At 41.8% G+C, this 288,358-nt stretch overlaps 3 protein-coding genes across 13 annotated transcripts; 2 read left to right on the top strand and 1 right to left on the bottom strand.

The window, feature by feature from the left end:
* Positions 1-60,329: 60,329 nt before the first annotated feature.
* Positions 60,330-226,970, top strand: DOCK10 (dedicator of cytokinesis 10). 11 transcript variants are annotated; one of them, XM_049802821.1, is made up of 57 exons: positions 60,330-60,452; positions 121,953-122,072; positions 129,799-129,888; positions 139,185-139,267; positions 144,278-144,350; positions 144,671-144,805; positions 145,088-145,222; positions 150,556-150,739; positions 152,382-152,467; positions 154,626-154,709; positions 155,822-155,977; positions 157,513-157,734; positions 158,475-158,597; positions 159,215-159,297; positions 166,451-166,573; positions 167,842-167,921; positions 171,354-171,541; positions 172,177-172,242; positions 173,079-173,171; positions 175,064-175,187; positions 175,340-175,461; positions 176,150-176,236; positions 176,806-176,898; positions 178,955-179,073; positions 181,958-182,027; positions 185,318-185,431; positions 186,697-186,768; positions 187,407-187,553; positions 189,472-189,555; positions 192,327-192,423; positions 193,732-193,776; positions 194,278-194,453; positions 194,586-194,702; positions 195,732-195,843; positions 196,564-196,685; positions 196,771-196,885; positions 197,051-197,117; positions 197,876-197,923; positions 198,592-198,693; positions 200,925-201,049; positions 201,731-201,843; positions 202,579-202,716; positions 204,314-204,496; positions 205,072-205,182; positions 206,596-206,811; positions 207,526-207,583; positions 207,911-208,009; positions 209,756-209,862; positions 210,349-210,471; positions 211,446-211,559; positions 217,571-217,717; positions 218,233-218,443; positions 220,742-220,932; positions 221,610-221,710; positions 222,486-222,624; positions 224,542-224,617; positions 226,233-226,970. In XM_049802821.1, the coding sequence occupies exons 1-57, from the start codon at positions 60,330-60,332 to the stop codon at positions 226,298-226,300; spliced, it is 6,600 nt and encodes a 2,199-aa protein (XP_049658778.1). In that variant the 3' UTR covers positions 226,301-226,970. The 11 variants fall into 11 exon arrangements, with proteins under 11 accessions (XP_049658778.1, XP_049658781.1, XP_049658777.1 ...); XM_049802820.1 differs by lacking the exon at positions 60,330-60,452 and adding an exon at positions 88,862-89,105 and having other exon boundaries at positions 196,591-196,685; XM_049802818.1 differs by lacking the exon at positions 60,330-60,452 and adding an exon at positions 88,862-89,105 and having other exon boundaries at positions 196,579-196,685.
* Positions 226,971-240,886: 13,916 nt separating this feature from the next.
* Positions 240,887-246,837, top strand: CCDC195 (coiled-coil domain containing 195). The gene is made up of 3 exons (XM_049802839.1): positions 240,887-241,182; positions 242,497-242,758; positions 246,295-246,837. Exons 1-3 carry the CDS (start codon positions 240,918-240,920, stop codon positions 246,425-246,427), a joined length of 660 nt encoding a protein of 219 aa, XP_049658796.1. The 5' UTR covers positions 240,887-240,917; the 3' UTR covers positions 246,428-246,837.
* A 1,040-nt stretch (positions 246,838-247,877) lies between these two features.
* Positions 247,878-282,731, bottom strand: LOC126039398 (guanylate cyclase soluble subunit beta-2-like). Its single transcript, XM_049802483.1, has 21 exons — positions 282,584-282,731; positions 279,359-279,411; positions 278,688-278,767; positions 276,255-276,318; positions 270,745-271,185; positions 270,551-270,658; positions 269,325-269,398; positions 268,386-268,480; positions 268,039-268,199; positions 267,542-267,641; positions 266,160-266,380; positions 265,967-266,072; positions 264,206-264,309; positions 262,447-262,663; positions 257,881-258,201; positions 256,921-257,069; positions 254,560-254,706; positions 254,124-254,278; positions 252,437-252,651; positions 252,226-252,348; positions 247,878-251,453 (listed from the first exon to the last, which is right to left on the bottom strand). Exons 1-21 carry the CDS (start codon positions 282,729-282,731, stop codon positions 251,302-251,304), a joined length of 3,234 nt encoding a protein of 1,077 aa, XP_049658440.1. The 3' UTR covers positions 247,878-251,301.
* Between the last annotated feature and the right edge of the window lie 5,627 nt (positions 282,732-288,358).

The following is a 288,358-nucleotide window of genomic DNA, read 5'->3' as shown; positions in this document are numbered from 1 at the left end:
AGTTGAAATAACATTTGTTTTGCCTTTGTCGATTTTTTTTTTAACAACCCAATGCAGACTGCCTAAATGTTGCACTTAATTTATTTTTCTGCTTGAATGACGAATGCCAATTTGTCTTGAGGCAACAATTTCACTGTACTATCAGCTAGTATTCCTCTCTCAGCAACAAATGCAGAATATTTTTGAAAGAAAATATGCAATAGCATTAAGAAAAATTACCACTCTTACAAGAAAAGTTTTAGAATAAAACTTAAAAGTGTCAAAAATGCTATAATAGCTTCTATATCTATTTGAAAAAATGATCAAACCTTACATTTTATAAATGAGGGGGTTTTTTAGATTATGTTCTTTGAGAATAGAGAGTGCATCCTCTAGCATTGTTCTCAGTCTTCAATACTAAAGCAAAACAAATTAATACTTGATACGTATACCCTGCAATGATTTCTGTGCAGTCATGCTCATTCTAGTTCAATTCAGTGGGGTTAGGTACCAGTGGCACTAAAGATCTGATTCCAGGAGGGGTTCAGGCAGTAAGCTGTGCTGAGGAGGGTTGAATGTAATCCTTCTCTTCTGCCCTTTGTAGACCTGTGTGTTGTACCCAGGATACCAGATTATCTCCTGTGCCCTATCTGAATCGCATATTGCTGTGGCTGTGTTGCTGTTGGTAAAGAAGCTAACTACTACTTGCATGTCTACACCCCCTGCAGTCATCCTGCTTAACAGCACCATAGACATGGGTTAGCCTTGTTTGTTAGAGTCTAATGAACTTCTGTGTAGTTCAGCAAGTGCAAGAAAAAAGTGTCATTGTGAATGGATGTCAGCTATGAATTGCCAAACAAAATCCGCATCTAGTCTGATTGCCTCTGTCTGTGCAAGGAATCCAAATGCTGTGTGGTTATGAAGACTGTACTGCATGGTCTATGGACAGGGCTAGAGCAGAGCAGCTTCAGCTACCCCTCCTGAGCCCCACTGCTTTCAGGTACTGCTGGACTGTAAAAGGAGATGTTCATAATTTGCATCAGGATCCCCATAAATCAAGGTCTAAGTTACCCATGCCTGGTCCAATACTAACCATTGCAGAGCTGCTAGACTTTTGTTCCACTTCATCAATGCCCTTAATAAGAAGGTTAGGCTGTGTTGTTTCATTTTTTTTCTTTGCTGCCTGTAAAGCTGCCCAACTGATAGTCTTAGAGAATTAAATCCTCTTTTCAATCACAAAGCAGATAACTGCATGTGAAATGGCAGTGCAGGTCTCAGTCTCGACCTGCAAAGAGATGAAGGAATACCAAAGACTGTAATGTTTTCACTTCATGCTTACTCAGACAAGACTGCCATCCAAGATACTAAGTGCATCTGGCAATGATATTACAGGCAATCTGCCCTCCCTGAGGTAGGCTGGAATTTCTGCATGTATTTTTGCAGCTGACAGAACATCTCTGGGATATTCCGAAAGTTTTAAATTTGCATTTGGTTTTGATTTGAAACAAAAAGCTTTTTTTTTTCCCTATGGAAAAAATAAGACTATTCCCTTCACAAAAATATTATTTTGGAGCTATGAAATACTATGGTTTTTTAATAATTTAAAATGTATCTCTATAAGGTTGAATGCTTCAAATTAATAATGTTAGAATATGAAGTAGTAGAACTTTCAACAAAACTGTATTTTCTGAGGAGGAAAATAAAAGCACTTCTTTTGGTTTGTGGGGGTTTTTTAGCAACACTGTTTACTAGAAAACACTTCAGCAGTTAGTGGTGTTCAGCAGGATCTGTGTTTTGATGCTGAGTAGAGAGGGAAGTCGGGACTGATCTTAAAGCAGCAACTATTCCTGGCTATTGCTGATCTGAGGTAGATTCAAACTGACAAAATAAAGATGAAATGCCGTGGGCTGTCAGATTGCCTGGTATTGTCCGCTGAATGACAGGCTGGGTAAGGGAGTACCAGTTTTCCTTGCGATTCCTAGTCACTCCTGTTCCAATGCTCTGCTCCATCCTGGTTCCTCTAACTTAGGAAGAAGCTGATTTCCTTTGATGATTTAAAACAGATTCTGTACTGACTGGTTTAAACCAACTATCAACACAGTATGCCCAGTATTTTCTTATATTGTATACGGCCTTATGGTTTGTATTTTTTAATAAACTCAAACGTTTCCTGCAGATTCAATGCTCCATTTTCACAGAGCTTGTTGCCACAGAACCTCTTCTTCCAGGCAACTTTCATATGCTGTAATCAGGTAGAAAAATTGACTCTCTCTGTGGTTGCAACAAGGGCCAGCAATGGAACATCAAATATAATTGATAATCTTATTTAAACAAAACCAGATCTCCCAGCAAAGGACTTTGTCTATAGTAGAGGTATTTGTACCAGTCTAGATACAAGTATTATGGTATAAAACAGTCCTGAAGACAGTTCATTTATTTTATTCCTAAATACTTACAGTCATTTGAAAGCTTTTTCCTTGCTGTCAGTTGATCTTGCCACTTAGCCTATTTCAGGAGTGCTCAAGACAGCTTTTTCCCAGATCAGCTTTGACAGCATGTCCAAGCAATTTTTTAAAGTAACAATAAAATGAATAACATGGGGTTTGGTCATTCTTTCAGGCTCAGCTCTCTCTGCATCTCCTTTCTAATCACATCAAAAGGCCTTCTAGGTGTCTTGCTTTATAATATTGCAAATAGTAAGCTTCAGCTTCAAGAAGTGAGTAGGAACCTCACACAAGGGATGTGCATTTGGTAGAGCTGACTGACTGCAGTGCACAGTGAATCGTGAACAAAGCCGCTAGGTCACATTATTTGTTTCCTTCAAGTATTCAGCTCTACCCTGATTCTTGTGGAAGTGCTCAGAAATCCCTTACAATTCATAAGCAGGAAAGCCATCATCTTGCTTCTTTTTCCTTGCTTTCTTTCCATCTTTGACCTTACTACACAGTTGGCTTGCTCCTTTTCTTAGTAAAAATGGCTACAGGATCTGACCTCAAATTCCCAGGATTCTGTGTTTGTCAGCAGGGAGCTACTATCGATATAAGAGGTGGAAACCTGTGTTTCCCCATCAGTTTGCTTCAAGCTCACTAGTAAGGCTCCATTGCTACAAGGACCAGTCTTTTTGTCACATGTTTGTACACTGGGTAACAGTGAGGTCCCCATCAAGGGCTGGAGCTCTTAGATATTATTGTAACAGAAATAATGTGAGAAATAATAGCTGTGCTGTCAGGGCACCAAGTAGGAGCTCAGCAGGGAGTCTTTCCTCAGCCCAGGTCCCTTTTTAAAGGTGCAGGTAAGCTAGCTGTGCAAATTAGCTTGTCCATCTTCTGGTAGAGAGGGAACAAAATGGATTTATCTAGGTTTTGCCTGCTGGTGTTAATCACTGTGCAATGGGACATTTCCTGTGACCTCCACAAAACACTGAGTAAAGCTGCTATGTGTGTAGTACAGCTGCATTTGGAAGCGAATTCAGAATAAAGTTATGGTGCAAGGGCTTTACAAATCTGTCATGATGTCAAGAATGTTGCTGTATTAAGAATGCCTTCCTAGGTGAATTATTTGTTAACTTAAAGGGGGGGGAAAGGGATACTGCACATTTGAGAAAAAAGCATGAAAAAAATATTCTGTTGAAAGACTAATATGCCAGCAGTGGCCTCGGTTTAAAGGTAGGGTAAACAGATCCTGCAAACCTCATAGATGCCTTCAGATTTTCTGTCCTGGCAGAAAGAAGGGTGCTTGAAGAGCACAGACTTCTCACATAAGTGGTCTACTATTGCCTACTTCCTTGCTCAGTAGATAGCTAGAAGGTTGCCTTTTCATGTCTTTACATGCTTATTTATATGGTGAAAGATCTTAAAGTGTTGAGATTTCCACGTACAAAGAGAAAAACAAAACAAAATCTTTCTGCACTGGAGTAAAACTTACCAGTTTCCTGGAAACAAAAGTTCTCATCTAAGGGGAGTAGAATAGAAGTGTATAAAAACAGTTGACCAGCTTCCCTTTGCAATTCGAGCTTTGGCTGTTTGCCTGCTGGGCTAATAAGAAGCTCAAGAGTTCAAAAGATTTTGATGAGACTGATTCAGCCACAGTTTCTAAGGTCCTGGCACTTCTCACCCCCTGAGAAGCTGAACTGGCAAGAAATTGAGGTTTGAAGAGTCAACAAAATTGACTCTGCTCCTCAAAACTTTTCTGTTTTGACAAACCTTCTTTTTCAAAGGAATGTTCTGTCAGAAAATTCATAAGTATGCTTTGGGGAAGGGGAGGAGGGAGAAGAGGTTTACTTTTTTCCTTCTGCCTTCAAAAGCAACAGGCCAGAAAGATGTTATTGTGTGAGCAGGGACTGAGTCATGGGGAATCGGATTAAGAAAATTATTCAAAAAGGGAGCCGTGAAGGTTGTCAGTGTGCTGTACTCTTCAGATGTGATTTGTGTGTTACATGTTGGCTGCTTATTTCTGGGTTAGGATGGAAGGCTCTCTGAAGTAGAGGCTTCTTTCTGCCTGTGAACATCCAGCCCCTAGTACAAAAGAGCCTCATGCCGACAGGAGGCTCCGGGCAGGCTCTGCTGCAGCGCACAGTACTGTCGGCCCGGCTTTGCCAGTGCCCAGCTGAAGCACCACCAAAAGCCTGGAGGAGACTGCCCAGTTCATCGTCCTAGTGGAAGTAGGTTTAGGCTGCAAACTCTACCAATTTACAATCCTGGTAGTGGTCATAGCTTTATGTGCAAAATGCAAATTTGTGCGTTGCATTTGGGGCTAAGGATTTTTAAAAACTTTTTAATTACATGGAAACAGTTTTCTTTAATGAATTGACTGATTAAGAGGCCCAGTGATTTAATAGTTACAAGTATAACCGATACTATGTAATGCACGGGGGTCTAAATTCAGCAAGTTACTGTTACTGTTGACAAGTTGATACAAACAGAAGGGACCTGTGACCATCATCTGGTCCAACTCCTGGACCAGAGCAGGCCAGTTCCACCCAAGTGAAAAAGAACCAGTAATTTCTTGAGTCAACTTTCTAAATAAGGTACATATTCATAATTTTCAACTCATGGTGAGGCTCAAATTGAATGTGAAATTTTACCAAACTTTCATTTATGTCCATAGAGTGAACATCTGCAATGTGTACATTTAATTTTCTATAATATTAACCACAGAATATATACACTTACAAATACCAAATTATCAATGAAATTGAAGCCAGCAAGAAACAGGGTGATGCTCAGGAAAATACTGCCACTACCAAATACTGACTTGAAGGAAGTGTTTTGTGATACATCACAAATGCTCTGTCTCTTGCATGATTTTGCAAATCTCAGAGTTTGCTTTCTTTTTTACTTTAGCTTAAATTTTCAGGACCTTCAGGTTATTGGAGCTGCACTGTAACAAAGTAGATTACAAACTACGCACAGAATTAAACTTAGTCTGCAAAAGCATATGGTTAATATGGGGTTCAGGCACAGTGGGTGTGAAAGAGAAGTGAATTTCAGCCAGCATGTGTTTATCAAGCATTTTCATTGCCAGCTATTTGAAATTCATTTTTTTGCTGTTTGGAAATGTTAACATTGTAATTCTTACATCTTTCCAGACACAAAGAGCAAACAGATACTTTCTATGTGAATTAGGTTTATTTGATTAAGAGAACAACAAACCAAACAAAAAAAGTCCCCTTGAAAGAATGTCCTGGTGTGGTTTTCTTCTGATAGTCTGCACTGCGGTTTGCTCCACAAAGATTGTATACAAATGGGAAGGTCCAGTGCACAGGAAAATGAGTTTTCCCACTGTCATGGCTGCCTGGCCCATGGGGCCCTGAAGGCCAGCAGGCAAAACGCAGAGTGGGTGAATGTCAGTGGCAGTTTTCCCACTAGTTCAGAGGATTAAGCCCAGGATGTGCTGCCTGTGGTCTGTCCGCCATGTGGAAATTTGTAACGGACAGCCCCAAGAGGGGATTAGCAGGCAGGGAGAGCCGCAGAGGGTGCCGCAGCAGTGGCACAGGGGGAGTGACGTGGCTGATCGGAAGGACTTGTAACTCCAGCTGTGCTTGGGGAGCGGCAGAGCCAAGGGAGCGCTCTGAGAGGGTGCAGGGCCTCGCCTCGTGCTGAGCACGGTCAGGCGGTGCCGGGGAGGCATGTGTCTCACACGGGGCAGCTGTATGCTTCTCGGGGAAGACAAAAAGTGGGTTTTGTAGCATGTTGGCCTTAAAACACAGACCCAGGTTTCTTTTACAATAAAAATAGCTTTTAGTATTCTCTTCACACCTCATTTTTAAGATTACTTGCTGCAAAAAAAAAAAAATAGAAGTGCAGTGTAGCAGCAGTGGAGTTCTGCATATTTGCATAACAAAACATTGTTAGTTTTCATATTTCAACTGGAAAAACGTGATCCATCTAATTTCCCATATCACACATCAAATTCCTACTTTATTTTTCTAAAAATTGTTTATATTGAAGCTTTTGCTCTAAAGAACATCATATAATGGTAATCATTATGCATAGGGCTTTGTTCTTTGTTTTTAAATCAGAGTTCCTTAAACTTGAAAATGCAGCCACTAGGGGGGCTTTGTTTCTTGAAGATGAGTGATGTGATGCGTTTTCCAGCACGGGCAGTATTTTCTGGGATATGGGTCAAACCAAAGGTGGAGCTGAGTCCAACGGGAGAGGACAGCAGTGGGTGTTGCGATGGGGGGAGTGGGTGGAGGGGCGGGAGCTGCCGTTGCCATGGGGACGGGAGCCCCTCGCAGGGCACTCGGGGCGGAAAACAAGTCACTCTTCTGATTGGGAAGGCAGATTTGAAGGAGGCGCTCCTCAGACTGAGCCAGCGACACTGGTATCATACATCTCTGTCTGAAAAATTAAGATCCACTTACCTTCTTTTCCAATAAAAAAGATGAAATTGTTCAGTGTCTGGTCAGCAATTTAGCCAAAAGCAGAATGCAAAGTGAACAGAAGTGTCTGACCTCAGTGTGTCCTTTAGTGGGAGTTGGAATATTCCTCCTTCCGTTTATCAAATTTCCATTCACTTACACAGGAGGGTTTTTTTTAAAAAAAAAAAAAAAAAAAAAAAAAAACCAAACAAACGCAACAAACAACACACAACAAAAACAAAACCAACAACAAAGAAAACCTGACTCAAAATAGAAATGACACTGAAAGCAAAGAGGTCTATGGAAGAAGCTCACTGACTTATGTCTGTTTGGATTTATTTTTAGATCTGTAAGGTATTTCTTGTCTTTCTGCCTTGTGTCATTGTCAGCAAACCTCCATGAGATGCCCCAGCTCTAGTTCCTGTTAGGTATTAGCATTGAGATAGGAGCATTAGGAAGAATTTGGGTTGTGATGCTGTGTCGTGCGATGCTGTCATTTGCAAAGTCTGAGCGAGTCAGAGATCTTGCAAATACATCTCCTATTAGTCTTAAAGTTTGTGCTAGGCAGATTAAGGCTAATACTTGTGCAATGAGAAAACTAAATCTCCAAGACCACACATCCAGCTTCTGAGGTGTCTGCAGGTTCTTATTATGTCTTAGCTTATTATGTCAATTCCAAGTTGACACCTGGAGTGTGCCCCCAGAATTGCCTTTGCACTAGACAGCACTATGTTGTTTATTGCATATGTGTTCTATATTTATAGACATTTCCTAAGGTGGATTAGTAGTTACCATGAGCAGATAGAAAAATATGGTAACCTCTCAGTTCTGACAAATACATGCCATGGGCTGACAGCATCTGCAACTTCTGTACTATGGTGATAGGCTCTTTAGAAATCCAGAGAGAAAGAGCGAGATCAAAGAGCATGCTTTGACTTAGCTCTAGTTCAAAAACCAAAATGGCACAACAAGCCTGCATCCTACAGTGGCAAAGTCTGTGATCCGATTATTAGCCTGCACTCAACAAATACATACCCTGAGAAACAAACCAAAGTCATGTTGTAGGCATAGGGAAGATGGAAGGCAGAACCTCTTCCTCATGCTAGCAGAAGTGTGGGACATTGCCAGCATGCATGCAGGATGTCTCGAGTTTAACAAATTGGTTTGAGTACCAAGGGCTTCACCAGGTCTGCGCTGAAGTAGTAAGAAAGCTGGAGAGGATCCTGGAGGTGATAAAGTTCTACTCCCAGTCATTGCAGACTCCAGTGACTGCTTTCTAGGAACTCAGCAAGCTCTTAACGCTGGGGAGTTTGGGTCTGTTGTGCCTATAGGGAGGCTGTTCCTCATAGAATGTCATTCCTCTAGTTAAAAACCTTCTGTTGACATCCATTTTTCAGTTTATTCAGGGAAAGCTCACACTGCTTTATTCTTGTGCCAGCATCTTCTATTTTCACACACAGAGATCTTTCCCCTTCCTGGCATTTATCCCTGTGATGTATTTATAGGCACTAATGGGCTTCTATCCATTCTCAGCTTTCATTTGTTAGCAGAAGCAAGTCAAGCTTCACCAGTCCCCTTCATGTGAGCAAAATTATAGACAGTATTGTAGTCAAAACTGTTCAGCGTTGTGTATTCTTCTCCAAGGCATTACCTGCATGCTTTTAACAAAGTAAATGATGATGTCTCTTTGTTTTCAGATGTGTCACTGTGGCAGCTTGTTGTCATCTTACATTCAGACTGTATGCCCATATTCTTCTCAGTCACTTCTACCCTGATGAGGTCCTATATTATTAGGCCATTATGACCTGATGTTTTATGATACTGAATTTCAGTCTGTTGCTATTACTGTAATTCTTTCTGTCTAACCTTCCAATCTTCTTCTGTTGCTGATACAGCCTAAATTTGTGTCACTGGCAAATTTCATTAGTATGCTTTTTGTGGTAAGGTCACTGAAAATATTAAATAAAATATCAGCGTAGCTCATTGTCATATCCTATTTATCCATTTCCCTTGCTTTCCTACAATTATTTTTTCAGCTCTTACCTTCTTCTAATGAAGAAGCTAATGAACTCCCATGTGGTGCTCTACTGAACTCCAGATAGTCTAGATCTTTCTTTGAGTTAGAAAATCAGTTATCTCATCAAAGAAACCTAGATGAAGTCAAACTAATCTCATATGGCCTGTCATTTCTTGTCCAATCCACTCAGAATTTGGGGCTGGAAATAACTCCATTCAGCCCATTTCATTTTCTCAATGCAATATGTTCATTTGAGTTTTATTTCCATACAACTGGTCATTTCTATACCCTAGTTCCTTAGACAATCTGCTTTGACTCCTATATTCTTTTCCATTTGGGGCATACTCTATTTTCTTTTCTTTCTATACTGTGTGATATGTGTTTTTTGAATTAGCTAAATACCAAACTCTTCCAGTAGCAAATAATGTGATATAGTTGACACACTGATTTATATAGTCCAGGATGATGCCTCTTCCTAGTCCTCATGGTGAGTGGTTGTGGATAATAGCTAGGGCAGTACAAACTCTATGTCCCAGCCATATGTGAGCAGAAGATTATGACAACGGGTCACTACAAAAGCGGTTGTGCACCGTCAAAGAGTACAGAGTTTTTAATTTTCAGATGAAGATCAGAGTCAAAGGTTCAGCCACAGTCAAATAGCCTATTAGAGGGGTGAAGACAAGATATGCCATTTGCTGTGATTTATGCCACACAAGATGGCAGGCAGGGTAGCATCCATCTCTCCCCCTTCAGCCTTGCTAGCCATGATCCTTTTACCTAGGCTTTGGGTCCATAGTAAGAGGCTCCAGTTGCCACACTCCTCAGCATAAACAGTGGATAGTCTCCGTGGACAGTCAGAGCAAGATTTGGAAGAAGAATAAAACAAGAAAAAAAGTCTGGAATCTATTCCTCTTTCCCCTCAAAAAATAACAGTTGACCTAATGACCTAATAAAAAAAAAGGGGGAAGGGGGGGGGGGGGGGGGATTATGGAAATAGCTGTAAATTTATCTGCTAACAGTGAGACTTTAGGAAGTTACAAAGGACCCAGGCATTCAGTGTATTAAACTTAATAAATTGGTGGGTGCCTGCTCCCTTTTGAAAGTGTCTGTGAGAAGCGATGAACATTGTCTCTAGTAGACCTGACCGATGAGCTCTGGAATGAGCCCTCAGTACAGCAGAGAATACCCAGTCTTGGAGTGCCTGTGCAGTTTGGTTGTTTGCTATGCCTTCCACAATCATTCTTGAATGTGCCAACAGCTTTTTTGAGTCCATTTTCCTAACCTTTAATTTTTACTTTTTTAGAAGGAAGAAAGAGGGAAGGCACTCAGCGCTGCAGTTGTGATGTGCCTCGAGACCCTCAGTAAAAAGCAGGGGGAAATTAAAAGAAAGGGATTGACATGGACTACATCACAGCCTTCAATTCATCATCAGCAACCAGGATCAATTCATCGCCAGCAACCAGGTGCGTGGCAAACAGGGCGGGCAAACAGCACGTGGCGTGTCAGAAAGGGCGTGGCGCAGCAGTTCGCGCAGGCAGGGAGTGCAGGCAGGGAGTGCAGGCAGGGAGTGCAGGCAGGGCGCAGCCCCCCCTTTTCCCAGCTCAAGAAGGCTACTCAAGCGGTGGGCATCGGCCCAGAGGAAGACCCAGGTATGGTTGCCACTTGGGGGAAAGCCATTGCTAGGAAAAATGTGGTGACGCAGAGCTCCCATGTAAACATGCGGCTGTCCATGTCTCTGGCTGCAGGGAGTGCCTGAGTCTATCACAAATGATGGAGGGCAGCAGGGACACCTCTTGTGTGAGGTGTGACCATGTGAATGACCTGCTCAGCCTGGTGGTAGAGCTGAAGGAGGAGGTGGAAAGGTTGAGGAGTATCAGGGAGTGTGAGAGGGAGATAGATTGGTGGGCCCACACCCTACCATCCCTGAGGCAGAGGCAGAAGATGGAGGTGCCACAAGAAGCGGAGGTTCCCCTACCCTCTTACCACCAGGCAGGAGGGGACCTAAGAGATGGAGGGGAATGGATAGAGGTCCCTGCTCGGGGAGGCAGGTGAATCCCTTCCTGGTCTCCCTCACCTTCCCAGTTTCCCTTACGCAACAGGTATGGGGCTCTGGTCAATGAGGACCAGGTCAATGAAGATCAGGTTGTAGATGAAGCCCTATCTAGGGAGGTGCCTAGGCTCAGTCAGGCAGCCCCACGCATTCTCACATCCTCTGAAAAAAAAGAAAAAGGAAGGTAATTGTTGTAGGCGACTCCCTTCTGAGGGGGACAGAGGGCCCAATATGCAGACCTGACCCATCCCACAGGGAAGTCTGCTGCCTCCCTGGGGCCCGGGTAAAAGACATTACCAGGGAACTCCCCAGTCTGGTTCGGACCTCCAATTATTACCCATTGCTGGTTGTGCAGGTTGGCAGTGATGAGATTGCAGAGAGAAATCCAAAGGCAATCAAAAGAGACTTCAGGGCACTGGGGCAATTAGTGGAAGGATCGGGAGCACGGGTAGTGTTTTCCTCAATCCCTTCAGTGGCAGGGAAATATACTGAAAGGAACAGGAAAACACACCTGGTTAATACATGGCTCAGAGGCTGGTGCCATTGATGGAATTTGGGGGGTTTTGATCATGGGGAGATTTACACGGCACCAGGCTTGCTAGCGACAGATGGTGTCCAGCTATCTCAAAGGGAGAAAAGGTTCCTCGCTCGTGAGATGGCGGGGCTCATAGAGAGGGCTTTAAACTAGGTTTGAAGGGGGTAAGGGATAAACCTAGGTGCACCAGAGATGAGCCTGGGGGTGGCATGCCAATGTTAGGGGTGGATTTGATAGGCCAGCTCAAATGCACACAGCATGGGCAATAAACAGGAGGAGCTGGAAGCCATCGTGCAGCAGGATAGATATGACTTAGTCACCATCACGGAAACATGGTGGGACGACTCCCATGACTGGAGTGCTGCAATGGATGGCTATAAGCTCTTCAGAAGGGATAGGCAAGGTAGAAGAGGTGGTGGGGCGGCTCTCTATGTTAGGGAATGTTTTGACTGTACAGAGCTACACGATTCTGATGACAAGGTGGAGTGCTTATGGGTGAGGATGAGAGGGAAAGCCAATAAGGCAGATATTGTGCTGGGAGTCTGTTATAGACCACCCGACCAGGTTGAAGAGACAGATGAATCGTTCTACAAGCAGCTTTTAGTAGTCTCAGAATCATGTGCCCTTGTTATCGTGGGGGACTTCAACTTTCAGACGTCTGCTGGAAATACAACACAGCAGTGAGTAAACTATCTAGGAGGTTCCTGGAGTGTGTGGAAGATAACTTCCTGACACAGCTGGTGGGTGAGCCAACCAGGGGAGGAGCCTTGCTAGATCTATTGTGTACAAACAGGGAAGGACTGGTGGGAGGTGTGATGGTCGGAGGCTGTCTTGGGTTTAGTGACCGTGAAATGATAGAATTCTCAATTCTGGGTGAGGCAAGGAAGGTGGTCAGCAAAACCACCACTATCGACTTCTGGAGGGCAAACTCTGGCCTCTTCAAGGCACTCGTTGAGAGAGTCCTTTGGGAGATGGTCCTGAAGGGCAAAGGGGTCCAGGAGGGATGGACATTCTTTAGAAGGAAATCTTAATGGCTCAGGACCAGGCTATTCCCATGTGCTGCAAGTCGAACCTCTGAGGAAAACGACCGGCCTGGCTAAATGGGGAGCGAAAAAAAGGAGAGTTTATCATCTCTGGAAGAAAGGGCGGGCAACTTGGGAGGAGTACAGGGATCTTATTAGATCATACATAGAGAAAATTAGAAAGGCAAAAGCTCAGCTAGAACTAAATCTGGCCACTATTGTAAGGGACAACAAAAAATGTTTTTACAAATATGTTAACAGTAAAAAGAATCCCAAGGAGAATATCCTTTAATGGATACAGAAGGGAATGTAGCTACCAGAGATGAGGAAAAGGCTGAGGTACTTAATGCCTTCTTTGCCTCAGTCTTTAATAGTGAGACCAGTTATCCTCAGGGTACTCTGCCCCCTGAGCTGGAAGGTGAGGATGAAGAGCAGAATATACCCCCCTTAATCCAGGAGGAAATAGTTAGTGACCTACTACACCATCTGGACGCTCACAAATCTATGGGACTCGATGGGATCCATCCAAGAGTACTGAGGGAGCTGGCAGAGGTCCTTGCCAAGCCCCTCTCTATCATCTATCAGTGACCCTGGTCAACAGGGGAGGTCCCAGAGGGCTGGAGGCTTGCCATTGTGATGCCCATTTACAAGAAGGGTCAGAGTAAGGATCTGGGGAACTACATGCCAGTCAGCCTGACCTTGGTACTGGGGAAGATTATGGAACAGTTTGTCTTGAAAGAACTCACGTGGCAAGTCCAGGACAACCAGGGGATCAGGCCCAGTCAGCATGGGTTTATGAAAGACAGGTCCTGCTTGACCAACCTAATCTCCTTCTATGACCAGGTGACCTGCCTAGTGGATGAGGGAAAGGCTGTGGATGTTGTCTGCCTGGACTTCAGCAAGGCCTTTCACTCTGTCTCTCATGGCATACTTCTTGAGAAGCTGGTGTCCCATGGCTTGGACAAGTGTACTCTTTGCTGGGTAAAAAAACTGGCTGGATGGACGAGCCCAGAGGGTTGTGGTGAATGGGGTTAAATCCAGTTGGCGGCGGGTCACAAGTGGTGTTTCCCAGGGCTTGGTGTTGGGCCCTGTTCTGTTTAATATCTTTATCAATGATTTGGGTGAGGGGATTGAGTGCACCCTCAGCAAGTTTGCAGACGACACCAAGTTGGGAGGCAGGCTCGATCTGCTCGAGGGTAGGGACGCCCTACAAAGAGATCTGGACAGGCTGGATCCTGCACTTGGGTCACAGCAACCCCACGCAGCGCTACAGGCTTGGGGAAGAGTGGCTGGAAAGCTGCCTGGCAGAGAAAGACCTGGGCATACTGGTTGACAGCCAGCTGAATATGAGCCAGCAGTGTGCCCAGGTGGCCAAGAAAGCCAACGGCATCCTGGCCTGTATCAGAAATAGTGTGGACAGCAGGAACAGGGAAGTGATCATCCCCCTGTACTCGGCACTGGTGAGGCCGCACCTCAAGTACTGCGTTCAGTTTTGGGCCCCTCACTACAGGAAAGACATGGAGGTGCTGGAGCGTGTCCAGAGAAGGACAACAAAGCTGGTGAGGGGCCTGGAGCACAAGTCTTGTGAGGAGCAGCTGAGGGAGCTGGGGCTGTTTAGTCTGGAGAAGAGGAGGCTGAGGGGAGACCTTATCGCTCTCTACAACTACCTGAAGGGGGTTGTAGTGAGGTGGGTGCTGGTGTCTTCTGTCAGGTGGCTGGAGATAGGACGAGAGGAAATGGCCTCAAGTTGCGGCAAGGGAGATTTAGGTTAGATATCAGGACAAATTTCTTTGCTGAAGCGGTTGTCGGGCATTGGAACAGGCTGCCCAGGGAAGTGGTTGAGTCACCATCCCTGGAGGTATTTGAAAAGTGTGTAGACAAGGCACTTCAGGACATGGTTTAGTGGGCATGGTTGATGGTTGGACTCAATGATCTTGAAGGTCTTTTCCAACCTAAATGATTCTACGATTCTATGATCGTGTCCACAGCAAGTTTTACAGCATTGCTAAAGTAAGGAAAGACTTCAGTGAGTCCCTTGCAAAGAGAAATTTGTACAGAATAACTTTATCACTAATGATTTTGGAGAAGTCTGTTTCACCTGGAATGAATTTGACCAAATAACTTTGAACCTCTAAAAGATTAAATGCAAATTTCTATCTATTAGATCTTATCTAAAATGTTTATTATAGACTGTCTTTGATACATTACTACTGGCTCAAAAAAGAATAATCCAATAGTTGTTACAGAACAACGATTTATATTCTTACCTTGAGAGCCATCACAGTTTTGGTTTAAGATTCCTGTTTTCATGGATTTATCATTTGGCTGTAAAATGTTCCACACTGAAGCTTGACATAAGGACTCAGCCTAGCATTTATGCAATCAATTAGTCTGCTTGTTGGGGTTTTTTTGTATCTCAGAACTGCCATATAATAAAAAAAACCCACCAAAGCCTGTTTTAAGGAAGGGGGGTTTTGTCCCTAATTTGAGTCAATACCACTGTGTATTTAAAATGTCAGATGCATTTTCATTACTAACAGGTTTACTGCATGGTGTATTATTATATTTTCAGGATTTATTACATGCATTTCTATGACAAAGCATGGGACTAAAATATTCTGGCCCACTTCAGTGTGATGTTAAGTTAACTTTTCTTGGGTTTTGTGATGAAAAGTTATTGTGGTGCTGACAGTCATGGGAAGATGATTCTAGCTGCTCAAGGCTCTTCAGATGGCAGGGACATCAAGGACGCTTGCACACTAACTTCATAGCTTTAACACTGTGGCTGGAATCAGGGTTTGTATTGCTAGCCTCACATTTCTTTAGATATTTGCAGCCACAAGCCAGTGTCAGCCACTCAGTGTAGCCACTGCACTGCTGAGAAGTGGCTTAAAACCTGTTAGTGTGCAAAAGCAGATTAAAATTGATCTTCATTTACCTTTTTTCTTCATTCTTTCCATCTTCTCCAGGTTCTACTTCCTGCTTTGTAACAGGAAGAGAAGGTTGGAAACAATATCTGGAGTGCAGAAAATCATTTGCAGATTCAAAGCACTGGATCATAGGCTTGTAAGTTTAAAAACAACAACACCCACCCCCACCCCACCCCCCAAACCTTATTCCTGATGAAATAATTCTTTCTTAGCACATGCTTTAAGCATAGTATCAACAATGTATGCTTGTCATGGAATGCCACAGTCAGGACTCCCAGCTCGGGGACTGGCAGGATCTGCCGCAACAGTGCATGCACAGGCTCTTGTGGCATATGTGATGAGCAGCACTTGAGCTGCTTACAAACAGAACACAGCACAGAGACAGCAGGCTGTCTCCTTTTTCTTGTCCTTGGATTACTGCAGTATTAGAGCAAAGGAGATGTTGTTTTTGTCTATACCTGTAGAGATAATTACAAATCTAAATTATATATGTTAATGCTTCACATATTTAAGTAGTAGTTTATGAATATGGATTAGCCCAGCCAGTGAATATTAACAATGACAAATATCTTGTGTTCTTCAGCATTGTTTATCAACAGGTATTCCAAAATTCATTGTGGTTTTAACCTTATGATTTATACAAACTCTGCGATATGCACAGAAGTCACTCTCTAACAAATTGCAGGCAAAACAAAGCAGCAAATTATGTATAGCTATTAATGTATTCAAGCATAGTAACAAGGTCATCTGAAAGCAATAGACTTTAGGGAGAAGAGTTGCCCACATTAGCATTCAGCATCTCTGGACTACCCTCTTTTTGTAGCAAGTTAACAGTAATAATAACACTGTGAGATTTTAATGGCTACAAACAGTCCAACAATGTTCGTTTCCAACTCCATTGAAGCATTGCTTTCCAACTGCAGTAACATGGGAAACAGCATCCTGGGCCTGTATCAGAAATAGTGTGGCCAGCAGGAACAGGGCAGTAATCGTCCCCCTGTACTCGGCACTGGTGAGGCCGCACCTCAAGGACTGTGTTCAGTTTTGGGCCCCTCACTACAGGAAAGACATGGAGGTGCTGGAGCGTGTCCAGAGAAGGACAACAAAGCTGGTGAGGGGCCTGGAGCACCAGTCTTGTGAGGAGCAGCTGAGGGAGCTGGGGCTGTTTAGTCTGGAGAAGAGGAGGCTGAGGGGAGACCTTATCGCTCTCTACAACTACCTGAAGGGCAGTTGTAGTGAGGTGGGTGCTGGTGTCTTCTGTCAGATGGCTGGAGATAGGACGAGAGGAAATGGCCTCAAGTTGCGGCAAGGGAGATTTAGGTTAGATATCAGGACAAATTTCTTTGCTGAAGCGGTTGTCGGGCATTGGAACAGGCTGCCCAGGGAAGTGGTTGAGTCACCATCCCTGGAGGTATTCAAAAAGCGTGTAGACAGGGTACTCCAGAACATGGTTTAGTGGGCATGGTTGATGGTTGGACTCAATGGTCTTGAAGGTCTTTTCCAACCTAAATGATTCTATGATTCTGTGGTACTCAGGTCTGAACTTGGCCTTGCCACTGTGCCAGATTTTGATCAGCTTAGTATGACTGGTGGTCTTTTGAGGGCATGCCCTCTCTGCTGACCTGCATGACCAAATTCAACCTACTCAATGCAATCGATCTGCAAGAGGTGTGCAACAGAGCATAGTGCATACCTCTGAAAAGAGATTCACCCATTGCTTTACCAGTATAACTTTCACTTGTGCTTTTCTTAGAGGCCTGCCACTCAATTACAGACCCACTTCTCTTATAAGTTCTGACAAGATCACAGCTGGAGATAGTATGGCTGCAGGCATTATGCATTTTTATGCACTGAATACTGTTTCAGGATGAGAGAGAGTGATTACAAATTTTGACATATTGAGGAGAAAATGAGGAAGTCACATGGATGGCAATTTAAAAATACAAAATAATAACAAATAATAATAGCAGTAAGTGTAAAATATTTTTTGGCTACCAACACTTTGAGCCTTCAAAACTGTTTTATTAAATATAGTAATTGTGCTTCTGTAAGAAGTGTCACAATTACTCTGCATTTTTGCCAAGCTTCTTGATCTGAGAACTATCAAAAGTGTCTTCTCAGATTGATTCATACATTCCAGGAACAGGAGATATGTAAAGGAGATAGACTGTGTTTGTTCTAATAATGATGAACTCCATCCTTAATATTTTTCATTAATATCTCTCAAATACAAATGCATGCTTAAATGGAAATAAAGGGTATGTCAGGATAAACAGACAAGTAAAGAGGTATAAAGCACAACAGCAACAGAACAGTTAAATGGAGCTAAAGAATGCATTACATTGTTCCAGGGTCATGGTTGATTTGTATGGTTATCAGGTTGGCTAAGAGAGACCATGCTGACGGTGCTCATGTTGATCTCAGAAACAGAAGGAAACATGGGGCAAGTACACATAAAGGGGCTGGATACAAGTCAAGGTTGGGTTTGTGTATCATTCATCATATTTGCATAGACCTAATAAGCCATTCCAAGACATTTTGGACGAAACTAAATAAATCCATTTGGCCCTGGACTACATAGACATACTAGGTCTGGTCTCAGGACTTAGCTCTGGATTTTCTAAAGTACATTCTATTTCTTTAGTGTAGGCATGCCTTAAAATGATTTCTTGGCTAGTTCTTCCATCAGCTGTGAGCAGCAAGGGGTTGGGGGGACAGAGTCTTAGCCATGTTGTGTCACATGGAGCATGTAGTGGTTACTGTAGTATTATATGAAACATGGAAGTTTGGGAGGGTAAGGCTTACAACTAGGGAAGACAAAGTAGGTAATTTTCCTTTGCATTCAGAAGAAAAAAAAATTCTTAAGGCATGTTGATATTTTAAGATGGGAAGTGTGGTTACTGCACATTAAGTATAATGTAATCTGTAGAGTTGGGACTAGGAGACTCTATAAAGTGGTATATTACAAGTTTCTGTGTAAGAGCAAATGAGGTCATAAATTAGAGGCAACTGGCAGAATTCATCTAATTAGAATTTATGATGATATAGTAGATGCTTTGTGCTACTAAGAGGCATCAAACTACCTTGTGTTAAATACAGACTGTATTTAATTGCGGTCCAGGATTTTGACTCAGTAGTTTCTCCTTGATGCAGGGTTACAAGTCTGTGCTGTTACAGATTTCTCTGTATTCCTGTAACTTCAGCTGATGTTGTTCTTTTATTATCTCATGTTCTGCTCAGTATGTTGATGGCTTAGTAATGCCATCACAGGGAAAGGTGGGCTTGCAAGCATTTGCTCTCCAGTTCTGAGCAGACCCTGTGATAAGAACAGACAGACAGTCCATGCTTCTGTTTCTGGTAAATGTTTGTGTGGAGCTGCATAAAGGGGGAGATTCATTTCCTAAGAGATATTCAAAGCCTCTTGCTTTGAATTCAAAGCCTCTCCATTTCTTGTTGAAATACTGAAGGTGAAACACATTCCTCCAGAGCAATGCTTTTCCTACTAGATAGGAAACGGAGGTTTGTGCCAAATTCTGAATGTTTCTGAATGCCTGGGTACTCCTGCCTCAGTCTGTTCCCTGGTGCCAGGTCCGTGACTCAGTGCTGTTCTGAGCAATTCTTGCTCATTTTTTACATTCCTTCTATTCAGGTCATTTTTGTTTGGGCTTCTTGGTTTTACAGGGAGATGCAGCCTTCTTTTCTGCACTGTGGGGATTGTTGACCAGTATGCAAGAAATGGACCTAGTGATTTTTTTCAGAAGTCTTTTTAATGTTGTCACTACTGCCTCTACTTCATTGTTGCTCTGAGGAGGACATAAAGAACCAGTGATGAAAACCTAAGTACTGGAAAAACACTTGGAATGCTATAGAGGAAAATCAAGGCCTTTTACCTGACATGAGAAATGTAGAAACTGTCTTCCAATTATGGACTTTAGAGACCTGATGATAATTTTCTAAGTAGAGCCAAGTCAATATATCTGGAAAAGTAATCAGCTACAATAGTGTACGTGTCCTTTCCAGAAAAACAGATGTATGCTAGCTGCAGCCAAGGACTGTAAGGTACCTTTGTGGAAAATAATTTTCTAAAGGCTTGGTTTTTTTCTTCCTTGTTACATCTCTGTAGCTCTCTGTTGAAATTCTAGATAGAGCATTTGCTCTTGCAAGTGATTTTTCCTTGTGTGTGTCCAAAGGCAAAAGAAAATTCTGTCATTGGTAGTTGAAATATTTGAATTATAAGTGGAAGGTTACTTGTAACCTATGACTCAGTAGTAATGCCACTAGGATTTTGTGCTCTGTATCTTGAGTAAAAGCCAAGTCAAATAATCACTGGCATGTTTGCAGGTCCAGGTCATTGCTAGTGCTTCTTCTTTCACTTGAGTTTGCTCCTGATCCATTTGTGTGAGCTATATTGGTATGAATGCTGACTGGTCTTGTGTGAGAACGGTTCCTGTACAGGCAGAACACACATCCACTACCAGTCCCCCAGTTGGTTAGTAACTGAATTGAGTCAGAACTGGCAGAAACACCAGCTTTCATTTAATTTTGTCAGATTTTGTTGAGTCTCCTTCAGATCCATTTTTAAAAGTGTCTTTAATGATTTCAATAATTGAGCCAACCTTGGTAAGAGAATTTCCCTCAGACTAACCGCCCTGTGAATGAATCTTGGAATTTTTAGTAGGGCAAGTGTTTTATCTGAGACTGCTCTCATTAGCATAAACAAAGTATTGTCTGTCTATCAAAGGTCACAAAAAACCTCAGACTCTACAGGCTGAAGCCTTAGACTATTTCTGAAATCTTTCCAGTGTCAAGCTTACTGGATTTGTGCACCGAACTGGTAAAGGCACAAATTTTGATCCAGATGTCACGATGTTTCAGATCTGCCTCTTATCCAGCAAGGTTGGAGCCTAAGCAGAGGAAATTCAGGATTCTCTTCAAAAGCCCATTGTAGTATTTTGGAAACTATACTGGGTGGAAGTTGACTGAATCAGTTCCTTCTAAATTACTGAAGAAGAGATAATGGATTTTTCAATTATTTTAAATACTAATTATGTTTTAATCTTTGGAAGGAAAGACCTTATTTTACCATTGCTGATTGTCGTGGTTTAACCCCAGCCAGCAACTAAGCACCACGCAGCTGCTCACTCACTCCCCCCCATCCAGTGGGATGGGGGAGAAAATCGGGAAAAAGAAGTAAAACTCATGGGTTGAGATAAGAACGGTTTAATAGAACAGAAAAGAAGAAACTAATAATGATAACACTAATAAAATGACAACAGTAGTAATAAAAGGATTGGAATGTACAAATTATGCATAGTGCAATTGCTCACCACCCACCTACCGACACCCAGTTAGCCCCCAGGCGGCGATTCCCCGCCCCCACTTCACAGTTCTTATACTAGATGGGACGTCCCATGGTATGGAATACACCGTTGGCCAGTTTGGGTCAGGTGCCCTGGCTGTGTCCCCTCACAACTTCTTGTGCCCCTCCAGCTTTCTCGCTGGCTGGGCATTAGAAGCTGAAAAATCCTTGACTATAGTCTAAACACTACTGAGCAACAACTGAAAACATCAGTGTTATCAACACTCTTCTCATACTGAACTCAAAACGTAGCACTGTACCAGCTACTAGGAAGACAATTAACTCTATCCCAGCTGAAACCAGGACACTGATATACACTGGTACCTGAAGAGAAGGGGAAAGGTAAAGAAAAGGAAAATTGAGATACAAGTAAGTTGGTGTCTGATGAGATAAAAACCTATCATAAATCTCAAAACTTACATGGTATTTATCTTATCTCAGTCGAAGTTCTTTTTCATGATTATATTAAAGAATTTAGTATCATCGTTACTGTCTTCCTAGAAACGAAGCACTGCAGTCTTGCTTTGGAGGTGAAAGCTAATTCTCCTGCAGTCAGTGAACATAAAGAAACGGAAATCGTGAAATGTGGTTTTCAAGTGAACTGGATGCTTTCCAGGTTTCTTTAACACAGCTGAAGTGAAGACTGTGTAGGACACCACTGGGTCTCTCGACAAGAGAATTCTAATGGAGCCTGAGATTGTGAGCTTTCTGTTCAGGCAGAACAGAGCAACTTTTCAAAGGTTGTCAAGGATGAAACTTAATTGGGTGCTGCAAGTGACCAGGAAATAATCATTCAAACAGCTTGACATGTAACTCCTAGAAATATAAAGGCATTAAAGGTCAGATGTCATGCGTATAATCATAGAGCACTGAGAAAACTTGTATGAAGTCTAGACCAAGAAGAAAATCTGGATATTGTATCGTAACATTTTCTGCCTATATGGTCTAGAGATCTGGGATGTGAATGACACTGCAGTAAGAGCCAGAAAAGTGAAACCAAAAACCTCAAATCCCCAAGTGTCACAAGACAACCAAAGACCACGCTGGACATATGAAAACCAATAAGAACCTACTATGAGTTTTCAGAAAGCTAGCATTTACACCAGTGGCAGTCAGTATCAGGTAAACAAGCAAATACCATTGGTACTGCAAGAGGATTTGACGTACACAAATATAGAACTCCGCCTCAATTCTTGCAGAAGCAGACAAGGTTTATCTCTTGTCATTATAAACATGTGCAAGATTTTCTTACAAAGAAAAAAGAACTGAATGAAAAAGGCAAAAATACAGACCAATTTCCCAACATCGAATGGAATTTTCTCATCTGTAAAAAATGCAACCACCAAATTCCTTTTCCTCACTTACTGCTCCAGCTGGTTTCCTCCCACACGTCATCAAATCCTTTTATAAATTTCATTAGCCCAGCGTCTCCTTCTTTAGTAATGTCAGACTCCTGTGCTAAATAAATACAAATTAATATTAATACATTCTTCTTTTGTTTGACTCTTTTAACTTAGAGCTACAGCAGATGCAAATTTTGTTCACTGTGCTTGTATTCCACTGGAAGGCAAAGGACAACAGTTTTTTTCATAGACTTTAATAACAGTAATTTAGAAACACAGATTAGGTAAGGTAGGTTTCTTGGTGTACATGTGGAACAGCTCTATGTCTGCAAACAGAAGATGATCCTAAACAAAAACTCTTTCCAAAATATGTACAAAATTGTGATTATTTTATACACGAGAAGTTAAACCTGCAAGGAATCCTGTTAATAGATAATTGACTGGATGGCATCCTAGTTCTTTCCCCATAGAGAAAATGAAAAGAAAATCCTTAGATAAAGCTATGTAATGCTATCCCTTAAAGGCTTTCTTTTGTCATAGCAATATGCAAAATATTTCAATGCATCACAGACGTAATTTTGCCTTAGTTAAGGTAGAAAAAAAAATCATCAAACAAGAGTCAATCACTCCCAGCAAGAAAAGCATTTTACTCTCTTATTTTCCATACATTTGGATTTTGTATTATGCAGTAATTTTTTATTCAATTTATTTACATACAAAAGGACCTCCTTGTTCGTCTGTGTAGCATTTTTGGTATCATATGGTTTCAAATATGAAGACAGCTTATATTACTTGTCCTTTTGTAACAACAGAAGTGAATAAAATTGCTGTGCTCTGAGATACTATTTTATCCAGCCTTCCCAGTGGATCTAAAGACCCTGAGTTAGTAGGTTAGTAGGTAACTTAAAGTGCTGGGGAGAAGTAAAGGACACAGGAGAAAGGAGCATGTTGTAACTCAGTCACGAGAACAGGATTTGTTAACCTTTGTGGTTCATTCTTTTTCATATTTTGATCAAAGGAGGAAAACATTGCTGGACTGAAATGCACTCCACTTCTCCCCACAGCCCTATCCTAGAAGACTTGCTTGTGTGTTTCACTTCCATCTAGTTTGTGCCATGCCAGTTTGGAGTCCTCTGCTTCTGCCCTGTCCTTTTCACTTCTGCTAGAGAAATCTTCTTTTCTGTCTAGCATAACTAGATATTTCATTCCCATGCTTCAAGCCTAATATGGCTGTTTGCAGTCTGATTTATTCTTAAAGTACCAATTCATTCTTTATTGCTTGTCCACCCCAAAGTAATGTATCTGTAGAAAATCAACTTGATGGTGGGAAAGTTCTGCCCGCAGATGTAGAAAGCTTAGAAAGCTTACGTTAGGATCAGTTCTCAATTATTAACAACAATGTAAATTTGAAAAGGTTATACTGAAGATTTTTCAATTTAGGGTGGTTTTAAGTATCAGGTGGCATTTGTCATAAATTTATGCCACATCACAATTTCGCTTTGGTTAGGCTTAAATTAATTAGGCACAGCATTAAGCTGTAGATACACATTAACTTAGTAAACAGCTCCAGCATTTCAAGATACTGTTTCTTCTTATGTAGTGCTGAGCATTCAGACCACAGCTCTACCAGCAGATCAGAACATGTGAGCACTTACTAATCCACTTCATCATGAAGTGCAGAGGCTTAGCTCAGGATCTGCACAAATGTACTACAGGGTTTTCTTTTGTCTTACATTACATATTTACTGAAGTTAGAACTGAATGACAATTTATTCTGTCTTCACTAAGAATAGGAAGATAGCTGAAAGAAGAATTTGATTCAGTTCTTTTATTTGCTCCTGAATCCATCCTGAAGTTCACACTACTGGCTCAAAATAAGAGCTTTTTTAAAAAAAAAAACAAACAACAAAGCACTTTTGTGGGCTCCACTGAGTGCATATTGAGTGTCATATTTTGCAGGTTTGAGATCAGTCTTGTTCAGGAAAGCTGTATTATTTTACACTATTAAATGATTTGGAAAACATCCTGCCAATACAGTATGTAGCAAGAAGATCATTCAGTTTTCCTGATTAAAAACATTTGCAGATGTCATTTGAAACTTGTATACAAAAGCCATTTCTGTTGTTACCATTTCTGTAGTTGGCATTTTCCTTCCCTTCTCCATAGATGTGCATGTTCGCAGAAAGCTGAAGATCTACAACCAGACCATGTTCTCCCAATTGGGCTGGAGTCAGAGCAGAAACCTTGCTTCAGGTCAGCACCCTGTTGTGGTGTGCTAGGGTCGGATCAGCAGCCTGGGGGGCATCTGATGGTGCCCTAGCCAGCTCAGTTACCCTTGGTCCTGGACCCGAATTGCTGAGGTTGTTGCTGCCAAATCTCTCCTGCCTGGCTCTGTCGCCAGGTGGAGCATGCGGGTGCACTCACGTGATGGCTGTGACCACTAGCTTTTAGATGTCATGTCCTGTAACATGTGGTGAAGTCAGAGCTGATTTCAAGAATATCTTTGTGTAAATTATATTAGCAGACCATCTGCTATAGCTGCTTCACCAAGGAAACCACAATCAAACAAGCTATAAATATTTTTCTTTTAAAAGATGAAAATAATTCTTTCCACCACATAAGAAACTGGTACAATTCTTCATCCTTTCTAACAATACACATTAGCAATGGAATCACAGTGAAAATGAGGAACTAGGCCTTACTACAGTACATGCTTTATTAAAAAAACTTCCCTTGAATCCAGGATACAGCAAACTGCACTCAAATATATAAGCCCTTCCTCTCCATTTAGAGGAAGGTAGGCCTAGCCTTAGATATGGACCATATATAAATTTTATTTTGCATTGATTTATGATAACTAATGATTCCAGCACAATCTCTCTCATATTCTTCAGTGCCTTTTGTTTCTGCCTGCTCATTTGAAAGTGGCAAGTTCCACCATGAGAGGGTTAACAAAGGTATATCACTGTGTTCCAGGAATGGATGAACTTTTCTCTCGCATCATTTAAGATACAGTAAATCATTCATTTTACTCAGAGAATTGATACTTGTTTCCTTTAGGTTTGGTTAAAGACCCAGATACAGGCAAATTTTAAGAACCCTAATGTAAATACTCATTATGAATCTTGGTTATTCACATATCAGGGTCTTGTCAGAGTTTGATTTGCAGCAGACAGGAATCCTGGTGTTAGAATTCTCCTTCTAAAGATTTGAGAATGCTCAAGGCTTCTCCAGCACACCTAACTTCTGGAAGCGTACAGCACTTTTAAACCCATGAGTTGAAAATTAGCAACAGTAGATCTTAGTGAGATATATAAATTACTGATACTGGGAGCTTTCCACCTGTTCAAAGTATCTGAGTGTTCAAATACGGAATGAACAATCAACTTAGTCACCAGTTTTTGAAAACTGAGGTTGTGCTGTACATAATTTGTTGTAATATTGTTTTTTAATGCTTTGTACTGTTATTCCTAGTGGGTTTTAATTATACTGTCAGATTTAAAAAAATAAAATAAAATCAGCTTAGCATAAAGTAGTCATCTTTCTTCCTGAAGTATGTCTGAGTGGACTGCTGTGCTGCATTTTAACTCTGAATATGTTAAAAAGGGAAGAAAGCACTGAGTAGACACATTTCATTAAATGTCCAATTATATTCATAGCTGGAGCTGTAGTGATTTCTCCCTGACCTTTAATAGAGAAGTTGCTCTCCCAATAATTATAATTGCTTGTTAAACTAACCTAATAGTGCAGTACTATCCTATAAAGAGCTATTTAAACTTGAGATTCAGGTAGCTTTTTCTAATTCTAGGCACCTCCTTTGTTAAGGCTAATTGAATTATAGAGGTTATTCCACTGTTCTCTAAGAGGAAGCATTCTTTACCATTCAGACACAATCTTGCTAAACAGTAATGCAGCAATGTCTCTACTCGAACTGCTGTTTTACTGATTTGTAACAAATGCCACTAAATCTCAGGGCTAAAATCATGTGATAAATAACAGAAAACCCTTAAAATATGAGGCTTAGAATTGTTTAGGAATACTCCCTATTCTCTCTGTGAAAGTTTTTCAGACTATACTAAGTCATCCAGTTGCCTGAATGTGGAATACCCCATCTTCAGTGGGAGTGGGTTCAGATCATAAGGAAAAAGGAAGCAGTTCAATCACAAGATTGCTACAATGGATAAAAAAAGAGAGGAAAACGTAATGCCAGGGAGGAATGCAAACTAAGATTAAGCTTTGAAATTGGAGAACCAAGTTTAATTAAACAACAGTAAAGAAGGCAGTGCAGAGCTGACTTAGGAGTCATGAGCTTTCAGTTTGATGATTAAACTGGGGAAAAAAATATAGATTAAATTTTAAAAACAAAACCAAAACAAAAACACCTGAACTTTCAGTTGAATTAATTTGTTTTGGAAAGCTTTTATTTTGGTTTTATGTATCAAGTTGTTTCCTTTTGAAATAAAAGCTCTCCCCATTTTATTTCCTAAATGTTCTTAGTCCTTCCTCCCCCCATTTTTTTCAAAACAGCTCAACAAATTCAAATTTCCAGTCACTTTAGCTGACCTGAATCTGTATCTTTCAGCAAATTCATCATTTTCTTAAAGAACTTCCTCAACTCAGAATGCAAGATGAAGCACTGATTCTCTTGTTATACTGAATGAAAACCTACAGCCATACTTGTACTGAACTGATAGTTAAGAGTAAGTTCAAAAAGGACTGGTTCAAAAAAGACTAAGAGGCTGTGCTGAGTTAAATGAGGGGTAAACTTGGATAAGCTATTCAACAGTTCAAAGTTATTTACCTGGAAAGCTCTACAAAGCCCTTGCTTCTGTGTGTGACTACCTTGCATACCTGTAAAAAAAATAAGGGGAAAACAGAAGTAGGTTTGGAAGCTGGTGTTCCCACATGGAGCGGTGAAATGAGCATCCTGTTTGAGGGAGGATGTGGTTTGCAGGTGGCAAAGAGGAACTGGAGATCTGCCAGTATGAATACCACTATGGTATTCAAGTTACCTCCTCAACCTCCCAGCCAACTCGAAGTAACACATGCTGCATGCTAATAAACATCATATGGCTTTTCAGTCTGTGGTGGGAAGGGCCAAAGCTGCAATTTCTCAGATCGATAAAGTACTGCTCTGGTATCAGAAAGATGATTCAATTAACAAGATTTGTTGTAAGAGCAGAGTATGAACAAAGGAAAAGATTTCAGAATTGCATCAATGTCAGAAGTTAAAGTTTAGGTGGGATGTGGGGGGAAGTGGCTGATAAGTTTTTGTCAAGAGGAGATTCAGGCTAATGGAAAGCTCAAGGAGGATCCTGGAATGTCTAGATACACCTTCTGCAGTGTCTTTGGACAGCTGGCAACAGCCTAGTAGTGAAATGCAGGAAAAAGTTAAAATATCTTGTCAGTAAGACACTACATGAAGGTTTCTTGGTTGGTGTTATGTCATTTCTTATTTTGATACACAGCAGCCACCAGGTCACATGAAATTCCTAAAATAAGGTAATAAATCATGTAATTTTACTGTGCTATCATATCTGTCAGCTTCACTTGATGATGTCAGTAGGGGAGCCATAGAAGGAGATGCATGCCTGGAGGGATTTGGTTCTGTTTGTCAATAAGTATTTTCCTTTTCTGGATTTTAACGGTCTGATTAGAATGTGTTGTCTAGCATAAATATTAGCTCAATACTTGGAAAGGTCTTAAATGTTTGCCAGGAGTGTTAACAGTGGGACCCAGTTACAGTAGAAAAGGTACAAAACAAGCATTCAAGATGTAGTCATCACAAGTCTTCATTACCAATCTCTCTAATGATCAGGTTTTTTAGCATCCGTAACTGCAATTGCATATAATCCAGGTCAATCAGGCAATGTATAGGAAATTAAAGTAGAATCTCATTGTTGGAGAGAATATGTCAATGTGGATTGTAAATGACAGGTACAAAAAACAAGGTAACAGTAGAAATATATCAGTCCTTCTGCAGGACTTCATCTGATAGCTAGAAAGGAAACCCTGGGGGCTGGATTCTTAGGCAGCCTAAATTGAATTGTTGTGGTGGGTTGACCCTGGCTGGAGGCCAGGTGCCCACCAAAGCCGCTCTATCACTCCCCCCTCCCCCCCTCAGCTGGACAGGGGAGAGAAAATATAACAAAGGGCTTGTGGGTCGAGAAAAGGACAGGAGAGATCACTCACCAATTACCATCATGGGCAAACGAGACTCAACCTGGGGAAAATTAACTCAATTTATTACCAATCAACCAGAGTAAGTTAATGAGAAATAAAAACAAATCTCAAAACACCTTCTCTCCACCCCTCCCTTCTTTCTGGGCACGGCTTCACTCCTGGATTCTCTACCTACCGCCCCCAGCAACGCAGGGGGTCAGGGAATGGGGTTTATTGTCAGTTCATCACACTCTATCTCTGCTGCTTCATCCTCCTCAGGGGCAGGACTCATCACACTCTTCCCCTGCTCCAGCGTGGGGTCCCTCCCACGGGACACAGTCCTCCACGAACTTCTCCAATGTGGGTCCTTCCCACGGGCTGCAGTTCTTCACGAACTGCTCCAGCATGGGTCCTTTCCACGGTGTGCAGTCCTTCAGGAGCACACTGCTCCAGCGTGGGTCCCCCACGGGGTCACAAGTCCTGCCAGAAAACCTGCTCCAGCATGGGCTCCTCTCTCCACAGATCGGCAAGTCCTGCCAGGATCCTGCTCCAGCGTGGGCTTCCCATGGGGTCACAGTCTCCTTTGGGCATCCCCCTGCTCTGGCGTGGGGTCCTCCCCGGTCTGCAGGTGGAGATCTGCTCCACCATGGACCTCCCTGGGCTGCAGGGGGACAGCCTGCCTCACCATGGTCTTCCCCACGGGCTGCAGGGGAATCTCTGCTCCGGCGCCTGGAGCATCTCCTCCCCCTCCTTCTGCACTGACCTTGGTGTCTGCAGGGTTGTTTCTCTTACATGTTTTCGCTCCTCTCTCCAGCTGCAGTTTCTGTGTGTGCCCTGCAACTTTTTTCCCTTCTTAAATCTGTTATCCTAGAGGCACTACCACTATCGCTGATTGGCTCGGCCTTGGCTGGCGGCAGGTCCATCTTAGAGCCGGCTGGTGTTGGCTCCATGGGACACAGGGGAAGCTTCCAGCAGCTTCTCACAGAAGCCACCCCTGTAATCCCCCTGCTACCAAAACCTTGCCACACAAACCCAATGCAATTGCCTAGACTAGCGTGAACAGAAGGGTTTTACACCAGCTGAGATCTTGTCCCGCAAGTTTGAAATTTCACATTTAATTTTATAGTATGTCAGAAAGTCTTAATTCTTTTTTTCTGAAAGAAAGTTCTACTGGTTATATCTGCAGAAAATTAAGCTTGTCTGAGGTCATCAGCTGCTTTTACTACTTTTTAAAAAGGAAAGAGCTTATAGTTGACTGTATCTTTAGAGGTACACATTTAGTATGCAGTGTGGTTATCTAGCATCCAGCTGTGGTCTGCAGCTGTGGAAATAATTGTGGAAAACTTTAGCAGAATTCAGGAAAAAGTAACATGTAAGTTATGTAAGGAAGAACACTCAAAATTCAGGCAAGTAGGACAGGAGAGGGTAATAGAAATTATGGGGTGATGTGGTCATAAAGCAAGCTATGCCCAATACACAGTCAGATCATGGCTGCATCAGTCCAGATTTGAGTATCTTTGGGCAAGTTGCTCAGGAATTACCCACTATATGTAGTTGAATGAAACATACTTTCTTTCATCTAATAGCAATTCTTGTACCAAACTTTCTAGGCCTTTGTCCTCAATAATTATCCTGGAGGAAGGCAATTGTATAGAAGCTAAAGCTTTATACTGTTGCAGTTTGGAAGGGTTTAGTATTAAAATCTTACAAACCTTACTTTCCACAGACTGTCCTAATGGCAGTAAAAGAAATCTAGGAGCCGATGCAGAATCAGACTGTTGCAGCACACATGCCTTATGTTTTTCTAGTAACTTTAATACACTGAGTCATGTCAGTCCAGGTAGAAAACTCAGCTTTCTGAAATAAGCCTATTTAGGTCAATGTGTCAAAGAAATTAAATTATTTTACTTTGACATTATTTTTGGTGAAAATCTGTTAACAGTGAAAAAACTTCAAGTTGTTGGAATTGAGTAGTGTGTTTATTTGAGTTTGAGGTTCTACTGTCATGGAAATTTTTTGTTTATTTAAAAACCAAAAATATGAACACTGAAAACTATTTTAATTCCACTGTTTTGTTGAGGATATAAACACAGCTGTATGGAAATTCAATGTGGTGGTTCCCACAGCAACTGTAGTTCTACCATAGAACATGCAACAATATGCTTATATTTTCTTCTAAAACTGAAAATCTACCATTGTCTGTAAAAATTCTGAGCTATTTCACATGCATAAGGAGAGTTACATATTCTTGAAGGAACAGCAGTATTGAATTTTGAGCTTCAATAGTCTTTCATTTCTCATCTATAATTTTCCATTAAGATAGGGTTTTGTACCACTATTTCTATAGAACATGACAACAATTCCTTTTACAGGCACTTATTTTTGTAATATTTCAAATGTGAAGATCAAAGTGATTAATGGATTCCATTTCATTGCAGAAGTACTAAAGTGAATGCCTCCTTAGATGACTTCTGTAATCAGGTTTAATTAAAACAATTTTTTGTACTTCACAAAATGAGATTCAGATATTTATTTGAATGTAAGTATAGTCATTTAATTAAATCATTAGCAATCACAGAGATGACATTATTTGTTCAAGCTCACTTAGCATGTATTTTAGCTTGAGGCAAAGCCATGGGCTAAATTCAAGACAGGGACCTAATTTTTTTCCATTGCAGTAGCATAAAATCTTGTGAATGTAGCGTATTATTATTGTAGTCTGAGTTTTAGCAAACTCTAGCAAATTTTACCCAAGACTGGAATCCAATGTGCTGGGCCTAAGAGCTGCCCGGAAGAGAGAGCTCCTGACAGGTGCAGTTTGTAGTTTAAGTAGACAATACAAATAAAGAATCTGAAGGAGAACAGGCAGATGCTGCTCCCAGACCTGCTGCTGGTCAGAGCATATCTTCAGATGAACAGGTATGATGCAGTAGCCACTGTACCCTCTATCAATTCCACAGCAGTTGTGAACCCGCCCTCTTAATTATAAATTAACAGCTTTATAGCCATTCATTGTTTCTCTGCCTATATTTTGTCTGAATCAAAGGTTTGTCATTACCACAAGTGTGAAAAGCTTGAGTAAGCATCTGTTAGTGTAAATTTGTTGCTTTGTCATCTGCCTTTTATTCTGTGTCCGTATGCCACTGAAATATTCACCTGATTCTACTGACATTTCCCTTGCTGTTTTTGGTGCAATGGGACGTAAAAATTTGGAGGTGAATTGGATGTAAGTAGTACTTCTAATGAAGAGTAGAAACCTTATTTCCATTTGATGAGCATGAGAGAAAAGGAGAGAAAAATCTCATAGTGAGAGACACTCAAGAGATACAGCTTAACAAAATTGTCTCCAGCAGGGCTTTCCAGGACTGTTATTGTACCAGGAGTGTTGCCTCGTGGTGTCTCAGTGCAGAGCCTCAACCCCAGCAAGGCCATGTTTTTGTGCTGTGCAGTCAAAACCTACACCTTTAAAACTGAACCAAACAAATGGTTATTAGGCTATAGAAGAGTTCCAAGAAGATACACAATTTTTGTATTGCCACAGTCCAACCCAAATTAGTGTTACAAAATGTGCTGTCTTTGAGGTGGGTAGGCAGGCAAAGACATTTGAGAGACAGGAACGGGAGCCTGAAGCCAAATTGCAAAGTATTAGTGTGCTAGTGTGGGAATGGTAATGAGAGGGTTCTCCTAAAAGCTGGAGGGACCCACAGGGAGAAGTGGGATACTTGGCTGTGGAGGTCTTGGGCATGAGTGCAATATGCTGGCAGTTTATTCCAGTTCTCTCATTTGCAATTTATGAATAGATGAAAAGAGCAACTAAAACCAAAATAAAAGTGCAATTGCCTTTTTCAGTCTTCATTAGCATTCTCCTCTTGAACAGATGGGGCTTCACTGGATATTCTTATTTTAAGTTTTGTTCTGTTCTGGGCAATATTATGTTATTTTAATTATTTAATAGACTTAAATTTATAGGCAGAGTATCTGAATTGTCTTGAACAAAAAGCTTAGACCTAGGAGAAAAAACATCTTTTTCATGTCAACTTAAAATTCACCCCAAATTTTCCTTGTTTCTGATTTTTCTTATCATTCTGAAACCAAGGCCACATTTAGAAAAATATTCACTGTGGTTTATAGACCACAACTGCTCTGATACCATCACCCCTGTTAAGTTTCGTTACCAGTTTAAAATTCAGCTCGTGTTTTCTAAAGTGATTGCTGAAGTTTACAGACATAGAATGTGTCTGCAAAATCTCCACCAGTGTTACTGTCTTCAGGTACATGTGCTGCTACTTTTTGTTTTGCTGTTTGATTGATCTGTAGGCAGGAGGAAGACTCAAGGATTGAAATAGATCAGTAGTAAATTTTAACTCCCCCCCCCCCCCCCCCCCCCCCCCCCCCCCGTTTTTTCTTTGGTCTGATTGCAGTTATTTGCATTCACATTGCATGATGTCACTGGGTGAAAAGTTGTTTGTGTTGTCATAACAGGTGTAGCTTTTAAATAAATACTTATTCTCAAAAACACAGAAAAATTCTGGAAAACCAAAACTATATTTGTCAGATTTGGCAAATATTTTCATTAAGAAAAGGAAGTGAGAATTCTAAAATGTTAGACAATGTTTCATTCTGGAGCTGACAAAACATTTGATTTTAACATTTGAGATGTCACTTGAATGTGTGATTTAAGTAATATCAGTAGGTTAACAAGGCTCTAAATTTATAAGGAAAATATCTAATTTTGAGTCAGATTAACCTTTTTAACTGTCTTCCTTTTATCAAGAGCATCTAAAATGTTTAACATTGAATCAGATTTCTTTCAGAGTTTATTTTCCTTTCAGTGGTCTTTTTTTTTCCTTTCAGCTATCAAACCAAAAAATCATTCTCTCTCAGAGAGCATGTACATGTGATAACCATAGACTCTTTGCTGTTGGGAAGACAGAGTGAGAAAGAGTCAGAAAGAAAAATACATTTTCCTTCCTCATTTTTCTTGTTACAATTTGACCTTTGTGCTTGCTGCAGCCCCATTTTGTGGAGGAAATGTTCATCATCATGAGATCTGTTCTGTCAGTTACACCAACCATTGTCTTTCTTCAAAAAATCCTGACAAGCATCCATAATTCAAACTACATGATAAAAAGAAAACAAACTAGAGAGGTTTACAAAGATACTTGACCGAAGCTTGCCAAAGTAAATTAAGATGGAGTGCAAAAGGCAGGATTTGCAACAAAGTGATCATTAGTCACTGTTTTACTAATAGGCATTTTCTGGAAAACAGGAATCTTAGAATTTGGTTAGTTTCTAGAGGGGGAAGAGTAGAAAGGTAGCTTGGAAAAATTTAAAATTAATTCTGTCTTGGGGCAAGTGGTTAGAAGGCAGGTAGCAGTTTCTTCAGACAGCACAGTCACTGATACGTGAAAATGCGTCCAGTGTAGATCTTGGTGTGCTCAGCAAACTACTCTTTCTATTGCTGACGCCATTTTCTGATTTTAATTATACAGACTAGTTTTCTTGCTGTAATTGAGCAAGAACCTTCAAAGAGACGAGAAATGTGTAAAGAATGTGTAAAGAAATCCTAGAAGTTAAAATATTTCAGACCTTGCTGGTTTCTGTGTGTCTTAGTCAAGGAGTGCAGGCAAAGCTGCCTCCTCCTAGGAACCTGGCTGTTGGAGGGTGAAAGGTAAGAGAGGAGAGCAGGCTCCTGAGATGCTGCTGGTACCTGGCTGGAGGAGGAGTCTGGAGAAACCAGTTTGTGTTCAGGCAGTTGGCAGCTGGGCTGCCCATAGGCAGAGGGACAGGCAGGACAGGCTCCATCTCAGCTCTTTCTCTAACTGAATACCTTTCATTATTTTGTTTTAATTCTTTCCCATCTAACTTGATGTACCATTAAGTTGGCTGTTTCTCTCATCTCCCTCTCTTCTTTTCATTCCTTCTGCCGCTTCTGAGTTAACTTTCCTCTGGTCTTCCTTCAGCATCCTTTCCCCATATGACTCATTTTGTTGTCTTACATTGTCGTTCACCTTTTTGAAACTAACCCAGCATAATCCCTTGCTCCACTGCTCTCACAGGTAAAGTATTTGCTTTTTAAAAAAATTTATGAGAATGGGAAAGGGAGAGAAGGTGAATAACCAGACAAAAATAGAGGACAACATCAAACAGGTAGTTAAAAACGAAAGTTGGAAAGTAGCAGGCAGATATTTAATTAAGTCAGGAAAAGACTTGGCTGAAAGGAAATACATGACCTTGCCAGTGTTCACTAAAAACGAGCCCAAGAACAGATACATGGAGCCAAACCAAAGTTCCACTTAGCCCAGGCTGCAGCTCAGGAGCTTCCTGAGACAAAAGCATTTCTGTATCTTTAGTTAACCCTCAGTGGATTTTTCTGCTCTGAACTTGTCCTGTCTCTCTTTAGATACACACAGGTATTTCGCATCCATAGCATCCATTGCCTTTTGAACCAAATCAGGATCCTAATGCTTCCCTCTTGCTCTTCTTCCCTGCTCTGCTCTTGATCTTTGCACTGTTTAAGGGCCTCTTTCCCAGCCAGTTGAGAGCATGCAGCTCTTGCCAACTTCAATGGGAATTTGAGGAGCAGTCAGAAAGCTCAGCAATTCAAAAGAAATTCTAATGAAAGAATAACCTGAGAAGTTAATAATTTCCTCTCTGCCATTGTGCACAGTGCTAGGATACTTCCAAAAAACTGAAAAAAAGCTGTCTTTCAAAAGCTTTTTGTAAAAAATCTTTGGAAAAACTCATATTGTCTCTCTGCAATGACTGAAATGAGAAGTGTTGCAGGTACTTGACATGGGGGCTGCCTCTGGATGATGGTAATTTTTAACTCAGTGTAATCTGAATAGTGTCAACAAACTATCAGAAGAGGTTACCATAAACAAAACAAACATAAGTTCCTTCAGCATCGTAGTCTGGAGGCCTTAGGGCTCAACACACACTTCTTTATGCAGACTATTGCAAGGATAAAAAAGTGAAGCTAAGATTAACCCACTGGGCATAGAATGTCTTGTATAGGGTAATCCCACCTCTACCCTCTCACAACTGCATTTTTGACGACCAAATTAGGTAAGAACTGTTTCACCTAGGAGCACTTATAAAGATGCTGCCAATTAGGGGAACCTATGATCCTAACATGTAGTTGGAGTTGGTTTACTTCCAAGAGAGTTCTGAAGTTGTAATTTGGCTGCTGATTCTCCTATCTTCTTTATTCTGTCCTACTTCAATTTTTACGATTAGCACTCTGGGTTGCAGGACCAGCACCTGTGATAAGAATAGTGCAAACTGCTCTCTAAATGAGAAAGTAATGCTTGTGGATGTGATGCATTTCACTGCTGTGTTTTTCAGTGGTTTTTTCCTTTCCCACTTTGCTCCTGCAAGTTTCTTATTTTGAAATCCCTTTCCTTGTCAGTCAACCTGTCCACACGTATCCCTATAGCTCACAGTATAACAGCGCTTTAACTTACCTCCCTACTGTTTTGAACAAGGTATTGAAATGGAGTTACACCGAGAGTGAATTTGGCCCAATACGTTTAAAGTGCGATGTATATTTTATCAATTATTTGAGCAAGATTTTTATGCCAGGTTCCAGTGTATACCTAATATGTGTCTAACTATGAGAACAAGATCTGGGGCTTTCAGCTGCCACATGTCTAATTTTCTAGACTTAAAACTGTGGATTGCAGATGCTGCCTTATCTGGAACCTACAACAATCAATAAGAGCAAATATGACACCTTCTCTCTTACACAGTATCAAAATGTTTAGTAATTTTCCTGCTGTTTCTGGAGAAACACATTTCTCCATAAAACTGTTTTTTTGATGGAGGTTTTTTACTAAGTATAGAACAGCATCTGACCTGTTAATTGTTAATGTATTTTTTATTTTGCATCTCTTTGAAGGTAATCATTGCAGCGGCGACCTCATTGGGAGAAACTTTGTACCAGTACATGGGTAAAAGCTACCTATGCCTGAAAGATTGTAGCATCTTCTTTTGGTTTGTTTTGCTTAGAGGCATTTGTGATTTATTTCAGTGTTCTGCAGTCCAAAGAGTGTAATGTAATATTTAAATCCTTGTTCTGCTTCTCTTCAAGCTTGGTTTAAAGTATGTATTTGTATGGAGGCCTTAGGCTCACAAGTGGAAAAAAGCCAATGGGGAATCCAAGATATCCTTTGTCCATCCAAGGACTGGTCTGTGGGATCTTTGAACTGTCTGGTTCTTGAGGGAGAACACCTTACCCCAGGGGAGCTCAGCACACAGTGGTTTAGATCACACTGATCCTGCATGGGGCAGGGAGGGATTCCGTGCCAGACAAAGGAGCATGTGTCAATCTTTTTGAACCTGAAGATAGGCTGCTACAGTGCGTTCTAGTTCAGTGTTCTGTGATTGCACACAAAGGTGGATATAGATGCAGGGAGAGAAGCTTAACTCATTGCCAAAATTCTTCTTCTTTCTGTATACGGAAAGCAATTCCGCTCACAGAGCATGTAGGCAAAGGGAGGAGAGCCCTAAGGTCAGCTGAGGAAACTTGAACTCCAGCTGTAGTAGCTTGCCCAATATGTAAGGCAAAGCATTTCTGTGTCCCAGGCTGTACTTTCCCAGTTTTGAAAGTAACTACAGTGATATTAATGTGCACTGTAAAGCACTTGGCAACACTTCAACGGTAGGCATCCTAAGCTAGGTGTTGCTATTACTGGAAGCAAGCTGCCAGGGTAAATAGAGTGAACTGCTATCACTCCAAATGATTACTGGAGCTAAGAGTAAAATGTGATTCACTGGTTTTTACTCCCTTTTTTCCATCTGGCATTTTAATGGCAAAGTGTCTGGTTTACATTTCTGGAGCCACCTTTCTGACCTGCACTGTTCTCTATCCAACTCTCCTGTTTCATTTCCCAGTCTGCCAGCATGCAGGCTTTCTTCTTGAGCTACAGCTGTGTGTCTCTCCTGAGAGGCGTGTAGCCAGCGTAGGTCCCCAAACTTTAGCGGCCATCTTCTTTGAAGTTTAATTTAGTTACTAAACATCAATGAGCTCAAGTTTCTCAAGGGTCTGTGTGGGTACCAAGGAGTCTTTGAAAAATTACCATTGCCTCTATTGGCCACAAATGTGTTCTCAGTATGAAGCTATGTGAGAGTTGTTTTAATTCTGGATGGAAGGTCTTTTCTGCTGGAAATCTGATATTGGCTGCCAACAAATAAGACAGAAATTAGGAATTCCCAGACTGTTCCTACCATCTTACAAATCTGGCCTCTTCAGCTATATTCTTGGCATTCTTCCTTACCGTAAAAAGTGTGTGAACATCTTGTCATACTCACTAAACCAGGACTTGGAGAAACATGCTGGAATATTCATCAAGGGAAACCATGTAACTTGAAAATATGTACATCTTGAATAAATCATTTATTTTTGAAAGAGATGGAATAAAGCTCTCTTTCATCTCTTGTAGTAATTTTATGAAGATTGTTATTTTTTGCCCTTCAAAATGAAAGGGACTGGGTTTTTTAGCTTTACATTGTATTAAATTTACCCTGTAGATTGGGGACAATTTTATTCTTACTTTGAAATGTGGTGTAGGGAACATTCACAATGAAATCATGTTAATAAGTATAGCTTTATTAAAGATCTATATAAAATAAAAGGGAGGCTAGCTGATCCTTCTCTGTCTACTTTAAATCCAGAAAAATAACACAGATACTGCTATGGTAACCAGAACTGAGTACTCTACCAAGACTAAGTTTATACTGCTCCTCTTTTTTGTGGCTGTTGAAATTCAAAAATGTAACGATTTCAGATAAGGGCCTTGCAGCCAGGCTAAGCCTTTGGTTTAAAAAAAAAAAAAAAAAAAAAAAGTCATAATTTTGTGTGGGAGTGTAACTGGCTCCTTTAACATGTTTTATTGAAAAGAGTTTTCCTGCTTTGGTTTTCCTGTTCACGACTCTCTTTCTTTGGAGCCCTCTTTGGCTCAGTGAATATTTAATTATCTACCCGAAATGAAACAGTTCCAGCAGGAAAGACAGGCTCTATAAAGTCTGCTGTTAATATTATAGTTTCCTTTTACAAAAATATATTTAACTTATAATTCAGGTATCAAAAAGTGCTTGACCATGACTCACGAGGTCTGCTATTTATCTCTCAAATGACTGTTACCCATTTTCTGTCTCCTGCTAGCTTTTACCAACTAAAATCCTTTTGCAGAGGAAAGTAGTTTTTTCTCCTGTTTCTATATGGAAATGGACCATTTAATGTGCCTTTGAACTTAATCACATTATGCTGTGAAGTGTCATGTCACAGATACAAGTAAGAGCCTCTACATGGTATGGGAAACTGTGTGAATTCACATTCAGGACACTGACCCAAACAGAAAGGGATCTGAACCTTCCTTTCTCATGTTCCTCTCTACCAGGCTCTTATTTAAGGGGCAAATTCTAGTTTTGGAGTGCTTGCATTTTCCAGAGGAAAAAAGTTCCAACAGAAACAGAAATTCCATATTAGTTCTCTAAGCAGTTAGCGTAGAAGGCCTAATAAAAGTATTTTCTAGGTTTAAAAGACAGTGGTTAGATATTTCCCTCAAGGTGTATTTGCTTGTTAGGTTACCTACGTGGGCGGAAGCTTTTCCTTACTGGTGCTTTCCGGTCAACCACTGATCCAAGCCTCTTTAGACACGAGTATTCACCTTTTTTGCTATAGAAGCTGATTAAACTTCCAAAGACGTATGTTATCTTTTGGATTCTACATTTTCTATGCTGTCCAGATTCTTTTCCAACTCTTGTTATACACAATCGGAATAACTCTAAGTGGAGGACAGTAATACAACCTAAATGTAGCTGCCTTATTTAAGGGGTTTGCTCCTCATGTTCCTCATGTTGCCTCAGCATTTGATAGGCCCAGAGTGTCTTGGTAGGCTCCTGGCCAGCATTGTCCTCTGCAAAATGCATTACTAACTAGCAAACAGAAGTGTATTAACGTAAGACTCCTAACTTCTTCTCCTAACTCAAGAATCCAACTTGAACAACTGAGGTTAGTCTGTGTAAATATCCCGCAATTATGGCCCTCCTGTTGCTCCACCAGACAGTCCATGTTGAGCCCCAGAAGGTACAGGAAGAAAATGCACCAGCCCCCTGACCATTTTGGTGGCCTTCCACAGAACTTGCTTCATTTCATCAGTGTATTTAATTTGCTGTGATGGCACCCTAAAACAGCCCGCCAGCTGCAGATAACAAGTCTAGCTAACTGTGGTATGTCTACCCTGCATGCTCAATATAAATGTGCCCTAATATTGTCATAGTCATTAGTAACAGATGTCTGTATCTGGCAGCTGCTCCCTCAGGTGGTTGGAAGAAGGGCAGCCATCAGCTCTGCATTCATTCCTTTAGTGTGCTCTGGTCCCATGCTCTGTCAGGAATAGGCAATATTAGTAGTGGACAGGTATAAATCACCTGCTCCTTAGAGGAGCTTGTGTCTTTCTGTGTTTGTCTTGCTTTCAGGCAGGTGTCAGTGCTCTAACACTGCTGTGTGAACTCTTGAATAGCATGGTGCACAACTGCTCTGGAAACCTATTTATTGGGATAGGGGATGTGCCAAGGTTCCTATAAAATGGTGTTGGTGAGAGGCTCCACATTTTGATAGTAGAGAAGCACTAACTCTTGACCTTTTCACTTGTGACTGGAATTTCTTCTGCCCACTGGCTTTATTGCTAGTGCAGCAGCACAGAAATGGTGACTTTAGAAGAGGATATGATGCAGGCAGAGAAGAAATTGTGAAAAGGAAGATGCTGTTATCAGTACCAGCATGGTTATTCTTACTTTTTTAGGTAGCCTGCTGGTTGGCTTAAACTAGAAAGACCAGTAAAACATTTATCAGCTGAAATTTCTTTGTATGGAGAAGTATCTGCCTTTGACCAGTTGCACAGGATCATTTCTTGCAATAGCATTGCTTTCAGTTTTCAAGAAATCTGTGCTGCCTGTTGAAGCATGTTACTTTGGAAAGGGAGTTACTCGATACCTTTAGAGGAAGAAGGGTAAAATTCTCCTTGGTACTGAGTATTCCTGTTGTGGAATACGAATGAAGGTTTACAGCTGGTCATTCAGTAAAGCTTGTTAGAGTGAGCTTCATTAGCTCTTTTGTATGATTCTGCTAAAGGCTAAGCAGTATTCTTTATGTCTTTGTTACTTTTTGCTCATGCTTGTATGCAATCTAAATATAGGAACCTATAGAGATGCAATTGGTTACAGAAGACACAGCTGTGGAGTTGTTATTTACAATCAAATTAGAGAAAAAGAACAATTGACGGGAACAGAGACCCCACTAATAACTGCTGGGAGCTTTGATTGAAATACTGTTTTTTCTTGGATCCAAATGTATCATCAAGAGAGAAACAATTCTGTATGGTGGCTTTATTATTGGAGTACTAGATTATATTGTTTTTTCATTGCCAAAATTTACTTTTTGTCTATGTTGTTAACTGTTTTATACAACTACTGTCTCATACTAATATATTGCTTTTATTTTTCCTATTTTCTTTCTCTCATAAATTGCTGAATTCCACTGTAGGAGAAAAGAATCCGAACACAGCATCCCCCTTCCTTAATCAAGACTAAACTGCAGAGTGGTACCACAGAAATGAAAGGAAACATCACTTTCCCAAATCAGTGATGTCATTCCATCACGTCACTGTCTGGCAAAGAGGCTCAGAGACTAACACCAGCATCCTAAGAACAAACAAGCTCTGGGTGTATGGTTGTTTTAAACCCTCCTTCTTATTGTGCAAGTCTGTTCAGCAAAATTCTCCCAGATACCTCTATATCACCATATTGACTTCAGGCCCATTTTGTCACAACAGTATCCTGTGGTGTTCTTGTCCTTTAACACCCTCATTTCAGGTTGTATTTAACACTCTGCTGCAACCTACTGATACTCTGAGGAACTACATATTAGGCAGTCCATACTAAGCTTCTTCCCTCCTCGGCCCCACCCAAGCATATGGTTTAAAATAATTTAAACACTCCATTTTCAGCACTTGTGGCATCATTGTTTGGAGGGGAATGCTCTTCTATTTTGGCATTTCTATATTTGAAAGTTTCCTATAATGCAAACTTAAAATGAGTTACAGGTTCTGAAAATGGCTGTCAAGTTTGCTGAGCACAGCAGGATGAACAGATTGTAAAGTCACCAACATGATGAATTGTTTCCTTCACTGTTACATTCTTTTCAGAGCTTCAGTAAGTTGTCTGCATTTATGCAGAATGATTAATAAAATCATCTTTGATAACAGTTAGTAAGCACTCACTGTTCAGGAGCAACTTGCTCTATTAAGCTACTGAGAATGATAATATGCATAGAAGGTTTGGGGGTTTTTTTACAGTTTTTCTCTAATAAGTTGCTTTAATACCAAGGTGCTGGGATTTTCACTTGTTCTAGCATGGCAATTGCTATGTGCCCCTGTTAGCAGTTTGTCTTCAAAAAGCTGTGCGAAGATAAACTGGCAAAGGCACATAGCTGCTAAGACTTGTTAATTTTCGTAGAAATGGGGAACCTAATGCTGAGCTGCCCTGAGAGACAAGACGATAACTATTATAGCTGTACAGCTGAATGATGGGTGCTTAAGAATATCACTGGTAAATCTTAGGATAAGACTGACAAGCAGGACGTCTAGCAAAGATCTACCACAGACACCTGTACAAAAATGATAGGTAAATGGGGAAATATCCAAATTCAACTTTCTAAACTATACTATAAGTGCTGATAGGTCCAAGTGATGATGGGAGCTTGAGTGTATAATTATAAGGAAAATGTGTAGAAGGATGACTAAGTGGAAAGGGGAACTATGGAATTGGCACTTCGGATCTACGCCCCCAGGTAGTTGTACTTTATGGTGTGCTTTTGAATGACTAAACCAGCAGTCCTGTGCACCTTTCTTTACATACTGTCTGCGCATGGCACCTGGCTGGAGTCCATCCCTGAATCAAGGCCCTCCCTAGTAGGGGGAGAAGCAGCTGATGAGAGGGCAGACTCTGGACAGGTTGTTAATTGGTCATGGGCTGTGGGTTATGGCCACACTTGGAAAGTCCTTGGGACCACACTCACACAGCCCTGTGGGAGAGGCAGGGCCTGGCAGAAGTAGTGACTCATGGCCAGTGTTTCTGCAAGTCTCATTAGATGTCAGTCTGCAAGTCACCAAGTTGGTCTTTATCCTTATTGCTAGTGGAGGGTAATCCCACGTTCCCAGGATCAGCCTAGAACAACAGTTGCTGTTCAAAATGAGACCAGTGTTAGCCAAAGAGGAGGCTCCCAGAAGCTGTCCTAAGGTACTTAGGGATTTTTAGTATTTAAAACAGTTCCCAAATGACAGATTAAGAAATTGATTCCAGAGAGTGCCATGCTTTCTAGTTCAGTGTGCTTGAGCAGGAGCTGAGGAAAAAAGCTAGCATAAAAAACCTGGAAAGGTAAGTGTTGCTCTCACATTGGCGCTCTGAGTTCACCAGCCTACTGAGCCACCTCCAAGTTCAAGCCTCAGACCTCAAGAGGGAGCTCATAGGTACCCTACTGGCTTATTATGTTCTTTACATTTGAATTAAAAAAATTTCCTCATTTTAGGGGCACACAGATCACTAATATGAACTGTAGGTCTTTGGCTCGTATCTAATTTTTACATGTTAAATCCACCACAGTGCTATTAAGTAATGCCTGCCTCTGTGTGAAGACCTTTGGAATAGCAGAGCCATATGTGGAACTGATTTATGTTCCTCCATATTCAGCATTAGTCAGAGAATGAGAACATGCTTTGTATTTCTTAGACATCAGAAAAGAAACAAGAAAGAAGCATTTTGAGTTTTAGCCTGAAAGGAGAATTCAGCAGTCTGGCTCCACTCTAGAGAGGTGGCAGGCACTTCCCCTCACTGATCCTTACCTGCATTAGTTTTCCCTGGTCGTTGGGTTCATCAGAGGTTAGGGTGTTCAGCATTTCATACAGGCCCAACTCACCATCTCAAGACCTAGTGCTCATACCCTGTGACTTACCAGTCACCTCACACCAGTCAAACCTCACTGCCAGTCTAGCAGTGATTTCCCAGTGAGAGGCCTATGTGATAGGTTTACTATTAATTGGTGTTTGGCTCAGCCCACACACTGATCCCACTCAAGATATATCATATAACCTTATTTCTTTCCTGAAGATTGCCTTCAAGTAACTGAAGTCAGCAGCCTGTACACATCTGAGAAGTTGTATTAAGAAGTTGCTTGTCTAGCATTGTGTTAAATGTGGAAAGTGGTAAGTTGCAAGGTAACATAAAAAGGAAGTGCTTCATGGACCATGAGCTCCAAGGGGAGACCACATGTGGCTGTAGTTGCAGAATCGCTGTGGGTCTGGAAGGCAGCCAAGGGGTGGCAGGACATGCTTGAAATGTCCTGGTCTTCTCCCAGTATTTCCATGCCCTGCCACCTGCTTCTGTATTTGAGCCTGAGATGTTCTCTGTTAGTTTTGGTACCAATAACGAAAACAGAGTAAACCAGTTATTTCCCTATTAGGTCCTCAACGTGTCTCTTCTGCACAGAATGGTCTAGAAGATGAAAAGCTCCTGAAGGGGAATGACCTGGGAGCAGAAGTTCATTAGGCTGTGGATAGCCTGGGTAAGGACAGCTAGGAGACAGAGGTGTGAAATATTGTATTAGTTCTGGGGAGTGGGAACCTCTCCATGATATTCTCGAAAGGGAAAATGATGCTTGTATTTAACACTGGCAGTGGAAGATGGATTAGTTGAATACTTGGAGGAAATTGTGTGAGGAGATGAGTTAAGAGCTATTAATCAACAAGGACTGCTAAATTGAAACAAATGCAATCCAATATACTTCAGACTGTCCTGGGCACCAGAACACTTATACAGATTGGGATCACAAGAAAATAATTTATGCTGGAGAAGTTTCAACCCAGGAGGAAATTATAAGCATATGTTTTGGGGCAGCTGTAACCTAGAGCATTGTGGAATATGATTCTTACTAATTAATATTGCAAAAGGAAGGACACCAGCATCTGCAGTGCTACCTTTAGTATATTAGCAAATTACTCTTAGTAATAGGAGTACTCCTAGATAACAGAGGACTTTGAGCCTGATGCTGGCAAATTAATTATTGGATCAGAGAGAGTGTCCTGCTGATTAGACAAAATGGCTGGATAGAAATAGGATAGACAATGTATTATACAAACAGAAAATATATAAGAAGAATGTAAAACATATGGAAAGCATTTTTATGACTGTGGATGGGGGAAATCGCTGGATCAAACTTGTGGAATCTGAAGTAAGAAATGTGCTCGCTGAAGCATGGAAGTTTTGAAGCTAAGGAGAGACCTTAAAATTCATGTATTATGCCCTTCTTCTTTTCTTCCTTTCTTCACTTCCTTATAAAATAACTGTTTTTATGGGAACTCACAGGTCACAACCAGGCACCGAGTAGTGCCAGCCTACAGTTGCAGCAGTCCTGAGTGTCACCGCCTTCCTACTTCTGAAGGCGATAGGACTTCTCTTTCCCCCACTGTGGCAGCCCTGCACCCAGCCCAGCTTTCCTAACCAATTTGATCTGCATATTTTGCTAGCAAAATTATATATTACTTTGACTTCTACTGAAAAGCTGAGAGAGGGATAGAATCTAAGTTTGGAAATAGGTAGAAATTAAAGTCTGTGTACCACTATACAAAAATAATTGAGATCTCTGTGGAAATACAGAAAGAGGACACACACACAAAAAAAGTGTGTGTGTATCCTTGTATTTTGGCATTCTGCAAGAATGCTGACGTATTCTATGTCAAGTAATACAGCTATGTTTTTAACTGGATTTTTGATCTGGTCCAAAGTCATTCACTAGAATTTGCAATAAAAATCCGTGCCAAGGCTGGAACCCCAAACCAAATTTCCTGCCTTCAAGTCTTTCCTTCATACCTGAAAGTACTGTACTCTGATATTGACCATTTGGGAAGTAATTTCCCACTTATTTTTTCATATAAACCCATGTTAAGAGGAGATGCCCTACTGAAGAACAAGATGCATTTGTTTTTCACCATGTTAATGTCAGTTTCTGACTTAAATACTGATGTCTCTGTTGCATGTGTGTGCATGTGGCATTTGTGTTTATGTGTATGTTGCTTCAGAACTTTAGAGATAGTTTGAAAACATCAGATGAAAAGCTGAGAAGGCAATTAGTTGTATACATAGGGTGGACAGCCAGTTTAAATACTCTAATAAGCAATATGGAGGGTTAAATATAGACTAATAGTCAATTATAATTGTAAGTAAGCAAAGACTGGGAGGAAGTGGGGTACCATGACTAATATGTGGTATCTAGTATGAAACTAGACATGAAACATGTCACGTTCTCACCAGCAAGATGATATCTAATGGCTAATTTACAGAATGTTACACTGAGTTTAATGCGAAATAAAGAATCGCAGAATGTTCCAAATTCTAACCAGTCTGACTTTTTCCCACTGATATTAAATCAAAGTGATGTAAAATTTTAAAGTGTACGACATTTCTATCTGAAAAGTTTTCACCGGGAAGAACTCTTAAACTTTTATTTAGTTCCAGCATATTATATATTACTTTACTCTCCAATGTTTGTGTTGCCTGCAGGACAACTCTTGAATGTGAGTGGGAAGAGGGTATATTTTTTAGGCTCTGACTTAAAATCCTCGATCCTCCAAAACTCATGTACAGGAATAGCTAAATGTTACAGTACTGGAACATACTAGCTAAATGTTATAGTACTGTAACACATGTATAAACACTGATCTCTACCATGCCTCTACAAATTGAATGTAGTTCTCTGGCAGGGTAACTGTGCAGGTGTATAAATCATGTGGTGGAAAATCTTTGGGAAACAGATCACATTATCTTGGTGGTGCTGTTCAGGATCTCCCCCCTGCATTTAAGCATGCAAGAGTTCTGTATTTGATATCTTTCCATCATAATTCTGAATTTTCCAGTGTTAATAGAAGTTGGCTTACTCCAGGCCTTTTGTTGTCCTATTGCCCCCATCTCTCAACAGAACTCTATTTTTTTATTACAGAAATCCTCAACCAGGATATTAAATCCCACTGTTTGTCAGACACAGAAATATACTGTCTCTAGGTACCTGAACTCCTGTTAAATTGAAACATTGTTATGATCAATGCTTTAGCTCTTGTGTAGCTGGTCTGTACTAGACTTCTTCCAGCCCTTGCGTGCTGTTCCTACCCTTGGGCAAATACAGGGCTAGCTACAAACTGTCTGGAAAAAAAGAGCATGCAGTGGTCTCAATAGGAGACACGCTCAATTTTCATTGTAAAACAGATAGACTCTGACCTTAAGAAGAACATAACAAACTTGTATTGTTTGTTCCTTGATGCTATTCCTTAAAAGAGTTCTACAGGAATTGTTTCGTCTTTTGCTTCGTCTCCTTCATTAGCTACTTTGGATAGGTACATCACTGATTAGATGTTTCTGCCCATTTTGCTACCTTGAACCTGTGCCTAACTCTTCCCCCCTCCCAGGCCTCTGCTTCCACTCTGAACCTTTACCCTGAATTGTGTTGGGAAGGGTATGGATCTGACTGGCTTTTATTGTTACTTGAAATTCCTCACCCTGTTTCAAAATGCTTATTTATTGAACTGTCTACCAAAAGCTGCTGTGTGCTCCCACCAAATGAGACAAAGAAGGCACAGTATAAAAATCTCACTGACTGACTATGGGATTTAACACCATTTAAAGTTGAAGTACCTGGGTGCTACTTCCCTACAAAATTAAAATGCAGAAAACTTTAACTCTGCTAGTCTCCTGCTGCTGTCTAAACTTATACCAGTGCCCTAAGACATCACATTTTGGCTTCTTGAGATGCCTGAGACTACCTCATTCTAGGCAGTATTAAGTACGAGTGCATAAAAGTAATTCTTAAACTCTTTTAGGATTCACAGTCTGCATCCTTCTGACTTATTCACCTGCAGAGCAGAGTCTGATACTTTCCAAGTCTGCCTGACAGATTGGGGCAGGGTTGTGGAAAACATCCTCGACAGTGAAAGGAAATTGCATGCATACCTTCCCCAGCAGCTTGGTGGTTAGGGCACTCATCTGAAACGCTGGAATTCTCAGATCAGCTTACTGTTTAGGTGAGTTCATTTGAATCCCTTTCTCCCAGGATAATCTCTGTCTATGGGGTTGAGGTACACAGCCTACAGACTGGAGTGGCTGCAGCATACCATGATAGCGCAGCCAGTCTGTGGCACCCTTCCACTTTTCCTGAGGATTCTTCAGTCCCTTATTACTATGTGACTGTGTGTCTGTCACTTAAAGTAGGGGGGTTCTGGAGCTGCACTTGGGCACAGGCAGTAAGGCTGCTCACAGGACATGGGAAAGGCGGGGGCGTATGACCTCCAGTCTCTCTATTTCACTCTTGCAGTAGAAAGCTGGAATACTATTGCCTTTTTGGTGTGTGCAGCAATCAAATAAGGATTGAGACAGAGAGGGTGTGAAAAACTAGAGGTACTGACAATTACCCAGAGGAGGAGAGGCATATAAATCTGTGGGGTTTTTTGCATCTTGTTTCTTCTCTGTGCACTGTGTAGCCCAGATTGCCTAAAGAATAGATTTGTCAAAACATTTGCATTCAGACAGTGAAATTTTCTTCTTTGACAGACCAGCTGGCCTTCCAGAGTAGGGTTGTGCTATATCTGATATGAGTCACACTTATAATATATTCCCACATGACATTCTCATAAACAGACTAAGGCAGCATGGTCTAGATGAAATCATCATTAGCTGCATATGCAACTGGTCGAAAATTGTCCAAAGGTTAGGTATCAACTGGTTTGCTAAAACAGGAGGAAATTTCCAGAGAGAGCTGTCCTCAGCCTAACTGTAATTAATATTTTCACTAGTGACATAAGATTATCTGTTAACATTTTTAGGTGATGCTGTGCAGGGAAGGGTTGCAAGGCTTTGATGCAGAAGATAACAGTACTCAGAAATTTAAGAAGTGGTCTGAAATTCACCACTTGACATTCAGTCTAGGTCCAAAGCATTGCATGTGGGAGAAATCAGATGCACAAATATGAAATGAGAGAGTAAATAGCCAAGCAGCAGAAAGATGCAGGAGTGTCTGGCACCTAGACAGGAATGCCAAGATGGTGATATTACTGTAAAGGCAGATCTCTTAGTGATGAGAAAAACTAGAGAGTTTAGTCCAGGAAGAAGGCAGAGGGCATGTGCAGGGAAGGGACATAATACTAAGCCTTGGAGATGTCCTTGACTCTGCCTCTGAAAAGGAAGGTAAACTGGATCAACTCTTATGGCCCTTATAACCATACATGTCTTTTCTACATAAAGACCTCCTTACCTAACCTGAGGAAAAAAGAGACAATGTAAAATGGAATCAATAATGACAAGTTAATTGGGTTTTTAGTATTAATGGATTATTAATATTCCTTCTGGTTTCATCATCTAATTGTAACTTAGCACTATAGGTGGGAAACCATTTACAGGGGCAGAGCTCATCTCCCACCTGCAACTAATCAGCCGGCAAAAACTCAAGTGTTGCCACCCCAAGCGAAATCTGGGCCAGCATAGGGCTTTAAAGAAGGACTTTTCAGTGTGAGCCTACAGAGAAGGGAGAGACTGGCAATATCCATGCTTTTGTTTATGGCATGTGTTATGCCTGATTTGCATGCATCATTCCACTTCTATGTAAGTGTAACGTGATGAGAAATTGGGCCTAAAATTTTAAGCTGTTGGGGTCCACGTAAAAACAACATTGAAGTACACAATCAGGGACTCCTTGCATGTTAAACTGGGAATTCAGAAAACTATAATTATTAATATGCCATTAGTGATAAATAATTACATTCTTGTCATAAAAGTAATCCTGATGTTAGCCCCTGATGGTTTTGCTATTATCTCTCAAAGGAGCTATTAAGTGTTACAGATCTGTGTCATGTTATGGCTCAGTAAGAAGAAAATGTCTTCTTTCAAAGAAAAGTTGAAGAAATTGCCTTAAGGAAGACCAAGCAGCTCAGAAAACAGACCAGCAATCTAATAGCAATGGGCGCAGAGGCACAGCCAAAGCCACCTGGGCAGCTTACCATGTAGGCAGATGCTGATGCTAGAGACTTTTTTTTAGAGTTTGATATCTGGCTACTCAGCCTACTGATCTAGGAGAAATACCTACACAGTATATGCCTGTGTGCATGTGCAGTATCAAATCCCAGGTAGTACACTAATGCAGCCTGTAATAGTTGTGTTTTCTGATATTTTTAGTGCTCTTTAAGTGTTACATGTTTAAAATTGCATCTTTTTCAGCTTTCTGAATGTAGTCATCTTTTCAGAACAACGGTTTATGAAAATGGCACCTTCTCAGCATCTAGGTCTGCTTTCTACACTTCTGTGAACTCCACCTGCTGTTTACAGTGCCAAAGCTTTTTCAGTTTCCTTGTCCCATCAGCTCTCCAGATGTGGGTAGGAAGGAAGAATCTCATTTCTATTCCCTTGTCTCTGATCCACCCATGAGTCATTCCCAGTTGATTGTTGCCTTATAAACTGCTGAGAGGCAGTGGGGCTTTAGTGGAACCTCACTTCGACCTGGATGCTATAGTAATTTGACCTGCTGGGAATATGTCACAACTGATAATAAATGTTGCAGCAAGTAAATGTAAAAAAACAGGTGGCTTATTATCACAGGTGCAAAAGCTGGACCAAAAACATTCTACGTGCCTGTTTTCACTCTAGGAGGTAAGAGTGAAGGCCATCTTTTAAACTTACTTTGTTTTCTGCACTTGAGGAAATAAAGGACTGACTTTATGTTCCACTGCACAGATGGTAAAGTAAAAGGCAGCATATAGATAAGAGGTGGTAATTATTGTAAAAATTGTCTCTTAAATGATATGACTGCATCTTTCCCCCCTGCCCCATTAATTTAAAGTCTTTGGAATTTGAATGAGAATACATGTGTGCATTTCAGAAAAGAGTTTGTCCCTCATGTTAAAAATGTACTTCAGTGGTAAGTAAGTTGGAATCTTTTTGCTTATGCAGGGGAGAATGCCAAAGCACAGTGAAATTAGTGGATTTAGTCCCATTAACTTTAATGAGATTTGGTCATGTGATGTATCGTACCATCGACGAAAATGAAGAATCTGATAACAGCTTCAGAGTAGAGTTGCAAGACAGTGTTTTAACACTCTTCTCTAGTTACATTAAGTATATATATATATATATATAGTTACCCTAAGCAGGGTGCTTCTTATTCCACCTTGTGAGTGTTTTTATGTATGAGTACAGAAAAAGGAGAGAGATGTTGGCACCTGCCATTGTTACAGTCAGTGGGATGGAATTATTTTATGTTGACTGATGTTGGCAAAAGTTCATGTTTAGATTTTCACGCTATCATGCCCACCTGCGCTTTCATTTTATAGCAAGTCATTTCCTAATATTATTAGTATTTTTGTATTCTGTTACTGTATTAGTACTTCTGTTTATAGATATTTTCATAAACCCCCAAAGATTCAAGAAATCCATCAGAAAGAAGACATTTGATTCTCCAGTGTGTAATATGCTCACACTGCCTGCTGCTTTCACTTACATCATAGGAGTTACAATCTGAGCTTGACCTCAAATTGACCCCGTTGCTGGATAGGTGAAGAGGATTTTTGCATAAAATACAATCGTTCATTTTAATTTACAATGTATCTAAAATTAAAAGTAAGCCTTTGCCATTCTAGTGCTGCTGTTTGTAAATTGCAAGTGATTGCTCAAAGACATACAAACTTTAGCTATTTATATGATGCAAGCAAACCAGACACAGAGGCAGCTTCTAAACTCACAGAAATTAGATCAAACTCCAGATTTTCACTTACATAAATCAGTTATATCAGCTGCTAGGCAAAGAGTTTATACTTCACTGAGGACCTTTTCCCGTCTTTCTCCTGCCAATGCATCCTTGAAAGTTGTTGAGGTTTTTGGTTTTTTTTTTTACCTGCTTGTGACTGGATATGAGGGAGACAGGGAAGATAATTTGATTATTTCTCTTTTTACTCCACAAGTAAGGGAAGAACAAAGCAGCAACCTTTGGCAATATAAATGTCCAGAAAGTAAATTTCAGAATGACTGTTTACATTTTTTTTCTGACACAAGTTTATGGTATAGCACTTTGTTCAATTCGTCTGACTCAGAAGTGGGGGTGGGCCCAAGAGTCTTCTAGCTTTGAAAATGCAGGTCTCTGGATGTTTTACAGAGTACCAGATTATATCAATTTGCTCTTCAAAACTATTCTAAGTGTTTTCCACAAATAAGTCATTTCTGGCAGTGATGGTTTTGGAATGTCCAGATGAGATTCCAGAGAGGCTGTGGGATGCAGCTTAAATCTTTCTGCATTTTGGTGGCAAAGTAAGTGGGGAGACTAGGTGTCACAGACAGTGTCTGTGCATGTAGCGAAACCAAAAGTGATTTCAAACACTGTGTGTGAGAGGCAGGAGGAGAAATAGGGAACAAAACTTACCCCCAAACCACGTGATGTGGCCATGTTTCCACTTCGAGGTGCAGGCTTTAAGAGCCAGCGTGTGTGTGTTTGTGGTAGGGACTAGGCTGTGCACTGAAGGCAGAGATGCCTGCTGTGGCACAGCCCGATGGTCAGGAGGGCTTGGGCTGGTGCAGTGGGTCCTAGTCACTTTTCTAGCATGGCGGTAGAATAGCAGTCTCAGAGGGAGCAGAGGAAAGGCCTCTGCTTTTCCTGTGACATATGAGGACAATTCCTCCACCTGCACAGGCAGAATTTTCCAATGGGAGGCAGGGGGAAGAAGGCAAAGATAAGGGGAGAGACCACTCACTGCAGTTCCTGGCTGTAATTCGGGATGCACAAGCTGGTGGAATGCATTCCCTCTTCAACCTCCTCCACAAGTGGAGTGCTCTAACTGCAAACTCCAGCAGGCAGATTTGCATCTGCTCCTCCATTTTTTTCCTCAAATGGAGCAAAAAAGCAAAAAAAAATTCTTTCCTCCCCAAAAGAAGGTACTGAGTCGTGTCCCATGGATTATCCTTTTCACTCATGTTCTGCCATGCAGCATTTGCAGCCTCCAGGGTAGCCATTTCCCACTGCTGCTCCTGGCCCTAGCAGCAGTACATTGCTATAGGCATCTTTTTACACCCCAACCAACCACCACATAAAGTGGGCAATGGTAGGCTCAGGCTTTACTTCCTACTGCTTTGAACTGGACCTGTACTCTATTGAAAACTGCTTCCACCTTTTAAAAAATGACTGAACTGTATACTGGCCTTTCTGCCTTACTTACATTGTCAGGTTCATTCTTTTTGGTTATTGTCTCCCTTTTCAAAGGAGTTGACTGCATTTGTGTATATGCAGTGCCCAAGAGGTTTGGCAGAGGTAAAGAGAGGTTGTCTGGTTTTGCTGTTTATTTTTATACCATAGACCTTATAGGCTATGTGCGCTGCATTTTCATGAAGGAAGAGAGATATGTGCAATATCTGCTTGTAGAAAGGAAAATATGGCAAAGCATCCAGCTCTCACCCAGGAGGATTACCCATTCAGTTATGGTTGTATTCAGCACTCAGCCCAGTTAATTTCCATTGGGAATTTGTACCTGTGAGGTAACAGGCTAAACACATTTTAAAATAAAATCTAGAGGTCATGAGACCCATCCTTCTAATCATTTCAGGCAGTAGAAAAATCAACCAGACTATATGTTTAGAAAAGTAAAAGAAGTCTCCTGGAATGCAATCCTCAATGCCAAGTACACTTTGTATGGAGTACCATGGAAAAACAGCATTTAAAAATGGAAAGGTCAGGATCTTGACCTGGTTGACTTCCACAAATGGTAAGATATGCATACTGTGGAAGAAGAATATGTGCCATGGAGGTACGGGACATAAAAGTGAGAATTAGTAGCATGAAGACAATTGATTTTGCCTTTAGTATCGTCTGAAAGTGCAGTGAAAAATGAGCAGGTGGAGCTCTTACTAGAAGTTTCAGGGTGCTCTGAATATTCCTAAATGAAGACTGTGATCACATGGAATTACCTTAAGCTTCTGTTATTTTATATTTAACTTTTCTGCCTGTTTTTCAAACTAGAGAGATAGCTATAATGATGCACACTTGTTAAGAGCTCTGTGGAACAGGCAGAATTTCTAGGTAAAGCCTGCTTGACCTATAGTTTGTGTGATTATATGCAATTTCACTGATGCAAAATATGACATAGCTGTGTGCTTGTCATAACAACTGACTTCAGTCTATTTACAAGTGGCTTGATGTCACAGTTAAATCATGAACAAAATTGTATCAGTCATACCAAATGGAGTTTCTCAGCAATGTATATTTAATTGTAATTGATAATGGAGAAGTATTTTGAAATTGAGAACACATCAGTCACCCAGTGATTAAGATAAACTTGAAATTGACTTGACATGATTTTCCTTGCCACTTCCATGTTAGAATTTTACAAGAATTTCTAAAATGGACCTAGTGACATGGCAGAGATAGGACATGAAGAATGAATCTTAGAAGGGCTGTGCTGCTTAGTGCTGCCATGCCTGAGAATTCGTAACAGCTTTGCAGAGTGAAACGCATAAAGACTAAACTTGTTATTTTCTGCATACTTAAGAAAGGCACTCTGTCTTTAAAGATGCCTGTAGTGCTGTGGGTGCCAGAGCACTTACAGGATAAAACAAGTGTCTTCTGAATCACTGAGTAATGCTTCTGCTACATAAAGGTACATAAATACGTGTGTGAATCTTCTCCAAAGACGCTAATAAAACTGTTGCAAATTCAAGGGTTTTCTTTTGCACAGCTGAAGGGGAAAGCACTTTTTTTTAATGTTCTAGCTAGGTATTTATAATGCTGTTCTTAATGTAGTGTCTGAATATCTCATAAACAATATTGACCTTGCACTTGTACCATATTGAAGGGGAAAGTATTGAAACCTTTTTACTGGGGAGAATGATTAATGGGAATTATACAGCTGGCCAGAAAATGGAATACAGTATTTAGACGGAAATTTTTAGTGAAACTCCAGATCTGAATGAGATTGATAAACAATTTAGAACTATTAACATTAAATTAGTATTAATTTCTTTTGTTCTTAAAAATATTTACTTACAGCCATATTTATCCTTGTTACTCGTTTGGACCTTGTGTACTAAACATTCAAATATCTTTAAACTACATCCATGGTGAGATAGCAAAGTGCTATTTTTCCCATCTTTCAGAGGAAAGTCAAACAGTAAGATAAATTCTGCAGAACAGGAATCAACCCAGGTGTCCAGACTATTGCCTTAAACATTAGGTAGTGCCCCCTTTACATTTAACATTATACAAGTTTAAGACCATGCAAACACTGCTGCATAAAAACTGTCAGTAAGTATTAAATCTCCAGTAGATGCAGGTCTAGCATTATAGCTTCTGTAGGGGGACATTGGAGGCCACACATCTGAATGTGACCTCTGTCATTAAATAACTGCAAGGCAACCTTGCGTTTTACATCTCTTACACCAAGTTTGAATAAAAATAATTTTCCCTTAATTTTTTTGCTTTCCTTGTTTGTGTCCTGTAGTAATAAGTTTTATCTTTTAAAATAGCAGTTCCACCTGTTCCATAAGGCACTTGTAGATAGTCTTAGGTCACTTGTCATGTTGCATCTGTAGCTTCAAGTAGCAGGTGACTTCGCTTGCCATGTTATTGCAAGAATATATGATCCTCAATGGAATAATTGCTTTTCTTTCCCAGGGAGATGCCTGCTCTTGATCCAATGTAAGGAGAAGGATTTTTCTCCTGACTTCAATGCACAATTTATGCCTCATTCTATTCACAAGGCAAAGCCAACTTACCCAAAAGCAAGTGGTTTGAATGAATAAATATTTATTGTAGTATAAAATTTGAGGGGGGAGGGGGGAAGAGTATATCTCTGGAGTTCAAAAGTATGGATGGGGTCAGATCCACATGACATACTCATTTTTTCTGGCCACTTATCTGGTTGCATGCCCTGGTCAGAGATACCATTAAATAGGTATACGTCTTTGTTCTCATTGAAATTGTGTACTTGAATACTATGATGTCCTTTCAATATAGCAGATTTTTTTTCTCCAGTGTTTTTTTAATTCTCAACTTCTTATATTTAACACTCTAAAAGTACAAGAATTTTGACCCAGCAATGTAACTAAATAGGAGGTCAGATCTGGTATTCTGTAATTAACGAAAAATATTCTGACCTCAATGAGCCTGTAAAACAAGTACAAAGCCTATCTTCTACAAGCCGTGTGATTTCTAGAAATAAATCTTTATAAAAAGGGTAGATGTTTGCCTGGTGTTTGAGGTTTACAATTAGTTAGTTACTTGATCCTGATTCATTAGAGACATACATATGTTAATTGATTAATATTAATAGTTCCACTCAGATCAGTCAGTTGTAGCTCTTCACTGAACAGCCTACATCCTTACAAATCTAGCAGACATAGTTAAATTTGTTTAGAAACCATGCATAGAGTAGACCATAGGAGGAATCTTGAAAAATTTAGAGCCACCCTGTGACCCTCTTACCTGCCTTGCTAAAATAGCCCTACTGATGCCAATGATGCTTCTACCCAAGCAGCTACACCCTGCTTGGTCCTGTAGAGAAAGGCTAGCTGAAGGGCTGGAGACTTATTTCTCTTAATATCCTGTAAGCTAAAAGCCTGTTTCTACAGAGTATAACCTTTGCAGTAAAGTGGACCTATAAATGTAGATATCAGAGGCATTTGCAAGAGCATGACTGTTGTAGTTTTTTGAGTGTTGAAGGAGGTATTTTGTGTTTGCATGTTTTCATTTCCTTCTATTATTATTTTGTGTTGTGACATGATTGGGTCTGCATTAAAACTTCAAATACAGGTATCACCTTGAATTTGGTAAGTTCACCCACTGTCAAATGAAAATGCCAAAGGAAGTCACATCTTGGAGAAGTAACCCAGACACAGTGCAAATAGCAGCTACAGAGAGAGAAAGCACTCCTCAGTCCTGTGAGGGTGTGTTCTGCCTTGGTAGACTGAACTGTGTTCAACAGCAATCATAATTGTCTGTAAAGGGCAGGTTGTATGCTCTGTTCTGCAGGTAGCGGAATCATTAAAGATTGTGCAATGCTGTCATTTGTAATAAATCAGATGGAATGGGAACTAGTTGGGAAGTGAATGGTGACGTCTTACAAGTTTCTGAATTACTGGACCAATTTAAAAGGCACTTGCATTTAAAATCATATTAAAAGAATTAACTTTCTTGTGCTGTCGATAGTGACGGAGATTGCTAAATTCCATGTTTTGCAAATGGCTGCACCAGCAGTTAGTGCCACCTTAAAATTGTACTAGAAGCTATGAAGGGCCACATGGACAGGAGAATTCATTTCATTGCACACAGGAAGAAATTCAAAGCCCAAGAGAAAATGAAGCTACATTATACAGTATGTTTACCTTTTTTTTCAGTTCAGATAATAGAAAAACTGCAGCAGTTACTTTCACTTTGCAGTTAGTGTGTGCTGATAATGATACAGAACTAAGGTTGTGAACAATGACAGAAGAGGCAGGGGGCTGGAGGAAGGTGTTATGTCAATGAAAAAAAAAAAAATTGTACTGAGATTTATGTGCATCAGCTTAAGAGATATAAGAAAACCAACGACTTTTTCACTTGTCAAATTAGTGACCATTTCAGGGACAAAGAAAACAGGTAAAATATTGAAACACTCACACTCCTGAGTAACCTTTTGGCATGATCTGAAATCCCCAGATAATGAAGCTAGATCTCTGCATTAGAAAACTCAGACAATATACTGGATAAGCTTGCAAGCACAGGTATATAAAATGACAGATTCCTGTAATCTGCTTCAAAAGCCAGTACTAGAAGTGTCAGGTTACCAAACCTGTTAAAGAAGCAAACCTAACCTGAATTTTGCTGTATCTTTTGGTTTGCTATATGCTTGTGGGAAATGACTGCTGGAGGAGGCGATTCTTTGTTGCATTTGTAAGAAAGTGGAACTATTGTCTATTTAAGCTAACACACAGCTGTGAATGAAAATAGTTTTCATGCTCTTGCTAAAAAAAGACAAAACTCATATGGTCTTGCTACCTAACGCAACTGCAAATTGAAGATTTTGCTTCTGATTAGCAGTGGTATCAAAACAATACTGCTCCAAATATTCCTGAACCTTGAGAAAAAGTGTTCCAGATCCAAAGCTGGTTTTAAGTTGGAAACCCGGTCCAAACACTTACTGCCAGCCATTATAAACAGTGCTAAAATTGCTCTTCATCAGAGATGCTACAATCATCCAACTCTTAGTGTCAGTCTTAAGTATTTGTAGGAATAGACTTCAAACTCATGTTTTAAGAATGACTTGTTTCTGTAACTCCAGATCTCCAGCCTAAGACTTACTGAATCTCCAAAGCTACAACTCTGCTGTTACTGCTGTTTTACTAATTACATGTTTATCAAGCCAACGGTTTTTTAAGGGTGGAGAATTAACAGCATATACCATTTATACTTTTTTTTTTGTTAGCAGTCATGCTAGAACTACACTATAGGATACTCAAAACCAAATGGAAAAACTCTTACAAAATACAGTGGCCCTGTGTAACAACTGACTGAAATCTGAAAATTAAAAAACTTCTGAAATACAGGGGAAACCTGAGACAAACCAAAATAATTAATTTTGCATAATAATTATTTGGTGAACAACCATATGCATGTAAAATCCTGGACACTTGTGCTTTGCAGTATGCATGACTATTTCAGAGGCAGCAGACTCGACTCCTCTTTGACAAAGCTCCTTGCCCAGACTGTCGCTGAATGTTTACTTAAGAGGATGATGATTAAAAATGTGTTATATTTAATCCAGCTGCCTTTTTTTTGCTCATTATTTCAGTATTTGTGGATACTTCTTGCTTTCCTGCAGGCTTGAAAATGTTTGTGGTGCAGAAACAGCTGGCTCTTTTATTTCTTGATGTCTACTAACAGATTTAAGCAGCCAACTGCTCACTGACAAATATCTGCATATTCGCTCAACCTCCAGCTTGCGTATGTATAGCTGTGATGAGAGAAGTAATGTGGAACACAGGCTGTTATTGCCTGACCACAGAGCTGACCACATCTGAGCAGGAGCAACAGTACTGTGCCCAAAGCCAGGGATGGCTGCAGGTTCCTGACCTGGATTATGGTGATTATTTTCTTAAAATCATTTTCCAGAATGTACATGCACATACTGAATGGAAGAAACCGTTAATTTTCATAATTCTCTCTCACAGATGCAGTGTGTGTTTTCTTTGCTGTCTGCAGCAAATTGCAGTCAGATTTATCATAAATTACATCGCTGTGTGAGACAGAATGCTTCCGTAGAGTCACTGAGGCCACTTACTCTTCTTTTTTTCCGCAACACGAGGCTGCAGTTTCCTATAACGAGCCTTATCTGAATTGTTTGCGAAGTGAATGAAGTCTCCTTTTTCCATTTCTCAGTGGCTTTTTGTGTCAAATTTCTCAAGGGCAAGAGAACTTTTCAATCCAGTAGTACTTCCTTACTGAGCTTTAGCTTCAAACAAGTGTCATCTCCAAGATATTGCAAGATGACACCTGTTGAAGGGTAGAAATACTCGGACTAGCATCTTTAATTGTTTTAAACCAGTTCTGCGGCACTTAACATACTATAGATAATTCACTTTACTGGGCAATGTTTCCCTTGCAGAGGAATACTTCAACTTTGGGCTGTGATGTCCTGTTATCATTGCTGCCTTTGGTATCTTTCATAAGTTTGCAGGAGAGAACTGGGAGCTACGCAGGGGCTGCAGTGAGTTCGTAGCACACTGGTACCGTGGTGAGGCTTCCAGTGCGCTGCTCAAAACAGACACGTGCTCCTCGGTGATGATGTACGCCAGGTGTTCTTGCAACATTGAATTCCCTAATGCAACAGTCTAACTAAATGTTAACTGACTCCGCTGGGTTTTGTGCCTCCGGGCCTTTGCAGCTTCAAGCCTTGCCCTCCCGCTTGGGCAGCATCATTGCCTCGTCAGGGATGACAACTGAAGTTCCTCGGGTTTTATTTCAGTTTTGTCTTACAGGGTTTGCTATGCGCTCAAACGTGCGGTCACTCATGGTCGCCTCCTTTCCCACACCCACCAGTGTAACCGAATTATGAAAATTCTGCATCCGAGAGGAGAATAGAAGTATTCTTGTGCGAAAAAAATCAGACGGGGCTCTCGCAGCAATCCTGTATTCTCCACGTTACAGCTTGTTGTTAAGGCATAAAGCCGCATTCCTCCTAACAGAAGACATGATAATTCTGCTGCGGGGGGAGGGCTGTGACTTGCGTGAACTCTGTGGGCTTAAATGGCTAAACTTAATTGTGTATCGGCGGAGTTTTCCACGGTGGAGAGGCAGGGATGCCGCGCCAACTGGCAGAAGGCCGGGAACGCATCCAGCCTCGCTCGGTGCAGGGACCACGGCAGCCCTTGCTGCTTGGCAAAGGCTTCCCGCCAGCTCTGAGGACGGTGGGGCTGACCTGAGCGTTGATTTCTCACGAAACCTGGCGGCCAGGCTTCGGGTTCGTCCGCCGCGCCGGCGGTCCCACCCTGGCGAGCGGTTAACACCGAGAGTAGCTCTTTCTCTCTCGAACCCGACCCCGCGGCCTTGCTGGCAGAGCATCCTGCGGTGACCACACGCACGCGAAGAGGGGTGTCCGCGCCGGCCCGCTCCGGCCCGGCCCGCTCCGGCCCGGCCGGCCCCCGCCCCCCGGCTCCCCAGCCCCCGCCGGGGGCCCCCATCGCCCCCTCGGCGCGCAGCCGCCTCGGAGCCGCCGGGGCGGGAGCGGGGCCGTCCCCGCGGCGCCGTCCCGGGGCCGGCGCTCGGCCGCGGCGCACATGGCCAGCGAAGGCGGCGGGGGCGCGACGCTGCCCCGGGGAGAGGCTGCGAACTTGCCGGCGGCGGGCGGCCCCCGCCCCGCACACCCCCCCCGCGCGGGGGGAGCGGGAGGGAAACCCCCAGTTCCGCTTCCTGACGGCGCCTCGGCCCGGGCGGGGAGCGGCGGCCGGAGCGCGGGGCTGCCGGCGCCCATGGCCGGCGAGCGGACGCGGCGCTTCACGCGGAGCCTGCTGCGGCCGGGGCAGGCGGCGGAGCTGCGGCACAGCGCGGCGACGGCCGCCGCCGCCGCCGCCGGCGGGCGGCTCCAGCAGCGGGTGAGTGCGGCGGGGCGGCGCCGAGCGGAGCGACCGGGGCGGCCGCGGCGGGCGGCGGGCAGCGGCCCAGGTGCGAAGCGCGCCCGGGAGCCGCGGAGGGGCGCGGCGGGCAGCCCCGGCGGGCAGCGGCGAGGAGGGCGCCGCGCCGGGACCCCGGCCGGCACGTCCCCGCCGGGGCCGCCGCGCCTCGCCCTCGCGGTGCCGCCGACGGCTGCTGGCGGGGCCCTCGCTCTGCTCGGGAGGGAGCTGCTGCCTTCCTCGCCAGAGCTTCGCCGGCTCTCTTAGCTTTCGAGCCAGCCTTGCGCGGGCAGGTGAAGCGAAACGCGGGGAGCCCGCTCGCGGCGCCAGAAGCAGCAGCTGCGGGCCGAGGGAGCGGAGCCGAGCGGAGCCGAGCCGAGCGGAGCGCGCCGGCTCTCCCGGCCGCTGTCGGTCACGTGGGGCTCAGGCACTTCACAGCCCGTGAGCTGCGTGTAACCGCCAGCGCGGAGGTGCCCGCGCGCTCTCGGTGATTTCCACTGGAAACCCCGCGGAAGGGGGCCTGGAGCGCCGCGGACACACGGACCCCGGTCTTCCTCGTGGCGCCGGCTGCTGACACGCGTTGCGTGAGGCTTCCATCCCCGTGGGTCCCCATCGGTGGGATAGCGCAAAACGGCGGCGAACTGTTCACCGCCGTGCGACTTCGACAGTATTTTCTCTTCCCGTTCCGTGGTTGTAAATAGGATCTTGGCGGACAGGCACAGACAGCAGATTGTTAGGGTTCTCAGAGAAACGCCCGCTAGCCTTTTTGAATCCCTCGCCATATACGAGTCATTTATTAGCCATTTTTATATTAAGATCCCATTGGAATTAAAGCTATGTGTTATGGGAGATAAATGACTCCTGCTTAGGCGATTGAGCGTATCATTTCTGCGAATCGTGTACTTCAGATAAATATTTTCCTTTTCCAGCTTTTCAGGCAACACAGTTCATGAAATAGACTAAGAAGCTGAAAGAGGGAAAGTTGCAAGTGAAACGTCGACACTCGCCAAAGTTTACACCAGTGCCTAAATGCAATGCACTCTCTCTCTGCGTCAAACGGGAAATAATTCTGCAACTATGTCCCCATAAACTTAGTGGGCTGTTTCCATCTTCTGAGGGGCCTTGCCCACTAGAAATGGAGAGCAGTGCTGAAACGGCTGCTCTGCTTGGGGGCAGCAGCCAGTTCATGCCTCCTAGCTATCTGTACATCAAATGTGAGTTGTTTTCTTTACCTCACTAGATTTGCAGTGCTCTTGCAGTCAGCTTTGAAGGCCTTCATAAAGCATTTCCAAGCTTCTGACATGTGAAAGCTTGGCGGAAACTTACTTGTCTCTCCTGACTTCCCACAAAGGTTGCACGTGCTATCAGCCCTTGTCAAATGCTGAAGTGTCTCTACAACTGTACGGCTGGCAGATTTGCATGGTCCTGCCCTCTGGGCACATAGGGATCAGAATTTGGCCCGTTGTCAAACAGGATGCACTATGCTGATGAAGTCTTGGTGGAAACGTTCTAGGAACCATCACGGTTGGTTTGGGCTCTGCCCAAACACCGTCCTGAGTAGTTGTCCCCTAAGAGGGTGTATAAAGTCTGTATACCAGCTGAACTATTGTATTGTCTAATTGCATCTTAAAGTATTATAAATTAAGTCCTATTAGAAGTATATTTTACTCTGTTCTGCCTCTGATGCAAGAATGCAAAAAAAAAAAAACCCAGAGAATGAGATTACTGAAGCAAATCTGAGTTTGATGGTCTGGTTCCCTTGAGGAGAGGGCTTTTTAAGGTGTTGATAACAAATCTTGCACTGCTAAGTTAAGAATGTAATTTTAGTTACTGCTTATGCATTTGAGTTATATTTTATTCAATCTGTCTTTAAAACGTCAAGACCCCAGTTGTGGGACAGTAAAAATCATCTGCCACTTCTGTGAGTCTGACTTCCTGTTGACTGATGAAACATACTGGTGCTGGATTTCATCAGGGCTTTTGATTCAATATCTGAAGCAAATGCCGTCAGATCTGCAAAGATGGTCTTTTAAAGATACTGAAGTTAAAATTCAAAGATGCCAGGCCAAATTCTGGTTTCAGTTATACTGCTCAGTGGGAGCACTTAGGGACTTCCAGATGTTACGTTTTATTCACCAGCAGGCACAATGGTTCTGAAGTCTGGGTTGCTTGCTGTGTTGAATATGTATGGCTCTGGGAAACTTAATGAAGTTACCATCTTTTTACCATACTTTTTTGAGTTGCCAGTAATGTTGCCTGTGAAAGGCAAATTTTTGTACAATACCTTATGCTGAGGACTCATGCTGGGGTACAAAACTGTTAACTTCAGGGTTAAATCTTTTCTAGCTACATCAACTAAGAAGGAGCAGAACTAACCATTGTATCTTGGCTAACAGGCAGAAGATCCCTCGGCAGCCAGAACTGGGGTTGCTGGTTGTCCATAGCCAGGTTTCGGGCTGCCACGTGGAGCTGGGATGTTCTGTGCTGGGCAGCGATCGTTGCCTCTGGACCCATAATGCAGAGTGCCAGGGCCCGCAGGTCTGTTGAGGTCTGTTTTCCAGGGAAGCTCTTCTGGCCTGTGTGCCTTGCACACGGGGGACACTGGCGCTGCACAGCCGTTGCAGTAAGCTGTTGTGTTGCCATTGTAGAAAAGTCCCACAGGACCTGGAATTTCTGGCTGAACTTCTACTGACTTTTTTGTACCAGAATTGAATATTCTTGCAGAAGAGAAAAATCTGGTGTATTCAGTGAGGTGCATTGGTTCTCATCCCATCTTGCTCTGGATGTATCAGCACCTTATATTCCAGTTATACTAAATCTGACTGGTGTCCTGGAAGTTGGCACAGCTGCTGTCCAGAGTCTGCAAAGTCTACAAAGTAGAGAAATTGTAAAGGTGTAAAGTGTAAAGAATTAAGCCTTCTGGTACCGCTTTTGTGTACGTCCTGTACTGAATTGGCAGCTGGGCCTCTGTCAGCAGGATTTGTAACACCACCTGCAGCAGGGGTCGTTTGTGTCTTAGCAATTTGGTAAGAGCCTAGGGATCAAGTGCCTATTTGACATTAACTGTCTTAGAGAAAAGTGGAGTGTTGTGTCTTTTAGCTCTTCACTGCCATCAAATATGTTGCTTTTTCTTCTGTGTACTTTACCTTTCCTTTTGCTTATATTTATTCATTTAATACAGGAAAAACAGTTGCTAGTATTCAGCACAAAAATCTGTTTGTAGAAATAGAAAAGTGCCAGTGTAATCAGGGGAAAAGGGATGGCAGAAGTGAGGATGTTTATCATTTGGTGGTGTATTGTATAAGAGAGGAACTTCTGTAGTACCCTGAAAGATAGAAAGTGGAAATGGAGGTTGAGGGTGGAATATATGTGTATATCTTGTTGGTGGGGCATAGTAGCTGCAGTGTTTTGGCACAAGTAACAGAGTCTACATTAAATACCCAACTCTTCAGCAGTTGGAGGCAGTGGTACTATCAGGTGTTAATCATGTGTGGCAGTACTTCAGGTTGTTTTCATAAGTGCCTAGTTAAGCTTTCATGTAGAAAAGGCAGTTCACCAATTTAGTCAGTGAAATAGATTGGCATCATTTAGGAGGTGAATAATTTATTGTATTTTGAAACTTTGTTGTGAAATTCTTTGTCTCCTCTAATAGAAGAGGCTTGTCTTAAAGTTGCTTTATGAACACTTGCTGCCACTGCCCAGGAAAGCTGAATAGCTGCGTGCAAGAAAGGGAGATTAGTATGTCTGTTGCTTCATTTGTGTCTGTGGCTGCAGCAATATTTTACTGGAAGTTTTTAAAATAAGGATGGGCTAGTCAGTCAGTGCTCCTAGAAATCAGCTTGCTAGCTGCTCAGCTATTATTAAACTTCATGTTATGCTATTATTTCCAGATCTCAATTAATTTGGCTAAGTACTGCTGGCTGCAGTACTCATCCTTTACATAAAGTATTGTGACACTGTTTTTATAAAAGAGCTGTGGGGGGTCTTGCTCCTCATCTCTCTTCCATGCTTAAGTTAATAGCAGTCTGGAATTGGGCTGTTGCTTCACGTGTCTTTTCTTGGCAGAGGTTTCTTTCCATCACACTGCAGCCAAGCACAGAGAGTTGTGGTGTCCAATGACCTCGTACTGGCTGTCTCTCTCGAGTGGAAGGCTGGATTACATGGCTTTCTCTTCCCCACAAAATGGGTTTCTCTCTTTGTTATTTTACCTGGGGCCACTGTAACTCCTCCCTGAAAGAACAGATACCGTTTGTTTCCAATAGTATTTTATGTGGTATGTTCTTTACAAATAATGAAGTCTCTATTTGTATTGTAGTTGTATATTTCTCATTTTGGGTAGGTAAAGAACTGTTGGTGAGGGGGGTTGTGATTCCAGTGGCATGTTGTAGTCTCTGAAGAAGACTAATGTATATTGTTTACAGCCTCAGAGAGCACCCACTGTCTTGGTATCCTGGATAGTAATAACAGAGCTTTGACTGCACTTATGCTGTAGGATCATGTTGTATGGCCTTTTCTTGTTACGTGGCCATGCTTGACTTGGACTTCCATGTTGAGAATCAGGCCAATGAATGAAATGACACTGAAAACTTCATCTGTTGAGAAGGTACAGTGTTAACTGAGCTATTCCAAACACAGAAACTGGGCTGTGAAAGGCTCCTTTCTTCTGGGGATATTCTGATGTCTACTGTTTTTCCAGGGTGAACCAAAGTAAGGCATTTGTACAGACAGTGAATATACCATGGTGCTGTATAAAAAATAGACTCTGTGTGGTTGTACATATGAGTACATGCAGTCTTCACAGGACAGCTACTGGATTTTTGTCTATTTCCCTGCAGACTTCTTAATGTGTTGGTTCTGTCTTATTTTTGTGTTTTCTTTGGTTAAGGCCAAGGTGACAGCCTGGCAAAGTAATCTTAAAAGCACGTGCATAGAGTGAAGGCCTCATCCCATTTTGGTGGTTGAGGAGAGAGGGAGTTAATTCATGGCACGGGCATAAGGGAATGTTATCTGCAGCCTAGAGGTGGTGGTTCTGCTTTTGTGAGCCTTTGCATTTGAGATAATATGGTTTGCTCAGGGCAGACAACTTATCAAGCGTATTTAGGACGTTAGCAACTTCCTGTGAATACAGTGCAATATTGAAGTACTAAACAGGTGTTTTTGTTTGTATTTTACCTGTGAACCTTGTTCACAAATCTGTATTCCAAAATTTATCTTTAATTAATATCCTGTGGAATATCCCTTACCTGTTCAAAGACCAGGCCCACATTATTTGCAAGTAATCTCCTTTCTCAGTAATTTTCTTGTTTAGAAGTGTCTGATGAGAAATTTTGTAGCTGTTCTTCAGTTGAGGTATCCCAAGGACACTTGCAGTGGTGTGGCCCTGACAAGGGTCTGATCGTTTTCAGCTGGCTGCTGGAGCCCAGATGTAAGGGCAAACCAAGCAAAGGGCACAGGCAAGAATGCACTGCTTGCACATTCTCCAGCTGCTAGGCTCCCTCCTCTGCAGGCGGACAAAAGGGCCAAAGTCTTCTCCTGAGCAATTCTAGGAACTTCATCTGAGACTGGCACTGGGGTTTAAATTGATGCAGAAATGAGGAAAAAGAGATAAGGGAAGAGAGCCTCAGAGAGGGTGGAGACAGAGAAGTGAAGAAAATGGTTTAGAAAGAAGTTAAAAGCCTTGGAGAAAATGGGGGGAAAGAGAAAAGACTTTGTGGGGAAAGAGAAGCTGAAGAAGACGATGAAACGAAGGAAGGAAATGAAGAGAGATGCAAGAAAGGTTCGTCAGGTTGGTGAATAACTCGTGCAAATAAGCCCTTAATATGCAACCGCAGGCAGTAATTTAGTAGGTAAGGAGACCTAGGCACTTGGATTTAAATGCAGTTTTTACTGTTGTCTTAATCTGTCACTTGACTTAACGCTTTGTTTTAAATTCATGGGAAATGAGTCAGCTTGAGTAACTCAAAATGCTCTCAGTTTATAGAAGCTGCATTAACTTTTTTTCCCTTGCTTACAAGGTTAAATAAGGGGTCTGGGGAGGGAGAGAGTGAACAGCAGTAGAAAAGAGAAGGAGAATCTGGAAAATTAAGCCTTGTGTTGGCTTTGGAGGAGGACGGTTGCACAGAGAGAAGGTTTAATATTGTTGTGGTTTATAACAGGCAGTTCTGCAGTGTGTATGTCACTTCCAGAAGTCAAAACATGTTTAACTTTTCTAGCACAAGGTCAAAAGTCTATAAAATAGTGACACGGTTGTGGTTATTACAGAAACAACAAAAACTTTCCTGCAGTGTGTGTAATGTTTCCAGTTTAGGATTGCCTGCCTTTCACAGAACTTAGCAATAGTTTTCTGAAGCTAGATTATATCTGCTGTCTGTTTTATACCAACTGTGTATTCTTATACTAGCAAATGCCAACTTCATCCCTGGTTTTGGTGATACGAAAAACAAAATACCAGGAGGTAACTGCCCAAGATCGTGCAATAAATCTATAGTAAGGGCCTTAGAATGATTGTCTTCGAGTTCATCCCCATCATGGGCTGTCCTGCCTCATATGGCTGAATAATTTGCCTGGCTGTGAAGAATGGTTCATAGTCTGCACCACTACGCTCATTGCTGACATGGGAAATTTTTTCCCTCTCCTGTAAAATGTAAGAAAGCCAGGAGCTATCTGCCCTTTGTGTGCTTGCTTAGTGTAAATGACTTCTGCTCATGTTGTCCCTTTCTAGGCAGAACGCAAACACGCTTCAAATAGCAGTGTAATAAGAGGGCACCAAGCTGCCTTAGTGCTAGATGGTAATGTGTGTCAGGGAAGCCTTCCAGAGCCGTTCTTTTACAGGAGAAACTCGGGAGGCTTTTTTTCTTTCATTTCCCACCCCTTCCCTTTCCTTTGTTTTTTAGATTGGGCTCACAATGTAGTAGTCTATTATTTTTTCCCCTTTATGTCAGTGGTACATAATTACAACCTAAATATATTGCTTAAATATATTTTTAGTAGATTACTTGTCATCTCTGGTACCCTCCCCCCCCCCCCCCCCCCCCCCCGTGATAGACACGGGCAAGAGGTTGATGTTGCTTTTTTGTTCTTAAATTTTACACAATGCTTTACAAATACACGGAGAGAGTTTCATTGGAGCACTGGCAATGATGCTGCCCAGCCTCTCCTCCCCAACTTGTACTCCAGGAGTTAACATCCAGCCTTTTTGCTTGGGTACTGTAAGGCTACTTTTCAGCTGGAACCCAAATACTACGTGTTTTGGAACACAATGTAATGTTTTGAGATGACCTAACTTAGATGTGCTTTAAGGTTGTATGAAAATAACCTGGATACATTTGTGACATGTGGGTTCATACTGCACAGACAGCAGTGTGAACAGTAGCTACTGTCATTAGGATCCCAGGCAAATACAGGGAAATGGAGATGGATGCTTTCCTCCAATAGGAGTCTTCTGCTGCCTCTGTGAAACAAGGCTTCATCTCTGCAGACTCAAAACAAAAAAAAAAACAAAACCCAAAACAAGAAAAGCTCAAAAAATTGAAAAAGTACACTGTATTACACTTTAAATTACTAATTCATTCATTACTAATTAACAATTGGCTTACTACTAGATTTTTTCTTTCCAGTATTGCTTTTGTTTTGTGCAGTTGGTATTATATGCATTGTACAGAAATTGAGTAAGCTGTCAACATTGTGATGATTTTCTTAATGCTGAGTGTAGACCTCCACTTCTGACTTCATGTTGTGTGGAGAAAGTACAAGGCAATTCTATCACTGAGTCTGAAATGGGCTTTTCAGCTTTGAGAGTAATGTTGGCTGACTTAAAGCAAACATGATTCTAGGTTATTTTGACATGTTGACCTAAATTAAATGATGTAGATATAATGAAATTTAATGAATGCAATGGAGTTGGATACGATGGCGGGGGGGAAAGCTTCCTTTTTTAAGTGTTACTATTTATCAACAAGATTACTACAGGAATGTTCTCTCTGAAACTGGAATGACTAGATATGTTTAGCATAGCAAAAAGGAAAAAAATCTTTATTATCTTTGGTTTTGGTTAACCATAGTGGATTTTAATTTTTAAACTGTCATCATTTAAATGCATTGTTTGCCCATGTATGTTTTCTGCTACATGTACCTGCTTTTGCAACTGTGAGAAGGCTGATGTATTTCAGCTGATTTTGAGGAGTGTACTTCTAATTTATAGGCAAGAATGAAATTCTGGACTGTCAAGTGTCTCCTAACACATGCCTCTGCTTTTCCTAGGACTAAGTTAAAGGCTTGCCATGTGGGAAGCACAATGGCTCTGCAGAGATAAGACCTAGAAACACCTTTTATCCAAAAGGTGTCTGGAACACTTTAACTATGGGTTAAATGTGTTTGTATTTTGATACAAGTTCCTCAGTGAACTTTGTTCTAGATCAGGTCTTTTCCTTGTTTTGAGGGGAGAGGTTGGCATGGTTTGAAGAAAATACACCTCTGAAGTGTGAGAAGTTTTTCCTGTGATTTGAGTTTTTGGCAGGCTCTGGGACAGTTTTGAGGGTTTTGTAAACCTTACTGGATTTCAAATCTTGTCCTTCCCACTGAAATTCCTCTGACTTCCAGAAAATTATTCATTAGAATTCAAGCTAGAGTTTTGTATTTTGCATGAGTTAGAAGAATTCTTTAAGAGCTGCAGATGGTTACCAGCAGGTTTTTTGTGACAACTTTACCAATTTCTATGTATTTCTTCTTGTCTTTCTCTCTCCTGGTCCATTTTCTATATTTGCTCTGTGATTAGAATTAATGCGATATAGGACCAGTACAAAGCTTAGCACTTGAAAACTCTGAAGTACAGCCTAGTTGTGATTAACACGGGCCACTGTCCCTGTGTGCCTGTGATGCTGGGCACAAGCCCTGCTTTTCTCTCACCTCCCTGTTTCTTGACCTGGTCACCCTCCCTCCTGCCCAATAGCTGTTACCCTGCTGTTCCCTTTCCTCCTCAGACCCTCTCTCTGTTCTTTTTTTATGTCTAGTTTATGTTGAATTTTTAGACAGATCCTCTTCACTGTGTAGATGGTTTGAAACTCCCAAAAAATAGTTTTGTGTCTCTATTTTAAATGCAACCTCCTTTACTTCCTCTCAGCTTTGATGCAGGCATGATGCATGTCTGTTGCTGGGGCATTAAAATTAGTGTCCATGGGGGATACTGGACTTATTTATCATTGGCATCTATGGTAGCATCGTTTGGTGTTAAATGTGTTTGTAAAGTGTTTATACTGCTTTGATACTTTTGCAAGTACTTGCCAGGGAGTGGGGTGGGGAAGAAATTTGGGACCTTCTACTCCCTCGTGGAGTGTCTGAGGATGAGCAAATGTCTTTATCCTGACCCTTGGAGGTTCCTGACTCCTCACTGTAGGTGTGCTTGGTGCTGCTGCAGCTGGGAGGTGGGAGAAATGAGCACATTGGGGTGCTCTGGTTTGCAGATGATGTGTCCCCTAAGGTGCATGACAGAACGGGTATTCTGGGAGAAGGGACATGAGGAGAGGCAGAGTGAGGACTGCTGTGGTATCTTCTGGCCTCAGTGGCATGTCACAGAGCCTCAGTAGCTTTTAACCCTGAAACTACTTTTTCCAGCCCTGCCTTCTGCTGTGAGACACTTGTTGCTGGTTCCTCCTTATCCTCTCTCCACCCCCTGCCTTCTTGCCCTTTTAGCCCTGTGAAAGCTCTGGCAGCCCTGGCAGAGAGTCCAAGCCAAAAAGTCAGCAGAACAGAGAAAGGAAAGGCTGCTTATGTCTAGATGTTACATAAAATATATGTGCAGTTTGAGGGAGGGCAGGAGGCCAGTCCTCCAAATCCCCTTTCTCTCCCCTTTGGAAGCAAATACAGCACTCCTTTCCATGCTATGAGTAGGCACAGGAGAAAGTATTCAGAGCTTGACTCTTTCAGAGTGAAAGTGATGGCCTGAAGTCAGCCTGGGGACTGTTGGTTGGACTGTGCTGGGTTAGATAATAAATCATCTTTGGAGTCCATCCCGTGAAAGAGCTTTCTCTATTACTGTGCAAGTACCATGGCACATGCCAGGGTTGATGCCTTTTGTTACGAATGCCTCTGTTGCATTTCACAGGCCATAAATTAACTTGTATTTGTAGCAATATCAGTCTCTCTTTGAAGATGTACATACTTTTTCCTGGCTTTTTTTTTTTTTCTTTTTTTGTTAGTTAGAAGAGCCTCAAAAGTGGTCTCGAGTCATCTTGAGTCTCAAAAGTGGTTCAGGGGCCAAGACTTGGCTATCCTTGGGATGGAGCCATTTCATGGCTTTAAACTTTTAAGCTATGCTGAACAAAATACAGGAAAGTGCATGGTACAGAACAACTGTGCATTGACAGGGAGAGACCTTGGGAAAACAAGTCCTGGGTCACACCTCTGATTCTGCATGCAGAGAGAAAGGGAGTGATGAGTAAGTATTAAAACCAGTAATGAGCAGACTTTGATATTTATTCCAGAATATCATGTGGTCCGTATCTTTTGTATTCACATATTTGCAAAGCATACTAAAATATGTGCTGAGCTATCATGTCTCCATTGTCAGTATATAGGCACACTTTTTTTCCTTCCATTCATGTGTCACAGGTGGACTTCCAGCAGCGGATAAAGAGCAATTACAGGGACAATGCAGAAGTGAAATATCATACACAGCTCTCATCTGAAAGCAAGTTACTAAAAAGCATCTGCCTGTTCCAAAGATCACATCTCACTTTAAGCATCAGTTGCCCTTTACATGAGTAACAGTTGTTTTTCTCTTTGAGCTGTGTGATTGTATGGTGCTTCTGTTCTGCTGACACTATTTCATTAAACAGCTAAAATTGCAAACACTTGTGGAAACTAAGTAATAGAACATTAAGTAGAATTGAATGGTACTGGTCTCTTCAGTGCTGCATGAATTAATTCTCATAACTTCTCCAGAATCAATGAGAACTGTTTTAGAGGTTAGTTAGGAGAATTTACCAAATGGAAATTCAGGAGATACATGAGCAGAAATTAAGTTTATCCTCTTTCCTGGTCAAATAATAACCTGTGGTTTCACAGCAACATTAAGAAATCCCTAATATACACAAAGAAAGTCGCAGTCTATGTAGATAATAACTTTTCTTCGGGTGTCTTTCAGAAACCTCCTGCTCTTTCTTTTTATATTTCGAACACATACCCAAGCATTCACAGGTTTTGTAAACTTTGGAAAAGAATTGGAGCTCATGAAACACAGCAAATCAAAGTGGTTTAAGTCTGCTCGTTCTGGAAATGGAGGAAGATGTGATCGTTTTTTATGTAGGAATGATAGCTCCAGCTTGCTGTGGATGTTGGCAATAAAACACTTTTTGCCTTCTATGTAACCTTTCTCCAGAAAGGGTAAGGATAACTGTTTTCAGACTGGTTTCAGGTGGAAATTACAAGTTACTTGTGTTGTAATAAGCAGGATGAGCAGTAGTACAGCAGGACACAATAACTGATGTGTGTTAGTATGAGGTTTATCTCCTTTTTTTTCTTTTCAAAGTTGTTCTTGGAATGAGAACCATTCAAATTGACTAGGCATGGCCTGCATGTTGCGCTTAAACATTATCTTACTCTCCTTTCTTTGTTCTCATATCTACCCACTCCCTGCTTTGCTACCCTTGCCCCTTCCAGTTCTCAGTCCTTGTTGCTCTTTGTGTCTTTCTCCCACTTGTCTCTGAGCTTCCATTAATGCCTTTCTGTATGCAGGGAACAGTATGTCAGTTATCTGTCAGGTATCCTATCTTTGCTTGCCATCCACACCATCTTAAACCCCACTTTTTCCAGGAATTCTCCTTGCCAGTTCTTCAAACTGATAATATCTCTGCTCCTTTTCTTCACTGAACAGCTATCCTGTGTTGTTCTGTCTAGCCACGCTTCTCACCCCCATACTGTCAATGTGAAGTGTTTGGGTTTGGTAATATGCCTCTCTCCTAGCTTTAGTGTAAAGTTTTATGTTAATCAAATGGTTTTATATAGATAATAGCTATTTGAATGACTGTTCAGTAGATAAAATATAATTCAAATAATAGGTAGTGACTCTTGAAAGTACCTCTCTGCTGTGTCTCTTTCCTGAAAGAATTTCTGTATCAGTGGTTCCCTGTTCAGTATGGTGTGGAAGAGAATGCAATGTCTTGATATGTGAGTGCATCAATAGATGTATACATATTTTTAAATAGACTTAAGTAAATAGGTAGCTGCGAGGGTTAACATCTGTTTCCTTGGAATAATGTGGCATGCATGGTTTTGGGGGTTTTGAGCAGAGATTCTTGGCATTTAAATGCTATGCTGATGGGTACTGAGATGTGCTAGAATGAGCTATAAGGACTGCTATACTTAATCTTTGTGCCCCGACACTTCGGGTTTTCTGTTTCCTATCACTATTTCCCAGTGTGTTTTTCAGAAGAGCCCAGCTCCTAATCCTAAAGGATCTGGTAGGGATTCAGCTTTGAAAATGTGAGTTTCTTTATTTTGGGGAAGTGTTTGTGTGATAACGATGGGAGTCAGCAAATGACTTCTACTTGGAGCTTGAAAAGCTGAGGTATAAAACCTGTATGCTGAAGGGTTGCTGCTTAACGTGGCGGCTCACCCACAGCTCCAACCGATGTAACTGGATCTAACGTTGCCCCAACAGCACCTCTTGAATCCATTTTGCATAGTTTGCATTGCGTCTGGTAAGCCTCGTTTGTGTTACTGGTATGAAGGTGAAGCTGGATGTGCTTTAAGAGTGGTGATAAAAGCAAGATCGCTGTCAAGGAACAGCAGCAAAGTAGACCTTGCCATTTTGCCCTGAAAAAACAGCTTCAGTTTTACAAAAGGACACGCATTAACTGACTGTTGACAGTTAAAAGGATGAAACTTTAAAAAACAAGAAGTCCTTGTATGTGTGGTTATTAATAGTTTAAAATACAAGAATTACAGGAATTAAAACTAGAGAAATGAAAAGAAATCTGAATCTTCCCTCTCACGTGTTTCCTTCCTCCTTTTTTTTTCCCTCTTCTCTCTCCCCCTTCTCCCTCTCTCTTTATTTTCTTGGAGGCTTGAATCAGTGGAACTAGATATATTTTCTTGTAATGCTACAGAACTTGGGTGGGTAATATTAAACGGGAATATTTAGGGACAAGAAGATCATCTTTTTCCTTGCCTTTAGATTGTGGCTGTTAAGAGTGAGCCTTCGGATCACTAATGTCTGGAGCTGCCTGGAAATCTGCCTATTTGTGTTTCTTTTGCTGTACTTTGAGGGGGCGTGAGAGGGGGTCTGTGTATTCTCTTTTGGAGTGTGTACTTTTTCTTTTTTTTTTAAGTCCAGTTAAATACTGTATTTTAACAATTTCATGTACTGACACAACTGTGCCTCAAGGGGAACAACATCGAGATGGGTGCCTTGGGTACTAAAAGCCTAGCACATTGGCACACCATTCTCCTCTAATTCTTGCTTATGAAGGTTTTTTCTGTTCTTGAAGAAAAATACATGGAAGTAAAAGGTAGCTTATGATTTCATTCAGTTAACTGCTGTTAATGTATATAGGGTACAATGGCAGAATGACAATGGTCTGATTCTTTTTGCCCGTGTCAGAGCTCCAGGCGTTCCCCATAACCAGTATGCCAAACAGGTCCTGCTATCATTAGCTAACAAGGACAATTATAAAATATTTTTCTCTGTCTTAAGGGTACAAAAAAAAATGAAAATTGAACCATGACTAAGGAATAATACTTTCTTGTTGCTATTATCATGGGCTCAGGAGATTTTCTAGTTTTTTCATGTCTGTCTGTAAGATAACAGTAGTAAAAACTAGCAAAGTGCAAGTGCTAACAGTATTACTGTTTTTAGACAGTTTGGCAGGAAACACTATTTCCTGTTCTGTTGACTTTCTCATAAGTGTTAACCCATCTGGGGCTTCAACATCTCTTGCTACAGTGGGATAGACAATGTCAATAACAGGCAAATTTAAATATCTTTGTCACTTTAAATAGATTGAGCAGATTCTGGTTAAAAATACAGAATTCCCTATTAATTTTTTTGAATGCAGCATAATGTCTTCAGATTTCTATCTGCATAGTCGAGTTGTGAAGTGGGATTAAATTTACCTTTAAAGCATGGGCTCATACTGGTGTAGTTTGCTCCTCTGGATCAGGTTAGAGTTTCCAGAAGTCGTGTGTCATAGGCTGATGCTGGGTTCCTCAGCACTCCTAAGTCAAATAATAATTGTAGTGCCATTTGATGATGTGCTTCCCAGATCACCAGATAAATCTACATCTGGAGTAGGATGATGAATCCATCTTCTCCATTACTTACCTGAGATGAATTGTACCCCTTGTCTCTTGAAACCCCAAGTAAGTGCTATCCACAGTCTGAGGGTAGCAGCAATACCAAGATAGAGGTGAACCTTCCTTAACCTTTCACCATGCCTGTTTGTCTTGGCTGACAGTTGTGTGAACACTGGTTCAGCAGGATGTCTCTACTTAGGGTAGTACCTCCTACCAGGGTGCAGCAGGCTTTTAGGGCTGGCATTCAAGCTTGTGGTTTTTTCAAATCAGATGCTGATACATGAGATTTGAAAGCCAGAGGTGCTGCTTCAGAGCGGTGAGACCTGCTGATAAGCTTGTGCTGGGTGGAGGACACATTCTTTAGGTGTCTCCCTTGAAATGCCGTGGCTTCCATTTCCCCCTGCTTATGTATGCCACCAACAATCTGCCTCCACGCTCCCCTAAGTAAATTACCAACCTGATCTTTTGTGAAGACTAGTCATGTTGAATTTAGCATTACTACATCAAGAGTAAGACTCTGATACTGAGAGTGAGTAATTGTAACCAAGTTCGCCCTTATGCCTGACAGCGTGTGTTTAGTTGCGTGTATATGCCCTTATTTAGATGTAACTGTTCCTAATTTGTTCAGCTGCTTGACAGAAGCATAAATGACAGTAAGGTGAGAGCTCTTCTGTTGGCTGTGACTCTGTGCTACCATGAAATCATCGTATCATTACATATGAAGTGATACATGATTGTTAACTTCTGACTTTAATCTAATTAGAGCACTAATTATATGTTGGAGTAAATTTCAGAAGTGAACAGTTGCTATCTCTATCTTAATTTCTATCAAAATTTTAAAAGAAAGCTGAGAATATTTTTCCTTGGTGTGAAAAAGGGGTATGTTTAAAGGGAATCTATATATATCATCATGTATTCACTTGGATATCACATGCTCTAATGAAAGCTTTGGCAGTATAGACAACCAGAGTGTTTACTTCTTTTGAAAAAAACAACAATAAAAGAATCTGTAGGGTTAAAGTTCCAGTGTGTAGTTTGTAACATTTTAATTATTTACATAGGCATTTGCACTTTTTCAGCTGAAGTTACTTAAGAACATAAGTCTGTAGAATGCCTAGCTGCCAGCAGAAGAACAAGGGGGTGGTCCAGAAAGGTCAGTCATCTATTTAAAAATCTAATTGCATGTTCAGCACAATTAGAGAACTGATTGCTTCCCTGAAATAAATCAATACATTTGTAAGCGTAAATAATTACAATTTCTTGAAAAGCACTATCTGGCGACTTTGTTCTTTATTTCCTACAGAGGTTGAGAAGTCCTGGAAGACTAAATAGAGGAGAGGTCAATGTTTGGGTACTACCTAAAATTACTAGGCTCCCTTAGGAAGTTCATTTGAGAGGTGTCATAATAAAATAGAGAATGACATAACTTCTGTTATATACTAGATTATTTTTTTTTCAGTACTGCTCTGAAATGGTTCTAGAACAGGATTTTTTTATAAATATCAGTTAATAAAAAAAAGTCAACAGCAGATACAATTAAGACTTCAGTAGTAAAAACAGATGACTTGCAACCAGACATTTCAGTCAGTGAGGATGAAAACTCTTCGCACATATGTGTATTTAGCTCATAGTTTCTACTCATATTTTAATCTCCTGTGGAGTTCAGTATTAATCTTTCAAAACACACATGTTACTAATCAAAATATTATTATTCTAAAGATTTTTGCCTGAAATACCAACCTGAAGACATATGTTTTTGGAGACTGTGTTACAGCTTAACAAATACAGACCAAGCAACTTATAGTTGGGCTGGTTTTGCTAATTTTGTATTTAGTTGAAAAAAGAGCCTTGTGGACGTGAATGTTAATTGATACCAGCAACACAGGTTCATTGGTTTGGGGGTTTGTATGATTTTATTCTCTTCTGGAGTTCAAGTAAAAGAAAGGGAGTGAAACCCTGACAAGAGACATGAAATGAAAAACACATGTTACCCAGAAAAGCTGTCCAGGGGACAGAACACCACAATGTCACTCATTAAATGCTAAAATAGCTGTTACTCAGTTTGATATAGTGAGCACTATGCTCACAGCACTGAGTGCTGTGAAAAAAAGCAAAGCGAGATCACTTCTAAAAAGTACAGGATGCTTTTTGTTGTTGTTGTTTTGTTTTGCCTTTTGGGGTGCTTTTTCCTTTCCTTGGTGATAAGGGCAAAACTGTGGTTTTCAGGCTCTTCCTTAGGTGGGGCATGAGAGGTAGCAGAGGAGCTGTATATGAGTTGCTCCAGGTATATTCTTTCTGAAAGGGCTACGACATCCCATGAGGACTGTTGGTCTGAGGGACCTTGTGGTTTTTGTGTGCCGTTATATGGGTGGTCTCACCATTCCATTGTGCAGCTTGGATTTTCTGGCTAGTGTAAAAGGAGGGGGAATATGAGCCTCCCCGAGATCTGCTAAGAAAGGAAAGGTTTGGGGGCTAATCAACCCCCCATTGTAATCAAGAGGATAACTTCTATTGTATGATAGTAGCTGGCACTACAGACCCACAGATCCCATTTCTGTGAAGTGACTTGTCTTGTGGAGGCTTATGCCAGTAGGATTCTGTGTAGGTAGATTTCTGTGTAGAAATTCATGATATGCCCTGTGTGCTTTAGCCTCAGAAATGTCATGGTTAGGACATACATGACATGATCAAACAGGGGAAAGGCTGCTTGGTTTGCTCCCCCTGGACCTATCAGGTTTGGGGAGGAGGGGAGCAATATTTTAAAAAAAAACCAACACAAAAAACCCAAAACCAACAACCAAACAAAACCCCCAAGACCTTTCCTTAAATATTTATAGCCTGAAAAACTTTCAGAGTCCTGATTCTTAGCTTCTTTATTTTGGGAAAAACTGCCATGGGATTCTTGGCACTGATAAGAAAAAAGGGATCTGGAGCTGCATCATTATACTGCCAGTGGAAGTAAGCCATATTCTTCTTGTGGGATTTTTCCTGTCAGATAAAAGGATACATCTGCAGCTTCTCTGTTTGGGGAGTAGGGTGATGGGACATTAGCACCTGAGACAACACAGTTTTTGCTGGCCACTGTATGTACAAATTTTACTTTGCATTTCCTTTCTTACTTTATCCAAGTTTTGTGCTTCATTTTCCATTTTGCAGCTGTAGAAGCTTATGCTCGGAAATGGAATAAGATTGTTCCTTTTGGTTCCTTGCTCCTGGCTGAACTCTTTGCGTATTGAGCCTGCCTCAGAGTCAAATTGCCTTGAAATAATAAGCAGGGATTATACAGCTGACTTAGATTTGAAAGAAGCCTGATTGGGAGCCTCTTTTCCTTGTTTCTATGTTAGGTTAGAAACAGAACCTTCTGCAAAGTGAAATTGTATGGCCTAAATGGCCAGTTTATAGCCTCTTGTTCTTGTCTTTGTGTTAGCCTTTGGCTTAAGTAGCTCTTCCGCTTCCGCTTCGATTGTGTTTAGGGCTCTCCCAGGCAGGGCACAAATTCATGCTCTGGTTTGCTAGGCTGAATAAGCAGTGTTCTTACACAGTCGTAGAATAACTTAGTTTGGAAGGAACTTCTGGAGGTTGTCAAGTCCAGCTCCCTGCTCAAATAAGTCCAACTAAATAAGGTTGCTCAGGCCCTTGTCCGGTCATGTTGAGAGTCTCCAAGGATGGAGATGTCACAGTCTCTGTGGTGCCCTGTTCCAGTGCTGGACCACCCATCATGGTGAAAAACTTACTTTATCGTATTTAACTGGAATTTCCCTTGTCTCAAGTTCTGTTCGTTGTGTCTCATCCCCTGCCGGTGTATCTCTAAGTCTGTCTTCTCTATACCCTACTGCTAGGTAGGATATAGACCAGCAAGATTTTCCCTCAGCCTTCATTGCTTAAGGGTGGAGAAACATATTTTTCTCAGCATTTCCTCATAACTTGTGTCCTCCAGCCTCAGTCTATCTTGGTGACCTTGCACAGGACTCAATCCAATGTGTCAGTAGACTTGTACTGGGTATCTGAGAACCAGACACATCAACTGAGATACTCTCTTCCAACTTATTCCATGGTCATGTTAGCAGGTCTTTTCTGCAACTGGTTCATTCTTCAAGGTAGCCAGGCCTGTTCATGTATTCTCAGTGATGTCTCACCAGGGTATTCATGTAATGACTCTTAAATATAGTAATGTAAGTACTTCCTTTGCTAGATACCTTGCATTATATCCAGGACTATATTGAACTCTGCTCATGCCAGTGTCATATCAGTAGTTGATGATTATTTTGGCACTAGCCACTGCTTCCAGCTCTTGCCCCTTTATTTTCAGCTGCTGAAGCCTCAGCTTGCAGTAGAAATTCTTATCTTCAAGGCATTTGATGTTTTGAATTAAAAAATTCATTAAATTAACCTGGAATGCTTTAGGCAGCTAAACTCCTGGCTCCCTGGGACAGTCAATAATTCTTGTGAGGGAGTTTGGAAAGGGGTTTCTTGGCTTGAAAATCCAAAAGCCTCCTGTTAATAGCATGTGCAGAGTCAGGTGGGAATTGCTGCTGATCTCTATCACAAGTGTAGTCTGACTTGGAGGAAAAAGGCATTGGATACTACTCTTCTCCTGTCAATCTGGCTTCTAAGAGAGAAAGAAGGGAGAGAGAGGAAGGATACCAAAACTGGGAGGCAGGAGATGAGCTAGTTCAACCTCTTTGGCCTGACTTCATTCGCAGGAAAAAAAAAAAAAGTGTTTTTTTGGGGGGGGTGTTTTGGTGTTTTTTTTTCATTTTTAATGCGGACAAACAAAAAATGTGCTTGGCTCCCAGGTGGTTATTCTAAATGATGACACACTAAAGAATGGGAGATTGTGCTGGAAAGCTGTGACCTAGGTGGAGATGCCATCAAAGTTAACTGCCTCTGCCTAAGACGCAGCGATGTGCTGGGGAAGAAGTTATTGCAATCCCTGGTAGAGACTGAGACTGCAGGTCTGCAGAGCTGGTGAAATTCTCTGTGTGCGGACTTCAGGGTCCCAGAGAAAGAGACAGAGTAGAGCAAAGTCGTCTTCTCTCCATCTTTCTTGTAGCCATTCCTCGACATGTGCCATGCAGGCTGCCACCAAGTGCCACATTCCAGTTCTCTAAATATCTTTACCCTGTATTTGTTCGCAATCAATAGAGTCCTGCTTCTCTAGCTTATCTGGTAAGGCCTGTGTTTGTACCTGTCTTGTGTAAGCAGTTAGGGTTTGTGCATGAAGCCTGACCCATTCATTTAGTATCTGATTCCGCTCTTTCTTGATGGTAAACAGTTAATGTTTTTCTTTGTTAAAAAATATGAGAAACATTAAAAGAAAGAATTAATTTGTCTCATTTAAACACCTACCTCAAATTTGAAGGCATAAGCATATTTTCTATATTCAAGTGAGTTGTTTGAAAAGTAAAGGAGCGTACAAGTAGTTAGGAGCAGGCGAAGAGATACCTTCCCTTGCAAGCTTTCTTTTGAGCTGAAAAGGAGATACCGTCTTTTCGAAGAATTAGAGGCTGAAAGTGTTCTGGCTATGGAGCAGTTCTATTTTTTTCTTACCTGTTCTTAGCTGGGTTGTAAGTAGAAAAGTGTCATTGGCTTGGAATAAGAAATGCATTTTCTAACAAGATATCGTCCTAAAATTCTGCTTTACTCCAGATTTGGGGGGTGTCTTTTTGAAAGTAACTCTATAGTCTCTCTGTGTTTGCTCTTGCTTTTGTATTTCTAGCCTGTTTTTGAACAGAAATAGTAATTTTGGATATTGGCAAGCTGTGGCTGTTACAGAAATAGAGACTAGGTTGCACATCCTGAAGACGAGATGTCAGCAATACAGGTTTTTATGATTCTTGTCCAGATTTTGTTGATGCCAGTGAGAGTTTTTGAAGTGTTTTGATAGGCTTTTGATCACATTTTAAAGGAGGAGGGGTAGTTCATTAAACCACTGTGCTTTTCAACTCATATTCAGGCCATTCAACATAGAGAACATTGCAGTACAAATGGCACCTCATCCAAACCCACATGTTATTCTTGAAACCTCATTAGTGGCCGATGACTTCTGTTGGAGCCATGCAGTGTGCCATTGGGAGAACGGGCTGAGTGATGTTCCTCCCTGGTCTCTGGGGTTGCTTGTTTCTCTTCCCAGTATTTCTGTAAGCGGCAGGGCTGGTGCCAGGGCAGCAAATGGGGAATGCATTTGCTCTTGTGTGGGAACAGTAGCTTTCCATGTAGCTGGGTGTGTTTTGTTCTTGAAAATTGACTTGTGAAACAGCTAGAAAAAAGTCTTTGTAGTTTTTGCACGTCATGGAAATGTTGGACTCTGACAAGGTAACAGACCAGTTGTACTCTGTTACAGCTGTAAGATCTGTCACAAAAAATAACATGCTAGAGTAAAAACAGGCTAGTATGGGGTTTGGGTTTTTTTTTGGTTTCTCTATGCCAGTTTTCTTTTCAGTCTCTGTCCCATTGGGTTAGTGACATGGAAGTCTCTGGGAAGCAGGACCAGTTGCTGATAATGCCATTTGAGGAGTTGTGTGCAAGATGAACGTGGATCTTTCTGAAAGAGGGTAATAATTTGCTACCAATTCTCTTTGGGAACCAATGGCGTAGTGCCTGTTTTTTCTGCTGTGGCTTACTTGTAAAACCTTCTCTTCAAAAGCGTGAGCCCAGCCTTAGTTGTAACTTCGGGTGAAAATTCTTCCCAGGGTTTATCTTAATACATGTTTTTATTTAACGCTGTGCCAGAGAAAGGATGAATTTTGGTAGCTCCAACTAATTCTCCTCCAGTTTTATGGGATAATAAAAGTTCTTTTAAAAAACCAAACAAACATTTGCTTTATAAGTTAAGTAGTTATTTTTCCTGGTATGAAGTTAAGTACTTATTTTTCCTGATACATGTTTAAGGAAATCACAACAATGCTTTTAGCCATTCTTTAGAATATTTAGTGCTAGATCCAGAAGGCACTGGAGTACATTGAAATAAAGAAGGTTTCATCACTGCCTATAGACTACAGTTCTCCCATTTTACTTAATCTAAGACACAAGAATAGTCCTATTGATCTCACAGAGACTGTAATTGTAGAAAACTACCTTTCAAAGTGAGAAATTACTTGAAAATCAGCATGGTGCTTCACCTGAGTTGGAAATAAGAATGTGGCAACTATTTGCGTGCAAGTTATAAATTTATTTCACATTTTGTATAAAGATAATATTCTGAGAAACCCCTATAGGGGTTGAAGCTCCAGAGATGCGGGTTCTAGCCCAACTTCTGTCATTAGCCTGTTGGAAATCCTCACTTCAGTCTTTTTTTGTAATTTTGTTTGTTTCCTTAGTAAACTGCTGTGGGATCTAACAGGGGGAAACCTCTGTATTTTGGCCACATACAGTGTGGTAGTAATTAAGAGTACTCCACACAACTTCTGTATAATACTTTTCATCAGACATCAGCATGACAGAGAAAAGCAATATTGAGAAGAGACAGGCAGCATTAGCACATGCAATCACGGGGAGCCTGTTTCCTTGGTTATCAGACACCCCCCACCCCGTCCATACATGGTGGTTTCTATTTTCAGCAGGTAAAGTCAAGAAACAGCAGAGTTGTAAGAATGCGTTTTGCAGTATGAGCTTCCATGAGCTTGCCGGTTGTCCAGCAGCCCCGTGTCCGCTGTTGCGCAGCCCTTGCTGTGCTCCCTGTCCGGGTCCGTGCCCGCACTGAGCAGCCTGCAGTGCGGGTGGCCCACTGCCCACTAGGTTGCACAAGGGTGCTCTTCGAGGAGACACAAGTTCTCGTAGCCTGCTCCGCATTTCTGTGCCATATGTAGCATTGTGCTGCATGGCCAGCCTTCAGGTGGTCACTTCTTTGGTTCTAAAGGTAAGTCTGTGTGTAACTTGCCATTCAATTTGAATCATGCAATATTTTGAAAGGTTAGATAAACACCAGCCCTAATCCTGCAGCCCTTCCTTTGGGCACTCTACCTAGCTATGGTGGGGAACTGGAGAACACCTGAGCTGTTTTTAAAGGTTTTGGATAGTGCAGGGTTTTTTTGTTTTGTTTTGTTTTTTTAATGCAAAGAGAAGATTTTATAAACACAGTCGTTTAATGTACATTACTTGTCGTAGCCAGTGAGGAGAGACGAGTCTGGTGGTGAGTTTGTCTTTCGTGTACTACTCCCTAGAGGGTGCCATACACTTACTTTCTGCAGTCCTTCTGTTCGCTCTGTAGCCAGGTGACATTGCAAGGGTTGCTGGGAAGGTATCTGCCGAATGTTGCACTAGTGTAATGATTGCTTGCTGCTCTCAGGTACGATGAAGAGAAATGAGGTGGTTGAACGATTTAAGCCCCTTTCATATAGTTATAACCGTATACTACTAATTGGGGAGTTTGCACTGACCCTAACGTAGTATGGTTAAGAGTTGTTTGTGTTGGTCAACGATAGCTTCATAAGAAGGAAACGCAATTTCAAGATGAAAAAGCTGTAGCGTCATTCAGGAGCTGTACTGACCAGTTACTGCAGGAAATGCCTGCTTTCCCCAGCCACTAAGGAACAGCTGGTGGAAACGAAAGAAATACAAAGTCTGTGTACTTCTGACACCTTTGGCAAGGCCTTTGGGCCTGCTCTGCTATTTGAGACCTCAGTGTTTCTGACATTTAACTGTTTTGAAGCAAAGTTTTGAAATACAGTGCATGAATGTTTTTTAAATGACTGCAAGAGGGTATGTTGTGAGTGGAAGGCACAGATGCTACTTATGGCTTTTTGCAACTATGAGTGCATAAGCTTTCTTTGAAATAGGTACGTGATCACCATGTATGTTTTAAAGCTTTTTTTTTTTTTTCTCGAAACATATGATGCCACTGGTTCAGCCTAGCACTGCACAGCCTGTTGTAGGCCACTGGGCTGGATGTGAAAGCTTTGGGACGTGACTTTGTTGAAAGAGATGACAGGACGTCTCTTGAAGATGGATTCTCATAGTCCCCCAGCCCTCCACTAGCAACCTGGCAGTAGACAGAGAACAGGAGGTGGTATTAGAAATGCTGCCTCTGTGGCACTGAGAGATGCCACTATAACGTGGTATCCATCACATTGCTTTAAGAACACAGTCATTAGAAAAAGTGCGCTGAACGATCTAAGTTTATACTGTTCCTCAGGCATAAAATGTGCAAGGAAAGCAGGCACGTTAATGAGGGTTTCTGTCATCAAGCGGACTGCTGTGAAGACTACCTCTTGTAGTACTTCACCCATCTGATCCGGGTCTTGATTTTTGTTCCTTGGAGGCTGGTTAGGATTCCACTGTTTGTTTTGAAGTAGCAGAGCATGAAGAGAGGCTTTCAAACTTGGATACATTCCCCCTGCCCCCCTCCCCTGCTTTCCTCTGCAAATGCCTCCAAGCCTTTATGAAAACAAATACTGGAGACAAGGAGCTTTGATATCTCTGAGGAAAATTCCCTTTGCTAAGAAGATAATGTCTATCAGCCCTTTTTGTTTTGGAAGGGTGATGTGGGTGATAAATTATAAGGTGCTGAGAGATAACACAGTAGCTCATCAAAATGTGAGTGATCCTCATCTGCACCAAGACAGACACTGTAATTTTGTGGTTGTATCTTGCTTGAAATGCTTGCCTGCTACTTCTATAGGCTTAACAGAAATTTTACTATAACTGTGGGTCTATGTGAGGAGCTGTGAGTGACAGCCACTGGCCACGTTACTTATGTGTTGTTGGGAGCTGCTTATCATCTGCACCAGGATGACATATGTGGAAGAGTAACTCATGTAGGATAGCCTTGAAAAACTGAAAGACTTGCTCTAGTCTTCCCAAGAGAACAATTCATGCTTTAAAATGGTGAGGGTTTGCAGGTGGGTCTGACTCCAGACATGCTCAGATGGGCTTAGTCAAGTGCTGTGTAAGTGTACCACTACATCATCTGGACTAGAACCATCCCAAGCTATCTCTGATTGAGCTGTGCGAGGTAAATAGCTCACCTGGCAAATTCTTGTGCTATCTCTGATGAAGGATTTTCAGTGAATGGACATTGTTTTGCCAGTTTATTAACCACTTTGAGTTTAGGTAAATGGTCCTGCAAGTTGGCTTCAGAGTGTCAACAAATTGCTCTCTGTGAGAGTAGCTTTGTATAAACCTGCTTTACACTGGTGAGTACCTTGCTCAGCTGGACACTCGGGCATCCTTTGATAAGTCATAATGGTGGCATGAGCATTATCATCTGTAGCAATGCTGTTCTTGTTATTTGTACTGTTAGGCTGTCTTTAGTTCCTGTTAACGGCTTGGAGCCTTTGTGGGCCAGGCTGAGCAGACTGTTGTAAGCAGTTCCAGGAGCGTTCCTGTTTTTGTGGGTGACTCCTGCAGTCACCTGTCATTGTTGCTTTAGGATGATCACGCTTCTTCTCAGCGCACGTCATGCAAACACATCTTGGAGAGGAGGTCTTGTTTTCTGGAGAATAAAAAACCAAAATGGAACATGCCATCTTGACAGCTGAGCAGGTGTGGGCAAAGGATTCTTCTAACCTGCAGCCATCCTCCTTGCCTGAGGAGAATGCAGCCTCCTCTGGCACTGGAAGGAAGGATCAGTGTTTCCTTTGGAAAGTCATCCTCTCACTAAAGGATCTACTACGAGAGCTGCCTTTCTATCTTCCTGTTTAAAGCCCTCAGCTGAAGACCAGCATACCAATAGGTTATATCCTGTTTATTCAAATGACACAAAGAGAAAGGAAAATTAATGGAATAAAGAAAGCTGTGGGAAGGAAACAAGCTTTTAATGTGGTGTGCTAAAGAGGTATGAAATAGGAGTGTTAGAAAATGTTTGGTAGCATCTTTAGAAAGTCTTGCAGCCTGCAGAAACGGAAGTGCAGGAATATTGTGGAAGAGAAATAACCCAGTGCTTGGAAGATGAGGGGTTTACTCTCTGCTGCAGACCTCCCGCCAGAGACAGTTTACCTCTTCAGGCCCTGACTGCCCATTTGCAGAGCTGGCATCTCTTCTGTGTGGAAGCTGAGGCTGGATGACGGATAGCTGTTAGCTTGAGGATCCAGATGCCTTTGAAGTCTGCTTTCTAATCACGGACTTCATAAGACACGGCAAGCGTGACCCACTTCTGCTCTTGTACAGCTTTGCTGCTGCATAGACCCAGCCCTCAGAGTTGCCAAGGACTGGGTCACTGAGGTAACCTGGGTTAAAACAACCATCTTGCCTCTTCAATTCTTTTTTTCTTTTTTTTTTCATTGGGGTCCCTTTAGTGGTCTGCTTCCCAGCCTGTTCCTGTAAACCATCATGCTGATGTTACTGGCTACTTAGCATAGCTGAAATGAGTGGTGGTTAAGAATGAGTGAGGGTAGGCAGCAGGTGGTTTCCACCGTGGATATTCCTTAGGCCAGCTTTGTTGCCGAAGTCTTCCTAATGGGGAATTAAGGAGTTGCTTGCACAAAGGAGTATTTTGCTTCCCAGGGGATTTCACTGGATTCAGCTTCTGGACTAAAGTGCTAATTAACACAAAATAGCGCTTGATGCTTCACTGTAAGAGTAACTAACTCTGTTGATAGTTGGTGTATAAGCATAATATATGCTGATGATATCCCTACATTTGAAGAACAAAACTGTTGATACTCTGTGTGTCCAGGCATTTTTAATGGGCTGGGAGTTTTCCTTTCCAATGTTAGCTCGTGCTTCTGTGAGATTTCCTTAAAACAGAAGGGGTTTTTTAGCTCTTTAGTGGTTTCTTTTCCCCTGTGCATTAGCTGTTTTTTCAGTTCTTGAATTTTGATCAAGGTCTGGAGGCTACTTTTAGCTGGCTTTGGCTTGTTAGTTTACTTGTTTTCGGACTAAGTGTCATTTTTCTCTCCTAAGAGATGAAATGCCAAGATTATGTCATTCCTACTTGTATCTAATAATAGCTTAATCCACAAATAATTGTATGAAGTCACTTGGGCCACTGGCAGAGAATAGTTTGATGCAAAGACTACTGAAATGAATGGGATTCTTCACTGAGAGTGAAGCAAAGCTTTGGGTCAAGCCCTCGGGTGCTATTCCATGTATGCGTGCACGACAGTGTTGGGCTGTGCTATGGAAACCAAATTTCATAAAAATCCCTGCCAGCTCTCCCAGCTGAACACTGGTGAGCACAAGAAGATGCTCTACAGACAGACAGGATATGTGTCAGCAGCCCCCAAGGTAGCAGAGCAGTTGCTGTAATAGCCAGCACAGACGTTATCCGGGCCCATACTGCTGCTGCTGGAATTAAAAGTAGGAATGTAGGTCTCCCAGCTGCCCAGTGCATCTTTTGTGTGGCCAAGGTGTCAGTCGCAGTTCTGGAGTAGGCAAGGGACCGATGAAAATGTAAACAATAGCAGCAACAGCAGGCAGGATTGCTGATTTGGTGTAGAAATGAGCCAGCTGTGCCACTGTGCTCTTGTAATTGCACTAGAAAAGTCGAACTAATAAGCATGATGTGAGGCCCCCTCTGTAGGGTGTGCCAGTGGATAGGCAGGCACAGCGCGTAAGTGTGTGAAGTCTGCGCCCAGTGAGATCCAAGGGGGAAGAGCCAGGTAGGTGCATTGGCAGAGCTGTGGGTGAGTTTGTGCAGTGCCTGCCAGAGCTGCCAACTAGTTTCTGTATGTACTCTAAGCAGCTTACTCTAAAGAAACAATGGCAATGAGTTTGTTGCTTTTAAAGAACAAACTTGAAGGATTTAGCTTTTCTGGCAAATGCTTTAATTAAAATGATGCTGTCTTTTGCCAGATCACTGAGCAATTAAACCCTAATCAAGCCCAGAAGAAAGCATTTCCACAGAATGTTTTCAGTGCAATTCCTGACTGAGATTTTGAGGAGGAGTGTTATTTCCGAAGATCTCATTAACAGACATTAAAAGGTTGTTTATGCCCCCATGGGAACTGATGACAAAATTTTCATGGCCTTCATTAGAAATCAAAGCCTTTTGATGCGAGGTAAATACGGGTTTGGGTGTACGTATAATAAGGTTAATGTATATTAACTTAAAAGCAGCTTCTCTGGAAACCCTGTTGGAAATCCTTAGTTTTCCTAATGTGTAGAAGAAATCCATTTTCTGTAGGTATTTTTAGTGCTAACTTCCTCTCAAGTGCTATTATCTTACACTCTCTACCATTAATGCTTGCTGTGTTCCCAGGTCAGTCATGCGATTGCTAAGCATCCCTGCCTGCTTTTTGAATGACTTGTCAGGCAGGAGCCAGAAAGGCAAGTTGTTACTGCTGACTGCCAGCAGCTGCTTCTCCCTGCCTGGATCCTGACTGATAAAACCCTAAAATGCTTTCCTCTTACCCTTCTTGGAAGGTCATCGGTGTTTGGTTCAGTGTGAGACCCTGCCAGCGGAGACCCAACACAAGCCTCCTATGTAGATGTAAAAATGTATTACTCTGCAGAAGGCACGCATGTGTGGGAGCACACAACAACTACACTATTGAAAGGCATTTCAGAGCTGCACACTGCTGTTTCTCATTGAGCCATGGCTATTTTAGCATGAGCTGGATGAAGCAGTCCAGATTTCTGCATTTATTTTTTTTACCACTTGTTACATTTACAACTCAAATGAGCTTGCTGTGCTTCAGAAAATTGCAAGAAGTGAAAAGATTACAGCCCAAACCCCTCAGTGAGCTTAAATGTCTCTCTTTTTTTGTGGCAAAACACCCTAAGGCAAAGTATTTTAAAAACAGCAGTGCTGATGATGAGAGCTAATAACTTTCCAGATGTTTGTTATTTTGCTACATATGACTTTTTTAAAAAGGTATTTAAGCTGATCCTGCCAGTTGTTGTGGATGCCTCTGTGTGTGTGTGTGTGTGTGTGTTAATGAACAGCTGGCTCTTTTGAACTAGGAATTTTAATACTTTCAGTTCCATGAAACCGGAATCAGTGGAGGCGGCTGATTGTACAAGAGAGGGAGCGCATTTTCTCATGTGAATTCAGAAGCACAGAAGGAGGGAGAGAGAAAAAAGCATCGTAACATTGCGTGTGTTTCAGTTTCAGTGGATCAAATCTTTCCTCTATCTGCATCCAAGCTATTTGGTTGTGATCAGATGATCAGAGCTCAAGGAAGCGATTGGAGAGCGAGCTGGCTGCAGCTGCACTGTAGGCTGTTTTCAGCGACAAGGAGCCACTGTTTTTCAAACACAGCATAAACATAGAAGTTATTTTGTAGGCTTCAGGATGCAGATATGGGTTGTGCTGCCAGCATTGTTCTGCTCCAAGCCTTTCGTTCTGTGGTACAGAGGAACTGTCCACATATCTGCAGGCGACGACGACGAGAGGAGTTGTCACATGAAATTCTGCCACTGGATAGTGATGATGAAATGAGCAGACCCAGGACTCTCATCATAATGGTATGGTATACTTTAATTGCCAGAGAGAGGCGACAGAATTATTATTACAAATGTTACGTGATTATTTATTTCCTTTATGTATTTGGAGAGAAAGAGCATTGACAGGCTATTTGTCACTGTAGATTAGTTTGCTGGTAGATGTGCTGTCTCTGTTGTCAAACAGAGCTGAAATGTTACTTTATGCGTGAAGCTGAGAGCTACACATAAGCTCTCTGTAAAGTAAATGTTCTGTTATTTAATTGTTGGTAGGTTTTGTTGCTATTTGTGAGATAGGCAGCACTGGAGCCGGTAGTGTGGTTATGTTTTATTTCAGACTTGGAATTCCAAACAGCAGACAGCTTAGGAAACATTTACAGAGTCTGTTCATCATAATAACAAAAACAAACCCAAAAGCCAAACAAAACAAAAAAAATTTACTTTCACCCAGGATGCAGTTGGAATTTATATCAAGTTATATGCAAATAAACTCCCATATATCTTTGCTGCAAACAGTTCGCAGCAGTAAAATGTTTGCTGGATCACCGTTTTCTGGCTTAGTGAGTTGCCTCTGTTCTTTAAGGACGGGAGGCTTGAAAGGCTCTCGGTCTTTGAGAGTCATTTTCTTTCTGAATTAAATTGGATCATTTTTATTTTGTGGTGGGAATATAATAAGCACTATAGGTTTATTAGGAATAAGTGACAGCGTTGTTCCTTATTATAAATCACTGTTTCAGAATGAGGAATACGCTTATTGCTTAGTTACTGTTCTTCCTTGCCAAATACACGTATGGTGAGCATTTCTAGAACCCTGAGTGGTTTGGGGCTGAGGTGGCAATGATTTGGTACTATGTGGCTCTAGCTTGGTAAAAATATTACCAAGACACTGCAAATAGTATTTTTGCCAGTTTGTCATGGCACACGTGTATAATATTTGAGTGGTAGAGATATTTTTTTTTTAATGTAAGGTATGTTATGATGAAGTCCAAAGTGCATCCCCCTGATACCTCTCTGTATCACACAGGGCATTAATTTAGTTATAAGTGGGTGATGGTAACATTAGAGAATTTAATAGCTGTCATGAGTTCTAGCAGTGGTTTTAACAGAGCATTGCTGCCCATAGAGAGGTGTGTAGTGCAGTCATGGCAACTATAGTAGCGAGGACCCAATCCAAGCAGTGCTTTATTTATCAGGTGAGGGTATTATCCAGTGCATGGGGGAGGCTAATGGTCATAAGGAGGAAGGGGATGGATTTCATCATCGCGAAGCTGATGTTTAGACTTCGTTTCCTTTAAAATCCAGTATCTATAAAACAAACTTTTTTTCCACTTAATGGTTAAATAAACAACCTCAACAGTATTTAAACGAATAACTGTCTCCTTCCTGATAGTAATTTCAAGCATAATGAAGTGAGAAGGGTCTGGAAGAAATTGCAGCATGTCCAAGTATGGATCATCTGTGCCACTTGCTTCAGTCCTTGGAAGAAAAGCGTAGTCTTGGGTGTCGTGGCAGCAAACAATGTACCAACCTCCCCAGACAGATGCAGTTATCAGCAGCTTGAGTTGCAGTTCCTTGTGCGGTAAATCCTGGGAGAGTGGGGCTTCAAGAGCTGCAGCAAAGGTCCCCGGGCTCTCAAAGAAGTGAGGCTTTACCACAGTGTGGAGGGAGCTGTGGAAGCTGTCCACTACCCTGCAGGGCTGGGGAATTTCCCAAAGGAGAGGCACACTGGTCAGCGCCAGGTGGTCTGGTACCCTCTGCCGGATGCGGGCTTTCAGAGATCCCCTGCTGGTCTTGAACACATCCGCCCATTGTAGTAACAGGGCTTTATGTTTTCTGCAGTACCAGTTAATGCACTGGTGTTTGTCCTGTCAAAAGGCTGCCCTTCCCTAGGAGATCTGTGGGATCCTTTTCGCCCCTTTGAGAAGGGGAGGATGAGTGGTTCAGCCCCATCATGAGGCTGTTGTGGGTGCAGGCAGGTGCTTCAGAGGAAAGCTGCTGGGCAGGGGATGACTTGGGAAAATGGTCTTTCCTCGCACATCTTTCTTCCTCTTCTGGATGTGTATTACTGTGCATTTTTATTTAGAAGCAGTTAATAATGTAACTATCTAAAAGAATTTGCCATTGAGCTTTACCGTTAGCCTAGTGATGATGTGGAGACCTGGTGAGCTGAGAAGAAAGCGCCGCTTCAGAGCACTTCTGCAGCAGAAATGGATGGTCCTGTTTCCACCAGAATTCACGTGACTTGAAAGAGCAGCATGATAAAGAGGGGCTGGAGGCTGCTGGACCTTCGTAAAACATGTGTTATGGTCCTAACAGATTATGGGTTTTCCCCTTGGTCTGTTGTAGATCATTGAAGTTTATGTCTGGATGATACAGTGGAGACAACAATGTAGACAAGCAAAAGAGTGTTTAGTGTACAATGTCATTATGCACATTGTGCAGATGCCAGGAGCTAAACTGATCCCAAAGAGATTACTGAGGGTTTTTATGCCCGAAGGCAGTGAGTGATTGGGGTGCCCAAAGAAGAGAGGTGAGGAAATCCCAATATGCAGAATATCTGAAATATACTGACATGCCTGGGTGTGATCACCAGAGGCTGTGGGCTCCTGTCGGCTGAAGATCTGGCATTTTATCTTTTCATGCCTTCAGATGAAATGGTTCTCCTCTTTGTAGCTTGTGTGCCACTGGCTATATGCTCCCTACTGAGAGTGTTAGTATTTGGTATTGATTGGGGAGATAAACTATGCTTTCTTTTTGAATGGCTTAAGTCCCCAGGCTCTGCTGCATGTTCTTGCAAGTTTGCTTGATCTGTGTGAAGCAAAAAATAAAATCTCAATGTTGCTTTGGTACAGAAAGCAAACCTGAGGCAGAGAGAACAGCAGTCTACCCTAAAATACTTCCAGTAAGTATACAGTTCTATACACGTGCCCCGTTTTCCTCTGTTAATCCCTGAAGAGGAACATCCTTATACGATACTCTTCTAGGAATTGTGCCCTTGTCAGTGGCGCTCCAAGCAGGAGATGCTGTGGATGCGCTCTATGAGAAAATAAAGGGAGAAGGCCCAAGTACAACCTCCAGCTATTGCTTAATGGCCACCTACTAATCATTGTATGAAAACTTTAGGCATCACAGCAGGTATTTCTAGCATTCTAGTCCTTGCAGAAAGTGAAGATTGATGTCTTTATTCACAGAATTTTTTTTCCTCTTCAGTTTGTTAGTTTAGAAATCAGGTTTTATCTTTGGGCAAGGCAGTTTAATGATCAGTTTTAGATCTTGGCTGGATCCACAGAGCAGGGAGAGATGCCAGAAAGACAAAACTGGAAATTCTTTGTCAATGACTATTGTGTGTCATCTTCTCTTGGACACGCTGCTGGGAGTTGCCAGAGACATGCAAAATAAGTATGCAAACAGCTCTAACTAGATGTACAAGTTGGATCAATGTGTTCAGTGACTCTATTTAATAGACCATCTTGTTGTTTTCTGTACCTTTAACATATGTCTGTAAGAGCTGGTTTTCAAAATAGGTCCATGACATAGTGAGGTTTGAGATACTAAAAAACCTATGTAGAGTGAATGCAAATGACTGTACGTGCTGTTTCTGCAAGAAAAAGGAGAAGAGGAAGATGCCTGAAGGAAGAAAATTTAGTACATGGGATTATGTGGAACTGTTTGGTGCTTGGAGTGGGGGCACTAATGTTTAGGATTATGCTTTGTGTCTGGAACTTGTGACCTGAAAAGAAGTTGAGCTTTATCTAGTAGGTCATTCTTTGTTTTTTTTCATGTGATTTATCATGAACTGTGGCACCTGAGATTTGTGTGGAAGATAAGAGCAAAGCATGATATTTGAGGATAGCATCCTTCTGTCCACACACACACTCCTTGGTAACCAGCTACACAAAAATGTGGTACAATGTTTTGCATTTTGAGTAAAATGACCTGTTAGCTTGAAGACAGCAATAGCAAGGTGACAATATTACTCTCTTTATTCAGTTTTTCATCTCTGAAAAGAGACAGCTTGCAGAGATTTTATCTACTCTTTCCAGTAATAGAAGAAGTAAGAGAACCTCCTCTGCTGCACAGGTGCAGGATGGCAGCTGTGCTCTGGCATACAGGTGGGGCTGGGGTGCTGCCCGAGCTGCTTCTCGGGTCACTTAGTTTGTAAATGGAGTTTTAGTCTTCTAAAAGCTATAGAAAAAATAAAAGCATGGCTTTGAGAATTCTTCATCTAATACTAAAGTTTACCTCCAGAATTGTGTTCCTTAAGTTTTGTTGCACAATCTGTATTAATTTTATGTTTCTAGTTTAAATAATTCAGTGTACTCACTTCCTCCTTTTTTATGCATGTACCTACTGAAAATTTATGCCACGTTTATACTAAGTGCTATCAATAGATGGCAGCTCTAAGAACTTCAAGATCTTTGACTCATGACTTACTGGTTTTGTAGGTGGGAATGTGTCTGCGTGTGCCCAAATGGGGAGGACTTGCAGCAGCTTTTAGAGCTCAGCAGGAGCCTCAGTTCTGGGAAGAGAAGGGTGTTCTCTTTCTCCAACATCTTGGAGGAGGGATTGTCTTTGGAAAGCCAGACTACCCAGGGCTCTAAAGTTCAAAAGAAATATTCAAAATATTCATATCTTTTAGCTCAAGTCAGAAGCTTCAATCTGTAATACATTTTTAAGCAACAATAAACATATGTAGCTTTGTTTGACCTTAATAAACTTCCACTTTGGCACTTGACCTCAGTAGGAACAGAAACAGGCCTATGTTTGAATAAATGAATAACAGCAGAGTGTAAGGAGGAAAAGTAGTAAGTGATGCACAAAACGCTTCTACTTCCGAGCCATTTGTGCAACTGGTTCTGTTACCTTTGTGACTCCTTTCTTGTGCCTAATGCTGAACAGGCCTGCTGGTAACTGCTCAGCACTGTCATCAGCAGAGCAGCGTAGGAGGGACGATGCCCATCTCTTCTTCAGAGCAGTGTTTGTTCTTCTGTGCTGAAAGATGTTTGGTTTGGTTTTGGCTTTTACCAGTTTAAGCAGCAGCTATGGCTCTGGGTATATTTTCTTAAGTGCAGAGGTGAATGAGCCCAAGATGCGGCTCTGTTTCATACTTCAGAGTGTTGCAGTAACATTTGAAGTATGCATGTGGTTGAAAAAGGGGTGGCACGAAACCCAGCCTTTTTTCACTGAACAAATCTTCTCCATTGGACGTTAGTACTCTGAACCACAACATTTTATATTGCTTTCACTTCTTACTAGTGTTGCAGCAACATGTGTGTTATGACAGCACATGGAATGAAATTATTATGAATCTGGTAACCTAGTTCTTATGACCGCTTATGAAGAGTGTGGACTCAAAGTGATGAAAACATCCTCCTATATAAGAGGAATTTTCTATTTACTTTTTTTTCTTTAAAAGAGAAGCAAGCTATTTATTTGTAAGCAGCGCATACCTGAAAGAGTAGGGTATAAGTTAAAGGGACATAGAAAAGTCTCTGTAAGTAGCAGTCCTTGGGAGTGCTTTGGGAAGGCTTTGTGGTTTTATGCATTTGACAAAAATCACAGTTTAAGATGTGTGTTCAAAATGCTTCTTGGGAGAGAAGAAAATTGACCTACAGAAAGGCAAAGTAACTTGATTAAAGCCAAGAAGGCAAAGAGAGAAACAAACAAACAAAAAAAACCAACCCCCCAAAAAACCCACTTCAGGTTTTGGGGGCTTTGGCCATCTGCAGCCACACTGCTCTGCATAATAAGCATATTTATAAACAAATTATGCACACACATGCTTGATTTGTTGCAGGTTTTGTCTGTGATGCTCTGTCTGTAGTTCTGCTTGGCTCTAGCTCTGATGGGCTGTAGCAAATCCTAGCTTTCCATGTTTCCCTTGATTGTTTTGCTCTTTGGACTTTCCTTCATGCCTTTTTTTTTTTTTTTCTTTTTTGTCCAAGTATTCCAATCATACAGAGAAAGGTAGGAGAGTTAAAAAAAAAAAATAAAATCCCAATGATCTGACTGCTCTGGGATTTTGAAATTGGATGAGCTATGGTTGTAGGAACCTTAAGCTATTTATATCGTGTGATACCCTCGCACACCAAATTGGCTATAAGTGCTCATCTTGCATTTATGTTTGTCTGCTTTCCTCTGTTTATCATGATATTAAATACTTGAATAAATTATAAGGAAAAGATAAACTCTGGGTAATAGTGAAGAGATGAACATAGATTTCAATGCCAACTGCTAAGCTATAATATATATATTATATATTATTATCTATTATTAATATCTTTGAAGTTCTGGAAACTTCAAGGAAGTGCTTTGAAATTTATTGCTTATTCAGAAGCACAGAATTTAGTAGAGCTATTTTGTTTCAGGCTGTCAGTAGAGAGTGTAGTGTTGGACAGAAATATGAAACATTTATATATATATGTATGTATGTATTTGTGACCAACAGCCTCTAGGTCTGTTTTCGGAGACATTCTCTGGTTTTTTTATGTGCATCTTGGGCTCCACAAGTAGTTCCAGACTCATAACTCAGTTAAAATAATTTGGTCTTTTGCCTCGCAAAGTGAGGTTTTGGCATGGGATGTGTGACTGCTCCTGGCACTATACTGATCAGGCTGTATGGGTGAGTTAGGCTGGCAGTTAGTTAATAGCTACAGAAATGGACTGTAAGCAGTGATACTCCCTGCTACCGTATCTTGGCTGAGAAGCAGTGTCATCCCGCGCTGCTCAAGCTCCATTACAGGAGCACAACTTCATTAGCAGTATCACTGTCCACGGCTCACAGGAGGTGGGTTGGGGCAGTGCATGCAGTATGTACGAGCCGCGAGGATGCAGAAATCCACCCGTGATGCTTCATGCATGCTCCCAGCACGGCTCAGGTGTTTGCACCGCAATACCAGCGAGTGTGTGCCTGCAGGCATCTGCAGCTGGAGCACCGCCGACCTGCACTGCGCACGGCAGCTGAGACTCTCAGGTTGGGAGAGTGAGCGGCAGTGTGGTGGCAGCAGTGCTCGTTGTCTTCGTGTGTATGCGCTATCCTTGGCCCAGGCTCTGGTGGACTGGTTCTCTTCTGCTGAGTATGGTGAGCTGCAGCTGGTTCAAGAAGCGTACAAAGGAACAGCAAATTAAACTCATGCTTTCAGAAAGTGGTATCAGTGCCAGTCCTCAGTCCTTGCCTCTCACTAGCATTAACTCACCGCTGGCTGCACCACTGAGAGCCAGGCAGGGCTTTATTTTTCATGCTGTTGTAGGTACAGAATCTGCAGAGTAGAGCTGATCTGGATTTAAATGCATATAGCTGAGTCAAGAGTCCATTTCAGTCCTTTGGCTATAAACATGGGGATATCGATTTAGCTTAGAAACAGCCATGCTCTGTAAGAGGTACGCTGAGTGGGGAAGGGAGCCATAAAGAAACCGGGGCCGTCTGAGAACACCAGCCAACCGAAAGTACTGCCAAAGCAAAAGCTTCTGGGAGAGACAAAGCGGGGAGGGAGACCTGTCAAGGCAAAGATAGTGTGTAAGAGAGGAAGAGTTCAGTGATCAGAAAGAGACAATCCAAGTGGAAAATACTGTTTCTTCTCATCTGAAATTAATTAGGCACACTGCTGTTAAACTTTGGTAAGGTTTGATTTTTGAGGGCAAGCCACCACTGCTCTATGTTGACACATCAAGATCCTCTGATACTGCTTTTTCTTGTTCTTCTCAAAAGCCTTCGATTTTTGCTTCACAATGAGTATACTTCTTACCTATGTTAATCCTTCCTCCATTGTCCTTCTTCCACCCCTTCCTTCCCAAAGTGGAAAACCATCTTCTGCTTTGACTTCAGCGTAAATGCAATCCATTCCCCTCCTGGGTGGACTGGAAATCTGAATGGAGTGTGACAAAACTGTTGGTGATATTTCTCACTTCCATGAAGCTTCTTCTTTACAACAGCAATGTTAATATACTTGGTCTAAACCCAGTTTAAATAAATCAGAATTCCAATTCAGCACATTTCAGGCAAAAGCCTTATGTAATTTCATTGCTCGTGAGAGACAAAGAGATATATCTCTGAGCCTTTATCTCCACTCTTCATACTCTTCCATCTATCAGAATCATTTGGTTTTAATGCATGTGGAAAATTTTTATTGCTCCATAGCCTCTCCAGCAACTTCTGGCCAGGAAACTGGGGTAACATGGCACGGTGCAACAGGAGTCATTTCACTTAATAGCAGCTGCTGAACCAGTCCACCATCAGCTGCAGCAAACAGATAAATTGAGGAGTAGATACTGTGAGTACATCTGCAGTGTAAACTGATGTGTGATTACTGTGTGCTGTAAAACCTAGTGCAGCTAGCATTGGTGATCTTACCTTCTTCTGTGCAACACAGGGGGGTTGTCACCTGATTTCTATAAACCCTCAAGAGATTCTGATTTCTAGATTACATTTCCTGAATCATACAAGCTTTTGATGAAAGGCATCACCACTTGATGACTATTAGATGACTACAGCCAATGTGTACGTGAATACAGACTAGTTCCACATGGCAATATCTCCTGTAGCTTAAGAGGAACTAGGCAAACACAGGTGAATGGTTTTGAGGTTACCTTAACCAAAGAAAGGTTAGCAAAAGCAAAACACATTTCTAAGGCTAAGCTGCGTTTCAGCGTATTTGAGCCTGTCAGCTAGTACTAACTGGCAGCTCTGCTTTTGTGAGTGAAACAAGAAATGAATCCTCTGCCAAAGTATTCAAGTAACTGAACTCCTGTTCACTGCAGTACTGTTTCAGGAATACAGAAACAGGCGCAGTGTCTTCAGAGTGTTTGGAGCTAAGGAAGATGGAGGAAGATAGAGTGTCTTGGAAACACATGAACAGTTCCTGGTCTTTTAGCTTTTGAATCTCTTCCTTGAATAATTAAGCCTTCCAGCCTGAGTTAGTGATTGGAGTGAGGAATGCCACAGTGGAGAAAGGATTAGGATCCAGCACCAAAAAGCATGTCACATGAATACTTCAGGATGTTTTGGGTGGTAAGGGTCTGACATCATCTCAGAGTGCTACTCCAAGTCTAGTCCAGCTGAAGCTGGCTCAGATCGTGGACCACGATCTCCCATGCTGAGGTGTGGTAGCTGTACATAGGTGTGTGTCTTTCCAGTCAGAAAGAAACTGATTCCTTCGTTGTTCTGGGGCTCAACTATTTCAGTTCTGCTAGGGCTCTTACTTTAAACTTGGGGAACTCTGTAAATAAATACTTATTATAAAAAATGTACTTTTTTTCATCCTGTTAATTTGGTGCCTCTTCAGAACAAAATGTTACGTTCTGTCTAAACAGAAAGAATTTCTGTGCAATATCTTACTTCTACACTTGCAGTCTGTTAATAGTTATTCCCAATTTGTGGTTAGCTTAAAACATAATAGATTCTGTGTGTGTGGTTTTCAATGAAAAATAGCCATTGTAATGTTTGTCAGACTTCCTTCTGCCTCAGGGATCATTCTGAATACAGTGTATGGAACCAATTGAATTGAACACTTCATGCTTTTGGTGTTTGTTTTTCCTCACTTCTTATCTGTCAACTGCTGTGCTCATTTTCTTTTCATTAGTATTGATACTAATACAGTGGTTAGCTATGAAACTAGGGTGTTGGGAGTTGAACATCACATCTCCAGTAAGTCATAACTTTCTTTAGTGTTTCAGTAAGGGTTTGGTGTTACCTTGATGCTTTCCACAGGTTGTGACTTATGTGCTAAAATTAGCACTTTCAGAGGGTAAGCCTTAACAGTAAAGAGATTAGTTACTGAAATGTAGATTCATGGAACCAGATGCTCCACAGTTCTTTCTTGAGATGTTTCTGCCACTAATAAATAATGTGCAAACATGCATTGCAGCTCTCACTGTAGGAGATCTGATCTTAACGGGCTTACAGAGGAGGACAAGTTCTTGGGAGAAATTGAGCTTGGGATTGGGCCTATTTTTTCTCACTTTTGGATACTTGTGGCTTGAAGGTAAAGAATAAAAATTGTTCACACAGCTGATTTGCACTTCTGTCTTGTCAGTGCCTTAGCTCTTCCCCTGTCTTTAACCCGTTCTCCCATGTGCTTGAGGAGCCTTCTCTCATCTCCCTAGAAAAAGCAACCAGGCACAGAGCATCCAGCTGCCTGTTTGGTCTCTCCACCTGCCAGCTGGCACTTGTGACTGAATTTGCTTATTCAGGCTGTGACTCTGTTTTGGCTTTTGTACTGCTTGAGTTCCTCTGGCTATTGACCACCGTTAGCTCTTTGGTTTTAAGCAAGGGCACAGCCCTTTAGGAGGTGTAGTGATCTAAGCAGATATCTAAAAGCCTGTTTGTTGTCAGGATTATCTGGTTCCTTGGCCCTTACAAGTTGCAGTTGGGTCTCCTTTTAACTGGCCTGTTATGAAAGAAACCAAGTCTCTTGTTGGCTGTCTGCTCCCAGGTGTTAGACATGTGCTCCATAACACATCCTTCAGATGAATGTGAGCAGCATATGCGTGGAAGATACAGGGAAATAATCCTAACCTTGAATCTGATACATCCAGTAGCAATCATTTACTGTTTCTGTGCAGACTTCTAATGAATACATTTTCCAGTATTTAAGATATATCATGTATTTTGTTGTTCGTGATGCCTCTTATTCTTCGTGATGACAATTTGTCCCTTGTAGCACCTGATTATGTTTCTGCTAACAATGTAGCAAAGACATCAGTTGGGGAAGGACGCGCGATTGGAGTGTTTGTGCATCCGTCACCTGCTTTTGTTCAGAAACCCTCCAAACAAGCAGCTCTGACAGATAGCGTGCTCATTCCTCAAACACTTGTATAAATACAAAATATTTTAGCAGAAGTTTTTCCTATAAAAGTGAATCCAAGCCTGGAATTGTACCAATATGTTTTTACCTTACTTCTCAGAATCTAATTGAAACTGTAAATATTGGTTAATATAATTTGAAAATGTTTTCACTATATAAAAAAGCCAGTTCTTGAAGAATGCACTAGAAAGGCCCTGCCCAAATGAAATGTTTGAGAGATGAGTTGACATAAAAGTTTGTACAAGCTCCCACCAAGAAGTTTCTTTACACAGTATTTTTAAGCTGCCAAAAGCTTTTTTGCATACTAAGTGTTTGCCAATTTTCCTTTTTTAAACTAAATCAAAGGCAATTTTAAGTTACGTGAGCCTGCAAAAAGAATCTGAATTGGTAGCTAAACATTGCTTTTTGTAAAATGCATTCAAGAGACAACTGTATTTCTTGGAAATATTTTCACAAAAGGATTTGCTCCTTGAGTCAGACTGTGTCTGCAGTGTTTCAGGGAGAACAAGGAGCTGAGTGAGGAGGAACTGCAGCAAATGCTGCTTTATTTCCCATCCACATCCTTTTCTGGCACTTGTTTATGCTTGGCTGTAGTGTTGTATTTGTAGGAAATCAGAAGTTAACCTCTTAGTTTCTGATTTCCTGACCAATTCTTTTGTATCCAGCTCAAGTGGTGCTTAATAGAAATAAGAGTCAGGATGTTCCAGCTATTTCTAGGGTAAGAGGGAATTTTCTGGACTCTCCAGAATTTCCAAATTAAAAAAACCCAACCAAACAGAATTTCCAAATTAAAAAAAACCCTCTTGGTAGAGAGTCAGGTTGTCAATGGCCAGTTTAGGTTTTGATGATAAGCAAGAGTGAAGGTGCAAGCGCTTGTCTTTATGTTGGATACAACGAGCAAGATGTGGGAGTGGGGAGAAACATGAGGGCAGGAATACTGGCTTACACTCATCTCATTGAAAAAATCATCCAGAGAAGGAAAAGGAAGAGGAATCACTATGACTCAGCTCTCTGCCTTGCAGAAGCTGGGACCTGTAATCTTAGAGCAGTTTTAGTGTGTTAAGAATGACATAGTTTTGGTCCTCCTTTCCAGCTCACTGAGAAATCATAAATAAATTTTGCTTTTTGATCTGTCCTTGGATAGCAGAGTTCCATAGCAGCTTCTTGGGAGGGCTTTAATACCTTGTACAATTCAAAACAGACTTATGGGAACTGAAAAATCAGAGAAGAATGAGGAGGCTCAGGGAAGTTAGTCCATGACTACGTATGTAGATGAAGACTGGACCTGGACTGGCCTGAAAAATAACTATGAGGGGATATGATGGAAGTCATAAAAATCAGGAATGCTCAGAGACATGTAGACTCTGCTTGCAGTTTCTTCTCTCGACAAGAGAAGTTGGGATCATCAAATGAAACTAATGGGGGACAAGGTTGGAAGAAAAAAATTCACTGAATTAATATTAAAACTGGATTTCCTTGCCACAAAATGTGTAGCATCTATAGTGTCTGTGTAGGTTTGAAGAATGACTGGAAAAATTCATCAGAGAAGTCTTTGAGAACTACTAAATATGCAGATGCCATCTCAGGCTGGGAACCTGCATGAGTGGAAATTGGAAGTGTGTTCAGGAGAAATACTATTATATTGACTGTTCCTGAACTTTTACCTAAGCATCTGTAGATTCTCACAGGTGCAAAGTCTAGGTTAAATGAACTTTCATCCTAGCCAGTATGACCATGATTACATAAACTGGTATTTAGTGTGGCATCCAGGTGAACATTCAGTACTTTGGTACTGAAATAGTATTGTACTTGGCATTTTTTTGCCTCTTACACATGCAAGTATGTCAGCTTGATTGACTCTGCTCCCATGAATTATTTTGCATTTGTTGCAGGTTACGGTCCCTGTGCGTGGGCCTGTATTGCAAGTCTGCTGGTGTGCAGTACCTTGTCTGTGCATCAGGAGCCAGAGCAGTCCACTGGATATTCCTTGCTGTGAGGTTGGGATAACTGAAGGAGTAGGACTCGATAGATTATATTATGTTTCATTTTTGCCAAGGCTGGGGTTATATTTAGTTTTAATAACTTTACACAGGCTTTCACAAACTGTAGGGTTTACTCTGGGATCCTAACCACTGCCACTTTTGCTGGAGTTTTTTTACCTTCTTATTTTGGTAATGCTGAAGATTGCACGTTCGTTAAGTCTCAATGAGGATTAGCAGTTTTTAATTAAGAAATTAAAAACAAAGCCTAGAAAGGTGAAACAATTCTCTGGGTGTACAGAAAGTTATGTCAGAGTGAGAAATACCGTATCAGGTGTTGGCACTAGGTATTAGGCTACACCGTTTTGCTTTCTGTGTTCCAAGAGATTAGTAAGAGAAGGGGACTGTGAAAAGGGTGCGAGTTGTCTTTTCCTCTTTTCCATTTACCAAACTTAACTAATGTAAATCTCACTTGCAGGGCTCTTTATTTCACTGCTTTTTGATAAAATAATAAAATAATCTTGCTTATCTGTTTTTGGAATTTGAGTGCTTTTCTCTCTTCCAAAATGCCATTATTTAGCTTTCAATTATAGGATCCAGATGATGAATTATTATATGCAGTTGCTTTCTTAATTGCTTAAGATACCCACAGGCACTAGAAGAGAGTATACAGGAATTTGTAACATTGACTATATGTTACAAGTATGTGATATCAAACACAATAATGGTTGTACAGTCAGCTTGCACACATATGGAGGGGAGTGTATTTTAGTACTTAGAAAAAACAATGAAGCGAATCCCAGGGTATTTTGTATCAATATTATGGCATTGTAGATGTTGACTGTGACCTTGAGTAAATGAGTGAGTTGCCTGATCTCCTTTTGCTTCAGTTATTCCAGCTGGAAAATTGGGTGAAAATGTGCATTCTCTTTATAAATGAGATGTCTGATCTGAGGTTTTCTTGGTAAAGAAAAAGAAGACTCATTTCTGCAACGTAGTGTAGACATGAATAGCAAGTATTAGAATTACAATCAGAAAAGCATGCAGCAGAAGCCAAAATCACAGCAGCATCGACGTATCTGGAGATAGTAAATTTAGATTAATTATTTAATCACCTGTTATGGCCCTTCATCACTGTGTTTTGTTACCAAAGGCTGATTCCAGTCCAGGTAGATGAAAACACAAGGGTAATGTTTGTTTGAAATTTCCCAATGGATCAAACTAAAGAAGAAATTAAACTAATTGTGTGTTTTGCTTTTGTACACATCAGCAGGACAACATTGCTAATAGAAAGTTTATTTTTCCAACCTAATTGCTGGTGTAAGAAGCAGCATTTTGTTTGCTAAAGAGGGTAACTATAGCCCTATTTCTATCCAATCTGGGCAAAAATACCCGGAACACAAGCCCGTGATGGCTGCGCTCAGTTGTGCTATATGTGAGTCTGCAACGCTGCTGTGCAACAGGGACTTTCGCAAAGAGGACCAGCTGGTCACACCATGGCACAGTACCAGTACCCCCTCTCTTCTTGCTCCCCCAGTGGCTGCTGTCTCCAGAGGGCTGATAGGGTAGATGAGGAACGGCTGCAAGCGTGAGATCCATGATACTGGTTTTCTCTAAGTGATACTGTGCGGCCATAGCTGGAGGCCTTTGGGGTGGCATCAACAGGTTCTCCAAGGCCCTTCTCCGTCTAGTGGCAAGGGAATGTATTATATTCGTGCCAGGTGCAGGTGGGTTTCCCGCTTGCAAAGCTGCTGAAATGATGCTGCTCTTGCATCTATGTTCTTGTGGGGTTAGCTGGTAGAAACACTACTGCGGCAAGGTGTGTGCGTGTGGAGCGGTGTTCCCAGGCTGTGGGAGAGGAAGGCACTAACTGCTGCTGGCCCAGCTAAGCCTGCTTCCCAAATGGGAGAACAGCAAGACATTTTTTAGGAGCTATAAAATCAGGAAAGGGGTAGTAAGTGGCTTTTGGAGTGTGGACGTTATCAGCGAACTCCTGTGAGTGCTTACAAGGCCATTTTGAGGTGATGAAATACACGTGCTGTAAGGGCCCTTGAGTGGGGTGTGTGAGATCAGGCTGGGAGCTGCCAAACTGTGCTCCTGTAGGCCTTCTCCTCACCCTCCTCAGGGGAGACTTTCAGCCATGGATGAATCTTACCGGCTCCGGCCATGCACAAAAAGACCGGCCAGTGCAGCCCGTGGAGGGCTTGTTGACACCACCGCTTCAACTAGAGGGTGTGTTTAGCCTCTCAGGCAGGGCAAAGGAATAGGGCAGCCTCTCGCAAATTGGTTCTGCGTGAGTGCACTAATATCTGGGGCGTGAAGTGAAGGTGAAGGCACAGAGGAAGGAATCGCTGAGATGAGCGCAGTGTCAGGATAGGAAGAAAAGAAATGGATTGACATAGGTGGAGTTACTGGCATGGGGGACTGTTGTCTGGAAAGATCTGTTAGCAGAGCTCTGGCAAATACAAGGGGCTTCGTTCCCCTGCCTTGGAGAGCTCACCCTGTGTGTTGATGTCACTTTTACCCTGACGGATTCCCGGCTCTTTGCCTGGTCAGAGCTAGACGTATGGATTTGTAGGCAAAATGCAAACATCAGCTATTCTAATGACTTCATGCAGGGTTTGTCTGCGAATGTTGATGTTTCAGCTTAAGTTGTTAGACCATAAGTGGAGTCACATTTCTCAAAAAAACGGTGTAATTCACTTCCAGTTGATTCAATACCAGAGTGACTTTGTGAAGGGTTGCTTCATGTGTTTGGGTTTTTTATATGTAAAACTAAATTGGTTTACCTTTCTGTTTAAATTGTTTTGGTTTTATATTTTCACCCTCTTTAAAAAAAGCAACCCCCCCAACATTTTCAAAGCACAGACCAATACTGAACATTTAATTTCAAAAGACCATCTCTTATTAATACCCCCCCGCACCTGGCCTGCCAGTCTTTGATGACAAAGGGATTGGGAGGGAGGTAACTAGGGCTTCCTGCATCATCTGGTAGCTGCTCTTCTTTCTAGTCCCAGGGTAGTGATCTGCTTTACCTGTCCAGCATGAAGCTTTTAGGAAGTGCAGTTTTTACATGCACTCACCAACACTACAGAGCATGCACTATTCCTGATGCCTAGAAGACACAGATAAGACAAACGTGGTGTACAGTCGTTGACACCTCAGTTTTAGTCTCACAGTCCCATTAGTAGGTTTTTGGCAATCATACCTGAAAATAAGTGCAGTACGTTGCCACTCACTACAATCAATTTCCTAGCAAGCACTCTGACCACAGAAAGGGTGGCAAATTATATCTAGTACAGCTTGCTTTGTCCTAATGCATAACTGATTTCTTGCAGCATTGCCCTGCCGTGCTGTTTGGGGTGTGACAGACAGCGATGGTGGGCTTGCTGGGGGACTGTAATTGAAGACCAGGTGAGGAATATATGGAAAGCAGCATCAGTATGTATTAGTACAGCTTATCTACTGGCACTGCCTGCATGCTGTGGGATATTAACTCTGTTGAGTGTACCAGTGAGGTCTCCAGATTTTGTGACTTTTGCATCCTACATCCATAATATGGGATAGAGAAGGCTGGAAGGCTGTGAAGTAAGTTTTTTGTGTTTTTTTTTTTTTTTTTTTAAATAGAAATAGTGGGAGAAAAAAAAAAAAAGCCCTTTGACCCTCTGCAGGGTAGCATATTTTTTCTTCTTATCACTGGTACCTGAGCTGATAGCTGCCTGCTGGCCATGTGCTAAAGTCATGGTTGCAAAGTGCAAATTGTTTCTGTTTCTGTTCTAAGGGCTGGGTGTTTGGCATGGCTGTCATCCTTCGGTGTGTTTTTCAACAACTTTATTGCCGTGGTTGTACCAGGAACTCTGACATGCTGGAAATGCCACAAGCCTGTCGAGAGAAGTAGGCAGGTATCTTTATCTGCACTCTGTCAAGGGGTGAAGCATTAAGTTTGTCAGCCAAATTTCTCAGTACAGGTCTACACTGCAGAGACTGCCAGAATGGTAGTGTCACTGTCATCATGGTAGTCTTAGTTTATCAATGAAGCAAGTTTTGTTATGAGAGGCTTGTCTTTAATTTCAGAAAAGGCATAATATACAGTTGATGCAGCTTGTTCCAGCGAAAGGAGTTATCTTACTGATTAATGAAACTATCTTGCTCAAATCTATTAAACAAAATGCCTGAGTCAGGATTAGGCACATAACGACTATGGATGAGCAATTATTTATATATACGTGGGCACAAGTCAAGACGATGTTTTTGACTTGTACTCTGTTTGTACATGTCACCATTGCTCCCAGACAGAAGTCCTGAGCTGAAGGGAAGCATTCATTCCCTGAAACTTGCTATGAATTCAATCTTTGCATGTGATTCCATGCTCGCCCCACCCCCACCCCCTGCCAAATTGGGGGGGGGGGGGGGGGGGGAGATGCCAGTGTGGCTAACTGAAGCTTCATTTCTCAATCCTTCTTAGTGGGAGATGGTAGATTATATTATGTTAGAAGGACTGTATGGGGAATTCAGTATTTGCTACACAGCAACTCAAATATTTAGCCTGTTTTGGAGTGCCTTTTATGGTAGTTGAAGATACAAAAATTCAGTCCATAAAGTGTGTATCTTTGCTGCTAGCAAAGCACTAGTGAAATTCATTTTCCAATGATTGCACGACATACTGTAGCAGTGGATTAGTTTTGTCCAGCAGTACATTTTTACAAATTGCTGTATATCATAGATTCAAACTAAGTCAATGAAGCATGACAGTTAATAGATTTAAGAGGGAAATAAATTAAGTTGGACAGAAGCTCTAGAAGAAATGTAGGAAAAGAGAATAAAAGAAGTTATTAAAGAACTTGTGACCCCTATCGGAAAACTGAATGCTAGTGGCTCTGAATCTAAGGGAATGCATAGCTATTCTTTAACAGGAGTAGAGATATCATATGTTATTATTTTTCCTATCTAGATATTAGCAAATTTCTTCAAAATGCTGGGAACAGATGAAAATCTTCAGCAAAGACAGCAGAGCAGAGGGCAATTAAACCCTGAATTGACTATCTTACATATTTTATCATTTTTTTGAAGTGCTTCAGCATCCTTATTTTGACTACACGAGTCTGATACAGCAGTACACAAACCTAAGCCAAGGCTTGTGGATTTCCTGTGACCAAATACCTCTTTTCTTGGTATAACTCGAGGTATGGATAATACTTCTCACCTTATAAATAATAGTTCTGAATTTAAAAGCAGCGCAGGAGCTTTATTCCTATTAACATAAGCAATTTTATGATCATCTTAAAGTACCTGATATCTTTAATTGAAGAGATAGGGAAGTCTTTGAGGAAAAATTAGGAAATCTTTTACAGTCACACTGATGCTAATGGGGTTTACTTTGTAATTCTGCTACAGGACAAAGCATTATTAGACATTTGACTGGTGATGTTATTCCCCATTACAAGTGTAGAGCAATTTGCATTCAAAACCGATCTAAGAAAGTGGAATCTTTATTTGCAGTTGTTTACTATTCTGTTTAGATCTGTGTAAATGCTGTAGCTTATTTGTTATTTCATCGCTTTTTAATGCCTTGGTGCTGAGAAAATATAGTGCTCAGTGCCTTTAGCATCGAGTCTGAAAAATGGGCTGTCAGAGATACGGAAATAAATGAGGTTTAATAATATCAGGAAAGAAAGTCCTGTGGACAGAAGATACTCAGTAAATTGGATAAGGACCAGCTGCAAACTTGAAACTAAGTTCATCCTTTGGTATTATTTGGGAGTAACACAAGTTCATCAAAGTTTCAGGAAGCGGCGGTGAGCCTGATGTTGGTGGAAAGGATGCCCTGGAATGGCTCCTCAGTGCTGCTGGAGACAGGAAGCTGGGAGAGCGCCTTCCGAGGGAAGGACAGACGGAGCTCCGTTTGTTCTGTGTGACAGTTACAGAAAGGAGCCAATAGGTGAAAGAACCTCTGAGAGGAATTGATACCTGCTTAAAGTTAAGCCAGCAGAGCTGATGGAGCCAGCATTAAATATAACTTCTGGCAAGGACCTCTTGTCTTGGCAGCTGCATTCACTACATTACATGAGAGGGACTTGGGACTCAGTACAGATAGCATGGAGGTTTAAGAGAAAACCAGGGTGATTCCGACTTGGTTAATGTTGCGGTGCTATATTGGTAGCCACTTTAAATGTCTGCATACCTTGGCAAAGGGTTTCTGTTGTCTTTTCTGTTTTCTAGTGCCAGACACAGATGCTTTTCACCGCCAAGTAGGAGTACAGTGAAATCTGTCTTAAGCAGTTGCACAGCAGGCTGGTAACGCTCAGTTTAAAGGAGGTGATCTTCTCAGAGGCAAAGCTAAATGACGAAGATAATGATGAGATGGAGTTTTAATTCATGAAGTTGCACCGTGTTTTAACTGTGGAAGACGAAAGCAAACTAATCAGACCGATGTGTTGTTTTGTAGTGCTCAGGTCAGACATGCTGGGCTCAGGGTGACTGCTCTCCTGGCATGGAAATCCAGCATGTGAAACAATCATGTGGAAATCCTGCAGAGGTTTGTTACTTTGGATCAAATGTTACTAACACTGAAAAATGCGTCAAAGCGTTCATAGAACTCAGAATTATTTGCTGGAAAGAAAAAGAAAAAAAAATGGCACTCAGGCTAAAGTTGCCAATCTCAGAGTACTTAAGTTGTTAAAAAGATGCTTATTGCCCTATTTGCAAAGAATCCATAATGAAAAGGCAGAAAAACTATCAATTTGTCTTAGTTATGCACCCTCATATTAAGTAAAAATAAAAAAACCACTAATGCTTGACACATAAAGGCTATGTGCACAGGGGATTGCAGCTTTGCTGCTGCAGCAGGATGAATCCTTAGCTGGAACAAAGGAGAAAAGGGTCTGTGTGTGCGCGTGCACATGTGTGGGCACTGAGAGGGTTTGTTCCGTTTTAAAAGACCTTTGTGCCCTGCCAGGCTTCAGACAGCTGAGCATTGGGCGAGTCTCCTACCTTAATTAAGAATAGTTTGATTGCCTGTGTCACCGCTCCCGTTGCCTCTGCGGTTCTGAGGCACTGCGTGAGGGGCTCCTAACCTGTCAGGGTGCTGCTGTGATTGCCCCCATGTGGGGCAGGGGAGCTGCTGTGATTGCCCCTGCATGGAGCATCTGGGGAACAGGCTCTGTCTGGCAGCTTTTCTCTCACCTGAGGTGGGAGCTGGGTTGAAGCAAGCAGTAATTTTTCTTAGTTGGCAGGTGACAAGCACTTTTAAAACCAGGTTTTTACAAACCAAAAAATGTATTTTGGATATTAGCATATAAATTTATCTATTTTTTCCTTTTTCTAACTGTCTGCAGATTTAGGAATTTGCAGGGTGCTTTCTCTTACTGATGTTTCACACCACTTTGAAAGGGGAACTGTTACCTCGGTGCAAAAACGGAGATGATTCTGGGCCTTGGCAGTACGAACCTGTTGCTGTGTGCTCTGTGATTGAAGGCTGCTACCAGGGGGCTTGGTAGGAGGTGGTTGTTCTGTGAATGCCTTTTTTTAGCTTGCAGACATACGTGCACATGAAGTAAGAGTGCAGCTGTTTTGGCTTTCAGATTGGGGAGAGCGGTGAGGAAAAAGGATGTAATGGGTTTTGAGACAAAGGTAGATGTTCAGTTGCAAACTTTTTTTTTTTCTACAACTTCCTATTTTCATTTGCATTAGAGGCGGGGGCTGGGTATATCTATGGTTTAATGAGACTCTCTCGCCTTAATAGCAGAATATTATTCACAGGAAGAAATGAGTTACTGCTGGTTTTCTTCTTCTTCTTTCTGTTCAGTTACTGTGGATACAGCATGTAAGTTTTAGACATACTTCCCCCTTGAACAGTATACGCAGCTTCCAGTTGTTATGCTGAAGCTGCTGAAAGGAAGAGGTTAAAGGAGCACATTTTTTAAAGAGAGATCTGTTTGCTGCTTGAATTCCTACGGATACAATGAGCTTTCGCGGGAGATTCAGAAGGGAGCCCAGTGAACTGCGGAGGAAGAGAAGAACCATTAGGCGAGTGAATCAAGGAGAAATTCACAGATTAAGCTGTGTGAGTATGCACCCGTTCTTCCATTTCTTCTATGAAATTGCTAAGAAACTACAGGTGAAACGCTCTTCGGACTACATGTAGGAGAGAGCAGGATTTATTCCTTGGTGTGTACGTGGGACTGACTGAGTCTCGTCGACCTGTATGATGAGGTACTGAACATTGGAGAAAGATTACTGAAGTCTGAGACTGAAGCATGGGTAGTTCAGGAGTTTACAGAACTCAGGTCCATTAGGGAAACTGTTCTATAGCATCACGTTGTCAATCAGACACGTACTGATAGGAGCATTGTGTGATGGTCTCTCTGGCGCCTGGTAACACATGCTTGGTAGTTCCATGAAAATCCATAATGCTGCTTCGGGAGTAGAAAGTTACTCTGTGCTATTTCACATCTCGTCTATGCTATGGGCAATCTGTGCTTCTCAAGGCCAGCAGGAGGAGGAGAAAGCCACTGTCCTCCTGCAGTGCAGGGAGCAAATGGAGAAAGCCTCAGAGCCCTCGTTGGAAAGCTGGAGTGAGGCTCTGCCCTACAAGGTAGACGGCAGCTTTGCCGGTGATGGCTTCTGGCGAGGACTGCGCCTCCCAAACTCTGCTGTGTGACACTGGGCAGCTCACATTAACTGTGTTGTGCCTAAGCTTTCCTGACTGAAATTGAAACTGTGGGCAATTTTGGGTAAAACGCCCAGAGCCTTCTGTTGAGAAGCGTTAGGCAAGTACTGGTTTTCAGTGTATTCTCTTAGCTTGAGAGATTACTTTAGGTGTTAAACATGTAATGGTTTCCCCAGGAAAGACTGGGAGGCAATGAGTCCTTTTCTTCATGGCAAAATGTGTTTGGTTTCCTTCTGTAGTTTTGTATATCCAACTACAAGCTGTGTTTGTGTGTGCATGCTGGAGGCTCTTTCAAGGCTATTCTACATGTCCAGTGTAATAAAGAATCAGTGATAATACACTGAAGATTATTCTCATTAACTTTTTTTAAACAGGCAGGGAAAGAACTTTGCAGTTTTAACACTTGGTCACAGATTGATTAAGATGGTCTGTGGCTCATCTAGGATAGTGTTTTGGGTTTGCTTGTGACTAGCTGCCATTCTGCATAGATATTTTATATGGAAATGGATCTTTTTGACAAGGCTACTTTACAGTGTCGTTCTCGCTGTCCTGAGCTATTGGCACACAGTCAAAGATAGCAAGTTTAAGCTTCCTGATCTTGGGTCCCAAGAATGAATGCTGGTGGTGCTGCCGAGAGCATCTAACCCTGGCAGTTCACAAGACTTTGGTAGGAGGCAGGCCCTGCTGCTTGACTTACCCTCTTAAATCCTGGTTAAGAGGGATTTTTGTCATTATTGTACAAATCCTGACTATATGTGAATAGTGCTCACCAGAAGTGGTTAAAGCCTTACAGGAAAGTATGGCTGGAAATAAAACAAAGCCTAAATAGTAAAAATAAATCAGCAGCCTGCCGGCAGATGAAGAGGAATGTATCTGTTCATTTTTGCCTGTATCCTCAGATAACAGAAGCTGAGAGTCTGTTCAGTTTAGTGGTGCCAAAGAATCTTTACATTGTTGTGATTTCTAAGAGTCATTAAAGTATATCATACCCTGACCTAAAACTTGGAGCACTTGTAACTGTGTGCCTCTTTCCTTTAATTGGGAAGAGGTAACGCACCTTTTTTCATCAGAGCCTTGTGGTTCACACTGCACTTCCCGTGCAGTGGCCACTGCTGTAACGTCAGGTTTGTAACTCGGGTTTTCAGGGGAATCTATCTGCTCTGATTTCTTTTCTTTTCAGACGTAAGATAGACTAAGATGGGGTCACTGTGTCATGTTATTCTGCGAGCATATTTCTCAATAGCTTGTTTAGCCCCTAGGAAATGCAGGCACACTTGGCTTTACTTTTGTGGCTTGTGACCTGTGTCTTTCTACCCAATATTTCATAATTGGAGCATGTTAAATCTTTGGCCTACAGGCACTTTTTGCTATCAACCAGGAGCCAATCTCTCCTTCATGCATCAGTCCTCTGCAACTCCGATGCTGTAGCTTTCATAGTGGTGTTAGCTCCCACTGCAGCTGTAAAGGCTTTTTTATATGGGAACCTTTTTCAAAGAATGCATTTCTTAATAGACTACATTTAGACCTGTATTTTCTGTAGGTGGACTTGTATTATTTGCTGGAAACGTGGGGGTTTTTTTGGTAAGACTAATTATGATCTGATTAGTTTTAATTGATTGTAGTTTGTTGATTGAGCTCAGTGTGGTTGACCAGATTTTGCTCTTGTTTACGTTGTGTGTGTAAATGACTTGATAGCTAGATAATTGATTGAGAAGGTGGTTGACGTCAAGGAAACAATTACAATTTTTAACATCATTGAGAGAGCTGAGTTTATAATGGTCATGTATAGATGCTACTGATTTTTACAGATGAAGCCTCTGTAGAAATACTTACAGTTATTTACTCAGATACGTAGCATGAAAAATATCTCTAAGTCATGAAGAGATAAGTAAACATAGTGTAGGTAGAAATAGGGAGATATTCACTGAGTAAAATGAAACAGAACAGCATATATGAGATTTGCCCTATGGGACAGTGACTTTTTAGTAGGTACTCTCTAGAAGTCAAATGGTACCTTTGAAAAGTTTATTTAGAGCAAATGCAAATGTTTTTGTCAGTTATTTTTGCTTCAGGGGCTTCTGAAGTGGCTGAGCGCCTTTCAAAAAAGCTGTTTGCTCAGTCTGCAGGTCTAGGACTTCATACATCTAAATTTTAGTATCTAAGTGAAAATGGGCAATGTAGTTTGCTTCTGCGCTGTGTTGCAACTTCATCATCAGACTTACAGTAGTGATCAAAGTCTTTAGCATCAGAGCACGATCTAATGAACAGATATTAGAGTTTTTCCTTTGGTCCTGAAAAAAAAGTCTCCTATGTACTCTAAAAACAAAGTCTACTAAAAAGAAACCTTTATTTTCAAAGTAAATAAAAATGTTTTAAAAGACAGTTCTGTGCTGTGCATGTTATTATGTAAAATACACCCCTGTTTTAGCAACAGGTCTGTGCTAGATGAGCCTTGTGGCAGGTGAGCTAGGAACACCTGGCATATCCTTCCTTCTGTCCTTCCCCTGAACCTGTACACTGAGGACTGTGGGTAGATCACTCCATCTCCCTTATTCATCCAGTTTGCACAAGGAAGGGACTGGTTTGGTCTGATCTTGTTGCTATAACCATTTCTATTATTGCTGTATAGATGCTGTAGGTGTCAGAGCGGGGTTTCTGCCTTTGCTATGAAGGTCATCGAAGTGCCGCTTAAGGGCAAAAATTGGGAGTATCTTTTTTTTTTTTAAATGTAGATTTTCCTTAGATTACAATGGCTCTATATATGTGATATTATATATATATGTGTGTGTGTATACAGAGAGTCATGTTTACATAAACATCGTACTGAAAGCTTTAAAAGCTTTGGTCAAATCCACTACATGCAGGTTGCAGGGTGGTTTTGTTAAAGTTCCTGTTTGCGACCATGAATGTGCCATCCCGAGACCGTGCTAGAAAAAGCAAACATGAAGCAAAGAGTGTTTACAGAATAGTTGAACTAGAGTCATTCTAGCATTGCCTTTGTGGTGCCCAGGGCGGGACAATTCACTTCTCCTTCTCTGGGGTGAAGTAATCGCTAATGAGGCAAGTGGCCCAGTGGAGTGCTCCAGTTCTTCGTGAGCAGGTCCTCTCCACTCCCCCACAGCTCCTATCCCTTCTTCCCAATCCTCTTCCAGCACGTCGTACCTGTCTGTTCAGAAGTCTGTATGAAGATGAGTGAATCTGGCTTTTGCTTGCTTTCTTTATGAGTATATTCAGCGTGGTAGCTTTAAAGAAAACCTTTTGTTGCTATAACTGGACTTTTTTTATGGCTAAGGTCAGGTAAGAGGAGTGCAGTGGCTGAGTATTGCCAGGTTAGAGGTCTGTGTAAATTAAACTAAAAAAAAAAAAAAAAAACCCCCAAAAAAAAAACCAAAAAAAAAAAAAACCCAAACAAAACAAAAAAACAAAAAAAAACAAAAAAAAAACCCCAAAAAAACCCAAAAAAACCCTTAAGATACTTTACAAGACTTTCTTGGTTTTCCCCTGAAGTGACCTATGGGTAAATATTTAGTCTAGTCTTCAGAAGTACTCACTATTTAAAAGCTGTCATTTTTGACATTTTGAAAAGCCAATATGTGAAATTTAATTTAAAACCTTAGCAGTTGCTTTAGAGGTATTGTTGTCAGTGGCATGATAATGCTGGTTTTAGTAATTTTCTGATTAAATGACATTTGTTTATCTCCTTCCTAAAAAGGGTTTCCAGCTACTGCATAAACACAGAGGACAAGTAAGTTTTCTTGTTACCTTGAATATTTTGCAGACTATATTGGTAGTTGTATCTAATGTCTAAAATGGCAAGTGCTAGTCATTGAAGATGCACATGAGTACATGCCCATGCATATACCTTTCAGATTTAGAAAGCACCGCAGCGAGGCTACAATGCCAGGTATATAATCAAGGTTGAGAAACAGAATTCAGGAAACGGTTATGACTAAGTCAGGCACAGCATGAAGCATCCCCTCTCTCCCCCCAGCATGGATGCTTTGCTGAACCAATAGTCCTGTGTGGCTTGCACGTTTTAACCATGAGCGAGAGAGTTTTCTGAGGCCTAGTACTTTCAAAATTCGTAACAAAAGCAACGATAAGTTCTAACTTGAGAAGTAAAAGGCAATAGAAAGAGTAGGTCACTCCCAGTTGCCTGAGAACAGGTCTCTGTGGTTTGAGTAGTCTGAACTTTGGTCGCTCATCGGTCGCCTTGCTGGAGACGTTACGTGTCTGTGTGCCACTGAAGTCTCCGATGGCTGCAGCTGGCCCATCAGTTCAAATGAAAATGATCTGAGTTAGCTCATCCAGATGAGAGGTGTTTCCATTTTTCAAATATTTAACACACTGAGTTCTCCTACGGTAATTTTTAAAGCTGGAATATATGCAAGGTAGACCTTTATAGATTTTGATCCACAAAACAATGGTAACTTCCAATGTAAGCAATGAGGATTCGTCCCGTCCCAGCTGTATTCGTCCAGAGAAAGTCTCATTTAGTCAAGCAAATCCCTTATTGGTGTCAGTCAGAATTTTCTTAGAATAAAGAGACTTTAATGAAAGAAAATTACTTTTCACTTTCTTTATTCCCAGCAGGATCTTCTACGGGTTTCCCTGCTTTTTGCACTGTTTAAGCTGATAGGTACAATAGTGTTTTGGAAACTAATTTCTGAATCACTAGGAATTTAGGGGGTTTTAATCCTTTTGTAATTCTTTGCAATTTTCTCTGTACTAGAATCTTGTGGGAACTGGCAATCCCCTTAATGAAATTTATTGGCATGTCGGTTTCACCGCTGACACTGAAGAGTGTATCAGTGGTGCTCTGCAGCCCTGAAGGACTGGCTGGATTCTTTCCAAGTGCAATTCTCCATGATTTACTGAAAGACATGACAAATTAAACGTTTTGGACCTGACAAGTGAATGTGTTTTAGGGTGGGAGGGGGTGTTGCAGAAAATTTTCTTTGTACCCTTAATTTTAATGAATTTGTTGACTGTGGATCACATACTGAGCCAAATATAGTCTTTTTAACATGGCGAGAGAGTTTTTTGATTGAAAATAGATGCATACCAGGCCAAACAATCATAAAAATGCGAGATCTAAAGTAAAAGGAGGGATCATCTGCCTGCTGTTTCTGGCTGTGCTTCCCTGTCCTTTCCTCCCCTCTGCTTGAAATGCAAAATGTATTTTCCTTTAAGAAAATCTGTAACACTATGTGGAGTGTGTTGGGAGCAGAGAGAGGGCGGGCCTGTGGGGTGAGAGCATTTTGAGTTGATGAGACCTGTCACTCCCTGCTCAGCTGCTTGTGGCTGTTGGGGTCACCGTAATCCCCACATGGCTGCCCTGGCTCTGCTCACTGGGTACAAATGCTGCCATGGGACTTGCTGCCAGGAGCGCGCTGCGTCATCTGGCTGCTCACCCATGATCTCAGCTGGGGCGGGGAAAGGTACGCCCAGTGCAGGTACCTTTCCCATGGAAATCACCCCAGGCATCTGCTGTACTGCCTAATGGTGAATAGAGACATAGGTTGGTCCTACAGAAAAGCAAAAGTTTTGGTGACGCCATAAAGAGTGAATGGTTTTCTAGTCTCAGCTTCAGCTCCTTGAATATTCAGGCACCTGTGGCTAGCATGCCTCAGAGCTGCTGGGCAGTCTGTATCGCTAGCACGTCTGAAGACAGGGTTAAATTCAGCCTTTTTGCTATACCTCCTCCAAAAGTCATGGAGTCCTGACTGTTCTTCAGCTTCAGTTTGGACAGGCGTGGCAAAGAAATGTTTAGTTTAAATTGGCCCACCTTGGTGGAATAAAATTAACTACATATATTAACTGTATATAAAAAAAAAAAAAAAAAAAATATAAAGTCATGTATTATGCCAGAGACAGTATTTAACTGGCAAAAGGAAAGGAAGAACAAGAAGTGTGAGAAGCGCTTCACATTGATGTCATCCCAGAAAGTAATTTATCTGCTGTTGTGAGTTTTAGTAGGATTGTGCTTGGTTAATAGTATTATTGAGAAGTCTATAAAAAATGAAGGAAGGTGATGCTGTTATTTCTCAGATGCTGTTATTTCTCTTGTAAGTCTGCCCATTTCAGTATTTCAAATGTATACTAGAATGAATTGTAATTTTAGACAAACCATAGCGTGGATGAAAAATAAAATCAGAGTCCTGCTTGATCATGACCAACTCTGGCCGTCACAATTCTTTTGCCTCTTTTTATGAACATGCAGTGGATCCTCCTGTCATGAAGGTATTTTAGTCCTGGTAACTGAAGTTCATCAGCTTAAATTCTTTCTGTGTATCTGTTTCTTTAATTTTCCTTTTCATGGCATGGGGAAGAGAAGAAATTAATTTTAACATCTCTATTAAATTCAATAAATTTGAGATACTCAGGATTTGGTGTCTGGGAATAAGAAGTCATTGAAGCATTAGAAAATCATAGCATTTGGTCTAGTTTATTTTTAGAATGGGGAAGTGCTTGGGATGACTATCCAGAGACTATTGGTCTCAGTTACATCATTTCCTCCTTTAGTGAGTGTTCACAGAAATATGACTTCAGGAGGATGATATATAAGTCGTTTTATCCTATAATTACAAACAGAAGATGGGTACTAGCATCAATGCACAATGTCTGTGCAGCTGGAGGCAAGCCAGGTACTGTATCTGTTTCTGTAAAATCATTTATGTGGATATTTTTGGTCATTATTACTGGGAAAAATAATGCTTTTGTACCTAGACCAGAAGATGATGGTGATCAAGCCATACGTCACTGGTGGAATCTGGGCTGTTTCACTCTTGTGAAATTAAGTAGTGATCATCCCTCTGTGGTGTTGGCTCCGGTGCTCATTAAAGATCTCTTCACTATTGAAAAAGAGTTTGGAAAAGTTGGCTCAACAACATACAGAAGTATGCTCCACAACACTGTCAGGGTGTGAAGTAAATGGTACTCCTGTGATTGTTGTAGCATGTGAGGAGTCGGAGAGTGCCTTTTTCCTAGATGTATTCACAACCGGTTCAGTACAACTACATGTAATTCATTATTCACTTGAGATAGAGAATATAAAAAGCATTATAAAAATCCAAGCCAGCATAATTCAATCTTGGCACAGATTGCTAGGTTGGTCTGTTTCCAAAAAGAACAGACAAGTTAAATTGAGAAGAGGCAGCACTATGGTTATTAAATTAGCTTTAAATCAGCCCTACGCATTTACAATTCTCTGCCAGTGCTCGCAGGGAGGAATTTGCTAATCCCAACATCGCTGCTTCTCTCTGCCTGTGACAAGAAAACTTGAGCGGTCATTCCATGCCTTCTAGAGATAAACTGCTAACTAAACCACCTGCCACTTCCTCCCACAAATGCAATGCTAAGCATTGCAGTGCTAAGCTTTGCCAAATCCAAAGTACTGGCTCTACAAAGGATGGAGTTGGTGTCCGCATTGCATAGTCTTAAGGTTTGTAAGAACATGCAGAATTGATAGAGAGGCATCGTGTTTATTATACTGTCATGCTTGATGTTGGCAGGGAATGAACGAGATTATCTCTGCAGTAGGTGTATTGATAAGGATGGGCTATTACTTGCATCTCTGATTTACAGGAGTGGGCATAATACAATACTGCATTTTACACAGGATTTTGCTGTAATGCCACAAAAGGAAGAATTGCATTTGTCCTTGCATTAATAGAAAAACATCATCATAAATATTGTAGTGCTTTACTGAGAAGTTTTGCATTAATTTTGATAATGTCACCTCTACTTACATTTAGTTACATTTCAGATGTGTAAACTCCCAGGTAAGACTTCTCTGTTAATATCTGTTAAAATGTTTCCATCAGATCATGTACTTTGCAGCACTGAGAGCAAGAGAATTAGTGCTGTGGGAACAGTGATGTTCATACGCTCATTGTGTTTCTCTGCTTCAGGGTTTTCTAGAGTTGCATTCTTGTCTCACATAAATGACCTTGCAGCTGTCAAGGAGAATTTTTTCCCTGGAGTGTTTCAGACATCTATCGGGAGCGGCTTTTTGAGTGCTGCCAGTTTCTGAAGAGAAAAAAGAGGCCAAAGTGACATAGCTTACCCTGTCTCCACCTGCATCTGAACATCTGTGTAACATTAACTTTGAAGGAGATGTAGCTATGCTCACCCCAACCTCACAGGGATTTCCAGGAGGAAGAAGGAATACCTCTTCATTCTGCCAGCCCCAGCAAGAAGCGTGGTTCCCATTGGCATACAGAACCTGCAAATGCTGCACGTATTTATGGGTTTCCCCCATATTTCAAGAGAAGTCCCAAGATTTGTGGGATTCCCCAGCTCTTTCTTAATCTAGGACATCATTAGGAAGGTGGCTACTTATGTCACTTGCTTACTTTGGGGTTTTTTAAGAGATTTTGAACCCTAACGTTCATGACATTTCCAAGGAGCATCTGACATAGATTAATATTGTGTTGACACACCTCTGGCTTTGAAGAGTGGACATTTATCGTTTCAATGGCATGTCTGACTTATTAAAATTTGAGATTGTTACAAAACCACTAGCCTAACAGTATCTGCTCTAGGAAGGGAGAGTTCTTAGTGTAGTCAATGTCACAGACTTTCTGCAGCAAACATACACAGTTTAGTGAAACCACTACACAGGAAAAATGCCTGCATTAAATACTTGTACCTCGTAAATGTCAGTGAATGTATTTTTTCACTTTTACTTTGAGTTTTCTTGTAAGTGGTTGCTATAAGGTTTCCTACTGAAGGTAACAGTTACATTACTACAAGCTTTGTGCTAAACTTGGACGGAGTAAACTTTGTTCAGACCTAGGCATCGTTCCCAAAATGAGTGGTACAGCAGACATGGTGGTCTCAGTGTGCACTGGTGTTTTCTCTTTGTGTTTTAACTCCTTGAAACTTATGTCTATATAGGAATATTTAAATAGATACAATAGTAGATTCAGTGAAGGAGAGTCTAAAACTCATGGGGAAAGGATACTGCAGTGACTCAACATAACTTGAAAGGAAATGAGAGCAAGCTGTGCATGGTGAGATGGTTGGGTGAGCCCATTACGTTTTTGTGGGGAACTGCTGTCAGCAAACGGCAGACTGAAACCTCGCTAAAGAATACAGCTGTTACTCAACTCAAATGTTTCTTGAGCAGGACTGGATATTAATGTGTCAACTGGTATTAGCCAGGGCCAAGTACTGGCTTGGGACAGGACAAGGTAAACATGGCTAGGTTAATATGAAGTCTCATGTGTCGTAGTAGGGTGCCTTGTCTTAACCTGAACATCATGCACTGTTATACAGTCCTGTTGCAGAAACTAAATTAAACTTTAAAGCTGTTTTTTTTCCCATTTGGGCCTTTTGTGTTTTCAGTGGCCTTCCTCTAGATAAGTTTCTTTTTCCTGTTAAACAATCCCAAGTTTTATTTCTAATTCAATCTCCCCTTCATAACTCTCAGGCAAGACAGACAGCTGTTGTTGTATGTCTCCAGATTCATCTAGGAAGGAATCTAGCCCACTGTCTGTGTGTCAGAATCCTTTTTTTATTTTATTCATACAAACAGATCTTTTAGTGGTTTCCTGGGAGTTGGTAGTCAAAGGTACACCATATTTAGGTGGGTCAACTATTGCTTCTCTTTCCTCCCTCTCATCCCACAGCAACACTCATGAACCACTTTTCTTGGGAAAGAGCTTTCAAAAAAAGTTCTATTTATTACTGTTATGTGTTGATCTTGTCTATCTTTTACAAGTCTTTAATGTCTCAGCATCAGTAGACAGAGCTTGTGGCCTGTGAATGCTAAATACTAATGATTTTTAGAAGTTTATTAACTCTTAAGCTGGCAAATGGGACTAAGAGAGTTAATAGACTGAGAAGACAGTTAATAGACTGAACTGTTGGAGGAACAGCTCCAACTTTTTAAATTGCATCTCCATCCTTGGAGGTTTTCAAGACTCGTATGGGAAGTTCCCAAGCAGCCTGATCCAACTCATCCTCATTTGAGCAGGGGGTTGGAGTAGATGACCTGCAGAGGTCCTGAGTTATTCTGTGATTCTGTCATAAGCTGTTCAGCAATTGAATAACTTTCTAGGAACGTGTGTATCCCAGTGTTTTAATCTATTTTGATGGCTGTATTGCTGATATTTGATTAAACTTTTCATAGCATTTGATACCAAAGGAAGTCTTGAACTTAGGGAAGTTAGAAGGGAAACAGTGTTCATAAGGGCTAGGGAGAAATCTTGAGATGACTGTAATTACTGAAAAAACAGGAACTCTCTAGAACAAAGTCAAAAGAGGGAGACACTTGTATAGTTGGACCGTGACATGTATAATGGACCACATGTGAATGACATTATGTACATAATCAAATATGATGGAGAATCATGAGATTGCCCATTGGAGACATTTGTTTCATGGAGATGTGAAAGCTTTCTTTTCCAATACACTGTGGGTTTGGTTTAGGTGAGAGGGAGGGAAGGAAACTTTATATTAATCTGGATAGCACAGTGCAAGAACAGTGGGTAAAATACAACTTACTTAATGTCCATCATTGCATCAGACTGAAAAACTATTCTGCAGAAAAGTTTCTGCATTTGCTTTCCACTAGTGTCCTTTTTCTCTACTGTCACCTGCTTTTCCATGTCTTCTAGCAGTTCTCTTGCCCTTCCTCATTTACTCTTTCTGATGCTTAAGTCTTTCAATTAAGCAAATGTTGTCACTCTAGTACATGACTCTTTATTTGTTTAATGTATTCTAGCATGTCAGACGGGCTTCTCTTTTTCTATTTTTGGGTTGTATTTCGAGACAATGTGACTTTACTTTTGTTTGGCTGTTCCTATGGTGGTTTCTTACTTTACCACTCTTTCAGGCAATAATAGTACTATTACGATGATACTAATCCCATTTCTGACAAGAGAAACCATGGGTATGGGTGCCAGATAGTTTATTCCAGGAGAATAACCTTGGATTATTACCAAGTAAGACAATGTGGTGACACTCACAAGCTACTAGCAGTTCAACAGGTGGGACTGTGTAAGATAGTGAAGAAACTAGGAGGTTACTTACAGAATAACATATTGGCTCAAAGTCATATCTATGTTCAGTTCAAATTGTGTCCATCTGTCTGTTTGCCTACATGTATTTATGGAGAAAGATTGTTCCTGAGAATGACAGGTAAGTTAATGTAGTGGGTTTGGTCTCTGTAATGAGCTGACAGATGGCTCTTGAGTTATCAGATGGAGAGTGACTGTTACAACTGGCCCAACTTCCTCACTTCCACTGTTCTTGCATGAGCTCAGCTGCAATAAGCTGGGAAGAATGGTGGAGGGTGGAAGAAGTTATACGTTCGTATAAAAAAGGAAAGATGCAGTGGATCTCAGTTTATGAAGGGAGAGGAAGACAAATTTGAGTGTAGAGAGATTACCTGATCTTTTCTTTTTTTCCACAGCAGGAAAAACCCAAACTTTTGGAGCCTTTGGATTATGAAGCTGTTATCACAGAGATTGAAAAAAATATTGGGGATAACCAGTTTAAGGATCTGATCTTATTCCCCGATGATGACTTCTCAGTAAGTACAAGGCAAATATGTGTTATTCTTTCTCTTAGGCTTGTCTGTTCATTTATTTATTTTATCTTCATTGCTAGAGGGAGAGCCAGAAGTTGCCCAAGGGCTTTTTAAGATTTTCTTAATTTATGCATAATGCCTCACTTCCCCCACCAACACCAAATTCATGCTGTTTTTTTCTTTCTCTGACAGTCGTATATGAGTGAATTCACTGTTCAGGATTAGATAAAGCTCGAATCCTGATTGTTCGCAAATATATTTCAGGAGCTCAGACAACATGTTATTCCATAACATATATTCATCTGTTTGCTCAGCGCAGTGCTGGAATCTCTCCCTACTGTTATGATCTAATTTAATCACACTTCTGTAACTTACGGCCAGTCTTTCTGATCCTATTCTGTTCAATGTATTTGGACACTTGAATCAGACAGCCCATGATTCCCAGCCTTCTGCTCAAAGTCAGACTTTTTAGACGGTGGCCGTGACATATTTCCAAACTGAGCAGTTGCTGACATTAGGTTGCATGAGAAAGATAAATCCAAACGGACTTGATTTTTGTTTGGTTTGGGGGTTGTCTTAAACTCTTCTCCAGTGGGGTTTGGGATCTGGCATCCTGAGTCATGGGGGGTGCAGAATCCCCAGTGCTGAGGATACCAGAGCCTGCAGCTGTGGAGATGCCTGACCTCAACCCAGGTTCACCATTGCTTGTCCTGGCAAGCTGCAAAGAAATTGAGAACCTGGAAGTCCAGGGCAGCCCTCACTGCAGCAGTGATGGGGCAGCAGAGGAGGGCAGGGGCTGCGTGCCGGGTGGCTGGGGAGGCGTGCTGCCAGGCAAGTAAGCTGGCAGATTGCCTCCATCGTATAGCAATTTTTTTTTTCAAAATCAACCGTTCTCTGTGAAGGATTTAGATTTTGATGAATAGGCGTTCTCTAATGGAAATACATTTCAATTTGTGACCAATTGTAGCTGCTGTGTGAGGGCCCTTTCCCATCAGCTCATGGCACTGCTACTGTCCTGTGGGACTGGGTTAATCTAATCGACTGCTTTGTTTTACTAAATGGCTCTATTTCCTTGGTGGCATTAACTGAGTTAATGTGCTCAGGGGATTGAGAGAAAGCTAAACAGAATAGATTTCCTCATCATCGTTAATTCCTTTATCCTTTTTGCACATTTGTGAATTTATGAAATTGAAATTTAGCATTATAAAGCTGACTAGACATACTGTGTGCTGTCACAAGGCCCTTGAGCCCCTTGATTTAGAATAACTAAGCTCAAGTCAGTGGAGCAAACCCTCTCAGCGAAAGGAGAATCATATCCTACTGCTCAAGACCTCTGCCTGTCAAACCATATTTTCATATCCTTATTTTCTTTTCATATTGAGCAGTTGCTGCCTGGCTTTTAGTAGCTACTTCTATTTTGTTTTCTCTGTGTTATGCTTTGCAACTATTCTGCATAATCTATTTAAATTTTTAAAAAGAGGAAGAAAAAAGATTCGGACAAATAAGAGAGGTACTTGCATAGTAGGAGTGGCCTGTACTCACAGAAGAGCAGAGGCAGTGGTAGGTAGGGTCCATATCCTTGCAATAAACCTGTCTCTTTTCTTTGTTATCTTCTGTTGAAGTCAGCTGCAGTAACAAGAGCCTATGCCACCAGACAGGACTGCAGAGCTTTCATAGCAGACAGGTTTTCCAGCTGCGGAGTGTCTATTTATAGCCCTGCTCCTTCCTTCTGAAATATCACCTGTGCACAAAAGTCTGGGTCAGCCATTTGAGTAGAAATAGATCCACGTCTGACTGAATTAGAAGGTGCTCAGGGTAGCTCTGAGTGTTATTTAATGTGATAATGCCCCAGGAAATGGTGGACATTACTGTTTAACTCCTAATGATTACAGTTGCTTCAGACTTTGTGGCTCAGTGTTGATGCAGCCCCAGTTTGGACCTGTGTGTTAGCACATCCTATGGACAAAAGTCTCTTCAGAGTGAAACCCCACCGAAAGAATTGACTGAGGGAGTGAGCATAAGAGAAAATTCTACTTTTAATAATGATTTCCCATTTCTGGATGTGTAGTATTCACCACATGCATCAGATATAGGTCAATTATCATCACAGCTGCTATGCTGTCTGGTCTTTTGCTTTGTCTCAGAATTGCTTTCTCTCTTTGCATGCAATTCAGAGAGAATGCATTTATTCTCACAAGACTTTTCTTGGTCATTTCCAACACCTTACAAAAAGTCTGTGGAACAGCAAAGAATTCTTGCTATCAATCTGAACCCGATGGATTTTATTCCTCCATTTCCCTGCGTTTCAACAGAAGAATACAAGATGTATACGTTACAAGGATGCATTCTCTGATTTTAGTCCAGCCAGGGAAAAGATGCTTCACTGTTTTGTAACTGTGCTTAATAATCCTTTAAAAAAAATAAAAAATAAAAAAAAATTGATTCACATCAGTTCCACTTCCTGTTTTCCTAGCAACGCTTTGCTTGCTAACTCTCCTCCTGCCTGCTCAAAGTCCAGTTTCCCTTTGAGAAAAAGCATGTCCACTTAGCTTCGTTTTTCACCTGTTGCTGGATCCTGCGAGCGAATTACCCTTCTGTTGCTGTGCTGTGAAATAATGGCCAGTGGAAAGTTCTGTAGCAGTACTGCAACTGTGTGGAGGAGGGATCTGCAGAGCTTCACAGGAGCTCCCTGTCACATGAGTATGAGCTTGCACTGTACTTCTTGGTGGTAGTAAGTAGGGGTTGATGGGCTTCATGTTGCACTCCTAAAAATGCATGCTTGGTGCTGATGCTGATAGGTTTGCATCCTCGCCGTTGGGTTACCGTGCTGCATTCATCTTCTGTTCCCCAGACCTGGCCACACTCTCCCTTGACAACTGAAACTGCTGCTGTCTGGCATTCCTATTTCTTTTCTCCTACGTGTTTACCAGAAACAAGGCCATGAAAGAAGTGTGACAACTTCCTTCAGATTGGTCTCCCTCTCGCCTTTAACCTTTCACATCTTAGTCTTGCACGGATTTGCTGTCATACATTGGACTTCTGCTCCTAAGCGCCTTTATGTATCCAAGCAAAATGCTTGCTGTATTCTTTCATAAGTATTTTTTCATCCTTTCTTCATGTCTTCATCCTTAGGAAATTCACTGAACCCCCAGCAGTGTCTTTTCAATCTCCCCAGGATCTCAAATCTTGCATAGAATCATTGGTGCCCTTCCTTAGTGGCACATTTAGGACAGGTGTAAGATGGCAAAGCTTACCTATGTAATGTAAAACCTACTGAAGTGCAGTCTGACATGTGCTCCTGGTCCTTCTAGGCTTTTGAAAGCCCATCCAGGTGCCCTCCAAGTATCATAGAGGCCTTAGAAGAGGGCCTGGGTTGTACAGGTTGATATTCTCCACCACTGCAGGTGTGACTGTTTCCAGGCTTCTTTTTTTTTACCTCTGAACAAGGAATAGCCAAAATCTCCCTATTTTTCAGGTTGTGAAACCTCTGCTATCTAGATATTGTGCAGAGACAAAAGTTGTTTGTTTGGATACAGAAGTTCACAACAGAACCAGATGCATCTTTAAGAAGAGAGAGGGCAAGAGTAGGCAATGAGGCTGCCTCTTCATATGAAACAGAGCACGTGTGCCATAGAGGCAGCTCTAAGTGCAGGACTTGGAGCCTCCTTGGAAGTAATCCTGTAAACCTGACTGTTATTTCTAATATCAGAAGAGTTATAGTGGTGAGTTCATGGGTTATTTTCAATACCACATGGCTTATTTTCCACTTTCCCATGTGATGGGCAGTGTCTGCTCATCCTTAGAGGAGCAGAAATTGAGTCCATTATTTTCATGACTAATGGGATATGGGTATCTTTGATGTACAAGTTCACATTGGCTGGGAGGAACAGGAAAGCAAGAGGTATCGAGACTTAGAGGGATGCACTCCAACTGTTTAAACAGAGAGAGTTAATGCAGTCAGCAAAGCCTACTGTGTGGGCAAAGCATAACCTGTCACACTGAATGTGATTTGGTGAGTGATGGGGCAAAAATCTGTCCTTTAAATGTGCTCTGTGCTCACTTCCCTTTCGCTTTGCCCCTGGACGCAGTGAGGTCTGTGCTGGGACAGCAGACAGGAGCCTGTTGGGAGCCCCGTATAGTAACAGCATTTGCATGGTGGTATTTGTACAGCAGTGTTGCATCTTACCCCACTTTTTAATTTGATGGTCTAACTCATTACAGTTTTTGGTAATGTTAAGTAAATCTGTTTACTTGGATGAAAATGGGGCTGAGCAGCTTTTCTTTAAAGAGATTGAATCTATGCATTGACATACACGAACATTTCTGCCTGTGTGTGGTTAGCTCTCTTAGAAGGGCTGCCTTTTCAGGAAGTAAATATAGTAATTTTTGATGCATCCGTCTAAAGATTTAACCACTGGTAACATGCTTTCAGACTAAAAGCTATTAGAATAGATCCAGAGTGAAAATGTTTGAAATGGCTAATGGAGCTTGAACTCCATTTTCAAATACTAAACTCACCGTGTCAGTGGGAAGTAGACACTGTCTGAAAACATTATTCCTAATCAATTGTTGATAAGGAGCAATATTAACTTGTGGCTTTCACTGTAGAAAGTGGATGTAGCAAGAGAGGGTGCTTAATTAAATTGCACCTTATGACTAATTAGACACCTGGGGCCAACAGTTTATGCAAATGAGACAGCCTGGCTGAATGCCAGAAATCATTGTTGGATATAGGATATTTATATAAAATAGATTTTAAAAATAATTCAGAGGAATTATGGAATTAAATGTTTTAGGCTGATACCTGCCTTATTTGATTTTCACAGTTTGCATACACAAATGAGAAGGTAGTTGGCCTCTGATTTGAACAGACAATTGCTATGATTGCCTAAACATTAGAAAATTAGGCTGCATTCAAAGCACATTTATAAATGCTGAATTCTGTAATTAAAATCCTCTATCTTCTTGATGACCCTTTCAGAAGCACTTAGTCTGTTGTTGAAAGTTAGTTGTTTTCTGAAGTAAAAAGGTTTTGGTGAATACATGCTATGCCTGATCAGCCTCTAAGAGCATTTAACTTTGGAAGTAATCAGCTATGAACAGGAAGTGTTTTTGTGGCAAGGCTTTTGCAGCTAAGTGGTTAAACATAACTAATTCTCAGAAGGGAAGTGCTTTGTAGTTTTTAAAACAAGTTTAAATATAACAATACACAAGACTTTCCATGTCCCAATTCTACGTAAATAAACCTGTGATACTCTTTGGCAAAGCCCACAAATGCATCAAGCCCAACGTTACCCGATTTCTCTATTTTGCAGGGCTATGTTTCTTTCTTTCAAGTGCAGACTTTTTGAGAAGGAAAGTGGGGGAGCGTACCACAGGCGAAACAGTGGGCTTGAGTTACATGTCTTGTTCAGCTACAGTATTTTTAACAAGCTGTGTTAAGTGAAGGGAGGCACAATGACCCCGTTAAGGCAAATGTCAGCTGTCTTGGTCAGTGTGTTGATATCAGTTGACAAGAAGCATTGTATTAGGAAAAAAATTTGACTTACTAGATATCTTAACTAAAAACACCACTGGAAACTATCTTCTGTGTAATACATCAGGCAGATAAGTTTTCTTATGGGCAAGCATAAGAGATTGTTTGCCTCTTTGCAGGTTAGTCACCATCCCAACAGGGTCAGTGAGAGGTACAGAGTGCATCATGTGTCTCTTCTCTTGTGGCCTCCCACTCTGCCTTAGTCTGGAAACAGCAGCTGATCTTCAGCAGTGGTGATATCACGGAAGGATGGTGTGCATGCTTTGTGGTCGCTGCTGCTGCTGGCAGCACGGCCCCAGCCATGGGAAGAACTCCATATGATGGACTTCAGGGGCACCTGTTGGTTTTCAGCTATCCTCAGGGATTGTGTCTTCTCAGGACCGCTTAAAAAACAGGACTTAAAATGTCACGTATGTGTGAAGTAAAAGTAATGAAGCATGTTCCAGAGACTATGGGTACTGCTGGGAAGTCCCTAAGCAACCAAAGATTCAGACATCTTCACTATTACTAAATGTGGCCTGAAAATTCATGCTTCTCCATCTGCTGTCTTTTTCACTCATAGGCTAAATGGTTGTGTAAATCACCACTGCACACAGGCTTTGGTTGTACAGCTGGGTAGGGCCCAGGAACCTGCATTTAGGAAACTGCGATTAGTTTGTCAGAACAACGGGGGGGGGGGGGGGGGGGGGGGGGGGAGGGCGGTGTCACTTTGTGGTGTCTACGAGACACCATCGTTATTTGTGGGAGCCAAAGTGTTTTAATCACGTTGTATCCTGAGCTATCCAGATGAAACAGAAAAAGTTTGGGGAATCCCATGACATTTGCATCTGCCTGAGTGACACATGCCTTTCTTTCATAATTACTCATATGGAAAGTGATGGGGGGGATCGGTGTGGTCTGTGTAAGCTTTAAGGAAAAATGCAGTCAATAATATCCAGGCAATTGTCGCGTAGAGTCTGGGTGCTTCAATTTGTAGAGAAAAAACACCACTTTTTAGTCTAAGGCTGGCAACTAGGAGGAGATCCTCCAGCCGCACAGGCTGCTTCACGGTATTAATAAGTAGTGGTTCTTCATACTAAACCAGTCTCGTGCCATAGGCCTTCCTCCAGAAATCAATGTGCCTTTCTGTAATGGAAGAGAAAATGAGCTTGGGAGATCAGATTTGTCTTGGGTTCAGTCCTTTGTTGTCTTGAGTGGTGGAGTTACTCCATTGTAACGGAGAGCATAATCTGATCTGCTGGAGTTTGGTTTTGTTTGTTTTCCCCTCTTATGGCAGAGAAAATGAGTGGGCCAGATCTGTGGATTAATTGCAAATACCCCAAAACATCCTCTCCTGTGACTTTCACAAAGTGGCTGCCTTGCCTGACCTCAGCATGGAGGCCCTGGGTCACACAGAGGAGCACTGCTGGTGGCCCTGGCCTCTCGTTGGCCTGGTGGGAACTAAGGGAAGTTTGGCTCCGTGTGGAGACCTTCTGGAGATCTACTTCTCTGTGTGGTTTCCTGCTGTGGGGCCTGACAAGCTAGCTCAGTCAGGAGCTGCTTTCAAAAAAATGGCTTCATTTGTGCAACGTCTGTTGAGTCTGAAAGGAGGTTGCAGGAAGCGCCAGGAGTCCCATGTCAATCCTGCTCTGCTGTCTGCACCCGCAGATGGAAATGCCCCACTGAGAAGCTGTGGCCTGGTTCCACTTGCTTTCTGACCATCAGGCTGTCTTGTGGCAGTCCTTCTGCAACTGATTGGGAGGACTCTCTGCTCCTCTCTTCTCCTTCCAAAAGAGTCAAAGCTTTTCGTTCTGTTTCCACATTCGTTACTGAAAAGGCAAGAGGGGAAGAAGGGAAGTGGAGGAAGCAAGTAACACTGTTGAATTTAGTCTATATTTCTGGGAGAGGATGTAAGGAAGACTTGATGACTTTTTGTATCAGAAACCTCAGAAACTGAAACAAGTTTGCTTGGAACAACTTTGTTCCCAGAAATCTATTTGAACACTGGTCTTGCTTGTAATTAATGCTTTAGCTAGTAGTATTGAATAGCGTGTGTGGGCAGGAGTTGGGTTGTAGTTGTTGGTATGCATATGTATTGGCTGCATGACAAATTGAAAAATGCAAGCCATAATAATAAGGTTCTTAACCTCTTCATGAGACAAAACTGCTGTTCTGTCACTCTGACTAATTTGCTTTTTTTTTGTTTATTGTCAGACGGACACAATTTCACTGGAAATCAGGACGCTTTATCCTTCTGTACCTGAAGATGCAGAACAGAAAGCAGAAAACTTATTTGTTAGAGAGGTAAATATCTAGTGTGTGTATCCTTTAATTTTAAATAAAACCAAGGGTTTGGGGGAGGCTTGCTATGATTATAATGAACATCTTTTTCTTTTAATATTGTTTAGGTGATTTGAATCAGGTTTCAATTTTGGAGGCTGGAAGGAGGGGGAGGGTTAACGGCATATCTGCAGGTGCCTATTCTGAGATGTTTGTACCTAGAAAAATTGCAAATGCATTGAATCAGCCTCTCATTCTACTGTTTTCCACCTGCATTCCCTGTCACTACTAGTCCACTGATATTGATGTTGGTATTTTTACATGAGTGCTAATCACTGGGGATTTGAATGCTCTTTGCACTCTGAAAATTTTGATATCTTTCCAAAAAAGATAACTATTTGATGCTGGTTTAGACTGCTAGAGTTATTACAAGGCATGTATCTTATTCAGAGGTGTATGTTATAGCTATCTGAGGAGTAGCTGCACTGTGAAGGATGTGTAGGTGTTTATTGTCAGTATTTAGAGTCTGTTCTACCTTCATAGTAGGAAGTTGAGAAAAGTTCTTCTGTGGCAGCTAGAGCCCCACCAGGAGTGATTAATTGCTCTACCTTTAAAAAAAACAACCTATAGTTGTATTGTTTCCATACCTGATCTAAGACTGTAGGAGGAGATTGCTCTTCCTGCTACCTCAGGGGTATTTCAGGTTGTCACTGGTTTTATCACTTTGAAGGACATTGGAGGTGCTGGGTGCACTGTTCAAAGGAATTTACTTTAGATGGCTCCCTGAAACTTCCCCATCTTTGACTAGAGTTGTAAAGTATAGGTCATCATTTACATTAACAAAACAAATTTATGAAACCAAATTTTCAGCCAACATCTATACGGGATTTAATTCCAAGCACTTAAAATTAGCCTGTAATGTGTGTGTTCTCTGCCTCTCTTTTCCCCGATTGGGATTTTTCATACCTGGCTTCCTGGTTTGAATGAGTATAAGCTATTTCATATGCACTATAACTCCAAGATAATTTGTGGAGGAAAAGTCAGTTGCAGACAAACACAGGGATTAGAAAAAAAAAATATCCAAGATCAGGCAGAAATGTAGCTGTCGAATTGTATGCAACGTGACATTTTACAGGCTGGCCCTATTTCTCTGCAGCAGGTCTAGAAAGAGTGATAGCAACTTAGTGCCAGCTCAAACTGCCTGAACTTAGCCATCTTTCTTGTCTGACAGTAGGGTTAAAAGATAACACAGCTTGTGGAATTACCTACTTTCCCAGAGGCCTTGCTGCCCTTTCAGCACTTTAGGGTCTGCTTTTTATTTTAAGGTTCCACAAGTTGCAAGGCCAGCACTGTGCTCATGGCTTTATAGAGAAAGTGGTAGGTCTAAAAATGGAACATAGTACACAGTGTCTGGGAATCATTTCAGCTGAGTACTCCAAGGGGATGCTAATGACAACCTGGTAAAATACATATCGAGCACATCTATTAGCTCTCTCTGCAATACCAGTTAGCCAAGGGGAGGGGGAGAGAGGAGCAAAGCAGTGGAAAAAAACAATACTACAGAACTAAGCCTGTGCATGGAATACTAGCAGGATAAGACCCTCTTAAAATAGTAATGCATATGTTCCACTTTGCCACAAAGCCAAAAGCTATATATAAAATAAATTAAGCTCCAGGAAGAAGATGGTTTCTAGTCCAAAATTAAGTAAAACTGAGCATGGGGTGCTGTAAAGATCTGTGAGTGGAGTCCACTGCAGCAATTGCACAAATCTGTACTGACCCAGCAGCAATCTGTTGTGTTCCAGGCTGGTGTTCAGCACTTCTGGATAGATGTGCAGGAGTGGAGTTTGTGACCTTTATTTCTTTTTTGGAGCTGTGAAAAAGCCAACATTTTACTCAGTGAAGGAAGTATTCTCTTTCTTCAAATATACTATGATATCATGAACAGTGATGGTATACATACTTGACCATCTGTTGGTCAGCTGGACTTGTTACAGCCCAGGATCAAATGTCTTAATTCCCGATTGGACTGTTAGGGAAGCTATAGAAAAGCAATGTACAGCTTCATCTCACTAAAGCCATTTTGGTGTTCCCCATAAGTGGTAATGGCTATCTGACCGTTAGTGTATATTACACTATCTCAGTAGTTTAGCAAGTTGCAACATGAAGACATGGAGCAAGTCAGTTAACTACAAATGAAGGGTCTGCTCTTGAAGATGAAACTAATTTTCTTCATACAGCATAGTGTGAGGACATGGGATTGAAACAATTTCAAGAGCTCAGATCCATGATCTTCTATCTCATCCTTCTGCACATGTGGTGCTGTTCAGATGGCCTTGTCTATAAGGTACTACTAGGTCATGTAAAACAGTTGTCAGAAGTCTGATAAAGCCTTAAAACCCTGTCTGTCTCTTCCTGGGTGTTTGTTTCCTCCTGGTGACCGTAGAAAGGCTTTACTTCCATCTCTAGCTTTTTCATTGCTAGAGCCCTTCAAGGATCAGGTTTTTTTCCCCCAGCCCTTACCAAAACCCATCCATATGACAGCTTGGGGATTTGATCAGATTCCCTTTGCTCAAGTGATCATAAACAGTACTTGCAGGCATGCCAGGATGACTTGATTGCCTGTGCAATATTGGTTTGTGGATGCACAAGAGCTGACAAGCCAGATGAAGAAAGATGAGGCTGATGTTGCTGAGGAAAGCTTTCAGTGTGGATAGCATTTGATGCTGTCCACCTGTAGTGGAAGGTTTGTGCCTCTAGCTGTCTAATTCAGTTCTCTTAATTACTGATTTTAGATTCCTCAGTAACCAAAAACTTTAACTGTTGATGATGTTCAGATGTTATGGTAACTGTTGAGGCAGAAGAGTTTACTTTAAATAAGATGTCTAACCTTCTCCTTTCTGCTGAAACTGTAAAATGAAAATTTAAAAAAATAAAATTAAGGTGACTTGGATAAATAAGTAGTCCTTTGGTAACTAAATATTTTCTGTAGGATGCAAAGAGAATAAATATTCTGCATGTTATGATTGATAAATATCTGAGTGCCTTTATTAATTTATACCTAATTATTAGGTATATTCTAAAGGTTATATGTTGTGAATCAATCATTCCTATACCAGTAGTTGTCTTAGGATATGTTCCTTGTGGATTTTTCCACCTTAACTTTTCATAGGCAGGAGGAGCTTGAGTAACTAAATTAGGTTCTAAGAAAAGAGAACTTCCCAGAAACTTTTAAAGCCAGAATAAAATTGTCTTCAGTGTTTATTTTTTCTAAGTATTCCTGACTTCCTTTAATTCTCTGTGGTACCATGCTGTTTCCTCCCAAATTCTGAATTTTCTCACTCCTCACAGATTCCGCTGCATGTATTTATGCCAGTCAGCATTGCCCTCATGGTCTGTAATTTTGGCAAGTAGAAGCATTCACTCCACAAGAAACAAAATAAAATTCTTCCTTTTAGACAGTGAAAACATTCCTAATATCACCTTTCCCAACTCTGTATTCCTGAGTATGCAGGTCAAATGGCAATCCTTGGGATTTTTCCCACATTTCATTCGGAAATATAAGGGGATAGTGCATTTTGCAATTCAAAGCTATATTTAGTTTGAGGAACTTAAGCTACCTAATTGCAACATATTTAATCCCATGTTGGTTCTCATCAAGTCAGTATTTTTAGAAAGCATGCATGCATGTACACACACATGCATATTATTTGTGTGGGTGTATCTCTATGAATGAAATTTTAGGTATATATGAAAAAATGCAGAAAGTAAATAAATATTAGTGGTCAACTGTCCCTTCTTAAATGAGTTTAAGCCAGATGATCCCTCCAAAAATGAGAGGTGCTACTTGGATATGTTTTTGGGGAGCAGGTTTGCAGCGGCGCTGGCCCCGTGCACGAGTAGCGGCGTGCCGGGAGCTGTGCAGGGGCAGAAGAAGGACGGAGCAGGTTGCTGCAGAAGCTTCCCTAGGTTACGCAGTGTAATTGTGGAAAATAAGCCCAAAGGTGCCTCTGAGAAGCTGTCTCATGCCTCCCTTCTGGGTAGACCACTACCTCCTGACCCATTCTTTTTGCTTCAGGAGTCCAATTTGGCGGCGGTGGCTGCTACAGGGAGGGCTCCTTTGGTGACTCGCTGGGCCTTGGATCAGCTCGCAAGTGCTGTTGCTGGTGGTCTCATCCATATTCTAGCAAAGGTGGTGGAGTTCACGTTAAAATCCTATTGCTACCATCGTTCTGCTGTGCACTTCTTACTGGTCACTGAGGTAGATCGCCTACTATTGTGGAGATGGGCTGATTTGGGGCTTGTTAGTATTATCAAAGGGCCAACTTTCATAGGTTCAAGTCAGGCCTGTCTCCTTCAGAAATCTGCTGGCACTCTTGAGCTGTGGTTGAGCACGCTTGTAGCTTTAAAAGTCATTGTAGAACCAATTGCTTCCTTCAAATCACAGACATCTAGGCAGTTGTCATCTTAGCAACCTGTAGTTATTAATGGCATGTGTGACCTGATTGTGTCATGCATGTGACACCTGGAATCTGCCAGCGCATCGAGTAAGGGAGTCTGAGGTAAACCCAGAACGGGGTATACTAACAGCAATCTGCACATGCAGGGTTGCTTAAACCTGTGTAGTGACTCTACAGTTGATGTCAAATGGTGCTGTTTTAACTTGGGGAAATGACTCTTAAGGATGAGTACAATGAAGAAGCAAGCTTGCTGGGGAGGGCTGTTGAGGCTGAGCTTTCCTGCACCGCAGTGTTGGCTTCTTTTCATTTGTGGGTGTAATTGTAGTCCTCACACTTCATCCTTAGAGCAGTAAGGACCGTGCTGGCTGAAAAGCACCACAGCAAAATGAAATAACAGTGTAAGAACATTGAAATTTCATGTGATGGATGATACAGTTAATTTTGTCTGCTACAGTACAGTATTCATGCGGATGCCTCTTAACTCTCCCGTGTAGATTTTCTAGATGCAGAAGTTGGAGTTGTCACTTGTAGTAAGTTTTTGGAGCCCTCACCATTCATCTGGGGGATTTTTTTATTTGAGATTTTGCAGGTTGTGTCTACAGGATCTGTAAGTAATTATTAAATGTGAGTTTTATTAGTCATAATGTTAAAAGAGCCACAGCCTTCTGTGTAACAACTGAAAGTGGTTATGTGTCCATACAGTTTATTTCTGAGGCTTTTTTATTTACAGCCTAATCTGCACTACTCTTACATATTTCAAAGTCAAATTAAAATGGGAACTCCTGTTGATAAATGTCACAAAGAAAGTTTTATTATCGCTCATCACAGTGTAGATTTCCCCAGCTTCCAAATCTAAGTACTTTAAAGAACTGTAGTGTCAGGACAAGGACATACGTTATTAAAGGACAGTGGGTCTTTTGATAGCACAAGAGGTAAATACTTTTTTAAAATGTTTAATACTTTAAAATAATAATGTGTTTTAACGTTTTGGTTTGTTACACTGCCGTGTCACTGGACTTTACTGTATGTGTGAACTGTGTTACTTTGGAAACAGATTTGAGAGCCCCAAAATGAAGGTCTAGGTTGCTAGCAGCTAGTGGTGATGCTGCTGTGCTTGTCACAGGTGTAAGGGAGCAGGGGTAGGTGATCACACCACCTTCCACCTTCCCAAATCCCCACACACTGCCTTTGGTTGTTGCAGCAGAGGGTCACAGGAGGGAGCAGCGGTTGGGAAGGCTTTATGAGCAGTGCTTTGCATGTCCCTGGTCACAGGGCGGAGCACAGAACCATCTTTGCAGCTTCCCCTTTAGCACTTTTGCCATGTCCAGCTCTGGAAAGTCTTTGCTTTCTGTTTCCAAGGTGTTGCATGGGCTTGCCCTTCTCTGTTCACCTCCTGCTTTCCACCTCAGAAATAGCCGCCCTTCAAGGGTGAGTGAGATGGCAGGATTGCTCTGCATGCAGTTTCTCTGCAAGAAGCCCGGTTGTTCCATGAATTACTTTTATCATATGTGCATCTGTATTTCTGAAGACCACATACCTAGCGCTGTCCTAGAGACAACAGAAGCAGGGGAGTTTTTCAGGGTGTTTGCTTCATTTATGTTTCTTTCACTTCCCATTCTCTTTTTTTTCTCCAAAATGTTCATTTGCATTGCAGGGTAAATCTTTTTTAAGTGCCTATTTCACTGTGGTAGCCATCATACTGTCATCACCAGAACCAGAGCTAAGAAGTTACAGGTGGGAAAAGCTTGCAGGATCATCTGTCTCTCTGAGGAAAAATTAGGCCAGATGGGCAACAAGAAAAAAGAAAATAAATGACCTGAATTTGATAGGGCCCTTGGGAATGGGCTGTGCAGCCTGCCTGGTCAATAGTGCAGTAGGAAAGTTCATGCAAACATGTGCCAACCCTCCCACATCCCAAAGCTTCCATTTCTCCGTCTATATTTTTCCTCCCCCACAGCCCACTTGAGCTCAACACCCCTTGCACTGGTGCCTCCGCTCTTTGCCAGGAGCAGTAGGATCCAGCTCTGGCCTTTTGATGAAATCTCTGCCTCTAGAAAGCTTTTTCTTGCTCTTCAAATCAGGTTTGCAGACAATTTTTCCTCATTGCTAAAATTCAATTTCCAATAATAATAATTTCCAATTAAAAAAAATAAAGTCATTAAAAGTCAGTACAGTTAGTAGAAGTATTTGATTTTTAGTTGGGATACTCTGAAGAGAAAATGCTGTAACTTTTTTTTTCTTTTTTTTTTTTTTTTTTTTTAAAACTAGATCTAGTTTACAATGGATAGCCGCAACAACCTAGTTCAAGAACAGTCTTAGCTGTCACACTGAATTGGCTTGCCTTTTGTGAATTTACTGAATGATACTTGAATGTGCTGCTTGTCCCCTTTGATTTTTATTTTGATTAGCTTTTTCTTGGAGGAGCACAATAAACCTTTACAGTTATAAGCTAAAATACTGTGGCCTGCTCTGTATGTTATTCACAACTGGTTTTTTTGAACACATCAGCCTATAATGTTTTCAATAAAAGCCTGTGTTGAAAATTCTCTGTGGGCTTTAATTGCATTCGTTAAGTAGAATACTTAGTAATATAAGTACCACGGGGGAAAAAGTGGCCTTTTCTCTAGAAGGTTCAGTTGGTTTACGTCTGCCAAGTAGAAAGCAAGTGAAGTATGAATTGGAGAGTCTGTGCTCATCTTCAAAACATTCAATGAATGAGGTTTTCATTGGCTTATGTAGCTCAGAGTATACGTTGCTCTTGTAAGAGTATCCTTATAGCCCAGGTGACTATCAAATACTTTTAACTAAAACTTAGATCGCACAAATACAAGAGTGACCAAGTCATTTTATGAAGATTCATAAAACAGAAAGGTTGGGTTTTGGTTGTGGGGGTTTTTTTCCTCTATTCAAAGGCAAAGTGGCTTTGGACCTGACCCTGCAAGGTACAGAGCTAGTTATAATGCTAGTTATAATAGTATTACGTTCATTCTCAGAGAATATGTGATTATTTTATATTGTCTAATGGTCACACTCTATTCTGCATCCTGGAAGATAATGAAGGTTTATGTCAGACCAGAAAGTTAGATGCTAGGTCCACATGGAATGTGTTTACTGCAGTTTACTGCAGGCTGTCTTTGGTTGTACTGAACTGCTCAGTGCCAGGGTGGGAGGGAACTGCCTATAAATGTGCATCCACTTCCTTGCCCTCTTTTCTATACTCTAAAACAAACAAAGCTGTCACAGAAGACCGTGACCACACCCAAGATTACTTCCAAAATTAATTTGTGGCTACATACTCTGCATGTTTTACACAAGATTTTAAAAGGAGATTTGTTAAGCCAGTGCTGAGTAATTTAGAAAGCACTACCTTTACGTTTTCAGCCAATCTCAGTTTTTGCTTCAGCAGCCTGATGATCTCCTCTCTGTCTCTCTGAGGCAGAGACTGCTGTCCAAGCAATGACTACCATGGGAGCTTCAGAAGAGGCTGGCAGGGAAGAGAGGGAATATTCCTGGTTGGTCGGAGGTGTACTAGCATATCCTGTCCCTTTGTTGCCTTTTCTTCCACTTCCTCTGCGTAGCTTTTGGTATTTAAATATCTTTGATCTGTCCTTTATTCCATTCTCTTTGTCTCCTGGGGTCTCATCCTTCCCATGCCTTTCTGTGAGACTGTCTTTCCTGTTCCCACATCAGATTCCTATCAGTGCTGCTGCTTCTTTCTCTACTGTAGATCTCCACCATTTTCCTTCCTGACATGCCTCCTTTTCCCTATTGTTTTGGGCAGCAGCTTCTACTGTTTGTTAGGTTTTAGGCTTGATCCCACTCTTTATTCCTGTCCAACTTGCATGGGCTGGTGCAAATGTTCAGGTGGAGTGTGGAAAGAAAATAATACAATACAGGGTAAATTCTTCAGCATACTGTACAAGTATTAGTTTGCATTTGTAGCAAGAATCACTGGAAATTCTGACATTGTGTCATTTTTCTTGTTGTGGATGGATACTTTATCGATAACTGTACATATTTCATGCATTTTGTTGCCTTTAAAATCTCATATTATGTTTAATTGCATTGATAAAAGTTCTGCGTTGAGTAAATTGCACAGTTATTCTGGTCTATTTAACACCATTACAAAGCCCTTCAGAGTATAGTCTTTGTTCAGGTCAGGTTCCCTTATTCAAGGGAGATGGATATATTAAGAACAATTGCAAAAGATGAACGCAAAACCAGCAAGAAGTTTTTCAGAAAATAAAAACTACAAGGAGATGATGAGATGACTGAGAAAATTCAGTGCAGAAGGGAAAACGAGACTTTGGTGAGAAATGATAGTCCTATTGATATATTCCTGAATGTTGTTAAGAAGTTAAAGATCGATCTTTAAGGGCAGAACAAGAAGTGGAGGGCTTGTGCTGCAACAAGGGTGAATAAAAGGAGTAGGGCCAATGTATTTACAGTGGAAGGCTTAGGTGATAAAACAGGATGAAAAAAAAAAAATATATATATATATAATTAATGTCCGTGGAGAAAGTCAGGCCTAAACTAGGTAGTGTCTTTTGAGGCAGTAGCGATATAATTTAACCATGCTTCCTACAGAGTAAGTGAGAATCAGTAAAGCATGTTAAATTGCCATCAGCCCCCTTCTCCATTTTGTATGATTCAGTGCATTTGATTTAAAAGGGAAATTGTGCATCAAAATGTGGAAACATATGACTGACTTTCCTTTAAAAACTGTGCACCCAGCTATAAAAGAGAAGAATATGTTCTCTAGCACAAAGGACTCCCTCAGATCTTTCTTAGTTCTCCAGCCTTCTTGAGTCTAAATAGTTGTAGTAATTCTATTGTTGTTCTTTGTGTTTTTCTCTTTAGGCTTGTAAATACTACAGTTCCCAGTGGCACGTTGTGAACTACAAATATGAACAGTATTCAGAAGACTTTCGACACTTACCGCAGTAAGATCTAGCTTAAGTTCTTTTTTTATTCTTTCCTATTAGGTTTGTGTCATTTTGCTGAGCTTTGTCCATATTTGCACTTTCCTTTGTCTTATGTGCTCTGCTTGTTTTACCGTATTTATAGTGCCTTGTATTTTTAAAAAGGGGAAGAAAAGGTCCTTTAGGAAAAGTTCAAGACTCTGCAGAATTCACTAGTATCAACAAACTCTATTAGTGCTGATTCAAATCCTTAGAAGCATATTTGCGTATTCAAAGCACAGTTGACACAGGAAAGCTGGCTTTCTGTTTTCCTTAATAATGCATAAATGTCACTCACCTTTAACTGGGATTAATTCTCCTTTTAGTTGCCCTGTGTAATAGAGGAGTAGGATTTCACTTAGTGCTTTATAGCTGCACCGAACAGGAGAACTGGGTGCAATGTGTGCAGCACGCATTGGTGATACAAGGCTGCAGAAATGTGCAGGTGTCTGGGTAAGTGGGCATCCCTTTTGTGCTTGGAGGCAGTACATTAAAATCAGTGTAAAGATGCTGGGAGGAGAAGGAAAAAGTTCCTTGACTTGAGTGGAAAGAAATTAAGAATTTGGTGCTCATTCTTTCATGTGTGAGTTTCTACCCATACTCCTGTTTCTGTCAGGTTTGTGTCTGTGCCCTGAGGATTGTTTTGGGGAGTAGTTAATGAAATCACTGAATGCCCAAATGAGCTGTGTTTACTGCCTCCTTTCCTGGAATTTGAGACATTAAAATCATGATACTGGATGAAAAAGGTTGTTATGTGCACATAACACAGGAATGAGTGCTCCAGGCTTGGGTTGGATGGAAACTAGTACTACCTAAACATACTGCTGTAGGAATTTGTTGTGGCTTAACCCCAGCTGGCAACTAAGCACCACACAGCTACTCACTCACCTCCCTCACAGTGGGACGGGGGAGAGAATCAGAAGGGTAGAAGTGAGAAAACTCATGGGTTGAGATAAAGATAGTTTAATAGATAAAGCAAAAGCCGCATGCGCTAGCAACACAAACCAAAGAATTCATTCACCACTTCACATCAGCAGGCAAGTGTTCAGCCATCTCCAGGAAAGCAGGGCTCCACCACACGTAACAGTTACTTGGGAAGACAAATTCCATCACTCCGAACGTCCCTCCCTCTCTTCTTCTTCCCCCAGCTTTACATGCTGACCACGACGTCATATGGTCTGGACTATCCCTTTGGTCAGTTGGGTTCAGCTGTCCCAGCTGTGTCCCCTCCTGACTTCTTGTGCACCCCCAGCCTGCTCGCTGGTGGGGTGGGGTGAGGAGCAGAAAAGGCCTCAGCTCTGTGGAGCACTGCTTAGCAGTAACGAAAACACCCGTGTCATCAACACTGTTTTCAGCACAAATCCAAAGCATAGCCCTGTACTAGCTATTATGAAGAAAAGTAACTCTATTCCAGCCAAAACAAGCACAGAATTGATAAACTGATACTTATAGTCCCTCTAGATGCTGTGTTCAGAGGGGTTTGTGATGCAAACCTTCCCTTATATCTGCATTCTTTCTTGTATGTTGGTATTTTTATGAACAGTGAATATGATAGAACAAAGAGCTGTTAAGAGAAGTTTTGTTAATCAGAGATTATAAACATACCTTTTCTTAAGTACCCAGTGTACTGATTGGTTTAGAAAATAAATTTATTTAGTGCTCAAGAAGAATGTTTGCAGCACAGCAGTTTTCAATTTAACCTTAAGCATCTTCACTCTTATGAAATATGCATTTGACAGACGTGGTTGCGTTACTCTGCACAAAAGTACATTTTGGCTGATTACATACATCCTTTTCTGTGAAGGTTATTTTAATATGGTGCTTAATATGATTTGCTTTCATGAGTTCATGCTCCAGGCATGTTATGGTATCTCACATCTTACTTTTTTCCCCCCTTGCACAGAGGATTATAACAAAACGAGATCTTGTTTTGTCTTGTATCAGAACATAGCACTCAGGAATGGTTTGGATGCAGCGCTGGTAGATGTTTCAGAAGCAAAGTTATAGTAGGAGTGTCTGTATTTTTTTTGCTGAAAGTTGCCATGGCTTTTGAGCTTAACATACTTTAAACAGAGCTAGTTTGGAGTCCACCTCATTTCATACCATTTCCAGCCTCTTCAACATCAATGGACCTTGATTTGCACATGCATGTTACAAAGTTCAGGGGTTTAGACTAAATCTCCTCATTAAAAATAAAGTGGGTTGTCATGTCCTTGTTGTAGTATTGTATCTCACTGTTGATAGCTCTGGATGCCAAGTTTCCACAGTTTTTTGTTTCATTTGTGCAAAACTGCTGTCACACTATCAGAAATGTGAACATACCGTTGTATCAATTCCTTTATAGGAAAACATTCTATCAGGGAAGATTGGATGAGTGTTAAGTGTTTAGCTTTGCATCGTGAGAAAGGAACATCATTTACAATACCAGATCTAACTGTGGCTAAAGTACTTCATTCACTGGGAGTGTGCTGAACCTTCCTGTGGGCTTTGCCATTTAGAAACACACAAATTTGGACTCAGCAGACTTCAGCAATGCTGAAGGACTTCGTACTTGTTTCTACATGAGGTCATGCTGTGCTGTTTCACAGAGTCATGCAACATGTCAATAATGGCTGCATGGTGTTGCAGATTTTTATCAGCTATTGAAGTTATTCTTTCTGAATACTGACCCCTTCTGATTGGGAAGCAGCTGCAATGTTATGCTGACCACCTGGGGCAGGCAGTGAGGACTCGACATACTCAGCGTGTCCATGGTGCAATTCCACTGAAGTAGCGCTGTGGCACTGAGGAAGAGCTCAACAACGCGTGCATATGACCAAAATGTTTAGCAATTGCTTTAGTTTTTTCTCTGAGTGTGTTCCTCCTTTGAGGATTTTCTCAGGTCTTTCTGCCCCTTAAATTCCTCTCTGTGAGCTCTCACTACCTCTTTTTATGCCATTTTTTATACTTTATACTGGTGTGTTCTTGCTTCTTGAGCAACTCAAAGGGTGGAGGAAGAACAGTGGTTGTTTAGTGTGTGCTGTGGTGACAGTGTGTCTGGGAACAGAAATAGTCATTAGCAAAGTTTTTGCTGCCACTTGGAGAAAACCTGGAATATCTGGTAGATATTTCAGGTCTGGTCCCTTCGAATTGGGCATCTTCATATGGGTCTGAAGAGGCAGTAGGCGAAGAAAAAGAGGGTATACCAAACAGGATCATGTCCTTGCCATGCTTTATCTGCCTGCCTTAGAATGATGAGGAGCATGCCCAAAAGGATTCCCATCCAAGGAAGGGAAAAACTTCTATGGAGAATGATACAGAGGTCCAAGTGGATGGGTGTTTCATGGGTGGTCAGTGAGATCTGACACATGAAGCAGTAGTGGTCTGTCCTTTCCTCTCTTTTTTATAGCTCTGCTGAGAGGACAGAAGGATTTCCTTCTTTCTAAGAAACTTACCATGTATCCAGGCTTGTGGAAGGGCTGTGGTTTAATGGGACAGGCTCACTCTGACCGTGGAGCACCGAGCAGGGCAGAGATGCTGTATTGTATGGTGAGGGGTCAGCACCCTGTTAATCCAGCAGATTTTTGACTCCTTCCCCTCCCCAGTAGCATCAAGGGCATTAGGATTTGGGTTTTGTTTTGAGGTTTGGTTTTTTCAGTAGCTGACTAACTTGCCCTGTTACTGGTACAGATCCTGAAGCAAATGTGTGCAGTGGTGTCAGCTGTCCATGTGTGACCAGAAAGCATTGGTCAGGCTGCCTGCACATCACCCCAACAGAACTGTGGTGCACTTTTACCTCTGAATAATGAACAACCCAATAGGGTTTTTGTCCAAAAATGTGAAGGCTTGAATGATGTTTTTAGTAAAAGGTGGGATTTGATTTGAGATTTTTGGGTTTGGGTTCTTTTGAGTGGGAGGGAGTGCTTGTGTAAGAATTTTTAACAGCTGCCCTTGGTTGCATTAGATATCAGTGGATTGCAAATATTCCTTTTATTCAAAACATTGATCAGTTGTTTACATTAAGTGAACACCAAACCCGGAACAAACTAAACCAGAATAGAACACTCCTGTGTTCTGTGTGCACTTGGTTCCCCTGCCTCTGCTGAAATGCTGACTTCAGTTGCAGTGGGGTAGTCGTGTCATGAGAACACTGACTTTGAAAAAGGGAAGGTAAAGAGGAGATAGGTATTGCTCATTAATCTTCGAAATCTGTAACTTGTGTATGAATGAATAGAAAATGAAATGGGTCAGTTACCACTTTTTTTTTCTTTTTTTTTTTTTAATTAGTGACCTTTAACATTATTTACTAGTGTGGGCTAAAGTTTGCTAAATTGAGACAGGAAACTAGCTTAGGAGTGTGCGGTTTCTCAACTTCTGTTTGGATTTGCTTCCTTGCACAGTAGAGAGTAGTGTTGCTCTGTTCCCATTCTCTGGCTGGGTAGATGTAAGTTCTGGAAAAGTTGGTCTTCCTGAGAAATGATGGCTTTTAGCATGACAACTTTTGTAGGTTTTCATATGAAAACTGAAAGACATCTGCATATTTTTAAAAATTACTTTAAGGCTGTGCTCATCATATTGAAGAGTAAAAAAAAATATCTTGAAATATTGAAGAAATGTAGAAGCTTTAAGCTGAATGTTCTAATGTTCTGGGTTAGAAAAAGCTATTAAAGCGTTAACTCTCATTCGACAGGCTTAAATGGGATCTCTCTTTGGAAATTGTTTGGGTTTTGTTGCCTGTTGTGGAGGAAGACAAGTGAAGAGAACAAGAAGTGGTTTTTCATCATTTGTATAGAACTGTTGCAACTTCATAGTGTTGAAAAAAAGTATATATGGGGCTTAAGAAAAAAGCTATATTTTGAAACTAGTGATTTTTTTTTAAAGGAGGTAACAGGATCACAGCAATAGGTGTACTGGAGATGCTATGGGGGCTTGAGATGGTTGCCTTCTTGAAATAGCAGATACATGGTTATTTAAAAAAAAACTAAATAAAAGACATTTTTCCTCCCCTACCAGAAATGAATGTAGACCAGAGAAACTGCCATCACATTCCTTTGAAATCGATCATGAAGATGTGGATAAGGATGAAGTATGTATTCTGGTTTTCAGTGTTTTTTTTTGTTCCCCTGGGGAAGAGTTATTTATTGCTTTAATATCAAATAAAGAATGGTAATGGAGGCTTATTATCTCCTATAAAATATTTCATATCTTAAATAACTCTGAAGTTAGTGGAACTTCTTTGTGTCTTATGTCATCATGTGCACAGCAGGCATATTAATAACATCTTATTTTAAAAGGAATGAAAGGATGATTATTTGTTGACAAGCAGATATTCATACATTACAGTTTTCTTTCGTATCAGAATTCAAAAAGCAAGTCCGTGCAGTATTAATCATGTCTTTCATACAGGATACAACATCCCACTCATCTTCAAAAGGTGGTGGTGGTGGTGGAGGAGGAGGATTAGCAGCAGGAGTTTACAAGTCTGGATGGCTTTATAAAGGGAATTTCAACAGCACTGTAAACAATAGCATTACTGTTCGGGTAAGGGGGCAGCATTATTCTTTCTTTATTCCATTTGGATTTATATCACCCACAGAGGCACACTTGTTTGCCATTGTCATTTAGCTGTTTATCTCTCAGGTTTGATTACATTGCTTTAAATGATAGTAAAGTAATATTGCATTTGTCCGCAAAATAGTGCGATTGAAGTGCAGTTAGGAGTTGCCTATTATTTTAATCCCTGTGAATAACGTATCAGTGAAAATAATTTGCAGTACAACAATTGTCATCCTTTTTTTTTTTTTTTTTTGCCCCCCACTTCAGTCATTCAAAAAGCGCTACTTCCAGCTGACACAGTTGTCGGATAACTCATATATTATGAATTTTTATAAAGATGAAAAAATATCAAAGGAGCCAAAGGGATGTATTTTCTTGGATTCTTGTACAGGAGTCATACAGGTAAGTTTCAATTTATTTCATTGTATTGTTTGGGTATCAGATAAATTTAAAAAGGCAAGTAGAAGAACACATATATGTTAATGGAATAGTGGTCTCATTAGCAGTTTCATGAAATGAAAACACCATTAGTTTTGCTCTTTAAATTGGTGCAAGGGCTCAGACTGACAGGTTACAAAAACCATAGTTGAATTATGCAGATCATGCATATGCTCTTTGCCCATGGCACACATGAGAAAAAATATCGTAAAAAGTTTCTTTTCTCTGAAATTATTTTCTTAGCTGCCAGATTTTACCTCATGCTTACTAAGAGCATGCTTGCTTGTTGTGGGTTACAGAGACTTAGGTTACAAAGCATCGTCTATTGGGCAAGTGGTAAATTAATCCTGTATCCCGAGCCTCCTTGAAGATCATCACTTTTGGAGGTGATAGAGAGCCTTAATGGCAGCAGGTGGGACAGAGCCTTACTGTTTATTGTGGCTTGGAAAAATAAATAGCCAGAAATGTCTGACATCACCTTTTATTTTTTGTTCCCCCTAAGACTGAGTTCTTAGCTTTTTCTCCCTCTTGCTCTGCCTCTCCTCTAATTCTATTAATATATTTCTCTTTTTTCTTTTTTCTTTTCTTTTTTTCATTCTAAACAAGATGTTATCTTGAATAATATATTACTATGGTTGATCTGTCACTAAATAAGGAAATTCCTTTTTATTTTTTTCAACTATATGACGAGGTTTAACCCCACCCAGCAACTAAGCACCACACAGCTGTTCACTCACTCCCCCCACCCAGTGGATTTGGGGGGAGAGAACTGGGGGGGGAGGGAGTAATACTTGTGGTTGAGATAAGAACAGTTTAATAGAACAGAAAGGAAGACACTAATAATGATAACTATAATAAAATGACAATAATAATAAAAGCATTGGAATCTACAAAACAAGTGATACACAATGCAATTGCTCACCACCCGCCAACTGATGCCCAGTTAGTTCCTAAGCAGCAATATGCCCCCCCAGGCCAACTCCCCCCAGTTTATATACTGGCCATGGTGTCACATGGTCCCTTTGGCCAGTTTGGGTCAGCTGTCCTGGTTGTGTCCCCTCCCAACTTCTTGCGCCGCTCCAGCCTTCTTGCTGGCTGGGCATGAGAAGCTGAAAAATCCTTGACTTAGTCTAAACATTAAAACATTACTTAGCAACAACTGAAAATATCAGCGTGTTATCAACATTCTTCTCATACTGAATCAAAACATAGCACTATACCAGCTACTAGGAAGACAATTAACTCTGTCCCAGCTGCAACCAGGACACTATAGCTTATTTTTTACTACTTAACTAGTAAAGATTGGTAACAGTGCTAGTGCAGACTGATTTGAGGGTTGCTTGGAAAGAAACCTTTCAGGTAATGCAAGGGAAGACCCCTGATAATCACAAGCTTTTGTTGGTTGGGAAGTCTTCCCTTCACCCCTGAAGAGGCATTTTGGAGCAAGAAAAATAATATGTGAGTAATTTACTCTGGGAACAAATATTTCCAACAGCCCCCTGCAAAACCTCATTCCTGCACCCAGGAAAGTACCCAGCTCTGTAGAAAATGACTGTTTCCCCTGTGTAGTTCAAAAGGGTGTTTCTTTTTTCAAACAGGTATAGGACAGGATGGAGATATATATGTAGAAGGACAATGATATTTGCCTGTGTCAGTCCATTGGCTTGAAAGACCCTAACAGGTAGCTTGGAAGTGTGGCAGAAGCCATAGAGGAGATTCTTCTACAGAAATCCTGTTTAGAAATTACTGCTTGCTCCTGCTTGCTGGCAGTATGTGCTTTCTTTTAAGATGGGTCTCAGCCAGAGCTCTAGTTAAGCCCTGAACGTCCCTGTAGTGTGGTTTTAGGTACAGATTTAATGCTGTCCCAGAGGGTGCCTGTTCTGCTGTGCTGTTTCTGATGATACTCTATGATAGCAGAATGTCTTGACTGCAAGATTTCTGGCCTTTTTGACTAACCTCTGACAAAAAAGCTCAAGAAACCTTTGAAATCCTCCTCCTGAACTTTGACAGCTGCTTTCTAAATCTACAGTGTTCCTGCAAATTGTCCCAAACTGTTTGAACTGTGTGTTCTCCTCTCGCCTACCCCCAGTTTTCGTGATTGTTCTTCAATTGACATTCAGAATAGGATGCACAAATTTATGAGCTGTCTTCACTAGCAAGAAGTGAGAGTCTTACCCAAGGGGGTAATAGGGCAAGTATCATCAGTTATCAAAGTCTGTGATGAACTTAGAATTATAAGGCTGAAAACCAAAACCTAACTTGGACTTGCCATAAGGAAGGAGACCATAGAATGTAGAGAAAGAGTTGGGTAAAACTGAAGATTTAGAGGAAAACTGGGGTGTGAAAGTTCTGATTTAATGAGGTTTAATACCACTATAAATCATTTAACTCTCTGTGAATGACTTTGAGCTCCTGTTTGATAAAGGATGAATATCTAAATTGTAGTAAACATCCTGGAGAAATCATCTCCAGATAAAATACAAAAATACAAAATACTTCCAAAACAATACTGTTATTTTAGAAGAATGACCCTGCAGGTGTTAGACTTAGCCTGATGTTTCATTTATAGCTCATCCATAGTTTCTTTTTGAACCTTGTATTATTTCCTTCTGCAAGAAATTTTAAACTTGAAATTAAGTGTTGAAGATTACAAGTCAGCCTCAGGGTTCACACACCATATGGAAGGACTTAGAGAGAGGCAAACTGAGAAATGGTACGGTTGGTTTTTTTTTTTTCTTTCCTCTTAACTGGTCAGGATGAAAGTAGTTGGCTTTAGATTTGAAACAAAGACTTTGCTGTAGATCTCATCTGCTTGCCAGAAGTCTGAAGTGCAGATGGAAAAGTGGATATGGAAGTTTTCCTGCCCTAATGTTCTTAAGATTCAGCATGTGAGATGTATTGCTCTATTAGATAACGTCTAATAGTGTTACAGTACCTGATTTAAAGATCTTGGCCATGTCTGTAAGGGGAAGTACATAATATAGACAAGAAATGCATTCATTTTAATACTCTCTGTACTTTCTGAAGATAAATTGAAATGTAGTGTTTTTCTTTATAGATTGTGCATAAATTGGTATACGTAATCCATTTATACAAATAATCTATCTTTAAAAGTTTTGAATGTTCCCTACCTAAGATTCTTGGCACAGTTTTGTTCAACTTCTCGCTCTTGGTCAAGCCCTCATGTTATATCAGTAAAAACAGGTTTCAGTGAAATTTTAGTCCTTGTTTTACATTAATTTGAATGTGTGCAGTGATTGGAGGATTAGAGTGATTTCAGGATCAAGAAAAATATTGGGCATCTGAGAACCAATTGCTGCAAAACCCAACCCTATTCTTACCCTATGTTGGGTGAACTAAAATTTATAGTCCTGAAAGAAAATTCACCTCAGTAAAGTACTTGAAAGGAAAACTATTTCCTACCAAGAGAATTTCCAGTAGCAGAACTAAAAAACAACACACACACGTGCACATACACACACACAATCCCAAGTCAGTTTGAAAAGCCAAGATTTGACTGACTCTGTTGACCCGAATAGCTCCAGAAGAAGTTGTTCAGTGATGGCTGATTCCTAGGCGGGGTCATCACTCTGCTGCTGGAATAAAAAAAATGTTCATGGAACTTTATTCTCAGTGTCTTGGGTTCTTGGTCTCATCCTCTGCTAATCAGTATCAGATTTTGTCTCTGTTCTTCTTAAGAATATCACTATCATCTCACCATCTGGCTTAGAAGCTATTCTTAGTAACTTGTTGGTACAGGACTGTACTGAGAAATAGTTATAGTTTGTAGAACTACAGGGTACCATTGTCATGTTATTTGAGACTGTTAATGAAGAAAAATAAAATTGAGTGAAATGACTACTTATGGGGTGGATTAATTGATTTTCATTTGTCAGCATCAGTCCAACGTTAGATGTGTCAACAAAGTGATGGCCATTTTCTGGAATATTGAAAAGGTGGCACTGATGTCTGTAGTCAGTGGTTGTAAAAGTTGGATGAAATAATAGGGGGTAGGACACGTCAGTGTTCTTTCAGATTTAAGCAAGGAGGAGAGACAATCGACGTAACTGCTTCCATAACACTAAGAGATAAAAGCCTCACTAATTTGATAAATTTGAGGAATGAAGCACCTTGTATTAGATCACATCATTTTGTTTCATTTTATTGAGCTATTTCAGTAACTAAGCACCTGTTAATTCTTATAACAAAAATTGATGGATTAACCATCTACTGAAGGTAAAATCGATGATACAGAACGGATCTTAGAACTCAGTCTGTTGCCAGTATACTGGGCATTGGCTCTTATTCTGTACTTGAAAAGGATAGCATTGCGGTGACTGAACAGCACTATACCTCACCTTTCGCCTTCTGCAAAGAATTGTTGTAATCGCCTTAGTCACTTTTAAAATCCTTCTAATAAAAGGGTTGCAGTAGGAAGTACCCATTGTAATCTTTTCACATGGAGGAATTTGTCCTATTGTAATCTTCTGGAGAGATTTACTAGTTAAGTTCCATTCCAAGTTTAGACTCATATCATCCAGAAGCTCTTTCAGAAAAATATAAAAATAAAATTATGTAGACATGTTCTCATCCTAACCGCAATGTTTCTAACTTCATTAGATGCTCAGAAATTGTTACCTTTATGTAGCTTGTTAGCAGCATCTCCAAATACCTCAAAACAGAAGATTTTATAAATTGTTCACAATTACCTTTAGACCTATTCAGGTCTAGTCTCAGCAGCCAGGGATGGAACAGTCTTTGACCACGTGTTGGCTTTGCTTGCTTGCTAGTTTGAATTTGGTGAACTCAGTGCTGTTTCCACTGAGCAAATATTTGTATGACTTAGCACTACTTAATATCTTTTTGAGTGTCTGATGTGCTGGTAAGGTGTAGGAGACTTGGGCTTTAGAGGTATTCCCTCCACGCAACTCATATATACTTATGTAGCAATGCTGTACTTTGCCATTAGAGGTCTTTAATTATTCCACTTGGGAGTTATTCCCTACTGTAGTTTGAAGTGTTGTCGTCCATAGTCTTAGATTTCTATGGCTAAATAGAAGACATATATTTGGCCATAGAAGATCTTAGATGCACAAAGACCCAACAATAAATTCACATAAATTTGCATTAATATAACATTACTTGGATTATTTTTTTTTTTTTAAAGCCACTGAATTTTGCTTGAATGTTATTTTTAAGGAGTGGCCACATAGAAGTCTCATCTCATGGATGCCTTTTTCAGTACCTTTTTATAGTTAGCTCTAGCGTTTATTTTTCTTTTCCTTTTGTTCCAACAGAATAACAGGCTTAGGAAACATGCCTTTGAGTTGAAAATGAATGACCTCACATACTTTGTGCTGGCAGCTGAAAATGAGCAGGATATGGATGATTGGATTTTCACTCTCAACAAAATCCTGCAAATAAATCCAGAGGGAACCATTCAGGAGAGGAAAAGTGCAGATCTCACTGATCTGAAACTTGGTAAGAGTGAATAGTCTCTTCATTGTTTTTTGGTTTTGTTTTTAATCAAATGCAAAAAATTGAACCTTCAAATATCACTGTTGAGTCATTTTAACTGCCTAAGTCTGTAATGGATTCTGCACCTATTGATTTCTAATGAAGCAGCACCAGTCTTTTGGCAATCCTTGAACAATGTCAGCTAACTCCCCACAGATCATTTTCAAAAGGCTATGGGGGAGGTAAAGCTGCTCCCCACAAAGTCAGCAGGAGCAACATGGCTCTGCTTTGCCTATGCAGCTCTTTTTCAAATATAGTCCTCTCTGTCAATGATCTTGCTAGTACTTTGTGGTTTACTGTCTTGGGAGCCTGAAGATTTTAAAGAGTTTTGTTCTTGAAAGAGGTTAGATCAGTTCTTTTTCCAGCATTTTATTTTCTTTAAAAATCTGGAGCTAATAGTTAAAAAAAATCCCAGCTGTGGTATATTGCTCTTTCCCTGGAAGCTTATTGACTTTTCATTTCTTGCTTTTGTGAGTTTGCGTATTAATATGCTTTCACTGTGGAAGAAAGAATTGGATGCTCTGTTATACTGCACTCTTCATGTGGCTGTAACTCATTCCTCCACATAATAAATCCATGTTCAGTTTGGATGAACCCCAGCTGAAATTCTAAGACTGAAAACACTTGAAACCTTAATACAGATTTGAACTGCTTGTGTTCTAAGCTGAATCAAAGCATTGAATACACATGCATCTGAATCTTGGGGAAGTTCAGAGCTAATTGAAGACTTTAGCCTGGTGTTTATAATAAATTCTGATTTTGGAGGGACAGGATACTCTTCATATAGTCAAAGATGTTTTTATAATTTGGAGGCACAAGAGTCTTGCACTTCAGAAACAGAGAAGTACTTTTGAAAATCCCACCCTTAAGGGATATTAATGAAACAGGAAGAAATATGTGCATAAAAGGTCAAAGATGTAACTCTAACAGAAAACAGAAGTCTCTACTGGTAAAAACCTTGATAACAAGCAACAGAAATGTGCTATGGAGTTAACTTGTCAAAAGGCATGATGTTTTCTTGGCAGAAAAGCCCTAAATGGCTGTAATGGCTTGTTTCACATTGTGCTGAATTACCTAGTGAAAGCAGAACAGTCCTGGTGAGCTAAGTAAAGCAAAGGGGTTGCCGTAGTGTGCTGTCCTCTGAATCCATAGATTTGCAGCTCATGGAGTTCAGACTGCATCCCTCCCCTTCCCAAAGAGTGGGTAAGGTCCTGTCTGCCTCACTGAGGACTCACTTTACTGGGAGTCCAAAATCTTTCAGTTGACATAAACCCTCAGTGTTGCCTCAGAAGGGACTGAGAGAGCAAAGGAAGGTGTCTTTGTTGTGGGCATGAATATTTGTCATGGATGAATGTGTCAGACATTTCACTGAGTAGAGTCAGGCCTCTTGTTTGAAAGGTTAAATATAGACTAAGTCACAGTAAGCAGCAGTGGGAGATGAGGTTGAGGAGGACAGAGGTTTACATTGCATCTCTTCCATTTGTTAGCCTGATGATACTAAAGGGAATAAAAAGGTACAGCATGGGGATAGATTTTCTTCTTTTGTAAACCCAATGGTAATAGCAAGTATAATAAAAAGATTTGCATGTTTTTTCTTCTTTTCAAGACCCTGCAGAAGTTTCGATGAATTATGATTGCTCTCAAGAAGAGACTGATTCTTCAGAGAACACCTTGCACCCAGACTTTGCAAAAGTAATGGATGTTATATTTATCTTTACAAGCTTAGTGGACAGTGCTACATAGGTGAAAAATGCCTGCCAGTACATGAACGTTAATGTTGTGAAAGGTTTGAAAATATAGCACAGACTGTTGTGATTGTTAGAGCCATGACAAATGACGGGAAATTTTTCTTTCTGAACAGCTGATGGCTTTGTTTAAATCAGAAAAAGCTCCACTGGATGTAAAGAAATTAGGTGTTCCCTAGGGAGGTTTGATTTAGACTTGCAAAGTCAGTAAGGATCTGGTCCCTGCAGTTATCTGTGAAATATTTACTCTTTTAAACTGCATTTCAGAAGAGTTTGGCCCTTGGAGAGCCAAGATTTCCTGTGTGACTTGCAAGGAAATGAGCTGTGAGCTGCTCATCGCCTTCTGTAACTTCACTGAAAGATGCATGTAGTATCAGGGGAGGCGTTTTGTCCTTTGGATCTCATAAACTGCTTCATGTGAATGACATAATTGTAGATGGTGCTAAGAAGCTTTTTGATGAAAAGCTAGATTGGAAATATTTCACTGCTTTTTCTTAAATGAATGTAAGATCTGTTTTGTAATCTTCTGTCAGTGAGCTACTATAGGTACTGTCTATCTACACAGCCAAATGCTATTTGAGGATGTTACTCCCACAGATTTGAACTGAAAGCTGTATATGCAAATGAGGTTTTACTGGTTTTTTTCTGGTCTAGGTTTTACTGTAAGTTGTATTCATATATATGAAGTGGTCACCTAGAATTTAAAAAAAAACCAACAAACCCAGAATAAAAACAAAACAACCAACCAACCAGATAAAATGTAACTGAGTTTATGTATTAAGGACAACAGTAGTATCTGATCATCTTGTCTGTGGATAGATACTTTCTAATGGTTTAGTTAATGCAGATTTTTCAAAGGTATCTTAAAGATATCTCAAAGACCACTAATGGCCTGCAAGGCTAAAATAGATGGTCTGCAGGTTGTGCGATGCTTCTATTGCCCTTTATATGGCTAATTCCTGTTCCCCCCACCTTGCTCTATAGGCCTGGCTGCAGCAGTGATCTGTGGCCTGTCCCTGTCCCATGGCAGGTAAATGTCCTGACCCCATCTCTACCTAAACCGGTATACGAGGGACACATCAGGACCTGCTTCTGCAAGTCAGCTCGTGGGCCGTGCATATTAGGAAGGGAATATAGAGCTCTTGGTCTTGCTGTGCTGCTTCTGCTTGTTACTTACTGTGTGTCAGCAATGTCATGCTATTGTGAAAAACACAAAACATTGAATGGGACCTGAACAAGAGCATAGCCTGTACCATGTCAGCTAAGATTTGTACTCAGTCTTGGGCAATCAGAAAAGTTGTGGACTCCGTTAATAGTTCAGAGATTGAAAAATAAAAAGAAGTTAGGAAAAACAAAGTGCAAAGAAAGACTGAAGGAAGTGAGCACACTTAGACTGAGAAAAAAGGTTTCGGAGATATCATGAGGGATCTGTAAGGGGAAGGGAATGTGTAGGGCATACTTCACATGTTAGATGAATGGGCTTAAATAGTGGGGAAAAAATTATCAAAGTTAGGCATAAGGATAAACTTTTAAATGGCAGGGTAGGAAAGCACCAAATGGCATCAAGAGGTTCTTGAGTTGGTTTTATCAGAGAGCTTATTATTAACTTACGCATGTGTCCATCAGAAATAAAATGGGTGTGTCTGACCCTGCCTTCTGGCAGAAGGATGGCTTTGGGTGACACACTGCGATCTGTCTGCCTGCCCACTTGTAAGGCTGAGCTGCACTTTCCTGCTCCCCTTTCTGCACTCCCCCTGACACAAGTGGTTTTCTGTGGAACTGTCGGGCTTTTTTTCCTCAACTTGGGAATCCCTAAAGTGATTTCAGTGCAGTGATCCACCATTCTGACATCTTACACAATGGAGTCTTTAGTAACGTACAAGAACTTGAATTACTTAATTGATCTATTTGGTGTTCCTTAGAAGTATATCACGGCCTGAAAATCTTGCTTCACAAGCATATAACCTTCAAAGAGTGTTTGAAGGTGCTTTGCAGAAATGAGAAGTGTAGTTACAAGTGGAACATTGATCATTCATTTAGAAGTCTAACAACTCTATGGATTTCTGTTCTTGTGCAGAAAACTAATTTATTATCTGTCACCACAGTACATTACAGAAACAGAAGAAACAGTGAAAGCCTCTCGAAATACAGAGCGACTAAATCTTTTCTCTTTGGATCCTGATATAGCAGTAAGTGAATTCCCCCCCCCCCCCCCCCCCCCCAAATTCTTAAAAGTTTTAAAATACAGATGGCCTGAGCTAACTGGGTTAGCCAAGCCACCAGAGTGGACTGAAGTTCAGCAAGCAACTCTGGGTATACCTGAGACTTCAACTTTGAAGGGTGAGGGGAGCTATTTCTAGTCCATAGAGATTTCTGTATACACTCTACCCATATCTGATCACAGAATGGTTGAGGATGGAAGTGACCTCTGGAGGTCATCTAGTCCAGTCTAGCTAAGCTTTGAATCATTAAAGCAAACTGAAAATATTACAGGAGCAGAACCTCCTTTTGGATTGGGAATGTTATAAGAACAGTGTTTTTATTGTTATTCATTACACTGAATTTGATTACAAAGAGGTGAATGGATATAAAAAGCAGTGGGAAGGTACAGTTGGAGGTCCAAAAGGCTATCTATGTGAAAAAAAGTTTAGCTGGAAATGTAGGAAGTGAACATTGCTTTTCTTTTTATCTTCAGCTTGCTTATCATTTAGTGTCAGAGTTCATGATTCAAAGAATGTTATTCCTTGCACTGAATGTACATTTGTTGGTAATTTAACTGGAAACTATTTTAGTTAAAAAGAAGACTTAAGTAAAGTTGGTATCAGTATATATATTCAAACTTGAACCTGTTGTCATTCAACTGTTGTGCCATTTTTAATAATATTAAGCAAATTGAAATAGTGGGGTGGTGTATAAGTGAGGGGAAACGTCTGAAATCTAAAATGCGGTGTTATAGTCTGAAAATATGAGGCTGTTTAATCTATATGAGGAAATTAAAAGTTAACGTTTCAGAAGCAGTAAGTAAACAAGAAAAAAAAATCTGTTCTGAAATTTAGGAAACCTAACTTGGATCCCTAATTCTGCCTCTAACATTATATATGTTGTCAAGCTATCTTTTTGCTTTGCTTCCTAATCTATAAATTAGGAATAATAATCATTTACTATGGTAACGCGAAGATATCAGCAGTGCCTTTTTGAGGTTTTCAGGTGCTTCAGTGATTGTCAAGACCTTTAAAAAGCTTACTTAGTTTTTGAATGCTGTGCTTTTCCCATGTATAACAAATCACCCAACTTATTTCAGTCATTGAATCCTCAGAAAAAGGAGTTTCCAGGGGCAAACTTGGTGATCAAGCCATTTGAAGAAAAGCCTGCAAAGAGGATCCTGATAACTTGCAAATCCCTTAGTTTGAATCTCCAGGCCTGTGTTACTGAAAATGAAAATGACCCTTCAACCAATGTAAGCTTTACTTATTTCCCTGTGATTTTTCTCCCCCCCCCCCCCCCCCCTTTTTTTTTTCTGTTTTCTTTTTTTCTTTCAATGCACTTGTTACTTTGGAAGGAGAAGGTAAAAGGAAAGCTGTATCATGCAGGTGTACTGCATTCACTCCTCCTCCTCTGCCCATCCCTTTGGATTGAATAGTGAAACTGATGAATTTTTCAATAAACAGTTGGAAGCTGATTTAGATTGAAGACTTTTAGCTACAGTTCAATGGGGAATTAAAAATGTTAAAATCCTTGAGGTTTCTTAAGAATTGCTATACGAAGAACAAGTTTAAACTGCCAAGACCTATGTAGGGAGGCAACTGAATATCAGTTGCTGGTGAACTGTTTTTTTGTTTTACAGAGAGAGGCCAGGAACCAAGCAGATTAAATTACAGAAGAGAAAGCAGAATAGAAAGGACTGGATGCTTGATCTAGTGGAAAAGCCCAGCTAAAAACAGGACAAAACAGAAAATTTTGCTTATTCTTACTTTAAGAGAAAAGGACAGGGAAAAGCAAGATGTAGCTGTCAGTCCATAGCTTTTAGTTCTCCTCTGAAGCACGAAAGTTTTGAGAAATTAATGTCCTGGCAAGTCAACTTTCATACATTACATATGAGGCATTGATTTTTTATTTTTTTTTCCCTCATTTAAAGATGACCTCTACAGTGAGTGCATATACAGCATGATGTAATCAATACTTTTTTTTGGCAGACTAGAATAACTGTTTAAATGAAGTCATGATAATTGTACCAAGGGCATGCAATAATTCACTACAGAGGCTGAAAAAGCATAGAATATTGTACCTGCCATGCATTGTTCCTTATCTCTGAAGTTTTAAGATTTTAATTTCTAGACAGCTCAAAAGGTGTTGTTCTTATTCTGAGACTGATTTATTTCATCAGAATTACGGAGGCTCTTTGGAGGTTACTTATAGTCCCTGGTACTATGTGATAGAATAAGTGGGTACTGTCAGAGCAGTTTGAATGCTCTTGGTTTCCTAGCAAGATGGAACATGTGTTTCCCACAGAATAATATGCCCACATATTTGAGTTGGTACCAGTAAACATTTTTCATCTACTTATATTTGTCATCTTTGTGCTACATTTCTGATGATCCCTGGAAAGCCCACCCTCACTCCTCTTTCTTTTATAATGACTCTGAATCTACATTTTAAAAATCCTTTAACATGTTTCTCTGGGGCCCTATTCATTTACTCTAATAATTATTTGTGACAAATAGACTTGTTTTTTTATTCTGCGAGTGTCTAAATTAGCTGTCAATTACTGTTCTAGCATGTTGTTAACAAGCAACCTTTAAAAGCCCCTAAATCACATGGTTGGAAACTAACTTTGACAGGGGTGTGTGTAAGGATGTGTTTTTAATGAATCTCATGATTTGTAAATAATACTTGTTTGTTTTCTTTTTTTCTATCTGCAGGAACCTATTAGGAGATAGAGTTTACTCCCTTGCTCTCAATTACCTCTATATTATGTTTCTGGTTTTTCTCCAGGTAGAGCCTTTCTTTGTGAGCGTGGCACTGTATGATGTCAGGGATGGCAGGAAGATCTCTGCTGATTTTCATGTGGATTTGAACCACCCACTTGTTAGACAGATGATTTCAGGTTCCTCGTTTTCATTAGAAAATGGCACTGTTGAAAATACAGATTCAAATGAAATGGAAGAACCACAGGTCAAGGGGTTCCCAGAAGAATGGCTGAAATACCCAAAACAGGTATTCCACATGTGACTTACATGACTTAGTACTCATGTGACTTAGCTCAGTAGTAGTGTTCATTTTCATCAGAGAATTTATGTGTACTACCAGTGGTCCTTGTTTTCAAGAATACTCTTCCTTTTGTGTATCAGTGGTACTTTTATACAAATGCTTGATTTTTTAGCTCCTTGTATAGACTTTAAGACCATTTACAGTCAGAACTTTGAAAGAAGTTAGTGTCTGTTATTTAGAGAAACACCTATGTTTCCTGTGCTCTTTGGGTCATTTGCTGACCTCTCCCAAACCAGCCAAACAAAATTGCAACTTAAAGCAATACCTAGATGCTGCATTAATCTCAAAGTACTTCCACATACTTGCTGTTGCTGTAAGCCTTACCCGAAACCCCATACATTACCTTTTCTTCTCCCTGTCATTCCCCTGAGGTGTGACTAATTTAGGCCACCATTTAAGTGCTGTCCAAGAGGAACAGTTAGGTTAGGTAATGCTAACGTGGTCATACTGCTTCTTGACTTGATTCAGTCTGTTTTGCAAGGTGCTGCGTGTGCACAAGCTTACTTCAGCGCTAGCACAAAGATTTTATTTTCCATCTGGCTGTATTGAATGTGTAGAGATAATAATCCTCAATAATCCTTTCTGAATTTCGTTTATTACTGTTTCCATCAACAGAGAGCACTGGTGGTATTTCACTTCTCCAGTATTGCTATATGCTTTTTAAGTGTTCTGTCTTTTATCCACAGGCTCTTTTCTCCATAAGTAATCCTCATTCTGAGATTGTATTAGTGGCAAAAATAGAAAAGGTGCTTACGGGAAACATTGCCAGCAGTGCTGAACCTTACATTAAGAATCCTGATTCTTTTAAGGTAATGTAACAGGAACATCAGTTCCTTCTTTGTCAACTTCAGCCTATTGGAAGCTGAAGACATTGCAAATTGTGCTCACAAATCTCACCAGTGTGTGGTGGCTGAACAGGGCAAGCTCACAGGAGGCCCGTGCCTAAGAAAGCAAATGTCCAAGCTCCATTGACTGAATGAATAAAGTACCATTTTGTCTGCAACATACAAATCCATTTGTGGTGCATTCCTATGCTGCTTATGTCTAGTAGAGTGAAATTCTCTTTCAGAATCTTCTAGAAATTATGAGTTTGTGTGTTTCATATACGAGCAAAGTTGGGGTAGGCACCTGTTTCTGAGGGCAGACAGTGCATTTGCATTGGGTATATTACAGAAAATTGGAATAACGACTGTAACTAATGCAGTTCTGACTGAAGGGATAGTGAAGAGGTTTAATTCATCAGCACCATCATATTCATCTGTGATGTCTTTGCTGTCTGCCCAGAACCTTCTGTTACGGGCAGTATCAGGCTAAAATATTTTAGGGACACTAGCCTCTTCAGCAGAAGAGTGCTTGGATGTACTCTGCTGCATTTCAGATATTATAATGATATGGATGAAATAATTCATATTTTCTTTTTTTGTAGTGTGCACAGAAAGTGTTAAAATCCAATAAACAGTTCTGCAGCAAGCTGGGGAAATACCGTATGCCATTTGCTTGGTCAGTGAGGTATGGTATTAATTCTTTTTATAATTTTATAAGCATCTTATAGCTTATTCTGCTTTTGGACTTGTATCCTTTTATTCTTTTCCACTTTTTCTGCCTGAAGCTAAGCAAAGCTTTCTGCATGGTCCAGGACCCCAGAAGATCCTGCAGCTTTATTATTTCATTGCCCTATTTTTCACACAGCTGAATGTTAGTTACTTTCTCATTAAATGTTACTGTGGTGGAATCTTTTCTTCAGGTATGTAGTGAAGTTGCCAGGGAGTAGCAAAGGTGGCTGACAGAATATCAGTTTATCATGAGCTCCACCAGTCATTTGGTGCTAAAAATTACCAAAGAAATTTCAAAGTCACAGTTCTCCCAAGAATTTCCTACAAAGATAATTACAGTTTGAAATAGAGTTGAAGTGGCCACCCAAAGTATAGGTGCACAAGTTTGAAGCTCTGTTCTTGTTATGATGCGTGTCAAGTTTTAGGAAAAATCTAACCAAGGATTTGGAAGTTATGGTGCCCTTAAAACAGCTCCCTGGGGGTGATATTCAGGGATTTTGCTTCAGGTACTCTTGCAATTTTAGTGGTTAGTAGGTGACAGAGAGCTGTTATTTTCTTGTTTGATAGGTCAGTTGGGTTTTATTGCAGGTCACTGCAGTGGCAGTAATGGATTTTTGTTCTTCCTGTCTCTCCTCCTGGATAATTTCTTAATGGTCTCACCCTCAAGATTGAGGCACCCCAGTGCCTCTTGATCCCTTTCTACCAAATTAACTCACAAAACCAGATATGGCTTTCTTCTTTTTGTTCTCCCTTCAAGTTCCCATGTAAATCCTTTCTCTGTCCTCTCTGATTTTTCTTTCCCAGTCTTCTGTAATTTCCTCAGCTTACTGCTGCAGTGGGGTGAGAGAGCTCCCTAAGATGCTCCTGTGTGTCCCTGTGACAGCTCTCCTTTCTTTTTGCCATGCATAGAGCAGGGAATATAAAATTCTATATTCCCTATAAAAAGGAAAGCTGTCGATTGCTGAGTGAAAGCATTTCTTCTCCTCTGGGGCTTCTGTTCTGACTGTGGCAGGCCAGGTGGAGAGCTGCCTGAAGCTGTAGGGAGGAAGGAGGAGCGAGTGCTAGGTGAAAAAGTCACATTGTGGCATTGCCCCATAACTGTGAGGGATAGCTGTGTGGCTGTATACTTCTGGTGTGGAGGTACGGAGCACCAGAAGTGCACAGTTTCCCCAGCTGCATGTAGGGGAAAGCTTATGATGTTAGAATATGGTGCTTAGATGGCAAAAGAGAAAATGCACAGTAAGGTACGGCCATTTGAAGAGTTTGTTTATTTTTTATTGACATACATATTTGTCAATATCCAATAGGAACAGAAGTACGTGCGTGTTCAAGAGAAAGGCAGATAATGTGTTCTGATCTGTCATCGCAAGCTCATTAATATTTACTACTTCTGTGTAGCCAAAGGACCATTCATCAAAATTGTATTGATGGGTGTCTCTTGATTGACAGAGCTACTTTTAGCATGTAATGGACCTTACAACAGCAAGAAGAGCAGTCTTGGCATCAGACTGACTTGAGGCTTTTTATTAACTCTGTCCTACCTGCCTGTGGTCTGTGGTGGTACCATTAGCAATATGTCCTGCAACTCAGTTATTGCTGTAGCTATTAAGTAATGCTTAGTCTAAAGTCAAGGATTTTTCAGCTTCTCGTGCCCAGCCAGAGAGAAGACTGGAGGGGCACAAGAAGTTGGCACAGGACACAGGCAGGGCACCTGACCCAAAGTGGCCGACAAGGTATTCCATACCATGGGACGTCCCATCTAGTATAGGACCTGGGTGGAGTGGGGGTGGGGGTATCGCTGCTCAGGGACTAACTGGGCATCGGTTGGCAGGTGGTGAGCAATTGCATTGTGCATCACTTGTATATTCTAATCCTTTTATTATTACTGTTGTCATTTTATTAGTGTTATCATTATCATTATTAGTTTTTCTGTTCTATTAAACTGTTCTTATCTCAACCCACGAGTTTTACTTCTTTTCCTGATTTTCTCCCCCATCCCCCTGGGTCGGGGGGAAGTGAGTGAGTAGCTGTGTGGTGCTTAGTTGCCAACTGGGGTTAAACCATGACACTCTGCCTAAGGGAAGTCTGACAGATATGAATGAAGTTTTACTTCTATCCCTGTAAGGTGGATAGCTTGTCAAGCTAGGGTGCTCTGAGAAAATGGTGCTTTTCTGAAGATTTTCCTCTCTTTTCAGTTCTGTGTTATTTCAGCTATTTTATCATTAAATCACCAGTTGGCAACTCCTTGGTCATCTCAGACATAGTATTATAACCTGGATAAATTTATTTTGTAGTAACAGGCCATATTGATTTGGAGTAACGAATAAAATCTTGATTAGATCAAGCTTGACTAACAAATAGAGCTCCACTAGATTTAAATCTGCATGTGAGTTTTTTAACTTCTATTAACATGGTATATGATAGCAGCAGCTTCCAATCACCACAGACATGTGAGCACAAGCATTTTCTTTAGATGGATTGCTCCACTTTACTACTATTACTCATCTAAGTAGAGCACAGCAGTTGCTGCTGCTGCACCCAACAGTGTTTATTGGGTAAATGAAGAAAGATTTGTCTTTCTGGCATTCCATGCAGAATGGTTAATTGGCACAGGCTGGAATGTGGCAAAGGACATAAGGCAGGACAAGAGCAATAGAGTTCTGTTTGAGAGGAACTTGCTTGTGTGATGCCCAGTGCAGTGGGTATGGGAATACCTGGGAGTCTGAGCCTTCCTCAGACTGTTTCCTTGAGACTTTTTGCCAGTGGAAACCCTTGTCTCTAGTCCCATACTTTTCCATTTTCAGAGATGGCAATGACTTGTTTCACTGGGTATTCTCTCTGAAATTACAGGTACCTTTTTCAATGTGCAGTCCACAGTCATAGAAAACAAGATCGAAAACACCTCCACATCATACTGAATTTTTGCTTTCCCTAGGACAGGATCAAATAATTCCTAAACATGTTTGTCTAGCCAATATTTCTGGCTGTGATTTCCTGAATATAAATGGGAATATATGCACGTGGAATTAGCAAATGCACAGCGAGTTCAACATTTTGCAGACTTACTGTGTGTGCATTACACACAGATGGCCTGCACATGGGCAGGGGACATAGCTGGGGTTTGTGGACATCCTTCAGTTCCAGCAGGCAGTATTTTTGGATGGCATCCTAATTCAGTGCTTCACTGCCCATACCATTAAAAAGCTTCCCTCCTATCTGTCGAAGTAATTGCAGAAAATATACTTGGGTATGTTTATCAGCTCTTAAACTTTTTCGTTATAAAACACATTATGAGATAAGATCGTTTAAAAATCGTGGACCAAATAAACCACTGTATGAACTTGTTGGTATCAGTGATGTTGCACAAGGAATTTATTTAGTTCATTGGGTCAAATTCTGCACTCATTTACAGCTGTTTGTGTATTAACATTACTTGGGACTCTCTTTGGTAAAAGCAAAGTATATTTGGCCCTGTAAAATCTATTTCTATTTTCACAGCTTGAAAATAGAATTTTCCACAGGAGGCTATCACACTACAGGGGAAAAAATGGTTTGGCTATGATAAATAGCAAAACCCTGGGTTTGGAAATGTGTTTTCCAGTTATTTCATTCTGGCGTTAACCACGCTCCTGGTTTTGTATGGAAATTTTCCCCCCTTAAAACAGTTACAGATGGCCACAGTGCGATTTTTACGTGTATGTTCAGCAAGCCAAAATCTTGACGGTTGAATATTGTGCATGTGACTGAAACGCTTAATTAGCTTATGTGGCATCCAGTTTGTTAGCATCATTCAAAAGCATGACTCAGGGTTCCTCCCTCATTTCTTGCTGGCATTGGTGGGATCTGGTGTCTGTATGCTCTCGCAGGTATAATTATGGTATGTGTTAGAATTACAGTGTGTCAAATCCATCTTCAATTCTCATATTCCTGCCAGAACTACCAAAGTTTGCAAATATGTGCCTGAGCTACATATTGTAGATGTGGGGAAACTTCACTCGCAGAGATTAGTTATTACACTCTGCTGTTCCTTCAAACCTTCTCCATCCTTGTAAACTTCACATTTTAGAGCCCAGTATTTGAATCCTTCAACAGCTTGTGTTGCTGGTTCGGTTCTCAGCTGGCATAGGTTAATGTAGCTGAAGGTAGTGAGGCTGCACTGATTTACAGTAGCTGCAGATCTCACACTGTAACTCTAAACCTGAAGGTAAGCAATTTTTCCACAAATCATAAGCCACTACTTACAAAGTAGCTTTTTCAATGTTAACTTATAAACACTGTGTAGGTTTTCTGTGCTTAAAGAATTTTTATGATTGTGGACTATCAGCTAACAATGTCAGAAGACTAGAATCACAGAAACACTTCAAATACTGAGATGATGTTTCAGTTTCTTTAGAGAAATCTGTTGAATTGTTTTTCCCCTAAATTAACACCTTTAGAGTCTCTTCAGGATTTTAGTCCTGTGAAATTTTTCTTATTAAAATCCCCCTGGTAAATAAGTAACTGGCAGTAAGGAATCATTACTATATTTGACAAATACTGGACTCCTGGATTGTGGAAGTGCTTTGTTACGTTTCCTTTTCTATGATGTGACAGCTGTCATTCTCAAATGACTTCAGTACGTTCACTGTGACAAGGAGCACTCTTGCTCCACGTGCACCCAGCAGCCTGAAAGGATCCGGCAAAACACGGGATCGCAGTTACTTAACTGCAGACGTGATACATGTAATGCTTGCTGCTCTGGCAATTCTTCAGCTTTAATGAGCCAGGGGAACGGAGACACCAGTACAGTTTGACCAGCAGAAAGCCATCTAACTTCCCTGAGTGCATAAAACATACCTGTGTTTAAGAACGATTATCTTGTTTTCAATGAACGTCTAAATTGCTCTTGTAGTGGCAAGAGCTTTACATAAACGGAGTATTGTGTGTAAGTTGGAGGGGTAAAAATACTTACCTATCTTGTATTGTGGATACATGGTTTCATGCCTTTAATTTTGTCCCGGATGTATTATTTAGGCTGGGTTATGCTGCTGAACTGCTGAGGAGCAGTCCTAGAGGTAGGGCATATGATACCCAGGGAGCACTGTTGCTGGGGAGGAGTGGTAGTAGGCAGGACTCTGTAGAGCCCTTCTAACTCCAAACCAGAGTGGCCGGAGGGGAGGAGGTGATGATACTGTGTCCCTGAGCCTCCCGGGAGGCAGTGCTCAGTGCTCAGCACCACTGACCTGGAGTGAGCTACTTCCAGCACAGACCTGGTTCTTTTTCCTTTCATACTATGAACATCACCAACCCTGCCTTGGTAGGTGCCCCTACACCCTGCTGTGCTGAGCAGTGGTTTGCTCGGTGGCAGAGCCTGCACTGGAATCAGTTAGTAAGCTCCAACAGAGCCTGGGTTTGCTTAGCATCACGTTGCAGAGCCCAGTGGTACTGCGGAAATCACTCACTGAATGTTTTAGTCCTCTCTGTTAGCCTGGAGAAGGAAGCAGTGCTGAGCCCAAGATATATCATAGTGTCACCAATACTGTAAAAATTATTTTTCTTTCTTTTTTTTTTTCTGACAGCAGTTTAATAGGATTTGTAAAGTAAGCGGTTGCTGCCAGATATTAGGTCTGGTTTCTCCCTAATAACTTAAGATTTTTTTACATGGCACCTTGGTGTGGACCTTATTCCCCCTAACTGCTGGAGGCAAAAATCTGATAGAAGAGAGTTGATTCTCTCAGTTGATTAGGTTAAGGCACGGTGCATTTATATACTTCTGCTTGGGATCCTCTTCCAAAGGTTTACTCCATTATTTTGAGTCTGGCAACAATTTGTGCTGGCATTAATTCTTCTCACTGGCAGTGGAACAGAGAAGTAAATTAAGGAAGCAAGATTGGCCAAATGATTCACAGAACAGCACTTAGTGTCAAGAACATTTTACTTTTGTTAAGCAATGTTTTTGCAAACTACAGCTGAATCCAAGGTTCATTAATTTGGATAGCTGTTACATTATCCAGTCCAGCCAGAGTGTGTGACTCTTGGGGATACAGAGAGGGCACTGGAATGCCTTAATTAAATCCTGCAAGTGTCAATGAGCAGGAATGGAAATACCTGGGAATGTTTTCCTGTGTGCACAACAGCTGATACTTACTGTTCCCAGTTATGGACAAATATCCTTTTTTTCCATTTCATTTAGTACTTTTTAGCTGGTTCACCAAAAATTTAGTCGGTACTCCTCGAACTTGTTTTATGAAGGAAAGCTAAGCCCCAGTGAGTTGGTGGCATGCTCCTGGAGGACACAGAACAGATTTCATGCGTAGATTAATTCAGTCGAGGTCTCTAATGTGGTTCTGTAGAAGCATACATTTATTTACGTGGTGAGATGTAGTGGTTGGGATTTGACATCTTGTTATGATTTCTGTTATTTAAAATTATGATTTTCATTGGATAATAACTTCACGGATGAAACTAACTATTGGTGTAACGAGTTCTTCAAAACGCTTCTTTGAAATAAGGAGTCAGTCTCTTTGTTGAAGTGAGGAGTCATGTCCTTGATGTGTGAGCAAGACAGTAAAATCCCATCAGGCTCAGGGGTAGTGGCTCTCAGCCGGGGACCGCCTCTCTGGGGCTGCCCCAAGAGCTTGCCGAGAAGCTGGAGAAGGCAGTCTTGCAGCCAGGGTGGTGGAGAGGCGGGTGGGAGTGGAGAGCTGGCTCGGGTGAGGTGCTGTACACTTCCAGCTTTCTCAAGTGAGACTTAGCTACAGAAGAGGGGGAAAAAATGGTGGGTGCTGAACCAGATAGTGAGCTGGCCTAGCACGAAACCCCGGCAACTCTGAACTGTGAGCAGTCACGCTGCACCTGAAGTCACGGGGACTGTCTGCATCATGTAAGATTAAACAAGGTCTTAAGTCTTTGAAGGACTGGGACTGTACATGCAAGTAAACTGAAATTGCCTGTGCTCCTGCAAAAGTACAGCTCGGAAAAGCTTTCTTGTGTGAATCTCTACAGGGAGCCCTTGAATTTGTGTAAAAATTCATATCATAACCTTGTTAAAAGATTACATGACAATTTCAAATGTTCAAATATACATATGGGTGAGTGTTTATAAACATGCCATTTTTCTTTCTTTATAGACCAGTGTTTAAAGATAATCAGGGAAATGTTGACAGAGACTCCCGATTCTCACCTTTGTTCAGGCAAGAAAGCAGTAAGATTTCCATGGAAGATTTGATTAAACTCATAGCAGAATACAGAAGGTAAGGAACAGTTTTTAATTTGGTTTGAGAAGGAATAAAAGCTTTATAAAGCTGTGCAGAGTAATTTTCACAGCTTTTTTTTCTTCATTTAACACAGTGTGCTGAAGTGGCCATATTAAATTAGTGGTTTTCACATTAGCCTGTTACCTGCCAAAGAGCACTTTAGGTTGGACTTTCCAGAAAAACTGAAATGTCATTTGGCACATTAATAAATGTTATTAAAACCTAAAGGTAGTGATTCTTTAAATTAGCTTCCATCAGGGGAGACGCAAGTGAAGTAACAAAGAAGAGAATGTTCTCGGGGCGGGGGGGGGGGGGGTAAGAGAGAGAAAAATGACAAAACATTTTTTAATGGTTTCCCCACTCCTTGCTTTTGTTTGTTTGAGTCTCCATGACAAACTAAAGAGTGGACTCTGGAAGGAAGAAACTTCTCCAAATGTTTGACAGTGTGCAAATTAGTGAATAGCTGTTTGGCTGTATAGTCTTCCACACAGGTGTAAATCAGGCTAATCCTAGAGCAGAGTCTTTGTTTATACTGGATAAGTGACGTGAGAATTGAACAATGAATTTCTTCCTGTCCCTTCTACTCTAAATGTGCCTAGAAATTAATTAACCTAATTAACTTCTGTTCCATTTATATCAAATCAGATCATAGAAAGATGGAATGTCAACTACAGGGATTGGATCAGGCCATTAATCTCTTGTGCCATCTTACTGTTGCTGGTCAGGAAACTTTACTGAAATCCTTACTACTCTTATTAGAGTCACCACTGCTGGGTTTGTCTGTCTAAAGCATCTCCTAGATAAAAGGAATTTAGCATCACAGTTTTGGCACTTCTCAAATTGCTTGGGCACGAGGAGTATGTCTTGGTCCCTTTTCAGCATGGCAGTTGCAGAAGCCATGATGCTGTGAACTTCTTTCAACTCAGTGGTCATTGAATTCCTTGTAGAGAACAGAGAACATTGATTGGTTTCTTCCTGTTCTACAAAATATGTTATAATATTGCTTGCAAAGAGAAGGCAGGAATGAGGCCAAGAAAGGAAAAAAAAAAAAAAACCACCACCACCCCAAAACCCAAACGAAAACAAACCATGTTTCTTTCCTGCTGTTGCATTTGATTTAATAGCCAACAGGTGTATGTTAAATGTGTTTAATGTATATTTGTATCTTAAATCAGGGTCTGTTTTTCATTTTAGATTAATTTCTATGATGGGTCTCATCCCCCTTGTTCTAATTTTCTAAAATGTTTTCATTTCTGTCATTGCAGAGCAGAGAAGATTAGCAAAATACAGACTATACCTGGCTGTTTGGAGATTGCAGTTGATTGTGTTCCTTTGGAACATCCAAGTATGATTCCACTTTATAATTAATATTTAAATAGGACATTGACATAGGCTTTCCAGCCATAATTGCTGCCTTGAGACAGTTCTGGTAGAAGTGTCCATTGTTGTATAGAAAAACATATGCAGGGGAGTGTTCTTGATTTGTTTTCATTTAATCACACCATTCTTTGTTTCATCCTGTACCTGGCCAGATACACCCCAGCAATATGGAACACGACATACTGAATCCACATGTGGTGAAAGTCCAAGGACCACTTTTCAGTCTCTGAGGGATTAGGCCAAAGAGCTGAGTGGACTTCTGTAGCTTGAGGTTAATAGCCTTCCACTGTTGATGGGCTGTGATGCTCATATCCTGTGTGAATTAGCATGTGTGGGACATGCAGCATGTTTCAAGAATGCAGACTAGAGGGAGGACTTCATTCAGAGGCCACTTTGGCATTAGCGCAGCAACTGCTAAGATAGATACTTCTAACTGGATCCTTTTATCTCCTTTTAAATTTTCTGTTTCAAGGGCCACATCTCTGTGACTGACTGATTGTTGCAAAAAGCTCAGGACCATTGAATTCCTCTGAAGTCTACCATCAAACATATTTATACCATCTTCATATGATATCAGATAAAAAAATAGTTTCACTAACATTTCAAAAGCAATTTTTATTTTTGAAATTAAAAGAAACTGGTAGCTCGGAGTAGGCAAAATGGTCCAAAGCAGCTTGGGTCTTGTACTGTTACCTGACTCGGTGGGCACTGTGGCCAAGTGAAAGTCTGGCTTTAAAGGGTATGTGCTAGTAAAGTGCCCAGTTCCTGTGGAAAGTCAATGAAAATTCCCTCACACCAAAGAGTAACAGCTTAAACATTTCTTCGGTACAGGGAAAATTTGTCTTACTCTGAGTAAGGCTGTAAAATAATTTAAAAACTATACCAGAAAACTTCCATGCAGTAGGATTTAATAAAATCTCCATGAAACCTCTTCTTGACTTTAGCTAGCTCTGAAGGAAGCCTTGTAATAGCAGTAACCAGTTCTTTTATAACACCTCCTTCCCACCCAAAATAAGTCATGCTAGGCTCGTGCTAAAATCCTTTATTGCCAAGAAAAGCCACTGAAAAGCAAGTTGGCCAAAGAGCTCGTCAAGAATTTGCAGGTAAGATTGTGTCTCTAGGGTCCGACACTACCCTGCCTCACATTAGCATCAATTTGCATTAGACAAAAGAAGTAGATCTGATTTACTACAGCTACCACAAGAGCTGGAGCCAGTGGTGTATCAGGGAATGTTGTCTGACAGTGTTTAACCTGAAACAAAACTTTTGCCTTTTCTGCTGCATGGGGGGAAGCCAAACTTATGTAGCTCTAGCAAAGGGGAAGAGAGAAAAGGCTTCCTGAAGCTCCCACCTATGCTGCGTGGTCCCTGCTTGTCATTTGCACTTGGAAGGTTGGGGCTCTCAAGCTGGCAGTAGGGCAGCGGGTACTGTTGCTGCTACATCCCCTGCCTTCCCCTCCTAAAATACCTGTTAACACCCCAAACTGTGAGGCTCCATTCTTGTGGGGGGCAGCCACGGAGAGTAGCTTGTAGCCAAGAGCTGCGTGGCTAGCAGCAAACTCAGCTGTTGCCTCCATGTGCATGTCTGTGCATTGGAAGCGAGGAACAGAGAGACGAGACCTTCACAACTGGCTGCAGGAGCCTTCATTTTCCAGCTGGCCTCTTTCTGTTATTACTGCCTCTTCTCATGCTCTACAGGCCATCGCTGCTCTCCTATCTGAGCTATTGGTATTTTAAAACTTCATTTACTACTTAGGCCCCTTTCTGTGTTCAGTTCAGCACTATATTTCCCTTTTCTAAAGGCTACTGGAAGTGCAGTGTGTGGAGGGCACAGAAGGACTTCTGCAGAGAGGCCTTAGCACTGCATTCTAATCCTTGGGTTAGTCCCTGGATTTCTCGAATGAAAAACAAGGTTAATGATGTTCAAAGTCAGACACAATCAAAATGCTTATAAATCAAGTTTGAGGGGCAGCTAGCCAAATTATAAGACACAACACATCCTTATATTTTAAGATGGGCTGCCTGAGATCTGCCCAAATAGAAAGCTGCCCATCTTAGCTTTGTAGGCCAAGAGCAACAAGCAGAGTCTCCCAAGTACTGGGAATGTTAGTAGCAGAAAAGCAAACTTCAAAAAGTCTGTATGTGACCCTGAGTATCTTCACTGACCAACAGAGGAATTTGCGTGATCATCTACAGGGGACTTGCTGGCGCTGGGGAGAATAAACCTTCCCAAGGCTTCTCTACAGCAGGTGGTGGTCGCTTCTGGCTGACAAATGCAAGTGCTTTAATTTGGCTGTTCCCTTTTAAAGCTGCTAATTTTGAATGGGAAAGACAAAAGTCTTCATGTATGGATCTTTCCAGCTTAATTCAGGAGCTATGTCTGTTGGCTGGGTGTACAAGTCAATCGGACACATTCGTATTTTGGTGGGCAGCAGGCTGGGAAGAAAGTTTTCAGTGTCTATTTGAAAGAAAACAAAGAGAAACCACCCTGCCATAGCTGCTGTAGAGCCGCTTCTCCCCCACCTGCTTGGGCTGCAGAGGACCTGCACTATCCTGAAACTGGCAATTTCCTCTTGTGCTAGTTTAGAAGAAAGTAAAATTGGGCATAGTGTGTATGAGGGATCACCAGCTGGTTTTGGCTTCCTCACCACAAGTTGGTAGGCTTTTCCCATGGGTTATTCTAGGATTTGAGCAATGAATTTGTAGGCAGGACCTTCAAACTGCTTTTCCCAGAAATAGCTCGGGACACCCCTAAGTTGGTGACCCTTCTCAGCTGCTTTTGTGCAAACAGCCCTTGAGTTCTCCATGCTGAAGTTAAATGTCTCACTGATTTAATGGCACAGGCAGACGGAGTATACTCTCTCTGTTTTTAATCTCTCCCTGTCTGGGTGACAGAGTGCTTATTAGCATCTTCTGTTTCTTGATCTGATTTCAGTTATCCCAATTGCATCATATATTTAATCTAGTTCTGCACTACTTGTTTCTTCATTTCGTTTACAATGTTATTAGATAATAGAAAAACTTAAATGAGATATTGAGCTGTAAAATTAATTAGAAACAGCATCACTTCAGTATATTCTGTTCAAACCGTCCATATAACAATGGTGCTATTATGCCATCAAATGCCATCAAATACTCTATGTGTCAAAAGAGGTTTTCAGTGCTGTACTCTTTAACTCAAGTGAGATAAACCATTTAAGGGTGATATATTGTAATTGCTCTGAGGTAACCTGAATGCAATTTAAGGCAGGATTTGACCTGTTGCATCTCAGCATTATTTATTCCTTGCAAGTTCAGGCAGGATTTTACTTGTTCCATCTCAATATTACTTACTCTTAGTAGTGAGACTGTAAAAATAAACATAATATGTGATGGTTTTCTTTTCTGTTCTTTTGAAGACTGTGTAACTTCATCTTTTATTCCAATCAAGCCATTTAATGACATAAAGGAACATCAGCCTACAGTGGAAGTTGAGGAATTTGTACAGGAATCAACAAAATATTCTCGACCTTACAGAGTATACAAGAACCAAATATACATATATCCAAAACACCTCAAGTATGATAGCCAAAAATACTTCAACAAGGTACAGTACATGACCAATTCAGGCCAACATTGGGTAGTAGTGTACTGCATGAGCTCTCATTGAAATAAAGGAGTACTCATCATAAAGGAGGGGAAACTGGAGATGCAAGTCACTAACTTGGCTTTTGGTCTTTCTCCATTTTTACAATCATAAAACATTGGACCAATTTTAATTAAATGAATCTATGTATTAATTTTAAGTTGCATCAGTGATTCAAAGAGTAATAATGTGGTAATAGCTTTTTCACAATTTTCAGAAGGGCTGTATTTTAATGAAATTATGTGTGCAGATAAAATTAACATGGATAATATTTGTAGTTCTTAAATGAAACTTGAATACTATGTGTGTTTTCGTGGTGATTGAAAATTAATGAAGGACCAGACAAGGTAAGTGCTGGTCACTTTAAAATCTGCTTCTACACAGTCAGTTTGAGGCCTGGATTGCATTTTGCCAGTTCTTGGAAATATTATTTTTAGTGATATCACTGTGACTTAAAGGCATTTTAAATGTTGATACACCATCTGCATGTTTCTCCTAGATTTTGAAAAGAGCTTACTTCAGCCCTTATAGTTTGACTGTGTTTTTATGGGTACTCTATTTTTGATCTAAGTTTTAATACGTTCCTGTCTTTTCAGGCACGGAATATAACAGTGTGCATTGAATTTAAAAGCTCTGATGAAGAAGGAGCGAAGCCATTGAAGGTGAGCCACAACAAGAGTATATTCAGAGAACAATCTTTTTGAGGGCATTACTTATAAAACCCAGGAACCAGGGCTGTGCTAACCTGGAACAATTAAAGAGTGAATGTTGTCATGCATCCTTCGACATTTGCACTGTAGTTCTGTTTGATCCCAGGTGGTCCTAGCGATGCCACCTCACAGTGCCATTTTGCAGTGCTGGCTTTGTGACCGGTGGAGGGGCAAGAAGACCATAATAGAAAACTTAATAATTTTTTACAGTGCAACTTGCTTATTCTAAAATTTACTGGTGACTGTACATTTCTCACTGAGCTCAGGACACTTGATTGAAAAGAGCGAGGCACGAAATTAGAAGAACCTTAGACTTAATTTTGTTATTGACCAAGGGCTATTGCATAGTATTGTTGTACTGTAGTTTCCCCACCAATAAATAAAGTTGCCATCACTCGGTAATCAAGAGCCTCCAGACTGGACTCTGCCAGGGAGGAGATTGTTAGCTGGTGTAGCTTTTATAACGCTGAAAAGTCAGCGAAGGCATTGTATTGCGTATTGAACTGCATGAAAAGTGAAATAGCTTTTGTAAAGCTTTTTGCAGAAAACTCTGAAATTGATTGCTTAGTACAGTGTAGGGTAATTTTCACAGAATCAGTGGACTTTTACTGGAAGTGTGTATAAAAAATTGCAGGTTTGAGCACTTAAAATATTTCTTTTAATATGTGATCAAAGTAATTATCAATCTTCCATGATACTGTTTTCAATGTACATGCATATTAGATATACCAAGACTAGTATAATCAGCAGAATTTCACAATGTAATTAAAGCATGTTACTTTTATCAGTGTATTTATGGGAAGCCAGGCGGACCATTATTTACAACAGCAGCCTACACCGCTGTGCTACATCATTCCCAGAACCCTGATTTCTATGATGAGGTCAGTCTGCTTTTTCTTTCATTAAATGTCTGCCAATCCCACGTTTGCCAATGAGACAGAAAAATATGTGTAAAGAATACTTCTGTTACAATTGCTTGTGTATCTGGATGGGCCTGTGTTACGTAGATTTACATACAGTCTCACATTTTGGGGTTTTTTCCTTAATTCAACTCAGTGAAGCCTTTGTTTTGTAAGATGTTCTGAGTACAGTTAAGATACTGTAGAATTAATTAGGAACAGTCTAGCTCTCCAAAATGCATGTCTGGATTACATTAAGGGTCCAGCTGCATCTCTGAATTTAATGGAAACAGTAAACATTATGATGAAGGGTGGAACCAAATGTCAGAAAAAATCCCTCTCTGAGATACAAGATCTGCATTGGGGCATTTTTGTTGATCCAGTGGTCTGAACAGAATGTACAGTGATGTGCAGTGGCTGCAGCAAGTCATTTAGCTGGTGCCTTTGAGGATGCAGCTATGGAATAGAGTTCATACGTTGGCCTTTGCCAAATGGTAGTTGCACATGCATCTTTACATTTCACCAACACCAAGTATTGATTCCCAGGCGTTTCTCTAGGTGAACTTAATTTCACCCCTTCAGTGACTAGGGTGTTTGATGGCCTGTGAATGTCACATGTCTGTTCTGGATTTTCCACTACTGCTCTATGTGTAGCGATAAGGCTGGCAAATAGCGTTAGTATATAGCCAGCGTTTTCCAAATTGTTGCCTTGATCTTGGAAAAACTTGCTTTTTCAGTTAAAATTTACTTTGATAAAATAGCAGGGTCAAGACCAGCAGATAATGTACAACTAGATGTGAAGTATCAATTTTAAGATTCATGTTTAGGAACTGAGGTGGAACTTAAAGCATTACATCTTCAGAGATCTTGAACCCCCTGCTACTCCTTTGCGAGCAGTGTTTTGGGTTTTAACACATCGGAAAATGTCCTTCGTGTGATGCTAGTGAGCCATCTGGTTTGGGCAGATTACTTTCAACTTGAACAAAGAGCTGAATTCGGATCTTAATAGCTGATTTGGCTGGAAGAGGTATGCACCTGTCCTAAATGTTCCTAGTACAGCAAGTGCAGTCTTTAAAAGAATGTAGTATGTTATCAAGAAAGTTGTCTTAATCTCCATGTTTGAATGCCCAATTCATATCTATGTTTATGGTATTAGATTCTTACCCATAATCTGATTTAACACTGGAAGCATTTATCAACAATTTCTAAACCTTGCCTTAAGCAGAGGATTAGCTTGGATAAACTTTATCATAGCTCAAAAGGGCAAGGTGTCCTTTTTATTAGTGCCTATAGTAGCATGTTTTGATTACTTTGTATTTTTATTCCAATAGGTTTATAATACCTCAAACCCACTCTGTAGGGATTCATGGATGACATGGTATGGGATTTAAGACTGAGCAGAAGTCATAAATAAAAGTTTATTTTCATGTCAGCCATTATTACTTGGTCTTTGCCATGAAATGATGATGAAGCAGCAGCAGAGATGTCATTTTAGTTTTTGGTTTGGTCAACCTGAAAATATGAGAACGGTGATGGCTATTTATGGCTGCTAGAGTGCAGGTGATCACTTGTAAGCAGGGTCCATCACTCTTTAGTTCTGTCCTCTTTCATCTTACGCTCTTTCATCATAAATGCAAATATTCACCCACAAGACAGAGAGGAAAAAAGCTGTTTTAAGTAAAAGTGATGGATGATCATCTTAAACAATTTCCTTGAGAGAGCATCTATTACTCATGCAGACAAACACTACCCAGTAAAGGCAGGCTGTACTTAGGTCTCTGTGTAGAGAGAGATGTCACTCATTTAGACCATCTCTGATGCCTGATTTTAACCGATTTTTAAACTAAAGTGAGGTGTCACATTTTACATTTCAGGTGAAAATTGAACTTCCCACTCAACTCCATAAGAAACACCACATTCTGTTTTCATTTTATCATGTCACCTGTGACATAAATGCAAAAGCTAATGCCAAAAAGAAAGAGGCTCTGGAAACACCAGGTACCTGTAGTAGAATTACTTTCAATTATAAATATAAAATATGTACATTCAAATAAGGATTGAAGAATTTCTGGCTGGATATTACTGTCTTCCTTTTGAACTTGAGAAGCTTGTTTTTCCAAAGAGTCATATCTATTTGTTCTTGTGTGCAGTGGGATACGCATGGCTGCCTTTGTTGAAAGAAGCCCAGTTAGCTTCCCAAGAATACAACGTGCCCGTGGCAAGCAGTCTGCCTCCCAATTACTTGAGCCTTCAAGAACCAACTAGTGGAAAGGTATTAATTCATACTTTCATATTATTCAAATGGCACAGAGCATTTATTCGCAGATGTTTCACATGAGATCAGATTTGCATTTGCACTTACCTGTAAGTGTAAATGATAAATAGGGTATCTGTTTTAGAATATTCATGTGCATATAATTGAGTATATGAAATAATATATGTACCACTGGACTGAGAGTCATATGTTGCCGATTCACAGGTGTATATGGAAAAAGTGTATTTTATAGCTGTGTATTCTACAATATCACACCTAACTTCTCCAAAATGTGAATGAGAGTGATCAAAAATAACTCTTTTCACAAACTCGGGTCATATGACATTCATTCTCCAGCTGATGTGATCCATGATCATGAGTCATTCGCCAGTTTTATGGTGTGATATCACATTTTCCCACTGATGCTGTCCAGTTTGGATTATTTCTGCCTCCTTTTGTTTGTTTTACTGTTGTCATGAGGACAGCGTGGGGCAGTGATCTGGTCCCTTGAATGATAATGTTCATGGACATGCTGAAAAGTGGGTTTGTACCGCAATAATTCTGCGGCTGTGAAAGCACAGTAGCCAGCAGAGTTCATGCACGTGCATATGCAAAGCTATGCAGTGAAAATTTGATGCAGACTTGAATAAGTAGGAAATAAGTGGGAAAATTTTTGTTTTGTTTTGTTTCATTTTTGTTTTAATAGCAGATCGGCTGTGATGTAAAATGGGTAGATAGTGGGAAACCACTTTTCAAAGTCTCTACTTTTGTTGTATCCACAGTAAATACTCAGGTAAGCCAAATTTCCTTTTTGCTCTGTTACTTGCTTACAAACAAAAAGTGTTAAGGAATGTCTGAAAGACATTTTAAAATCCTTTGTTTCTCTAACAAAGGATTTGTTAGAGAAAATTTGTTTCTCTAACATTTAAAGGTTATTTGAATGTAGAAGGGCAAGATGGCAATGATGGAATACACACTTTAAGGAAAAATATAAATTATTTAAGATTATACTAATAGAAAAACTGTGGAATATCAGTTTAAACAGCAAGAAAATACACTATGAGCACTAGGAAGAAAAAAAAATCTGGCCATTGAAATCCCTTAGACTGTGAAGAAAAAATTAATTGCTCACAACACTGAAAAAAGAGTGGTCAAAGCACCTAGAAATAAGTTGTTTATAGCAAGCTGTGCTGGCCAATGGGTTGGGCTCAATAAGTTGATCTGTCTTTCTGTGTCTTATGCCTAAGGTGGTAGGGACCAAGTGTGTGTTTTGGTATCAGAGGTGATTGTTCTAACCCATTTATGGAACTGAATTCTAATCCTTTATATAAAATACGTTAATGTAAACATTTATCATTTTAGGATCTGTACCTGAATAACTTTTTTCATCAGTGCCAAGAAAGGGAAAAGGATCTATCTCAGCCTCCTACCTCAAACTTTATCAATTCTTGTAAGGTAAAGTAACCTGCAGCATGAACTGTGCTATAAAATTATATTAGGGCTTTCTCTCAACTGATCCATCACTGCGTAATTCTAAACATGGCATAGACTTACCAGGAGGCAATGGGTCCATGACTCCAGTTAGACTTACTGGATGTGACAGATGCATTACTGGTCACAGAGCTGTCTCCCATCCCTCCTCATTTAGAGCATGGCTGCATCTGCCCCATCAACTTTGATAATCCAGCCTATGCCAAGCCTCAAATCCTGTAAAGGATGGTGTCACGTTGCTCTAGGAATGTCTGCGAAAAAGAGCTGTAGCCTGTAGAGCTGCAGTATTCCTGCTAGTCCTCTCTTGCCTTAGGTACATTTTATGTTTACCTCCTACTTGGCACCCTGTCCTTTTACTCTAACAACCTGAATGCTATCCAGAGGGCTGTTTAGGGCATTCTGCATGTATAAGTCAAGGGTGCTCATTGCCTGTCAAGTTCTGAAATCAGAAAGAACATACCCTTTCTGCAGATATGAAACTAATAAGCAAGAACTGCATTAAGTGTGACTGTATTCAGTAGAAGTCAAAAGCTGTGACAAAGAGGGAGTATAGCCAGCAAATTAGAAGAGCAGCAGGTAAATGTAGGGCCATGATTCTTAACCTGTTCATGAATGGTGAAATTCAGAGTTCTTGCTTTGCAATCTGCTTACTGAACTTCAACAGGAAGATAAGCAAAAGGACTGAAGGGTAGCTGTGACACTGTTCTACGGTGCTAGCTCTAAAACATCATACATATGACTTTTAATTATTATTTTTCCTTTTAGCAGTCTGTAAAATCTAATAGGTGTTTTGGGGTTTAGATGTTACTGTCATGTAGGTACTCTCCCCCTTTCCTTTGTTGTTAGTGTTTTTCTGTTTGAGTGTACCTTAATCAGATTTTATAAAGCTGCTTGGGAAGAGATGTTTGCTTTAATAAGCAAACAGTAAGTTGCAATAAATCATGCCAGTTCTCTGGGCAAGTCCCTAAAGGTGGATACTACTTCTGTTGATAAATGCAGGTAGACCTGAAAGGGGTTGCTTTGTTTTTAAATACTGTCTTAATTTAAAGAAATGATTAAGGGAGTTCTTCAAAAATCAAAGCATCAGTGTTATTTAGAGGTTATGCCTCTACAGAATGAAGCCCTTAACTATTAATTTTTGGGAAACCATTGAGCATATTGGACAAAGTTTAGGAATCCATAAAAGCTTCACAACTTTATGGACAGTAAGTCAGTTACCTAAACTAGCAGAATTGCACTGTTCTTTATTTGCTGTTGATAGTTTACTTTTTAAAAAGACTTCAGTAATTTTATTAGAAAATAGAAACAATGTTGTATGCGACACAGGATCGACTGTGCAATATAGCCAGGGAATAAGTAATTTTCCCCAGAATATTTTGCTTTTATTTATAAATCACTAACACCTTTGAAGAAATTCTGGAATTATTTGAAAATGACTGAAATAAAAAAACTAGGAGGAATTCAAAGGAGGGGGTTTTTTAATTAAAAGTTCAATATCCTCCTTGATCAGAGAAGGTAATATAATCTCAGTCCAGTCAGGTTAGAGTGTCAATACTACTTTTTACTAATGTGCTTTTAACATAAGTATTTTAGTTACAACAAGTTCAGTTTATCAGCTCTCTGCATAAAAAGAATGAGTTTTCCTAAAAATATTAGGAACTGCATGTCTTGAAAATAGTAATTAAGTTCTTTTATTTCTCTGACATACGTATCCTTAATGAAATATGAAAATTGGTTTTGGTTTCTTTCTCGCTTTCTTCCCTCCTCCCCTGCCTGCTTAAGTCAGAGTAGAGCAAAATATTGGAATTCTGAAATTTAGACAATACCTACAGTTGTGTTGATGGTCATATTTAAAACAAACTCCATGGGCAACCGGTCGTCTACTTATTTGTCCTGTTTTCCTACTGCTATTACATCAGTGGCTGCACTGCATTTTACCTGCCAAAGCAGGAAAGCAAGTAAACAGCTTTCATTGCTCGTGTTGGATTTCACTGCATTTTCTTTCTTACATCCGTTACAGAATTTGCTGAGGATTGAGAAAATCCATGTAATTATGAATTTTCTTCCTGTAGTCCTGAATCAACTCTTCTGGGTTTTGGTGCAAAACAGTGATGATGAAGTTACAACAGCTGTTACCAGGTATCTGAGTATTTTCTGTATGAGGAGAAGAATTCGCTCTAGAGTGCAAATGTTAGTCCAATTATAGCTGCTCTTACAAACGCTGACTATGACATTCAGACTTCAGTGGGTGAGAATGCTTGCTTCCCCCTTAACACTCGGCTCTGCAAAATAATGCATAGAAGAGCATGGTATCACGTGGCTGACGGATACCAAGTAGGAAATCATTGACCATGGTGGATGTGTGTCTGTACCCTGAGGCGATCATAGGTAAAGGTCTCATTCTTAAGGAGCTAAGGGTTTCCTAACAAAGTTGAGTATCAATTTTGCTTTATGTTTGGGTCTGAGTATGTGGAGTTCAGCATAGGAAGAGCTTAGCATCTTGCAACGTCCAATGCAGAGTCAAACAACCAGGTCACGCTGTTCTGGAGCATTTTTTAATTAGAGTGTAACAGCAATAACTGAAGAGCAATGGAAGCATTTCCCAGTGAGCAGGCAAACAGCTGGAATGATTTGCCGAGTCTCTCATCCCTCACATAACGAAATTGTCTTTATTGATGCTGTTAATCAGGGCAGCAGGAAAAAAAAAAAATGCTGGAGAGATTATTATTGGTCTCGGCAGGAGGACAAAAGTTGCATTGCATTTTCTTTTGGCCGTAGCGGTATTTTTGTTGTACTTGCCAGTAGCTAAACATGGGGACTACTGTACAACTAATAGGCGAAAATGACAGCTGTCCTCAGCAGCCCTGTTAGACTAATCTGCTGCCAGTATAATTTCTTTCTTTCCACAGATTGTTCTTCAGAATTAGTTCCTGAAGAAAGATTAATTAGGAAAACTTAAAGGACCAGGGAAGCAGAATTCTTCATCTTAGCATTGGAAAGCTAAAGTTTCAATATCCCTTATCAAAGGATCATGGCACCTTGTAGGGCAAAGTCCAGTTTTACCACAGCTAGGCACTAGGATTAGAAGAGCATTTCCTTGTAAACGTGTGTGATTTCATCACTGCATACTGTTTTCAAAGGGAGAGGGGTTGTTGGACCTTTTTCAGCACCCCTTTATGGCCAACAAATCAATTGATATTGAGGCCAGTTAAGATGAAGAATTGTGTCCCAGGCTAGAATTTCAGTATCAGTTAAATGACTGGAAAGGTAATGCTATATAAGAAGCAGCTGTTTAAAAGATAGTTTTAATGATTAGATGGAAAAATGGAAGGATGTTAATTTTTTCATGCTTCAGATTTGGACTATACAACCACCTGGCCAAAAAAAAAGAAAAGAAGGATTCTCAGTCTTTCTTTGTATGTGTGGTAGCTTTTGTGCTGGTAGAGTTGATGTCAACAGCAATATGCATGTCTGCTGTGTGTGCCATTCATTGATGTGTCCTATATATACACACACATTGTATTTTGTTGTGAATAGCTTGAAGCAGCTTGTGTTAAACATATTAAAAGCAACAACAGAATGAAAGCATAGATTAGCTTATGTGTTGGGGAGAAAACATTATTCCTTTTATACTCTCTCATGGTTTTTTACTTGTCTGGCGGCCCAGTCATGTCATCATTTCTCTGTCTCATCTTTGCCAGAACTCGTTTCAATTTCAAATCAGAATAAAGGCTGAAGGATTGGAATAGACACAACTAATTTTGTCATAGCTTTTGTGCTTTGCTACAAGTTTTACTTCTCCTACTAACTGCAAGAAATGAGATATATGAAAAATACTGACTTAAAAGAATTACAAAGCTGTCGAATCCAATAATAAGAATCGGCAGAAAACACTCAAATCGCCAAGCTAGTCAAAATGACTACTTGTCTGTGGACCACAGTCAGGCATATTAATAATCCATTTTAGTCATACTGTTATTATGCATACCCCTGAATTTGAGATATGGTTCACTAATTTTTGACATTTGAGAATCATGAACTGTTTCCTCCCCATACTTTTAACATAAAAATAAGATCATAAAATTGCAGAGTCTTTTCTAGATTAAGTATTCTGAAAAAGTGAGATCCCAATAATCAGGAGGAAATCTCATGGTTAAGTTGAAAAAGACTTCTTGCTCGGACTTGGTTTTCTGAAACAGGATGATCTCAAAGATGGCCCATGTACAAATTGAAGAGAAAACTTTGCTGAAACACTTGGTCTCAGGTAGTGCCATCTCTGCTGTTAGTAAAAGCCCAGGTTGTGAGAGTGGGTGCTGGCATGACCCGGGCAATTTTCTTCTGTGTCGCTGATCACGAAGCTGATCCGCAGAAGCTCAGAGCATCTATTGCTGCACCAAGTATCCAGCCTCTCTCCGCTGCGGAGTAACGAGAGGGTGCTGTGCTCGGCCTTTTGCTCCTGAGTGCTTCGGCACTCAGGTTCGGCCTGGGTCCGAGGTTATGGGCAAAGAGTGCAGGAGAGGGGCATGCTCGGGCTTGAGCCTAGGCTTGTATTTGTCTTTGATTAACAGTGCCATCATAAGCAAGTGCCATCAGAGCTTTATAGAATTACCAGGATCTGAGAGAACCTGACAAGTAGCACTCCCACAGAAAGATGTTCTTGCTTCTCTGTTTGATTAACATTATCTAATTTTCCTTATTCCTAATCATCTAAGGTCTGTATAAGCTTTAGTTAGTTAATAGTTTTCTTCTGTTGTAATGTTAGTACAGTTATAATCATTAAAGCTGGCCGAATGCATAAATAACAGCACAATCCATGCAAGCAGAGGGCTCAAGGAGTAACTGGTTTTTTTCCCGGTGGGACAGTGTCTGCACATGCTATTCATCATTTGGATCACATCCCATGGACTGTTTTAAATGAGGTTACAATAACAGAACAGTGTGATGTATCAGATAGACTTTCTCTGCCTTATGACACAAACCAGCTCAATTTTTATTTTTTTATTATTTTTTTTTAATCTTGCAGGGTTCTTACTAACATTGTTGCTAAGTGCCATGAAGAACAACTAGACAACTGCATCAATTCTTATGTGACGGTATGATTGCTGTTATACTGTTAACTATTTGACTATTTGAGGGGGGGTGGGGAGGTTGGGTTTTGTGCGATTTTTTCCTGTTTACTCTTAGCTGTACTTGTTTGTAGCTTTCTCTGCATTTGCGTCATAGCTTTCTGCCACTGGTAGGCTGGGTGGCTGGTTAGGAAGCTAACATACTATTTGGAAGAGGCTGAGTCAGTTCTCCTCCTCTGCCACAAGTTTCTTGTGTCACCTTGAACAAATTACGCTGCCTCTCTGTGCTTTAAGGACATCCTGTAGAGCAGGGACACTCCATGGAGTGTCCTTCTCCACCAGACTCAGCTGCATCCTGGCTCGCAACCTTACTCCGCTGAGGAGGACCAAGGGCTGCTCGTGTTTCCTCTGCATGGTGCAGCTTGCTTTCCATAGCACGTCAGGTTGAACAAGCACGGGAGGAGGAAGCTGCAGGGCACTCTTAGAGGGTACTGGGATGTGGGAGGGACAATTCCCCATACTCAGCTGATGACTAGAGCTTACTTATATTTTAGAAGTAAGACCTAGTGCAAATGCACTTCCACTGAGCTTCTAGGAGCATAGGCTTAGCATCAGTCTTTGTGAAATAGTGTTAAACTCAGAATTTCCCACCTTTCAGGGTTTGGGAGGAGAGAAGGGGGAGATAAATACATGCAACATCATGAAGCTTCAGCTAGATAGATACCAGTAGGAGACATTTAATGTAGTTTGTTTGCAGTTTGCAGCATTCCTCTTGACTGTGGTGGGATTTATCACTTCAAAATATGTGGCTGTCTGTATTATACATTTATGGGGTTGCCCTCATTGTAGTTGAAAGGTATCCACAGGTGGTAATTTTTATGGAAGAGGTACTTCTGGGTGCTCTTCATGGCTGCAGGATAGCTGTATGTTTCTTAGAAAGCTGTAGCTTTTTAACTAAGCTGTTGATTATTTTCTTAAGTCATGATTTTACTTTCAAGATCCTGTGTCTTTGCATGTGCTATTGTGCATAAATTCTTTTCTCATCTGTGAAGTTCAGATTCTTGTAACTGTTCCCTGTTTACTAAGGTTTTTTCATCCGTTACTGTTTTGAAGAAGAGGGTATATATAGAATATAGATATGGATATGTTCTGTGTATGGAATTTGATTCCGGGCAAACTGCAGTATTACTTAAAAAGCCAAAGGAGTGGCCTCTTTGAAGATGATCTCCTTATTATCTGTATCAATTGAATATCTATTAAATGAGTATGAATAATGCTATTGGCCAGCAAGTATCTCATCAATAGTATATTTGGGTAACGGCTTTATAAGCTGAGAATTTTATGAACAGCATGTTTTTAAGTAGAAGAATACATTAACTGCTGTTACGGGCATGGGTAGAAAAATTAATAGACGAACCTCATTTAAGGCTGTTACACTGGGGTTTTTTTCCATTCACTTGCCTTTGTTGGTTTTTTTCCTCCCTTTTAATTGTGGGGGAGAGGGCTGAAAAATTTTGTTTGAGTCTTACTAGATGAATCAGTAATGAGTAAGTTGTAATATCTTTGAGTGCTATATTTATTAACTTATTTGTGTATTTCAAATAGCAGCGTAGAGGAGAATTGCAGGTTGTTAGAAGAATTGAAGTAGACATTGCCATCACTTTGTCTCTTGGCCTGCTCTGGTTCAGTGGTGACAGAACTACTGGAGGTCATGAGAGCAATGAGAGATCCCCCACAGTCATGGAAAGAACCTATGAGTGACAAATGTCTGTATGGGCTTCTGGCTTTAATGATATTCTGATTCACTGTGCAACAAGTAGTTTTCATAACATACATTTCATTTGTGGATTGTGACTAATATATGTGACATAAGTTGTGGGGGCGGGGGGGGGCAGGTTATATTAACTTTAGGAATAAAGTGAAAGCAAATACATTCCTGATGAACCCAGAAACCTTAGCATGTTCAAAAAATGGTAGGAGTTAGATTGCTAAATGGGAAAACTATTTTAATTTCAGTGTTGACAACTGTTGCTTGGTATTTCTATGGTATGGATTTACTTTCATACTGCAGGAAAGTATGTGTTTACAGGTGATGCATCTCAGCATTTTAGTCTCAAGTGCTCTGATTTAAGCACAGAGGAATTCTGCTGAGGTCCAGCAGAACTATTCATGCTCCAAAATAAATAAGCTATGTAACATTTAAATGTAGTTAATTAAATGGGTATTAACACCTCTTCTACTCAATAACTTTTCAAAATTGCAATAGACACCTATTGTGGCTAAATATCTTTGAAATAACAGGTGATTATTAGGCCACACCAGAAGTTCATTTAGCCATTTCCAGCAGCAGCCAAAGCCGATAACTGTTAATCTCTCTTGCCCATCTGTAAGGAAATGAATACCTACTTCAGAAATGCTGTTTTGGGAATAAGTAAGTTGAGAATTGTGAGTCACTCAGATGCAATAATAATGCAAAATTACACTGACTTAAATAACTGGACCCAGAATTGTCAAACTGCATAAGGAGAAGCTTATGGCATATTCTCTGGAAACGAGGCTGAATATTAATAAGATATTTTCAAGTAATATTCCTTTCTTTCACCTACCTTGTTGACTTGAAAAGGTGTTTCGTCTCAACTGATGCACTGGCAGAGCTCTTGCTTTAGGGAAGGAGTAATGGATCCCAGTACCAAATTATTAGCTTAAAATGTTGAATAAAACTTACACTAGATTTATGAGTTCTGTGCAACTTGGTGAGAAATTCCTCCCTTGAGGTCTTGATTTCTAAAAGGGGTGTAGTTTTCCCCTTCTGTCAGCTCCAGTGGGTGCTCTACACCTTTCAGGATGAAGAGTTGTTACCAGCTCTGCCTAGCTGTTGCCAGTGGAAGAAAGGAGCAAGTGAAAGGTGGCCCTGACTAGGTGGGTGAAAAACCCTCCATACTTCCTCTGCTTGCTTATTCTTTTTTTCACCTGGTGAAATGGCTTGAAAGGCAGTTTAGAGGTGTCAGGATCCTATGCCTTATTGAAAAAAATAAATTGTAGCACCAATTTTAAGCAGAAATTCCTCTTGGTTCACATTAAGCTGAAATCAACAGGAACTTGTGTTTAAAACTGGGATTTTGTAGGGGAGCAGTGTTGTGCTGTAACTGCTAGGGGAATTAAATTTTATGTGACTGTATTGTTCAGTCAAGATATTTTGGCGGCAAAGATTGTCAGCTGTTAGTGGTGTATAAATAATTTTATCTTCTCCTACTGAGGTTTTTTATATTTGTTTTAATATACATTTTGATAATTTTTATTTTTCCTTTCTCCTTCAGTATGTGTTCCGGACCAAATCATTTGAAGAAAGGACTGTTCATGAGGAGGTGGCCAAGAATATGACTGGTCTTCTGAAGTTAAATGACCAAGTAACCGTGAAACAGGTTTTAAAGGTGAATGATAGCTTGAATTAGCACATTTGTAGTTTTACTACTGTTTTTCTGCCTGAAACTCACTTGTGACATCTCTTTCTCCTATCCTCTTTCCCCATATGAGCTTTGCACAAATCACATCCTGCAGTGATTCAACAGACCAACTTACCAGACTTGCTACAGTTTCTCAGCATAACACATTTCTCAGAATGCCATGGTTTGCATAATAAAATTCCTCCTTTCTTTTACAGCATAGTCTGAGTCAGAAACCTAATTCTTACACAATATGATATGAGCAATTACTTTTAGGATACTTTGTTTTAATTTTTATTTTGGAAGATGCAGGGTGAATATTCATCTGTAAGTAGGACATTCATATCTGATTTCAGCTGCTGCTTTTGATTGACAGTGACCAAAATGAAAATGATTGAGGTTTCCTGAGATTTCTCATATCAAACAAGGTCTAATGATTCATACATGTGCAAGCCCCATCACTGATCCTGTTGGATATGGTATAAGAGCTAGCCAGTGCAGCTCAGGAGTTCCCAGTAGCACAAATACGTTCAACAGTTCAGAGTGAACTTGTTCCAATTTCCTGTGCTGGAATAGCAAAAATAGGCTGAAAAAAGCAGAAAAGCTGGCCTGCAGGAAACCTGAGCCATGCAAAAGTACTTGTGGTTGGCTTTGTTGGCGGGGGGGTGGGGGGGGTGGGGGGGGGGGTGGGGGGGTGGGTGAGTTGCAATTTGTAAGCTTTTTGAGTGTATTTGTTTCACGTATCCCCCGAGATATGTGAGGATACAGATTAATATCTGTATCCTACCTGTTCACTATTACAAATGGTACTTGAGGAACCACCCTGTTTATCCTTTAAACAAGCACCATCTTATTCTGGGCCAAATTACCAAGCTGCTGGAACTAACAAAGCAGTTTATTCTCAGCTTCTGTTCTCTGAGGTTCTCTGCATCCTCCACTTCAGCCAGTTACCTGCAAACAAACAATGAAGGCAGTGCTCAGCAGGAATGGAGGGATTGTAGGAGTGGTGTTTGTGGGCTCCTTATTGCACAGAGCCACAGTGACAGTGTCTGAGATGGCTTCAGGTCTCTTAAGGACATGATCCAGTGTCACTCAAATACATGGCACTTAGGTTCTTTAATTTATTTGTCACACAGAGTTTATCATTGTGCATTACTGAGAAATGCAATCCATCTATAAGGAATGGTAATGCATCGTAAAGTGTTTATCTGATAATCACTTTTCCTAATCTCTTTTTTCCTTCTTTTGCACAGCATTCCTGGTTCTTCTTTGCAGTTATCTTAAAATCAATGGCACAGCACTTGGTTGATACAAACAGAACAAAGGTAAGTATATATACGTGATCTTAATTAAGTAGGCAAGCAGTCTCTTAGGAAAATCTAAAATGCAGAATCCTGAGAAATACACATTCTTGGACTTTTCTTCTTGACTGGTCAAAAAAGAAGTGCTTTTACGCTTTGTAAAATATTGGTTTTATCCACAAAAAACATCATATTACCTGCTAGGCTCAAACCTATTCTTGCTTGTACAGAACTGGTAGGCCAAAAAACCAGTCGTGTCAGCTTTGTAACGCGTGGGTTAGAATGGAATGAGAATTCTCTAATTTCTGCAGGTTACCCAACAAGTGATTATGCCAAACAGCAAATAAACGATCTAGAAACTCTACTTTGCTGTGAGCAAACCTGACATAGCTGGAAATCAGTGTTTTGACCTCTTTTCTGCCTGATTATCAAAGATGCTCTTAGTATACTTGTGCTGAAATCCAAGGATATGATTTCCCACTTTCCTATGGACCAGATTGTTCTTTGGTTTATACTCAGAAGAGATCCATGGAACTCTAGGAATATTTTTCTTCTATGTTGAATGACTTGTGGTTTATAGTTTTTATTCTTGGCCTGAATGTATTTTCAGGTTTAATGTGCAACATTGTACTCCCTCAAATGATGATCTATTCCCTGATTAGGTTTCTCGAACTCAGAGGTTTCCAGAATCATTTCAAACTGAGCTGGATACACTTGTGATGGTCTTAGCAGACCATGTTGTTTGGAAGTACAAAGATGCTCTTGAAGAAACAAGGAATGCGAACTACAGTGCTGCCAAATTTCTTAAGGTGAGATGTTCTGTCATTGTAGCACATGCACTTACTTCCCCATACTTAATGCAAACTTCAGACTATTCTAGTCTAGTCAAAGGGAATAAAAACAATTCTGAGTGAATGATGGCTCAATTTCCAAGTTTAGTGTTGACCTATAGTTCATTTTTCTTTGCCCTTGAGTCTTTGAGAATGCAAAAGCTTTATCTAAGTCTGCTTTAAAGCAGTTCTGATTAATTTATATCTATTCTCTGAAAGAGCCCAAGTTTTCAAAGTTTGCAGATTGCTACATTACATTCAAATGGGTAAAAAGTTTGGTAAGGGATGAAACTGTAGTTAGAGCTGAGCTGGTATTTTTTCTTTAAATACTATAGCTCTGAATGACTGTGGGTGGATTAATATTTCTTAATCACAACCAGAGTGGGTAGCTTTTACAAACCAGCCTAAGCAAATTGCAAGTATTAGGTGAAATAGTTTTTAACTCTGAAATGCCCTTTCATTTACAAAATTTAAGACAATACATGTGTGCTGTGGAAAAGTCACTGAAAGCGGTTGCACTTTATGGTTTTGTCCTAATATTTCTCAATCATTTTTATTTTCCCAGCATTGAATTAGCTGGGAAAATTGCTATTCAATAAGTTGTGTGGCTGGATACTTAGTCTAGATTTAAACTGGACACACACACCCTCCCCCTTTCCATTAATGGAATGATGTACATTAATGATGTACAGAGCATTGTATGTAGTACACACTGAAACCCAGGCTCAAATCTTTAATGACAAATTGAAGCACAGCATTAGGAGAGAGCAGTATTCCAGCAATAAAATGTTCCTGTGAGGTTATAAGGACAACAACCACAAGCTGAAGGTGGATTTTTCTCCTTTCATACATTGGTGAAATAAATGATAAGCCTGCTGTCCACTGTGTTGGCCTCTGTTGCTGATACCATATGGAAGCCCTAGTTGCTGTTGTCATACTGACGTTAAGCTGTATCTATCCATAGTGTTACATCATTTGGAAGATGATGTTGGTTTGAGGCAGGAGCGCAGATGGAAGGGCCTAGTCAGTAGTTGTGTGGTGTTGCACTTGTGGCGGTGTTGCAGATTTGCAGGCTATTTTTGTGTGTTAACTCAGCTAAACTGGGAAGGCAGTAGTGTTGTGTTTTCTGATACAGCATATGGCTGTGTTTTAATTTCTTTTCAAATCTAGTCTGCTGGAAAGAATTACATAGGTTAGAGATGATACGGCTTTCTCCAGGCTGGTATCGCAGCAGCCTTGTTTGAATGCTGTGTCACAAAAGGCTTGGTGCTTTGCTAGTTTTGCAGAGTTCAGGAACGCTAGAGAAAGAGGGAATTCAAGATTGCATTCCCTATTTGGTAGGCTGACTCTGCAAGGAAAAAATGTTAGCAGCAGTAGCACCAAGGCCCTCAAAAACCTTTACAACTTCTGGCTGTTTAGCCCCATCAGTCAGCAAGAGAAGTGTTCTCATTGTAAAGTAATGTAGTGGCATATTTGCTCCCAGAGAGATAATGTAGCTCATAGAGAGTGAGTATTGTGGCTGGATTGATTCCTCAAGAGTCATTGCTCTGTCACTGAAGGAGATATTCAGGTCAGCTCCCATCATGTACCACCTCTAGTCACTGAGTATTGCAGTACATGAATAAGCTTTCTCCTAGTCCACTGTACGCTGTGAGAGTTATTTTAGACTGTAGACACAGTGAAAATGAAAAGTTTGATCAATTTATTATTAATGAAAATAAATTAAGAAATTGAGCCAGATTCATGAATTCCCTGGGTTTCCTTGCCCTGCTGTAAGACTAACTTCACCTGTGCAAATGATTCAAGTTTATAGGTGACGCAAGGCAAACAGGTAAGTGAGGCCATGTACTGCTTTTTTGGCTATAAAATATTAAAAAAAAATTTTCCCCTTTTTTAGCGCTGTTTTACATTTATGGATCGTGGATTTGTGTTCAAGGTGGTCAACAATTATATAAGTATGTTTGGAACAGGAGATAGCAAGGTATGGTTTTGATTTTTTTCTTTGGTTGGTTTTGTTTTTTCCAAAGAGACTCGTTAGCAGAATATTTTTATATTGAAACTATTTATGATCTATTCCATGGCTTCACCATGCTCAGAACTCAAGTCAGTGAAAACATTTACTGCAAATATGTATTTAAAACCTCTTGGTTTTGAGCCATCTATCCCCTTTTCTAGGAGTAAACAGCTGTGTCCAACTACTCACTGAGCCCTGTGAGAGCAGACTCTGCAAAGACTGCTCACACCAAAGCACGCAAAAGGCTGAATTCAAGCTTTGATTCTTTGGAGAGTACACTTGTGGTTTGGTCCATAAATATCAGCAGCAGTTGGCAGTAATTCTCTTTGAGAAGACTAAAGTAAGAGCATATGAACAAGTTACCATTGTGTAAACTCAAGTGAGAATGTAACTTCTCAGTTACTTTGAATGAAAGGTATGCTCTTACTGCATTGATGAAACAAGAAAGCCAGTCTGCTCCAAATTAGTTTGTGCTTGCTATGAGGAAAATTCCCTGCAGCCTGAATTTCTTCAGTAATACCTATAACAGTCAGTGATACAGTTTGAACAATAAATTGCAAACTGCAAGAGGTCCCCAAATTATTCAGCTTGCCTCCTTTTACTCTTCATCCGTGAGGATGAGTCATAGGGGTTTTTCTCCTCTATGACTGGATTTCTGAGCCATCATTCCGGAGCATGCAAGATGATAGATAACAGAATGTATCCAAAATGCACACTTTGAATGCCTCATCTTTCCCAAAAAAATCTTACAAAACTTTTGTCCATTAACTTTTTATGATTCTTCAGTGGTGATCTGGGCATTTGTAGGTAATAAGTGAGATTACTCCAGGTCTCTTTTGGTTTTTACTGAAACCAACTTCATGCTGCACTCAGGTCTTTCACCTAATCTCTGGAACAGATGTAGAATGAGTCTGTCAGTATTCATGTCATAGCCTGAAGTCTATAATTCTGTAAATAATATTATGCAATCTGAAAACTGTTTCCACATTTCAGACTTCCCTAAATTCATTCGACCACAGAAACTGATGTTTAATTTAGAAAGCCAATTAATGGCCAGTGGAAAAGCCTGAGATTAGTTAGTGTGCAGAGCAGGACGTAACACCTCCTTGGCAGTAAGTGTGTGTGCATTGCAAGCCACCCAGCATCCCTCCAGAGCCATCTGCCGGGATGCATGGAAGCGGAATCACTCTGGAGCTGAGACAGATGTACCACTAGAACAGGCTTTACAGCACTTGAAAACAGTAGCCACAAAATAAAATCAGAGATTTCTGACCTCAAGGAGAGAGAGGCCTTGCATTTTCAGTCAGATGCCTAAGCAAAAGTCAGTTGTTTAAACATGCTGCAGGATTTCTTTCTGTGTGTCTTTTGCTTCTTTAAGTGGATTGTTTATGTATCAAAAAGATGATACGGCAATCTGGCTTCTCCCTTCAGAAAATTTAACAGTGTATATTGCTGCCTGAATAAATATTTTGTGGGTATATCAGTGTATAACATTGCAGTTTTAATTTATTGTAATTGTGAATGAAGCATCATAATTTCTGTCCACAGAAATATCCCTTGCAGTATTCCGTACATTGACATTTAAACATTGTTTTCAGAAATATTTATTCAAAAGTTGAAATACCTCATTAGAATTCAGTTCTTTGTTGTGTTCCCTCAAAATGTCACAGTTCTTCTTGGGAAACATGTCAGGTGCTTCATTTCTTTATTTGCCATTAGGCTCTGAATTGCATGTCCAGCTGTATTCCTGATGAGGTACTACAGTGTAATAAAACTTTTCAGGGAAAAATTCCCCACCATCCACTACTCAGTAGACTCTGAAAAGTGCATGTTCCAGGTCCTAGGCTGACAGTGGCAGCAGAAATGCTACGATTTAATTTTAGGGGCTGACAGGCAAGTAACAGGGCAAATAAAAGACCTTTACAGGTACTTTCTAGTGCTAGGGCAAATGTTTGACCTAGATTGATACAGTGTCGTACTGGTAGTTCTGAATGACTGCTTTCTGCCACTGAGAACAGTGAGCCAAGAAAATGGAAATAAAAATTTATTACTGGATGCCATGGATAATCTTTATGTCTCAGTGGCACATCGTTATAGTGGGAATGATAAATTCTTGAGGTAGTAGCAAGGCTCCACAAAAGATCATGGACGGCTTCTTGGGAGGGAGTTATTAAGGAAATAATACCACAATTATATAATACCCAAATCCCTCGGAGCTGGAACTCGCTGGCATCAATAGAGGAACTTTTCACCACTATCAGTAAGTTTTGTATCTGGCCCATGTGGCTGAAACTTTGTATTTGGTTGACCAAAAAAAGAAGAAAAAAAAAAAGAAAAGGGAGGGAGGGGGAGAAGAAAGGCATAATAAATATGACGGTCCCAGATTTATGTGAACTGGAGAAGATACTTCACTATGATTATAAGCTATGGTATGTACTATCAAAAGACCCAGTGTAGCTTTAAATATACCTTAAATATTTAGCTTGGATCAAGCTGATATTTATCAGTACATCTTCAATGAAAAATCATAGTTGAGGAATCCAAAAAGCTTGTTTGACAGTGACAAGTTCGCTTGACAACAGAGATGAAAACCAATTGTTTATTATTTGCACAGCTTGGCATAACACGCTGTAAGGTTTCATTGTTGGGTGCGAGTACGAATTTTGAAGGCAGAGATAAATAGTAGTGCAGCTCTGTCTTACCATTTGCCCTGAGTCATTTCCTGTTGTGATTTTCAGACTTTACATCAGTTCAAATTCGACTTTCTCCAAGAAGTCTGTCACCATGAGCACTTTATCCCTCTGTGCCTGCCCATACGGTCTTCAAACATTCCTGGTAAGGTGCCACCCCAAAAGGGTTTCTGTACAACAGCGAATTATTGGAAGGTTCAAGGAGCAGACAGCCATTAACTCTCTGAAGTATCGTGTCTGCACATCAGGCCCAGAAGCCCCAGATGGCTTTTCAGGTGCGGTACTTAAACAGTGTGCTAAAAGTAAGATCATTTCAGTATGCCTGTAAATAAATGCCACCCCTGACAGTCCAGTTAGGCAGTGGGAGGTGACTCTTTTGCTGGAAGTTTTGAGGTGAATGAACTGGACTATTTGTGAGGACTAATTACTAAAGCTGCAGTAGCCTTGGGAGGCAGTGAGCTAGGGAATGGGTTGAACAGGTACAGTAGGAAGGGGAAGAAGCTGAGGCAGTGATAAGGACATGGTGAACTCTGCTATTTGGGAACAGGCTTTCCTGCCGCTGTTGGGAGTATGACTTGTCTGTGTGACAGCCCCTTCTTTGTGGAGAAGATCTGAACTGGACATGCATCAGGAGTTTGGAAACATCCATCTCTCAGATAATAGGCCATTGGTACTTTTGCCTCCAGAGTGTCTCTAAGGACTGGCAGACAGGTCCCACACAATAGCCCTTTTCTCCCAAGTGCATTTACTTTCTTGGCCTCTGGCAAGCTTGCACTTTACATGGTCAACACATACTGCAGTGTTTTACCTGGAGCAGTGAGGCAAGAGAGTCCCATTTCAGAATCTGTTAGTAATACCTCCTGAGCTGCTTCTCAAGGCAGGGGATACTGTGTGTAACCCCTGTTTTGCAGAGAAGCATGAACAGGTTTGCCTATGCTCTACCACAGGAGTGAATCCACCCTGCCTATGCCCCAAAGCCAGCAGCCTCCATGCATTCCATCTTGTGCATTGAAATCTGTTACTTAAACCTAACTTTGTGGCCAATGCACAGTACTGGGTGCTTTTCCGCTTGGTTTCAAAGGCGCTGGGATTTCAGCCCTGGGCACAGTTCCCGGTTCTGACAGTTTTCCGTGGACTCTGGGGAGTTCACCTGGGATGTGGTCCTTTGAGTTGCTGAGGGTGAAAGGTATCTTCCAGTGGAAGGCAGAATCATCTCTCTATGCAACATCTCTCAAACTAGGGGCCCTTATCTCCTTCTTGCTTCAGTTTTCAGCACCAAAAAGTAAGTTCAGTTCTGACACTTATAGCTTTCTTTAACAGTAGAAGCTGTTTCATTCAAATTTGAGTCAAATTTAAAAAAAAAAAAACCAACTAAATATATTATTTACACTTAATAAGTAAAAAATATGCATTATTTTTGCCTATTTTTGGTTTATGTTTATGAAAAATGAAGATCCTGTGACGCCTTCAGAGTCAACACAGGAATATCGAACATCAGGTATGAACAAAATGACTGCATAAGAAGTAAGCAGAATTGTGCATCGAGAGCTGTAAGATTTACTTTGCTGCCACTTAACTGTGGCAAACTTAGGCAAAAATTATTTACCATTTTCAAAAGTGGAATGGATCTCTGTGGTTTAGAACTCTTCTAGCTAGAATATGAGAACAACAGTTTGGACTCTGTTCCTCAAAGAAGTGCAAAACATCTTATTGTGTGCAAAACATTTGAGAGTCTCATATGGGAATGTGTATATAAATTGTCTATTATTAAGTTGTAAAAACTGCATGATTTCAAGAAATAATAATATTAGATTAATTCATTCTAGCAAGTGAGGGAGCAAGAATGGGGCAGTCAGATCAGGAAATCAAGGTTTAACAGTGGATTAAATCAATAAAAGTTATTGAAAATTTGGAAAATGGCGGGGGGGGGGGGGGGGAGGGGTGGGTGGGTATGTAACCTATACATTAATTTAAGTATTCTTGTCCATTCTGTTCCAAGATATTCCAGAGTACACATTGACCAATGAATTTTGCCGTAAACATTTTCTAATTGGAGTCCTGCTGCGGGAGGTTGGTTTTGCCTTGCAAGAAGACCAGGATATTAGGCATTTAGCTTTGGCTGTGCTTAAAAACTTAATGGCAAAGCATTCATTTGATGATCGATACGCAGAGCCGGTAAAGAAACTGTTTGTTTATTCTTTTTCACTTGCTTGTTCATGCAGTAGCTAAACATATATGAAGCTTCCTTAGCCACTAGTATATGTTAGTTAGTTTCTTCAGGAATATGTTGTATCTTTTATTTTTTAGGCAAAACAGGCACAAATAGCAAACTTGTACATGCCACTCTATGGAATGCTTTTGGACAATATGCCAAGGATTTACATGAAGGATATGTTCCTTTTCAATGTCAATACTTCCAATCAGGTAATTCATGTGATTTTTTTTCAGAGCACTGAAACAATCAAAATGAGGTCTGACCCAGTCAATCTGGTGGGAAGAGGTCCAAGTTTATGCTGGTCGCAAATTAACTAACGAAATGCAGTTCTGAAAATGCTGATTTGTTTGCACTCATGGTGTTTAATTTGGAAGGTCTCAATTTGCAGAGCACCTGCAGGGCCCCGGGAGTCTGTACTGGCAGGGTACAGACTGTGGGTCTGGAAGAGACCCAGGACACTGGCTGTCCCAGGGCTGGAAACTCAAAGTTAGAGGTTTGCAGCCCCAGCCAGTCCGTCCAGTATGTCTGCCCTGGTGCCGCAGCTGGGGGCTGAGGACCCTGTCCTCAGGCAGGTCCCTTGGCAGGTGGCTAGGAGACATTGTTGTAAAGAAAAGCTCCCATTGCCCACAGAATCTTTGCAGTATTACATCATGAACCCACAAGCAGTTTCACTGGTACAACAGAGGGACCGTGTACTATATCAGGAGGCAGAGGGAGTGCATATGAGGAGATGAAGGAGTCTCTGTACCCACAGAAACATCATAAAACAGCTTTACCACCACAGAAAATGTTTGTATAGACTGCACATGTGGAGGAGCATGGTTGTTTATTTCTTAAAAGATTAGGTGTGTTATAATCATAGCCCTGCTTTAAAAACTAGAAACACATTTCTGCAGGAGTGTTGTGTCTTTCAGTCCTTCCAGAAAATGAGCCTGTTTCATCTGATCACTGCTAACAGCAGTTAATGCTTCTTTCCCAATGCTGTGCTAGTGTTTAAGAAGCAAACACAGTTAGATTTGCTCTGCCCTTTAGAACTTCAATTATGAGAGGGTTTCATATTGCAGCTAACTATTGAACTTATTATGGCAAGCCTTGGATCTTTTAAGGCTGTCATGTCTAAAAAACTGAAAGTAAGTTTTCAAGCTCAGTGTCTAAGAACAGCCTATTGGGTGTGCTGTCATTATGAAATTTGAGTGATATCATTTACTGGAATTTGTTCTGTTTCTTTCAAAATACAGGGATCTAGGGATGACTTGAGCACAGCCGGAGGATTTCAGAGCCAGGCAGCAATGAAACATGCAAACTCTGTGGACACGTCCTTTTCCAAAGATGTTCTGAACTCTATAGCAGGTATAAACGACAGATGGAACACGCACACAAGTAGATTTCTGTGTATCTCAATCCATCGTGCTTTCTGCTTAGTATTCATGGAGGATATCATTAACCCATTTCATACAATATTCAGGGAAACATGGTATACAATGTTTCTCTTCCCTTTGGGTGTTTTTGGATTGATTTTTATTTCTCTTGTGAAGCCGCTCTTCTTCCACTGCTTCACTTAATGCTCCTGCTTTGGAACGATGCCAGTATTCAGGCTCTCACAAATCCCTGTGCCTGAGTTCATTCTTGTAGTTTCTGCCTGACTTAAGAATAGTTCCAAGGTTTCTCCTGTCAACTCCTGAAATCTCTTGGAGGAAAGTTTTCTTAGTTTTTCCAGGCTTAATGGAAGGGTAGAAACACAACTTACTTTGTTTACTTCCTCCAAACCCCATTTCAAAATTCAGGGAAGTGCATGGGCATCTTTCCACTGGTTTTTGTGTCTTTAGGTCAGGCCTTACAGAATGCAACAGGCTATTTTAACACCATGAATAACAGCAAACTGAATCATTTTACTTCAACCGGTTGCATGTTTTCAGTACTAAGCATACCCATCAATAGCTTTGCTATTGGAAGTTGAAAGCACTGGTGTCAATCCAGCATGTGACACATTTTAAGTTTTCCATATTTCTTGTAGTTTTTGTATCCATAAATGTTTTAGTTTAGCATGTTTGCTATGACTTTCATTTACAGCCTTTTCATCAATAGCTATCTCTGCAGCAAACCATGCTGACTCCAGAGCTTCCTTAGCAAGTCTTGAATCTAACCCAAGTACCAATGAAAAAAACAGTGAGAGAACTGACACGTGTGAAAAGGTACATGTGCAAATGTTGAAAATGGTTACTAGAGGTGGAAACCTATCACTATACTTAACAAGGCCCTTTGCTGCCAATTCAACAGATCACGAGACCTTTGTCTTTGATTGGATCAACTCTTCGTTTTGACAAGTTGGATCAAGCTGAAACTAGAAGCCTTCTTATGTGTTTTCTTCACATTATGAAAACCGTTTCAGAAGGTAAGAAAATGTGCGCTCACTACCTAATTTACATTGTTGTAACATTGTGAAAGATGAATCTAAATAAACATTAAATTAGAATAATTATCTGTGTATTTTACAGGCTTTAGGTCAAGTTTAATTCTCTGTAACAGATACATAATATATTTTAATATCTCCCTTTAGATGCACTGATTTCCTACTGGTTGCGAGCACCATTCTCAGAAATAACAGACTTTTTCAGCATTTTAGAGTAAGTTCACTTTGTGGTTGGTTGATTTGATGTTAAATTATGACATTCTAAAGTGACTGCTGTAAGTAATTTCTCTTTGGGTTTGTCCACCTTGTGGAATAGGCTGAGATAGCTCTTGTATCTTGGATTATTTTGCTATAATCTTCCAAAATCATAATGAGACATTCCTAATAAAATCCATATCCTCCAGTGTGTTGGTCATCTCCATGAACAGGGGGGTATAATGCTTCAGGTGTTCCTCCTAAAAGAGATTTTCTTAGTAGTTTCCCCATTTGGGGTTGAGATTCTATTATTCTCTTGAGGAAAAACAAAAGTATTTAGCTCCCCAAAACTTCCAAACCATGAGAAAAACCATGTAATGTAGGATTACCCGCTTTTCACATCTCCAAGGTGGTTTGCTCAATCCATTCTATGCATGTCTGCAGAATCCATGCAGGTAGCAATTTTCAGAATTTCCTCACCGTCTTGTAAGTGAAATGTGAGTTATTTAACTTCAGCTGGTAAAGAAGCAATGCTTTTGCAGCCAAGTCTTTGCTTTTGACTTTGCCTCCTCACCAAGCAGGAATCTTCAACCATGGAGAAAGGGAAAAAAGGTGTGGAAAGTGGTGCCACATATTGTGCATCCTTAGGCTGGGAACTGCTGCATTCTCTTCTGTTTGCTTACTAGGAGGTGCATACACCACAGGCACTAAGATTCAGCATTTTTTCATAATTAGGAAGCCATTAATAGACATAAAATGTGTTGTTTTATCTTTCAGGGTTTGTCTGCAAAATTTCAGATATCTAGGAAAGCGCAATATTGTAAGGTAATTCTCTCAGTTATAGACTGTATATTACAGTATTTAAATATTGCTGCATTACATTAGTCTTAAATGAGGTTAGCAATGTATCTATCAGTTTTCTCCTGAAAGCATCAGTCTGACATTCAGAAGCCAATGCATGCTTCATTTTTTTCTTTTATGCAATGTTACTGTGATATTCTGGATATCTGAGTACATATCTGGTGTAAGAGATTAATTGCGTGTGATGATATGATAAACACTACTGCATTTATAACCCAAAATACTGGGCCATTCTCTACCATGTTTCTGAGCATATGCCAAACAAGGGAACTTGAGCACTGTATTTTCCATCGATATAATGGAAAGAATAGTTTTAATGGGCATAGATAAATGTTCCACAGCATTACAAATAAAATGGCTTCTGTCTCTACCCTCTCTCTGAAAAAGCATGAGATCGTGTTCCAGCTGTGAAATGTGAAATGCACACTTTGTCTCAGTTGATGTTTCATTTTTAATTTAATGTTACCACTGTGAACTTGTCTATATGTCATGCTGTGGAAAAACAAAAGGTCACCAGATGAACCAGTTCATGCTCTATGGCAGGTTTTATCAGGCTTGTATTTATTCTTCAGAGGCATGGCAAAATCAATGTCATGTTCCATAACAGATTAACAGTTATTTTCTCTTAACAGGAAGATTGCTGCTGCTTTTAAGTTTGTTCAGGCCACCCAGAATAATGGAACCCTTAAAGGTTCAAACTCCTCTGGCCAGACGTCGGGTCTGCTCTCACAATGGTAATGACATGTTGTATTATTAAATCCTATAAAACCATAATCTTTGTTGTCATCCTCCAGCACTTGTACACTGTCACAGTGTTGACCAAAAAGAGGTTGACACAACATGTAACACATTTCAGAGCCCCCAAAGCCGTAAACCATAAAACAATTGAGTCCCTTTAACTTCAACTTGACTTATAAACTGTTGTTCAAAATGTTATGTTCAGAAGAATCCTTAGTTACTGTCAGTATTGTTAAGTATTGCAGAAACAGTAGCTGTTATTTTCAGCTCGGAGCCCTATCTGAAAGATAATCCACAGTTTTCCCCAACCTGAAGGAATTCATAGGTCTGCAACTTTATGCTTTCATGGAATCTTACTGCTTTAGGGGTAAATATCTATGGATGCACTTACAGTACCGGGGAATTAATTTCTCTCCAATAACGTGGGGTTGCAGAGAGGGAAGTATCTAGCAACACAAAGTCAAACTTAAGAGTAGGTTTGCTTGACACCCATCTTTTTACTTCCATGCTGGTAAGTGCAGCATAGTCCTATACTGTTATGTCCATGTTGCCAGTTAGAGAACCTTTCTTTCCTAGTCTTTTCCTCCATCTTCCTAGTCTAAACATTGCAAGATTTAATCATTTTCATGGACTGCATGATAATAAGCTGCAGGTGCAGCACATCTTTAATAATATTTTTGATCCTTTTAGGGGAAAGTGGGATCCTTTTCATGTTAATAATGTAGAACTCTAGGGAGAAAGCAAACTTTAGACTCTGTGCAGCTTGTGGTTGTATCTAATAGCATGGTGAGAAAGTCCACCTTCCTTATGAGCTTGGATCATTGACTTTTCTCATTTACTTATAGCTAGAATACGCTCATCATTATAAGCATTTATCTTGGAATGGCATAAAGGGGAAAAAAAGATGCTTTCCCTGCCATGCTTCTTTCTTTGTTCCTCTACTGTGCAGTTTTCAAGAAGCAGCACTGATTTCATTACCCCAGCTGGAACTGGCAAGAACGCCAGCCTTTAGGAGACTCTTGTTTGGTTGTGTGTTTGCAGATGAACCAATATCCAGAAAATAAAGTCACATTTCTGCTGTCTCCAGGGCCTTCACACTTTATGCCCTCACAGATCAGCATTTGTTGTCTAAATGGCTATTTGTTTGGCCTGTTGTAATACAGAGCATTTTTTGATGATGAGTTCAGAGTTGAAGTATTGCTGGTGAACAGCTCTAACTTGCACTTACTTATATTTATGTATTTCAGTTTGCTGAAATAGTCATACGAAACCAGACTTACCACCCCACCCCCAAAGAAAACTCCACCAAAAAAACCCTTGAGATCAAATTTCCAAATCCATTAGATTGCCAGGGTGCCCACTGACATCCTTCCACTGTTGACCATCAATGGAAGACTTTATCACATTGATTGGCAAAAGTCTAGCCATCAATTCCGTACATGTGTTGGGAACATTTTCTTTCTGCAAATCTGAAATGTTAATTTTCTAAATTATTTTTGTTAAAATAACCAACATAAAATAGGATTTAGCTAGGTGCAGGAAGTAATTCTGTCTTAGAATATTTTTAAATTATGCAAATTTAGGAAGCTACATTTTTTTAAAGAAGTTAAATAAAAATATATTTTAATAAGTGACCTGAATTTTGAGAGATGTTAAATCTTGCTGAATTCTGTAGTGGTTACAAATTCAAAACCCTTTCAAAAATTATGATAAGCATTGGTACGTTAGTTGTAAGCTTCTTATTATAAATTAATGATGTGTTTGTCAGCATCAAAGAAGGTTAAAAAACCACACTCATATGCACGCCCATATTTTTGCTGTCATTGTCAGGTTGTCATCATTTTTTTTCCCCTCGTAGAAGCTTTATTAGTCCTTTCATAAGTAGGATATATTTCTCTTGTATTCTGAGTTAACAGAACTCATCTCAGTTTCTCTTTACCCAAAGGCAGTTTTCTAAACATCAGCCAGCTATTTAAGCTGATGCTCTTTTTTCAGTGTTCAATGAGTGTTTTGTCTCCTGTGTACTCCAGAAATCACAGCACATCTGTTTGTTCTGTCCACCTCATTGACTTTCTTCTTCATCTTTGTTTCTCTGAAAAAAATTGCGTAAATTTGTTTAACTTAGCCTTTGAGAAGTACTACAGAAAATTCTGACATAGAAAAATTATGTACAGGCATGAAAGTTTATTCTTTGTTTCTGTTTTTTAATGGTACCTTTCAATTTCAGGATGCATTCTACTTCTAGTCACGATGGCCACAAGCATCACAGGTCTCAAACGTTACCAATAATCCGTGGCAAAAATGCACTTTCTAACCCCAAACTCTTGCAGATGATAGACAGCAGCACTGCAAGTAAGTATAAAAAAAATCATTTACTTCCCTCTGGAATTCTATGGCGTTTGGATCAGGCTCTATACAATTAAATCTGTTCTCATGAGTGCCTGTGGAAGCCTGAAGAGAAGAGCCTAAACATAAATAGAGCTGCTGACTCTGCTTTTTTTCCAGGATACTAAGAATTCTGAGCTTAAATTTGGTCAAACTTCATTAGAAACAAAATTAATTACAATAACCTGACATATTTAAATAGCCTCTAATGACAAGTTATTCCCCACTTCCCAGCATCTCTTGCATCTATGGTTACGTACCTTGCTGTACAAGCAGATGTACACTGGTTGAAATATTACATTTATTAGATCTAGCAATAAAAGTGACCTTTTCATGACAGAAAGTTCTTTAAATGATGAGATCAAAGTCATTTATCCCACTTTCCAATTAGGTTTCTCTCCTCCTTTGAGGATGAGCAGCAACAATGAAAGAATATACTCTTATCAGTGGTGCAGCTGTTAAAAGTTGACTCAAATTCCCTTCCCTTTCATCTCCTGTGAGCAGTTTTCTTCAAAATACCCCTTCAGTAAATGTAAAGTTAGGACCCCATCTCTACTGTGCTGAGACTTACTGACCAGATTGCAGAATTACATAATCTTTAACTACACTCAGAAGGTTGTTTGTTATCTTGCTTTTTACATGTTGCAGGCACCTCCAATGAAACGGACATTGTACAGTATGTAGACACAGAGGCAAACATTGCTACAGAAGTTTCCCTCACAATCCTTGACCTGTTGTGTCTTTACACTCTGAATCACCAGGTATGTTTTGCTGTTTCATTTTCTGCTTGAACAGGTGCTATGTAGGATACGTGGTGGAAGGAAGGCCTGGGGGAGCAGGCACACAGAAAACTTGAAATGCCTGAGGCAGCAGGACAGGGAAACAAGATATGCCAGTCCTCAATGAAGGTATTTTATGAAGGAATTGACTCGTAATACCCAAACTGAGTAGAAGGATGTGGAAGAAAAGCATCCTATGCATCCAGGGCTGTGTACAGCCCTGCTCTGCATGAAAGTGTTGTGCATCTACTAATACATCACCTTATCTGAGTCATGCTTATCCCATTAGATTTCAGACATTTTAGACAAATTATTTCCAAACTGCTTATGATCTATATGTCTTCAAGCCAGCAGGTGGATCCTCTGCCTTTTTAGAAATTGCTCTACAAATATTGGCCCAGATGTCTTCCTGAAGGTCTCACAGATACAATACAGCAGGCAGCTCCTTTTAGATTTAGTGTCTCCTTTCTGCCACCCTAGCCCTTAAATCTAGTGTGTATCATCTACAAGTAGGAGTACAGGCACAGGGAAGTGCTGTCATGGAAAAACTGCAAGTAAAAAGAGTCTGCAGCAAGCTGGGAATGCCTCATCTGCGGAGATTTTACGCTGAAAAAAAGCATCTCTGTAGGAACATTCTGATGTAACATCCAGCAGATCCTTCTTCTGTTTATTCACTTTAATAACCAGAATGTCCTGTCTTGTCTGTGAACTTTTCAGAGGCAGCTCCAGCAATCCGATTGCCAGAATGCACTGATGAAGAAAGTCTTTGACACACACATGCTCTTTTTGCAAATCAACCAGTCAGCAGCAGCTCTCAAGCACGTCTTTGCTGCCCTACGGCTGTTTGTAGGCAAGGTAACTATGGTTTTTTTCTGTTAGTCTGACCTATTATGTTACAGCAAGTGCAGCTTGAGGGCAGTTGGGTACTTTGACAGAGTTCCGAACTTCACTGTATTAATGCTCATTCCTGAGAAAGATCTTCTGATTTATTGCTGATTAAAAGTGAGAAGTTCACAATATCTGAAAAATTAGTTGTGTTTTGGAAAATGAAAAATTTACGAAGAAAGTGAAACTTGTAAAGAAAATAGATAAGTAACGTCCAGGTCTGTGGTATCTGGCTATGTCATTGGCTTTCATGCTTTTACCCCCCATGGAAGAAAGCTTGAAACCCTAGAGGTCCATGGTCTTCATGGCAGACACCTGGCTTGCAGAATCCAGTGGTGAATGATTACAGCTGTCCCCAGAGGAGTTAGCAGGAGAGTACTCCCTATGCTTCACCAAAATTCCATCCAAACTTAATAGTTTTACAAATACCTTGTTTTCAACACAGAAGAGTTTTTGGACAAAAACATACTTATGTGTCAAACTGTTTATTTGCTTGCATTGCACATATGTAAATGATCATGGGCAATTAGACACTTTGTGCCAACTGCAAAGGCTGCACAATTTCCAAGTCATAGACTCAGATGAGATCCTCTTAAAATGAACCAGAACGTAGCACACGGATAACAGTTGCTATGGGGAAGTGAGAATAAGCAAGGCTGGCCTGATCTCCCAGATATTTCTATGAAATGCAACAGTGTAGATCAGTTTAAACCATGTGGCCTCCTTCTGGTTGTTAACTCAGGGGAAAGGAAGAGGAAATCATACTTCTCCCAGTAAGGTAGCTTGAGGACTTGGGGGAAATACAAAGTAAACTATCCACAGGCAGCTTTAAATTACGTACCAGACAGTCAGGAACGGAAGAACTCTGTGCAGTGAGGAGGATGAATAAATATCCAGGATCATCCTTTTCATCCTGTAGCTCTCAGGATTGAATTCTCTCTTCATAGTTCTCTGGGAACAGGGATCAGTCATGGTTTCTGCAGCAGAACCACTCAGGCAGTACTTGAGATCGGTAGCCAATATGTACGTCTTCCACCTCTTTTCAGTCTGTCTTCTCTTATATTCACCCTGCTGCTAAATAGTAGGTATGGTTTGGAGAGCCATCCTTCACTCTCTGTTGTCTCCTGCTGTTCAAACCCTTGACCACTGGAAGTTCACTGACTTTGCTACTCCAGGTATTTTCTTTCTCCTGAACAGTTTTTATAGTAGTGCAGAACGTGACACACACTTTTCCTGGTTAGCTATTCTGCATTCCTTGCAGATAGGCTGCTCTGCTTTTATGCTTGCTGTGTACCAGCTGCTGTCTGGACATCCTGGAGGCCGGTTGGATTGTTGCATTGCATATGGTGTTTGTATGAAAACCTGTGTGCAGTTTTTACTTAATCTTAATTTGCACACGGGATTGTGTTCAGCCGATGGCCGATTTTTTCACTAAACCCTGCTGTGAATGAATATGGGAGAGTGAGTTGTTTTTACTGAAAGCTTAACAGAAAAAAGTATTAACTCAGAATGACTGTACCAAGGCCTAAGAGTAGTGCTAAACATATTCACATGTTTTTTTCAATAGTTCCCATCAGCATTCTTCCAAGGGCAAGCAGATCTCTGCGGTTCACTCTGCTATGAAATCCTGAAGTGTTGTAACCATAGGTCACGTTCAACTCAGACAGAGGCATCTGCTCTTCTTTATTTTTTCATGAGAAAGAACTTTGAATTTAACAAGCAGAAATCAATAGTCAGATCCCATCTACAGGTAAGTGAAGTGTGAGATCATCAGTATTTAGCTGATGTGTGCTGGTTTTTATCATTATTATTATTATTTTTATGCATTGTAGCAAAGCAATTCTTTTGGAGTCCTCAGACAGGCAATTCTCTGTGTTCCTGCCAAGTCTGAAGGCATTGGGCTGGATTCTCTGCTGCTCTTGGGCTGCTCGGCTCTGTTCCAGGGAGAGGCAACAGCTGTGAATGTAGCTGCATAGCCAATAAATAGCCAGATAAATAGCTATTCTTGATTCACGTGCATTGCGTACAGCAGTGAGAACATAGCTGATGAAGGAACTAACCAGAATCTGATAGTATAGTAACAGAAATGTGAAGTCCAGTAACAATGCACTTACAACTGCAAAATGTGAGCAGTTACAAACATCGGAAAGATTACTCACAGTCCTTGTGTTCACATACGTTATCTTCTTAACACAGGTATAAAAGTGTATCTCTGCTAGCCTGGTACATCAAGTGATACTAAAATAGGGATTGAAAAATATTCAGCTATTCAGAAACTTTGATTTTCTTTGCTGATTGCACCCTGTGTTTGTTCCCCCTGTACAGCTCATCAAAGCAGTGAGCCAGCTGATAGCAGATGCAGGGATTGGCGGATCTCGTTTTCAACATTCACTTGCAATTATAAATAATTTTGCTAATGGAGACAAGCAGATGAAAGTAAGAAACATTTTTTGTCAATCACTACCTCTTGCAAAAGGTCAACAATTTCAGAGGAGCAAGTGTTTCAGTGAATGTAACTGCAGGCTTTTATTAAGAAAGTGATTTATGCACTCATAGTGTGCCTTTTTCAGGCAGCCTGAAATTCATTAAAATGTTTGTGACTCAGAAGCTTAATAATTGAAAATAATTTTTAAAACAAAGAGATTTTTTTGAAAATTGTATTATTTGTTATTCACTGCTTATTTTGTTCATTTTTCTGATGTCCGAGATTATACCATGCATTGTGACTAATGAAACACAATTGCTGTTGACAAACAATTTTGAGTCTGTAAACTGTCCCTTTAGTCTGTTCAGTAAATGTGTAGCAAAAACATGCACAACAGTTGAGTTTTTTAACAGCTTGCTAACTCCCTCAAAAAGGCACTTGGCTCTTAGATTAGTTACCATTGCTATTATATCCATTGTCTGTATTAAAGGTGTTGGGAAAGGATTTCAGTTTTTAGTTATTACAATTCCTGTCCAAACATTTGTCAACACACATTTTGAATTTTGTACTTTGGAGGTGTTTTTCCTTCTCTGAAGATGACTTTAGGGTATCTCCACTGAGGTTAATAATAAAGTTAGTTTTAAGCAAATTGGTAGATAATTAGCATGAGTAGTTTGATGTCTTACTTAATAAGATGCAGTTACAATTGTATTTGTTTTCAAAGTGCAGCTTTGATTTCCCAGCACTGCTGTCAGTCACACTGCTTCTGTAACATGCTCATGTCTTCGTGATGTAGAGGAGAGAGGATTTAATTCCGTCTAATTTTTCTGGATGGTTTTACTTTTAAACAAAGGGAACAAGGGAAAAAAAGTCTGAAAATAGAAATGTATTTCATTGCCTAGCTGAAAATGAGAAACTACAGAGCTAGTTAAATGTGTCGAGGACAGCTGATAAGTGTAATACAAAGACACTGTTATAATCTTGCGCAGTGTGAGAAGGCCAGGAGCCAGGCTGTTGTGCTTTATTCACTGTGGTGAAACATGCTGTGAGTGTAGTTAAGCAGGACTATCTATAGCGCACAGTACTGTTCGTCAGCTGAAAGTGTACAAGAATCCAGTTCTGGATCCAGTAAGCAACCGAGGAACAAATGTTTCAGTTTGCTGGCTTCAGCAGAGTTGTTGCGTACAGACAGTGGTACAGCTGAGTGACTGGGATATCTAGTAGGTGCTGTGACACATCAGTAAAAAAAGTTAAGGATCTGTGTACAATGCGTATGTAACTGTGGAACTGTGACTCTGCTTCAAAGCCTGCTGAATTAGGGAAGGGGAAGAAGGTCTTCCATAAGCAGGACTTCAGCTCATTCAGGAGTGCTGCATGTGGCTCTTTGGATGATTTTAGTGATGTATTGCTTATCTTTCCCAAAGAACGTTAATTTCCCAGCAGAGGTGAAGGATCTGACCAAACGCATCAGAACAGTTTTGATGGCCACAGCTCAGATGAAGGAGCATGAGAAAGACCCTGAGATGCTTGTGGATCTGCAGTACAGCCTAGCAAATTCATATGCCAGCACACCTGAATTACGTAGGACATGGCTTGAAAGCATGGCCAAGATTCATGCAAGAAATGGAGATTTATCAGAGGTAATGTAAATAAATGAATAGGAAATCCATTTGTCTTTAGGCTGGGATGTTCTGATGAAAAGGGCTCTGGAAGACAGACAAGACTAGTGATATAAGAGAATCATACAGTGTGTCTCATACACTTGAAATTAGAAGAAGACAAGTTTGAAAAACACCTAGAGATGTGATACGCTCGTTATCCCAGTGTGCCTAACCGTGACTACCTGATACGTGTTTGAGCAAGACTTGAAAATGTCTGACGGGCAAGCTGTGGTCAGTATCACATTAACAGCTCTGCTGCTTAACCCAAACAAGCACAGCAGCTGTAGTGTAGATGAGGTTATGAGCAGTGCATAACTTACATAAAGGATTTTCTTCTCCCTCACTACAACATAGGAGAGGAGCTTTGTTTATAATGTGTTGTCCTTTTCATCAAAAACTAAACAGCTGACGCAAAACTCCAGTGCATAACCCAGCAATATCTTATTTACTAAGTAATCTTAATGGTTTTCTTGAGCAAATCTATGCTTTTACCCAAGATACATAGTGAAATTAACATTCAAGAAGGATTTCATCATTTAATCCTTTATTGTCTTAAATGGTTATATTAATTTTGTCTTCCCTTTTCTGCAGCATGACTTGACAGTGATGAAAGTATGTGCTCCTTATCCCATGTAAGCTGTAAGTCATACAGTGTACTTTAACATATACATGTATTTTTTTCTCTCGTTATAGGCTGCTATGTGCTATATTCATATCGCTGCTCTCATTGCGGAGTACCTGAAAAGAAAGGGTAAGATTAACATATTCAAAACCAACTATGTATCTATAAACATTATTGAAAATAATTTTTGGCTTTCCTGCTTTCCTACCTTATATATAAAGTATTCTTAAAGCTGCTTGAATTCTTCCCAAATATTTTATTTTTAAAATACATTGTAAATGCTAGTCTTAGCACTGGAACAGTGAATGCGTGTGTTTTGGGTAAAGAGGGTTAATTAAATGTTTAGTAAGCTACTGCTAAAAGAGAATGCTTCACTTGTTAGTCTGTCGTTATTAAATATGCATGTATTAACACATACCAGTAGCGGTGTACTAATACCATCTTACACTATCATAGGTTACTGGAAAATGGAAAAGATTTGTACCTCACGTATGCTCCTGGAAGATGGTCAAGTCTCTGATAGTAATGTGTTACTAACAACTCACAATGGAGGAAGTGAGTGCTCTAACCATGCCTGTTATATGGGTCAAATAACATAATTAGGAAATCAAATTACTGTTCTCCAATTAATCTGGAAAAATATCTACCAAAGCAAAAATATTTATAGTGCATGTTGATGGCTGTAATAGCAAGCAAGTAATGTCAGAAACATTATATGTTACTTTCCTGATGCTCTTTTGCTGGTTTGATGAATTGCTCAGGATGTCTCTGGTTAAGGGCTTCTTCAGCAAAAGAGCAGTCTGGTCTTCATCGGCAACAGAAATCCCTCTCGGGTCAATTGGCGTTTAGCACACAAATCCATGTCCAATTCCTTGACTATCCAAAGCCGGGAGGGCAGAGGGGCAGAATTAATATCTGGTTATCCATATGTAACTTGGTATCGATAAAGATTTTCTTTTAATCTGTGATGCTTATTAGAGAAATAAAGTGCAGTCTTATATTTTTAAATGCTTCTGTGCCAACGGTTATTTAGTTTATGAAATGTGTATTTCAAAGTAAGTTCTCAGTATGAGATATTTTAGCAGTTTTCACAAAGAGCAATTTCTAGGGACAAGGGCAAATATCTGGGGAAGAGAAAACTTAGTTTTGGAAAGACCACAGTTCTTCAATACACTTAGAAATGTCTGTGGGCGAGACGAAAAAATACATCCTTTTAGAAGGAAGCTTTCTGTGATGAGCAATATTTCAGAGATGGTTCAGTAGTGGTAAAATACTTTGCATGAATCACAGATCACAGCAGGTAGAGTGAAGAACTTGTGGGTCATTTTAAACCTATGTTTAAATGATTTTCAAAACTTGACAGAGGGGATGGAGTCCCTCTGACTCAATGTGTAAAGGTTAGCTTTTTAATTGTGCCTTAGTAGCATTTTCCTACTTTTAAATTGAACATGAACCATGTCAGGAGTTCATCGCCTCCACCGGTGGGTTTACCTTCTCCGTTCGAGAGTGGTAGTAAAATCTTTGTGGGTCAGACTTTGCCTGATCAGCAATGTGCCACGCCTGCGTAAGTTGTGCCTTCTGCAGCCACTGCACTAAGGCCCCAGCTTAGCGAATATTAGATGTAAGCTTAGTTTTAATCTTCGCGAGCCTTCCCATCGGCAGCTTCTGCCACTCGCCTGAGCTTTCTACAGGAGAGTTCCTCAGTTAGGGCTGCGCTCGCCCTGCTGACTCTGGGCAGGATAAGGGGAGCCGCCGCCAGGGCATCCTCCAGCCCGGGCAGGGCACAGCGTGCCCCGGAGTGGCCATCTCCCCATCGGCTGTGGCGAGCCCAGGTTGACCGTGGCCCTCTCGCTCAGGAAACCTGATGGGCGGCACCAGTGCAGGTCCCAGCGTGTAGCATGAAGTGCCCATAGGTCAGGCCGGGAGTCACAGCGCGGGTTTCACAAGTATAAATTGTCTCGCCTCAGTCTGCGACAGTAATTCCCGTATAGATGAGTGTTGCACGTGTAGTTTTGCAAGGACCGCCCGCACTGTACAGCTAAGGAACCAAAATGCCAAAGAGTAAGGCTGCATCAGGAAAATGTTACGGTTACCCTGGATGAGTGGATTTATATCATAGAGAAAATGTGTAATAGTCTCATAAATTCAGGCAGTTCCATTTGTGTTTCTCATCACTCGGGCTGTGAAAAAAGTAATTAATCCAGTCAAATAAAATCAGCTCTGTTTAATGGCATCCAATAACCTTTTGAATTATCTGGTTATTCAGTCATTAATTAACATTGTTATGACTTGCACTTCAAGGCTTATTTTCCATGGGATGGCCTGCTTTTCTGAGCATTACCCCCAACATTAAAGAAGAAGGTGCTATGAAGGAAGACTCTGGAATGCAAGATACTCCCTACAATGAGGTCAGCAGCATTAACATTTATATAGTTGCTCTATATTAACAGAGAGTGTTATTTCTAATGGATGCCTGTGCATGTTACAACAAATTATAGTGAGAGTCTACTTCACAGAGTATTAAAAGGCACACAGCTTTTGAGTGGAATGTCAGAGCTGTTGTGCTAAATAGCAGGGATAGGTGTTTAGCTAACCAGAACATTAAGTACCAGAGCTGGAAGTTAGGGCAGGGGGCAACCCACGATGCAAACCTGCTCTTCTGAATGAGATGTCAAGTATTCAAGTATTTTCATGTTACTGTTATTTCAGGTTTTTTATCTAAAGAAGAGCTAGGTCACCAATATGTGATTAAACTTTGTGTCATTGAAATAAACCTTAATATAGAAGATACAGAATAAAAATGAAATAGTGGCTATGTGCTTTTGCTGCATTGCTATTAATTAAATGCCACCAGCTGTCGAGTCACTGAACTATTTGTATTTGTGGAACTGCAGAATATTCTGGTGGAGCAGCTGGAGTTGTGTGTTGAATACTTGTGGAAGTCCGAGAGATATGAGCTTATTGCTGAGGTTAACAAGCCTATCATTGCTGTTTTTGAGAAGCAGAGGGACTTTAAAGTAAGTTGGGTTTTGGGGTTTTTTTTGTTTGGTTTTTTTTTTTTTTAAAGTTATCTTAAAACAACAGTAAAGATCAAAATTTTGAGGGGGGGAGGGGGGGAAGTACTTTCTTTAAAAGGAGTTGGTTTTTTCTTCCTGTCTGTAATTTCTCCTTCTAGTGCTTTGTGCTGTGAGTAAATAAAAAACTCTGGTATCTTACCTTCCTCTTTTCAGCATCAATACAACAGTAAATGCGCAAAAAAATTTCAAACCAACCTCTTGTGTTAGCCAGTGGATGTGAATTTTTACATCTGTTTTTAAACCAAGAGCACATTTGCATTGTATTTAAGTTTAGAAACCGCTGATAAATTGTGTGATCTCTTCATAATTCCAGGGTTTCTTCATTTATTTACTTGGCAATTTCAATACATAATGGATAATCAGATGATAATCTCATTTAGTGATTTTTCTGGTTTTAAATTTAAAAAAAAAAAAAAAAAAGCAAAGAAGTAGGTATCAATAAGCTGTGTGCTGAGGAAGCAAGTCCTCAGTTTTTAACTTAGTTGAAATTTTAATTCACTATCCTGAGAAAATGTTTTTTACTGGTAATTGTGGATAGCATATCTTTGCATTGGGTTGGGAGCTGATTGGAGTTGTTGTCACCCTGCTCTTGCCTGCACATAGGACACTTGGATTCTCTGACCTCTTAGTAGGTCCCTGCCACTGTCTGGTGGTTGGGATGATTGTCTTCCTGTGTGACCCTGTACACAAAGGCACCCACTACCACAGAACTGCTCAGAAGCTGACAGAAACCCTGAAATGAGTCTTCAGTGACTCCTAACAAGGTTAAACTATTCCCTTAGCACGTACAGCCATCTTTGCAAAGGTTTGGGAATCCAGTTAAGGCAAGCCATGTTTATGCAGAGCTGTACTGTCATTTCCCAAAGCACTCTCATGCTCTCACTTCCCCTCTCTCTCTCTGTTTCTCAATGTAGAGGCTGTCCGATTTGTACTACGACATCCACCGCTCATACCTGAAGGTTGCAGAAGTAGTGAACTCCGAGAAACGTCTCTTTGGGCGATACTACCGTGTCGCGTTTTATGGGCAGGTAAGTCAGCTTGTGCCCTTTTGTCTCCAAAGATTCCCAGATTTCAGCCATGTTCTTCTGATGTATTTCAGGGAAGCTAAAGCAGGGAAACACTTGGCAGTGAATTGTGGGCTGGAAAGTGCCTCATGGGTCAGATTCCAAGTAGGATTTTACTTAGAAGAGAGAGCACTCAGTTGCATCAATGTAAACTGCTGCTTTTGATTTAATGGTGTAATGGAGAACAGACTTGTACATCAGCTTTAGTTCTTGACTTCATCAAGCAAAACTGAGACTGAGGCAGGGCAGGTTTTTTCAGAGTAAAACTTAAATAAAACCAGATAAGACATCTGTGAGATATGGCGCTCTCCTCTAATAGAGCTTAAAGCAGAGCAGTATGCAGTAGGTGTTTTGTTGTGTTTCTCACCGACTTTGACTTCTGCTTTCAGGCGACCTCTGATTCCGTGCAATATACTGTAGAGTAGTTTTATTCCCTCTGCTGTGCTTCAGCATCCTCAAAGCATTATTTTGTGCTTTCTTCTACTACAAACCAGTGTAGCAATCCAGCATGTTCCTTTAAGACCTGGTTTTGGCAAGCATACAATTTCCTTTACTCTAAAATAATACGGTGTGTATACAACAGATTGATGTGAATCATTCTGTTTGCTAATTAGATTTTAATGCAGAAATTTGCTCTTTTCTCCTTTTGATCTTATTCAAGGCTGTGGTAAGTCTAGTTCTTTTGCATGTTTTGTATAATTCTCCTCACACGTCCTTCATCCTTCCCTGTACTGTTACTTAACATTAACTTTCCCATGCTCTCGATTCTTTGGTTGGTGGCAGATGAAATAATGTCGTTTCATTCATTGTTGCATCCTGCAAACTAACTTTTGTTTGTTCAGTTACCGGAATTACCAAGCTGTATCTGTCGCCATGTTGTGTGTGCATCGTGGGGCCCAATGCTGCGTCATCTCATCTCAGTGGAAGTTTTTCTCTCAGCTTCACTGGGAGCGGGATTGGACCCCTTCTTCCTCTGTTGAAAAACTTGGCATAGCAATAATGCTGTTTGAATGCAAGTCTGCTTTCCTGGCCTGTGCAGCAGCTCCAAAGAGGAAGGCTGTTGCGTCAGTCTGTGATCTGTGGCAATGGTAACTGGAGCACTCTGGGCAGGGTGCGACCACCTTCCTGGTAGTCCCTTGCAGGAGCAAGCAAATTGGAAGTCGGAGGGAAATGGCAAGTCCTGGCTCTTCATACAGATTAGCAAAGCTGACCTTGCCAAGTGCAAGGAGAAAGCCAGCTGCACCTGAGGAAGGGTGGAGTTTTCCTAATGCCTGACCTTCCTCAAAATGAGGGCAGTGGAGGGGGAAACAGGACTCTCCTACTTGCAGCTTCTTGCCAGGGCTCTCCCAGCGGCAGCTACTTGTAAGTGGGTAGTTTATCTGCAGCAGTTCTGCTGAACTGGGTTGAAATCTCTGTTACAGTGCAATGACTTTTCAGCTGCCAGTGCCACAACGGCAACTTCATTTAAACAGCTTTAATGCTCTAAAGCATATGACTTTTTCATAGCTGTGTATTGCTCGGTCTGTTCCCTGGTGCCCCCGGACACTGAGGTCTAAATGCAAACAAGCACAGCTTCCTCCTTTCTTTTTGCAGGAGAGATGTTATGTGGTAGAAAGCGGGACTGCTCTGTATTGGTCCTTGCAGAGGCATAGTCGCAAAAGTGTATGGCACAGGGCAAATAATTAAAGGTAGATCATTCCCACCAGCATTACTTCTGCCTCATTTACTGAGGTAAATAGGAGTGGGTGTGCAGAACTGATTAAGGAGGGCTTACCAGTACACAAAGCACCACAGCAGGTGTGGGAGCTACAGATGAAGCTTGACCTGGAAGGAGAGACAGAGAGAACAGTCTGTTCCCACATACTGGTTGTGCCTGCATATTTTTCCCTTAGAAAAGTTTTCTTTCTGTATTTCTGTCAGTCCCTTTTACCCATGTGCCACTTGCTTCCATTTTGGCTGTGCAGCTGGAAAGGTATGGGGCCTTTTGGTCCTTCTGTAGCCAAGAGTATTGCAGGCTTCCATGCTGAAAGCAGTCTCAGTGCCCAATTAATTTAAAACATTAAAAGCAATTCCCTGGTTTTGTGCTTCTGGCAGACCTTGCACACTTCCTCCCAGAAGCTAATGGTTGCAGGTTTTACTAGTTTACGCAGTTAAACTAGTGTAAAGCAATATGAATCGCTCTGCTTAGGCCACTACAAAGGAAATGCCACAGAAGGAAACTCAGTATGCAGGTGCGGGATTCCTTTTCAGTCTTACGCATACGCTGTTCTATAAAATACCTGTGGGTAGATACATGTGTAAGCATACCCACATAAAAAATGTATTATTACACCTATGCACTTATTCATTAAACATTTTTATCAATTGTATCAATAATAAATATATACATATATATGTTTTGTAAAAATGGAGCGCTGCTGTTCCTTAACTGAAACAAAAACTGCAGAGAAAGCAGACTAAAGGACAAAAGAACACTGCAAATACTGTTTGCAGGGAGAACTTGGGGGGTTCTTAGCAGAAAAAGAAAATCTGCAGCTGCACCTGAAAACCGCTCTTCTTCATGCAAAGACGGAGACAGTATTTCTTTACTGCATTCTGCAGGGACCCGCTGGAAGGATGGTTTGAATGAATGTAGTCCTTAGGGAGGATGTAGTCGGTTGTTTTTGCCAGAGAGCTTTATTTGCCAGCTCAGAGAGCTGGATCTCATGGCAGCTGTTGTTTTAGACTGCAAATTCTGCTAAGGGCCTTTGATAACAACATCTCATTGCACCATCAAGTGGCCACACTGGCCAGTGCTTATGATTTTATTTACAGATGGGTGTTTTGAGAAGTCAATACCTTTCTTGAATTAAAACCAAAAAATATTAAATATGTTGAATAGCTGAGAACTCCTGTTGTGCTGATAAGCAAAGATATTCAAGACTTGTTTTCAGAGCAGTGTTAGGTAAAGGTAGAGCTGAGGTTTTGTTCTATCAGTGCAAGAAGCTGTAGAAGTTGGAGGGCAGATTTTCACAGGAGTAAACTGATGCGGGTTTATGTCTGAAGAGCAGGAGATTTGTCCCCTTTTCCAAATGTGATAAAGTAGCTATAGCTTCCTTATCAAAGAGTACAACACACTCACTCACCGTAGGAGGAGATGTTCACTTGATACAGACAGGGAAGGATCCATTAGATGCTAATTCTTGGCAAGTAAAGCACAAGGCTCTGCCTTGGCGCATTGGCTGTGTATTCTTCTAGCAAGGGGCAGAGAAGAGTCTGATTTACTGTGAGCTCCAAGGGCTGTGTCTGAGGGCGTATGGGGAGGAAGAAGGGCCTTTCCAGCACTCCCACGATGACAATGCCAGTCACAACTTGACTCTCAGTACATCAGAGCTCAGTGGAAACCAGTAACATGCTGTCTGGGAGGTCGTCTCCCTTCCAGTACATTTGGCTGCTCCGTGTAATAATTTTCATCTGTAAGACTGTGTTGTCCTTGCACGGCAAAACCAGCCAGTATGAAAATAATCTAGAGATGTGCATTGATAATGTAGCCTTGGCTGCTTAACATTTTAAAATCCTGAAACTGGAGGATATTTGCCTCCTGAAAAGTATTTAATCTTACTTTCAGTAGTCTTTGCCAGACATATAGCATATGGCAGACACAATTATTTATAGCTCATAATTAACTTCTGCTTGTCACTTGTCAGCTGAAATACTGTAGGGAATATGTACTTAAATAATGTCTCTTGCATTAGAGAAAAGACTAAATCTGTTAGTTGTTTGTTTTCAGGTATTTTATGTTTTTTTAAGCGAAACCATTAACACATATCATCTTAGTGTGCCATGCAGCATCAGCACAGAGGTTTGGCACTTACATATAAACACGTTTGCACTGTGTTCCAGTGTGCAAACATACACAGAATCAGTGTTATAAGAGCATAAACTATATTCTAGCTTCCTATGTGATTAATTTTGAAAACATGGGGTTTTCATTGAAAACACTGAATAGTAACAGAAAACAGATGGGTTTAGGCAGAAGTAATCCTGAGTAGCATGCTTAAATATGGTTGCATGAAACTAATGAGGTTTTCCCCCATAAAGCAGTTTTGCTTGAGTGGAAAAAAGATCAGAAACCAAGTTATGATCCCGCAAATCTTTTCTTACTGAAATCAACAGAAAGTCAATTGCCTGCCCAGCTCAGTAAATGTGTATAGGGTGTCAGCTTTTGAGCTCTAGATCTGTTCTTTAATTACCTGTGAAGTTCTTCATATGCCTATGGAGTTTAATTGATAATACTGTTAAAAATTGTGCAATGTTAGAATGTCACTGTGAGACTGATGAAGATACTATCAGGCAAGCTGCTGTTGCTGCTGTTAGTCATTGGTTTCCAGTAATGCCCACAGTGCTCTTGGCACTTGCCAAATTAAAAGACAATTTTATTGCACCTTGTCCTTACTGAAGGAGAAGCCAGAGATACATGTATTTGTTAATCCTTATTGAAATAAAGCATAGAGGTTTTTTCCTAAACAGACATTGAAACTTACAGCTAATTTATTTTAATTCTGTGGAGATTTACCTAGCAAATAATTTTAGTGGCCGAAGTTGAAATATACTTCCACATGAAAAGGCTGGATTTTGCATGAGTACCTTCCAAAGAGATTTTGGAGGTATCTCTTGACTTCATTCATTTGCGCTTCTCTGTTTTTCAACAGATGGCAGTTTGCCCAGGCATATTGTAGAACTAGCTGTCCAAACCACATGGTGTTACGTTTAAAGGGCCTTGGGTCTGACATCATTAACGTTTTCTGCCTTTTCTCCTTTATCCCCACAGCTTCAGGTATTTTCCTCTGGGTCACTTTGCATTAAGGTGAAAGGAGGAGGCTTTGGGTGCAGCTGCAGTGGTTAACACTGCCAGATTTCATCAGCAGCATATGAAATCCTAGGATGAGGGCTGGTGCTGCTCATGGTGTTGGGATAAATCCAGTCCTTGTTAATGGGGCACTTGCTGCTTCTCCTCAGCTGGCAGAGCTTCTCCCAGAGTGTTGATGTACATGTTCATCATGTAGCAGTTGAGTGCCTCACCTATACGTGATGCAACGTTGTGTTAATTTTCTGAGGTTGGCATTTCTTCTGAAGCCTGGCAGGTTCTTGTTCAGCTCTTCAATAGAGCCTTTTACTAAAGCTCTGCCAAGTCCATCCAGTGTAATAAGTAAATGACCTTAACAAGATGGAGCTTTTTTGTAAAGGAGCACAGTCTGCGTGTCTTTTTTTTTTTTTTTTTTCCAAGTGTAAATCATTTACTAATTGTCTCTGAAAATGCTGCAATTCCATATGACCTTTCAAGATGCCACCAGAGTTCCTCTTCAACTGCCCTGAACAGATGCAGACCAGTTCACGGGTGCTTCGCATGCCATGGCCCTGCGCATCACTGCGGGCAGGAGTGCCCCACGCAATCGCCGCAGGCAGCAGTGCCTTGCACAGTGTCCAGCCTTTGCCTGCACACGTGGCTCCCAGATGGGATACGCTGGAGGTGACATGCTGCATGCACCCCAGCTGGGCTAGGCATCCAGCAAACAGCTGTTACACTCATTTTCTGTTAGCATAGTGCTTCCAAAATAGTTAATTTAACCAAATGATTAAAATTTAAAGAACTCTAATGTCCAATTTTTAATTCATTAGGGTTTTTCCATCATGCTCACATCAGCATTCTGAAGAAAGCGCTTGAACTTTTTAAACAGCTAGGCCTCTTACATGAATAAATGTGTATGAGTTAGTTCCTGGGTAACTTCAGAGATACCAGACCAGTATAAATGCAGACCTCTAGGCATGTGTCTGCTAGGAGTGGAGAGAGGTAAGCTTTTAACTTAGGTGCTGGAAATGGCATACTGGATGCTCTGGTGGGTATACGGGCAACCTTGATTCCTGATGTAAGCACCTTGTTTAGGCTTTCCCCTGCCTGTTGTGTTCACTGTATCCTTCTGTTTCTTTCCAAATAGGGGTTTTTTGAAGAAGAGGAAGGTAAAGAGTATATCTATAAAGAACCCAAATTAACCGGCTTGTCTGAGATCTCTCAAAGGCTGATGAAACTTTATGCAGACAAGTTTGGAATAGATAATGTGAAGATCATCCAGGATTCCAACAAGGTATGGAAGACACGCAGTTTTTGCACAAGGGGGAGAACTGACTGCATGCTTCATGTTTGGGGAGCTGTGTTTTCAATGAATGTGAACCAAGTGTACCTGTAAGCTACTGTGATCTAGTTTTACAACCAAAAAAAGACCCTCACCTTATAGTGTGGCAGGTGCTGTATGGAAATGACAATGTTATAGCAGGGCATCACAGTCAGTGGGAAGAGAGCATATTCTAGCATACGCCTGCAGAGAGCATGCAGTTGCTTACTGCAATGCGGAAGCAGGCTGTTTTCTCTCTCGTTTAGCTGTCATCCGCTGTTGCCGATGGCTATGTTCAAAAGTCTCACTGTTCTTGGAGGCCTTTTGGTTAAATATCTTTGTATTAATCTGTGGTCCGAATATTACATTTGGAAGTCTCAGTTTTAATCAGTATTGCTATGATAGATAAAAGCATCAGAAATATAATGGATGCCTTGGAAGCTCATCACACTTAACAGAATTTTATTACGTTTGCCACTGTTACACAGGTCAATCCCAAAGACCTGGATCCAAAATATGCCTATATCCAGGTGACATATGTCACGCCTTTCTTTGAAGAGAAAGAAGCCGAAGATCGAAAGACCGACTTTGAAATGCATCACAACATCAACCGTTTTGTGTTTGAAACACCTTTCACACTCTCAGGAAAAAAGCACGGAGGTGTAGAAGAGCAGTGCAAGAGGCGCACAATCCTGACAAGTACGTTTGCTCAGGCTGTTTCCCCCCCTCCCGTCCCACCTTTGCCAGTTAAGCCCAGCAGTGTGTTTCATGTGCCAGATTTTCTGCAGTCAGTGGGCACAGCATGTTATGCGGAATGATAGGTCATCTTTTAAGTGTGTCCATTGGCAAAGTATGTGTTTCTTACAATCCTGCTGACTGTCCTAGGGAAAGTTCTTTTCATTTGTAGAGTCATCAGCTGTCTTATTTTTCCTCATTATTGACATCTTAACTGTTCTTGCAGTGATGTAATTTGGGAGTGGTTCTGCTGGAGGCAACTTAGCACTCAGAACCATTGTTCTTTTAATAATAAACAAGTCAAAAAGCAAAGTAGGTGCCTATTCTGCTAAGAAGAGTAAGAAGAGTAAAACTCAGATACTAACTTTTGTTCAAAATGGGAGTAAGATACATTATATAGAATTTTTTAAAGTGAGAGGTAAGATTTCATCTCATTGGGCACAATCAGTGTTTTAAGACAGAAAAGTCAGGAGCCCTAGATATGTCTTTCTTACTGACTCATATTAAACAGAAAATGTTTAGTTCCTTACCGTGATTGATATCTCCTTTTAAGAGGAATCCTTCGTGAAACTAGTACTGAAACTTGAACTGCCTTAATTTTGGCTGAGAGTATGAGAAACTGTCTGAGATGGAGATGTTGTTCTCACGGGCAGCTGTGAGCAGGGAGGCCAATGTTCACAGCAAAGTCTCCTGAGTGACAGAAAATCCAGTTCCCCACCAACTTCAGTGCATCTGCTTCTCCCAAAGGGCAAAGTGAAGAAAGCTGCTTACAGTACAGGCATAGTCGCCTAAAAGTTTTGTTCTGGCAAGTCAGGGAAAGAGGTACTGATCGTCTGAGGGCATCTTGTTACATGACACAGCTTTGCTTGTAAGAAGAAGAAAGGAGGAGTAGCTTGTGTGTGGGTTTTTAAGTGCTTGAGCAGCAGTAGGTGTTTTGCGATCTGTACTGAAGCAGGTAGTTTCACGGACTTGAAAGTGCAGCTATTAAGGTATGTCTGGCAAAAACAGAGAGGGATGTTCTTCCAGCAGAATATTTTCCCTAGGTTATTACATGCTCTTGTCAGCTCCCACCACTCTCAGCCTGGCTCCATCTTTGGCATTGGGTGGGAATTCGATGACCTTCTCTTCTCCCCTGCTTTTCCCTCTGGCACCTGCCTTACCTCAGTCCTTTTCTGTAAAGGAAACATCTTTTTCTTTTTTCTTTTTCCCCTTCCCCCCACTCCCTCCCCCCCCTGCTTTGATAAAGTCACATATTTTCATTTGCTTTCTCCCTAAAAAGAAGTGCTTTTAGTTTGAGAAGAAAGCAAGGCTTACCGGTACGACTGGAAGAGCAATGGAAGTTAATTGTGCTTGTGCAGAGGTACTGGGTGGCTGGATCGGTGCCCACTCAGCATCTCTGCTCCAGAGCCTGCTGCCTGGGTTGCACAGAGGACAAGTGCAGTCCGGCTGCGGTCCGCGGACCGCTGGCTCTGCCGTGCCTGGTACTCGCGCTTCCAGCTCTGGAAGTCCTGGATGTCCTGCTCTTCAAGGAGACAGCCACCCTGTAAGCTGGAGCTGACTGGCAGCAGATGCTCACCGGCAGAGGGCATACACGGAGTTCGGGAGGCCTTCCAAAGTGTGTAGGGCCATCGGGAAAAGAGTGTTAGCTTAGATCAGACTTTTAACGTGCCATAACGGTCCCTTTGCCAAACTCCCTGAGATCCGGGAAAAGGCCTTGACCGGAAAGAAGGGGTTTTAACGATGAATAAATCCGCTGTCAGCTCCCATAGCAGTATTTGCGTTGAATGCTAAAAGTAACTCCTTACTTCTTTAAGGATGATGTTTTAATAGTGGTTTATCTGTGGGTGAGTGGTACCCAACTGAGCTAAACTAGAGGCTCCTGCCTCTAACTTGAAACATGTTTGATAGGATGTTTTGAGCTGTTTGAAGTTCGGTATGGGCTTAGTTGGTGCTTTAACTCAGAAGGAGAAATCTGTGGGTTCTAAAATCTGAGCAGTGAGAGCTTTGTGCCACGTGGCTGTGACAGAACTCAGTAGCAAACAGTGGTGAATTCAAAAGGAAGTGCTCTTCCAGTGCCAGGTATATCAAAATTCAATTTAGACCTGCGTCACTTTTGCTCAATGGGTGATGAAAACTTAATTTGTATGAATTGATAAAGAGGTTGACAAAGTTAAAAGTTCATTCCTTGACTTAATAGTTTTGCTTTCTTAAATACTCTCTTGCTGGGTGAGTTTGTCTGATAAGTTTCTTGCTTTTGAGTAGCCAGTCACTTGTTTCCCTACGTGAAGAAGCGTATTCAAGTCATAAGCCAAACCAGCACAGAGCTGAATCCTATTGAAGTAGCGATTGATGAGATGTCCAAAAAAGTCTCAGAGCTCAATCAGCTTTGCACAATGGAAGAAGTGGACATGATCCGACTGCAGCTCAAACTCCAAGGAAGTGTCAGTGTCAAGGTAATGACAATTTGTGCCTTTTTTGGCTTTTTTTTTAAATGCATCTACCTAAATATTTAATTTTATTTTTGTCACTCCAGACACGTTTTGTCTATTTTATATTTCTGGTCATGTCTTGTGTTCCAATGCTGTTGGAGCCCACTCTAAAAATTTAAGGAAATTGAAAGTTTTCCACTGATGTTGATGACTGCTCAATTTGTGTGCAAATCAAACTATTTTAGTCAAATCTTCTTTAAATATACATTAAGACCTTTCTAACACGTCTATCACGTGTCACTTGAGAATACAGCGCATCACACAGCCAAGCGTGCAGATACTTTAAGGGGAGTTTTGATAGGATTGGTTTTGTCATGTCCTATTTAGAAAAGTTGGGATTGGTGAGAAGTGCATGTATTTCTGGTGCCCTCATTCAAATGTCTTCAGACATACAGCTTTCTAGATGGTTGACTAGCTGAGGACTTTCAATGGCCAGCAGAGATCTGCAGTTTGTGCAAGGCTGACCAGCTCCCTCTTCTTCAGTAAAACTCTTCAGGTTTCATCCAGGTGACAAGAGGAGTGAGGTGATGTTCTTCACACAGGCTCGGTTGCCTGAGGCTAGTCCCCAAGCCTTAAAACACAAGAGAGAAAGACAACAAACTGCTTGTTCTCTGCACTTAAGCTATGTATTTTCTCCCCAGGTAAATGCTGGACCAATGGCCTACGCTCGAGCTTTTCTTGAAGAAACAAATGCTAAGAGATATCCTGATAATCAAGTTAAGCTTTTGAAGGAAATCTTCAGGTAAACATTAAGTTTAGACTTTCCACCCTCTGCATAGTATGAATAGCATGAGTAGGTGTGACATGAAATCAGGCTGAATTGACCCAGGCTAATTTACATCTGCATTTACCCTATCTTACAAGTCATTCCCAAGAAAACATTTACTGAAGTTTTGGCCTATCCTAGTGTCATGGTTTCAGCCCAGCCGTAAGGAAGGACCGTGCAGCTGCTCACTTGCTCCTCCCCGCCCCCCTCCGGTGGGATGGGGAGAAGAATCGGAAAGGAGAAAAGAAAAAAAAAAAAAGGGAACCTTGTGGGTTGAGATAAGGACAATTTACTGGGACAACACAAAAAGAGAAGTTACAACAACAACGGTACTAATAAAAGAATGTACAAAACGAGTGATGCGCAGTGCAACTGCTCACCACCCGGCACCCGATGCTCTGCCACTTCCCCCACCAAAAGTCGAGCGCTACCCCCCACCCTGGCCCGCTCCCCATTTATATACTGAGCATGATGGCACATGGTATGGAATAGCTCCTGGGCTAGTTCAGGTCAGCTGCCCCGGCTGTGCCCTCTCCCAGGTTCCTGTGAAAATTAACTCTATCCCAGCTGAACCCAGGACACCTAGTAGCCTACGCTCCTTTTGATCTGAGGATGAGTTCTGAAATTCACTTCTAACAAGGTGTGATTTGCAAGGGGGAGAAGAGGTACAGTAATGTGTGTGTGTGTGTGGAGGGGGGGGGTTATTACTACAAAATTTGTATGGTTGTTCTTTTTGGTTTTGTGCTCGTAGGCAATTTGCCGAAGCATGTGGACATGCTCTTGATGTCAACGAACGCCTTATTAAGGAGGACCAATTTGAGTATCAGGGAGAGATGAAGTCTCATTATAAGGATATGCTCAGCGAGCTTTCTGCAGTTATGAATGAACAGGTTAGATCATCTATTTCTGTGCTGGGTGGGCTGAATGAGGGTGGCTAATTGTGTCTTCTAGTAACAAATGAAGCTGTAGAGCAAAATACTAGAAGCAAAACCTGGTAGTGCAACAGTCATCGAGAAAATATAGTTTAGTCCTCCACACGCACCCCTTTTTCAAACCCAGCTGTATTATATATAATGAATCTGGTTGATCAACAAAGATTTGTCTTCTACCTGTCTTGCTACATACCGAAGAGTTGAATGTTCATGAGGCTAAATGCAGACTGAGGTCTAGAGGCATAGAGAGATAATCAGTAAAACTAGTGGTTTATGCTTTGCTTGCTTTATCCTACAGCTGTGATGTATTTAATTAAAACAGTAAATTGCCTTTAAGACCTAGCTTGTAACTGGAGGAGGTATTGTTATAGTTTCTATTTGTATTCAGCTTTCAGAGCAAGAGTTATTTCTTGTTTATTTTTTTATATTTAAGTACACTGTCAAAATACATGCCATGTAGTTCAGCCTTTAGCAGCTTCAGAAGGATGAGTGTGCACGGCTACATTATATGAAACGCATCCCAAAATACTGAACTGGACTTCAGTGCACACTTACAGCTATTCTATTGCTGTGTCTATGCAGATGTTTTTTATTATGTTTTCTGTTCTAATTGAAATATTGAGTGATTCCACATACTAAAGTGCAAATTAAATCATGCTTAATTATTTCTCTGCATGCTTGTGTGTAGGCCACCTTAGATTGCATCTGAGACATTCTCTAGCAGTTGCACTGCATTTCCAGGTGCCTATAGTGCACACAAGCACTGTTTGTGCACATAGTTACTTTGTTTAACCGTTGGTATCAGTGATGGCATCTCACGGGAGTGTCTAATTGGCACCCCATTAGACCATGCTGTTATTATTCATCTTCACGCGTGAGGAGAATAAGGATTTACCAGCATTTTTGGCCCATTGTTATACTTCCTGTGGAACTGAGCTAGTTTTTCACAGGGTGTAAAGCTGTGTAATTGCTTTGAAGGCTGGGTGTATGCCAGATGAGGGTCCAGCTCAGTCCTGGCTGCTGTTCTGTGAATTGTGCTCCCTTCCTCTTTTGGTGTGTAAAGATTTGTGAACATCAAGCATTCCAATAATCTTATCATAACTAATATTTATCACTGTTTGTTATATTAAGTATGTAAGTATTAAGGGTATCATTTGTTACTCAATGTTTACGCCTCTCTCGTGGAAGTTATTTTGGCCATCCATTCAATATGCATAGGCAGTACCATATGTCTTGTGTGAACTACTGTTCCTCCTGTTCCCCACAAAAATGGAAAATGTATGGTCAACTTAATGACATATGAGCATCCCATGAGTTTCAGCATTCATAAAATATTTGGTGAGTTCTATTTGTCAGTGAGCTCTGAGTTACCTTTATGTAAACAAAAAGACTAAATAATACAAAATTACTTGTACGTAACAATGTTCATATGTAAAGTTAAGAGTTCATCCTGCAAAAGTAAAAATTGTCAACTATTTAACCAAACTCATCTGAATTTGAAAGTCCACACTGAAAACCAGTCTCCCACTTGTAGCCCTGTGGGTCAGCCTTATAAGTGACAGCCCAGTTTTCCAGGCAACGTGGCTTTTTGGGAAAACTCTACTCCTCTTGCAATGAAGGCATGAACTCCCTGCTTCTGAGCAGAGCAGTGCTTGAGAGAGATCACATGCTGTAAACTGTGGCTGCCATATTTATCTCACAGTTGGAAAGCTTGAGGCTCTCTTGTAACTGTGTTGTGTGCTTTACACCAGTAAGATTTGCCATCTTTTCTATTGCATTCAAGAAGGTTTTGTTTGCATACCCACTGACAGTGACTCTTTCATCACCATATGTTTTTCTCTTGTTTTGTTTTGTTTTGTTTTTCTTTTCTGACAGCTCTGTCATGGTCCTTGCTTATACAGCTTCTCTTCTTCCCTGTCTAACATTTCCCTCAATACCATAGCCAAAAGTGGTATGTTCATTTTTCTTACATCTACTTTTTTCTTTTAATGTCATGTACTTTCCTTACTTGCCAGTTTTTCTACTTGGTATGTTTGTTTAGCTTCATGTCTAATAAGACCCTTGCTCAGGGAGTTAAAAAAAAAAAAAGACAAGGTATATGTGTGATATATTGTCCATGAGCAGCGTTGAGATGCATGTTCTTTAGGACCCTAGTTGTGAACTTGGGGAGCTCAGTGGGGCAGCTCGACAAGAGCCTCCTAATGCAAAAGCATGTGCCAGTAGTAGCAAAAGTGGCTGGACGGAAGGGCCAGGGACAAATGGCATAGAAAGGTACCGATTAAGCCAAGCCCCCTTGTCCCATGAGCGTGGTCCCCTTCTTACAGACCTGCCCAGCACACTGCTTGTGGCTGTACGCCGGGACGCAGGCCGAGGCCCCAGTGGAGAGTGTGCAAGCCCAGATGCCCGCGGTTCGGCAGGATTGGCACAGCCCGGTGCAACAGCAGCTGCCCCAAGCTCTCTTCTTCCGACGGCCCTGGAGAGCGTTGGATTTGAGTCACGGCTGGGCGAGTCAGCAGTCTGGGCAGACGGCGTGTGCCGCAGCCTGCCTGCGTTCCGCCGTGCTGCCCTGCTCTCCTCGCAGCTCTCCTGGCTTTGCTGGGTGCTGCCAGGGAGTGCCTGAGTCCCAGTGCTCTTCTTGCAGCCAGCGGCGTGGGAGCAGCTCCTTCCCGGAGCTGCCTGAGTTGCTGGCTCAAGCGCTAAAGCTGTACGAGGAGGCAGCGTGGTCACGTCTGCCCCAGTGATAAATGTGGTGTGGCTGACCAGCAACCCTGACCAGGGATAACTGGGGGGTTGATGCCATAAGATTACGTACACCCGGAGCTTTGTGAATGGGAGAGGTTTCTCTTCCACTGCTGATGGCTGTGTTGGTCAGTGGGGATGGTCCATGTCTCTGCTGTGAATGCTTCAACATAGTGCCCCATGGAAGAAGGCAGGGTTTCAGTCTATTTATAGAAGTAAGTAGGAAAAATAGCTATTACCAAAAGAAACCTTCCTTCTTGCTAAGGCCTGTACGTAGGACAGGGCGGAAGAAGCTTTTGCCACTGCTCCTCCCTGAGAGTGCAGCTCTGCCTACAGCCTCAGCCTGGCGATTGGTCCAAACCCTGCGGAGGGACGCATTTTTTCAGCTGCCACGTGTGTGAAGCTCGGTGGGGATATGCTCCGTGCCCCAAATGACTGAGTGGGCAGAGCTGGGACCTGTCTCTACTCCGGTCAGTAGGTTCTAGTGCAGGTGCCTGCTGAATTTATAAGACGTAGGTGACTTGTCAGTTGTGTTTGTGTGAGAGTTGTTAGAGAAAGATAGTTCAGGGAACCCCATGAAGCACCGCTTGGCAGAAGCCGGTGACCCCAGCTCCATTTATCCCCCCAGCTCCCTCTCACTGCAGCCACTGGTCAGTTCTGCGTCCCCAGGCAAAGGTCTTTTCCCTCTGTCAGATCCTTAGCATCATCGTGTAATAAATAAAAAATGGGAAATCCTTGGTTAGGCAATGAACACTTCAGGCACCAAACTATTCAGGTCTCTCTCACTGTTGCTTTTTTTTTTTTTTCTTTTCTTCTTTTATGAAAAGATTGTATACAAGGAGGACTCGGCAAAACAGCAAGGAATGGAGCGCACTTACTCGCGGGTCATCAATAGAGTCAGCTCGTCTGTGCCAGCAGCAACCACCCCAGCAAATCCTGATGCTTGACTGCGGCATGGCGAACACGCGGCCTTGGGAAGATCTGGGGTGGCTGGGGGGGAGTTGTTCTTTGGTTTGGGTTTTTTTTTTCCTTTTAGATTAATAGTACTGAAAATTAATTTGTTCACGGACAATGCCAGGAAAAGGATTTGTGGGTTCTGATTTTAATTTATTGGAAGTCTTCAACAGTGTTATTTTTTAAAACTGCAAGCTTGATATTTTTTTTATTTTTTGCCTGCCCCACCCCAGTATTTGCACATTCCCTATCTTCTTTTTGTTGTCGATTTTTTTGGTTTCAAGCAGCCTTTATTAAGTCAGGCTGATTATGAAATTCCCATTGAACGGATAGGTACACAGCAAACCCTAAGTTTGCTATAAATTATAATATATCTAATACTAAGTCCTCATATACATATATTTTAAAGGTCAGAGTGGATGTTTTATAACATTTAAGTATATTGCAATTGTAAATAGAAGATGTGTAAAATATGTCATTTTTACAAAATTTAAAAAATATCTTTTTAGTTAATTATGACAGTACTAAGAATATGGATAACATTTCAGTTACCATTATATTAAAATATTTGTGTATGTGTATAAAAGCATCCATAAATTTTTCTCTTTGAAGGTCTGTGCATTGGTTCATTCCCATGTCAGCACTTTCCAGAGCAGTGGAGATCAGGATGCCTCCTGCATCCCAGCTGTCTGTTGCGTTGTGGTTGCTGATAGGGACGTTTATGACCATCTGCAGAATGTGGCTTCAGATTATCTCCATGGCCCCAGACTGAGGCCACCATGGGAAACAGGGGCTCGGTGTAGTCGTTCTGCTTGAGGCCAAGGAAGCTCTGCTCTTCCTTTGAAGTTCGTAGTCCCAGATTTTGTCCAGGGCCTGTTGGGAAACTGCATGCCTCTAGTGAGACGTTTGTGTCGGTGTCTCTGCATCATGTTGAGATGAGGTGGAGCGGTTCTGCCAGCTCTTTCTTATGGGTTCCCTTTAACCTCAGCACTCCCACCGTCCTTCATGTTCATTCCTTTGCCCGTAGAAAAATCCCTGCTTTCAGGGGTTCCTGCTTGTGGTGCATGTATGGTAGGATCCCTCTCCTACTCATGCACACCCCACAGTTCTGTTAAGCTGTGGCTCATTTTCCCTGGAGAAACCCTGGTGGTTCCCTGGAGGCCTCCACAGGTTCACGAGTGTTCGATCAGGTCAGAGACCAGTGCTATGTCTTGCTACGTGGGGATACCAGGAGGGTTCTTCCAGCATGTTGCCTCATTCTACCCTACTGTCTCCTTTCCCTGTATCTCCTCCTGTGAGACCCCCAGTTCACAACTGGTGAATCTCAACTCAAGTTGTATCCTGGCCCTGCAGGCAAGAGCCAAGGGTGGCCTCTAAATTCACCCCATCTTATACGTGCAAGGTGAAAGTGCCATCATCCAGTCTCTGCCTGCTTGCCGGTGCTGCGCATGCTGCCAGCACTTGCTGCTGTGCCTCACGATCAGTAGATCTAGGATTTTTCAGAAGAAATCTTTGTGAAGGGTTGAAACCCACACAGTGTTCTTTCGTGGTAGGGGAAGGAGGGAAGTGGTTGGGATGGGCCCAGCTCCAGCGTTAGTGCAGCAGCAGTGTAAGCCCACGCCTGTGACTTGATAATAGCCCAAGCTCTCACCTGTGTGCTGCACGCCAGCGTCAACCGCGCGGCTGGATGGAGAGCCAGGCGCCCTCCTCATCCTCGCCTTGAAAAGCCGAGCTCTGCTCTTCGGCCCCTGCGCTGTTCAAAACCAATATTCTGCTGAAAGGAATGATTTCCGGCCCAAAATTCAACCTGCTTTATACGGTATATGTAGTGGTAGGTGAAGTTACCTGCTTGTTTGTATGTATGGGAGGAACCAGTCATCAGTGGTGGCAGCAGGAAGCTGCAGTACAGAGGAGGTAAGTGAGCATCGAGCTGCCTTGTCCCTTGGTTTGTTGGCCTCACCGGTCTCATTTTGCATTTACTATGATTTATGTTTATGGATGGGTACTTCAGAAGCCATCAAGGTGATCTGGAGACAGACTGTTCCTAATTAATGTTCACAAGAATCGAGCGGCTAAATCTGTTAGGCGTCTTTGGGAATAACTAGATTGCAAAAGCATAGTTTGCGCCGACGGAATGTTGCAAGCTGACACCAAGCTGGTCTGAAGCCAAGCTGTGGTCTGTAAAGCAGAGGTAAGGAGATCCCTGGATTGTTTTCCCAATAGCTTGCACGCAAAAATGAGTTTCATGTGTAAGTCTAAGTGTTGTGGGGTTTGCTTTGTTTTAAGCCACCAGCTCTGCAGCCACCTTGGGTTTGAAAATCCAGCCCATATTCTGGCTGTTACCTTATGGCTGGTGTGAGAGATGCTCAGGCTTGAGTGTAGCTGGGTCCTTGTTCCAGATGGCTTTTCGTCTCCTGCTGTGTTGAAGCACTTTCAACATAGTCGCATGAAAGCAATGAGCAAACCTTAGCTTTGAACCAGGGCCACAATGGGGAAAGAAAACAAAGCATTAAACCATGGATTGTCCCAGAGTTTGGGAGGAGAGAATGAGAGAAATGCAGAAGGCACGTGAGGCTGTAGGTTTATTACAAAGATGGTGTTCGGCCCTTCACCGCCATAAAATTCAGCCATCAAAACTGCAGGAGTTAGATGTGTCTGCACTGAATCCTGCATCCACCGCCATCCGTGGGCAATGAAACCTTCACAGAACTGAACAGTGTTATAAACGCTGATGCCCGATGGGCATTGCATGCCACAGAGCAAGCGCTGCAAGAAAGGGGTCTTTCATACAATTGCTGCTTTTCAAACTCTTAGGATTATGTGAGGTCTACACCAATTTTTTTCTGCCAAAAGCTCCGCTCAGAGATTCCTTTTGTCTAAGGCAACCGCAAGAATATGGTCGGCTGTTCTCAGAGCTAAGCTTTTCTCCAGTGAGTTGTTTCACAGTGTATACTTACGGCTGGGTTTATTTTTCAATCACTTTTGAAAGAGATTCTCTGGACTTGCTTTATTTCAAATATTGGGGCAATTTTAAACAGAAAACTTCCATCACTTGTTTTCTTTTATGCACAAATAATCAGCTCAAGGCAGGTAAAACACACGGACAAGAGCAGTTCAGGGAAGGAGACAAGTACAAGAGCAGATGCGCTTTCCCACTGCTGACATTCATAGGTTTTATTTTTACTGCACGATGGGCAGGGCCTCGGTGGCCTGAGCACAGGTGCCCCAGGGGACCGGACAAAGGTGGCAGTGAGAAATGCTGCAGTCAAAAATTTGTTCATTGTGCTGCTTTAAGAAAAGAAAGAAAGATGGACGGGGAGAACAGCTGCCCATACTTCTTCAAGTCTTTGTCTAAGTTCTTGATAAGTGTGGAATTACATAGACATTTACCTTTACAGGTGAAAGTTGGACAGGACTGATTTTTAGGCTATGAGCAAGTTTATTAACAGGCAAATAATAACACATGCGCAAGCGTTTGATTTAGGACTATTGTCGATATCCTCGCTGACACTCGTCACGTTCAACTCTCACGTTCAGATTACTTGTGTAAGAGGAAAGTCTACATTTTTCCTCCATTATAGCTTCACGGCCAATAGTTCTGCGTAAGAAGACTTCAAAGCACAGGCTGAGAAGCTACGACACAGAAGAGGAACACTGTGAGGCAGCCAGAGCCGGAGGAGAGGCAGGTGGCAGAGGGGGACGTTTGGGGCAGCGCGAAGCCCTGCGAGGGAGCGGGATGCAAGGGGCAGGAAGGCAGAGGGTGAAGCTGAGCTGGAGAAGGCTCTCATGCCCCTGCTGCTGTAGGTGAAGCTGGCGAAAGATTCCCTTTCATCTGAGGAAGGAGCTCTTCCTGCACCAGCCTCAAATCGAGCTACTTTAAAAACTTTTTTAGAGTGCAAAAGAAATTATTTATGTTTGTTACTTAGTGGGAGCTATCCTAACACCTCAAAAGGAGTTAAGCCTTATACATATTTTATGTTTAATCACATCTTTAGTGACACCCAACCACAACCAAAGGCTTAAATTTCAATTAGAGGGAGATGTATTAAAAGTTTAATAGGAATCATTCCTTACAGGGTAATTATATCTTAACATTCACTACTGAAGAGATGTTACGTTGGCAACATGATGTTGATCTGAACAGAGATGGTTTTCTGGGGTTTTTTCTTAATAATATCCAAATGAGAAACAGAAGGACGATCTGTATCATTTGTACTCCAGACACGCCACCCCTGTGCTGCCCAGCCACAGGCCTGGATCTGGGAAAAAGTGAAATTGCATTCATGCGTAGCTTTGAACATGGATTTTTGGACCTCAGTGTGAAAAATGTTGCTCCACGTGCTTAGAAGCATCAGGCTGTATGTATCTTTTACTTCAGTTTTGAACATTCTTAAAACTGGTAACTGACCAAGTATTTCAGATGTAACTAATACGGGAGGATGAACCTTCAAGACAGATGATTTATCAGGGATATCTTAAAAGTATCTGCTATGGATTTAAATGCATGCATAACTTTAACAAGTTTGGTATGCATGCAAAAGACTTTTCTTGTAATATTTAGATTATTGCAAAAATAATCAGTTACGCATTCACAAGCAATTAAAGCCACGAAGTGAATTTTGAACCGTGGCAGTTAAAGGACATTAAAATCAAATATCGAATGGGAACAGAGAAATGGGATTTTGAGAAAAGCATCCAAAGCTGCAGAAAAAGAAAGGAAAAAAGAAGGAAAAAAAAAAAGAAAAAAAAGAAAACCAGAATGTGTTTCTCATTTAGGAGAATCGCAGTGAGATAAACAATCCAAAAGAAAAAGAATAGCCAAGCCCATATGGAACTATGATCATGACCAGGAAGGACTTTCAGCTTCACCGCTGCTGTATCCCCCCCACTTTAGGATGAGCGGCTCGAGCAGGAACTGCTTGGCACAGACCCATCGGCCCCACACAGGTTTCCTGCTCCTCCTGTCCTCGTCTTGCTTTCTGGAGGCTGCGGTGCAGAGCAGGCAGAGTTTCTCCTCCAGCTCCCCTCCTTGCAGTAAGGAAGGGGCTGCCAAAGGACCTGTTGCGGCCGCACCCGGGACGTCCCAGAAGGCAGATGAGCTGCTGCCTCTCCTGGGGCGGCTTCTGCACGCGTGGGGCGTGCAGCGGGCAGTTGACTGGGGGGCCCTTGGTTACTGGCTGTCAGTCAGGCGCAGGGCATCGCTGCGGAAGCACAAAGGGCTGCCGGGCCACGTAGCGCTGCCTGCAGTTGTAGGGATTAGCCGTCTGGTTGTGTTGTCTGTTGCCGTGCGTTATTTCCCCAAACCCGTTTTGACGCGGGAGCTGGAAACGCTGCTGACAGTAACAATTGCAACAAAGCACTCGTCGTTGCAGCAGAAACTAATGAGCAAACAGAAGGCGTGAAAGCAGCGGGAGCTATTGAAGCTCGAGGCTGTCGGGACTGCCAGCAGAGCTGAGTGGGCAGTGGCTGCAGCCACGATCTCCCAGCTAACCCTACGATAAAATCCTGGAGCTTTGCTGATGAAACATCGCTGCTGTGAGACAGAAAGGGACAGCAAGAGCCAGCGAGCTATACCAACACCTAAAAGCCAACTGAGACAAAGCACACTAATCGGAAATCTGATGTTCTTGGCTATTATTTTCTTTTTGTTATTTTGTTCGGGTTTTTTTTGCTCTTGTGGTGTCCCCAAGTACACACGTCCTGACGAGAAGGGGCACAGCTCCTGCTCTGGTGAGCATACGCAGTGCAACAGTGGAGAGAAAACCTGCTTGTGAGCCTTTCGGGCTCCAAAATTGCCGTGGGTCAGCTCCTCTGCAGGAGAGCAGCCGCTTGGCTTCTCCCAGGTGAGCTCCCTGATAGGAAGAGCAGGTCTGCCTGCGCAGGACAGAGCACGGCTCATGAGAGAGATCAAAGCTTGAGCGCAGATGTAAAGGTGCCGAAGTTAAGGACGGTGGGTCGGTGCTTCCCAATGAGAGGTCAGACGTGCTGGAGCCATCCAGGTTCCAAGCTCAGCACCTGCCAAGGCCACATCACTCGGATCGCAAGGCCGCGGGGTTGTTGGCTCCCGCCTTGTTACAGACCCCGTGTAGTGGCAATTCACACAGCTCTGCTCCCGCTCCCTCCTTTAGGGCTGGATCAAATCTCTTCTATACTTCAAACATATAATCCTTCTTACTGGAAAACACAACTGAAATTCTTTGCTGATTCAAACTGAACAGAATAAGTCATTTTAACATCAGGGATGTGCCGGAGTTTGCTCCAAATGAGGCTGGTCCCTCAGGCCGTGCCCTCCCTAGGCATGCCAGCACCTGCCGGCGCTGCGGCAGCCCCTGACAGTGATGCTCACCCCAGCGAGGATGCTGCAAAACCCAACTCTCTTCTTCCCAGTGCCGGCAGCAGCATGTACATCAAAAGAAAAACAGACACTCAAAGCCATTACAGGGGCAGGGGCTGCGACAGGACGGAGTTTGCCCCTGTGTGGATGGGGTGGTGATCCAGGTAGCTGCCGTGGCAGGGTGGGCTTGCAGCCGGCCGCAGAGCTTGCAGACCCCAGCCTGGGCACCTATGGCTCTCCCCCACAGAGGGACCTTCCACTTCCAGCACTTCTTTGTTTGCAGTCTGCAGAGAGCGGCTGTGGGCAGCCGTTGGCTGCAGGGCGGCTCAGGGAGGAAATGAGAACATTATTATTCTTTTCAAGAGAAGTCCAGCGCAGTTCCTTGGTGAAATATTAGCCATGGAAAATATCAAGTAACTTTCCTACTTCCCAGGCACGTGTTTGAGTATTTCGAGATGGGGGAAAAAATAAAAAGCACAGCGAAACCAGCAGCGTTAGGGGAAGGATGTCACGGTGTCTAGATTATCAGGCCAAAAGAGTACGAGTGTTTTTAAGGCAGAATGGTTAAAAGCTTATTTGGGAGAGCCTCTAGTTAGTAGGCTGTATGTCTCTTTTACACGTATAGCCTCAAGATTCAAAAATGTTGGCACTCAAGCAGTTCTGGCTCACGGCACTGCAGGAGGAGGTCCTGCTGCCCCTGCAGGGAAGTTGTGCTTAACAGAGGTTTGGGATCAATCCTGGGCAGCCACTCTCGTCCCATGCCCTCGGGAGCATCCCTGAGGCCCACTGAGGTGGGAGTTAGAGTAAAGAGTGTCCTTCAGGCCCGGAGTCATAGTCTGCATGGGGTACGTGTGTAGTTGTAACGCTTCATTAAGTTGATGATGTGCAGGTATTTTTTGAAAACTCTCAGTAATGCAAAACTGTAACCATAATTACTGACTTTTCTGTCCAGGTTGTTGAGGTTCTTCATGTGGTTCTTCATTACTCACTAAAGCAAGTATCTTGAAGTTCTCAGTATGAACATATCCCCATGAAGAGTAGCAAAGAAACGCACGTTTCCCTTTCTTCCGATTAATTACCCCACAGCTTTATAGAAGATACATTTTCTGTGTGTTTTTTAAGCTGTGCTCCCCATATGCTGTCTCAGTTAGCTATAATCATTCACAGCTGTTCTCCAACAAAAATGAGGGTGTTACTGGCCCACTAAGGGGTGTTACTTGCCCTACGATATGCTTTCGTGACCTTCAAACGCAACGTGATGTTCCCTATAGCTCTGAGTCACGTTTTAGATGTATTTGCGCAGATTGCATATGGTGTGATATATAGAGCTACATAGATACAAATACCCTCACATAGATTTTATATGGTATGCTTTGAGAAAGGAAAACTGACTAAGAAATAATTATTACTTTGAATTTTAGGATGGATTTTCTGCATGAGGCTATTTCCCATGGGTGACGGCTTGTTTTAATTTGAAAGCTATCGCAAGCTCTGTGTAGGTAACTATGGGCCCAGTTGCGTGCTCCTAGTTACGAAAATCTCCAGCTGAGCATACAGATTTTCTTGCATGAGACATGGTTTTGTACTCTGTAGCATATGTTGTGCTTGCAGGGAGCTGGCACAAAACGGATTAATTCTGATTATTCCCGACTAACTTGAGGATCCATTTAAAGGGATAGAGACCCAGAGGCTTGGAAATGCGACACGGAGGTCTGAAGTGCTCTCTGCAAAGTTTGAAACATTTCAATAGCCTTGCTTCACTGCCAGCCCTGTCCAAAACCGTAGCCAATGTTTTCGGATGTGACTCGTATCTCGGAGTTTCTGTTTCCCCTGTTCAGGTTAAGCCTGGTTTTTTTTGAAAGTGTTGAGCATCCCCTGCTGGAAATCAGACCCCTTTCAGAAACCTCGGATACTCAAAATCAAAGTAACACTGACAAGATTATTGGGCTGTCTACGCCAAGCTAGGTGTTCAGTGTGTTGCACCGGTACTTGGCTCCCTGCAGCCACTGAAGCGACCGGGGTGCTCAGGGGGGTTTCTTTTAACAAGGCTTGTGTGGGATTTCCTGCGTACGTGTGGGGGTTAAGGCTCCGTCAGGCAAATGGTCCTTGCAAAAGAAAAGGATGCTTAATGGACATTAGCAAGTTAAACAATTACCTGTTAAATAGACTAATCAACTTTCTTTGTGCTATCATTATCTAATTAGATTATGAAACCTGAGAATGCTTTAAACATTAATTAATTTTTGCCATCTTGTTTTCTTCTGGGAGGTTGTGCAGCTCGCTCCCCACAGCTGCCTCGCTGCACCCGGCGTGAGCGAAAGTCACTACTCAGACGTGGTTAAAAGGGAGCATTTAATTAGTCACGAGTGGAAGGCAAGATTTCGTTCAAGCATAAAAAGCAGCCGGCTTTATACTCTCTCGCGCCCGGCTACACGTGATGCCGGTGAACGTTTCCGCGGGGTCTGCCCTCCTGCTCCCCGCTTCCTCCCCAAACGCTGCTGGTCGTGTCCGGGCCCCAAAGGCAGCAGCCCGTGTTCCCCTCCCCCTCGGTTTGCTGCTGCATATCTTCTCCCCGCTTCAATGTCAAAGGGAGAGCGCCGATGCAGACTTGCAACCGCCTTCTCGGGCTCATCCTGCCAATCCACTGGGTAATGTTCATTCTGCCGGGAAATTGCTGCCCAAGCGCACTCAGAAAAACAGCGTCGTGCAGAAGTGGCGCGTGTCAGTTGCCGTTCACGGCCTGGCGAGATGCCAGGGTCGGGAAGGCGGCTCCCGTGGGGGGCAGCGGGGCTGGCCACAGCCCGGGCAGCAGACGTGCCCGGTAGGCGCGGGAGCATCTCGCCCTTGGCTGGGGCGGCTTTGCAGGAGCTGCCGCTGTGCCCCCGCCGAGCCGTGCGTGCAAGGGCGCTGTCTCGGCCCTTTTGCATGGGTGGAAAAAGGGGTTTCCTTCACAGCGTGGGTGGGCTCCGGTTCTGGGTGACACCCCGAAGCAGGGAGGGCAGCCACCCGCCTGCTGGCGCGGTAGCACTGGCACCCCGCTCACGCGGGTGCCCCAGCACCGGCATACCTTGCCATTGTCCTCCAGAAGGGCCTTAGGAAGAGCAGGTTTCGACTGTGCGATAGCTCGGAGCCAAAATTCACGCTTTTCAGAATACGCATGGAAATTTGTCAACATTTGTCATTGTGAGAACGTACCAAAATGGGCCTCCGGGTTCCTCCCTTCAGCTGCAGAGCGACGCTGGCTCGGAGGAGGGGAAGGTATTCCCACGGCTAAAACCGGGGGCACTCCAAACAGCCCTGCGGTGAATTTAGCCAGTGAATAATTAGCCGATCGCTGGGCTGAAGGCCTGAGGCGCTGCTGTAGAAATCGGTACGAGCTCCTGCACCTGCCTTCGCCGCAGAAGCTCAGCTCTGGCGAGGAGCCCGGGCTGGCCGAGGAAGGAGCGGTGGCCCTGGGGCCACGTACCTCTCGGGTGGGGGCACACAGCCCAGGAGGACGGGGCCGAGAGCAGCGCTCTCCCCGGGGAGCGCATGGCCAGGGCACATCAGGACATTGTATTGAACACAGACATGATCAGCAGGCTTTAGGGGCTGGTCTGTTTTGTCCGATTATTAGAACGTTTTCGATTTGTGCTGCAAAATCTTCTCCGTCGAATCCTTCCGCTACGAGGAATTTCCTTGCATGGCTGAGCATTTGCAGATGAAGTTCGTTCAAAGCAAGATGTGACCTGGCCTGGCAGAGCAGCACCTGTGGGGACGCTGATGCCAGCTCCGACAGCTGCTGGCACACCGGGCTTAGGTGAGCAAGGGCCCGGTAGACTGCGTTGCATGTCCCACCGTGTTCAAGCTGTTACTCAAGGGCTTGGAAGAAAACATATTCGAGTAGAGCATCAGTCTCAAACCTTCTGCTGAGCCTCAAGCTATAGGACTGGCCAAGTAAAGCATAGGGATAATTTAGATGTCTAAAGGTCTAAATGTCTAAACTTTGAGAAGAGTAAAAGTGCAGAAATAAAAAATGAAAACAGGGGAAAATATAAGTTTATCTCCTGATTAAAATGGGGCAGCCGCTGAGAATTAAGCAAGAAGGCCAATATGGGATCAAATTTTGACATTAAACCCATTCGATCCCTTCAGCTGTACAGGAGCAAAAGAATCAAAAGTGTGCATCAGCAAAACAGAATCAACACACTAAAAAAACATTTCTTTATTAATTTTTAAATCCACTGAAATATTATTTTATTACCTCCTTAAGTTGTACAGATAGATTCAGAAGAGAATTAGGTTCTTTTGCACCATAATGAAGCATAAAACATAAAGTCAGAAATCAAGCCAGGACTCAGGGCGCAGCAATGTTCTTGCACAGTGGCAATAGGAAGAATTTGACGTTGACCCTGACTAGTGCTGCTGTTACGCTTTTGCTTAGTAATTTTTTAGAGGATGAATAAATCCAGCACTGCTGACATTCACGGCTGCTAACAGCAAACCTTCCCTGGAGACTCCCGCCCTGACGGAGATCTGGCTTCAGGCTGGGTGCAGGGATGATGGAGCTGTGAGCCGCTCTCTTCCCCGGGTTTTCCTGTGAGTTTCACATCAGGGCAGGCAGGCTGCTGTGCTTCTCCTCCAGCCCGTCGCAGCGAGGCTGGAGATGCGATGCAGCATTGCTGGTCCTCAGCCAAGGTGCCAGAGCCCTGGCGTGGTGTGGTGCCTGGTGGCAGGCAGGGGTGAAGGTGCGGCAGCTAGAGGATGCGTCGGAGGGGGAGCAGGGTGCCATAAGGATCGAAGTCTACAGGTTAGGAGGAGTACGATGCCAGGCAGCATGTTGTAAAAAATATCCACGCGCTGCTGGTGGCTTTTCAAGGACAAAATATTGTGATTTGAAAAAAGATAATAATTTTGGTTTGTAGCAATGAGTCCTTTTTGGTTTTTTTCTCCCTCTAACCTTCAGGGGAGCAAGACAGCAGATTTGGCAAGCAAGAGAGCTAGAAAAACTGTTCAGCAACAGCAGTAGCTGTGCAGGTGCCATTTTCTGCTGACGGCAGGTTTCACAACGTACCTTGTCTGCTCGCAGTGTAGCCTCTTCCGCAGGGACCCCCTGCAGCAGCCACGTACATGCACGAGTATCTCATGATACCGAGTCAGGCAGGGAGCTGCAGAATATGAAGTAGTGGCAGAATAAAGAGCTGAGCTCCTACCAGTTTTGGATGAAGCTGCTCTGCAAGGCTTCTGCATTTTGTTTGCAGGTTTTCTGTTGCAATGCTACTTGGTATGCAGTTCAGACAGTCCACTGAAACACAGCACATGCTCCAGCAGTCACATACGGGTATTGCTGTGGGGCTGCTTGAGCCCAGCAGCTGCCAGAAACTCCATCTCTGTATTTGGTTATTCTTCCTGGTGGAGAGGTTTGAATATGACTGAAAGAGAATACAATTTTACCCAAGTCCATGTCCTACCAAGCACAACTTGCCAAAGCAGCTCGGGTGTGAGAAACTCTGTCCTTTCTGTTAAATGACTTTAAGTGTTTCACATCAAAAACCACGCAGCTATAGGTGTTTGTTACACTGAACATATGGCCAGCCAAAATCGGCACTCTACGAGTGTTCCACAGCGAAGAGGCACCAAGTGTGTCTCCCACCCGTGGCAGGCGGAGTGGCAGCACCCAGGGCTGCCCAGCCCTGCCCCGGGCCGGTGGGCCCATGGGTCCAGCAGCGCAGGCACAACGTCTTGGGCCCCACTGAATTTACAAATACAAGGTTGCATGCGTGGAGCTCGCTCTGATTACAGGGAATGTGCTGACCAGCCCAGTGGCAAATCTGGCTTTGCCAGGTGTTCATCGTACAAAACTCCTGACTTGTCTGCCCCCCCGCCCGTCAGTGCCTGGGCAGCAATGGCAGCGGGAGAAGCAGCACGAGGTTACAAGACAAACGTCGTTTCCTCAGAAGTCGCTGGCACAACAAAAGGTCCGTGTCTGCTCTGCTCTGGTTCCAGTGCAGCAGTGGGCATGGGATCAGAGGAGCAGATGTCTTCAGTTGCAGCCGGGGTAAGCTAATTGCTGTGCTGGCAAGCATCCTCTGCCCATCCGAACCTGTCAGCTGCAGGATCAGCAGTGATATTATAATGACACGTGAGTGCTGTCGCTGTTCCAGTACCTGATCCACTTGCTGGCGAAACAGAAATGTAAATTTGAAACCAACACTGGACGGTTGCTGCTATGGTTTTTGTCTTTGGCTGACTCCAAAATGGAGAGGATTTGTATTTCAGTTCAAGTAATTTTGCTCACCGCACATTGTCCCCAGCACAGGGGCACCTGTGCTGCTATTTAAGCCTGGGTCCAAGTTCATCTCTGAGCCCAGCTCTGCCCCCTCCCTCCCATTTGTATGTTATTATGCCCTCAGCAGCATGCACCGCTCTGGAGCGGAAGAAAAAACTCAGCATAAGCTGGTGCTTCTTGTTGATGCAATCTGGATGGGCTGGAGAGAGGACAGCCGCGACCCGCCAGGAGCTCTGCCAAGATTAATGCCAGCACGTCGAGCCCAGACTGCCGCCAGCCCTGCAGCGGGCAGGGGAAACACAGCAGGGCCTGACATGCCCTTCCCCTTGCACTGTGATTTCACAAAAGATCATGGATGCTGTGGGCTTTGTTTGCAGCCCAAAAACTCAAATTCATTTCACCTCTCTGCATGCAGCCCGAATTGCGCAGAGGCCCCCGGAGGTGTTCCCGGGAGGTGACAGCAGGACTGCCTGTGACTCCCATGGCTCCCGGTCCCCAGCCTTGTGCCTGTCTCACTGGGAAAATCAGCATAGCTCCATATTCCTGCAGGTCTTGCAGCAAGTCCCACCTGCCCTTGCTAGGCACGGCGTGTCGCTGTAGGTCAGAGAGGGGAGCGAGCACAGCGTGAACTACAGGAACAACTTCATCCTTGAGAAGCGCTTTTTGAGGATGCTGTTCCCGAGAAGGCAGCACCGCCCACACGGGAACATGCCCAAGGGCAAAACTCCTTGCCTGCATCCCTCTTCTTCTCTCAATTCCAGCCGTTTCTGCCCAACTTCCCGGTAGCTGCTGGCCAGCAGCGCTTCCTTGCAGACCCGACGGCTCCTTCACAGTAGTCCTTCCCTGTCATCCTCTGGAAAAAATGACACTGAGTCACATCTTGTTTCGAGCATCTCGCACCAGCTTTCTTTCTTCCTCCAGCAGCAAGGCAGTGAAGTGCACACAGCTAAAAGCTCTTTTTTTCTCAGATATTCCTGAGTCACTGTTGAGCTACCAGAAAGGGAATGGTCTCAAAGCAAAAGGTGTGTTAAATTATTTTCCTGCTGCCTTTTTTCTTGCTGGCTTTCTGGCATTCTCAGTTTTGTATTTTGAAGTAAGTTGGTGGGGGTGGGAAGGATGTTCCACAGGTTTTTGCATTTTACTGCCCGCAGAGAGATCACTTTAGGGACTAGGTGATGAAAGCAGCACAGAGGATTGTGTTCCCTTCCTAATGCAAGATTCATGCCCAGGCTGCCTCTCCTTACGCTCCCGGGATGCTGGTGGAGGCACTCCACTCCAGCAAGCCTCCCCGGGCACCTGGGAAGGGGCAGTGGGCTGTGCTGCACCCTTTCAGGAAAGCTTTAGTTTACTCGCTTGTCCAGCGTAGCTGTTGGTGTTCTTCATTAATAGCGGGGGTCTTGCGCCGTATCAGCTTTCGTTTGGAAATTTAATTTTCCTTTGAGAAATCGCTAATTCTTTCCAGATGCACAGAGCAAAAATGAGTAATTCACCTGGTGTTAAGGGAGAGATGAACTGCTGCCCAGCAAAGAGTGAGCCCTCCCTCTGTGTCACGGAGGCGATCACTGGCCTTTTCAGGTAAACCAAAGGAAATGGGCTCTGTCCTCCTTGGTGCTTTTGGAGAAAACCAAAGCCCAAGGCAAGCGAGGGGGCAGGAGGGTTTTCCAATGACACAGCGATACTGTGCTGACAGTGATTTGTGCAGCGTGTACGAGGCCAGCTCTGCTCTGAAAAACGAGACCCTGAATGAATAAATCATGGGCCCTCTCTTAGTAACTTGAAGTCTCAGTCCAGCCTTCCTGGTGGTGGGAGATGGCTCCAGCCCTGCGTGCAGGGAGGGACTCCTATTGTCCGGAGGCTTTTAAGGGCAGGGACCGCCCGCTGCCGGCTTAGGAGCTTCTCCACAGGGCAGGCGCTTTGGGGGGGGGAGCGGGGAGCCTTGCTGCGCGGTGTGGGACCATGGAGGGAAATGTGCACCTCCTCCAGGTCATCCGCAAGATGCGTTCCCAAATCAACAAGCTGGAGAGGGAGAACAGGGCCCTGAGGGGAGAGCTGCAGGTCTGCGGGCAGAGAGCTGTGCTACCGGAGGGACAGGCGGCAAGAGAAGGTGGGAACGGTGACGCGAGGAGCCTTGACGATGATGCGGAAGGACCAGCTGGCTCTCCAGCATCGCTGCACGGAAGCATCGTGGCCGGTCCTGCTCCGGCACCAAAGGAGCAGACAGGTACCGGAGAGCCGGGGCTGTCTGTGGCACCCATGCGTGCTGCCCGTGCAGGATCTCTCAGCCCAGCTGTTATGTGTCTGCAGGGAATGGGAGATGACAGCCACTCACTGTCTCTCTGGTTAACTTAATGGAAGTGCTGTGGCCTCCTTCAGTGCCCACACCCAAAACCACCTTAACTGGGTGTCTCACTCTGATCTTTTTAGGGGGGTTACCTGCATCCTCCAAGCTGAGCTTAGTGGAGTATTTTGCTGCTGCTGAAGCAAAGAGTTCAGCTCAAAGAGCTCAGTTTGTCTTTGTTTAAGCAGAATTTGACCTACTGCTTTGAGTTTTCGTGGGCGTAGACTATCTTGCCCATGCCTGTCCCCTGTCCGTTCCAGACAGAAAAGGACCAACAGTTGTAATTGTGCAGTAACCTCTCTTGCCTTAGTAAAAGATGAGAAAAACTCTACAAATAGTAACAAATAGTGATGGGTTGCATACGTCATGCCAGATGTGCAGTTTCTTTTTGCAGATAATGCAGTTAGTTTTGGCTGAGGGAGAGAGGGGCCAATGGATAGGAATACACTCTCTTCACAGTTTTATCGGGGGGGGGAATAGAAATATTCCTCAGTTATAGAATTCTGTTTGGGACTTCTGGAGGATTTAATGAAGTAGGAATTAGAGCAAAATATTGTTTGGTGAGATGTAGTTACCTAGAATTAAATGTGGGTATTGGCAGGGTCAGGCTGTTAGGTATCGTACATGCTTGAGGCCTGCCGCTTCCTTGTCTGGTGTCTGTCACGTCCAGCCCTCTGGAAAACTGCTTCACTAGCACAACTTCTTGGCCTTAGTATGGTGTGTGTTATGAGTTGCAGCTGCCGTTGCCGTCCACGTGCTCCACAGGTCTGGTGGCTGACCTAGCCTTGGCTCTGAACCAGCCTCCTGGAGAGGTCTGGGCTGTGGAGAAATGCCCCCACAAGTTTTGACAGAGGCAAGTCTATGAAAATGAACGAGATGAGAGGCTGAACAGTACTAGTGGATTTACAGTGAACCTAGATGAGCGCTGCAATCGAATAATGCTTACTGCCAAGCCCACTGAGCCCAGTGGTCAGGTTACTAACCCGAGGGCCTCTTACACTGGGGCTGCTGGTGGCTATGGATGTCGTCAGCTTGGGAATAGCTGACTGGTCTTCCGGCGGAGCGTGAAAGATGTGCAAAGTGCTTTCCGACCTTGTGGCTTTTCCTTTCCAGCTGCCTTCTAGGGGATATCTAGAGGATATCTGAATTCTCATTGTTATTGTCGGTCCTACCTCTGCTTTTGTCTCTGCTACTCAGACACCACCATGACTGTGCGGCGCTACTCCACTGCTTCACCGGTGCCCGCCCCTTCTAGCACGAGGTCTCACCGGGCCGGCAAGAGGCCTCCGAGCAATGGGCTCCGGGACACACCGGGCAGTGCCCGGCCACCAGCCCCTCCCGGCGCAGCACAGCTCACCGGCGGGGAGGGGAAAGGCCTTGAAAAAGCGCCAGCCAACCGTCTCTCCTACAGTCAGTCCAGCAAAATGAAGCTGTTTCAGGAGCACGTCTGTAAGTGCAGGTAGGTTCGGTTTGCCTTCACAGCATTGACTGGTTGCAGGTTTCACCTAGTAACATATATGGCCATTGCTTTGGGTTTTAGTTCGTTATCAGCAAAATCTTTGTTCAAACGTACGTGGCATTGAGCAGACGGGAGACCTCTTTTGGGTAGGTGGTCCTGCTCCTCCTTGCAACGCGTGAAGATTGCCAGAGTTAGCAGTTTAAATTTACTACAAAGGTAAGGCTGAGGGGAGTGGGAAAGGGGTTGAACTCTTCCCTCTGTTAAAGCCAGGCAGAGTTTTGCAGATTGATGTGTTATTTTGACAGGCTAAGCTTGAAAGGGCTTTTTAAACTTTGAATGAAAAGCGTGGAGATATCAAGGAACTCTGAACTATGCTTTTGAAAGTGTGATTAATATGGTTCATGGATTTAGATGCACTGTATCACATTTCCCCTATAATTGAAGCATTACATGTTAATGCTTTCAGCCTTGAGAAAAATACTCTCAGGACAGCTTCTAAATTAAGTGAAATGGCTGCTGGACAAGCCCCGCGTGTCTCTGCTCATCGATGAACAACTTTCCAACACAGGGCAACAATCAAAGGTAGAAGCACCAATAATGAGGCTGTGGTATGCAATAGCCCTTGTCATCTCCTGGTACTGATGTATACACCCTGGGAATCCATGTCGATTGCTGATCGTGCCGCGCCCAAAAGGAAAAGAGTCCAAATGGCCTCAAAGCATGTGCATTTGAGCGGGGAGAAGCCCATGGGTCTGCCCGCCCACGCATGTCCTAGGGCAGGACTCCAGAGGCCTCTGCTCAGGGGCTGCACGGCCGTAGTGGGTTGTGTTACCTGCGCTGACGTACCCGTCCGCATGGCACATCGTGTCGGCTTTTGCTCTGTGCCACTCTCGCACAGCAATGCGTCCTCACAGCAGACCAGTGCACAGCCCCTCACGCTCCCCGTGCAAACCCAGTTAGGAGCCCGGCTCCTTGCTGAGAGGCTGGAGGGGACGACGAGGTCAAGTTTTCATAGGCACCTAGGTTTTCTTGTAAGGACATTTGAGGGTCAGATGTTTTACAGCATTTAAACACCTAAATTTAGTCCCTGGCAGGGAACTCCTATCGTTTTCAAAAGCACCCTGACCCTGTAACTCTGGATTTCAGCATATGCTCCACGGCCTTCAGGGAAATTTAAGACTCTCTGTGCACATAAACGCTTCTGAGAGGGTCGCCCTTGAAGCCAGCTCACGTGGAAAGCGCGTGTGTTAGGAAACATGGGGTCAGCATGCGGGAGCAGGAACAGCAACGACAAATGCTGCTGCTTTCTCCTAAGGGGAAAGAGAGTTTTGAGAGCAATCAACATAGCAAGGTAGATCTATTACAACTAATGCCTCGGGACCTACAGGTTTAAAAGCACCGGTTTCCCAGCGGCCAAAGGAACGGTAATGATTATTTTATTGCTATCTTTAGAGCTGCCTTGTCAGCTCTGAACAGCCGTGAGTGCGGCACTGTGACTCATGTCCACTCACTGTTGGCTGCTTTAGGAGAAGAAGTGGCTATGGAAACAGCTTTTTACCTAACCTCCTCAGCAGACTGGGTGATATCCTGAAGCATAAAGCTTTGTGTTTCATATACCAAAAAAAGTTTAATATATTTTCTGGTCGTAATGGTGGATGCTTCCATTATATACACAAAGGCCTAACACAGACAGCAATCTTAGTAAGCTTTTAACTAGTAGGAAATATTTGTGGCAATGAGTTCAGCGAGCTAATTAAGCTTAATTTTTTTTACAGTGATGACATCTTTGCTTCCTAGCATGCTGGTCCGTGTTGGGTTTTCCTAGTCATTGTTTATTGTAGTTTTCTCACATTTTGCTCCAAAGCTATAATCCTATATGTGATGCTGAATATTTTTGCTTTGAAATTAATTCTGTAGAAGTATCACCTTGGATTTATCTAGAGTGCAGTTGCATCCAAGTAATGAAATAACAGCACTACTAATGAATCATCACTAATTTGCATGTCTACAACATTTTCATTCATATATGCTTGTCCTGGTTTCAGCTGGGATAGAGTTAATTTTCTTCCTAGCAGCTGGCATAGTGCTATGTTTTGGGTTCAGTATGAGAAGAATGTTGATAACACGCTGATGTTTTCAGTTGTGGCTAAGTAGTGTTTATACCAAGTCAAGGATTTTTCAGCTCCTCATGCCCAGCCAGCAAGAAGGCTGGAGAGGAACAAGAAGTTGGGAGGGGACACAGCCAGGGCAGCTGACCCAAACTGGCCAAAGGGGTATTCCATACCATGGGACGTCACACCCAGTATATAAACTGGTGGGGGTGAGGGGAGTTGGCCTGGGGGGATCGCTGCTCGGGAGCTAACTGGGCATCAGTCAGTGGGTGGTGAGCAATTGCGCTGAGCATCACTTGTTTTGTATATTCCAATCCTTTTATTATTATTATTATTATTATTATTGCCATCTTATTATTGTTACTATTATCATTATTAGTTTCTTCCTTTCTGTTCTACTAAACTGTTTTTATCTCAACCCACGAGTTTTACCTTTTTTTTTTCCCCTGATTCTCTCCCACTGGGCGAGGGGGAGTCAGTGAGAGGCTGCGTTGTGCTTAGTTACCAGCTGGGGTTAAACCACAACAATGCTAAAGCATTATTTATACCATATGCTTCCCACTTTTTTGGTAAATAAAAAAGAAAGACTAAATATTTGAATACTTTAGGCAGGATAAGAGAGGCTGAGAACTGTTTTCAGGGCTGTTATATTAAAATTACAAAAGGTACAAGGCCTGTTTGGTACAAATGTCACCATTGGGGTGTTCAGGCTTGATGGTTTCACCTTCCAGTGAGACAGGTCTAATTGGCAGGTGAGAAGGGGCAAGGAAATCACAGTGGTTCTCTGCTCTGCAGGACACCCCCCAGTAACCATCAATAAATACTTTCACAGTTTCTTGATTTTCTTTTCTTGTGCGCCTGATGGGTCTGAGCGAGCTGATAGCCATCACAGAGGACAGTCAGAACAAAACCCAAAACTCTGCAAAACCCAACCCCTTTACTTGCCAAACCAACCGGTTTTGGGACACGTAAAGGAGCGCGTTTCTCCCTTTGCTTTCACAGCTGATGTAATTTATCACACGCACACTCACCACTTGGAAACAGCTGTTCTCACCCGCTTCCAGTAGCTGGGTACTGATGCATATAATCATAAAGCCACTGAAGGACTCCCTGGGTCGATGTGGGTGCACGTGCATGTAGCTGTACGCATGTAGCTTTGTGCAGACGCATCAGGTGTTGATAGAGAGATGTGAGGCTCGATGGAGAAAGGCAGATGCTTCCAGCAGATGGACAAGACAGGCAGGCCACACCATGCTTTGTCCCTTGGGAAGACCGTGTGAACCCTGTGCCAGCAGGGCATGAAATCCCGCCTCCATGCAGTGTGCAAGTGCTGAAAGCATTTACCTTTTGCTTGCTGGGTTTTTTACTTTCTTTGCACCTTTTATACGTTTGTAATCCTCATAATGCTTTCTCATTTTTCTCCAGGGGTAAAGTAAAGGCCGTTAGTTTCCTCTTACCAATGGACATGTCATCATATGCTGAAAAGCAAGGTTCCCTCAAAAGCCCACAAAATCAGAGCACAAAACAGTTAACCACCATCGCTGAAAAGGATATGTGAGCTGGTGAATTTTTAAAGGCCCATTGATTCTTGAGATAAATTGGCCTTAAATGATAGCTGTGTGTCAGGTTCCTTTCCTGCAAAACACTTTGGCAGGATGCCTGCAGAGAACCACCCGGCCTGTGTTTCGGGTCACTGGCCTGATGTTCAGCATGGAAATGGAAGACATGACAAAGCCGGCTGGAAGCCCATACACCGTGATGAAGCCACACGATAGCAAAGGTACCTCCGCAAAGTAGCTTCTGCGCAACACGTCTCAGGAATCCTTTACCTTGGGACTGCTGTAAACAGGGTGTCGAAGCTGGTTTTCATGTGTTTGTCACAAAAAAAGGCGGATACCATGTCACCGCTTGTGTTTGCCGATTCCCTTGCCAGAAAGGTATTTGATGCAAATGACAAAATAAGAGCTAGTAAAGAGCCTCTGAGGTTTTCTCTGTATGTAAGACTTTAAAACTGCACAGTACTAATACAGTAAAATTAAGAAGGCGTTACAGAGTCAGCTAACATTGCTCTGAATTTCTGCAAAGCTCGGCAATGACTGTTTATGTCCATTTGGGGTTCACCTCTGAGGGAGAGCAGGGGAGAGTAAGTACTAATGGGTATGAAAATGTGACTACAAATCTGCTTCCGACTTGGTGTGTTCATCCAGCCAGAGACTAAAGGCTGTACACCAAGTCAAAATAGGAAGAACTGTGAATATCAGAATTTTTCAGGAACGGCTTCTCAGCACAGCTCGGATCAAAAATCATTAGCAGAAATTCAGCAAACAGGTGCAGAATAAATGTGAGAGAGAACTACAAACAGCTTGTAAAAAATGAGGAGTGCTTGTTAGTTCTAGTCATATGAGTAAAGACAGTGTCCCACATGTTTATTTTGATTACAAGTATTTATGGAACCAAAATACTGCACGTTGCTATTTCTTTATGTACAGGCAGCACTGATGATTGAAGATTGTACGGAGAATGCATGAACAGTAGATGTTTGTACTGATAACTTTAAGGAAGATTTTCAGCTCGTTTTCTACTCTTAAAGTCTTGAGCTTTCAAAAGTGAAAGCAGAGACCTGGTGGAAAAAAATCCCTTCTGGATTTTCTGTGATGTTGTACGCTTGTATAAAAATCTGTGCTCCTTTTTTCAGTTTGAAATTCACCGTGGTTTGTATATTCAAGTACATCTTTAAAATATTCTCACCAATGAAGTAATAATTTCAGTTTCACTGCTATTTTATTTGTGGATTTTTATGTTCAGCTTGGGTCCACACAGAGTTGCATAGTAATGTCTGAAGTAATGAATCGATGACTTACAGCAAATGAGGTTACAGTTTGGGAAGTTTACTGAACAGTTCATTTTAGAAGACATTTACAGGGAAGTCCTTTTCAAATGTTCTAAAGAAAGCATCATTGTCAGAAACTAGACACTGAATATGTGTTAAGTACCTAAATCCAGTTAATTTCACTTAGCAAAGTAACAACAAACGTCTGTCTTTGAAAATCTGGCCCCTAGACCATTAAGGTACACAAGCTTTTGACAATTCATGTTTGAACACCAGATTTAATGGGATTTGGGGATCCATATGCTTTACACAGCTTTCAAAAGTCTCAACTTTTAAGTTTTCTAAGCCTCAGCTTCCATGAAGCAGCACTGGGAATTCTCTTCTCCCACCCTTTTTTTTGGTGGCAATTCAATGTAGATAGGTTGCTGACACTGAGATTGCATATTAGCAAGCATATGATAATGTCAGCTGTAGTGGGCTGCTGATTCTGATGTCACATAAATACATGTAACTTTGTGCATGGTCAAGAAATCAAACTCACCAGACATTCATTAGAGGTATAATGGTATTAAACTTTTGTATACTTACAGGGAAAAAGAACAGAAAAGGTGGAAGGGAGAAGAGGGAAAGGAATCAAAGTAGTCATTGACAAATGGCAGTCAGTATATTAATGGAAAGATTTATTTTTTAATTATATTTTTGCAGTCTTTAGCAGTGCCCACAGATTTAAGAACACATGATGATGCACAGGAACATTAATTTTTAAAAGCAGTTATGCAAATTTGACCTAGCTCTACTTCTCCAGAAGAACCAGATTGTAGCAGAGGCCACAGAGAACCCACTGAGCACATCAGTTTTACCACAGTACAGCATGAAGTAACTTACCATGGAGCACTTACTGGCAATTAAAACATTCCAATATCAAGCATTCAGAGATTGTTCAGTGCAAAAAGGGCAGGTAAAAGCAAAGCGAGTGTTAAAATTTGGATAGAGAGATGCAGGCAAAAATTAAGCCATGGTCCTTTTCTTTCTTCTTCCCAAGAGGATCCATACAAGTTCAGAGGAGCTCTGGGCTTCTACCTAAAACCACTCTGGAATATATCTATATTAAACCCTGCAATATATATTAAATCCTATTCACTGATGGCCAGGCTTGTTGGACAGTTTCCAACTGGAAATTCTTCCTTTGGGAGAGGTGGTCAGTGGTATTCAGCCATTCAGGGACGGGACTGCACAAGCAGTTGAGACAGCAAGAGATTTCCTCCTGCATTAGCACTGGCCACTAAGAGATGTACACTCCTGTGTCACACTCGTGCTTGGTGTTAAGTGTCTTTGTATCTCCATAGCGAATGCTGAAAAGACGGAGTCCACCACTGCCATTTGTTAAATGACACGTTCTCCATTCCATCAGCATAACTACTCAAGAACAGTGAAACACGTCTCTAGGTTGGAGACAAGAAAGTCTTGTCAGAGTTGATTCTCAATTTAAATCAGTGGGATAGTGCCAATTTAACTGTTACTTCTCTTTTACATCATTGTGAGAGAGAAATTGGGTATTATCTTTCTTTAGGAAAGTTTTTAAAGCTATGGTCATAACACAGAAGTGCAAAGCCATGAGCAATGGACCAGTGGGGAGGAGCTGCTAAGGATGAAGGTGAAATTTAGACACTGTGTGTCTGAGGGGAGCACACAGTCAAATGTTTAAAATCTTGATGCCCAACTTAACAATAACAATCCTTAGATGCATCTTCAACCTACACTAGATCTCGCCTTTGCCAAAATAATGAACAGTGTCTGCATAGCAAAATCCTTATAAAGAAATAAACAAATATATCCTGCCATTCATAAAACTGCACTCTCCCAGAATGGTGCTCCTCAGCTATACCGTGGAAAGTGCTAATGTTAAAGGGTGTGTCTACATCAGCATTTCAGTCAAGAGTCAGGAGTACTCTCCTGAGTGAATTTCCTGGTCAAACCCACTTACTATACTTTGTTTCACATTGTAGAGTGGTCTCAAAGCACATGAATGGATCTCTTCTGGATGAAACTAAGTCAGAGGATGTGCTTATAATGTGCTCCAAAAGCTAACAGGAATTCAGTGCATGGGACCACACTAGCAAGCCCTCTGAAATACCTGTAGCGTGGACAACAGCAGTGATGGTTTTGCTCTACATGTCCTCCTCTACTGGTCCACACTACTTGCTAATGTAGATAGAGCTTTAGAGCACCCAGACAATGGAGCTACTATCTCAGAGATTGAAAAAGAAAATCTAACCAGGTGAAATTTCATCTTGTTATACCATAGAGTGAAGGAGATGCCTTTCATCAATCTTGTCTCTCTGTCTGGTGTTTAAGGACCTTCACTCCTGCCGCAGATACAGACGTGGAGATGTGATGCTCCAGACTGTAACAGAGGAGTAACATTATCATCTTCTCCAGTGAATTCTTGCTCAAAGTTCAAATGGGTCTCACGTTTGCATCCTTAGACAACAAATCCACACCCAAAGGTAACAGATTGGTGTGTGGGGCACATCTCCTCTCAAAGTCACCCAGTACAAGCACATTCCACCTACTGCGAGCTCCGTTTATAGGAGTGAGAGCACAATTTATGATGTGCCGAATTGTCTACAGCCTTTATAACCATTGTATTTTTGCTCCTACATCTTAAATCCCTCACAGCTGAACTTCAATTTTTCTCTGCCATTTCTGATCAGGCATAACCTAAGAATATATCAGCATGGAAGTAATTCAGCTGAGGAGCCTCTGACTCCAGGTAAGTGATGCTGGTCTTTAACACTGTTATTTTCAATGATGTTAACAATATTAATTCCAGCACTGACAGGCTCCCTCTGTAGTCCTGAAACTTTATTTTCATTTAGCTGGGGTGAGAAAATGAGGCCTTGAACAGTCCTTCAGTGTTGTGATGAATTCAATACAACGTAACTCCACTATGTGCATGTCCTTCTATGATCATCTAAGCATAGCATGGACAGCTGGTTCAAAGGTCGCAGATGTGGTTTTTTACTGTTGGGTGCTATAAAGTACACAATAGTTTCTCTTCAGGATGGGAAAATACAGGTTGTATTAGACCTGTTCTGTACTTCTACTGCATAATGCTTGTCATCACATTTAAAATGTAGATCAAATTCTGCTAACCTTAGACAGGGAAGTTGCTGGCTGTGCTGAAGTCAAGACAGATGGTCACCTCAGGGAATGTTTCTTTTATGGCAAGTGCTCATTTGAGTAGGAGTATTTGTAGCTGGATGAGTCACCTCTTTCTCAATTGCTGCATGAGATACCAAAAAATGATTTTCACATAGGGATATTCAAAGACATAGCAGAGGCTGAAAAATACGTCTTCAAAGCATCTTGCAGTGGTTTCCTTCTCCAGTGGGAGTATTATATGGCATGTGTAGATTGATTTAAAAAAAAAAAAATCCTCCAATATTTTGTTTCTGCTGAAAACTGTAATGAAATGTCTTTTTTTTTTTTTTTTTTTAAAAAAAAATCATGTGGTACTTGATATACAAAATCAGTTCCACAACAGCAAAATGCACTAAATCATAATAAAATCACTCTGTTTAATGTAAAACGTAAGAATCTTAGAGTAAAGTGCAAAAATTAGAGCGAATGTTTCTAATCTGTGGCTCTTCAGTAGCAGGTTTGACTCTTCCCCGGTTTAGAGGACAAGGACCATCGTCTGCATGCTGGTTGCCACGGAGACTCCCATCGCTTTTGGAATCACAAGTTTTGCCTGAAAGGAAACACTCCTTCAGTGTGAGTTTTTAATGACCATAGAGGTTTCTGTTTGTCAGCACACCATATACTTGATTAACTACCACGTCTAAGCAAGTGGGAGAGAAGGGAGTGAAATATTTTCTAGTAATCAGTGACAACATATTTAGTCTGTACAAAATCCACAAAACACATAAATACAATTACAAGACTCGCTGCATTAGATTAGACTGTTATGGCATCAAATCTGTTACCTATCTTGCAGTATCAGCTACTTCAAATGAGAATGAACTTTGGTCGTATAACATGGGCACAGATGGCAATACATCCTTCTGACTCCTGCAGGAGACTAGCTTGAGGACTGCCAGGCTGCATAGCCAGTGAGGTCTCTCTTTCTCAGGCCTGAGCCGATAAGGGCTTCCCCATAACTACACATAATGACAGCTTTTCTAGGAAAAGATGTGTACATGAACAATTGGGTCTATTCAGGTGAAGAGCTGCCTAACATTTATCCATTCTGTTTGCACTGCCAGAAGGACTCTGGGGTTTGACAGCTACGTCACCTTCTTTCTCACTAGTGCACAATTAACACCTGGGATTGCTCTGAAGGTGAGTTTGTTTGGCCCTAAACACTGTGCAGAATGGTTAGTTTCATCAACATGGATATGTTGGTGTGACTTTCTGGCTTGAATAAAACAATGGTTACTCAGAAGAAGAATATAATGAAGCTGCAAGATTAAGCCTCAGTTACTTCCTAGTTCTGCCGTCTTTTCTAGATGGTAACTAAATACCTGTTAAATCTGCAATTTTGGCTTGATTTCGTCTTTTGAGGCTGTTTTGTGCATCTGCAGGGCCATCAATATACTTCATTGCAATGGCTGGGGTCTGGTCCTTCTCTGGCCGAGTCTGAGTAACTGAAAGAAGAAAAGAAAAGGATATTTAATTGAGTTGTATTAATGTTTATTTGTTCAAGGAGGGAAAGATATGTTGAATTGATTCTACCTGGCTGATGACAACTTGGTATTGTTTCGGTCCTGCCTTCTTGAAAGGACTGACCAGATTCACGGCCAGAATCTAAGTCTTTCATTGGCCTTCCCATAATCTCATTCTCAGTTGCAGTTTTATTTCTAATGAGGAAGTATGTGTGCATTTTCCCTTTGCCTTTTACTTCTATTTCTCCTCTTTCAGTCATCTCAAAATTCTTGTATTTTAGGCATCTAAAATATCAGAAGCAAAATGACACATTAACATTCAAGATGAGCAAAAATGACACTGATGTTTTAGAAGAGCTATTGTAATCTAAGCAAATCACAACAGTCTGGGGAAAACAGTATTGATCTGTGAACAACTGAGGGTTTGTTTCAACTGTTTATTCAAGCCTGCTGTGCTTTTATAGCTTTACATGTACAGCCTGACCAAAAATCAATGGATCACATAGTCAAATAATTCAGTATGGTGGAAGGTTCTTATTGATCAGTAAATAGAAATTAAGAACTGAGGCAGCCAATATCAGTTAGACAGAAATATCTCCAGTCATTTCATCAGAGAAGGCAATCAGGTTCATCAAGCATGATTTACTCCTGGGAAACCCACACTGGCTATTCCCAATTGCCACCTTCATGTGTCCAAAAATGGCTTCGAAGAGGACTTGATTTTCACTGGGACTGACATGAGGCTGACCAGCCTATAGTTCCCCAACTTGTCCTCCTTGCCATTTTTCAATATAGGTGTAACATCTGGCTTGCTTCAGTTGCTACGGTGCTGATCTTCATGCCCTTCCAAAGATGATAGTCGGCAGCACTGTAATGCCATCACCCAGCTCTCTCATTACCTTTGAAGGCATCCCATCTGCTCCCATACACTTCTATAGACTGAGATTTCTCAAAAGACCCCTAATCTGATTGCCTTCCAATACTGGTACTTCACCTACTCCTTGAAACCTGACTCTAGGTGCAGGGACCTTGAAGACCTGGTCAGTGAAGACTGAGGCAAGTCCACGTTACCATTTATAATTTTCTGCCAACATAGCGGAAGCCTCTTTCACTGCCTTTGAACTTTCCTTGCCCATTTCAATGCTAGCTGAGCTCTGGCTTTCCTAATATTATTCCTAGGCGCCCAGATAATGTTTTTATACTCCTCCTTTGTAGCTTGTCTTCACTTCCACCTCTTGCATACACATTCTATGCATACATAAAATTCTTGAAAATGTAGTATTTAATTTTTAGTGACATGAGTTTTAGGAAAGTAAATTCCTCACTACATGAATAGGATAGTGCTTTGTGCAGTTAATCCTTAGTAAGTGCGAATAAAACCTTCATCACAAACTGTTGTGCTCAATCAGAGAGATTTTAAAGCTTTTGTTAGGCAGGATGTCAAATTAAATGTTCTGACCGTCTTTCTAGCATTTACATCACTCTATTGGTACTTCTAAATAAGCTATCACAATTAGTTTTTTCCCATATTTTGCTCTCTAGGATTGAGACTCTCAAACCTCTGTCGCTATATACAAGTGCATTTGAAATAATCAGAACAAATAAAACTCTTTGCAAGCAGTGATTTTTCTTTAGAAAAGTAAGCTGCATAAATCAGTGACTAAAGACAGCACCATCTACTTTGAAAGCTGCAGCTGTCAAGACAGTGTTTTTTAGCACAGCTTTTAACAAGCAAAGCTTCCATCATAGTTACTCACTGATAGGTACTGGAGCTTAGATGAATTTTACTCGGGACACCATGACTTTCCATCCGGGAAGCTATATTCACCGTGTCTCCAAACAAGCAATAACGAGGCATCTTTTCTCCAACAACTCCAGCCAGGACAGGACCTGTATGGATCCCAACTCTAATCTTTACAAAGACATAAAACACCCCCCAAAAATGTCACTTGTTATTTAACATCTTTCTTAATGCTATCCAGCCACCTAAAAATTCATCCTAACACAACACTGAGCACCAGTAAAATATCAAATATCCACAGGTAAAGGCTCTTTGTGAAAAATGTACCCATGCAGGCCTTGCCCAAAGTCACAGAGGAGTCAGAAGCTCTTTGACGTCCTACTGCAATATATTAAACAGAAGCCCAACCCAAGAAGCAGACAGACACACATGCATCTGTGTTAACAACTTACTTGGATAGGATTTCCAGAAACTGGGTTCTGTACTCCTGTAGCTGCTATTATCATCCCCAAGGCAAAGTTAGCAACTCGCTCAGCATGAGTGGGTACAGGCACAGGGACCCCACCTACTACCATATAGGCATCTCCAATTGTCTCCACCTTTAATTGAGAGGGACAAGCATATGAGCATGCCATATGTATCTTGCTCAGGTTAGTCCTTTGCTGTCTGGGGCCTTTCTTACCTGCGCCAACACCCCCTTTCTTCTAAGAGATGTTTCCAATCACTAAAAAGCTCTAGCACCTGTGAGTTTCCTTGAGATGGGGATCCGTTCCTTGACTCCACACTAAAAATGTCAATGCATTCTGTCCCTGCTTACTTGACACATTTTAGATACCAGTGTGAGAGACCCTAAGGAGTAAGGGATGCAATGAAAGTGTCAGATTTTTGCTTTCCTTTTACCCAGGGCAGACCTAGATGCAGAGCTATGCCCAGGCACAGACTCCTGAGCCAGGAGGTTATCCAATAGCTGAATGCTATTAATTAGCTCTAATTCACAATTGGTGTTAAAAGCATATTTCTTTTTTAAAAGATTATTTTTTTTAGTGTCACAGTAAAGCAAGGGAGTCTATTCACTGGTGATTATAATTATTAGGGGGTTCACATGAAATTAAGAAACCTCCAATTTCCAGGATGTCAGAGAATGCAAAGTGTGAACGAAGCAGTTCAGGAGCATCCTTCCTTAAAACCAGCTGTTTTCCCACAACATGCTGCAGCCTAGAAGACAAATGCTGAAGCGTTCATCCTCCTTCAGGCATCCAGTCTCCTTCAAGTGCATGATAAGGCACCTGAGAAATACTCTGGGGTTTGTCCCTGTACCTGAGATTTTGCTGGGAATAGAATAGGCCTGTTTGAAACAGAGAATTCTCAAATGTTTAAAATTCACTGTAAAAGACTGTTACATGGTAAAGAAATTTTCTAAACTGCTCTTATAGACTTCACTGTTACATTTACCATCAGTGAATAAGAGATCAGTTTAAATGAGATTAATTGGATTTCTTAAAAATGAACGCCAATAAGAGAACACAAACATAATTTCATCTTTGGGCTTTTTCATTAACATAATGATTTAAAACTGTTCAGTACGTTAGTCTCAAAAAATGTGTTCCTGTACATGCCTTCTATCAGATAGCCAACCCCACAGTAATGCCAGTAATTTTCTATAACAAATTAAAAAAAACTGTAAAAAGCTACTAATGCAAATAGATACCCTAATAATTTTTCGGCCATGGGAGGAGACTAAATTTAACCAGATTTATTCATAACTTCAGATGTTTATAAGCTTGGGCCAAGTTTCTTTGATCAATTTCAACATTTATTTCTCAATTCCCTGAAATAGTAATCTCATCCTCCCTCTCTGTACCCTAGTAACCTCCTTCGATATTAATAGGAGTTATATACAGGCATCAAAAGGACATTATTATAGTGACAGATAATTTACTCATGACGGATGATTTAGATAGAATATGATGCTAATTTATCCTAAAATCTGTGGGCCATATCCTGGATGCTTCAATTATTGAAATCAGTTTCCTTGCCAAGGCAGAAATGCTTCTGATTTCCCCATACAATTTACTGTGGGATGAATTGCATGCCTTGTCTGAGCAAGGAATGAATGAGATTTGGATTTCACCCTTTATTACTTCTGCCTTCCTAAATATTTTATGTGCTGGGGACAGACAGAAACTTAGGACTTGCTCTTCAACTCGTCCAATCTAGACATGTTAATAACACTATTATTATATGTCAGCCAGGGCTCTGATCCTTCCAGCATGGTTTGGAGACAACACGTACATTACAGTCTAGATCTAATCAATGCTCTTTGGGGTCAGCAGGAGATCTATACCATTGCCCAAGATCTCCATGAAGCGAAACAAAGTCTAGGTATTATCTGGGTATTGTTTATAATGTTATTTCCCACCAAATGAGACATTTAATGACATACTGACCTATTTATAACAGGTTGGAATAAAAGAACTAGGAAAATTATTCAAATTGGTCCATAAACTAGGATATCCTGTCACGTTGGGTAGGCATTTGAGAGAGAAGAAAGAGAGAGCTGTACAGAAGAACAGCCATTCTGGTGTTAGCATTGTGGAAAGAGACTCTAGCCCATGATAGACGTTACACTCCTGTCTGAAAATTTTAAACAAGTTTAATCACGCCTCTGCCTGTTCTTTAGTTTCTCTGTGTGGCCACTACAAATATGCGATATTTTATGGTTTAAGTGCATTTAAAAAGAATAAAACAAAACAACGACAACAACAAAATCTTTTTCCAGACTATTTCTACAGTCTTTATCGATCAGTACATACCTTGTACACATCATGCACCGTGGTCAGTCTGTCAAATTGCAGGTACATTGAATTTAACATGAGAACTATCTGAATAGGCTCACATTGGGCACAAATGTTGGTAAAGGTCACAACATCGCTGAACAATATAGTGCACTCCTTGAACTCTCCTGTGAGCAGAAACGCCAGTAGTAAGTACTTGTAATGGCTGGACAACCACGACATTTGTCTGAGACCAGTTTGCAAAGATTACTTTCTCATCATTCTTTTAGGACATATGACCTATTAGCTGTAATACTTATATATGGGTGCTGATATGAAAGAGAGATGTCAATATAAAAGTATATCAAATATAAGAATCATTGCACATCTCAAACAATCCAGACATCTGAATACATCCCTTTGTCCATCCATACTCAGGATATATTTAACTCTTTACTCCTACCTTCACATATGTGCTTACTAAATGGAGTTTAAGCATATTCTTACTTGCTGTCCTTAATAACAATGGGAATCATGATGATTCTAGGTTTATAGATAACATAGAGTAACTGAGAAAATTTTCTATGAAAGACCAATTTCTTTATGCTTTCATTTTTAAGCCCTCAGTTCCTTGTATATCCATGTTAAAAACACAATCCTTTTATTTCTGAGGCCTCATTTCCTTGTATACCTAAGTTAAAAACAAAACCTCAGTTTACTGTTGAAACACTGAATTTTGTTCCCTGAATAGGCAGCTGCTACCACCTTTCACCTCCTAAGGAACAATTTTGGCAAACAGCTTCCAAAGCTCTGTTTGAAAGAGCGGTCTGATCTTTATTAGAGATTAAGGGTCTGTAGCCCTTCTCCTACCCACGAATGTGACCAAGTAGAGAATGTACTCCACGGTCGTGGCAATGGGGCTGTGCCAGCACCCCAGTCTCTCTATCACCACCACCCAGTGCATAAATCATGCATCACGAATGCATCCTGTTCATTCACCTGCCTCAACTTGCTTCCCCTCTTTCAACTGGTTGGCCACATGCTGAGGAAGCATGGCATAGAGCAGAGCTTCAGTCTTTTTCTTCTCTTCCTCCAGGTGCTTCGACAATATCCGCAGTTCTTCTTTCTTCCTCTCCAGCTGGTTAGAGAGCTCCATCTCTGCCAGTCGCTGCTGATTGAGAAGAATCAAATCCCTGGTCACGTCGTGAGGTGCAATGTCTGCGATATGCATCTGTCGCTCCTCCAGTTCGTGCAAAGTGCGAAGCAAAGGTGAGCAGAGATAGAGCATGCACTGCAGCGACTCCATCCAGATCATCTGGCCTGTTTGAAACAAGTGTCAGTAAGAATTTTCAGCAGCTTGGACTGTCACATGATGCTCAGCATTACTGATGTTAATTTTACGGGATGAGTTCTAAGGACAGTGGCTTTTGGTAGGGTCTCAGTCACCACAGGAATTACTCTGTTTCCTGGAATTACAGGTGGAGTTGTTTGGAGGAGGTATGCTAGGCAAATAAAAAAACATCAGGACCCAGAAAGCAATCACTCCTTGCAACTGCTAGGCAGAGCCCAACCACGCTTCAGGTCCCTCCTCTTCACGAGGAACCCCAGTGCTTGCAACATCTCTCCTCTCCTCTCCTCTCCTCTGCTACTAGTTCTTGAGCTGTTCCTGAAGCCAGTCAGCATCATGCACAGGGGAACGGAGACTCACAGTGACTAAGTGAAACATTTAAAGTTTAATTTCACAGTGGGTAATATGTGGCCGCAATAAAGTCAATGGAGCCTTCCTTCCTGGAAGCTGGAACTTTCAGTCACTACGATCATCTAAATATGCAGGTACAAAAACACCTGAAAGGTAGAAGGGGGGGACTGAGTTTTTGTTTTCTTTGTTGAGATTTGGTTATGGGTTGGTTTTTTATTATTATTATTATTATTATCATTATCATTATTATTATTAATTTGCTTCATAAGTAACCTTGATTTATGAACAGCAATCTAGGAATTACTATTTCTTTCTCTCTCTCTCTCCCCCACCCCCCATCCCCAGGGCATCTGGATGAACAGCTTGAAAACTAACAGGATTGGAACAGCAGAGATACCACGTGAATTAAATGTGACAGCGTAAGAGGAAGTAAAATTGTACCCGAGACTAGTTAAAGTTCCTTGTTTTGGTAACATCTCTTTTTTCAAGGTCTCCCTAAACTCTTAATTTTTTTTCTGAATCTCAGGAATACCAGATTTGACACTCATTATGTAAAGGTGAAAAGAGAGAAGGGAAAATTAGGTCATACTATACAGTTCAGAGAAGCAAATTGAGGTCACAGAACACTTAAACCAAATGTCATTATAGTTAATTACATGAAGCAGAGAATCATTCTATACATGTTCCTCTCAGTAAAAATAAAGCAAATAAAATATATTTTTTTCTAAAATAATTTTAACTGGTAAACTCTTATGTAACATTGGGGAGGGGGGTGTGGTGAAGACAGAAATCAGAATCTGAAAATGCAACTACAATAAATGAAAGCACAGCTAACTAAACTATTTTTATCCACATTTGAAACCCAGCCAGTAGCAAATAGCTCCCCTCAAAGGCATAAATTAAGAATGAATCATGTATTCACATTTTAGGAACCAAAAATGCATGGAGGCACAGGGGAAACCATTTCTCTCCTCCAGCTGTAGCAACATTATCAGGACTTGGTCTCTAAGCTCTTCCCTCCTCCCCTGCCCCTTCCCGCCCCTCACCGGCAGACGGGAACCGGGCACTGGCAGGAGTGATGCTCGCGGTGTATTGTTGCGAGACTGCTCACCCGCGTTTCATTATTGTCCGTATGTGCCAAAGATGCAATCCAAGACCTGTGAACGGGCATTGCCTGTGCTGGGTGGCTGGGTTTAAAATGTTGTTATGTGTACAAAGAAGTAATTTCTTTGGCAAAGAAAATTCTTAGCAGAGCAAAGCGATTCTGTGTTGGGTGCTTGGGCTGATGTGTAGAGCTATGGGGAGGCGAGACCCGGACAGTTACACAGCTCAGTGCATCTCCATGCTGAGCCCAGTGGCTCCACAAGCAGAAGCTGGCTCCGAGGGCTGGCACTGTGTCCTTTCCCCAGGTCCCCAGTGAAGCAGAAGGCCATAGCTGAGGGCTGGGGAGATTCACAGGGCAACTGGCATTGAATCCCCACCAAAACCAAGTGACAATACAACCATGTTGCAGGCATCGCCCCAGAGTGATGCCTTACATTATGTATTTGGTTCTAACCTCTGCAAAGAAAAGCACACAGGACGGCATTATGCAGGCAACTCTCATACCTTTTCTGGGAAATGGGCATGACTGGACACCTCTCTGAGGTGTCTGTACACAAATGTGCACAGCATGGGGAAAAACCAGGAGGAACTAGAGGTCTGTGTGCAGTTTCGGGGCTACCATGTCATTGAGACCATAGAGGCTTGGTCGGGTAGTTCACACACCAGGACTACTGCAAAGGATGAATGCGGACTCTTCAGAAAGGACAAGCGGGCAAGGAGGGGGAGCTGTCTTTTATGCGAGAGAGCAAGGGAAGGGAAATGTGTGGAGCTCTGCCTAGGGCTGGATGATGAGCTAGCTGAGAGCTTCTAGATAAGGATTAGAGGGTAGACCAATGTGGGTGACGTTGTGACGGGTGTCTGCCACAGATGCCCTGCGCAGAAAGAAAAAGTAGATGAGACCTTCTTAAGACAAGTGGAGGAAGCCTCATGTTGGACTTTAGCTACTTTGATATTTGCTGGACAGACAACACAGCAGGGCACAAACAATTCAGGAGGTTTCTGGCGTGCACTGAGGCACTGACACAGGTGAGCTTCCTGACACGAGTGACTGATGAGCCGATGAGGGGCGGTGTCCAGCTAGACCTGATGCTTACAAACAGTGAAGAACTATGGATGCGAAAGCTAGGCCCAGCCTTGGCTGCAAAGACTGTGTGATGGTGGAGTGCAGGAACCTAAGAGGAACGAGGCAAAAAAAAGCAAGATTGCAACCCTGGACTTCGGGAGACTGGACTTTGTCCCATTCAGGGATCTGCTTGGAAGAATCCCATGGGATACAGTCTTGGAAAGAAGAAGGGTCCAGAAGAGCTCATGATTTCCAAGGCTGTCCTCTTCCAAGGAGGTCTATGCCGATGTGCAGTAAGTCAAGCAAAAGCAGCAGTGACCTGCATGGATGAACAAGGAGCTCCTGACTAAACTCAAACATAAAAAAGAAAGAATATGAGATGTGAAAGCAGGGTCAGGTCACCCCAGAGGAAGAGACAGGGCTGAAAAAGCCAAAACCTTCCTGGAGTTGCAACTGTTAAGGAACAAGAAGGGCTTCTACAGGTATACGAGCAGCAAAAGGAAGAGTAGTGAAAACGTGTGCCTGCTGCTGACCAGGGAAAGGGAGCTGCTGAGAAATGATATGGAAAAGTCCAGGGTACTCTGTGCCTTGCTTGCTTCAGTCATTGCTTGTGAGAATCACCCTTCAGGAATCACAGGGCCCTGAGACCAGCGGGAAAGTCTGGAGCGATGAAGACCTACCATCGGCACAGGAGGCTCAGGTTAGTAAACATTTAAACCAATTTGATACACAGAAGTCCAGGAGACCTGATGTGATGGATCCAGGAGCGCTGAGGGAGCTGGCCAGCGTCGTTGCAAGGCCACTCTCAGTTAGTTTTGAAGGTCATGGTGACTGGGGAAGGTTCCTGAGGACTGGAAGAAAGTAAATGTCACTCCTATTTTCAAGAAGTAAAGGGTGTAGGACCTGGGAAGGCTTGGAGCATCTCTCATGTAAGGAGAAACTAAGAGAGCTGGGGTTGTTCAGCCTAGAGAAGACAAGCTTCAGGGGGAGCTTATCAATACGTATAAATACCTGATAGGAGGGAGTAAAAAATACTTCTCTCCATAGTATCCAATGAAAGGACAAGAGACAATGGACACTAACTGAAATGCAGGGATTCCATTTAAACATAAGAAAAAACTGTAAGGGTGGTTAAAAACTGCAACGGGTCACCCAGGGAGGTTGTAGAGTCTCCATTCTTGAACACACTCAAAATCCAGCTAGACATGGTCCTGATTAACCTGCTCTGGTTGATCCTGCTTTGAGTGGGGATGGACTAGACAATCTCCAGAGGTCCCTTCCAAACTCAACTGGAGTTGAGTCATTCTGTGACTCTGTGAATAACTGAGACTAGAGATGATTCAGAAAACAATCTAATCCTACCTTGGCCTTGCCCCTGTAACTCAGGAAACCTGCAAAGATGTGGGGTTTGCAGCATTAGAAAAACACTGTCTTTCTAAGCCTTTCAAATGGGAGCGCAGTTGTTATTTCTGACTGAAAACCTTCAAAATCTGGTGAAGTAATAGCAGAATTTGTCTACAAGCATCTTAAAGTACTGTTTCTCTAAACAGAACCATCTAATCCTCTCCTCACTGCACAAAGACAAGGCTATTTATAGGATTTATTGTGAAGCTAGAAGTCCACAGAAAGGCATTAGTTCAACTCCAGTATAATTCCTGATTTACTATGAACACTTATGCTATTGAAAACAGTTAAGTACCTCTCAGCTCTAGCATTGGCCGGTGTTTCCATGACTCTGGCATCATCTCTCTTCTAGTCTGGAAAACAAATTGGCTGTTGATGAATTTCTGAATGCTAGAGATGGTGAAGGGTACTTCTGGGTGAACGATACTGAAATAGTGATCCAAGCAGATGCCCATGGTCTGGAGGCCAGGTACAATCTTCTGAATGCTCACCCCAGCTTGCTTCACTTTGAGCTTAAAAAGAAAATATGGACAATGGTTATAATTCATATCCTGTTTGGGTTCAAGCCAAGCTATAGCTGATCACTGTTTATACGTGTACACGCACCTAGCCTTGCTATACTACGTGGCTTATTTCTGAGCAAAGTTTCTATCTTAGTGTATTACTGCAAAACTCTGACTGAGTGTCCTTCATAGCGAGACAAAGCCCCCAGAAAGGAATGTTATTATCCAAATGCTCTTCCCTATCAATTGTTCCAAACAAAACAAAACAATCTGCTATTATCCTTGCTTGCATTTGTGTAGGCCTAACAAATAGCCTTACAGGCAGCTGCAAGAGAAAATTAGAGATACCAGAGTGTGTTCTGCATTCCAAAAAGAAAATAACTGTGGCATAAAATGTCTTGGCAAATATTGATTTTCTAATGGATGCCATGGGTTACCTCATCTTAACCATTGCTGTGTAAAGGCTTATTTGTTCTCTTTTAGCCTGCTGACCATGCATGAGCTCCTAACTCCTGCAGAAATGTCCACCCTGCCTTCACTGCTTGTCATCAGAGTTACCAAAGCTCTGACCTAGCTACCAATAATGGGTGCATGACTTGCCCTTTTTCCACACCAGTAATTTTCTCAAATTATGCAGACTGGATGTCTTGAAAAGTTTAAAACTCTGAACTTCGGCTAATGTGGACAGTGGCACGAAGCAGACTATGTGCTCTGGAATCTCTACCAGCATGATGCCAAAACATGTTCCCCGAGTGGCTGTATTCAGCTTTCTTCTCCTGTCCTATTCTCAGCTTCTCCTTTCTTTGCTCCTGTCTTAAGCTAATATTCTCTCCACAGAGTTGGGAGCAAGAGGAACTGTAGCTTGGTGGGAACCCAGGCTAGTTGGAAACCAGCCACAGGGCAGTCCCTGCCAAGGGAAGGGCAATTCCATTGCTGCAGAGTATGCGTGCACAGGAGAGGAGGCTCAATCCTCCCCCAGAAGAGAAAGAGATTTTGGGCTCCAGTTTCTACTACGTGGGGTTGCATGCTGCCCAATTTAGTAGGTAGCTGGGTTTTCCCAGCAGAAGCATGGAGCAGACTCAGGAAGCATGCAGGGCCTCAGTTGCCAGCAAAGCCTTACAAAAGCCTCTGGATAGATTAGTAACTGGGAGGAGAGGGCGACTAGCTGTAAGTACAAAGCCAGTTTAAAGGACGGATTGTGTGTCTGGCACATCCAAGGACAGGAAGGTGGCCAGCAACCTCAGAAAATTCTGTTTGGTGTTTGGTAACGGATAGACTGCTGCAATAAACCTTGTTGGCATATCAGCAGCTGTTTCAGACATGGTAATCTCAATCAATTCAAAGGAGATTCCTATCTGAAATGATCCAGATCCAGTTGTTACGAGTGACTTTTATTGCGCGTCTCTGCACAGAGCACTTCTGCAAATCCTACAAAGGAGTGTGCACTGTACACAGAGCACAAGCAGCAGTGACCTGTAGGACAGTCAGAACAGAAGAAAATTACTATATGGTTTACGCAGGCTATAGGCCCTTACCACATGCTTGTCCTACCTCTTTGTCAAAAACCATATGAAAAGGAAGTCCATTGCAAAATGTTTTTGTGTCAATCCAGAGGCTCTTGGGGTAAACAGGATCAAATCCTCTCAGGAGCTTACCTGTGGCAAGATAAATGTGTAGTTTTTAACGGGGTTGCACCTCATAAAACTAGTCAGCGTTACTTTTTAGCACTCAGTGAGACAGGACCCTATATCATAATGAATGAAGACAAAGTAAACAGTGTGTGGATCCAGAAGTGTGCATACATCTGTGTTAAATGCTCTGCAGTTTTAATACACAGCTGATTAGCAACTAAGCTGAGTTGGCTGAGAGTTTAAAACTTAACCACAAAAAAACCATAGAGCATTAGATGCATGAAATTATGTGGAAACAATAAGAGTAGATAAACAACTGTAGATGTTGCTGCTCTATGAATTTGCAGATGCCATAGCAATATAACACAGCTGTATTCCACAAAAATATACACAAAATTTGATTTAATATACTTTGCTAGCTACTAAGGGACACTTACGGAGAAAAAAACCCAGCATGATCTAGGCTTCAGTCACCTATACAAAGAACTCTAGTCTATAACACAAAGACCAAATTACTATTTGGTTTCTATTTTACTTACCCTGATTGTTTTTCAAAATGGTCACAAACCTACAGAGGAGTTTGTTCTTGCTAGTGAACAGATATATTTGAAAAATTAATAAAATGGGTAAAATAGTCAAAAGAGCTCATCTGACTGAAGCACCCAAAGCCTTTGATCTTCACAATACAAACTTGGATTCTCCAGTAACTCACAATAATCAAAATTATGATTATTTCAAGCAATCCCTTTCCCCCAGAAGGTGGCTATGACAGTTACGCTAGTAAATTCTGCTTGATAACAAACGCTCAAGTCACTTATGAGACTGGTGGCAAAGATTACAAATTCAGGACCCAATGTTTAGACCTCTTACTGCTTCAGGGGAAGTCAGTGTGGGGTTTTCATTTTTCAAAGTCTGGCTTTGGGTAACTCTAGCATTAATTATTAAAGGACTTTATTCTTTTCAAGTAATAATGCTACTCTAAAATTTTGAGTATCTATTAATTTCTCACTCAGTATATCTGCTCTTGTAATGTGTGTGGCACTGTACCAGATGATATCAGGTTCAATTTTTCACTCCTCCCAGAATCCAGACAGCTTGGTGATACTGAGCTGGATTCTCATTCCTCTTGGGGAATCAAAAGATCCTAAATGAAAAAATCCTTCCATTTTATAAACATATATAAACATATAATATATAAAGGTATAAACAGAGATTACTAGATTAGCAGTAGATTTTTGGTAGCAGACGGTGTGATTTGGCTTTCAGAATTTACTGCAGTCAATAACTTTGGAAAGGAGTAGCAGCTACAAAGTTAAAAAACACTCTTTTAAATTAATCACCATAGACCAAGCGACATGAGAAGGAAGTATCAAATGTACCACAAAATGACATTTTATAGAGCAATACTTTTCAGAAGAAAACCCTGCTTAAGAGACAAAAGTGACAGGTCATATTCCATTTAAGTATCTGACATTACTAAGCATGCTTATTATCTGCAATTTTTCTTTGATTACCAACGTCTAACTGAAAGCAACTTAACCAGAAACATTTTGAAAAAACACAGAGGAAGTATGAATGGTAACTTCAAAATAGATGAGTGGGTGGAGATAGGGAGGCTTACTGACTTTCTTGCTGAAGAGACTCAGAAATGATGACAAGCTCCCTCTGAATGATAGCTCACCTTTTCCTAACGTGATTATTCCTTTTATTGTTTTCCAGTGGCTTTTCTTGGCAGGACAAACAGAGCTTCCTCTGTCTCTAATTGTATTCTTGTTTTTTTCAAGGTCCTGTTGAAATAAATCCAAAGGGAAAATCAAGGGTGTTTTTATTTTAATAATATTTCAATAATATAGTGATAATGAACATTAAAGTACCTCTTTATTCAGTTGGTTCTCAATTTGTTTTTCAGAGTCAGCCAGATTTTGAAGTGAGGAAGAAAATTCATTTCTTTCCTTGTATGAAAACACAGGGGTTTGAGTGACAAGAAAAACAATATGTTCTTTTTTCCCAGTTCTTTCTTCTTCTTCTGTTTGATTGACTATTTCCATTGAAATCTCAATGTTAAAAAAATCCAGGGCTGCCGCACTGATGATTCCTGAAGAGGAAACAAAAGACAAACTATTGCCAGGAACAAACCCTTTCCATTTTCCCTTTTAGAGGGCCAACAGTGGAATTTCACTGTTTCAGAAATCACTTTTCTAAAGGACTCTGGAAGAAGAAAGCAACCTGTGTCATTCCTACTACCATTGCCGTGGTAAGAATATGGGCATAGGAGACAACCTTTAAAGTTACTGTTTCTTTTGTCTGGTCTGATGATGAATGCATATTTTCACCAGAAGCAGTTCATCAGGATATCCATCTGAAGAATGTGTCCAAATAGTCATACATAGCAATAATATGAATTCCCATTAACCCAAAAAGTGCAGGGCATCTAAAGAGATTCTGCTATAACAATCTATTTCAGTCATAGCAGAATATTTTCTTCTGAAAGGAAGGAAATATCTTTCATGAAGATGCACAATCAGTCTTCTCATTTCTGCTTAGCTATTAGGCAAAATACTGGGCAATGACATGAAAAGCTCTGTCTGACATTCCAAATAGTTCTGTGCTTCAACAGGAACATGAAATGAGTTTTGACAAAGGGGGAAAATTTGATAAACTTCTAAATTCAGCAGCATCTATGAAAGAAAGGAATATGACCATCTCTTACAGACTTACAGCTGTTTAACCTTTGCACAAGGACAACTGTGGAGATTTCTATAAATGCCAGTAAAAGATTCAGTTTTGAGCAGGGTTCAATAGTAGTTTTACAGATTGCGTGTACTGCAGGAGTATTTATTACAGGATGGATGGATGTCTTCAAATCAACTATAATTTCTACTTCACTGTAATGTAAGGACCTCGAGTCACTGAGAACTAATCAACAGTTAGATACAATACACACCATGAACTTTAATTTTTCCTCCAGGAAGGGAATTCTATAGGAGTTCTATATAGCAGGAATGGACACTTATGGCCTGGGTTGTCTTATCATAAATCTTGATGGAAGCTACTGGGAGCTAGGAGCGATCAGGCAGTAGAGACATACTGAGGTCAGATGTCTGGTGACTAAACAATACTGGGCTTCAATTCCATGGCCAGTCCTTCTCTGAAAAAAGATTCTGAAACCTGAGCAAAGTATAACTGCAAATATATGATTACTCTGTGTATGTATTGCATTACCAGCTGATCTGTACTCTGCATTCCACCTGATTACCTGGCACAATATGGCACAGACCTCTTCTGTCTGAATAGTAGTGTAAATGCATTGACCCGTCTTCATTCTTTTCTACTCTAAAAGATGGTGCATTCATCTCCTGAGGAAAAACAAACAAACCCAAAACTTCAGTATCTTTTTCTGATAAAGAATACTGGTGAATTCCACTTGTACAAAAGCATCCCATGTCTTAATAAAATAAGCATTAATATGAATAAGCTGAAAAACAGAAGATTAAATATGCTCACCTGTGAAGGAAAATCTACTATGCATTAGAGCCAATGTACTAAATAATATCTAAGGTTGAGGACTACTCAGAAAAAATTATTTTAAAAAGCTGTCCTAACATTTTTGAGTAATCAGTTTCAGAACACAGGAGAGCCTGTCATAGCATCTTTTTTCCATTATTCATTCACACCTATGAGATACTGTTCCTTGTGTTGCAAACTCTGGCAGAGTCCACCCATACCTGCTCAGTAATTACTACTCAAACTTGCCTGGTAAGAAAGGGACAGGTAGCTGTGCAACGCATCCAGGTTCTCTATGAACTCATAGAGATTTCCACCCAGTGTCCTCAGCATGTGGTCATAGCCTGAGCGTTTACAGAATTCAAAGAAATACTCTCCAAACTCTCTCAGAACTGTATCAGCAGGAACACCTGGCAAAATAAAGATACCTTAATGAATAAGAAGGGCTTGGAAATTCTTGAAATGCTGTCAGGCGGATTAAGAGTGAACGCAGAAAACTGGCAACATAAGGAGGGCATTCCAAAGAGCACAGGAGACTAAAACCTGGGCTGCAGGTGACCCAGGCTGGTTCATTTTTGAGGCACGGGGATGCATACCCAATATTTTGCAGGCTTTGTCGACAAGCTGCATTGTGATCTCATCTTTGTAAACCTCGAAAGTCAAGAAAGAATCCTGGACACCGGCCTGCAGTCTGCAACAGAGAAGACAATATTCTTGTGTCAGCGGTGCTGTAAATATAACATGCTTGGGTGACCCAACTGGCATTAATTAAGCACTGTTTGCTGTTAACCAACTCCTTAACCTCCTTCAAGCGTTACGTTGGAACACCCTCATGGTTTAAGAGTGTTGCTTTAACATGGCTGAACGGTGGTGTCCACCTCTCTGTTTGTGCTGGTTCATGTTACGGTTTTATGGCACTCTTTCAAGGATTATGGCATCATACTTGTGGGGTGCTAGAGCAAGTGGAATCTTTGTTTGTCTTCTGGTCTACTGGCTTGTTGTTCAATGCAACATCAGGCTCCTGGGTCTCCACAGACTTGACCAAAACCTTGCTCATTTTTTATATTGGCTTCAATGGCTATTATATGTATATATCTCAGTATCATTTATGTATCTTCATATCTTGGAAAATACCACACAGCTCATAAAGTAAAGACAAAACCAGAGAAGATGCTACATTAGCTGCTTTTCTGAAAGTACTGGAATTAAACTGACTTCACATCAAGGATGACATCTTTTCAGTGTAATTACTTCTCGATATTGTCCCAGTGAGCCAGCGACTCTATTGCACAATCGTCTATAAGACTAAATGTCACCCTTAATTATCTATATAACAAACTAATTGGGACAAATTAGTATCAGACTATGAAGTGTTACAAGGTACGAAACTCTTGCATTTGTCCTGCTAGTTACTTCTAACGATTACTTGAGATAGGTAGATCAGCTGCCATTTACCAGTGAGAAACTAGAATCCTCTGCTGCTAAATGCCCGACCGTTTTCTATCAACACACTACGTGTATTGGGAACACATTACCTTAATTTTTCCCATGTTTCTTCACCGTACTTTTCAACCACCAAAGACTTCAGGCACGTATTGATAAATCCATACTGCAAAAGCAAACAGATGACCGTGGAAAAGACGTACTGATTTTCAAAGTGCCGCCCAAACATGCCCCCTTCTTGTATTTAAGATTCCACCGCTAAATTTATATTGCAGAAGAGAAAGTAATAAGGCTCGACAGCCATTGTCGTTCTGCAAACAGCAGAGCCTTTATCTCGGCATTTCACAAGCGTTCAGCAAACCAGAGCAAACACGTTCAATCCTGTTTTGCAGATAAGGACCCGGAGAGCCCGGGTCAGGGATGCGCTGTGCCACGCGTGCAGCCTGGAGCGCGTCCCCCGCGGCGGCTGCAACAGCAGCCACGCACGGCTGCGGCATCAGGAGGTAAGTTTGGCTTTGCCGTGCCTGCTATTTTTTGCTTTAGGGCTGACAAACCGGACGCCGGAGACGGGGGAAAGGGACGCTAAGGGAGTAGCGCCGTCACAGCAGCGCCACGATCACATCCACGCAGGGTGGCGTGGTCCGAGTCCCCCGGAGCGATGCGGCTTACCGTCCGGCCCCCGGCACGGCAGGCAGGACGCTCTCGGCCGCCTGGGCTCTCGGGCCGGGGGTGCCCGTTCGTCCCCGACGGGCGCTGCCTGTCCCGACTCGCCCCCCGCCGCCTCCCCCGCGGGCAGCCTGGCACCGCCGGCGGCTGGACGAGGGCCCGGGTTGCCCCCCCCCTCCCCGCCCCTGCGGGTCCCGGCGGCCCGGCCGGGGGGTGGGGGGGGGGGGGAGCCCCCCGAGCCCGCCCGCCGCCCGCCCCGCTCGCTCACCCACCATCCTGCCGCCGCCGCCGGCCGCGGGCTCGGGCAGCCGCCCCCAGCGCCGCCGCCGCCGCCGCCGCCGGCTCCCGCCGCGCCCGCCCCGCTGCCTTGCCCGGGGGGCGGCGGCACGGCCAGGCCCGGCCCCGCCGCTCTCGCCCGCGGCTGCCAGCGCGGTGACAGCCGGCGGCCGCCGCGAGGGTCGCGCCGCCGGAGCGGCGGGGGCGGCCGTGGGCCTGGCCAGAAGCAGGCGGTGAAGCCCCTTGCACAGGACTGCCCATCAGTGCAGGCCGGGTCTGCGGCCGGCAGGGCAGCGGGAGGGGTGGGGGTTACAGGGATACAGGGATCGGGTTCCGATGCAGTCAGTTCGTGGCCTTTAGTGCCTGGCAGAGGTACCTCATCTCCTAGGTGTATTTTTGGCAGAATTACTCGTAGGTGGCTTTCAGGAGCGCGTCCCGAGAGGACGCGGCGGAGCGCTGTTTGGGGAAGACCACTCTCCCCCGCCTACAGACGCGTTTTCCGCCCTCTGTCAGCAGACGGGCGCAGGCAGCCCCGTGGGTGTGGCAGCCCCGCTTCGGCCTCCCGGTTGCCGCCGTTGGGTGCGGGGCCTGTGGGACGCTCCAGGGGACCACGGCCTGAGCCAGCGCTCTGCGCCGCTCTGGCAGCCGGGGTTTTGCTCCTGCTGTGGCGGTTCCTCGCTCGGGCTCTGATCGCTCCGTCCTCTTCACGGGTGCCGTACACAGGTGCTCAGCAGGCGCGTCAAAACCCGGGCAGCGGTCCCTACGCGGGGCACGGGTGCTGCTTGCTTTTTTAACGATGACGGCCGTCCCGCCGGCCCTGTGCTCTCCCTGTCCTCCCACAGCCTCCTCCGTCCTCCCCTCACCCTTTCTATCCTGCAGACGTTGGTGAGTCTCCCGTGACCTCATGATCACTAAACCGGGTTTCTTCTCCAGAGCTGGAGGCTCGGGAGAAGAGAGCCAAGGAAAGTCCGTGCACCCGCTGTATTCCCGCAACGGCGCGTAGAGGGCTAGCTTAGCAGAGAAACGTACACGCGAACCCCTCTGTACTTCCTGGACAATATCAAATATTTATTTAAACGTACACCTCTCGGAGCTAGCATTAGCCAGCGCAACAGATGACCTGTCTCTCGGTTTGCTGCCCGTGCCGCGGTTGTAAGAAGCACCCGTGGCCGCTGCCGAGCGAGAGGTGGTGCCGGACCCCCAGCCCACAGGCCCCCAGCCCTGCAGCCCGCGCCCCGCTCTCGCGCCGCCCTTAGCGGCGGAGCTGCTTTCTGTGCGGATGTACGGCTGTCCCCCAAAAGGGCGAAGACACCCTTATTGTAGTTACCTGAAGAACAGCGTCTCAGTTGCACAGCCGGGCTCGCTGCTTTACCGCAGCCTGTAAAGTAGCTAAAAATAATCGGAGTAGGAGTTCATGACTGTCAGTGCCATCAACGCAAATGGAACTCGCGATGAGATTACTGATTTTTCGGTGTGCAAATTTTACCCACGTAAAACTGCTGTTGATATGAATACCAATAACTCGATGCTAGAGATGACAAATCAGGAAGATAAAGCTGAAGGAAATGGAAGAGGAGTAAACACCGCATCGTCTAAGAATTGTATGGGTTTGCTTATTGCCTTCAATTTAGAAATTAATTTTTATTATGCATAACTAAAACTAATTTTCAGATTTATAAAACCTGAGTCACTGGAGGGATTTGCAAATAAAGTGAGTACTGTAGTATCTTCTCTTCTAGTTCTTTAGTATCTTTTCTTTTCTCATTGTATGCGTGACACCTACATAAGCAATCCAGTGATTTTTAGTAACAAAGATTAGTGACTATCCAAAAGGTTTGGAGATGCAGTTCAGATAAGCTATCCAAAATTCAAATTAATAGCTGTATACTAAATCTATATTGCACAAGGTAATACATACTGGAATTGAATTTATCATTATTGCTTTAGCCCTCCTTTGGTTAGTGAATTGATCCTACTATTTTTTCAGGTCTGTTTGTCGTTATGAGAGAAAATTAGATAAAGAATCTCCAAGCCAGGATCGTTTGTGGGCAGCTCACTGGGCTGCTCGCCCTTCGCAGTCCATGGCCTGTGATGTGCCCTCGGCCACCTCTGTCAACTCTAGCTGGGTAACAGAAGCCTTCCAAGTAAGAGAACAGAAAGCAAGCGAGAAAAATTTATAATACACTTCTGGTGTGACTCTTTAGGATTTCTTTATTCCTTTGGCACAATGTAATCAGTGCTTCCTAGAATTTTAAGATAGGCAGCTATTTTTGTGTATAATCACCAGTCTTTTAATCAAAGACAGAACACCCTACTTGTTGCTGTATCTCAGCCCACTCTGTGTAAAATGAAGACAACAATACTCCCCTTCCCAATCTGTTGCTGTGCTCCAGTGACAGTGATTACGGTCTCTCTTGGCACGGCATATTCAGGTCTCTCAGTCTATGCTGGACCCCATTGCAGTGGGCTGGCACTGACACAAATTGCCATCTGCTGCAGGGGCAGCGGAGCAGGTGTATTTGGGTATGTAAAGGAGAGGTTGGAGCAGGATGTCTTTAGTTTCAGAGGGTTTCTTCCTTTCCAGAACATGCAGGGTGGATGGGGATAGGTTCAGGCAGAGCTGCGCACTGGTATTCTCCTGGTGTCTCTCCTGTGAGGCTGAGCCTCATTGCGAGGGCGCAGGATACCTTCAGTTGAAGTATGGCTGAAAAGTCCTCCGTGGGCTTCACCTGTGCACAGCCTGTCCTTCCCCCCATAACCAGCTCAGTGTCCGGTGCTGAGGATGGAGTCAACTACCGATCAAGTGCATCGGTCCCTTATAAATTGCTAGAAGTGATGCGTCTGGAAGCCAAACAGCAGGCTAAGGGCTGTGCTGCTAACCCTGCAAAATTCTGCAACCTTCCCGGCAGTTTGTGAGCAAATGTGTCTTATATTTCTTCTGCCTTTGTGGCAAAAGATCCATTAATATGGAAAGGGGGTGCTGTGGCCTTGCAAAAAGAGATACTCGTCCATACCTGACAAAACCAATTATATCAAGAGCCAATTTCCCCTGGCCTTTTCTTGTGCTTGTACCCAGCTAGGACTAAACGGCATCCTTGAGCTCTAGGTAGTTCAGCAAAATAGATGGCCTATCTGCAAAAACTGTATACACTGGGGTTTTTTTCAATTAGATGAGAAGTGAAAATATGCAATATAGCAATTTATAACTTCTAGTTACAGCCCTGCAGAATGCAGCCATAGACTTCCATAGTCTGTGTATGCAAGGACGTCCTCCTTTTTACTTCTTTTTCTTTCTGTTGTGTGATTATTAGCAACAATGCAAAGCCATATGTTAGTTGCCATGGCGGAGGGGCTGCTCCCATAACCGTCTGAGCAGAGCACATTCTAAACATTGCAGTCTGGAGCCCAAAATACCACAGCAGTAACAGAATCCTTTCTCCGAGTGGTTGCCAGCACTCTCTCCTAGTGAAGACCCCTAGGACACAGTCCTTTTCAGCATACTTCCTTCAAACGCAGCCTCACATCCGTTGTTCAGATATCATGTGTTCACATTTGTCTTGAATTAGCCCACACAGCGACTTTTTAGTGACTTGAAGAGAAAAAGAATCTGTCCTTCTACCAATGGGAACCAAAAAGGAAGTTTTATATATATGTATTGGTAGGCTTCCAGTACTTCACACTACCAAACCATGAGGACAGCTGATGTAGAGTCTAGATTAGGAATAAAAATAAACACAGAAGATGTGCTGCCCTGCATAGTTTGGATGGCTCTAATTTTTGAAATATATACTTAAAAACCCCAACAGTTATATTTGAATTCTTATTAAATACCCTGGTCAAAATTTAAATGTCGTTAATGCAGACTAACTCAAGAGCAGGGAAATTGTTCTAGTGCAGGCTTTACTCTCAAGAAAGCTTTCAAAACCCCAGCTCCTCTGGTTATCTGTTAAGCTGAGAGGGAGACGGGAGGCTGGGTCAGTAACATTTAAATTGGCTTTGCAAAACTGTAGGGAAAAGTTACCCGCTCGGGTCCAAAACCCATTCACAGGTGCCCTTTACCACACTGACGGGGAGGGAATTGAAGAAATGAATGATTTGCTCCAAGAGCTGGGTGGCCTTTGGCATCGTTCCCTCTCGCCCGGCTCTCCACGTGTGCTGCCCCGGAGTTCCTCCCTCCCTGCGCGTGACCTGCCCTGGCGCTTCCCTCCCTGGGCGCTCATCTTCCCTGAGCTGGGGAGTCAGGGCTGCACCCGTGAAAATACATCGTGCAAAGGCGAAACAGGCCCTGTGGGTACTTTCGCTGCATGAAACTTTCTGGTTAAAGTCTTTGTGCGTGTTCCTCTGGGTATTTTCTTCAGCTTGCCTTGTGTATCACAACTTACATTCAAGAGCAAGCATCCAGTATCGTTGTTTTCTAAGTAGAAAATAGCTCATTACTTGTATTTTTGTCTCTGATTGCTAGTTAATGAAATTTGTTCCAGCTTTAATAACACTGCAATGAGCTACAAAGAATCATTTGTCTCGGCTGCCTGGGCCAGGCTCGCTTCTGCTGCAGTTCGCAGACGGCACAGTTCTCCAGGAGACTGGAAGAATGCAGTCAAGAATAATGCAAAAATGGGTAAAAGCCAAGGCTCATCAATCTTTGGTGCTGTGCTATTACGTCTGTATTGTACTCTGAGCCACGTAGCTCAAACCTATTAGCATATGGAGCTGCTTGGGTGCTTTCTGGCATCTTGTTCCTTTGGAAAAGTAACTACAAACTTTAAGGTGCTTGTGTCAAACGAAGAAATTCGTGTAATACCAGCCTATGCAGGCTGTGCTGTTAAACAAGATTGTGTCTGAGGGGTCTGTGGTATATTTCTCTTCCATCCCACCAGCGTCCCTTCCCTGTGCTTTGAAAAGAGGCCTTTCAGGTACTACTCATGTCACCTATGGTCTGCTATGTAACTCAAAAAACTCCAAGGGCCCAGTTCAAGAACCCAAAGCAATTTAGCAGCACATCCCCAACAATGTCAAACCAATAACTGGTAAATGCTGGCACTAGCTTTATTTGGCTTTAATATTGTGAGAAATTGCTGCTCTACTTTTGGAAATGATAATCCAGCTCTCCTCCATTGTGGCATATTAAATATCTGGGGTGTTGTTCTTAAGAGGTAGACTCAGGTTTCCTGTGGCTGCGGGTCTTAATTAGTCCTTTAACTGTTAAATTGCAAATATTACTGAATATGCTGATGGTTTTACTTTCCTCTTGTCTGAGTTCTGCCCCAGCCTCCAGGCATCCAGGCTCGTTCAAATTAAACAGCTCTTTCTTCTAGTGAGCTTTCTCCTTGGCTACCCTTTCCCACCAAACCACCTACCGCGGATGCTCTCTTGGTGCTTTAGATGTAATATTCAGCTTCCTTGCTGCTTTTACTCTTCTGAGTAATATTTTGCAATAGTATTAATTATACAGTGTGCTTAGATTTCTCATACCATTATTAACAAATACATGTTTCCTCTAGCTTTCCTCATTTGAACTGAATCTGTGAGCTATATCCCGTGTAGTATCTTTGACGGAAAAATACTTCGATCCATTCTGTGCAAAGGTGAAGTTTAACATCCTATTTTTGTGGATAGGGTCAAACTGTTCTGCAGCTTCAGGAGGGGCACAAGCCCATCACGGTCTCGGTTTTCAGAGGACTACAGCTCCCATGATCCCCAAGAAGGACTAGATCTGAGCTTTGACAGCGAGGCACTGTGGGAAAGGGCGGAGGTATACAAAAAACTTCCCTTCCTTCAGCAAGAGAAGTGAAGTTTGCAAGTAAGTAGGGCGTGCTAAATAGGGAGTAGTAAATTCTCCTGTAAAATCCAGGTGGAAATCTGTGATGGAAATATGAGAGAGGTCCAAAGGGCTGAGAGAGGTCCCTAAGGAGCTCTAAGGAAACTCTGTATATTTGTCAAGTAGAAGGGCTATAAAGCAGGAATTTTTAAATGTCCAAGCAAGGATGGCTAACAAGTTAAAAGAATCTAAGTTCTAAGGGAGATATTTGGATTCTAGTGAAGTGGAAGGAAAAGGAAGACTGAAAGAATGAAGTGCTTGCCTCCGTGCCCAGTGTGTGGCCGTGGGTCTTTAAAGGCACAGTGAGATGAAGGCTCCTATTCCTCCTGTACAGGGAGAAATGCCGTGATCAGGAGTGAGGCAGATGATAGATGCTGGTTGATTGTTAGAGCAGCTCTATGTTTTGTAATGGGCTTTACTAGGGGTAAGGGTTTAACTGGCGAATTAAAGTGGCCGCCTGTCCGTGGTAAGGGTGAGTTGGTGGGATAAGAAACTCAGATACAGACTAGCTGATAGCAAGTAGTAAGAGGTAGTTGAAGGTAGCCTTGTGCTTCCTGCGTCTCCACCTACAACCATAATCTCCTTTTTGATCTCTCCTTTCGAAACTGTAGGTGTTGGTGATGATCTAACCAGCACCTGACTCGCCAGCCATTTGTCCTTGGAGGGCTGGGTAGGGAAGAGGGCAGCTGCATCGCGTGATGGGGGAGTGGCTGTCACCCTGGCGAATCCCTTCAGAGGATTACCCCAAAATCTCCATAATTTTTCTTTTATCCTTAAACCACCCCCTCCATCTAATCAATGATGAACAAACTTGAAAGGCACAGTCTATTGAGATGATGTGCAGAGCGGAGAAGAGCTAAGCTCCACACTACTAAGAAAACCTGAGGAATGATGTCTCTGATGCACTTTCTGATGCTTATCATATATTCTGTTTTCCCTGTGTATCTCTATAAAAGGAATATATATTGTAATGCAGGAAGGTCCTTCCCCCACAAATCAGAACAATACAGCCAAAACAGCTAGCATTAGGTGTTTAAAAAGATTCACTCCAAAGTTTAAACTGTTGGTCTGTCTTCTGCTGTAGCTGATTACACTACTCCTCAGGAACAGAAAGTACCTTTCTGCAGACTAGCAATAGTAAAAAAAAAGAAAAGTCTTTACTAGCCCAGGCTAGCTACTAAAAATGCACTGCACTTTTTTGGTCTGTTTACAATGTACTGTGGCCAACCAATAGCTTTTATGGGTTAATTTGGGGACAATAGCAGTCTTTGTTCTGGTTTTGGATTTGTGCTGGGGTTTGCACTGATATAAATACTAGGTATAGTATAACTGAGATCTTGAGGGTTTTAATATTAAATATGGAGCTACATATATTTGAGATCTCCAGCAATCCCCCCTGAGACTGATTTTTCCTCTTATAATTTGTTTTGCCGAACCCAGTGTTTCCAATTCTTGACTTGAACCGTCTTGGTTTCATCAAAAATGGTTCTATATAGCGTGTCTTTGAGTGATGCTAGGGAATAAACGTCTCTGTCTTATTTGAAGATGAATTATTTTGTTGAAAGGCTATTTTGTTTAGAACAGGAACATGAATCTGCCCCCCTCTCTAGTTCGCTTGAACTAGTTCTGCCCCAGCTGGATGAAGGAGTTTAGTTGTAGCTGCAAAGAACTTGACAAAGACTGTAAAAGCTGTCCAAGAAGAAGGATAAATAGCTTGAGCTCACTTCTAGGCTGCTAGTAGGATCAGACCTGGCCAGTTAGTGTGCGTGTGTCCCATGCTCCAGTGTAGATTTGTCATACACTTGGAAACTGGCATTGTCCTCATGATGGACATAGCAGAAAGCAGAAAGCTGCCCAAATCTGGCCTTTTAAAAAACTGCAACTGCAGCTAACCCCTTACTGCTTGTGTGCGTGCCAGCTTTTCTCCTTTTTTTCCTGACCAGTACTGCTGCATTCACTGCTGAAAGCAAGTGAAATCCAAATCCTGGTCTTTCATGGAAGGGGGGGACAAGAGCTAGGGTGCGACATGGCTGTGGAATTAATGAAGTGGCATGATGTGTATTTGCACCTGTAAAACAGGAGCTGTACCGTAATATGAATTACAGGTCAGAGGTGCAATGCTAACTTTGGCTGCATGGAATAATACGGAGACAGCAAACACACTGTATTTTGTTCATGCGGCCAGCAAGCGTGCTGTAATTTGTGTGCATGTAACTGTTTCAAAGTGTTCGGGATCTCACTGCTGGTGGAGTAATTTGTCCTCTCCGCTGCATGCACAGCAGTGCCTGCAGCCCCTTGAGGAGCGTGCTGTGGCTTTGATGCCTCCTTTGTTGCTGCTTGGCTACTTTCCCCCTTTCTTTTCTCCCTTTTTCCTTCTCTGATGGAATAGCCTTCTGGGAAAGGGAAAGCTGAGTATTTCTGAAGCACTGCAATGCAAACAAACCACCTCGAAATGAACCTTGACTGGGAAAATCTGTGCCACGCAGCATAGGCATCACAGCATGCAGTATGTGCGAGCTGCTAGAAAAGACTGCCAGGCTGGTGAGGAGCCCGAAGGACCAGGCATCCTCACAGTCCTTTGCCAGTAGAAGCATTTGTGAGAAGTAGATTAAAACTAATTTGTGAATTAGTTTTAAAATGTTAATTTATTCTTGCTTGATGGGCCCATACACTGTATAAAGTAAACACCAGTTACCGAAGTATGCTGTACCGCCTCTTCAAAGCCTCGTACAAGTCATACTTGTAATGCAGGTGAATGGTGGTATCCACGTTTTCCTAAGTGAAAACAGAAAAGCAGTGCAACATGCAATGGGGTATAGGGAAGATGATCCCACATGTAACTCCAGAGCTGCTGGCCACCAGATCTATATTCTGGACCTTCTCCTGTTAGCTGAAACAAGCAAGTACAAACGTTAAACGGGAGAGATGTGAGTTTCTAACTGAGAAGCAGAACCACCAAGCAGCTAATTGGGAGGAGGCTAGCTTCAACTTGTCCAGCTGTTCTGTCCCAACAGCTTGCCTGATGGTGTAATACATTGAAAACAACAGTAATCCTGCTGTCCAGTAACGTGTACAGGCTAGTTACTATAGTCTTAACTACAGCTGAAAGCAGAGGTGCAGGAAGGAATATCGCAGGTAAAGCCAACCCAAACCTATAGCAACAAGTCTTTCAAAGGATTGGCCATCGAGATGACAGACTCTAAGTTACGTTGGCTTCCAGTCCTCACCAGACTTCCGTTTGCTGCCCCTCAGCCGACAGCTTCATTCCTCATTTTGCCCTGTGGCAACATCCAGCTACCAAAAACTGTAATGCAGTTTTATGTATGGAACTTGCTGGGACTTCTAGGGCAACACGTCTTCTCTCACCTCACCTGTAAGTATGGGCATTAAAGAGAAGGTATCGTTGCCTGCTTCCACACCTAAAATGAGAGAATTGCTCATTGAGTAAGACATATTAGACTACCTTTTGAGGCTGTTTTTTCTAATATAGCCTAACATCCCCAGCTCTATGCCTTGGTTCCCATGCTTTGGGGAAAAGAGATGGGAATAGCAATGGAATATTCTGATGCTAAAACAGCGCCTGGCCCTGAGCAGCAAGGTTGCTGCTGTCATGCAGGCTGCCTGGGCTTTGGGCTCTTCTCACAAGTACTGCTTATGGCATAACTCTCTGAAAATCTGTCCCACATTCAGGATTGTTCCTATGACCCCTGCATCTTCTTGTGCATTGCAAATATTTCCTTGCACAATGCTTAAACAAAGGGAGAGTGAGGCAGAACTATCTGAACAGCCATCCAGCACCAGAGCACTTTGTGGTCAAAATAATCCTGAAGAATCTTTCAAATCCATACATGTCACCAAAATATAATTAAGATGCGGGATTACCCAATGGAGCTGTTGATTCATAGGACTAGGACTCATGAGCACCAGGAAAGTAATAGATTTTATTGGGTAATCCGTGTGTTTGGACGCACAATCCTTCAAGCCAAGTCATTCTCATAGGCCTTGGAGATCCTTGAATGACAATTTCTGTCATTGCCACAGGTCTTCATTAAAACACAGAGCAAAATCCTCTGCATTCCACCCATCGCGTAATACCAAGGAGAAAACGCTGTAAAAAACCTGCTCTAATGGTTAAATTCCTACCAACCTAATGTAGACATCTTTTTTCCTTATGGCTGCAGAAATGAGACCTTGGACGAAGCTCCTGTCAGCAATGAGTCTGATCAAGCACTGTGTGCATCTGACAGCCAGCTTGGCACCGCCTCGCAGCAGCTGGGCTTCAATGGATTTCATGTGCAAGTAGGCCTGAAAGTCATATTAATTTTTAATTGAATGTTTAAGTTTCAGGTTTAGGAGGTCTTCCTAAGAGACGTCTCAGTAATATGTATGCTGCTATGAATGAAGAGGTAGGTCTTAAGCTATGTGTTGTTGATAAGCAAACTAAAACTCTCTACTGAGAATAAAAATATATATATACATGTGTATATATGTGTGTGTGTGTATATATAAAAGTATATTTTTAAAGAAAGACATCTGGCAGAAGTAACGCCTTTGCAGCAATGAAAGCCTCCTGCCTTGCTCCAGTTTGCATTCAGCGCTGTGGCAGTTTCAAAGACCTTGATGGCTGGGGCAGCTGCGTGCAGGAGGAAGTCACAGACGTTGGAGCAAAGAGTTTCGATCAGAAGGGAAAATCCTAAGAATAATGCCATAAGCTAAGCTGATACACATGGAAAGAGCTTGGCAGAATTACGTAAAGGATTGGATGGTATGGTTGTAGATTTCTATGCACGGAAGGCTGGCTTGGATTATTTGTTTTTGTGGTGAATATCTAGGAAAAAGAGCAGAAGTGGAAGAGGACATGAAGAGAGAGAGAGAGTGTTAATGGTTTGGGCTCTGGAGAGATATGACTAGAAAATTAATTTTCCCTATGGAAAGAATTGCATCTATTTCACCAGACGTTTTGTTTCTTAGCCCTCTTCAGAACATACTGGCTTCCTAGCAAGTTTTTTAGGAGTTTGGCAGAAGGTATGCAGAGCTGGACTTTGATGCTACTCTCTTCTTTGTGGATGCTTTCCTAAAAATGCTAAAAAAGCAACTCTAGAATATCATAGCATTTCTTCTCATAGGCATCTATACATGTTTTGTTAGTAAGCACCATATGTCACTCTTTAAACAGCCCAGTAGTGTATTTACTGGGACCCGACTGTATGTGGTAAGTAACATCACAGCTCCTGTATGTGGTGTACCAGCTATAATTACACAAAACTTCAATAAACAAGTCATTTTAATCATTTCCCTCCCTTTCAGAAGTGTGTTTATATATGTGTTGTTCTCTTACCCACAGTGAAGGAGTGTTTAGAATGTGTCATTAAGGGTAACAGATGTATTTGAATAAGGGGTTTTTTGGATGTCTGACTGTTCATTGGGATAAGTCCTTGAAGATAGGGCAGTTCTGAAATGTGAAGGCAGCATTAAATAAAAAATTTTTTTAAAACCCAAACAAACAACCCATGCCACTCTCCCTGAGTGAAAACCTACAATGGAACGAAACACCCTTTTAATTAATTGCACAATTCTTTAGACATGTTTCTCCTACAGCAACTGGGCCAGCTTTAGGCTGATTGATGGGGCTTGTGAAATGATCTTTAGGACCTTCCACTCTGATCAAAAAATCTTCCCAACTCCTAATAGTCCAGCTGGCCTGGAGACGGACCGAGGGACATCTTCATAGATCCTTGGGATGCATTCAAAAATGCAGTCTTTCTTTTAGCAATGTAAGTATATATAAGTCTTTGGTACTTTTCCAGCCGCTCACTTAAACTTGACTTTGTATTGAGCGCTAGGTGTGAAAGAAATATACATGTCTTTAAAAGTTAACTAGAAAAGGATTTTTGTTTATTTAATTTAGAAGCTGGCATTCTGCCTTGTGCTTTTTCTACTTGCTAATAGCAGGCAACTTCCATCTCTGCCAGATCCTGAGAACGGCTAGAGGCGCTGAGTACACAAGAGGACAGGATTTACACCTTTGCATTTGGCTGACTTTGCCTAATTTGGCAGAAAAAAAATCTTTGGCATTCGTGGTTCTAAGAAATCTGCAAACTAAGCAAGGTTTGCTGAACTGTTGCCTGATGTCTAGGAGTTGCTAAACTGTGATAGCGTTTCGACAATGAAATGGCTAAAATAGCACAAGCGTTGCTCCTGTTATTTCTAAAACACCTCGGACCATCCTAGAATTTACTTGCTTTTGTTTTCCTAAACAGCTTGGTACTAGAGACAAGGTTTGCAGTTAACATTCATCCCACGTGTTTTTCATTAATGCACATATTTGTTAAATTCTTATTCTGCTAAGATGCGTACTTGCTTTAAAAAACAAAATAAAATTGGAAATCTTTGAGGAGGACAATTCTTGAAGGTCTTTAGCTAAGGTGAACCCAAACCCTTGCGAGTTAATTAAGAGCCTTCTTAAAGGCAGCTGGGTTGATGGCAGGTCGCAAAAGGACATCGGCCTTTTGGGGGGGAACTCTGGGTGCCTAGATCAAAGATTACGTTCCAGAAAATGAAAGGGAAAACCAAGGAAACCCTGCTCGGTACCTGTGTATACCTGGAAAGCGCCTGGTGCCTGGACGTGCCAAAGAATGCTCAGGTCAGAGGCCTGGCTACCAGGCTTGCAGGTCAGCGTGGTCTCGGTCGGACCCTCTAGAGAGCAGAGGCGGTGGCAGGCAAAGCGAGGCGCTGCCATACCGCGGCCTCTCCCCGCAGGTGGCTGCTGCCCGTGGGTCCGTTTGCACGGGGCCGTGGGAAGGCAGAGGTGGCCCTTCCTCTGCTACCCTGCTGCTGAGAGACGGGGAGATGGACCCCCCTGCACCCGGCCGGGAGGACTCCGGGCTCCGGGGAGAGAGGGGTGTCCCGAGAGGAAGCCCAGCTGCCGCCCGGCAAGTCAGTGACCACAGGGGCCGCCGTCCAGGTGCTCCTCCGGCAGCCCTCCCGGGGGGCCTGGCCCTGCTGCTGCACCTCTTGAGCTCGGTGGACGTGTTTGCTCAGCGACTCGGGGAACAGGGGCTGGAACTTTAACGAGACACGCTCTTTTTTGTGGGCAAATGAGCGGGAAGTGCTCCCTGACAGGGAGCTTGGGCCGTTGCGAGCCCCGAGCGGACTATCGTGGAACCTGGCCTTCAGGCCGTCGCGAGCCCTGAGCGGACTATTGTGGAACCTGGCCTTCAGGCCGTCGCGAGCCCCGAGTGGACTATCGTGGAACCTGGCCTTCAGGCCATCGTGAGCCCCGACCGGACTATCGTGGACCCTGGACTTCAGGCTCCCCGTCAGCTGCAGGCTGACCTCAGATTCCTGCAGGAAGCTATGGCTGGCGCGTAGCAGGTGGCCAGCACTTCAGGCTGCTTCAGGATCTCTTGCTCCCCATCTTGAGCAACCTGATCTAGTGCAGGATATCCCAGCCCATGGCAGGAGGGTGGGACTAGATGATCTTTAAAGGTCCCTTCCAATCCAAACCATTCTATGGTTCTAATATACGTGTACACAGACAGTGGTCCTGCTTATTGGAGACGTCAGAAATATCCCTTACAATGGCCTTTAAAGTAAAATTGAAGGAAATGTTAAGTAATACTGATCAAAAAAATAAAATTGTCTCATTGTGAAAATGCCAGAATATTGTGATTGTTTTGTATTTTTGCCTCCCTTTTTTTGTTGTTTTTTTTTTTTTTTTTTTTTTTTACTACAGTCCTGAAGCCATTAGAGAGTAATGAAGCATGTAACTGAATCCATATTATTGGTCGAAAAACGTTTCTGATGATAGCGCGTGCCTATCCCTAGTTGTTATAAGTTCTCAATTAGCAGAACCAGAAAAGTAGGCGAGGGAGATTATAGTTAGGCAATTTGCAGGATTTTTTTATTCTTCCACTCCTAGCTAGACATAGCAAGATCCCATTGAACTGGGAAGAAGAAAATTATATTCCAGAAATAATTCTTATTGTCTGTCTTAAATTTACTACTGGCATTCTCTCTCCATACTGAAACAGAAGTGTTTTACGGATTCAGATTTTCTTTACAGTGGTATCAAACTTGCTGTTTGCTCAAATTAAGGAATATCATGGATATGTGCAATAAAAAAATGATCTTCAAGAGTGCTATGCGCAATGTAGCTCATTTAAGGAATATTGCTTGGCTTATGCTATGTGGGCAGAATCTGCAGACTCTCTAACAGAGTTTTAAATCGAAGCAGTGCTTTTAGTAATGACATGAATAAAACATCCCCTAGCCAGGTAGCTGGAGCCAAATAAGCCTTGAGATCTGGCCACAACTGATTTCAATCCCTAGAAAGAATTTAGGTCAGAAAGCAACACTAAGAAATGTGATTGCCAACCTGAGTATCACCTGGAAAAGCTGTTACTGTTTATTCAAATATCTTTATTTTTTTTAATCAGCACACCAGGCTTGTGTAAAATACATCAGTAACAATGAACTTTTGTTAATATACACTGCATTTATATTAGGAAGATATTGCCATACATCTGATACACCCAACCTGGGAAAATGGTCTTGCATATAGATTTTTATTCTAGTATATGTAGCTCTTCATCCATTATGATCTTGGTTTTTTCTGCACTGTGTCTTTTAATGTCTTGAGAAACTGTAGCCATTTCATGGGAGTACTGTGCTACCAAGTATTAACATACCATGCCCTCTTACCAGGACAGTATTTATTTAGGTATTTCCTGAAGGTAAAACAAATAACTTATTGGCATCAAAAGCTTATCCTTACTTTGCATCCATGTCATGAATGTTCAAAAAGCCAGGCTTAGCACATGTGGGCCTGATTTACAAAGCCCACTGGACTCTCTGCAAGAGAGACATATACATACATAGGTGATCTCATGCATGTTCACAGCAGGTTCAAGGTATCTAATACGTGGGGTTTTTTTCTCATTTGCTTTAGGCCTCCTTTCAGACTGAAAGTCCAAGAACCATAATCCCATTCCTGAAAACACGCTTTCCTTCCCACCACATCTTCCCCATAATCTGCCTTATCTACATTTGCGAGCTTTTTTGTAGAAGACTAATTTTTTTGTGCTTGTCTAGTGCTGGATATGAGTACTGTTTGTTGGCCCTTAGATAACAGTGTAGTAAAGATCGTAGAAGTAATCTTATGGTTTAAAGAGGCATCTTGTCTGAATTTATTGTCATGGTATAAAATCTGTTAAAAGATCACTTTTTGCATTGAACTCAGCCTTGTGACTTGAGAGCTGTTTAACGGCTGAAGGACACTTGTGTTTTTCATGGATGTTTCACATTTTTTATGCAGAACTAAATGGACAGTTGTACTATGCAATGTGCTTAACTACTTGGTGGTCATGTGCCATTACCATTTCGCAAACGCATCTGACTGCTGAAAGTCTTGCTCCCTCTACCTCCAGTTTTGCATCTTCACCGTAGCCAGGAGCTACCACCAGCACAACTTGGCCAAAAAGGTGTATCCAGTGGAATAAATGCACACTACTCTGCTTCAGACAAGTTCCACTGGGTTAGTTCAAACAGCTGACAAAGGCAGGCTTTCACTAACCAGCACACTTTGACTTGGGCAGATTCGGAAAACAGCAGCGTAGTTCCAATTTATGGAGCTATGGGAAGAGCCCTGATTTCTGGGAATGCCTATTCCAGATGACTGGCATCTTTAGCCTGCAGAGCCAGGTCTGGAAGAGGATGTTTACTGGCAGCCTCTAAAATAATGACTGTTTTCTGAGGCTACAGTCATGTGGTCATTGTAGAAATGGCTTTGTGGCACTTGAAGACATCCATTCCCACCTGTAAACTGGAAATTACCCTCTTCCTGGTACAGCGCAGATGTCAGAATAAATCATCTGGGCACTCCTCATATGTTTCAGTGCAAAGGCAGCAGGTTAGTAAGTGCTGGTAGGAGTGATGTGAGTTTACCCACGTGACTTTCTGCTGGAATTTAAACACTTATTTTTTAATACTGTCTTTTACACTATGCAGTAGGGCTGACTATACAGCTGCTGCGGAGCAATGACAAACACCTGGATGTCAGTCACATCTTAAACTGGCACAGCTGCTTCTCCAGTAAATACCTGTCCCAAGACTGAAGATTAGTCACTGCTGCGCAAGGCTTTCTATGGCAGTGGAAAGGCCCTGGAAAGTATGCAAACTACAGCTGGCTAGAGACTTCTCCTGTGCAGAAGAAACTTTAAAACAAAGCATATATTTTAGAAGGAGGAAATTCCCATGTGGGAAACCTAGAATTTTTACCTGAATGTGAAAAGGCCACAAATGTACAAGCAATTTAAGTATGCAAGGCAACCAATTCTCTGTCACTTAGCAAACAGGAAACGTCAAAATAGCTGAGGCATGAAAGTCTGTAACAGCCACAAATAAGTTATCTCTGGTGAGTGTAACCATGAAAACTTTGAAACGTGTTTCTCTCTCAACTTTCAAAGCAACTTCCTCCAGTCCCAAAGAAACTGAAGTAGTACTAAGAAACTAGATCTCATAAGAATAAAAATTTGTCAGCCATCTCAGAGCACACGTTCTCCACCAGCATGGTGTGAGCCACAGCAAAGCAGTGGGTGAATACTACCAAGTAGCTACATCACCCAACCACATCTGCATACAGGGCCAAGAGCTGCTGATGGTATTACTACTGAAGTGAGTGCCTCAGTAAATCTGGAGCTTCTGTGTTGGAAGAAAGTGGCGTTAGCTAGTCCTGACAAAACTGGCCCCATTTGGACTCTGACTTGGTATTTAGCAAGTTACTGAGCTTCATTTGACAGGTTGAATAATGAAGGATCTGTCGCAACTGTAGGTGAAAAGTTTTAAGGAATAATTACTTTTGGCGTTGCATTGGTTTTGATCTTGCTTCACTTTCCAACCATTTGGTCGAGCTGTCTTTTCCTACTTGATTTAAATGCCAGTACTCTCAGAAACCATTTTCCCACATGGGTGCTTTATACACCAAGATCAGGTCACCTCTAACCTTTTGGTAGGTGTTGGGGTAGTGTGATGGTATTGGTGCAACCTTTTAACTTTCACTTAGGTTTGTGCACAATATTTTCTTCCATGGTTTGTAACAGAAACATTTTTTTTTTTTTTTTCTGAAAATCTGTCTTGAGTGTTTTGAAGCATCTCACTCTTTCAGGCCGTCTTCTGACACATTATGTACACGCTTATTCACCTCTAAGAGCAGACTGTTGTGATGCGGTAGGAAAAATTTCTGAACCTGAACCATTCGTCTAACCGCACCATTGCAGCTTTCACTGTTGGTTGCAACTGCACAGCATTACTTTTTTTTTGTAATGTGAGTGTTGCACAAAAGATCAGCTCTGACCAAATCTCCTGTCACACTACAAAAAGCCTGTAAAAACTCTCCACTTGACAGTGAGGCAGTGGACTCATAGCTAGAAAATGGGGCTGTAACATAAGAGTCTTCCTATTCTCAATGTGATAGCATCCCCTGTTCTAGCTGTAACAGTATAGTGAGGACACAGGCATTTATACAGTTACATTGTACTGCTGTAGCCCTTGTTTGACAGAGACCAAGGTAGGGTGTGAAAGAAGCCGATGGTACAGTAGTTACAGCAATTGCTGCCGTAACAGAAGCTGCGGTGCTCGTGAATTACAGGCTATCAGTTTGCTGGAGTATTTTGCAGTCATATTGTGCAAGATGACTGTCAAAGGCATGCATTAGAGATATGAGTTTGCACTTGAACTGAGACTTGACTTAGTCTCTTAAGGACTTCATTATTATTCCATGTATTATTCCAGCAATCTTGAAGTGGGTCAGGTACTGAAAGGAAAGCCACTGCTGGTTGGACAGCATTAATTTTGGTTATTATGTGCATTGTCTGGTTAGACCTGTTTTTAAAATGTGCCACTACACGATGCGCTCATTACAGCAACCTCCTCATCTCTCCTGCCAGTCCTCAGCACGCTGCCTGTAAACAGTCCACTCCGAGTCTGCCAGTGCTAGGGGCAGATCTTGTGCAACAAGTTGGTGGTGGAGTCTGCTGTTGGGTTGGCTGATGGGATGCAAAGCGATACACAGAGCTCTAAGGGAGAGCGTGGGTTAGCTGTGCCCATCAGCAAGGGTTCTGTTGGTTAAGTCAGGTCAGTAATAGAGAAAATAGTCTTGAGATGGTACCTCAACATCGGTCTTTCTTCCTGCTTGCAAGAATATTTGAAAGTACTTTAGTCTGTTTTAATTTTGAAACTGTTGAGCTGTTTCGACTGTCATATTTTAGCGTGTACTCTATTTGTGGTGGCATTTAAATGCAACAGAAAGAAATTTAAACACAGCCCAGCCAAATGTTCTAAGAAACGAGTTTCCATGAGGGAAGAAGC

This window comes from Accipiter gentilis, chromosome 6 (assembly GCF_929443795.1).
Source record: "Accipiter gentilis chromosome 6, bAccGen1.1, whole genome shotgun sequence".
NCBI classification, from domain to species: domain Eukaryota; kingdom Metazoa; phylum Chordata; class Aves; order Accipitriformes; family Accipitridae; genus Astur; species Astur gentilis.
This window is presented reverse-complemented; position numbering and strand designations above follow the sequence as displayed.

Excerpts from the sequence above, each read along its gene's own strand:
- DOCK10 (XM_049802815.1), top strand. The coding sequence starts at position 88,941 with ATGGGTTGTGCTGCCAGCATTGTTCTGCTCCAAGCCTTTCGTTCTGTG. Across the intron at positions 194,703-195,731 it reads ATGTCAATACTTCCAATCAG|GGATCTAGGGATGACTTGAG; the intron begins GTAATTCATGTG and ends TTCAAAATACAG. Across the intron at positions 206,812-207,525 it reads GAAATGGAGATTTATCAGAG|GCTGCTATGTGCTATATTCA; the intron begins GTAATGTAAATA and ends CTCTCGTTATAG.
- CCDC195 (XM_049802839.1), top strand. The coding sequence starts at position 240,918 with ATGGAGGGAAATGTGCACCTCCTCCAGGTCATCCGCAAGATGCGTTCC. Across the intron at positions 241,183-242,496 it reads GGCACCAAAGGAGCAGACAG|ACACCACCATGACTGTGCGG; the intron begins GTACCGGAGAGC and ends TCTGCTACTCAG. Across the intron at positions 242,759-246,294 it reads GAGCACGTCTGTAAGTGCAG|GGGTAAAGTAAAGGCCGTTA; the intron begins GTAGGTTCGGTT and ends ATTTTTCTCCAG.
- LOC126039398 (XM_049802483.1), bottom strand. The coding sequence starts at position 282,731 with ATGGCAGCGCCTCGCTTTGCCTGCCACCGCCTCTGCTCTCTAGAGGGT. Across the intron at positions 266,073-266,159 it reads AGAACCAACTGAATAAAGAG|GACCTTGAAAAAAACAAGAA; the intron begins GTACTTTAATGT and ends TTATTTCAACAG. Across the intron at positions 254,707-256,920 it reads CGGTGCATGATGTGTACAAG|GTGGAGACAATTGGAGATGC; the intron begins GTATGTACTGAT and ends TCTCAATTAAAG.